The sequence below is a fragment of the Phoca vitulina genome, unplaced genomic scaffold (assembly GCF_004348235.1).
Source record: "Phoca vitulina isolate PV1807 unplaced genomic scaffold, GSC_HSeal_1.0 scaffold12, whole genome shotgun sequence".
Classification (NCBI taxonomy): Eukaryota; Metazoa; Chordata; class Mammalia; order Carnivora; family Phocidae; genus Phoca; species Phoca vitulina.
In genome coordinates, this window is record NW_022589715.1 from 23,675,638 (window position 1) to 23,959,786 (window position 284,149).

The window sequence follows — 284,149 nt, forward strand, 5'->3', positions numbered from 1 at the left end:
ACCCCACATCGGACTCCCTGCTCAGCGGAGAGTCTGCTTCTCCCTCTCCTTCTGCCGCTCCTTGCTTGTGCTCGCCCTCTCTCAGTGTGTCTGTCTCTCAAATAAATAAAAATCTTAAAAAAAATAAAATAAGGAAGACTCTGAGGAGGAAGAAGGGAACAGGACTAGGCAGGGCACATAGGCTGCCCATTTTCTATGACAGTTTATTTCTTTTTTCTTTTCTTTCTTTCTCTTTTCTCTCTCTCCTTTGTCTCCTTTCCTTTCTTTCTCTCCTTCCTTCCTTCCTCCTGCCCTCCTTCTGTCTTTCTTTCCTTTCTTTCCTTTCTCTCTTTCTCTCTTTCTCTCTCTCTCTCTGCGCAGCGCGGAGCCCACCTCGGGGCTTGAACTCATGACCCTGGGATCAAGACCTGAGCTGAGATCAAGAGTCAGACAGTTAACTGATGGAGCTACCCAGGCGCCCCTGTGACATTTAATTTCTTAAAACAACTGTAGTATAGATGTTTGATAAAGTATGTAGCAGTGGGCATATGGATATTCTTTTCGTTATTCTCTATACTTGCCTATAGGTTTGAAGTGTAGAAGGAGGAAAAGGAGGGAAAAGGGTAATAACACTAATTGCTGATGTTTACTGACTGCTAGGCTTGGCCCTTGGATTATGTCACTTAGGTAGAGAACAGGTTTCTTTCTCTGGTTTGAGGGAAAAAGCACAGCTGTGGACACCAACATTCTGAGCCCTAGTCAGGGTCCTAGAGCCACTGGGACCTAGGAAGTTGGAGAAGATGTGTTGTGGGGGCCCCTTTGCTGCCCTTTCTCCCAACACCCTCGAAAATTCTTGTCCCTTTTCTCCTTTTTGCCCTCTCTTCTGCAGGGTGTCTCTCCACCTCTCTCATCTTTCCAAAGGGTGGCTTTTGCATCCAGGAGAAAGGTGCTAAGTGGGGCAAGCGCAGGTCTTCGGGCTGGGGCTGCGATGCAGGGCCCACACACATCAGGCCGGAGGGAAGCCCAGCCCACAGGATGAGAAGGCCTGGGGCTACCGTAGGGAAACCCCACACCCCCTCCCCCTGCCTGGCTGCCTCAGCTCCAGCCCCCACCTGTGCTGCCCCTCCTGCATCCCCTTGCTCTGACAGGTCAAGAGCAAACAGGGTTGTTTGTTCCTCTCTCGCCGGGACGCACCGTGACACTGGGGAAGCACTATATATGCGGACAACACACATTGCACTTTGCAGTTACCTACTGTTTCCTAACTTTTTCTTATGTATGCTGCTTTTAAGACTTTCTCTGAAATCCTAGGCTCTTCAATTAGACTGAAGTTAACAAACATCTATTTGTTTGAGGCCTTTTTTATGTGCTGAGTTAATGAGGGGTACAAAGGAATGAAGAATGCAGTTTCTTCTCATTGGGAACTCACGATCTCATGACTGGGGGCGGGGGGTGGGGGGGAGGGATTCACAACTGTCAGACTAAAGGGGCAGATTCTATGGGAGTAGGAAAGATAGAGAGTAGTTATAACTTCAGAGATCCAGGAAGGCTCCTTGGAGGAAACTTTCCTCTGCAGATAACCTTCAAAGAGAGGGAAGCTTATGAAGGCAAGGAGTAGGTGAGATTAGGCAGACAGAAAATGTTGGGAGAGAAGAGAGAAGGGCTAGCTAGTATGGGCCTCTCGGGGCCTCCCAGCTTTAAGGATGGGTGAAGACAGAGGGAAGAAGGAATGATCAGAGAGGAAGGATGAGGACTGGGGCAAACAAGCCTCATGCAGTGATACTAGTATGTTTTCTACCTGCTTAGAGTACTTTAGAGCTGGTTGGGCCCTTAGCAGCAAACTAGCCAAAGCCCTTTCTTGTGCTGAAAAGGAAGGACAGTGAGGCCCAACTAAGTGGGGAGTGATTTGCACAAAAGGGAAAACTGGTCCAGGACTCAGCCTCCAGCTCGTGCTACACCATGCCCCTGTGACCCCCTGTGACAACCCAAGACCCAAGTCAGCATCTCCACTGCCATTCTGGCCAGCAGCCATGCCTGCCCCAGTGCCTAGCACATAGTAAGCACAAACCTATTTGCTGAACTGAATTCTGTATCTTCCTTATTCCTCCAGTTTCTGAAGAAATGGCCAAGAAAGAGGGATGGTCCTCTATCAAATCTTGTGCTACCACAGGCTCTGTGCGGGGTGCATATTGATGCTGCCTTCTTTCTTTCATTCGTTCTTTTTTTTTTAAGGTTTTTATTTATTTGACAGAGAGAGACATAGCGAGAGAGGGAACACAAGCAGGGGGAGTGGGAGAGGGAGAAGCAGGCTTCCCGCTGAGCAGGGAGCCCCATGTAGGGCTCGATCCCAGGACCCTGGGATCATGACCTGAGCCGAAGGCAGCCGCGTAACGGCTGAGCCACCCAGGCGCCCCCACATGCTGCCTTCTTGATCCCCGCAGCCATGCTGTTATTCCCACTTTACAGAGGAGGAAACTACATCTTGGAGAGTTAGGTGGTCTGTTTTACAGCTGGTGAATTGCCTGAACTCAAACCCAGGTCCATCTGACTCTAAATTCCACGATGAGGGTGTCAATGTAAATGGTTGAAATTGAGTTTCATTGAATTGATTTCTGTTCCCTGCCCACAGCCCTTGGGGTGAGATTTTTTTTTTTCCTTTGGGGTGAATGGGGGATGGCGTTGTAGTGGAAGAGTGTGTGTGAAAGAGGATAAATTCTTTTAAAGACTACCTTGCTTTAACTGCTCATAACTGATGGAACTTCCAACACCAAACAAAGGTATTGGTTCTTTTTCTTAAAGTCACCGCCCATGTCTTTAGCGCCTCTCTGCATCATGGGCATTAGAACCCAATCTGAAGATGCAGAAACTCAGGGGCATTGTTGAAATAGAAAGACATAAAAAGAACTGGATTATAGCGTGTGTGACCTCTTCAAGTGTCTTGTAAGCAGATGCAGTTGGAGAGGGGAGAGGATGAGAGAACCATCTAGAAAGAGGTTTCTGTGCTCAGAAGAAAGGAAAATGGAGATGTGATGGTGGTAGTGGGAGATGTATGAGTCTTCAGATAAATGTTGGGTGGTGTTGGGCAGGGAGAAAACAGACTTGTCACAGGCTCTGCAGTACCAGCCTAGACCTCCCCTCATCCACACGGGTGGGTTTCTGGGGTTGTCACCAAGCTTTTGCCACCCCCTACTAAGGCTGGGGGAGGTTGAGTCCAGGGTTGGGGACAGGTTAGGAGAGAACTGGGTGGGAGGGAGCGTTGGAAGTCCCAGGAAAGCTCATGTTCCAGGCCAGGTGCAGAGGCTGAGCCTTGCTGACAGCTGGAGGTCTGGGAGTGGGGCGGGGGCTCTGGTTGCCTGTTTGTTCAGCACTGAACTGAGGTTCCTGTTAGGAAATGCCTTTTTTGTGTCCAGACTGATTTGTTTGCTGTTCACACTTACATGGAGAGCTGCCCCTTAGAGTCCTGGCTTCACACATAGGGGTAGACGTGGGAAGGGGGAACATGGGCAGAACCCAGAGCCTGCAGGGTCTGGAGTATAATCTGGGAAAATGAACGTCTACAGCTCCTGGTGAGGAGGGTTGGACCTCACAGGAAGCTCAGCCCTGACTTCTTGCTTTCCAGAGAAGAGGCATGTCGGAGTCCTCACTCAGGAAGGGCTTGGAGTTTGGCTTCCTCACTCCCCACGGGAACTGTCTAGTGAGGAGCAAAACATCTTAATGCAGGTTCCACTTTGAGATGCTGATTTAGTTGGTCTGGGGTGTGGCCAGGCCATCAGGACTTATAAAACCTTCCCAGGCGATTCCAACTGGGCAGCCAAGGTGAGAACTGCTGTTCCAGAGTCTGTCAGCTCCTCACACCTTAACATGCATACGGATCACCTCGGGGTCTCGTTAAATTGTAGATCTGACTCAGTAGGCCCGAGTTGGTTCCTTAGCTTCTGCATTTCTAACACACCCCCAGGTGAAGCTCGTGCTGCTGGTCTGGGGACCATACTTGGAGTAGCAAGGCTCTATACTTGCTTTGGACTCCTCCTTCCAATTGTCCTCATTGCTCAGAGGGAAAGGGGTAGAACCATGAACCCAAGCTTCCTGCACCTGTTCACCCAGCCCACCCTTTTCCCACTACCTTACTTGGTAAGTAATCAACAGGCCTCACAGACTCTCTGGCTCAAGGCCAGTCCTCTAGTCATTTTCAGGGTCTAAGTGGACCAAACAGATCCCTGCCCTATCTAAGACAAACCAATTCAGCTAGGCTCCAGTTGGGAGTGTGGCAGAGGGAGGGAGAGGGCAGGAGTAGAAGCAGCAAACACATCCTTCTCTGGCCTGTTGGGCAGACAGGACACACATATCATATGGTAGGGTATATTCCTAAAGATGGGTGTAATAATACTTTCTTCACACATAATCTGTTACAAGGAGGCCTTGCCATGTCCCCAGCCACTCTTCTTGGATCGAGGCTAGCCCTCTGGCTTGTTTTGGCCTGTAGAATGTGGGAAAAGTGACTGGAACTTCTGAGGCTGGGCCTTACGATCTGAAGTCTTCCTGTTGCCATTCGGGATGCTCACTTGTGGGATCCAGCTTCCATTGAAGAAGCCCAAACTAGCCATGTGGAGAGTTTTAGAAAGGTTCCAGCCTTCCAGCCAACCCTGCCAAGACCCTAGATTTGTGAATGAAGCTATCCAGAATGCTCCAGTCCCAGGCATCTGATAGCAACCCAGACCAGCTACACAATTTGTGAAGCCCACTGTAAAATGAAAACATAGGGTCCCTTGTTCAAAAATGATTATGAATTTCAAGAATAGCAACAGCAGAGCATTAGATCAACCCCAGGGCCTCTCTGAGCGTGGGGCCCGGTGCAGATGCCTAGGTCCTACGCTTGCGGAGCCAGCCGGATTGCAACCTCCTAAGAAATCCTAGCTGACACCACATGAAGCAGAACATCCCAGCTGGGCTCTGCCCAAATTCCCGACCCCCAGAGTTGTGAGCAAATACAGTAGTTGTTGTTTTGAACCACCAAGTTTGGGAGTGGTTAGCTACATGACAGCAGATGACAAAACACATCCCGTGGCCTGACTCTTTCTCAGGACGGGAGAGCTGTGACGGGAGGGGAGTGACAGGCCAGACTTTGGGCTAAGAACAATGACAGGTCATAATGCTTGTTCACTAAATGGACGAATCTTTGACGATGCAGCCAACTTACAGACCACAGCAGGTTAAAAACTAACTACAGCCCAGTGTTTGAAGGCATGATTTCCCCAGAATATGCTGACCTGGGGGAAGGCAGAGGAGGCAAGGACAGGACCCTGCTTGCTTTGCCTTTTCTCCGGGGAGGCAGTGTGGGGGAGCAAAAGAAGAAAGGGCTTGCGAGTCAGACAGACCTAGGCTTCCATCAGGCATGTGCACAGTCACAGAGTGAGCCTCATGCCTCCTCATCTGTTCTCATCCTGCTCCCCTTATGGTTTTTCCCATCCCTGAAAGTGGCAACTTCATCCTTCTAGCTGCTCAGGCCAAAAAACGCAGTCAGCCTTGGGTCCAGTCTTTCTCTCATCCTCATATCCAATCCATCAGCATCATTCTCATTAGACTCTACCTTCCAAATAGACCCAGAATCTGACTTCATCCAGCCACCTTCACTGATGCTACCGTGGGCCAAGCTTCATGTCTCTTGCTAGGATCACTACAGTAGCTACCTGTCTGTTCTCTTGCCCGTCTCCAGTCTTCAACCCAGCAGCTAGCGTGGTTCTGGTAGATCGGGTTAGAGCATGTCACTTCTTCGCTCAGTATCCTCCAGTGACTTCCCAAGTCATTCCAGGTAGGGGCTGATAAGGCCCTTGACAACTCTTACTTCTCTAATCTCATCCACTACTCTTCAATACCCCCCTCCGCATATGCACGCATACACTCTGCTCCAGCCACACTGGCCTCTGGCTTTCCCTTGGCCAAATATACTCCTGCCTCAGGGCCTTTGCACTTCTCTTCTCTCTGCCTGGAACACTTGTCCTCCAGATACCTGTAGGGCGCATTCCCCATCTTCTTAAGGTCCTTGCTGAAATGTCACCTTTTTAATGAGGTCTTCCCTGACCTGACCCTCTCTGCTTTGTCTTATATTCCTTATTTCCTTGTACTGCTTAATTTTTCTTTGTAGTACTTATCACCATCCAACAAATGTGTATTTTACTTATTTATTTTTACTATCTCTCTCAACAAGAATATAAGCTCTTCAAGGACAGAGATTATCTGCTTTGTTTATTGCTTTTTCTCTTTGTGCCTGAAACTGAGCTTGGCACAGAATGATCAGTCCACAAATATTTGTTAAATGAATAAACCAAATGAATGAATGTAACTGATGTCAGCTTCACTTAATACAGCCCACTTCGTTGGATTTAGTGAAATCTAAAATGAGTAATAAAGATACAGCTCCTGGCATAGAACAGAGGCTTGTGCACACATACATGTGGGTATCAGGGAGGAGATGTGAGCAGGGCAGGAAACAGCTCATCAGCCTGATTAGTGTCTTCCCCTTTGGCTAGGTGCTCCTTTCAGGGCCCCTAAGGAACCAGGTAGGGGCACCTGGGTGGCTCAGTTGGTTAAGCATTCGACTCTTGATTTCAGCTGGGGTCATGATCTCGGGGTTGTGGGATGGGGCTCCGTGCTCAGTGTGGAGTCTTCTTATCCCTCTCCCTCTGCTCCTCCACGCCGCCCCCCCATGCTCTCTCTTTCGCTATCTTTCTCTCTCAAATAAATAAATAAAATCTTAAAAAAGAAAAAAAAAAAGGAGCCAGGTAGGCTGCCATGAGCTTGAGTTTCTGGTTCAAGATCACCAGGGTGTCAGCTTTCTCTAGGGAATTCTGGGTAAGGATTGATTTGGGCCAAACACATCACATATCACTTGAAACTTAGCACTTTTCTAAGCAAAAATACATACCTGAATCCAAGTTCTTACAGGCTCTCCCTGCTGTCACTCTGCATCATCATTTAATCCAATGACTCTCAATCTTTTTTCTGCATTTAATATCATTTTTTTAATGACTCTTTTTTGCTTTTAGACCTCAGAAGCAGAGAGCTGGCTCTCCTACTCCTTCATGACCATTACCCTCAGAGGTCCATACCAGACCCCACTCCTCTTTTTGTCTTTTCCTCTTTATCCTTATCCTCTTGCCAGTTCCCCCCCCCACCCCAATCAGCCTCTCTCTCGTGTATTTGCTATTTGTTATTATTTATGGATCCATGTGAAACATGTAGGGTGGTTTTGTATATATGTTTTAAATTTATATAAGAGTATTGTGTATAAATTCCTTCCTTCCCTCCTTCCTTTTCTTCTTTTTCTATTCAAAACTATTTTCAAGGTCTCTCTTTGGTGCTGTATGTGCCGAAGTCTCACGGTTTCTAATAGCCATTTTCTAGAATTTCACATTGTGGATGAAAGTCTGTTGTCAGGTTAATTTTTATTTGTAGAAAGCCTTCTCTGTTGTTGAAAAGCTTGGAAGATTGTTTCCTTATCATCAGCATTCAAAAGTCTCGACAAGATGCTTGGGTGTATATTTTCTCTCCACACATCTTTACAGCTGTGGGCGACCAGCAATTGGAGGGGAGAGTTTTGGATGTCTTGAAGATGAGGTATCTGAGAAACATGGGCCAGTGGAGACACCGGACAATGTGTTGGATCAGAGAAGGTTTCTGGGCTGGACGTAGATTTGGGGGTCACATACATGTGGATTCTAGTTGGGAAAGAAAAACATCAGTGCATGAGATGAAAGATGGAGGAGAACGGTCAAGTGGGGAGATGAGCAGGCTGAGCTCCTGAAAGCAGGTTATCAGAGGGCTTATTTTTAGGTAGGCAATTGTTTTCCTCCCCTCCATTTACAAAATTATAATCAAATATTTCAAACTCTAAGAAAATTATAGATAAAAACACGATAAATACCTAAGAGGCCACCATCGAACTTTATTTACTGTAGCTTCTGCCACACTTACTTCAGTTTTTCTTTTTTAAAGCACATTACAGACACATACGCAACCCCTTTGAGCCTCTCTCCAGTCCCATTCCCTGGAGTTAACTACCACTCCAGTTGGGGTTATCATTTCCATTCATGGTCTCATGCAGTTGCTCCACAGTTACTTATCCATAAGCAACATATAGCATGAGGTGTTTTGCATGCTCCTAAACTTTAGATATGTAGCATCATACCGTACTTATCATTCTTCAGCTTGTCTCTTTCACGCAGCACTATGTTTGCAAGTTTTGTGTATGTAGCCCTGGTTTATTACTCTTCGTTGCTGTAGAGTATTCCAAAGATGAATGTACTACAATTTTTCCATTATACTGTTGAAGGACATTTGGGTTGTGTCCAGTTTTTGGTTATTCAAACAGTCCTGCAAAGGACTGCTGTTCTGGGTTAATGGCCACACTTAGGTCATTCTGGGGACTGACTGGAGATCTTTCGGGGATGTACGGAGCATCTGCTATGTGCTGGATATGGAAAAATCTTAGCAGGGAATCCTTATCACGACCCGTGAAAAATCAATACTTCTTTACAAATAGGGAACACAAGGCTCAGAAAGGAGGGTAAGCCACTTATCCAGGTGATACAGCTAGTACATGACCGAAGAGAGGGGCGCTCTTTCCTGCTTCCAAGCTCCTCTGGCCTTGACCTCAGGGAACTCACAGCCTCAGTCCTGGGGGTGGGGGTGCGTCTAGAGCTTTCTTGGGCTGGTGTTTCTGTGGGCTGGGACCACACCTGGACTTGGTGCTGGGGAGGGTCCTGTCAGTGCTCGCTGCCTGGGTAGGCTCAGCCCAGAGACAGAACAGATAGGTGCACGATGCTGGTCACTGGGCTGTTTGTGCACCTGTACCTGCTCTGGGGCTAGAGGCTCGTGGGAGGCAGGACCCAGTTTTCTCAGTCTCTGCGGAGCTCCTCGTACAGTGCCCTGGAGAATTTAAGCTCTCTGTTCCGGCAGTAGTTTGTAGGGGCCTGGACTTGCTGCCAGGAAACCTAGACTCTGGTCAGGTCCTACATCTAACTTGCTGTGTGACGAGACCCAGGAAAGTCACTTAGGCCCCTTGTGAAATGAGATGATAGCCTCAGGGGGTGCTGATCCCATTCATGGAGGCACCATTTTGCTTTTTAAGCGCCTGTCCCTCCTGGGCACGGTCCCAGCGAGGCTGTGAGAACGCCCCACGACGTGAGAGGGTGGGGGGCTCCTGGAACCTACGGACTGAAGGGGGAGACTGTCGTCTCTCGCGGCAGGCAGCAGGGGGCGCGCGCAGACCGTGTGATACGGACGGCCAGCGCCTTGGCTGCCAGTGGCACCCCGACCCCTGGTGTCTGGGCAGCCGGGGCAAGGGCGCGGGAGGCGGCAAGGCCCCTTATATAGGAGCCTAAGCGTTAGGATCAGTTTGGTCTGCAGACCCCTCAGAAGCTCCAGGGAATGAAGCCTGAGTTGAGGAGGAGGGGCGCCGCGCTGTGTCCCGACAGGGCGGTAGAGTATGGGTGGGGAGGGAAAGAAGGGACGCAGTGTGCGCGCCGACCACCGTTGCTCTCGGGCTGGTGGCGTCAACACTTTCTAACGGCGGGGGAGAAACAAGCATCCCCCACCTCCCAGGCGGAAGAGTGTAATGTAGAGTCAACTGCAGGAGATCCCCAAATGTCAAAAAGAAAAAGACCTCATTTTTCGTCTGATTCCTCTCCGGACTCTGGAGGGGTGCAGACAAGGAAAGCAACCCTCCCCTTACACAGTCCCAGCTGGGAGGTGGCAGTGCCCCTACAGGGGACCCATTTTCCTGCTCCCAGACCACAACCCTTGCCAGCCTCAAGTGTCCAAGGTCCTTCTGTCCTGACAGTATAGGTTCTTTTCTGATTCCAAAACTAATATATACATGTTGCATAAAAATAAAGCAATACTGAAATTACCATTAAGAAAATGAAAGCCCGAGCGCCTGGGTGGCTCAGTTGGTTAAGCGACTGCCTTCGGCTCAGGTCATGATCCCGGAGTCCCGGGATCAAGTCCCGCATTGGGCTCCCTGCTCAGCGGGAAGTCTGCTTCTCCCTCTGACCCTCCCCCCTCTCATGTGCTCTCTCACTCTCTCATTCTCTCTCTCTCAAATAAATAAATAAAATCTTAAAAAAAAAAAATGAAAGCCCTCCCATAATCACTTTTCAAGTTTATTTCTATTCTGTACATAAACTAACACACATTTATTACAATGACTTTACAGAAATCATTGACTCAAACAATAGCACTATTCTTCAACTTGCTTTATTTCTCACTTAGTATGCATTGGACATACTAAGTGTCCATATATATATAAACTCTGCCTTATTTATTTATTTATTATGATAGAGAACGCCGGGGGGAGGGGCAGAGGGAGAGAGAGAATCTTAAGCAGGCTCCACACCCAGTGAAAAGCCTGATGCTGTGCTCGATCTCATGACCCTGAGATCATGACCTGAGCTGAATCAAGAGTTGGATGCTCAACCGAATGAGCCACCCAGGTACCCCAGCTCTGGCCCACTTTTAATAAATGGTTGTACAGCGTACTAATATAGTTAACTGAGCCAGCCCACCACTGATGGACCTTAAGATGGTTTTCCATTTCACCTCATGACAAGCATCCTTACGGGCGCGTGCTCCCTGCAAGTTACTCGTTAGGAGAGATTCTTAAATGTGCACCTTCTGGGATGAGAGAGAGGCTCGTGTGAATGTTGGCTGATGTTGCTGCACTGCACTCCACAAGCTGATTACCTGGCCGGAATGTCCACCCACAGTGAGGGCTAGTTCCTGGTGGGTTTAGCCACAGCCTCTCTGGAGGTGAGGCTAGAACCCTTCAACTCTTGGAACTGGTAGTTGCCTGACTGGTCACTTCTGGAAGTCCCAGCAGCTTACTAAGGAACCTTAGGGGAGGGTGAAGAGGAAGGGGCACACAGGTCAGGGAAGACAATTTGTTTGTTCAATTCAGAAATGTCAATGGCATGAGAAAGGACTTCATAACCTCCAAGAAGAGCAGCGATTCCAAAGCAGTTTGAGGCTGGAGGCAGAGGAGCCAGTCATTGGAGTGAGGCACCAGTGAGCGTCCCTGGGAGGGGAACTGTGTCACTCTTGAGGGAAAGTGGCCCATGTGGACACAGATGCCTCAGACACTGGTCCACTGTTTTTTCAAGCTCCAGCATCTGTCTGGAGGTGGAGGGAAATTCTATCCCCAGTTCCAACAGAACATATAACCTGTCTTTCAAGGAGAAGACAGATGGCTAAGGCCCCTCACAGAGGGATCCTAAGACCAAATCAGATGCTGAACTGGTTCAAAGAGCCTCTGAGCTGGAGAAGCCCTGGAGGGCTTTCTGGAGGAAGGGGTTGGAACATACTCGCCCCTTGGTAAGTGGGCAGGATTTGGACCCTCTGAGAAGCCTGAGCAAAGGCATTTGTAGGAATGATCAGTCTGTTCAGGGAACAGGAAAGAGCACGGATTGAGGGTCAGTTGGGTGGGCAGGGCAGGAGGAGCTCTAGCTGGGGATGTGGCAGAGGCTGGTGTGGGGGTGTCCTATGGACCCCAGGAGAGGATTTGCTCGGGAGTCCTAGATTGTCCTTCCAACCTCTGGGGCCCTGGAAGATCTGGCTTAAGATTCTGGACATGTCCCCTGGGGCTGCTGGAAGCCTGTTGGGGCGGCGGTCACCGCCAAGCAGCGCCGTCCCCTGGACACCAGGGGGCGCCGTCCCGCGCTGCGCGGGCCCCGGGCTGCTCCGCCGTGGGACCACTGGCATTGCCGCCAAGCTGCCAGCCCCCGGGTGAGGGGCCCATCACTCTCGTCTTCACACCTCCACCTTTGGCTCTTTTTCCTTCCCCAAACCCAACCAGGGGTTCCTCACCCCAGCAGGCAGACGGTGAACTAGGGGTACGGGGAGAGGGGAGCGTCAGAACCGGTCCTGGGAGGCTAATCAAGGAGGGTCAGAGGGACTAAAGGCGTCCGTGCCTAGGTTTCCCCCTCTCGCCTTCCCTCTTCCCCTTCCTCCGCCCTTTCCTTGCCTCGTGACCCCTCTCCGGGCCTGCTCTCCCTCCCGTTACCTCTCTCTCCCTCCTCGCACCTTGACCTTTTGTACCAAGCCAGCTTTTACGGGAGTTGGTCCTCCACTGTGCGCTCATTAAGGAAAGGGTGCAAAATTCTTAACATTGGAAGGAAGAAAAAAATGCTTTGCTCCCTCGCCCGGTGCCTGTCTCCTCGGAGCGGCCAAGCCTCTCCTGGGGCGGGAGCAGAGGTCCCCCCCCCCGGCGGGGGAGGGGGCCCGGGCTCCGCCCCCCCTTCCGCCCCGCCACCCAGCCGCACGCCGCCGAGTCACGGCCCGGCCGGCACTGCCGCGGGCGGAATCGAGGACGGGGGATTGAGGCGGCCGCCGCGTGTTTGCCCAGCGTCCGCCCCCGCCGCCGCGGGCCCTAATCTCCGATACACTTGCGAGTTGGTTTCCTGCCCCGGGGCCCCGGCTCCCCGAGCAAACAGGCCGAGCGCGGCGCTGCATCCGAAATGTGGCATTTGAGCCGCACCGCGGGAGGAAAGCCGGAGCGCGGCCTATCGGGGGTAATTGCCCTTCTCCGCCCCTAATCCTCCTGCCCGGCCCCCCTCCCGCCGGCTGCGGCCCATTGATTAGCGCCGAAGCCCGGGGCTCAGCCCAGTCCCGGGAGGGGCGCCCCGCTCCACACCCTGGGCCTAGGAGGCAGTCAGGACCCTCTCCCCGCCTCTCCCTCCCCGCGTCCTCGGAGCCCCTCTCCAGCGGGGCCGTCTGGATTGCAGGCGGAGAACGTCCCTGGAAAGGGCATCGATGGTTGCCAGGGGAGAGAGAGAGAGGAGGGGAACAGCCGCAAACTTGCCCAGGCACACCCCCAGGCTGGGGAAGTGAGACCCCCAGACCACGCTGTTTTAAGCATGGTGAGGGAGGATCCACAGGGGCCTGGCTGGACTTGACTGGCTGGACTTGGGAAGTCCCTATGTACCCCAAACCACTGTCAGGTTCCCAGTGCTTCTGCGGGGGCCAGGGCCCGCTTCCTGTGGTTCGCCCAGAGGGTCCGGGGCCCCGCAGTGGCTTCATTCTGTCATTCATTCACTGAACATGGTGGTAGAGATGGAGTGCAGAGCCCCAAGTGCTCCAAGCCAAAATAGACATGGCTTATTCTACAAGTCCCTAATGAGAAAGGCCAGTGCAGGGGAAGAGAGAAATAGGGTAATATGGGAGCCTTTGGGGGCAACCCACTGAAGCCTGCGTGATGGCCCCCCAGGGACAAGACTGTTCTCAGCAGGGGTGAGTTTTCTTCCCTTTCACTTCCCAGGCTCCCATGCAGGCCTCCAGGATGCACCTCTTTCTCTCCCAGAACAGCCACCCCAGGCCAGGAAAACTGAGGCTTGGCCTGCTGAGTGACTTTCCTGGGCCTAAGCTGACAGTTCAAAGCTTGGCTTCTCTGTGTGGGGGCAAGTCTTGCTGCTGTAGTCCTTGGGGGATTCAGGGAGAGGGGCCTCCTCCACACCCTGAGGCCCAGGGAAGGAAAGCTAGGGCTGCAGGCAGAGGCCAGGCCAGGGTAAGTGGAGGGCTGCAGGAATGGACACAAAAACAGAGAGGGAGGAGAGAAATCAGGGTAAGAGGGCTGGACAGTGACCTAGCACCTCATGCCTACGTGCCTCCCCTCCCGTTAACACCCTTGCACAGGGCTGCGACTAGGGTGAGGCAAGTGAAGCACCACCACAGAGGGCACAGATTTAAGGAGACACTCCCTCTCAACGTTGTGCAAAAGCAGGGTCAGCACCCAAGAGGGAGGGCCTCCTTGCCTCACCCTGGACTCGTGCCTGCCCTCATTGCCCTAAGGGAGCCCTGCCCCGGCCAAAGGGAGCCCCAGTCACTGCCCATTACCTGCTGATTTGCCTCCTAACCTGACACCACCTTGACATCATCCTCACTCGTTGCCTGGTTGGTCCCAACTGTCTCCCAGCTGGGATAGAGCTGCCCAAGGCAGGGATCTCACTCCTCCAAGACAGTGCCCAGATAGACAGTGCATGCCGAATAAATAATTTGCTAATGAATGAATAAATGACCCAGGATCTTCCACCCTCCTCCCCCCAAGTCTGAATTTTTCCCTCTGGACATGGCCAGCTGCAGTGGCCACCGCGGGGTTGCTTGCTTTACCTTGAACACCATTTAATCCTCAGGCCTTCTGCCTGAGCGTGAATATGCACAATTGGTATATGTTTGTTCTCACATCCTCTGTTACTAAGCCCTGCGTCTCTCTCCAGCCAGACGCTGTCTCCCTGAGGACAGGGCACAAGGCTGGCCCGGAATTCCTTATCTGGCCTGCAGCACTCAGCCCAGGGCGGCACTCAGTGTATGCAATACGGTGAGCACCCAGGGCCCTCACGCCCGTCTGAAGACTGGACAAGTCCTCATGCCTTATTTCTGGTTGAGGCGAGGGTGATCCAGGTCACATGTCTCTACCGTGATAGAGCTGGGCCGAAGCCCGGGGCCTGCATCCCAGAAGCTGGGGACTCTCCTCCTTGTGGTTAGTAACTGCATCAGGCAAATTATGAGGGTGCAGTACTGCCTCGTGCGTGTAGGTGCGGGCTGGGGGGGCTTCTCAGCTTTCTCATATCATACCAGGTGCATGGCCACCAACTCCAGTGAATGTGACAGAGCACGTGCGAATGGGTGGGCGTGTATGTGATATCTGCTGGGGGGGTGTGTGGAGTCTGCCATGTACGGATGTGTGCGTGCCTGGGGAGGGGTGTGTATGTGGTGTCAGTGGAGGGTGTGTGTGGCTTCTGTTGGATAGGAGAGTAGGTTGGTATGGGGGGGGTGTTGGCTGTGTGTGTCTGCTGAGCGTGGGCGTGTAAGTAGTATCTCTTGGGCTCTGTCTGTGTGTTTGTAGTGTTTGCTAAGGGCGAGGGTGAGTGGTATCTGTGGGGTGTGTCTGCACCGTGTGTGCGGTGCTGGCTGGGATGTATGTGTGTGATGTCTGCTCTGTGTGCACGTGGGCGGCTGTCGTGCCCGTAGGCTGTATTGTAACGCTGCCTTCCGGAAACTTCTGTGTAAAATGCCTGATGATATTTCCTGACCAGTTAACCTATGCCTGGGCAGAGGCTGCTGTCCCAGGCGTGGGCTGGCTAGGGAGACATGCACGGAGCGCCTGGGAGTCCAGTGGGTCAGGAGGTCAGGAAGCCGAAGGATAGCAGTAACCGTTATGACCAGGGCGCAGGCAAACCCAGCCTGGGACAAGTGCTGGCTGCCGTGAGTGGACGGAGGCAGCGCCTGGATGTCTCAATCCTATTGAACACAGAGGGCAAGGCCCCCTGCACCACACAGATCCTGGGCAGGGGAGTGGACAGGACATGTCAAGTCTGGATCTCAATCCAGGCAACACATTTGGTCTCAGCACAATTCAGAAGGAGAGAGTGCTGGGAGAAGGCTGAGCTCAGATGGCTAGGCAGGTGGGGCAGAGAAGTGAGCCAGCTCTGGACGGCTAGCCCCATTGGCATCCTTCCGGGCAGAGGCAGCTCCATGTCTTGCTGGGCGCAGGACTCAGTGAAGAAAGCAAGAGCTGGATCTCAGCCCCTCTCCCCACCTGGCCAGGTACCCTTGTGCAATGTACAACCTGCCCAGCTGTATACAGTGACCCCGGGCCTTGGCCTGGGAACCTGCAACTTCTGCTTCTTCAGGGGCTAAGAAGAGGATGTCCTCCTTGGGCTTTGGAGGAGAGGGAAGGCCTGACTGACTGGGGTGGGGATGGCTTTGGAGCAGGATAGCTGGAGGCCTGCTGGCTGGGCATACTGTCTTCTGGGCTAGCCTTCACAGTGAAAGCAGGGTAGAAGGTACCAGCATTCTAGAAACTTATTGCTTCACAGAGTGCCAGAATGGCCCTTCACTGCCCACAGAAGAACTATGACAGGGAAGAGACTACAAAAAAAAGTAGAAAGATGGCTGACCAAAAAGAGCATTCAGAAAGGAGTCTGGTAGAGAAGAGAAGCCTCCAAACAGTAATCCGAGTCACCAAGATGACCCAGAACTAGATTTGTAACCTCTGACTACTAACTTCTTCCTGGTCTCAGTTTTGTCATCCAATTCAGGAGGTTGGGATAAAATGATTTTAAGGTTCTTTTCCCCATGACTCTAACAGACAGAACTGGCCCAGCCTTGGGCTGACCCAGATGAGGGTCACGCTAGTTCCTGGCCCCATTCACAGGGACACTGGGGCAGGGGTGGGGGTGGAGAATGTGGATGGCTCAGTGCAGCCCATCCCCACACTGAAAACCCAGCCCAGAGCCCCATCTTGCCATCTGGAACACTGTGCTCATGTGTGAACAAAGACTTGAAAGGACTCTTATGGACTTTTAGCTCCAAGGAAGGCTATGCCTTTCTAACTCAATTCTAGAATTAAATGTGGAGCTGACATCTGTAGACTTTCAGAGCTGAGATTCTGGGAAACTCCAGCCAAACTCCAGAGCTGATGTGAGGAGTAGCCTGTGACCATTGTTTTGGTCACTGGGGCCTGGAGGACAGAGAAGGGCAAGAGGCAGAGAATTTGGGCCTTTGGAGGTCAGAGGAAAGTGGAGGAGGACCTGGCTGCCTCAGCACTGAGGAGGGAGGAGGGAGTGATGAGCAAGAGTTTTCATCCCTTCAGTAAAACAAACAAAAAAATTATTTCTATTTCCTTCTCTGAGATTAGTGATAAACTGTCTGTCCCCTAAAAGAAAATGATAAAGACTCTAATTTTACTTGGAGGCTTAGAAATGCCATTTCTACGCAAAACAGGGAGCCCATAATCAGACTTGAGCGGGGCAGAGCTTTGATAGAAAATGTTTTCCTCTCTCCCTCTATTTCTTCCCCTCCTTTCCCTCGCAAAGCAAGATGCCCGACAGCTAAGAACAATGCTCAATAAAGTGAAATAATATTTTAGTCAAAATAGGCCGAGACTGCTCCCAGCCAACTGTAAATTAGCATTTTGAGGGCAAATATGCAGACAATTTGAGATAATGAAGCCTGATTATTCAATCCAATGAATGTTAACTAGGGAGCAGGGGCTCCACTGCCTTATCTCACTCCCTTCGATTTATTTTTTTTTAATCGTTTCACATTTGAACTCTTTATTTGTTTCTGTTTTATGCGCCCCCTCCTTCACACACACACACACACACACACACACACACACACACACACTCTCCCTCCCTTCTTCCCTGTGCTCCTGCCTAGGCTGCTGAAGAGGACCATGGGAGATGGCCAGTCTGTCCACCTGGGTTCCCAGCCTGGCCTTCCGATCAGCTCAGCAAGCCCCACAGAGCACTCACTATGTGCATGGCCCTTTGTGGAGTCAGATGGGGTCAGGGGCGGGGGCGACACCCACTAAGCAGATGGATGACATAGGCCCTGCTTCTCAGAGCTTAGAGCAGGGCTGGGCCCAGGATACGGGGAAATCACACAGGTTTATAAAGGATTATGCCTGGCGTGTGTGAGGTGCAGGCCATACACCCATGCCACTGGCCCTGGCTCCAGGAGTGCTGGGTGTAGGTAATCTAAGCAGGCTTTCTGGGGGAGGAATGAGGCAGGAACCCCCAGTTCCTGGCTAGCTGTCAGCACAGTGATGTTCCCCCTTGATGGTGGCTGTTCTCCAGCCCAGAAATGATGTTTACTTGGTGGTGGAGAAAACAGCTCCCAGCTGGGCAAGGGACCCTCCGTGCTCTGGTGCTCACCTGAGCCTCAGCTTTCTCCTTTGGCCTTGGCCTTGGTCTTGGTCTTTCCTTCACCAGTGCCTGCCTCCCCATTCCGGCCCTTTTTCCCATGGGCTCCTGCCCCTGTACCAGGCCCTGCAGCTCCCTCTTCCCTCTGTGGCCACTGAGTGTCCCTCATGGTCTATGCAGCAGGAAGCCTCCTCCCAAACATGGCCTGTCCCTTCTCTGCCCTCCTCCTCAGAATGCCCACTCGCCACCACACCGCCTGCTCCCAGTGGCCATGTTCACTATGCCCAAACCCTTCAGTGTGTCTGTTCGTGCTGGGATCCTCACCTGGAGGCTCTTCCTTCAGCCCCCTCCTGCCGCCCCCCCCATTTACCCCCCCATCTACTCTGTTTCCATCCCTCTCTTCATACCCAGCCGAAGAGCTTTGCTGTCAAGCAGCCTGGCTCTCCGCCCAGCTCTGCCCTTTACGGGCGTGTGCTCTTGGGCAGGTTATTTCTGAGCCTCCGTTTCCCTGTGAGTAAATGGGGATGTACTCAACCCTGTCCCCTGAGGTGCATGGGAGGGCGGAATGAGCTGGTACAGGGGGCCGGCCCTCTAAAATGTGCATATGTTAGCTTACCACTCTGGGAGCCCAAAGGGTGAGCTGTCCCTCTCACAACTGTTGTGCCATTTGGAGTCCCCAACATGTATGGGGCCCCGCAATCTTCTACCATTTCTTCCACCTGGCTGAGTTTTCCCCAAGTGGTGTGGTGGACACTGATGATGGGCTCCCTTAGCCTCCCACGCCATCTCCTTTTTGGCTGGAGAGGTTGGAAAATGAAAAACTGCATTTCCCAGAATCCCTTGCAGCTAGGGTTCTGGTAGTGAAAAGGATTCCACCCGTCAATTATACCATGATATTTGGAGGGGAGGTATGAGGCCGAGGCTATTTCCTGTCTCTGGTTGTTTCTAGTTCTTTGTTTGTTTGTTTTCTGCAGGAACTTCCCAGGATCCATCCTGTAGCTTCTGGGTGTCACAAGGCAAAGACGGGCGACAATGGCAGCGGTGGCTCAGTTCTGACTTTGTCATCTCTGTATTGCAGATACAGTGGCTTCAGATCCATAGTTCAAGGGATGGTTTCAGAGGGGGTAGTGCCACCGGGGTCAGTTCAGAATCCTTCTGGAAATCATTCCTGGATGTTCAGGTTGGAACCTGCTGTTCTGGCCCCTCCAACAATTTTGAAAGCACCTGATTCTCTGTATTAAATATCTCCTTGGTTAAAATGCCCAGAGGGGTTTTCTACACAGAGCCTTGACGGGCACTGGTGCGAACCAGGCCTTCTTTTCCTCCTAGACACCCACAGCGTAGCCCCTAACCTAGGTCTCCTTCTCCTCAAGGAAGCTCCTTCACGCCAGCAGAGCCGGCACCAGGATCGGCCTCTGAGCTGCCTGTTTGCCCTGGCGCTCACTTCCTGCCCTTCCCCTGCTCTGTTCTGCATGTAGGGAGCCCCCCTGTGGGTCACGTGTCTCCGGCTGCCCTGCCCACTGGTTTCCTGTGGGGTTCAGCCAAGGCAAGGCACTGGAGGGCAGGAAGAAGGAAAGGCCAGAGTATTTCTTCTTGTCTTCTCTCTCTCTTTGCTCACAGTGGCATCTAATCTGTGCCACCAGCTTCTGCCAGACACTCCCCACAGATGGCCCCAGCTCCCAGCTGTTGGCCCCTCCAAGTCATAGCTCTGACCTGGGGGTCCCAGCTCTGGGCTCTGGAGCTCCACTGCCCGGCTCCAGGGGCTGGAGCAGCTTCTTGCAACTATTTGCCTTGAAGTTCCCTCACCTTCCCCTTTTTGGTTCTCCCAACATTCCTGTAACTGGGTTCTCAAATCAAATCTACTCCGGACGGAGCTGCCTGGTGCCAGTGGGTTTCCTGACACTACATTCCCCATACGGGCCGTGCCGGTAGTGGGGCCCTGAGCCACATCTTCCCTCCTCACGGACACAGCCTGTCTTGGAGGCCAGCCTGCCCTGGCCCAGCCAGGGGAAACATCTGGGCAGAGTCCTTCAGGGTCCCGTTCCCCTGCTGGGGAGTCAGGGGTGGGGGAGGAGCCAGGGTGAATGGCAGCTTTCGCCAACACCTCACTCTTCTCTTCTCTTCTCGACATGTTTACTCACAGGCTGTCTGGAAAGTGAGAATCCTCCCTAATGGATGTTTCACCCAATTAAATAATTAACTCAGAGTGTTGCTAAGCATCCTTAGCAAATGTCTTCCAATCCTGGAGGCTTCCTCATGCCAGGCCGTGGCTGCTGCCAGCCGGGGCCTGGCCAATACCCACACGGAAGGGGCTGGAGGGAGGAACCAGGAGGCTAGGGGGGGTGCCGCCCAGTGTTTCCAGGCCCTGGATGAGGGAGACAAGTGCCCTGGGGAGGGAAGGACGGGAGGGGTGCTTAGAATAGGGAGGCTGAGGCTCATAGGAGGGGCGGTAGGCCATGGAGTAAGGTGCCTACAGGGGAGAGGCTAAATATGTTATGGTTCATTCATATTGTGGGGTATCACTCAATCCTTAAAAGAAACGAAATAAGTTTATGTGGAACGGACAGCAAAAGATCTCCAAGATATGATAAGTGAAAAAAATGCAGATACTAGTGCATACAGTTTAACTTAGTATAAGTAAAAATAACGTGCACATGAATGCATGTACCTGCACATCTATGAAAGAAGACCAGAAGGAAGCACACCAGACTGCTCCCAGGGGTGAGCCCTGTGCCCCGAGTGGAGTGAGGAGAGGCGAGTGTTCTATTACTCTGCACTCCTGAAATGCTGGACAACCAGAATGTATTCTTCTATCACTTCTATAATTAAAACAACAACAACAAAATGTGAATACTGTTAGAAATTTTAAAAAAATAGCTATGTTTAAAGAAATGGCATAGAGGGGGATGTAGGAGTTATGACAAATTGAAGAAAATAGATTCTTAACCCTAGGGAATAGATTCTTGAGTCAGTATTTTCCAATCATTTTGGCTTCCTGTCATAGTGAGAAGTCGATTTTCAGCAGATCCCAGTACATGTATATATATTTGAAATAGAAATTCCACAAAATGATGTTTGCATTTGGTACATATCCTGCACCTTAGTATTTTCTATTCTTTTCTAATTTTCCTTTAAAAATACTGGTTGTGATCCTCCAAATAGGTTTCATGAGTATTAATGGGTTCCAAGCTAGTTTGGAAAACACTGCCTAAACTGATGGGTCTCTTAGGAAAGGCTTGGCCATCAAGCCCTCAGGCACCGCTTCCCCCAGGGAGAGATTTTCTTCACTGGCGGGACCATGGGAAGCAGCATTGGCTGCATTTGCTACCAGCCCACAGGTCTGTCTTGGAACCATTATGAACCAGAATTAAACCATTATGAACCAGAACTGAACCATTGCCTACTACCCACCCAAGAAAGACCGGAAGAAATGAGGGCGGGAGTGGGGGAGGGAGGGAGGAAGGAAAGGAAGGAGGGAGGGAGGAAGGAAGGAAAGAGAGAACCAAAAAATTCCACAAGTGAGACCTCCTCCACTGGAATAGGCCAATCTTAAAGATGGAAACCAAATCCTACCAAAGTTCAAAACCCAAGTCCTCACTGCTAGCTGTGTGGCCTTGGGCAAGTTTCTTAATCTCTCTGCCTCTCAGTTTCTTCATCTGTAAAATGGGCATAGATAAAAATACCTCCTTCCCTCAAATTGTAAAGATCAAATGGGTTAATACATACAGAGCCCTAAGAACAGTGCCAGTGGTTAAGTGTAGGCTTTTACTATTCTGCTTTCCCTCTTGACTGCTCCTGCTATGGTGGGGGCGGGTGGGAAGTGCTTTAGAGGTCAATTGCCTGCAGAAATGAATGAAATCTGGGAGAGCCCATTTCCACTCTCTCCCCTTGGCGGGGCAGTGGGCTGGAGCGGTGGGGGTGAGGGGAGATGGAATGTGGCGGGCTCTGATGGGGCTGATAAGCCACGACTCCCACTCCCTTGTGACTGTGCCCTGGGGCCTTGGCCGCTGCCCCCGACTCCCTGCTCCCACACATCCCCAGAGCCAGGCCTATCTCTGCCATCATGGGCCCCCAAGCCAGGCCCATCCGCCCCCTGACCTCGATGGGCGGGGTGGGAGACAGACACCCGCAGTGGATTCCAGAACAGCTCACCCTGCCTGCCCTCCCAAACACCCCCTGCGAAAGTGGGGCTCCCGCCTCTCGCCTCATCCGCACCTGGGCCCTCCTCCCCTGCAGCAGGTGCGGGGCTCTGGCCAGCCTCCCTCCTTCCCTCTCCAGCCCAGCTAAAGGCTCCTCGATGCACCCCTCTCCCTCCCGAAAGCCCATTCTGTGACCCACGTTCCTACGCACACCCCAAGCCAGGCCTATCTCAGCCACCACTGGGCTGAGGCCAAATATCCGGGCATGGTGCTGTCTATTTAGAAACCTGAAAATGCATCCAGAAGTATTAAAAGTAACCTGAATGGCCGTGTTTCTTCTTTTGGCATTAGGTCAGTTGAGACAAACCAGAAAAGGGCAGAACAAATACAGTATACAGTAAATTGATACTTTTTGGTATACAGTTTTATGAGTTTTGACAAATGCAGAGAGCCCTGTAACCACCACCGAAGCCAAGATACAGAACACTCCTATCACCCTCCAAAATTTCCTCCTGTCTCTTTTTAATCAGCTTCCCCTCCACCCAACCCCTTACAATCAATCACTCCTTTGTACTTCTTCCCTGAAGTTTTACCTTTTCCAGAAATGTTGTGTATTTAGAATGCTAGAGCATGTAGCCTTTGAAATCTGTCTTGCACTCAGCAGAATGCATGGGAGGTTCATTCATGTTGTTGCATGTGTTAGCAGTTTGTTCCTTTGGACCGCTAAGTAGTATTCTACCGCGTGGGTGGACCACAGCTTGCATATCCCTTAGAGGTTGATAGATATTTGGACACTTTCTGGTTGGGGGCTATAATTTAAAAAGTTGCTATTTGGACATCCGTGTACAGGTTTTTACAAGAGCGTAAGTTTTCACTTCTCTTGGGTAAATACCTAGGAGTGGGGTTGCTAGGTCATATGCAATTTATTTAAAAATAAAGAGAACAAATCTCCTTCCCAGTCTTCAGGCTCTCCAGGCATCCTCCCTTACCTTTTTCTTTGTGTTTTTCCAAAGGGGTGTGTGTGTGCGTGCGTGAGTACATGTATGAGAGAGAGACAGAGAGAGAGAGAGAACATATAATCTTTTAAAAAAAACAGAAATGATCAGATAATACACATAATTTGCTTTTGTTGCCTTTTTCACTTAGTGGATCTTGAGGATTATACCCTCTTAATTCAAATACTTCTGTTTCATTCTCTTCTGTAGCTACATAGTGTTCCATACATGGGTGTACCATACTTCTTTTTTTGGCAAACACATATTGATGATTTCTGATTTTTTTTGAAATTACCATGTTGTCATCAACAGCTGTGAACATGCTTCTTGTGCCAGCGTTGAGCCCAACTACAGGGTAACTCCCACGTGGGGTTCTTAAAAGAATACTATACACCCCAATCACTGGTTGCTCCCTTCCTCCCCTCCTCCTTGACCCATAGCATTATGGCTTGTGCCCCCACCCCACCAGGGAAATTGCTCTCCCCAGGGCCACCACTGGCCCTTCACCCCTCATCCTCCCAGATTCTCTAAGGCAGGCAATATTCCTGACCCCCATCCTTCTGTTTGAAATATTCCTTTCCAGGGCTTCTGGTCTCTCTTGGTTCCCCACCTCTCTCATGGTCTCTTTCCTCTTTCCACTCCCCCCCCCCCCCGCCCTGGCCCTGCTGCAGACATTCAGCAGGATCCACTCAGCTCTCTCCTGCCCCCCACATCTTCAGCCACACTTGCTTCCAGGGAGCTCCCACTTTATGTCTGTAGTCCTGACCTCTGTTCTCAGTTGTCAACTTCCTGCCCACACTGTGAGACCGACACCCCAAACCTAACAGCATCTCACTACCCTCCAAAGCTTGTCCTCACCTGCCTGCCCTGGCTTTATTTATGGGTCTGCCATGCTGCTAGGAAACTGGGAGACCTTGTGTCCCCCTCTCATGCACAGACATACACAGTATCCCCTCACTCTTTTCTTCTGTTAATTAGTCACCAAAAGTTGCCCTTCTCATCGTTCTTTCTTTTCTAAGCTCAGGATCAATCATGCCCTAGGTCTGTGCTTCCCATAGCAATGTGCCAGGCATTGTGCAAGAATTACCGATCCAATGTACACCTCATGCAGCCTTATAAGAAAGATGCCATTAGCCTTTTAAAGCTCAGATTCAGTAACACATCTAGGAAGTGGTGGACCCAGGGTTTGGTCCCCAGCAATCTAGAGCCTGTGCTTGTGACTACACCACTGTACCTCCTTACTCACTGAGATTGTCCTATTATAGATCATCTGGCCCCCAGACCTTACCAAATCCAACTGTCACTCAGCTCACAGACTGATCTTCCTAAAATATTGCTCTAATTACACCACAGCTCTGATCAAACAAATGACTTCACTGCCTCTACATAGAGCCTGATGCCAGGCTTGCCATTCAAGGCCCTCCACACACTGGGCCCAACGTGCCCATCCCCACCCCCACCCCATGTGCACGCAAACCTCCAGCTGTTCTGGTGTGTCTTCTCATTCCCACATGTCCATCTTGGCTCACACGTTCCCTTGCTGGGGGTGTCATCGGCCCTCATCTCAACCAGGGCAAATCTATCCCGTCCTCTATGCCTTAGGTAAATGCCACCTCCTCCAAAGTCCTCCACATCACAGAGAAGATGCTACCTTAAAAAGGGAATACCCTCAATGCTTGCCCCAAAACTTCTTCCCTCCTCTTTAACATGAATTTCAGCCTCTGCTCCCACTCCAGCTAGTCTTGTCTTCCCAGAGATCTCATTGTAGAAACTATGCTCGACTGAAACCAGTTTGGCCAAAATCAAGCTGAACAGAATAACTATTTGGTCAAAAAAAAAAAAAAGAATAGTCCAGAGTTCATTTAAAATTCAATTTCTTTGTGTTTGCATAATGAATAGGTTTACATTGGTAAACACTCTAAAGATAAAAAGGATACAAAGTAAAATTCCCCCCCCCCACACTTTCCATCTCCCAGCCACCCAGTTCTTTTCCTCTCGGGAAACAAACACTATTAGTGTTTTCTGTATTTTTTTCAGATCTATTTTGTGGTGGGACTTTCTCCTCCCTTGAGTGTGGGTTGGACTTCGGGACTTGCTTGTGGTGTTGGGTAGACTTCCAGGACTAGGGCATAAATGGCATTGCAGCCCCCCCACCCCGCTGTGCTCTCACAGTGCAATCGAGCTGCCACGTCACAAGGACACTCAAGTAGCCCTCTGGAGAGAGGAGGAACCGAGGCCTCCTACCAGCATCCACGCGAGGGAGCTATCCTGGAAGCAGAGCCTCTAGGCTCGGATGAGCCTTCAGATAATCACAGTGCCCACTGACATTTGACTGCAACCTCGTGAGTTACCATGAACCAAAACCTCCCCCACTGAGCTCTTCCCAAATTCTGGCCTAAAGAAATTGTGAGATAACACAGTTGATGCTTGTTTTCCCCAGCAGTTAGGTTCTATGAAGTCACCAAGAACACTGACTTCTCAAATAGTGAACCTTTACTCCCAGGGGAGATACACAATTAGGTTCTTGCTAGCCTCTGGTCACGTTTTTAACTGATCAGTACATAACCTTGTTTTATGTGTAAGAACACCGTATTTAATATACATTAATATACATTGTTGATTCATTAACATTGAATTCATGGCCAACAGCACTATAACTTATGTTTGAACGAAGGTTATCTAACATACATTTTCTCCATAAGCTTTCCTGTGCCGAAGACCATTAGGTGGCACTTAAGCACTGCACTTGGGGGCTATTTTGTTGGAAATCAATAAAAAGTACAAAAATGTGAAAAACATGGCACTAAACAGACTGTGACAAGGATACCTGTTTACAGTATGAGAGCTGAAACAGGAAGGGGGAGCATCACCTCGTTCAGTCTCAGCTGGGAACGTGAGTATAGGGAAACTTAAATTTCTCCTTGCTCTGCATCTATCTGCAAATGACCACAAAAGCACTTGAAGTATTGATTTTGGGCTTATAAATTAATTTTAGCAAGTAGGTAAGTTCACAAATACAGAATACATGAATAATGAGGATTAACTGTAAATATCTGTTGTTTTAGGCCACTAAGAACTGGGGTAATTTGCTCTGCAGCAGGAGATATATAAAACACCCTAATACTCATGCTATGATCCGAGTTCTTGCAGAATGATGATATGTGCATAGAAAAGGATTTGGGACCAAAAATACCAGTGTAAGTGACTTTGGGTGAGTGGAATTATGGGTGTTTTTTAAGAGCCTTTATTTGATGGTATATTCTGATTTCTCCTGAAATAAGTATGTATTACTTTATGATAAGAAAACATAACAAGACATTTAAAATTATGTTGTTAAAGGTTGTGTTTGTTCCAATTAGTTACCTATTATTGGACAATTATTTTGCAATAAATCCCATATTGTTAGACATTTATATGACATAACCAATCCCTTTTTGAATATTTAAGTAATTCCATCCCATCTCAAACCAGATTACTTTTGCTCAAATTGTTTGGGGCCACCTGTTATCCTTCCTATTCTATCACTCCCTGTTGTCCTTTATCTTCAACCTCTACTCCTTGATTCCTTCCCAAACCTTGCTCTGGTTTTTCCCGTTGAAACAAACAACCCTCTTCTTTCCCCAACAATGCCTACATTCATAGCTTCCCTTTCCTCACCCCCAAACTCTTGGTCCACTGTAGTACACCTTCTGCTGGCATCCATTCAGCGGAAGTGTTGCCCCATCTCCTGTGGCTAAGTCTAATAGACACTTCTTGGGTCCTTTATTGCCCTAGGACTTCCTGCTGGTGCCCCTTCCCTCTCCCTTCTGGGTTTCCACACACTTTCTCCCTTTCTCCCTGTCTGCCTGCTCCTCTGTGGCCCCTTCAGAGCCAGTGCTCTTGGGGCTTCTCTCTCCTTGGTCCTCTTCTCTCCTCACTCGACACCCCCTCCCCGAGGAGCTCGCTCACGCCTCGGCTGCAGTTACCCCTGTATGTGAGGGCTCCCACCAGGTCCCATCAGCTGTCTGAGGCTGAGCCTGAGCTCCCACATGCATGTCAGCTCTCTTCTGGGCCTCTCACTTGGATATCGAGTTCACTCCACCTGGCTTGTCCGCACAAGGCCCATCATCTCCCTCCCCTAGTCTCTTCAGTCTCTTCTTCCCTGTCCCCACTTCAGTTTCTCACATGAAGAATTTGGGAGTTACTTCCCTCTCTTCCTCAGACTCTGCAAAGTGCCTGATACTCAGGAGCATTCAATTCATGTTAATTTAATGACTTTAATCAACCACCATGCCCGGTTGATTCCACCTTCTGAATGATACTAAAAACTGTTGGCCTCCCTCCACCATCTTCTATTGTCTGTTATTTCTGTTTCTCCATTACTCTGTGGGACCTCAGAGGTGGTAGAGTTGTGAACCCAGGACACCTTAATAACATGCTAGGGGAGCCTGAAGTCCAGACTGCTCTCAAACTGGCACAGGGTTTCCTCTCTCAGAGCCGCAGCCCCACCCTCCTCCATCCAGGGGGAAGGGGTGCCTTTGAAACTGCATATCCTCAGGGCTGCCTCCGAAGGGGCACTTCTTTGTAAACACTGAAAAGCAAGATGAGATCCATCCCTGTCCAGTGTCTGGGCCAGCAGGATGCACGTCCACCTTACATTGGCTCGGGACAGCTGAGCCCAAGAGAAGGGGGGCTCCTGCCTTCAGGAGATCCCATCCCGGCTGTGAACCCGGACAGGAGGGAGGAGTAGCGGGGGGGAAAGGGGTGGAGGGGCTGTGTGCATGTGTGCATGGTGGAAATATGGGGGCAATGAGGATGGCCAGGGTCTGGGAGAGGAGGGAATGACTAATATCCTTGCTGCTCGCCGACCTCCCCAAAAGGCAGCCTTGCTGATTGGGGCAAATCAACCTTATCCCGCCGAAACACTAGAGTCCAAGAAGCCCGGTTCAGGCCAGCCACTCTGGGAGAGCAGCCGCTAGAAGGGATTGTAGTTCTGAAAATTACCGGCAGGGGGCGCGCTCAGCTCGCCTCTGCTCCGTGCGGGGCGGGGCCTGTGAAGTAAGCTCTGAGGGGAAGCTACAGAATGTGGGGAGCAAGTATGAGGGAGAAATGAGCTGACTTCCACACTTCTCTCATGTATGACATCCCAGACTCAGGATACAGGAGAGGAGAGGTGCGGTGGTAGTCAGGGAAAGCGAGTGGAGTTTGAACCTGTGGATTGTGAGGTCCGGAGGGACATCCTGCGGGAGATGTGTACTGGCTGGGCAACTAGTATACAGTTCTGGAGCTATGGGGAAGATTGGGGTTAAATACGCAGATCTGGGGTCACATTGCAATGGTGCAAATGCCTGAAGTAGCTGAGATTGTCCAGGGAGCATGAGCAAGAGGCAGACCAAAGGCAGAGGTCTGGGGAGCATCAGGATTTTTTAAGGGGCTGGGAAAAGAGAGAGTGGGCATACCAGAGAGGTTGTAGAATAACCAAGGGACAGTGTGGTGGATGCAAGGGATGGGGGAATTTTAAAGTGTATGAGTGTCCCTGTTGCCAGCCCTCTAAAGAAGAGACTTTGCCAGCCTGGTCCCAGGATCTTTATGATGTATGGTCCAGAGAGTGGGAAAACAGAGACAAAACCAAGAGGCTGGAGGGACGGTGGGGCCCTTAGCTAGAGAGGTGCTAATAAGTACTTAATAGAAACAACACATAAAAAAAACCAAACAAACCAAAACTTCCTTAACAAAAAGGAAATTCCCAGAAATCAACAGCAAACTTAATGGTAAAATGTTGAAGGCAGTCCTATAAAATGTAAGACCAAGATAAAAATGTCCTTTATTGCTGCCATTATTCAGCATTGTAGTGCTACTTTGACAAGAAGACAAAAAGAAAGTGTAATTTTTGGAAAGGAAGAAACCAGATTATCATTATTTGCAGATGTTGTTATTATGTCACTAGAAAAGAGATGTCCCTGAAAAACTATTATAACTAACAAGAGAATTAAGTGGCTAATGTAAAATCAACATACAAAAATCAACAGTTCTCCCACATACCAGTAATAAGTGATTAAAAACATAAATGTCAATCAAAATATGCTATTTCCAATAGCAACTAGAAACTATAAAATACAGTACTTTTACACTTAAAATAGTTAAAATGGTATTTTATGTTGTGTATATTTTATACAATAAAAAATAAGAAATACTATAGGATTTAAATTAATTTTTTAAAAAAGTGCACCACCCATATGAAGACAACTCTTAATCAATGCTTAAAAGAAGAAAAGAAGAAAAGCAAAATAAATGAAGAGACACCCCATGTTCCCAGATGCTGTTAATTGTTTGGTATTTTAAGTCTGTTTTTACACCCCATGAACTAGGCATTACTAGAATTATTTTATACAGGCCACATTACCTACATGTTTACCAATTTCTCTGTTCACCTTTCCTTCTTGAGTCTCTGGCTTTCCTTCTAGGATTATTTTCCTTCTTCCTGAAAGAACATTCTTTAGCAGTCCCACCGTACAGATTTACTAGTGCTAAACTCAGTTTTTGTTTATCTAGATATGTCCCTAATTCACCTGGTTCTTCAAAGGTAGTTTTGCTGAATATATAATTCTGTCGTGACTGTTACTTCCTCTTAATCCTTTAGTATATTATTTTGCTATCTTCTCTATTCCACTCTCGATGTTGACAAAACTTTGTCAGCTTAATTTGTAGGTGATATGACTTTCCTTTCTGATGGCCTTTAAAAAGTTTTTTTTCATGGAGAATTTCAAACGCACCCCAAAGTAGAGAAAAGAGTTTAATGAACTTCCACATTCCCAGCACCTGGCATCAACAGTTAACAATATTTTGTCAACAGTGTTTCCTCTAGTCTACCTCCCCTTCCCTGGGGCATTTTTTGGTTTTGTTTTTGCTGGAGCCTTTAAAGCAAATTCCATGGGTGCCTGGCTGGCTCAGCCGGTGGAACATGTTACTCTTGATCTCAGGGTCGTGAGTTCAAGCACCTCCTTGGGTGTAGAGATTACTTAAAAAAGTTAAAAAAAGAAAGCAAATTCCAGATATATATACAGATCATATTGTGTCATTGATAGCTAGGGACCTTTTGCTTTATTTCTATGTTAATCTCTTAATATAATCTAATTCCTCACACATGTTCAAATTTCTCTGATGGTCCCAGAAAGGTCTTTTTACAATTGGTTTGTTTGACTCAGCATCCAAACAAAATCCACACTGTGCATTTGGTTGGTATGTCTAAGTCTCTTTTCATTGATCACAGCCCCACTCCACCTCCTTTTTTGTGTCGTTCATTTGCTGATAAAAATAGGCCACTTGTCTTCTGGAATATCCCAAGAGTCAGGATTTATCTAATTGTTTCCTCATGATGTCATCTCACTTGTTCCTCTAGCTCCTGTATTTCCCATAAATTGGTAGTTCTGTCTAGATCCTTGATTAGATTTAGGTTAAATTATTTTGGCAAAATGCTGTCATAGCTGGTACTCCTATTGCATTATGCTAAGAGGCACATTGTGTTTGGGTTATTGCGCTTTGATGTTAAATGCATCCATTACTGAATTAGAGGGTGTGAAATTGTGATTTCCTTCTAATTCTATCATTCCTCCTCCATTCACTAGATGGAATTAATCTATTAGAAACTTTTCATCAACTGCTTGATTGAAATGCAGTTGATGTATCAAGGTAATTAATGAGGGGGTGTGTGTGAGATTATCAAATTTTGGAAGTTTGTATATTTCCTGTGCTCAATATGCAGTCATTATTATTTATTATTATTTTTGATGCTGAGATTATCCCATCTTTAGCCAGTATTCCTTCAGGTTGGCTCCTGTGTCCTTTTAACATTACTCTGGTAGTCATTGACAACTTTATTACTTTATGAGTTAGTGAAATCTCCCAGGTTCATCTTGTATGTTTCCTGTCCTAGAACTGGCATCAGCCATTTCTCCAGGGAGCCCTCATTCCTTTTAGTGAGAAATGGTATTTAGAGAGCAAACTGGTTGTTGAGGGTGCTTATTGCTGCTGGGTTGTCATTTCTACAGAGAACAGAGCTAGAAAATACCTATTATACCTATTATTTACAAAGAAAAGTAAGCCATGAGTTCATATTGATGTTTCCAATTTAATTTTAAGATTACAAAGGTTTTTAACTGAACTTAAAAGAATTTTTAATCTCTGGCTGGTTTTTACAACTCTCCCTTTGTCTTTAGTAGTCTTCAGTTTCCTTATAAGCATTTGGGGCAGACTTCATTTATCCTGTTTGCTATTATATGGTACATCCTGTATTATGAGTTCATTTATTTCATCAGTTCTGGAATACTCTTCCTTTTTCTCTTCATATATTGCTTCTACTGCATTCTTTGCATAATGCCCCCCTGCAATTTTAATTAGACAAATGACAGGCTCTTTGATTCTGTGCTCCATAGCTCTTACATCTTCTGCCACGTTTTTCTTCTCCTGTTTCTCTTTGCTGTGTTTAAAGTAATTCCTTCAGCTCTTTCTTTACTATTTCTCTTTTCAGCTGTGTCTAATCTGTTTAATATTCAATGTACTCAATGAAGTGTTTTTTTTATTGTGGTGTTTATCAGTGAAAAACTGGAGGAAGATTACATTTCATCATACCCTGAATGCTTAAGTAAATTATTTTATGCACATAAAATGAATACTATGAAGTCTTTCACATGGTATTTATAAAGTTAAAAAAACAATGTACAGGGACACCTGGGTGGCTCAGTCAGTTAAGCGTCTGCCTTCGGCCCAGGTTATGATCCCAGGGTGCTGGGATCGAGCGTCAAGCTCCTTGCTCAGCGGGGAGTCTGCTTCTCCCTCTGCCTGCCACTCCTGCCCTGCTTGTGTTTGTGCTCTTTCTCTCTCTCTCTCTGACAAATACATAAATAAAATCTTTAAAAAAAAAAATGTATAAACAAAAACAACAAAAAAAGAGGGTTGCTCCAGACTAAGAGAAATTTAAGAGACACAATTATCAAATGCATTATGTGGGTCCTAATGCAAATAGACCAACTACCAAAAAATACATTTTTTTAAAGAGAGGAAGTTGGGGAAGAGGCAGATAGGGAGGAAGAGAGGGTCTTAAGCAGGCTCCCTGCTGAGCGTGGAACCCAATGTAGGGCTCAGTCTCACAACCCTGAGATCACGACCTGACCGAAATTAAGAGTCAGATGCTTAACTGACTGAGCCACCCAGGGGCCCCTCCCAAAAGACTTTTTGAGACAACTGGGGAAATTTGAATATGACTCTAGTATTAGGGAATTCCAAGGAATTATTGTTAATTTTGTTAAATGTGATAATGGCATTATGTCTATATAAGAAAACATCTACATATTTTAGAATGCATTAAGTGTAGAATTTATTTAAAATACTTCAGCAGCAGCAAACATATACCACACACACAAGGAAAAGATGATGCAAGTTTGACAAAATTTTGGTAATTGTTGAATCTGGGTAATAGTCATATGGGAATTCATTAAACTGTTCTCCCCACTTTTTGGGTATTTTTTTTTTTTTTTAAGATTTTATTTATTTGACGGAGAGAGACACAGCGAGAGAAGGAATACAAGCAGGGGGAGTGGGAGAGGGAGAAGCAGGCCTCCCGCGGAGCAGGGAGCCCGATGCGGGACTCGATCCCAGGACCCTGGGATTATGACCTGAGCCAAAGGCAGACGCTTAACGACTGAGCCACCCACGCGCCCTGTGGGTATGTTTGAAATTGTCCATAATAAATTATTTTTAAATCTTTAGAGAAGGATATTATACTATATCCTGTTAATATCTACAAAATCTCCCAAGTCTTACTGTTATAGAATGCTCTATAAATTCTGTCCGAACAATTTTTGCTTAGTCTTTTTTATTCATTTCTCATAGTAATAATCAATACTCATAAATGCTGTGTAAGATTCTCAAAGTGTCATCACTTTGGGATCACTGCAATAATGTATGTGGTAGATATCACCACCCTTACACAAAACAAAACAAAACAAAACAAAACAAAACAAAAAACAAAAAACATGCTGCCGCCTTCTATATGAAGGCTAGTAAAACATCTCACCTAAATTTTCTTTTTTTTTAATATTCCAATATGAGGCTCGTTTCTGAAAACATTAATCCTTTTGCTGCCAACTTTCCAACTCAGCTAGGAGACTTTTTTTCTGATATATGTGATAACAGTGATATATGTTCACTGTACAAAATATTTATGACATATAAAAATATAGACGAGGGAGAAAAATCACATTTAGTCAAAATGCCCGTACGCAGCACTATCACTGAAATATATTTCCTTTCATTCTTTTAAATATACGGCCTTATTAAATACTGACTAAATACAGAAGAATATGTATTACATATGTGTAAAATGCAAGGAATAAAAGTAAAATGAACATCAGAGGATCCACCACCCAGTTAGTAAACCACAGCTTTTGAAATCCTTGCTGCTCTTTCCAGATCCCAGTCCCTTTCATTCCCAAGGGCATTAAGGTGTTTGGGCCTTTGTGTTTTCACTTCTTTACTTTTCTTTAGAATTTACCATATACGTATTAAGCGGTTTCATATGGTCAAACCTGGTACCCATTCCTAAGCAATATGTTGTTTTATTTAGTTGTGACTTTTCTATAAGTCACACTAAAGGTGTTTTTCTGCAGTTTGCTTTTTCACAGTCATGAGATTTGTTCATGCTGGTTTGTGGTAGCTCTATGGCTTGCTTCTCCCCACTCAAATGTGTTGCATGGGCTGCAGTCTTCTCATTTTTTCTTCTCTCTTCCACTGATACTGGATTACACTTTTATTTCTGTGCATAATTTATATGTAATTGAGAGAAGAGTATGTATATAACTGGTATTTCTATTTGTTTTCTTTTTTCTTTTTTGAGATTTTTCTCATTTCCAGTGAGCCCAGCAAAAACATCATGTCTTGTGTGGCCTCTCATTATTTTGTAGTGGGAGGACCCTTCTTCAGTATCTAGGAGGCTATACTCCTGGAAGTGGGAGCCTGCAGCACAATTTGTGGAATTCAGATGTGGAACAACTTGAATGTTCATCGGTAGGGCAACAATTTAATGAACGATGGATTACCAGTACAATGGGACACTATGGAATAGTTTAAATCAAGAACAGATGGATCTACGTGTAATGACATGGAAAACTGCTACTACAGTTAAATGAATAAAGCAAGCTAGAACTCTATGTGGCATGGTCCAATTTATATGTTAGAAAAACCAAGTCAGGGGCGCCTGGGTGACTCAGTCAGTTGAGCGTCCGACTCTTGGTTTCGGCTCAGGTCATGATCTCATGGTTGTAGGATCAAGCCTGCATTGGGAATCTGTGCTCAGCAGGGAGTCTGCTTGAGATTCTCCCCCCCCCCCCCCCCCCCCCCCCCGCCACTGGTGTGCTCGTGCGCTCTCTCTCTAAAATGAATAAATAAATAAAATCTTTTTTAAAAAAGGAAAAGAAATAGTCCAAGTCAATATACATGGAGGCAAATAAATAGAAACAGGCCTTGAAGAGTCCCCAGCAATCTGTTAATAATAGTTATGGCTGGGGGCAGGAGGAAGCTCAAGTAGGGGTGGGGACTAAGGCTGAGTTTTACTCTTTATGTATGGTTTGATTTCTTCTTTTTTTCTGGTACAATGAGAATATACTTACATATAACTTCTGTAAATTCCCTGTTAAAAAGGAAGTTGTCTACAGTGTCAAATGCCTCAGAGAGGCGACGGCAGGACTGCAGAGTCCACTGAATTTGGCAACCAGAGGCTATTGGTGACTTTAGGAAGAGCTGCTGGTGAGGTGGATGACAAGCTACAGGGGTGAGGAGAGGGCCAGAAGGAGCATCGAGATGGGAAGTGCACCTGTGAAGAGGGGCAGGCAGGCAGGGAAGACAGCAAATAGGAGCAGGTGAGTAAAGGTTCTAAATAAGATGGCATTTTGGAGTGAAGACATCTGCCTGAACCAGGTGTGAAGGGTGAGTTGTGGTTCTGAACAGGAAAACAGGAAACTAGAGACAGAGTCTGAAGGATCAGGAACAGGTTGAGAACGGTAGATGGGTCAGGATGATTTGTTCAGGAAGCAGCCTGTGAATATTCTTCCAGGACATTAGTGGCTCAGTTATCTGAGTGTGTGTGCTTATGTGTGATGCCTGTGTGTGTTGGTAAAGGAGCCTTGCAGAGCAGGACGTTGTGGTTGAATGTTGGAGCCTTGTTTAGGGCAGGTGCAGAGGAGGCTGAGGGGCCACGTTGAGAGTGCAGGCAGAGACAGGTAAAGTGATGCCACTTGGAGTCCAGTTGAGTCTAGTTGAATAAGGGAGGGAATGAGGAAAGAAAGCACCTGATACCATGCCTGGCACATAGTAGGTGCTCTGTCAGTACTTGTGGACTGTCACCAAGGGGTTAGAAGCCTCAGTAAGATTGTGAGACAAACGGTGTAAAAACTGGAGGGGTAGGAGGTCAAGTGGGATATCGAGAGGTTGTGATTTCAACAGTGGGTTGGTTTTGATCATGACCAAAACTCAAGTGGGGCTTGATGGTGTGGGTTGGGGGACAAGGTCTGTTTAGGAAATCACAGAGTAGTGAAGGTTTATGAGTGTTGGGAGATCTTAAGAATTGGAGTGTCCTCCCTTTCCTACCAGGTCTCAGCTATTCTAGGCTTTTGTCTCTGGCCTCCCTACTCACTGGTCTTTGATTGTACATTCTCCTTTCCCTGTGCCTTCCCTCACCCTTCGGTTAACTTCCTGGCTGAGTTGGAGAGTGCCTGAGCTCCTGGGCACTCCCAGCCCCAATCACTTACAACACACAGGTACGGCTCTTCCGTCTGCCATCCCCTGATTCCTAGCTCTTCAGCCTGTGAGCGGGCTGTTCCTGAAGTTCTTGAGTTTCTTGTGATGATGGGAGCACCTATTCGCCTGCTCAGGGAGAGAGTTAGAATGATTAGTATTTTACAGTTGTTTAGAACCTGTGACTTGCCAAAACTTTTTCATAAACACCCTTTTTTCTGCTCACATTATCTCAGGAGGTTAAAATTATACAGGAAATATCAGCAGAGGGAGTCTGGTGGTGGAGACAGGAGATGGTACATGACCGTGGAGACCCTAGAGGTCAGAGTCTGAGCTTTAGATTTGCTGGACCAGACACTTGAATTTTGTGGGGTCCCCAAAGTGAACAGTCTCACCAGGACTGATTCACACTGACCAAACTGATAAGAGATTGATATACAAGCCAGATCTAAATTTTTATTTAAGTAAGGAGTATATTTTTCAAAAGGTGCCTCGTATATCGACAGTCCTTCCCCAGGAGATCTCATCCAGGCTCATCGCTTGAAAAAGCACATATGCCCTGACGACTCTCAAATATGTATCTCTAGGCCCAGTCTATTCTCTTCCTTATCTATCCGAAGGTCTAGTTTATCTCTCCTTTGAGTTGACTAATAGGCATATCTTGGCTGCTCCAGTTCCTGCCAAGATGAGAACTCATTTAGGCTGCTGGCTTCCTCCCCAAACTAAACACAGGAGGAATTATAGAGGGCAACGCGAAATCCAGGAAATAGCAACAACAAAGACGAAATGCCTGGGGAGCTAAAAGGCTGTTTAGAACTAGATTGAATGTGTTTGTGGTTTGTGTGTGTGTCTGCGTGTGTGTGTGTGTGTGTGTAGAGCAGCTGCAGCCTGAGGCAGAGGTGACAGTGATCATAAGGATAGAAGAACAATGATGGAGTTTCAGCCCTTGCTTCTCCCACACCTTTGCACTGGACACACATGGCTTGCCTTTCACTGCAGGACTGCAGAGGCTGTGGCTCAGGCCATGGGTCAGGGTGTCTATGGGGAGGAACTCAGAGCCGCATGAAAGCCCGGTCAGGGTCAAGAGTTGACAAATTAGGGGAACAACTGTTTTTGAGTATATCCTCACTGCTTCACCCTTTGCCTTCTAAATATCCAGGCTGGCCCTTCCAAACCCTGGAGGCCGCTTCCTTCCAGCACAGGGTGGAAAGTAAACCCAAGACCCAAGGAGTTTTTGGCCAGGTGAAGACAAGCAGAAGGGACGCCACGTGCTTGTGTGGTGCCTGCAGTACCCCACTCCACATCTGAGTCCCTGTTCTCTCCTTGAACTTGACAGCCTAGCAGATACTGAGTGGCCTTCTGTCCTTCCCCAAAAGGCAGTGTGGAGCCGAGTAGACAATACCCTCAGGGAATATGGGCTCACAGGCCTAACTAGTGGGACACCCAAAGCATAAAATTAAACCAAAGGAAAGTAAAATGCACCATGTGTAACATCAGAAACAGGAGGATGAAGGCAGGAGTATTAGTACACATGGACCAACGATTTCGTATCAGCTCTATAAATATACAAAAGTAATATTAGCAGTGTAAAACAAAAACAAGAAAAATTTAAAAGAACTAAGTGAAAATACTAGGTATGAAGAAGATAATAGCGAAATAAAGAACACAGTAAGTGAGATATATAACAGTCGAAAACTAAATTATTTCGAGATTATCATATTGAGAAACACTCCAAGAAGGACGCATTAAAGACTGAGGAGATAAAAACTAAAAGTTAGGATAAGGAACGTAGAGGTAGAAAGCCTACATCCATAGCAGGAATTCAGAAGGAAAAAAATGAAAAGGGATAGAAGAGTATATTTGAAGAAACAACAGACACATTTTTCAGGTTTAAAAAGGACAAATGATCAAATAAATAAATACAATTAAAAAAATAAAAAGGATGAATGACCTCAGATTGAAAGGGCTGTAGAGTGGAAAATAAAGGAGAGAAGGGAAAACCCACACAAGATACCAGATGGTAAAATCTAAAAACACCGAAGAGAAAACTCTAAAAGTATTAGATTGACATTAGATCTCTCAGTGGCAACACGAGGTGTAAGAAGAGTGTGTAATAATATTTCTTAAGTACTAAAATAAAATAACTTTGAATTTACAATTTTACATCCAGCCAGGTTGTCATTCATATGTGAAAAAAATTCTCAGGCAGCTAGGCCTCAAAATGCTCTCCATAAAAAGACACACATCAAAAAACATCTCTGGGGGGCCAGAAAGCAAGGACATATGAAAAGATAAATGGAGTGATTTCAGATGGTTTAAACTAATATATAAATCAAACTGTTCAAAAGACATTAACAATTGTTAAATGTAAGTGGAGGGATATATTGCTGTTCATTTGTACTATCGTTTCTACTTTTCTGGAAATTTGGAAACTTTCATAGTAAAAAAAGGTTTAAAACATTTTGGAGGCAATACACAAATAAGAAGAGACACAAATCCAGGAGACTTTGCAAGAAATATATAGAGTAAGAGTGATTTGATACGTTGGTAAAATTTTCTGTCGTCTAAACAATAGCAAGAACAACAAACTTAAGATTAAAAAAAGGAAAAAGAGGAAGTATATTCATGATAGTCCAAAATTAATATTCTAGACAATACTAAATTGATAGTGGATTGGAAGTATAGATAGAAATTTGGAAAATCCTCAAGTACTTGGAAATTAAACAACACATTTTGATATAACCTATGGGTCAAAGAAGAAACTACAAGGAAAATTAGTAATCTTTTGAGCTGAATAAAAAAGAAAATTTGACATATTGAACGAAATTTATGAGATGCAGCAAAAGAAGCATTTATAGGGAAATGTATAGCTTTAAACACCTGTATTAGAAAAGAAAAATGGTCTCATATCAATAACTTAAGCTTCCACTTTAAGAACCTAGAAAAAAGGAGCCAATTAAATCTAAAGCAAGGAGAAAGAGGAAAATAACAAAGATTAGAGTATAAATAAGTGAAACAGAAAAACAAGAGACAAAAATTGATAAAACAAAAAGTTGGGGTTTTTTGAAAAAGATTAACAAAATTGACAGATCTTTAGTTAGGCTGACCAAGATAAAAAAAAAAAGAAGAAAATATTACAAAATCATTACTGACCCTACAGAAATAAAAAGAATATAAGGGAACATTACAAATTCAATAACTTGGTTGAAATGGACAAATTCCTAGCAAGATATAGATTATGAAAATTGAATTAAGAAGAAATAGAAAATCTGAATAGATCTATAGCAAGTAAAGAATAGTACTTAAAATCTTCCTGTTAAAAAAGAGATGATTCCCAGAATATTTCACTGGTGAATTCTATCAGATATTTAATGATGACATAGTACCCATCTTTCACAAATTCTTTTATAAAGTGGAGCAGAAGGAAATACTTCCCAACTCACTCTATGAAACTGTATGTTCCTTATGAATGTAGATACAAAAGTCCTTAACACAATATTAGCAAATAAAATTCAGTAATATATAAAAAGAATTCTATATCATGACCAAGTGTCCTTTATCCCAAGAGTGTAAGGTCCGTTTAACATCTGAAAATTAGTTAAGGTAAATCACAATTTTTTTTAAAGATTTTATTTATTTACTTGACAGAGAGAGACACAGCAAGAGAGGGAACACAAGCAGGGGGAGCAGAAGAGGGAGAAGCAGGCCTCCCACAGAGCAGGGAGCCCAATGCAGGGCTCGATCCCAGGACCCCGGGACCATGACCTGGGCCAAAGTCAGACACTGAACAACTGAGCCACCCAGGCGCCCTGGTAAATTACCATATTAATAAAATAAGGGACAAAAACCATATGATCATCTCAATAGATGTAGAAAAAAACATTCGACAAAATCCAACATCCATTAATGATAAAAGCTCGTAAGCTAGGAATGAAAGAGGACTTTCTCAACTTGATAAAGTATATCTAACCAAAACCTACAGTCAACATTATACATAATGGTGAAAGACTGAATGTTTCTCCATAGGAACAAGGCAAGGATGTGTGCTTTTGCCACTTTTAATCAACATTATACTGAAGGTTTTAGACAGTGTGACAAGGCCAAAAAGTAAAAAAAAATAAGAAAGTTATCCACATTGGAAAAGAAATAAAATTATACTCACAGATGACATGGTCCTGTATATAGAAAATCCTAAGAAATTCACAAAAAACTACAATTGTTAAGATGGTAATACTGCCCACATTGGTCTACAAATTTAATGCAATCCCTAACGAAGTCCCAGCTGCCTTTTTTGTAGAAATTGACAAACTAATTCTATAACCAATGTGGAAATACAAAGGATCCAGAACAGCTAAAAAATTTTTGAAAAAGAACAAAGTTGGAGGACTCACACTTTCTGAGTGCAAAACTTACTACAAAACTACAGTAATCAAAACAATGTGGTATGGGTAGTAAAGATGGACGTATAGACCAATGGACTAGAATTGAGAGTCAGAAATAAGCCCTCACATGTAAGGTCAATTTATTTTCGGTAGAGGTGCCAAGGATATTCAATGGGAAAGATATTCTATACAAGTACTGGCAAGGATGTGGAGAAACTGGATTCCTCATACATTCCTGATAGGAATGTAAAATGGTACAGCCACTTTGGAGAACAATTGGGCAGTTTCTAAAAAAGTTAAAAATAAACCTACCCTTTGACCCAGCAATTCCATTCCTAGGTTTCTACTGAGAGAAACGAAAACATGTCCACACAAAGACTTGTACATGAATATTCATAGCAGCATTATTCATCATACCAAAACCAGGAATCAATCCAAATGTCCATCAACAGGTTAATGGATAAACCAGATGTGGTGTATTCACACTGGAACACTACTCAGCAATAAAAAGGAATAATTACTGAGTACGCATACACACATGACCTAGATGAACCTTAAAAACATTATACTAAATGAAAGCTAGGCACAAAAGACTATATATTATATGATCCCATTTATATGAAATATACAGAAAAGGCAAATCTATACAGATAGAAGTAGATCAGCAGTTGCCTGATCTGGGTCTGGGAGTAGGGACTGACTGCAAATGAGCACAAGGGAGTTTTTTGGGATGATGGAAATGTTCTAAATCTGGATTGTTGGGTAATTGCACAACTCTATAAATTTACTAAAAATGATTGAATTGTATACTTGCAATAGGTGAATATGTTATTTTATGGTATATACATTAAACTCCAATAAAGCGAGCAGCGAATTATAAGCCAATTAATAACAAAATCAAAGAAACACCTTGATATAATAGAACAATAATAGGAGACTTTAACACCCCCCTCATTGCAATGGACAGATCATCTAAGAGGAAGATCAACAGGAAATAAGGGCTTTGAATGACATACTGGACCAGATGGACTTTACAGATATATTCAGAACATTCCATCCCAAAGCGACAGAATACACATTCTTTTCAAGTGTACATGGAACATTCTCCAGAATAGATCACATACTGGGTCACAAATCAGGTCTCAACTGGTACCAAAAGATTGGGATCTTTCCCTGCATATTTTCAGACCACAATGCTTTGAAACTAGAACTGAATCACAAGAGGAAAGTTGGAAAGAACTCAAATACATGGAGGTTAAAGAGCATCCTACTAAAGAATGAATGGGTAATCAGGAAATTTAAAGAAGAATTAAAAATATTCATGGAGGGGCACCTGGGTGGCTCAGTTGTTAAGCATCTGCCTTCGGCTCAGGTCATGATCCCAGGGTCCTGGGATCAAGCCCCGCATTGGGCTCCCTGCTCAGCGGGAAGCCTGCTTCTCCCTCTCCCACTCCTTCTGCTTGTGTTCCCTCTCTCGCTGTGTGTCTCTCTGTCAAATAAATAAATGAAATCTTGAAAAAAAATAAAAAATTCCTGGAAACAAATGAAAATGAAAATACAACTGTTCAAAATCTTTGGGATATAGGGCGCCTGAGTGGCTCAGTTGGTTAAGCGACTGCCTTCGGCTCAGGTCATGATCCTGGAGTCCCAGGATCGAGTCCCGCATCGGGCTCCCTGCTTGGCAGGGAGTCTGCTTCTCCCTCTGACCCTCCTCCCTCTCATGCTCTCTGTCTCTCATTCTCTCTCTCTCAAATAAATAAATAAAATCTTTAAAAAAAAAAAAAATCTTTGGGATATAGCAAAGGGGGTCTTAAGAGAGAAGTATATAGCACTACAAGTCTTTCTCAAGAAACAGGAAAGATCTCAAATATACAACCTAACCCTACACCTAAAGGAGCTGGAGAAAGAACAGCAAATAAAGCCTAACCCAGCAGGAAATAAAGATTAGAGCAGAAATCAGTGATATAGAAACCAAAAAACAGCAGAACAGATCAACGAAACTAGCAGCTGGTTCTTTGAAAGAATTAATAAGATTGATAAACCCCTGGCCAGACTTATCAAAAAGAAAAGAGAAAGGACCCAAATAAATAAAATCATAAATGAAAGGGGAGAGATCACAACCAACAACGCAGAAGAAATACAATTAAAAGAACATATTATGAGCCACTATATGCCAACAAATTAGGCAATCTGGAAGAAGATGCATTTCTAGAGACATATAAACTACCAAAACTGAACCAGGAAGAAATAAAAAACCTGAACAGACCCATAACCAGCATGGAAATTGAAGCTGTAATCAAAAATCTCCCAACGAACAAGAGTCCAGGGCCAGATGGCTTCCCAGAGGAATTCTACCAAACATTTAAAGAAGAATTAATACCTATTCTTCTGAAGCTGTTCCAAAAAATAGAAATGGAAGGAAAACTTCCAAACTCTTTCTCTGAAGCCAGCATTACCTTGATCCCAAAATCAGACAAAGACCCCATTAAAAAGGAGAATTACAGACCAATTTCCCTGATGAACATGGATGCAAAAATTCTCACCAAAATACTAGCCAAAAGGATCCAACAGTACATTAAAAGGATTATTCACCACAACCAAGTGGGATTTATTCCTGGGCTGCAAAGGTGGTTCAGCACCTACAAATCAATCAACGTGATACACTACATTAATAAAAGAAAGGACAAGAACCATATAATCCTCTCAATAGATGCAGAAAAAGCATTTGACAAAGTGCAGCATCCTTTCTTGATTAAAACTCTTCACAGTGTAGGGGTAGAGGGAACATACCTCAATATCATAAAAGCCTTATACAAAAAGCCCACAGTGAATATCATTCTCAATGGGGAAAAACAGAACTTTTACCCTAAGGTCAGGAACATGGCAGGGATGTCCACGATCACCAGTGCTGTTCAACATAGTACTAGAAGTCCTAGCCTCAGCAATCAGACAACAAAAAGAAATAAAAGGCATCCAAACCGGCAAAGAAGAAGTCAAACTCTCACTCTTCGCAGATGACATGATACTCTATGTGGAAAACCTAAAAGACTCCATCCCAAAATTGTTAGAACTCATATAGGAATTCAGCAAAGTGGCAGGATATAAAATCAATGCACAGAAATCAGTTGCATTTCTATACACCAACAGTGAGACAGAGAAAGTGAAATTAAGAAATCGAACCCATTTACAGTTGCACCCAAAACCATAAGATACCTAGAAATAAACCTAACCAAAGAGGCAAAGGATCTGTACTCAAAAAACTATAGAATACTCATGAAAGAAATTGAGGAAGACACAAAGAAATGAAAAAACGTTCCATGCTCATGGATTAGAAGAACAAATATTGTGAAAATGTCTATGCTACCTAGAGCAATCTACACATTCGATGCAATCCCTATCAAAATACCATCAACTTTCTTCACAGAGCTGGAGCAAATAATCCTAAAATTTGTGTGGAAACAGAGAAGACCCCAAATAGCCAAAAGAATGTTGAAAAAGAAAACCAAAGCTGCTGGCATCACAATTCTGGACTTCAAGCTCTATTACAAAGCTGTCATCATCAAGACGGTATGGTACTGGCACAAAAACAGACACATAGATCAATGGAACAGAATAGAGAGCCCAGAAATGGACCCTCAACTCTATGGTCAGGTAATCTTTGATAAGCAGGAAAGAATATCCAATGGAAAAAAGACAGTCTCTTCAACAAATGGTGTTGGGAAAAATGGGACAACCATATGCAGAAGAATGAAACTTACACCACACACAAAAATAGACTCAAAATGGATGAAAGACCTAAATGTGTGACAGGAATCCATCAATATCCTTGAGGAGAACACAGGCAGCAACCTCTTCAACCTTGGCTGCAGCAACTTCTTGCAAAACATGTCTCTAAAGGCAAGGGAAACAAAGACAAAAATGAACTCTTGGGACTTCATCAAGATAAAAAGCTTTTGCACAGCAAAGGAAAGAGTCAACAAAATCAAAAGACAGCCGACAGAATGGGAAAAGATATTTGCAAATGACATATCAGATAAAGGGCTAGTATCCAAAATCTAGAAAGAACTTATCAAACTCCACACCCAAAGAACAAATAATCCGAGCAAGAAATGGGATGAAAACACAAACAGACATTTCTGCAAAGAAGACATCCAAATGGCCAACAGACACTTGGAAGAGTGCTCAACATCACTCAGCATCAGGGAAGTACAAATCAAAACCACAGTGAGATACCACCTCACACCAGTCAGAATGGCAAAGTCTGGAAACAACAGATGCTGGCGAGGATGCGGAGAAAGGGGAATCCTCCTACACTGTTGGTGGGAATGCAAGCTGGTGCAGCCACTCTGGAAAACTGTATGGAGGTTCCTCAAAAAGTTGAAAATAGAGCTATCCTATGGCCCAGCAGTTGTACCACTGGGTATTTACCCCAAAGATACAAATGTAGTGATCTGAAGGGGCACCTGCACCCCAGTGTTTATAGCAGCAATGTCCACAATAGCCAAACTATGGAAAGAGCCCAGATGTCCATCGACAAGTGAATGGATAAAGAAGATGTGGTATGTGTGTGTGTGTACACACACACACACACACACACACACACACACACACTGGAATATTACGCAGCCATCAAAAATGAAATCTTGCCATTTGCAACGACGTGGATGGAACTAGAGGGTATTATGCTAAGGGAAATAAGTCAATCAGAGAAAGACAATTATCATATGATCCAACTGGTATGTGGAATTTAAGAAACAAGGCAGAGGATCATAGGAGAAGAGAGGAAAAAAATGAAACAAGATGAAACCAGAGAGGGAGACAAACCATAAGAGACTCTTAATCTTAGGAAACAAACTGAGGGTTGCTGGAGGGGAGGGGGTTCGAGGGATGGGGTAACTGGGTGATGGACATTGGGGAGGGCATGTGTTGTAAAATGAGCACTGGGTATTATATAAGACTGATGAATCACAGACCTGTACCCCTAAAACAAATAATATATTATATGTTAATTAAAAAAATAAAAAACTCCAATAAAGCCGTTAAAAAAAAGGATCATAGGTTCAGGGACAAGAGGATTGGGATAATTTAGGGATATTTTATTCTAGCTGGGGGAAACTCTGTGATAGGTTCAAATCTGAGGGCTATATCCACCTGCAAACCTGTGATGGGCTGAATAATGGCTCCAAAGATATTCAGATCCTAATCCCTGGAACCTGTGAGTATAATCTTAAATGGCAAAAGAGACTTTGCAGGTATGATTAAGTTAAGGGTCTAGAAATGGGAAGGTTATTCTGGATTATCCAGATCAGTAGGCCCTCCATGTAATCACAAGTGCCTTTGTAAGGTGTAGGTAGGGGGAGATAAGAGCTGAGAATTTGGAAGCAAGAGGCTGAGGCAGGAGTCATGAGCCCCGGAACGCAGGCTTCCTCCAGAAGTTAGGAAATGCAAGGAAGTGGATTCTCCCCTAGGGCCTCCAAAAGGAGAGCAGCCTTGCTGACGCCCTGACTTTAGCCCAGTGAAACTGATGGCGAACTCCTGGCCTCTAGAACAGTAAGGGAATACGTTTGTGCTGCTTCAGGTCCCCAAGTTTGTGGTAATTTGTTACAGTGCCATAGGAAACTATTTAATAGCCAACCTCAAACAGATTTAGTATATATTTTATAAATTTTGAATTAGTTGGAAAAACAAAAACTTTTAAATTTCACATTATATCTGGATTTATGTGTGTGCTTTTTTTAAATGGGAAAATGAGGCAGCATAGATCTTCCCCATCAACGTAATAGTGATCACCCCGAACTGGGTCATGTTCCATCGGCTTCGCTGTCTTCCCGTGATCCGCTTGCCCCTCTATCTGCCTGGCTCCGATAGGCATAGGAGAGTGGTGCCTCCTCCTTCAGACTGGCTATCATAGCTTTCTGCATCTGAGGACATGGCCCTGAATGCAGCATCTTCCTCACTAGCATAGATTAGAATGATCTCCTTTTTGAGAAGGTCAAGAAGGAAAGAGGGGTCACTTATGAAGCCGCCTAATTAGTTCATCCTGTGTCACTTAGAGCATCTGCTGACTGAAAAGCCCTTGTTCGCATTATCACAGGGACTCATTTTGTCTGTCAAGCTTCTGGCCTTTCTAGAATAGAAAGGGTGGGGGAGTCTCTCACGTTCACACTTGGCTTGTTTTTTCCACTGATCCATTTACCCTCTCTTGAAAGGTGCCGTTAGCATCTTGGAAGCCTCTGAAGGGAGGCAGGAGGGGGCCATTGGGGAAGCTGTTCTTGAGTCTGAGATGTGAACACAGACCCTTTTGGTGATTCGCTTCCGCACAGGTGAGAGGTTGGCAGACTTCGCTGAAATCCTGGGTGAATTACAAGGCACGAGAAAGAAATCTTAAAAGTAGGTATTAGAATGCTCCAGTATTCCAAAAGCCAAGTGCCTCCACTTGAGCTCCTTTCTGGGCACTCCCGCTCTCCTATCCCTCCAGAAGATGAGACGGACAGCAAAGCCCAACACCATGAAGGCCTGGGCTCCTGCAGTCCTTTCTCAGGTCAGATGCTAATGGCGGTCTTTCCACACTCTGACCTGGCCCCTTCCGGAAAGACTCACAGCTTTCCAGAAACCTACCCACCTGCCACACCCCTGCCCTACCCAAGGACACCCTAGGCCTCGTCAGCGCACCTCCCAGCGTCTGGACTGTAGCTTCTGCACAGCCTCGGAAAGCCACCCCACAAAGGCTTCGGCACCTCCAGCGGAGGCCCTCAGGGGTCTCCATTCTGAAGAGGAAATTCGCCTCAGGACACTGGCTGCCTTCCTGGCTCTCCTCCCAGTGTCCTGTGGTAACTGCTTTGACCAGGGTATACCCACCCCCTTGCCTAAAACATGGCTGCAGACCCTGCCCGGTGTGAATATTATTTGTTAAAAAGAAACATTTTCCTAATCCATAAATAGTTTTGCATTGCCCTTAGTAGAAAATTCCATGTCATTAAAGTGGTCCACAGATCCTGGCAGGGTAGCTTCTGCCTTTCTCTCTCACCATCCCCCTCAGTGCTCAGGCCACACCAGCCTTAATACTCATAATGGCATAAACACTCCCAGCTATTCCCTGTCTTGGACCTTTGCACAAACCCTTTCTTCTTTATGCAAATTCTCGTGGGATTCTTTTCCACTTCTCGTCTTTCTCTGGTCTTGCCTAATGTAATTTCCTCAGGGAATCCTTCCCTGACCTCCCAACCTGACTGAAGTTCCCCTGTATTCCCTGTATAGTTCCCCACGTAGAACCCTATACTACAGACTCCCATAATCCTACGCTCTCCCTTGTCATTTGCAGTTTTATATGTTTGGCATTATGTAGTTACTGTCTCCCTCATGAGAGTTCCTCTCCTCATGGGAGGAGCTTCTTGAGAGGCTGTGTCATCTGTCCCACATTTGTTGAATCAATAATGAACAAAAGGGAACCATTTACAAAGATGCTTTCTCCCCCTCCATCCCTAACAATTTAAAATACGAAGGGCTTCTTACTGTTTTGAACCTTGTATTTAAAATAGGATGTTGGATGTATCTTTATAATTTGCCAAACCAAAAGGTCCAAGGCTTAAGGGTTTTTCTCAAAATAAAGGTGAAGTCAGTCAGCAGAGGTGATGTCCAGGAACACAAGGAAGCCCCGATGCTAGGAGACCACAGCTCCTTCCGGATGGGGACTGACAGGCTGAGTCCTCTGGGATTCTGAGGCCAAGGTCTCTGCAGAGGGAAGTTTTCCTCAGCACAGGGCCCAGGGTGGGGAGGCCGGCTCTGAGATGAGGGACGCTGAACGCACAGCTCCCCTTTCTTCAGCAGCCCACAGAATTCCTGGCCTTCTTTCATGTGCTGTGACCGCTTCATCTCTGTTAATGGATATTCCGGCTCCACCCCAAGTGGTTTGCTGTTTTTAATCATCCGGAAATGAACACCCTTATACAAAGATCTTTGAACACTTGTTTTTTTTTTTTTTTAATTTATTTATTTTAGGGAGAGAGAGAGCAGGCGGAGGGGCAGAGGGTGAGAGAGAGAGAGACTCTCAAGCAGACTCTGCGCTGAGTGTGGAGCCTGACATGGGGCTTGATCTCACGACCCTGAGATCATGACCTCAGCTGAAACCGAGAGTCAGATGCTTAACCGACCGAGCCACCCGGGCACCCCAGATCTTTGAACACTTGTGTGAGGATTTCCACAGGGTAAATTCCTAGAAATGGAATTGCCAGATTAAAGGGATGACCCATTTTAAATTGCTGATGGGTACTGCTGAATTGATCTTCAAGAAGTCTGTACCAGTTCAGACTCACACCAAGGTGTCCTTTGGCCCCCCACGCTGGATACCACTGTTGTGCTAATTTGTAATTTTAAACTAGTAGTGAGGTTAAGCATTTTTTCATATGTTTAGTTGCCCTTTGTATTTCCCCTGTGAACTATTTATTCAAATTCTTTGAGCAGTTCAGGTAGAGCCCTGAATATTAAAAAAACAAAAAACAAAAAAACTCCTATATTTTATTCTGTTACTTGAGTGAGGTTTTAATGTCCAGATCTTTAACCTATCAAGCATCATTTTTTTTTATGAATTGGAACTCTAACTTTGTGTTTAATATTTATTACTATTATTTTTTAAAGTTTATTTACTTCTTTATTTTTAAGTAATCTCTATACCCAATGTGGGACTTGAACTCACAACCCCAAGATCAAGAGTTGCATGCTCTACCGACTGAGCCAGCCAGGTGCTCCTATTACTATAGTTTTTTACAGATGGAAATTAAAGTTGTCCTTTTCCTACATATTAGAAATGCCATCTTTATCACAGATTAAATTCTTTACACAAGTGTAAGACTGTTTCCAGACTCTATTCTGTTCCTGCTGACCATTTGCCTGCTTCTGGCTCCACCCCACATTGTCTTAATCATTGCAGCTTTATAACACATGCCTGGTACCTGGTAGGCTCTCAACAAATACTTGTTACTCTACATTTATTCTTTTGAATGTACTTTAGAGTCAATAATGTCAAGTTATTTTAAAACCCACTGAGATTTTCGTTTCTTCTACTCTCAAACTCCTTGAGCAACTTTGTTTTAGGTATATCTTTTATTGATAATATATTTTTGCATTTTTAAACCGTATGTGAAAGTATTTTTTTGAGTCGGCCAGTTTCTCCTATTCAGTTATTGTTATAAAGATAGATAGATTTTCTCTTGTCATCTTTTATAATTTCAGATTGTTTTTTAATATGCCCTTGCTGCTTTCCATCATTTGCTTTCTGGTCTGTTTTCTTTATTGTTTCTCCCTACCCCCCAAAATTTGAAAAATGTATAACTTTTAAATATTAATCTTCATTTTTTAACTTTTTTTTTTTTAGATTTTATTTATTTATTTGAGAGAGAGAGAATGAGAGATAGAGAGCACGAGAGGGAAGAGGGTCAGAGGGAGAAGCAGACTCCCTGCTCAGCAGGGAGCCCGATGCGGGACTCGATCCCGGGACTCCAGGATCATGACCTGAGCAGAAGGCAGTCGCTTAACCAACTGAGCCACCCAGGCACCCTTCATTTTTTAACTTTTAAGTAAATATCCTTAAGCCTGTATAACTGCAAAGAGGAGAAGTCACTCCTCTCAGAAACCAAGAGAGCAAGCAGACAAAAAATAGAGATACTGAAGATCTAAAAATACAACTACTACATTTGATGTATTAGGTATAATGGAATTCCACACCCAAGAGAGAATTCATATTCTTTTTGAGCACAGGAAGAACATTTGCATTGGCCATAAAAGGAGCTGTAATAAATTTCACAGAATCAATTACATACCAGTAATGTCATCTGCCCATAATGCACAAAATTATAAATTAATAACAAAAGTAAGGCTTAAAAGCACATGCCTCTTGCAGTTTTGCTCACTCTGCTATCCCCCTCAGATCTGTCCTACCTGCCCTTCCCTCCTGGACTGGTAGATGACTCTCGGAAACTTGAAATTCTCACTCTACACAGCAATTCAGGTTCCCTAGGTCTCCTGAAAAACTTAGCTCCTAGGCCAACTTTCTTCATCTGGAACTCCTCCAGGTACCCAGCAGAAACAAAAGGGTCATCTTCTGACTTACTGGGATCTGCCCTTCTAAGAAGTTTTTAGTGGCAACTTCACACACAACCACCATCTATTGGCTTTCATCCCCATCTCCATGAAAAAGAAATAAGTAAGCTACAAATACTGTGGAAATTCCCCTTTTCTCTCTCCCTTACTCCCCTACCTCTTGGGCATGTTTTATGCTTTTTGTTCATTTTGAAATCAACAAATATTATTGAGTACCTACTACATGTCAGGCACTGTGGAGGAAGCTGAGGATGGAGATGAATTAGACAATGTGGTCCCTGCTCTCATGGACCTTATGGTCAAGCAGGGAGAGAGATGTGAAAGCAAATAGCCACCCAAACCAGTATAGCGTTGCCCTTGGGGACAATAATGAGAGCCTGTGGTAAGGAGATTCTACCCAGCTAGGGAGGCCAGGCAAAGCTGGATTGACAGAGGGATGCTGGAATGAGATCAACAGAAGAGTAGGAGCTACCTTGGCAAAGAGGAGAGGAGAGTGTGCCAGGCAGAAGAAACAGCAGTTGCAAAGGCCCTGTGGCAGAAGGGAGCAAGGTAAAATACAAGAGACTGGAAGGAGGACGGCTTGATTAGACCACTGTGAAGGAAGGAGAGGCTGTAGAGGTGGGTTGGCATCAGATCATTTGGGTCTTGCTGGCCAGACTGAGGATGGCTGCCCTTATTCTAAAAGCAATGAGAAACCATTACAATTTTGTTTTGTTTTATTTTATTTTTAATTTGTTGTTAAATATAACACAAATTCTGAAAATCAAATAAAGCAAATACCTTTTAATGAATTACTATCAAGTAAACATCACAGGTGGGAGGAGATGAATGAAACATGATGACCAAATACAGTGTGGGATCCTGGACTGGAACCTGGGACAGAAAAAATTATGTTAATAGAAAAATTGGTGAAATCTGAATAAAGTTTGTAGCCTAGTTAATGATATTGTTGGTTTCTATTGGTTTCTTAGTTTGGACAAATGTATTTGTAAAATGTTAACATTAACGGAAGCTAGGTGAAGAGTGTACGGGAACTCTCTGTATTATCTTTGCAACTTTTCTGTAAAATCTAGTATTATCCCAAAATTTAAAACAAAATTTTAAGCCATTGGCAGCCCAGACTGAATTGAAGGCTTATTATCACACTCCAGCCTTCTCTGTTCCATTTGGTTTCTTCCTTCTTTCCCACACTCTTCTGTGACTCCAAACAGGCCACCTGGTGCCCACATCCAAATTCCTACTATCTAGTCTGTCCTCTCTAGCCACCAGGAGCTAGGAATGAAACCTAGGAATTTCTCCAGCAGGAGACCAAGGGGTCAGAGGCTTCATTCATGCTTGGCCACTCTCAAGCTATAGGACCTTGAGAAAAACTCTTCCTTGCCTTGGTTTTAGTCATCTGTAAAATAAGCAAACTGTTCTCATGCATGTACCACCTTCATGATTTTTAATTGCCCTAGTCCTGGAATCATTTCTCAAAGGAGTCTTGTTCTTTTTCCTAAAGAATGATACTTAGAAACCATGATCTGGGTGGTGGATGTGCTCATTGCTATTGGTGTGTTTACTAATTTTTTAAAAAGATTTTATTTATTTATTTTTGAGAGAGAGATCGAGCAGGGGGAGGAGCAGAGAGAGAGGGACAAGCAGACTCTGTGCTGAGCGCAGAGCCCAACGCGGGGCTCTATCTCACAACCCCGAGATCATGACCTGAGCCGAAACCAAGAGCCGGATGCTTAACTGACTGGGGCACCCAGGAACCCCATGTTTACTTATTTTTTAAAATGTATTTTTCTTGTTTCTAGGTTCCTCTTCTAGCTCTTTTTTCCTTGCAATGTTCTTTTTGAAAAAACTGGATTGTTTATCCTGTGGTTTCCAGCAGGCTGGTTTTTGCTGATTGTATCTCTGAGTCATTCACATTTTTCTCTATCCATATAGTTCCTGTAAAGAGGCTTGATCAGATTCTGGTTAGACTTTTTGGACAAGACTACTTCATAGTTGGTGGTGTGTTCTTCTATTAGGAGGCATATAATTCCTGGTTATTTCTTTCGGTGTGATTCAGCAGCCATTGATAATCACTGCCTGGATCTACTTATTCATTAGGGGCTGGAGATGGTGATACTCCAATTCAATCATTTCTTCTTCATTCATTTGCTGGAACACTTTCATAAAGAGAGGCTTCTCATTTACTATTTTGTTACCTAGTGTTACAATTCCTATAGAAGGGGCAGGATTCTTTCCCTTTATTTAGCAGTTTTCAAAATAAAGCACCATCTGTCAACCCATTGATCACCAGGGTTGATTTGTCTAATCTGGCCAGCTAGATGGGTGTCCCCTTCCTCCCAGACCACTCCATGTGTGTGCCTTCTGAAGCCGTGCACTTGGTCTCTCAGTAGAATAGGATAACCTTTCCTGACAGAGAAGGACGATCCTTCTGTCAAGGGTGTATGAATAGCTGTGCTAGAACCTCCAAAAATTTTTTCTTAGCATCTTCTCATGGTGAGAAATTTAACTTTAAAAAATCATTATGAAATCGTGGAATTAATTATATTTAATATATTTCAATCCATTGATTATTATCCTTGGTCGTGCTCTATTTATTGTACCTTTGGTCAGTGGAAGCTTCTCAAGTTGGCTTCTGAGTCCTTTCTGACAATCCTAGTAGTCTTTAATGGCTTTCCTCCATATGGCATCTGGGAAGCAGGCAAGAGGCAGATGCCCTCTGCAGCCTCTAGGTTTGGTGAGAGCACCTCTGCTTAGGCCCACCTTTGAAGAAGAAACAGTGTACCTTCTAGGTTTCTGGTTAGAGCCTTGACGGGTTCACCAAAGAGGGACTACAGAAGAAGGAGCTGCTGGAGGTGGGGAAGATGATGAGTACAACTTTTAACTTTGTCATGAGCTGAATTGTGTTCCTCACACATTCCTATGTTGAAGTCCTTACTCCCAGTACCTCAGATTGTGACTGTATTTGGAGATAGGGCCTTTACAGAGGTAATTAAGGTAAAAATGAAGTCATACGGATGGGTCCTATCAAATCCAAAGTGACTGGTGTCCTTTATGAGAACAGAAGATTAGGACACAGACAACACATAGACCAAGGGACAGCCATGTGAGAATGCAGCAAGGAAAAGGCCACCTGCACGCCAAGGAGAGAGGTCTTGGAAGAAACTAACTTGTCAGCACCTTGATCTTGGACTTGTAGCCTCCAGAATTGTGAAAAAATAAGTTTGTGTGGTTTAAACCACCCAGTCTGTAGCATTTTGTTATGGCAGCCTTACCAAATTCATATGAACTTGTTGAGTTGGAAGCATCTATGGATGTTGCTTGGCAGTTGTAAGTGTGGATCTGGGCTTCAGGAAAGAGGACTGGGCTGGAAATAGACATGTGGGAGTTGGGAACACATACAGGGTGGATAAAACCATGTGTGTAGAGGTGAATCTCCAGGGAGAGTCTGAAGAGTGAAAAAAGGGAAGGCTGAGAAATAAACCAATGTTAAGAAATGGGGAAGAGAAGCCCTTGAAGGAGACCCAGAGGTAGTGGGTTGAGGGAGAGGCAGGAGCAAAAGCATGGAAGAATGGAGCCTGAGGCAGAGAGTGGGGTTGAGGGAGTTTGGAGAAGGCAGTGCTTAACTACTGAACACCAAAGAGAGGTCAAGTAAGATAAGGACTGAAGGAAGGCCTTGGGATTTTGCAGTCAGGAATGGGTGGTAGCATGGAGAGCCAGGCTGCAGTGGTTTGGGGTGTGAATGGAGAAGTGAGGGGAGAGAGACTAGGAGGGTAAATCATCTTCAGGAAACCTGATGGAGAGGAGGACATGACAGAGGCTGATAGTGAGAGGGAGTTTTCTCTGTTTTTCTTGGGAGGGACTTGAGCATATTTATATGATGAGAGGAAGGAGCCAATGGATGAGAAATACCAAAATGAAGGAGGAGATGGAAACTGGACTGCCCCAAGGCGAAGAGAGGGAAAGGAAAGTAAGCACATAGGAACACCTCTTCCTCCAAGATGGGAGAAATATAGGTGGTGATTGGTTTGTAGGTTTGGGGTAGGAATCTGGGAATGAACATTCACACAACTTTTTATGTGGATGCCTGTTTTCATTTCTGCTGGGTGTATATCTGTGTATTTCTATTCTGATGAAATTGCTGGGTCATATGATAACTCCCATATTTAACTATTTGAGGAACCGCCAAACTTTTGCAAAGCAGCTGCACCCTTTTGCATTCCCACCAGCAATGTATGACGGCTCCAGTGTCTCCACATCCTGACAACACTTGTTATTATCTGTCCTTTTTGTTATATCCATTCTAGTGGGTATGAAGTGGTATCTCATTGTGGTTTTAATTTACATTTCCTAATGGCTAATGTTTTTGGTTTCTTTTCATGCGCATATTGGCCATTTGTCCATCTTCTTTAGGGAATATCTATTCAAATCATTTGCCCTTTTTTCAAGTTGGGTTATCTTTCTATTGTTGAACTGTGAGACTTCTTTATATATTCCAGATACTAGTCTCTTATCAGATGTATGATTTACAAATATTTTCTCCCATCCTGCAAATTGTCTTTTTACTTTCTTAATGGTGTTCTTTGAAGCACAAAAGCTTTTAGTTTTGACGAAGTCTAGTTTATTATTTTCTATCTATTTTTTTTCTTTGGTTGCTTGCTTTTGGTGTTCTCTCTAAGAAGGCTTTGCCTAACCCAAGGTCATGAAGATTTACTTCTTTTTCTTCTGAGGGTTTTATTGTTTTAGTGCTTCCATTTAGGTCTATGATCTATTTTGAGTTAATTTTTGTGTATGGTGTAAGGAAGGGGTTCAACTTAATTCTTTTGAATGTGAATTTCTAGCTGTCCTAGCACCAGTTGTTGAAAAGGCTCATCAAAGGTCTTGGCACCTTTGTTGAAAAATGAATCGGCCATAAATGTAAGGGTTTATTTCTGGACTCTCAATTCTTTTTCTTTTTTTTAAGATTTTTAAATTTATTTTTCGACAGAGAGACAGCGAGAGAGGGAACACAAGCAGGGGGAGTGGGAGAGGGAGAAGCAGCCTCCCTGCTGAGCCAGGAGCCTTATGTGGGACTCGATCCCAGGACTCCAGGATCATGACCTGAGCTGAAGGCAGTTGCTTAACGACTGCGCCACCCAGGCGCCCTGGAACCTCAATTTTATTCCACTGCTCTATATGTCTATACTTATGCCAGTACCATACTGTCCTGATTTATAATTAAGTTTTGAAATCAGGAAGTATGAATCCCCCAACTTTTTCTTCTTTTTCAAGATTTATTTGGCAATTCCGAGTACCTTGCATTTCCATATGTTTTTTAGGACCAGCTTGTCACTTTCTTACAAAAATAGCAACTGGGATTTTGTTGGGGAATGTGTTGAATCTGTAGATCATTTGGAGGAGTATTGCTATCTTAACAATGTTGCCTTCCATCCATGAACATGGAATGTCTTTCCATTTATTTAGGTCTTTGTTAATTTCTTTCAATGATGTTTTATAGTTTTCAGTGTACAAGTTTTACACTTCTTTTGTTAAATTCATTTTTTAGTATTTTATTTTTTGATGCTCTTATAAATGGATTTTTTTTTTAAGATTTAGAGAGAGAGAGTGTGGTGGTGGGGGTGGAGGGGAGGGGCAGAGGGGGAGGAGAGAGAGAATCCCAAGCAGACTCCATGCTAGGTGTGGAGCACTATGTGGGGTTCAATCCCAGGACCCTGACATCACTACCTGAGCTGAAACCAGGAGTCAGAGGCTTAACTGAATATACTACCCAGACACCCCTGGAATTGTTTTCTTAGTTTTATTTTCAATTATTTATTGCTAGTGTGTAGAAATACAATTGATTTTAATATTTTTACCCAGTATCCTGTAACCTTGCTGAACCCATTTATTAGTTCTAATAGTTTCTTAGCGGATTCCTTAGGATTGTCTATTTATAAGATAATCTGCAAATAGAGATAGCTTTATCCTTCCTTTCCAATCTGGATAGCTTTTATTTATTTTTCTTGCCTAATTGCCCTCACTACAACCTCTAGCATAATGTTGAATAGAAGTGGAGAGAGGACATCCTTATCTTATTCCAAATTTTAGGGAGTATACCATGATTTTAAATGGTTACTGTTTGTAATGATGCCAATTTTTCTCATAACAATTTCTCTTACAATTCCAAAAAGCATTAGATCTTAGGTGGATGAATACACATCCACCTAAGATGTGTGAGAGTAGCAATAAAATCTTTGAAAAAAAGAAATGAGTGAAGATTTGCTCTTCTATTGTAATAATGCATTAAAAAGGCAATGACAATTAAAACAGAATGGCACTGGCAGCAAGATAGAAATCTCAGTGGAATAGAACACAAAATTCAGACTCTGTCTACAGTATATATAAGAATATATATGAGAAAACCAATGGCAAAGGGATAGTGTTTTGCAATAAGTATTGGGAAGCATGGACTGTTGTTGAGGGAGGGAGGGTTAGATTTTCAAATCACTCACTAAAATAGTATGTAGAAGAATTGAAAGATAATGAAAGAACAAAGAAAAAGACAAACAACTTAAAAGCGAGAGAAAATATGAGTGGATATTATTGGACCCATGAATGTGGAAGAACTTAACCTTGAAACAATAGAGGAAATTCAAGGATTTGACCACATAACTTACTTTGTCAAACTTATTTGCAAAAAATATAAAATACAAAGTGTTATTCTTTTTTTAAAAAAAGATATTTATTTAGAGATAGAGCGTGAGCATGAGCAGGGGGAGGGGCGGAGCCAGAGGGAGAAGCAGACTCCCCGCTGAGCAGGGAGCCGGATAATGCGGGGCTTGATCCTAGGACCCTGAGACCATGACCTGAGCCGAAGGCAGACACTTAACTGACTGAGCCACCCAGGCGCCCAAGACAAAGTGTTATTCTTAACATAGAAAGCGTTAATATAAATTAATAGGAAATTAAGACTTCAAAGAAAAATGAGCATGGAAGATAGACAATTCAGAGAATAGACAATTCAGTAAAAGGAAATATAAATGAGTAATAACTGAAAAAATGTTCAATCTCATTGGCAATCAGAGGAATGCAAAAGAAACAAGGATGTACAAACTTTTGCTTTCGGCCAAGATTTCTAAGGTGATAATACTCATTACTGCTTAGTGTGTGTTGAGATAGCTCTCATATTAACCCTATGAGTCGACTTCTGTTATTAGGCCCATTGTATAGATGCAGAAACTGAGACTCAGTGGAGTTTAGTGATTTTCCTAAGTTTATAATGCTGGGGAGTGGTGGCATTAGAATCTGAACCTGGGTTGTGTGACTCTATTATGGTGAGGGGCCCAGAAAACAGACGCTGGAAAGGAGAGGTAAAGAACAGGAAGAAATGTAGCCTAAAGAGCCAGGCAAAGATATTTGAAGTACCTATGTGGAAGGGCGAATGGGCTTTTATGGTACTGCAGAGAGAAGCAACAAGTGGAAATTACACAAAGGAGCACTTTTTTTATAGCAAGAACTATCCCTAATGGACTAGAGAGGCCCAGGAAGGCATGAGCACACCCAGCCCTAGGGAGGCAGAGGAAGCCAGAGGGTCCTCTGACTAACCCTCATGGCAGGCTGCAGGGGATGGGGATGTTGGTGGTCTCATTTTTTGAGGAGGAAACACCCCTGGGTGGTCAAGACTTTAGTGTCTTCAGAGTTTTCTGCTCTTTTCTCAACCACAGATAGCTAAAAGACCCCGCCCCTTCCTCCTAGGGCCAAGTGACCTGCAGGGGAGCCCTGCCTGGCTTCACTGCCCTCCTATGGCTGCAATCCCAGGCCAGCAGGAAGCCTGAGCTTGCCAAACTGCGTGGGCCAGGGCAGGAGGAAGGAGAGCGGGAGTAGCCCATCTGAGTTCTCTTTTGCCCTTTTCCTGCAGCCTTGCTACTCCATGGGGGAGGTGGGGGGGAGGGGGGAGGAGGCAGCCGCCTAGTCGCCTAGTCATGTTAGAGAACTAGGAAGCAGATGAAATGGAACCATTAAAGAAGGGTGACTAATATATGTTAGTTGCAGTTTGGTAAGGATGTCTTCATTTGCACAGCCCTTGGGGAATCCATTCTTAAAGTTGGGGCTTCATCCTGAGTGCAACCCTGGTTAAGTCGGTTAACATTTTTTATACCTCAATTTCTTCATCTGTGAAGTGGGTATGACAACATTTCCTGCTTTATCAGCCCCAAATGATGCAGTGCCTATACGACCAACAGGCTAGTGTGAGAGCAGAGTGCCACAGGCAATAATCACTCAGACTTGAGTTCAAGTCCATTCTCTGCGATTTGCCAGTTAGAAACTTGGAGAAAGTCACCCAAGCTGAGGGTAGCAATAGCACTTGCCTTAAAATGGTTGTCTTTAGGGGTCAACGAGACAATACATGTAAACGGTAGAACCAGGACTCCAAAGCCCATCACAGTTGCCTCACAACCATAACGCATACAAATCAACAGCAGAGTGTAGGGAAAAGATTCGATAGAAACACAACAAACTGTTAAGTGTTTATTTCTGGATGGTGAGGTTATGATCTATTTGTTTTTCCTTCTTTATATTTTTCTGTATTTTCCAAGTTACTTTTATAATCAAAAGAAAAGCTGTGTATGATGTTCACTTGCCTTGAGATCATTTGTGATGGTCTCCACTGCATTAAAATCTTTGACCATATTTTCTCACACAATCTCTTCAGCAACTGCTTGAAGTAGGCATCATTATCCCTATTTTCTAGATGAGGAAATGAGGCTGGTAGAGATTAGAGAACTGGTTTAATCTTCAGGTCTTTTTGCTGCGAAGTGGCAGACAGCCACGGTCCATAGGCAGATCTGGCCGTCTCAAAGATAGGTGCTGTGCACAGGCCTGTTGGACCGTGGGGCTCAGTGCCCAGGACCCTTCCACCCCAGTTTTCAGAAAGCAGGGGCAAGGTGGCAGGCTGTCAGGATTGGGCCTGTGGTGGGTGTGTTCCCCCGGATCCCCAGTGACTGGTTCCCTCCATCCATATTCTGCTGGAGAACATGGCCAGCAGAGTTGGGATTCTTCCTCTTTCACTGCACAGGAAGTCAAGGGGGGTACTGCAGAGAGTCTTCCCAGGAAGAAACACAGGTTTCCACCATAAAGGTATCCAATAGAGGACTAAAAATAATAGGATAACCACACAAAATGGAGGGAGGGAAGTAGGTGTGAGACATACCATCTATCACAGCAGGAAGGCAATAGATAATGGCATTCCTGCTAAATCCATCTGTGTAAGCATTTTAGGTAGAGAGATGGAGGTACCCACCAGGCTTGAAAACCCCAATAACCGTAAGTAGATTTTCTTTGGGTCCAGGGGTGAGAGGGAAACTTTTGCTTTTCATCATAAGCGCTTCTGTCCTATTTGATTTTTTTTTAGTTGTATGTGTTATATTTTATTAAAAAATTATGATTTTAAAAGTACAGGCTATGGGGTCATCTGTGTGGATTCACGTACCACCTTTGCCAATTTTGGATCTTGGGCAGTTTAGCCTCTCTAAGCTGCAATTTAATCTTCCGGAAAACAGGAATAAAAATCACACTCACGGGGCGCCTGGGTGGCTCAGTCGTTAAGCGTCTGCCTTCGGCTCAGGTCATGATCCCAGGGTCTTGGGATCGAGCCCCGCATCGGGCTCCCTGCTCCGCAGGAAGCCTGCTTCTCCCTCTCCCACTCCCCCTGCTTGTGTTCCCTCTCTCGCTGTCTCTCTCTCTGTCAAATAAATAAAATCTTAAAAAAAAAAATCACACTCACCCAGAGGGTTGCTCTGAGGATAAAGTGAGGTAATGTATATAAAGTACATGGACCAGCACTGGCCGAAATTCAGCATCTATAATTACTAACCATTGCTATCATTATTAATAATAAACCAAGCGTTCAGTTAAGACACTGTGATTTGCAGAGAGGCACATAGTAGGCACTTAATGGGTGGAAGGGATTGTTTCAAACCCTCTCTCCTGAGCCCATAATTTCCGCCAACCGGTGACGCAGGAGCCCCAGCTTAAATGATGTGGTTACTTATTTATTCATCACCCGGCTCTCCACCGCAGTGTCCGCTGAGGGCGAGCCCAGCCCTCCGGCCTCCCGCGGCCGCGGTCTCGCCGCATCATTTGGAACTTGAAGCGCGCGGAGGTTGGAAGCGGCGGCAGCTCACCGGCTTCCAGCTCGCTGATGCGCGACTGTCACGTGCGGGAGGGGGAATCAGTTCTGGTTTCACGCAGCATCTTCCCGGGCAGGGGCGGACTGGAGGACCCGGAGCGCGGCTCGAGATGAGGGGGGCAGCGGGGTCCCGCCCCACACCCACTTGTCCGAGCCAAGGGGATGGCCATCCCAGGAGGGGCGGGCCGGGACAGTTTTAGGGCAGGGCTTTCGGAGCAGGGACATCTCGAAGAAAGATTTGGGATTGGCCAGGAGACGCGGAGCGGGCTTTTCATACCCGGCAGAGGGTGCCGAGCTCCCCGCAAGCGAGGTGGGGTTCCGTGGGCGCCCCCAGCCCGGGGCGGGGCCAACGCGGGAGCCCCGCCCACCCCTCTGCGGAGGCCGCACGCCCCACCCCTTGGTCCCCGTCGCCCTCTCCAACTGCAGGCGGGTGTGCGGAGGCCGGTGCCGGGGCGCGACAGCTAGCGCCCCCGCCGCACCGCCGCACTGCCGCACCGCCTCGCGGGTCTGGGTCGCGGGGCGGGGCGGGGCGGGGCGGGAGGCGGGGCGCTGACGTCGCGGCGCGGCCGGCGGCCGGGGAGGCGGGGAGGTGGCTGCCAGCTCGGCCCAGCCCAGCCCGCAGCTGCGGCTGCCGGGTGGCGGCGGCGGCGTGGCGCTCGGAGCCGGCTCCTGACCGCCCTCCGCCGCTGCCCGGCTCCTCTCACGGTACCCGTGTCTGTGCCCGCGTCTGCCGGCCTCATCCGCCGCCGCCTCCTCCGCCATGGCCCTGGTGCGGGGCGCCGAGCCCGCGGCGGGGCCCTCCCGCTGGCTACCCACGCACGTCCAGGTGACTGTGCTGCGAGCCCGCGGGCTGCGGGGCAAGAGCTCGGGAGCGGGCAGCACCAGCGACGCGTACACGGTGATCCAGGTGGGCCGCGAGAAGTACAGCACGTCGGTGGTGGAGAAGACGCCGGGCTGCCCGGAGTGGCGCGAGGAGTGCTCTTTCGAGCTGCCGCCCGGTGCCCTGGACGGCCTGCTGCGGGCGCAGGAGGCCGATGCGGGCCCGGCTCCCTGGGCCGCGGGCTCCCCCGCCGCCTGCCAGCTGGTGCTCACCACCATGCACCGCTCGCTCATCGGCGTCGACAAGTTCCTGGGCCAGGCCACGGTGGCGCTGGACGAGGTCTTCGGCGCAGGCCGCGCCCAGCATACGCAGTGAGTGAGGGGCGCCGAGGGCGCGGAAACGGTTAAAGGAGAGCTCGCTGGGCGGGGCTGGCGGGGGAGCGGGACCCCGAACCTCTGGCCTGGGCGGTGCGCCCTTTGCCGCGAGCTCAAGGGCGTAAACCGACCAGTTGCTCTTTTGCATTTTGGGTCCCCTTCTGATCCCCTTCCTTGCGACAGTCTGTGTTTGGTTGCTGGCGTGTCCTTGCGAAGCCTAGGGGGAGGTATGATTGGTGGCCTAGCTTTAGGAGTAGATTGCCAAGTAAAGTTAGGAGTGGGATCCAGAGGCCTTTGGACTGTGGAAACCTCAAGAAGGAAAATTTTGGGGCCATTCTTAGGGCCTCCGGGCCTGTCTCCCTTTCCTGGAAGGGGAGGGGCACTGCAGCCGCCTGCCCCAAGCCGGGCCCGCGGGGAGTGGGGGAAGGAAGGTGCAGTGTTCTGCTTGAGGGCGAGATTGACCGGAGATGCCCCACCAAATCTGGAGACTGCAGAGGGCATCTGCTTTTTGCCTGGTATTTGGATGCCCTCTGCCACCTAGAGACAGACGCCTCTGGAACCCTGCCCCTCTGTGTCCCTGTTCTGAAAGCAGGAGAGCCTCCTAACTAAAGGAAGGAAACCCTTCAGTCAGCCTTCAAGTGTCCTGCCTGTCCTGCTTGAGGTGAAGGCAGCGTCATGGTTAATGCACAGCAGGAGATAATCTCCCAGCCACTTCCACCTAGAAGGGCCTGTGCGTTTTTTAATCATTTATCTTGGCAGTGTTTAACCTTCCCGGTGTTCAGATCAAGGCTTCAGACTTGGAGCCCCATTTCCTGTTTGGACTTGGGCAGGATCTGAAAGCCAGTCCCCAGGGCTGACCACCTGCTGTAGATCATTTAAAGGGTTAACTGGGGTGACACCTCCCCTGGACCCAGTGGGAGGGTAAGGGGATGGGGGCAGGGGCGTGTCCTAGGTGGGGACAGGTGCTGGAAAGGTTTGCCTATGTGGAATGGCATCTGAGTAAATCTAGGAAGGCTTGTTGGAGGAGAAGGATGAGTCTGGTGCAGACCCATAAGAGAGAAGGATTTGGTTAGAAAGGATCTGACCTTGAACATTTTTCAAAACATGTGTAGAAAAGGGCGTTGGTGGCTCTGCGGCCTGGAGTGGGAAGCTGGTTGGCATAGGGCAGGTTCCAGGCAGGGCTGTGACCTGGCTCCATCTCCCCGCCCTGGCCTTTTCCTCTCCTTTTCTCCTGACTTGCTGTTTGGTTGCTGGGTGTGGAATCATGTGGTATAGTTTGGCCCTTGTTTTGTTTTTTTTCCTCTCCCCTTTTCTGTCCTCTTCTTCCTTTCTGGCTGAGGGAAGCCAAGGGACTGGGGGTGGGGCAGAAAGCTCTCCTCTGGGTCTCTTAGCCCTTTCTTTTCCCAAAGCGGCTCCTGTCCCCAAATTCATTCCACCCCTTTCCTTCCTAGTCCTTCAGTCTCCACCACTCAGCTAATCTGACCAGACTGGTAGATGACACCCCTGGTGGCTGAGGGACTGGGAAGACAGAAAGTCTCTAGGCTTGTGGGGAAAGGCCTTTGTGAAGTCAGTGTCTTAGGGTGGGGGGAGCTTTGATTCTTTTTCAGTCTCTGCCCTTGCTTTCTTCTTGGCCTTTGGATCTTCCTTAGTTGAACTGTCAGTGCTTGTGGGCCCAGGTGGGCCTATTTTCAGCCAAGGACAGTCCCTCTTGGAGAATTTGACTTGCCACCCCTTGATCTGAAGGGGAGCCTTAATTTACTTTATAGAAGTCATCTTTCCCACCAGGATCTTTCTGCACCTACCCGCTGCTTTCCTCTGTTGCGTTGACCTGGGTAATTTATAGAACCTGGAGGGGGCAGGAGAGGAGAGGGGCACTCCTGGTGGGCAGAGGAAAAGTCCGTGAAATCTGCCTGATCTTCCAGGACCTCACAGTGTACCTACTGACAGAGGGTGGGGGCTGCCCCCACCTCCCACCTCTGATTTTAATGGCCACTCCTGGTGACATTTCCTGGGAGCACCCTGGCGTGAGCTACTAAGATAGTGAGTCTGCACATTCCCCAGTGGAGAGAGGGCAAGATGGAGAGGACCAGGGTGTACCCTCGTCAGCTTTGGATAATGGTGGAAAAGAACAGTATTCACTCTAACGCCAGGAGCCAGCTGTGGTGGTCTCTGGGAAGACAGATGGCAGCCCTATGTCACCAAGACAGAACCTGACTGGGGAAGGGCAGCCTCATGGTTACAAGGAGGGGGCTGTGGAGTTGCAAGAAATAGATTCCGGTCTCAAACTTGCCACCTTCTGGTGAGTCAAGTAAACTCTTGGTGCCTCAGTTTTCTCATCTGTCAAATGGGGCTAGTGTTACAAGATTGATGTAAGGCCTGAAATGAGAATGCAGTTAAAGCACCTTAGGCGTGGCTGCTGGTCACTGAATAGCAGTGATGGTGGAGGGAGGTTTTTGGTAACAGTGTCTGGTAGCTCTGGTCAGGAAGATGTCCCCTATCCTTGAAGAGCCTCTCATGTGATGGGGTTGGGCAGGGAGACTATGCAGAACTTAGAGCCTGAGTCTGGGAAAGCCCCAGTACCGTGGGTGGCAAAATACATACAGCAGTAGGAGAGCTCCTGACAAAATAGGCCGGCCCTTTGCAGGCCTCCATTCTCTTGGCTGCTAGAGGTTTGAGAGCTAGGGCTGGGCTTGGGAGGCCTCTCAGTGCTCAAGCCAGGCTTGGGTCAGCTTGCAGCCCTCCCCAGCAGCCTGGGCTGGAGCTGCCCCTGCCCTCTCGGGAAGGCAGGACCGCCCAGTGTCTCTGAAAGTGGAGATGGCTTTCATTCCCAGTTCTGTGACTTACTAGCAGGCAAGTTACTTAACCTGTTTCCTCCTTTCTACAAAGGCCACAATAATAATTATGGAATTATAAGATTAAATAAGACCGTGTCTGTAAAGGTCTTAGTATAGTTCCAGACCTAGAGCAAGCCTTCAAAGAGTGGGTGTTGTGGTTACTCTGAGGACCCTGCTTTGCGCGATGATGGTGGTGGGGTGGATGGTGCGAGACACTTCAACAGCCCCTGATACTCCTTTGTCAAGGGGTGCTCTTTGAGGTGAGGGATTTCATCAGAGGCTTCCAAATAACTGAAGAGGAAATTCTCAAAGCAAAATTTAACATAATACATGAGGAAACTCGTTATAACCGTCTCCCCTCAGTTAAGCCATACGTGGATCATCATGGGTCTGAAAATCCCAAGATGCTTCTCCACTATTTCCTTTCTGGTTTTTATCTCCAGTAGTACCCTTGGTGGGTACTTTGTGTGGAGGGGGTGCTATGTGTGGGTAAGAGAGTCCCTGCTATAAAGAACCCCCATCTTGGGCCCATCAGATTGATGGTTAGAGCCCTTGGGAAGCCTGAGTCTGGGCTTAATTTGGGTCGGGACTAGTTTGTCTTTTTCCATCCCGAAGAGTAAAGGCATTGGGCAGGCTGCTAACTGTGGCACCCTGAGAGGCTTTGTCGGCCCTGGTCAGACCTGTGCCATTGATTTTATGGAGGGCTTCCAGGAGGCCTGTGGCCCAGGACCACCGAGGTTTGAGACTATAGTCTTCTGCCTGACTCATCATGGTGGCCTGAGATCCCCTGGAGGGTGATGGGTTTGGGGGCACTCGGAGAGGCACCTGAGGGAAAATGGGGCCTGCTGGCTTAAGTTTGGGATGGTTTTTGAGGGTTTCCATTCATCTCTCAGCCTCCAGATAGCGTGTACATTCCTGTGCACGTGACCCGTCTCTCTACTGGTTTCCAGATGTGACTGCTCCTCAGGAAGCAGCTAAGGCCATAAGGGTCCTGGGTCCAACCCTCAGTTTCGGCTCCAGCTCCAACCCCAGACCTGTGGGGCTGCTGGGGAAGTCTGCTTTGGCTGTGTGTGTGTGGCGGGGGGGGGGGGGGGGAGGGTGTGGCCATATTTAAAAGTCAGTCATTAGGATGCAGGAGGCTGCAACTCCCTTAGTTATGAGGTAGTTTTTATTTGGGGTTGCTTGAGCAGCCGTGGCTGGGGGGGAGGGGAGGGGTAGGAAGTGACTCCTCCGTCAGACCGGGCGGCCCCTGGTTGGCACAGCAGCTTCGTCTTCCCTCTGCATCTTTCCCTGGGTGGGAACCCCATCTCTGCCCTAGTCTCCTCTGCCTGTAGCCAGCCAGGAATAGGCCTCCCTCAGCAGATCCTCCCCCCAGGCGACCCTGAGGGCTGTCCTCTCCTCTGACGGGGGCTGCCTGCTCCACTTGTTATTGCTGCTTCCCTGGTGCTGTGACGCTCTTGCCCATGCTAAATGACCAGTCTGGCCTTGTCCAGATGTTTCCCCTGCCCTTCCCACCCTGCACTGGGACAGATAATTAACACAATGACAGGAGCTGTCTGTGCTCTCTGGGAATCAGGATCTATTTTTTCCTTGTACGGGGCCAATCCTCTGCAAAATGGTATTGTCATGAAGAAGCTTTGCCCTTTTCCACAGCCAATTAAAAAAAAAAAAAAAAAAAAGTCCACACTGTGGGTCCTTTATACACCTGGCAGTCCTGCCAGGGAAAGAGTCTAATGGCTTTGCTCTTACTGAGCTGGCCAAGAACCCCTTAGGTTATTTCTTCCCTCAGGAAGGATGGCAGCCAGTGAGGGGAGCTGAGCGTGGCAGGTCGGGCTGAGGCCTGGCTGTGGGGCTCGGCCCGGGCCTCTCCCTAGTGAGCCGTAAGCAAGCAGGGACTCAAGCCGGGACTCCGCAAGAACGAGAGGAGCTGCCCAGGGGAGGGGCTTTGTCACAGGCCACCTCGACCTTCAGCTGCCCCGGGGGTGGGGGGGGGGGTGGGGGGGGGGGGGGGTAGCACAGCCCTTGCTCATGGAATTCTAATGTCAGAGCTAGCAGAGAACTTAGCCCTGGGAGGGGGACTGAGGCTGGAGAGGGGTGGGGCTCTGTGTGGTCTCTCTTAGGCCCTGGCAGCCCACAGAGCTGTAGGATTTAAGGTAAGGGAGAGATGGCATTTGGGGCCCTGTGTGCATCCCCGGGTTTCTGTGGAAGTGCCTGTGGGGTTTTAGAGAGAGGGACATTTCTGCTGGGATAGGGGAGAGGGCCTCGGGTCTTGTCTGTGGACCTGGAGGGGCAGTCTCATCCAAAGGCTTTTCTGGAGAGCCTGCGCAGAGGCCTACAGGGGCCACTGGGTGGGGTGGGGTGGGTTCAGAGGAGGGGAGGACGTGGATATCCCAGCCTGCATGCCTAGAAGGTGTGGCTTTGCTAGGAGGATGACCCCACATTTGGAGGAAGGGCTGTAGGCAAGTGCTGTATTTTCAGGCCTTGCCAGGGAGCGCTGGAGAGGCTCAGAACAGACAGAGCTACCGGGCTTAGCTGTGGTCAGGGGCGCCTCCTTGAGGAAGAGACATACACCACCCTGGCAGCATGTGGCACTCTGTCTTGGGGGGCTGTTATTGCCTCGTTAGCGAGGCATACCATCGATGAAGCCCTTTCTCTGTGCTGCCACTGTTCTAAGGACTTACCTTAGCTCACGGGAACCCCTTGAGGTGTAGGTACTGTTACTGGGTTTAACAGATGGAGAAACAAAGGCACAGAGAGGTGAAGTGACTTTTCTAAAGGCACACAGTAGAAGGCAGAGTCAGGATTTGGACCTAGCACCCAAGCTTCAGATTCAGTGCTCTTCACCACCACTCTGTGCTGCCCAACCTCAGTTTCCCCCCATATCTTCCATGAGCTAGCTCTGCATAGGACCAGGCCTTGGCTGCTGCCCTCCTAAGGGTTTTGCTGTCCTCCCCAGAGCCCATCTCTGTGGTTAGCCCCATGGCTCTGTAAGCATGGCCGGCTTCTCCTGTGAGAGCCCTTGGCTGACTGGGGTAAGTGTGTTTGAGCTGCAGCCCCGAATCCCGTTGTGTCTGTCTCCCGGGGCGGGGGGTGTTGCAGGGTACTTGGGGAAGGAGGGTATCAGTGCCACCAGAGTGTGTCTCAGGAGCTGGGGGGAGGCCTGGGAAGCTCTGCCTTGGCCCTGGGCACCCCCCCCGCTCCGGGGGAGATTTGCTCCCATTGGCTTGTGCAGTAGAGCAGTGCTTGGGAGCATCAGCAGATACAAGACTTCCTGACCTTTCTCAAGAATCACATGCTTGTTTTACTGTGACAGAATGCTCTGAGCCATCTAGGGCCTAACAGCGATGCCGTATTTGGTTGTGTTTTTTTTTCCTTTCAATATCTAGGAGGCAATTAGGAGGCAACCAGTGTGCCTAGGTCAGGGCTTTGGAGAAAACAAGAGAAAGAAATGTATAGCCCTTTCCCTAGAAGGGCAAAAATATGTTTGAGACAAGACTTATCCAGGAAGGGTAATTAACCTACAGAACAGCTTATACAAGTGTGAGAGAAGGAAAGGATAAGGAGAGAACTCAGCAGGGTTGGAGTGATCAGGGTGGGCATCCTGGGGGAAGCAGGTCCTGGATCGACAGCTGAAGCTGTGATGGAGACTGGGAGAGGTTCAGAGAGGGAGACTGCCTCCGGAAGGGGAAGTGAGTGTTTCGGGGCTGGGCCAGGAGAGGGAGTGGAGGGGAGCCAATCTTCCTTTCCCCTATGCCTCTCTCAGCAAAACAGCCTGACTTGAACTTTTTTTTTTTTTTTTGAGTAGTTCACCTGGTTCAACTTCTTAAGGTACAGAAGATATGCAACGAAAAATCTCCCTTGCCCTGACCTTGAGTCATCCAGCTCCTCTCTTCAGAGGGAACCAGTGTTGCCAGTTCTTGGGTATCCATCCAAAGTTGTTCTATGCATTTAACGTTGGTTTGCAGAAGTGCAGTGTTGTCTGCGCATAGGTTGTACCTCTGATCAGCTTGACTTTCCCACACAGGAAGTTTGTTTATTGTTTGTCTCCGCCTGTTGTGTGTCTAAACCGAGACCCTGGCTGGGGGGCCAGGCACCACTTAGCTTTGTCCTCCGTGACCCAAGACTCTTGTTTTGGGTGAATGTGGGTTTCGGAGCAAACTGGGGAGGGGGTGCGATTAAGTAGAATTTCTTCCTACTCCCCACCCCCCATCTGACCAAGACCACCTGGGAGAGGTCATCTTGCTGGTTCTTTCCTTCTCCCTGGGCAGGGTCATCACTGGTTGGTCCTGGGCTCCTGTGCTCCCGTGGGGCTGATGACAGCTTATAAAAGGCCCTTGATAGACAGTGAACCCAAATCTGTATGTGTGGTTCGGCCTATTTTTCAGAGTGCTTTCCTGGCATCACCTCATTTCATTCTTCCCTGAGGGCAGACAAGGTGACCCCCATTTTTTACAGATGTGGAGACTGGGGTCTCAGGAGGTGAAATGACTTGTCCAAGATCACATGACTTATGTGACCAGCTCCTGCAGCCAGATTTCTGACTCCCAAGCGCCGTGCTTTTTCCCCTACTTCGTGCTTTTGGCTGTTACATATTTTCTGCTGCTATCAGGGTGGTTAGACTTGTCTCTAGGCATTTTAATAGCTTTATCTCTGCCAAGTGAGTATGGTCACCGGCCAGTCTGGGGCCAGCTGACAGTGACAGGCCTTCGGAGCCCACAGCAGGAGGGGGCAGGAGGGGGGCAGGAGGATTGGCTGAGGTGTTTGTGCCTAGGAGGGAGGGAAGCTGGACCTGGCTGGGTTCTGAGGTGAGTTGAGCAAGCCATGCTCACAGAGGCTGGGGTGGCTCATGAAGTGCTGGTTCTGGGCTCCGAGGATGCTCGAGTAGGTGATAAGAGGCATCTCCTGGCCTGATAAGAGGCAATATCCTGCCCGAGGACTGGGTCTGGCTTGCAGTTTTGCTGTAGATACCAAATCAAAGGGTGGGTTTGATTGTGTGTGTGGGGAACCAGAAGAAGATCGGCCTGAGGCCCCGCAGGCCTCCTGTCTGATAGCGCACTAGGAGGAAGGCTTAGGTGGGGGATTTGGAGAGGAGTGAAGGTGTCTGATGGAGGAGACTCTGGGGAGGGCGTTTTCCAGCTGTCCCCCCTGATCCCTGAGTACTCACAGTCTTCGTTGTCACTTCTCCCTGCCCCTCACTGGCTTGTCTTATCGCCCCACTTTTCCAGGGGTGAAATGGCGGCTTTAAACCCTCTTAGTAAGTCAGATCCATGAACTAGAACCTGGGTCTCTTGTCTTCCCGCTATGCCCTTAAAATAATTTTTTTTCAACTTATTTTTGGGACTAGCTGAGCCCTTGCCAATGCCATCTCCTTTATCCAGCAGGTATTGGAAGGTGTTCCATATATCAGGCCCTGCCCCTGGGTTTGGGGGAGAAAAGGTGAGTGGCAGTCCCTGCTGTCGCTAAGGAGGGAGAGTGCAGGGCCGAGGTCGCTGCCGGAGGAAAGGGGCCCCTCCCACCTTCCCCATTGCTCCTGTCCTAGTTTAGGATTCTTTTTTTTTTTTTTTTTTTTTTTTAATTCCTGTTCTGGATTGTTATCATAACTGCTGCTGCCTTTTTATAAACCAGAATGCCAGTTTATTAATTTATGATGAGAAAATATTATACCTGCAGAGGTGTAAGGAATTGTTCAGGTCAGCCCAGCCAGGGGACCTGCCCTGGCTTGTGTCGGCTCATGCCTGTCACCCCTGCCTTACCTTGATGCTGTCCCTCTCCCTGCTGTCCCACGCTCTTCCTGCAGCACAGTGTCCATCAGGCCCTGTCCTTGTTTGTACCCTGTAGCGCTCTTCGGGGCCCAGAATAGTGTTTGAGGCCCTCTCCTACTTGCCCCAGGGCACCTTTCTGCCTGACTTTCCTTGTCAGCCCTGGCATCTGCATATTTTATTCCTTCCACCTGGAATGTCTTCCTAACCCAACTCCTTGCCTCTTCGCTCCCCATTGCTCAAGGCCCAGTATCAATGCCATGTCCTTCACGACCCCTTCCGAAATCATCTTACTACTTTAATTCGCTTATGCAGTTTGTGCATTTTTGCGGTGTCAGTTGCTTTCCTTGATTTGTGTGGCTATCTTATTTCCCCACCAAGATGCGAGCTTCTCAAGGACTCTCCCTTCTTATTCCTGGCACATACTTGGGAAATGTTTTGAGTGGAGGCCTAGTCGAGGCCTCCCATGGTTGGGTGGATTTCATGGGCGAGAGCCCTGTGCCTCTAAGAGGGATGGTGTTGGCATTGAGCTCCAGGCCCTGTGCTGGGGTGTGGCAATGAGTGGGCAGGACTGAACTCACCAGTCAGCACAAGGCTCAGAGACCAGGGCTCAGTCCTAGGACAAGGAGAAAAAGCCTGTGTCCTGGCCCAAGGCTACCCCCCGACCTCTGGGGTCTAATGGAAACTGCGCTGTTAGTCCCAAGTGGGACCAGAAGGAGAGTGTCAATGAGTCAGTGCTCCCTAACATAACCATAATGTCCTTATCACACACAAAATCAACAGTTCCTTAATAATCCTCTAGTGTCCAGTCCACATGCGATTTCCCCTGATACCAGAACTCTCTCTTCATAGGTGGTTTGTTGAGGCAGCATCCGGACAGGGTGCCCATTCTGTGCCTGGTTAGGCCTCCCAGGATGACAGTCTTTGTCTCAGACCCCTACCCCCTGGATGGAGGAGCTGGGTCACTTGTCCTTGAGGCTGTCTGACACTGTGGCCCAGGCTGAAGAGCTCCTTCTGCTGCTCCTCATCCGGGTTCTCCAGCCCCTGACCACTAGTTGCTGGGTCTGCAAGGCCGGGTCCCCACACCCCGCCTGCAGGCAAGATTCCTTCCGTGTGGGGCAGGGCGGGGGAAGCCGCTCCAGGGCCTCGCTGTCAGTGTCTCTGTCAGTGAGGCCAGGTGGAGCAGCGGGTCCTGTTGCCCCAACGCCGCCATTATGAAATTCGCCATCACCGTGGTTTTAGCATTCACGGATGAGCGCCGCCGTGGTCCCCAGTTCTGCCTTTTCCTCCGTATCTCTCAGGAACCTGGCAGGAGGAAGAGCTTTCCCTCTCAACTCTTTGGTCACTCTGTGTAGGAATGGGCAGGATGGTGCCGTTCACTGAGGAATACCAGGAATGGCAGTTCTTTGCCATTAGTTTTCCATTAGTGATGACTTTCAAATTAAAAATCCACCCTGCCCCATGATGGTGTGCCTGATACTAGTTCTTTACACTGGAGGAGTTTCCTGCCAGAGCAGAGATCTCAGGGCCTCATGAGCCCGGGGACGGTGGGAAAAGGTAACTCGTCCTTGGGGCAGCAGGTATCTTGAGGGCAAATGATATGCTCTGTACAACGTCGCTTGAAATGGCTGATGGCTGGCCTGGAGTAGGAATACAGGGGCAGATAATGTGAAGGATAGATATTTTGGTGTTTCCTCCTGCAGTTTTCCCCAACATCTACTTTTAGGGTTGCATATCCTCTCCACTCCAGAGCCCCGCAGCCCCCCGTTTGTACTAACTCTCCAGATGGGGAGAGTGAGGCCAGGAAGGGAGAACTGGATCAATATATCTTTCTCTCCTTTGTGCTGGCTCCTCACTTTGCCTTCTGGAAAATTCTCCAGCCAGTACATCAGTCAGGCCTCTTAGCTTCATTTGCCTCGGGGGTTGGGGTCTGATGCCAGCAACTGTCAGCTTTGCAAGACCCCCCTCATCGCCAGCCTGTCAGTAGCCTGAGGTGAGACCTGTCTCTGGAGAGGCCCGGGTGGCATCCGTAGCCATCAGGGAGAAACTGCACCCCTGCTGGGTTATAGCTGTAGCAGGTGAGGATCAGGTGAGGAGCCACCCCCGGGATGTGAGAGATTGGGGTTTTGGGGTATGAGCAAAACACACTGCCTGCTCCCTAGCTAGCAGGTGCACTTGGCTGTTTTTGTTTTTCTGGAGTCACCTTCACTGGCATGCAGGGTATCTGAGGGTTAGGCTGAGCACTGTAGCGTGACGCTGGCGAGACTCAGGGCCTTGAGCCAGCTTCTGGCCCCTGGCCTGGCCCTCCCATGCCCCTGGGTAGGAAGTGGGGAGCGGTGCCTCTCCTCTGCTTTGAAATCTCAGCCTGGGTGCCATGTGGTGGGGCAGGAGGAGGAGACCTGCCTTTGTGCTGCCTTTGTTCCCTCCCTACTCTAGAGCAGATATTCTTAGCCCTTTTTGTGCCATGGGCCTCTTTGGTCTCTGGTTGAAGCCTGTAGGCCCCTTCTCGGAAGAAGATCTTCAGATGTGTAGGATTACAAAGTACACCAATGGTATTGAAGTTCATTTATCAATATATGAAAACATTTGCTACAGTAACATGTCCTTTATCCCTGTACTAAGTGATGCAGTCTGGTGGTTGTCTAATAACGTTAAAGTTCAGAGTACTGCTGAGTAGAAACCATATTCTGTGACTTCTGCCACAGCTGTAATAGGATATGAAGCCGTCTGGATTCTCTTAGTGACACACTTACAGGTACTTCTGCCGTACTGTCACTGTTGCAGAAACTCATAATTGGCCGAAATTCTAAATTTCAGTTAGAGGTTAGGAGAAATAAAGATGTAACTTGTCTTCCATCTAACACATACTCCTGCCCTAGAGAAATAAAGGGGTGACTTTGGATTCCTTGGTTGGGCAGGGACATGGGGTTTCTTGCCTGTGTGTGTGTGTGTGTGTGTGTGTGTTGTACTTGCAGAGAGGGGCAGTCTAGTGCACTGATGAAGGTCAGGGGCTCTGGAGTCAGGGAGCTTGAGTTCACATCCTGGCTTTCCTGCTTATTGATAAGTGTGTGACTTAACCCAGCCAACTTCTCTGTGCCCCCGTGTCTGCATGAGCAAAAATATGTGAGCTGACACTCGTGTGGCATTTTTCGTGTGCCGGGCCCCATTCTCTGAGTGCAACACAGCCCACTTCGTCCTCATAGTGGTCCTGTGAGGAGAGTGGACACGTGTGACACCCCCCCCATTATAGATAGGGGCGGAAACAGAGGTACAGAGAGGTTAAGTGACCTGCCCAAGGTCATACAGGTGGTGGGGCTGGGGCTTAAACCAGGCAGCCTGGCTCCAGAGTCCATGCTGTAGCCACCCTCAAGGTCTGCCTCCCACACCCCCCTCACAGGGTTGTTACGAGGACTAGTAAGATACCCGGTGTGGTGAGTGCTTCATATAGTGCCCAGCATATAATAAGCGATAAAGGAGAGATGTAGCTGTTAATGGTGATGAGATTCGGGGGCGCCTGGGTGGCTCCATTGGTTAAGCATCTGCCTTCGGCTCAGGTCATGATCCCAGGGTTCTGGGATCGAGCCCCGCATCGGGCTCCCTGGTCAGCAGGAGCCTGCTTCTCCCTCCCCACCCGCCCCCCCCCCCCCCGTTGTGTGCGCGTGCACATGCACGCGCACTCTCGCTGTCAAATAAATAAATAAAATCTTAAAAAAAAAAAAAGAGTCGTGTCCTAGTGATGGGCTAGAGTGGGGTCAACACCCAACCTCCTTTCATCTACCTCCATTCACCAGGCTGGGCACTTCCCATATCTGGCCGGGTGCCTACTCTCTCAGGGAAGTGAATGAGACTCTTCACTCAGAGATGGGAGATGAGGCTGTCAGGATTAAAGAAGGCCCCCTTTTGGAACTGTCCCCTTTAAGCCTGACACTTGGGGCTCCTGCCCTCAGAGGGCTCCTGTTGGGGGTGGTAAGCTGGGAGCACCCTCTTTGCTTTTTGGGAGCTCCTGGTCTCATGGGTGAGACCCATGGGTTTGTAATGAGAGAAACGTTACACAGTTGTTGAGTTGTGAACAGGCATGGACAAATTCCTGGGTCAATTTCTAGATTAGTTTGTTAGCTCATTGAACAAATGTTTGAGGGTCTGCTGTTTTAAGTGCTGGGGATGCAGAGACGAGCAGAATACAGGTGCTGCCTGTACGGCAGGGGAAGGCAGACGGCACAGAGCCATGAATAGTCAGTCGTACATCGTGGTCCTGTGTGGGACGTGTGCGCACACACACGCACAATGTCAAGTAGTGTTAAGTACGCTGAAGAAACAAAATAAGGCAAGGAACACTGGCAGCGGAGGCACTCAGGAAAGACTGAGGAGGTTCAGATGAACTGACGCCTGAGGGGAGTGAGTGAGTGAGATCCGGGCCTGTGTCTCAGGCAGAGGGAGAAGCTATGCGGTGGCTTTGGGGTGGAAACAAGCCTGACAGGTTCAGGGACATCAAGAAGTGGGATGAGTGACTCAGAGTCAGAGGAGCCAGGACTCAAAAGATGGGACCTTTCCACCATTCTGAGGAGCAGGGTGTGATGTTCCTGTTTGCTGGTGGAGCAGGGAAGCAGGGGATTGTCACGTCCATCAGGGAGATGGTGGTGGACTGGACTGTAGGGGGACAGGGGTGAAAGGGGGAGAATTCCGGATAAAATTTGCACGTAAAGCCAACAGAGTTCACAGTTTAGATGCAGGGTGTGAGGGGAAAAAGACAAAGATGGTTCCTGGGTTTGGGGACTGAAACAAATGATGTGTGGGGGCTCAGAAGGGGCGCCATTATTTGGACATAGGCTGAATTTGGGACTGGTAAAAATTGGGGATGAGTCAGGTGTGCCCCGGCCTGTGTGTCACGGCCCCTACTGCCCCTGGTCTCTGATGGGAGCCACTCTGGTTCTGGCATATGTGAGTTTGACGTCGGCCCTAGGTCAGTTACGGTGTGTGGCAACTGTTAGCCCAGCTGCGGTGTTCCCTGAGAGACAGGTGGAGGCGGTGGGCGGAGGAGTAACTCAGGCCGGAATCTTGGTAACAGGTGGGTCACCTAGCCCCCCACCCCTTCCATCCCGCCTTTGTCCTCTGCCCCCAGGGTATAGGGGGTTGTCTAGCAGGGGAAGAGGCTAAGGGCTGAGTCCTAAGTCCAAGCTGGGCCTGCTGAACTTTTGTCAGCCGCCTTGGGAGCTTGGGGGAGGTTTGGCTGATGAGCAGGTGGCCATTAAGGCTTCTCCATGGTTCTGCGCCCCCAGGAATTCTGGACTCTGATTGCCACTGGGGGAGGCTGGGCTGCCCTCAGACAAGGTTTTAATGGCCTGGGAACAGGACAAAACCCCAAGGTTCCCTCAGTGACCTTTCAGGGCTGCATCCTCCTGGGATTCTGTCAGCATCTGTGGTGTACATCTAGGCCTTTTCCAGCCTCCGTCCCCTCAGGGTGTCCAGAGGCCTGAGTGTTTGCATTCAGCCATATGAGAAATGCTACATCTTTTTTTTTTTTTTTTTAATTTTATTTATTTGTCAGAGAGAGAGAGAGGGAACACAAGCAGGGGGAGTGGCCGGCAGAGGGAGAAGCAGACTCCCAGCTGAGCAGGGAGCCAGATGCGGGACTAGATCCCAGGACCCTGGGATCATGACCTGAGCCGAAGGCAGACACTTAACCGACTGAGCCACACAGGCATCACGAGAAATGCTACATCTTAAAGGTTAAGGGCATGGGCTGGGAGTTAGGCATCTTCATGTTCAGGTTCCAGCTCTGTTGCTTACTCCCTGGGTGACTTGGGTAAGTGACAAACCTCTGTAGGTTAGTTTCCTCAAGCACAGAATGGGGATAATGGGCCTGGCCTCCTGGACTGTGTGGATAGTAAAGGGGTATAGAGCCTGGGATGAGAGCGTGCCGGAAGGCTAGCTCTGCCTGTTCTCTAGCCCCATCACGTGTCTTCCCCTGCCCCCCCCCCCCAGCCACGTGTGGTCTGCAGCAGGGCAGGCATCCCCTGGAAGCTGGGTGGAAATGGAGCCTCTTAGATGCCCACGGCCGCAGATCTGCATTTTTAACCAGATCCAGTGACCCTTTTGCGCTTTGCAGTTTGGGAGACACTTCGGAAGAGCAGCCTCCAAAGCAGTGCATACCTCTTCAGGAGCAAGGGATTTTCTCTTACTCCTCCTTTCCTATTGGTGCCCCTCATGGCTTGACTGCCGACGCGCCTGGGACAAGTCCCATATAATAATCTTCTTTGTCAAACCCTTGTCTCCTGAGTGCGTGTTGCCTGGGCCTTGGAGCGTTCATGTGCCCCACCTACCATGACTCTCACACCATCTGAGAGTAAATGGGAAGTGTTGGCTGTGTGCTGACCGGCGGCCTCAAGAGGATGGTTTCCCACTGGATGGCTGAGGAAACAGAGGTTTAGGGAAGTAACCTGGTAAGTGATGGGGCCAGAGTGTGCACTCAGGATGCAGAGCCCAGCTCTTAGTCACCGTGCTTTGCTGCCATGAGCATCTGGATGGGAGCTCCAAGCAAGGAATGGGCAGAGCAAGAGGGAAGCGAGAGGGAGTGCAGGCAGGGAGTCACGGAGGTCTTGTAACATCCCAAGATTTCCTGCCATGCACTGTTCATTTACTTTGTAGCTCTGTACCCTGGGGGATACTCAGTAAGCATCTGCGGGGAACCCAGTCCAGCTAGGGAGACCCCGGGCACCCAGAGAATGACAGTCCCAGGTAGCCATGGAGCAGAGTGCAGCCAGGTCTGGTTGTAGAGTGAGTCTGGTTCAGAGTGCGTGTGCCTGGTCAGGAGGAGGGATTGGGCCGGGCCAGGATGGTGCAGCTGTGAGATCTTCTTAGGGGAAGTGGGACTTGGGCTGGGCCGTAGGACCCTGCAGTCACGTTCCCCGTGGGAGCCCCAGTTTGTGGGGATGGGATGCCCAGTGCCTGTTTGCTCTGGAATCTGCTGCATGTGGGGCTCTGTAAAGAGAAAGTCTCCATTGCTTCACAGAGGGATCATCAGCCCACGCCGGCCATGTCTGTGGCTTTCTAGCCTCCAGTGGACTCCAGTGTGCTACAGTGCCTGACAGGTCCCGGATCTCTTAGGGAGCCATCTAGATAGGCGGGAGGAAGCAGGAGCAAGGGGTCGAGGAGAGGGTTGTAGCCTTTGTCTGGGAGCTGGTGGTTGTGGGGCCTTGCTATCCCAGCCTGTGTGGGTCACACTCCTGGGAGAAGGCCTGCTCTGGTTGAGTCCTAGGGCACCCGAGGTGCCTAGCAGGGTCCAGTTCAGTCCTGCCCTCGACTGGTAGGGAGTTAGATAGGTGACAGCGGCTGGGGTCCAGATGCCATTCTAAGCCTAACTCTGCTTTAATAGGGGAGTCTCAGAAAATGGTAAGGAAAGTCTTTTCTCTTCACTCCGGCCTTCCTGAAAAGCAGGTCAGAGAGAGAGAGAGAGAGAGACAGGCAGACAGACCCAAATTCCCTGGGGAAGAGCAGGAGAAGCAGAGAAGCAGAGATGGCCTTATAGGGAAGAGGGTGGGGAAGGGCAGGGAGCAAGGATCCTCTGGGCAGAGGACCCGAGTGTCACCATGGGCTAATGATGCACCCTCCCTTCAGCTGAGGGGGTGGGAGGGAGAGGCCAGCAGCCTATTCTGTGGCTCAAGCAACTGAGGAGATAAGATAGGAGCAGGCGTTTTCTTTTGTCTCTTTTCCCTATTGTGACAGAAATGTATGCTCCTTATAAAAAATTCAAACTGGACAGAAATATTCTATGTAGGCAGTCATTGTTCCCTGCAGCTTCACCCTCCTCCCTCCCCGTCCCCCAGATAGCGACTGTTAATGCTGTGACGTGCGGAGTGAGCAGCTGGGACTGAGGGCCCCTGACCTTCATGCCCCAGCAAAGGATGTGTGTGCTTGCCCATTCCAGTTACCCAGAGCCTAGCGGGCTGGGGTGGAGTCCATACACTTCTCTTTTTCTCCACCTCCCAGGATCTTCCTGTGCTACATAGGGCCTAGTCTAGGTTTGGGGAAAGTGATTAGGGCTCAGCCTTTAAAGAGTTGAGTGTCAGGCCCAGGGTGGGCATTGGCTTGAGAAAGTAGGGGTGTGAGGATGTTGATGCAAGCTGGTTCATTTTTCTAGTAAATCTCCCCTCCTTCCTCCCGTTCCCCACCCCCCCATGTGACACATCCTCTCACCCATGCCTTCAATCTGTCTCCCTTAGCTCTCTCTCTTCTCCCTGCACTCCTCCCACCCTCCCCCCGCCCCTGCTTACTATGAGAGCACAGAGATGTGCACCCACACTTGGAGCACGGCCCTCCACCCTCCCTGGTTGTGCCGCAGCTGCCCAGTAGATGGTCTCTCAGGTCTAGGAGGGAAAACCAGCAGCCCTGGCTCACTCTGCTCGGGCCATGATGTGGCTCACCCAGGAGAGGCCAGGTGCATAGCCCATAATGGGCACACAAGGGTGCAGTCTTGATGGACGCTCCCAAATGGGTGCAACTGCATGTGCCCCTGGGAAGACTTTTTTTCATACAAAAGATCCCCCACTCCCAACCTGTTTATGCCTGGGAAGCTCAGGGAGCTGGTGCTGTGGGGTGGGGAGATCTCAGGGTTGGGCGGTGACCACCGTAGCACTGACTGAGGCATGTGGGGGGGTGTTGTAGCGTGTGTGTGTGGGGTGTGTGTGTGTGTGTGTGTATGGTATAGTGTGCAGTGCTGGGGGTGGTTGTGTGTGGGAGGGTGGGTAGTATGGGGTATATGTGGGTGCGGTGTGTGTATGTACTGAGGGACTTTGAGCCCTTCGGTGACCAATCTGACCATCTCCGCCAGGCCTTGTTCCACCTTCATTCTTTATTGGCTGGGTCTAGAATTCTAGGCCGGAAAACTTGTCCCTCGCAATTTTGAAGGCATGACTCCATAGGGTACCCAGTGTTGTGAGTGAGGATCCAATGTTATTCTAATTCCTGAACTTACAAACCTGTGCTCCCTGTTTGGAAGCTTTCGGGGTCTCCTTCTTCTGCCTGGTATTCTGGAACCTCACAGTGAGACCTGTTGGCTGGGTCTTTCTTTGTCCCTTGTGCTGCATGCATGTGGCCCTTCTGGGCTGGTGCTCATGTCCTTCAGGTCAGGAAAACTTTCTTGTATTATTTCTTGCCCAGTTTCTTCCTCCTGGTGCTCTCTGTTCCCTTCCCTCTCCCCTACCCCCTCTCCTTTTTTAAAATTAATAGAGGTTTTATTTATTTATTCATTTATTTATTTTTTAAAGAGTAGCTTTAGATTAACAGAAAAACAAATGGAAGGTACAGAGAGTTCACATATACTCCCTAGCTCTAGCCCTCCTCCTTTCTCCCCCACCCCGTCTTTTCTTCTTTTATTAACATCTCACATTAGTGTGGCACATTGGTTACAACTGATGAACCAATCCCAATGCATCATTATTAATTAGAGCCTATCGTTTATATTAGAGTTCACTCCTTGTGTTTTATATTCTGTGGGTACTGCCAAGTATATGATGGCATGTATTTACTGTTACAGTATCCTACAGAATAGTTTCATTGCCCTAAAAATCCCCTGTGAGTTGTTGATTTTCAGCCTTGCTCAGCTTTTTTCTTGTTTTGTGGATGGTAGAGAGGACTCCCAAGTCCCTCACACATGGAAGCAGACTCCTTTCTCTTTCTTGACTTTCCAGTTATTTGGTGATAGACCTCCTTGGACTGACCTCCTATCATCACCTCATCTTTGCCCTTCTACTTCCTGGGAGATTTCCTCCAACTTATCTGGAACACATCCTTTGAGTATTGTATTAAGCTCTAATGTGCAAGGGAGGTTACACACTCTGGGTGTTGGTGTGAGAAAGGGGACCAATTTTCAGTCACTTCTGGTTCAGTTTCTCTGCGGAATCTCTCTGCTCACATCTGTAGGAGATGGGGTGGGGTGTGGCCTGCTGAGTAGAATGGGAGGGGACCCAGGTGGGGGGTGTCCAGCTGCTCCACACAGATGCTGTGTGCTGCTGCTGCCCAGGAGTCTGGCCAGGCAGCAGAGGAAAGGAGAGCTCCGTGCACACCCCTCCCCTGGAGGGCGGGCTCCACCCACCCTGTGCAGTGCTCGTGTGTGTTAGGGGTCTCTCTGGGAGTGTGGAGTGGGAAGACCATGGCCTTTGGAGTGATGAAAACCGGCTCTCCGTCTCCTCTCTTCTTCCTGCCTGCCTGTTCTTGGATGAGTTACTTTACCTCTGAGCCTTGACCTCCTGCTGTATAAAATCAGGGTGGTGGCTCCGACGCCCCAGTCTTGTTGTGAGGTGTACATGGGAGTGAGCTGAGAACCCATGTAGTCCGTTGTGCCACACACGGGCTGCTCAGCGGATGCTAGCGCTCTTGCCCCCCCGTGGCTTTCTGGCTTGAGGCCCCTGTGTGCCGTTGTGTGCAGACCTGTTCCTGGTGGGGTCTGGATGAGTCAGGGACTGAGGTGTGTGTACGTGTGTGTCCTCGTGTTCCTGGCCCTGGGCCTCTGGATGAGCTGTTCTTTCCTGGGCTCGCTGGTGGCTCAGAGCAGAGCTTTGGCTGGGACGAGCCCAGGAGAAATGTGGGTAGGTCTGTGTGCCCCAGGGGCCTGGACGGTTAAGAGCCCCTCCCACACCCAGCCTCACCCCGTTGGGCCTCAGAGTTTCAGATGGAGTGGGGAGGGGCAGAGGGGAGGTCTGCGAGCTCCCAGAAAGGGGGATGGGAAGGTGGCATGAATGGTAACTGCTGCGCTGCCCGGTAGCACCGAGGGGACTCCCCTACTCAGGGTGTGGTTTTCATCCCAATGGACAAGTTGTAGATAGTTTCTGGGCTATGCCTGTGGCTCAGAGGGCTGGGCCTGTGTGTCAGGTCAGGGCAGGAGCCTGTGGGAGAGGCTGTGGGAGGTGCCCGGCACCAGGGGACGGCGGGGTCCCCGGGCCTGTGGCCGGAGCTCCACCCCACCCCCCTTCTTGCAGGTGGTACAAGCTGCACTCCAAGGCCGGCAAGAAGGAGAAGGAACGTGGGGAGATCCAAGTCACAATCCAGTTCACTCGCAACAACTTGAGTGCCAGCATGTTTGACCTGTCCATGAAGGACAAGCCGCGGTCCCCTTTCAGCAAGATCAAGGACAAGATGAAGGGCAAGAAGAAGTTTGAGCTGGAATCTGCCTCCGCCATCCTGCCAAGCAGCGCCCTGGAGGACCCCGAGCTGGGCAGCCTGGGCAAGATGGGCAAAGCCAAAGGCTTCTTCCTCCGCAACAAGCTGCGCAAGTCCTCCCTGACGCAGTCCAACACCTCACTGGGCTCGGACAGCACCCTGTCCTCGGCCAGTGGGAGCCTGGCCTACCAGGGCCCAGGCGCTGAGCTCCTGACCCGCTCGCCTAGCCGCAGCAGTTGGCTGTCCAGCGAAGGGGGTGAGTGAGTGAGGGCCCTGCCCCCCTGGGGGGCAGACAAGGGTTCGGGGGTGGCCCCGGGCCGGGAAACAGGCTGCTCTTCCTGCTGCTAACTCCATGGGTGCTTCCTTTTCAGGCAGGGACTCCACCCAGTCCCCCAAGTTGCTCACCCACAAAAGGACCTACAGCGATGAGGCCAGCCAGATGCGAGCGGCTCCACCCCGATCCCTTCTGGACCTCCAGGGCCACCTGGAAACTGCCTCCCGCTCCTCACTCTGCGTCAATGGGAGCCACATTTACAATGAGGAGCCCCAGGCCACCCTGCGGCACCGCAGCTCCATCTCAGGCCCATTTCCACCCTCCAGCTCCCTGCACGGCGGGTCTTCCCGGCCCACCGAGGAGGGGCCTCGGGCCACAGATGACTCCGGGGGCGGAGGCAGCCGCAGCACCAGCAGCTCAGAGGTGCCGCCCGGACCGGAGGAGCCAAGCTCTCAGGCCCAAGTGTTGGCCCCTGGTGCCAGCCGCTCTGGAGAGGAGGAGGGGGCCCGGCTCCCCGAGGCCAAGCCAGTACAGGTCGCCACACCCATGGTGGCCTCCTCTGAGGCTGTGGCCGAGAAGGAGGGAGCCCGGAAGGAGGAGCGGAAGCCCCGGATGGGCCTCTTCCACCATCACCACCAGGGACTGAGTCGGAGCGAGTTGGGGCGCCGCGGCTCTCTGGGGGAGAAGGGGGGTCCCGCCCTGGGGGCCTCCCCCCACCACCCATCCAGCGGGGAGGAAAAGGCCAAGAGTAGCTGGTTTGGCTTGAGAGAAGCGAAGGAACCAACTCAGAAACCCAGGTACGTCCCTGGCCAAACCAGCTTTGCTCCTCGGGGAGCATGCTGGGGCATTTCCAGCCTGGATCCTGGGGCAGGGAGGACGGAGCAGATGGGGCCCTCGGACAGGCTGCTGGGGCTCTGGCTTTGCATGGTTGAATGGTGGGGGGTACCACTTCCCCAAGGCAAGGCTCGTTGTTGGCACATGGACACAGGTAAGTTGCAAGGGCGCAGCGCTCTGGGGGCCCTGTGGATTGAGGAGTCCAGTCTCCTCATGGGTTTCCCTTCCCGAGTTGGTACGCCTACCCCCTGAGGGAGGGAGAGGAAGGGGAGAAAAGCAGGGAAGGCCATTTGTGTGAATTCTTTGCTTCCCAGCTCCACCCCTTGCCCTCTGGCCTCAAGGTCAGGAAGCCTTGGCAGGTGGGGAGGTGGGATGGGGCCTCTACCTCAAACCCTCCATTCCCACCCCAGCTGCCCCAGCTGGCTCTGTGACCTCTTCCCCCTGAGAGATGGCCGTCAAGTCATTGATGCCCCCACCCCTCTCTTCATGTGCTGAGTCCCCCCACGGAAGGGATGCAGGAGTCCTGGAGCTCAGGCCCTGGGAAAGCTCTCAAGAGAGTTCTGATACTAATTAGGATTCTGCACCCAGTTCCACTGTGGGGACTGGTTTCCCACATGCCCAAGCCGTTCTCTGACACCAGCTGGATGCCATACAATTCAACTCAATGCTGACACTATTGACCCGGAGACGCATCAGACCCCACATAGGCTCAGTGCTACAGGATTGAGCCCCACCCCCACCGGCCACTTCAGATGCCTGCCGAAAGTCAGGTCGTCACATTGCTACTGACCAATTGGCTATAGATCGGAGGTTCCAGTGACCCCCTCCTTCCTTGGGTTTGATTCATTTGCTAGCGTGGCTCATAGAACTTGGAAACATTTTGCTTACACTGGTTTATTATAAAAGTCTGTAACTCAGGAACAGCCTGATGGAAGAGATGCACAGGACAAGGTCTGGGGAAAGGGCACAGGGCTTCCATACTCTCTCCAGGCACACCACTCCCCCTGCATCTCCACGTGTTCATCAACCCTGAAGCTCCTAAACCCCATCCTTTGGAGTTCTTATGGAGACTTCCTCACACAGGTACGAGTGATTAAATCATTGGCCATTGGTGGTCAGTTCAACTTCCAGCCCGTCTCCTCTGCAGAAATCAGGGTGGGACTGAAAGTTCCACCCTTCTTTTCACGGTTGGTTCCCCTGGCAACCACCCTCCATCCTTAGGGTCCTTTGGGGCTTTTTAAAAAGTCACCTCATCAACACAAACCCAGTTGTGGTGGAAAGGGGCTTGTTATGAATAACAAGATGCCCATTTCACTTTTCTGGCTCTGAAGCATTTCAGGAAGTGAGGACAAGAGACCAAATATTAAAAGATGCTCTTATTGCTCAGGAAATTCCAAGGGTTTTGGAACCTCTGAGCCAGAAATTGTGGACGAAGACCACATACATACGAGAAATATACCTTTGGTCATTCAGATGACCGAATCGCAGTATCCCAGCCCCGGCCCCCACCCTGGCCCTTGGTCTCCTCCTAACTCTGACCATCAGAGGCTGCTGCATTGTCCAGCAGGGTGCAGGGAGGGCCGCCAGGCATAGGTCCTAGGAGCAGATGTCCCTGCTTCCCAAGGGCCTGGGGCCTGCGCTGGACAGGCAGTGTCTGCAGCGGCCCCCGCTAGTTTGGCCAGGTGGCTGTTTCTGCTCTCAGTGAGCCTGCCCCTCCCCTGTTGACGGGTCTGTGGGCAGTAGGTGGGGTACAAAGGCTGGGCACGGTGCAGAAGGGTCAAGAGAGAGGCTCCTACAGCCCCTCCCCAGCAGAGGGAAGAGGATCCCATGGTCCTGGTTCTTTTCTTTCCCTGTGGAATTCGAGTCCACTGAGAGTGTTTGGGGAGAGAAATGCCAGGCTTTTCTGGGTTCAGGCCTGGCCACCTGGTAGCCCCCTCCCGCCCCTACACCTCGCAGATGGGCAGGTGGGGCGAATCAGTCTCTGGGTGATGCCGCCCTCTGCCTCCCCGGCTAGGTACATCAGCTTCTGTCCCTGCCGCCCAGCCCCTACTCACCAGACCCCAGGGGAACTGCTGGACACCTGCAGCCGAGGGAAGATGGGGAAAAAGGGGATGGGCCTGTGGCCCCGTGACAACTTAGATTTGTGGGTGGTACTATGGAGGGAGGTGGCAGGAGACCTGCATAGGGCATTTGCTGGGAGGAGCTGGGGGGCCTGGGTCAGATGGAACGCAGACCACGGGCTCAGTGCTGTTGTCTAGGGATCATCTCAAGGCCTTCTCCAGGACAGACAGATGCTGGGGGACATCTCTCGTGAGGTCATTTCTGTGCATGTGCCCAGGCTTTGGGCTCAGACCCCTGTGGGCCATTACTTTGAGTGATGTTGGGACTGTCCTCACTCCTGCTTACAGCCCCTGTTTTCCTTCTCCTGTGTCTCCATGTCTCCCAACTGCCCTTCAGAGTCAAGTTGGGTCACTGATGGACATAAGGAAGCTGAGGTTTTTGCCCTTCTCCTTGAATTCTGAGCTTGTCCTCAGCAGGATGGAGGGCATCCAGGGATCTCTGCCCTCCCTGGGGTTCATCTGAGGGCGTAGGCCGCAGGGGCAAGAGTTCTTTGGGTAAAGTGGGCGGCCTGGACAGGCGTGAGACCTGGTCATTGAGCCCGTCGGCATCACCCAGGCTCTGGGCCTTGACAGAGCCAGGAAGACGGCCAAGAACAAACGACTGTTGGTCCTGGCCCGGAAGGCATGCTCTGGGCTTTTGAGGTGAGAATGAGAAGTGAGCTAATTCACGGCAGGAAGCTGTAGGTGAGACACCCAGAACCGGAGTGACTGAAGGTAGCTGCAGGTCCCTGCTGGGGCTCCAGCGTCTGTCCACAGGCCAGAGGTTCTGGGTGCCTGTGCCCCCGGGGCTACCAGTGTGGATTGCTGGGTGTTCCTCACTGGAAAGGGCAGCGGCGCCCTCTAGTGCTCCCACGTGGCACTGGGACCCCACAGAGAGGCCTGAAGCACTGCGTGTTGGGTGCGCGGTATCCAGAAAAAAAGCTGCTACTTTTGGAGAAGCCAGTGGCTGGGAGACAAGGAACAAGGGTATGCAGGGCTGAAAAGATGGTCCTTATTTTCGTCCTGACCTGGCCCTTGTCCGCTGGGTCCCATGGCTGTGTGTGTGCCTGGGTGGGGGAGGGGTGGCCGTAGTTGAGACTAAGGTCTGGGCCGCGGGACTCGGCCCTGCTCACCAGCCCACTGTGAGCCATGCATCCTGAGCTGCAGCACGAGCTACTTACTGTGTGAAGACTGTCAAGACCAAGCGTGTTAACCCCACCGGAGCCAAATAGGGTTGCCTTTGTGTCGATCCCTCTCTGAGCCTTTTGGAGAAGAAGCTCCCTGTGGGCAGCCCACCAGAGCTTGCCTGCCCCATCCTCTTCACACTAACCATAGAACCCTGTACAGTAGGGGACCAAGTGTGGGATGCAAATATTTTTTAATTGGGGTGACTGTGGTACAACATGGGGGCAGGTGTATTGTGGTGGCCTTTGGTGGTCTGTGCATCTATCCCAGCCCCTCACCAGAAGTAGGACATCGAGGTCCCAAGGAGCCTGGAGTGTGCAGCGGCTGCTGAAAGCTCAGAGTCTCAGTGGCATTCCCCGTGGGGTCAATGAGGGACATGACATGTGTCCGGTGACCTCGAGTTAGTGTGGCCATCCATCCTGTTGGTGCCTGTTTTCCTGCTATAGTTAATATTGCCCTTGTACCGTATTAAAAATGTCCTGGTTTGGAAGGTAAATTATGTGGTATCCCTACTTAGAGCTTCCTGGGCACCTCTCTGTCACCTCATTGTGCCCAGATGGTGGGGGAGGATATGTCCAGTCTCCTGGACACCTTTCCTGGGCATCAGGCCCATCTCAGGAGGGCAGCAGGAGCTCCTGCCTTTGGAGGGATGGCTGAAGGGCATGTTGGCTGGGGGCATATGCCTCGAAGGCTGGCTTTGGCCTCTTGGGGGACTGCCTCGTGGAGAGCCTTTGCAGATCCACATGCCACCTTTGGGACCAGTGCGTGGGAATGACAAGGACACACAGCTCGTGTCAGCCTAAGGAAGAGCTGTCCACCAGTGGAACCTGGACTCCAGCTGCAGAGGTAGCCTGGTGATGCTGTCAGTCGCTCAGCCACGGCAATGTTTAAGCGGTGGGGGCTGTCAGAGAGAAGGGGTGATTCCTGCATTAAGGGGCAGGTTCTACCACTTGTCCTAAGGTTCCTGCAGGCCCTAAAGTTTTACTCCCTCACGTTGCGGGGGCAGAGACATTTGGACTTCTCATTACTTCCCCCAACTTTGTTCCTAAAAGAGAAGCCAAGTCTGTACATGCTGAAGTCCCCTGTGCATGGTGGGGGGATGGCACTGTGCTAGCTGGCACGGTGGGCCCTGTCGTCAGAGCATAACCTGCAGATATAACCACGTATGGCAATGGTCTCTGGTCTGTGCCAGATGGACTGGTAGGGAGGGGATATTTTAAAGTGAGAACCTTCAAGTGTGTACCTGGTGTGGAGCCAGGGCAGGGGAGGTGGGGGGGGAAGCGGGGGGGGGGGGGATGTCACTGGGTAGGATGGATGGATGCTCTCAGAGGTGCCGCCAGCTTCTGGGAGTCTGCTGGGCCTGGAACCTGGAGTCTGTTCCTCTAGGGAGAGCCCTTTGCTGGTTCCATACCAACGGGTTTGTGTGTACCTCTGGGGAGCCAGTGGAGGGGAGGGTGCTAGCCTTGCCTGGGGCTCCCAGCCTACTTCCCTGCCGCTCTCCTGCCCTGCAGTCCTGACGGCCAGCCAGATTGTTGTCTGACCACAAGGGTGAGTGGGGCCAGGCCAAGGCTAAGCGGGGAGGGGGGAGTGTGCAGAGCTAAGTCAGGTGCTGTTTAATGTTGATGGAGTTCTCTTCCTTCAGACCCCTCTGGTCACTTGTCACAAAGGGGACTGGAGAGAGAGGTGGCTCAGAGTAGCCCTGTTCCTGGGGGCTGAGTCCTGCTGGCAGGGTTGAGCTGTGTCTGGTATGGGTGCTCCAGTGGGGTGGGGGGGGCAGGCCAGGGGCAGGGCCTTGACCCACATGGTGGTGGTCCATTGCTCTCTTTGGTCCCCAAGGTTGGCACAAATGCCTGGGTCTGCCTGTGGCCAACTTGGAGTAAAGGGGGAAGGGATGTTTGTGGAGGTTGGGACTCTAGGCCCAGGATTTGACCTCTTTCGGTATCTTCACCATGTCAGGACCACAGAGGCAGAGAAATGCTGGGAAGCCTGGTGGGGTTGGAGTCAACAGGACTCTCTTACCTTCCCGCCCACGCCCACACCACAATCTCTAGGAGGTAGTATGAGGCTGAGAAGTCACCTTTGGATGGGGAGTTACATGGCAAAAGAGTCAGGAGAGTCTCTGGAAGCTGGATTCTTAAGAGAAACCCAGGGTTTGGGACCTGGCTGTGCCCTGCCTGTGAGGCTGGGACCACCGACTCAGAGACTATCTTGGGAAGCCCACCTTTGCAGCTGGTTGAACTGGACTCCTTCCCATTGCCTGCCCCTCCCCTCAGTGTTTCTAGACAAGCTAGTCCGGTCTCTGCCCAGCTGTGTGTGTGGCCTGCTCTGTCTGGGCCCCGGTCCCCAGAAGAATCCTGGTGAGCTCCAGCCTTCCTGGCCTCCTTCCTGGCACCCCCCCCCCCCCCCCCCCGCCAACCCCAGGCTGCATTCCTCCCCCGCCGGCGGCCCCACCTGCTCTCTCCCCCCCCCCCCCCCCCCCGGGCTTGCCCCCGGTGTTTCCCTGTGAGACGCAGCAGCTTGAATGGAGAAGATGAAAGCATAGGAGTCCTCAGGACGTTCACCTGGGCAGGGATCAAGGGATGGGGGTCTCGGGGCATAGAGTGGGGGCTGGAAGATGTGAAGCAGGCAGCAGGCGAGGCCACCCAGGTCTGGGCCTGACAGGTGGGCTCAGCCTCAAGACAGCTGCCAACCACTGCCAGAGTGCTAAAACTGGGGCGTGGGGTCCCCCTTTTTACCTGCACTGTCTTCCCGGTTTTCTGTCTCCTGGGGTTGTCCTGGGGAAGCCAAGAGCTCTAGTTTCAGAGTCTGCTCGTGCCCACAAGTCAGCTGTGCCCCATAGTTGAGGTGTAAGCACAGGGGATGCCCCCTCCCCCAGCGGTCAGCGAGTGTTCTCCGGTGTCTGTGGGAGCGTGGGTCCACTGCCACGGGATGGCTTTCCCAGGGGAGCCAGCGGTCAGTCTGTGTGGGGGCCCCGAAGAGGCCCCTGGTGACCTCTGGAGTCACCGCTGCTGCTACATTCCAGGCTTCGTCTCCCAAACAGGGCTGCTTTCGAGGCTGGCCCGTGGGTGCCCTGGGGGAGGGGCACCCTCTGGTGGGCGCCTGGCAGGAGGTAGCCTCGGCAGTGTCTTGCTGTCCATCTGGGCAGGTGATGGTACCCCCTCCAAGAAACTAGAGAGGCGGGTTCTTTTTGTGTGACACCTTGTCGTGTCTGATGCCTGCCCCGTCCTTACCTCGTGTTTCTGCAAGGGGTCGGTAGAACCCATCTGTTCCCGTTGTCAGAATCCCAGGGGCCCTGCAGGGTTCTATTCGTGCTGGCTTTGCCCAGCCGGATCTCTGGGCCTGGCCTTTCTCTGGCCTCTTTATCCCCTCCTAGCAGCTAGTATTTCTTTCCTCTCTCGGTCCTTAAAGGGATATAAGAGACTTTCTGATTGGTTCTGTGGACGTAAGTCTGGTGTTGAGTAGAGTCTTCAGCCTCTGGGCCCGTGGAAGAACACTTGGCTTGGGCTGGGATCCTGCCTGTAAACGGGATTAAATGAGCTCTGTCCAGCATCTTCCTCCTTGGGCATCCCCTAATGATATTACGTGTTGGGGTCTTCCCTTGGCCCCCTGGCCCAGCGGCCTGAACCCAGCCCGTGTGAGTGTGGCCTTTGGTACCTGGCCCCAGGCAGGTGGGGGGCAGGCGAGTGATGTTCAGCAGGGCCGTTTCCGGTCTTGGCATTAACCAGGAGGCTCACGGTTTTGTCTCCCTCCACAGCCTGGACGTGTCTCCTCAGGTAGAACCTGACCCAGCTGCTCTTCCTCAGCACCTCCCCTGCTCCCCCTGTGCTCCGGCCCTCCCCACTCCTGCTCCCACCGCTGCTCCCATGCTAAGCACTAACCTTTTTGCAGCCGCCTCCCCCGCCGCTGTCACTGCCGCCTCAGCCGCCCCTGAAGCCACCCCATCTGGATTCTTGGGTCTCACCAACCCGTTCCTCACCTCCATGCAGAGCAACCCTTTCTTCGAGGAACTCATAGCCGACATAGCACTAAACTGTCCTTCACCTGCTCCCTCTCTCCCCAGTGCCTCGAGGGCCAGCCCCACCCCCCTGGCCTCCCCTGGGAAAGCCCCGCCTGAGTGGGACGACACCTTCAACGTCTTTGCTGCCAGCAGGCTGCGTCCAGAGGCCAGGAGCAAGAGCCTGGCCCCTGCAGGAGGAGTGGGGCTGGAGGTGACTGGGCTGCAAGAGCAAGGCCGCGGGGCCATGGCAGTGAAGGCAGCTGAGCCCCGTGGGGCCCCTGGGGGAGGAGGAAGAGGCGGGAGCGGCGTGTGGCTGGAGCCCAGGGTTCCTTTGGACTTGGGACTGGACCGCCAGAGCACCAGTGTGGCTGACCCGGGGCCCCTGGGGTCGGTAGGGGCCAGCCTGCCCTCTACGTCCGCCCAGCTGCACCCGAGAGCCTCAGACTCTGAAGCAGACAGGGGGTCGCCAGCCCCAGGAGTGGAAGCAGGGCAGAGTCCGGCAGACAGCGCGACATCTCTGTTTAGCTCCCCTGAAGTGATCAGTGTGTGGGAAAGGCTGCCTGGCCCAGACGATACCCCTGAGGGCCAGGAGGTGGCCTCCCAAGGCGAAGGCCAGCTTTTGCACGAGCTCAATACAGTCGACGATTCATGGCCTTGGGATGTGGTCACCATTTCTCCTGCAGCTGAGACGTCCTCACCAGTCCTGCGGGGAGAGTCTGATGAGCTGCCTCCTCCCCAGATGCAGCCAGAGTCACCAGAACCTGAGAGCCCCGGGGGGAGTGAGGAGCCTCCCCCTCCGGAGCCGGAGCCGGAGCCCGAGCCAGAGCCCAAACCTGAGCAGGTGTCGGACCAGGGACCACAGCCCAGCAGGCCACCTCCCAAGCCACCACGCCTCTTCACGCCCTCAGATTCCCAGGAGAAGGAGGAGGAGGCAGCAGCTATGGCGGCGGCTGCAGGGGGGCTGAGAAGCAGGGGGGCAGAGACAGGAGGAGAAGACAACCTTCCAAGTTCACTGGTTGCTGGGCCACAGGAGGCCGAGGAGGAGGGCGAGACACCTGGGTCAGAGTCTGACAGCCATTCTTCCGGAACCCTGCTGGGTGGGCCAGGCCTGGAAGATGTAGTGGAGGGTGCCAGCCCTCCTGTGTCTGGGCCCTCCTTATCCCTGCCCACCAGCTGCCCTGAGGGTCCTACGCCCATACCCTGTTACTCAAAGAGCTTGGCTCCTCAGAGTCAGCAGATCTGGGGGGCTCCAGAGAAAGGAGAAAGCCCTGAGGGTCCTGAGGCCCAGAGCCAGGGACCAGTAGGAGAGGGGCTTGGGCCCCTGCCAGATAGCTCCCAACACACTGACCTCTGGGCCTCAGAGGAGAATGCCTTGAACCCCTTCTTGTCTCAGGGGAGCCAGGACCCCCCCAGTCTCCCGTCCACATCCCCTCCAGGGTCCAGGGAATGTTCCATCCTCTCTGGTCCAGAAGAGCTGCCCACTCCCCCAGAGCCTGCTTTTCCACCACCCCCTCTCCCGCCCTGGGCCAGCCACCGCCATGGGGGGCCCAGCCCTCCATGTTCTCCTCTGCCTGGAGCTCAGCCCCTGATTTCTTCCTCCCCAACCCCTGGGGAGCCAGCCGCCTCCCCTGGGGGCTCCCCTGCCCCACCTGGGGAGGACCACGCTGCAACCACCCCAGCCTCCCCGCTTGTGCTTCTGCCCTTGGAGACACGACCAGCTGAGGAGCCACAGTCCAGTGCCAGGTGAGCTGTCACCCTGAGAATACTCTGCAGGAGGAGGTGGGAGGAGGGGGGGCAAAGCAGCCCAGGGGCTGAGGTGTTCACATTCCAGCCACAGCCCTTCCAGGGGCAGATGAAGGGCTCCTTCCCCGTGCGGCAGGAGAAGGGAGGCTTTGAAGAAAGGAGCCCTTCTGTAGTACCGGCCCTGAAACTGTGTCCTCTTTGGGTCCTTGGACAAGCAGAGTGCCCCACAAACCAGGGGTTTGAGGTGAAGGGAGTGGGGAATGGAGTGGACAGAGCCGGTGTAGGCTGGCAGGGGAGGGGGGAGGAGAGCTCAGGCACTCAGCTGCAAGGGGCGTTGGGTGCCGGGGGCAGTGTGGGGGCCACAGGGGAGTGGGCTGTAGAAGGCAGAGAGCCAGAGGAGGGACCAGTACTGAGGTCAGTGGGAGAGAAAGCCCAAGAGCTGTTTAGGGGACAAAAAGAAAAATGAAACTACCTCGCCCCTGCCCCCAGAAGAAAGGGTCTGTAGCCCCATCTGGTGCCTCATTGGTTTGCGTCTGCGCCTTTTCAGGGGGTGGTCCCGAGGTGCTTAGGACTGTGCTGGGTCCTGGATGCCTCTGTGATTATGGTCAGTGTGGCATTGGTCTGTTTGGGAAGAATGTGATGAGGCTGTGACCTCACCGGGTTAACTAGTGAGGGGTGACCAGAGCTGAGGTCAGGAGACACAGGTCACTTGGGGTTGATGGGGGCAGCGAAGTCCAGAAGGACGCAGTACCCTAGGAGCCCTGAGTGAAGAAGTGGGGGGAGCAGAGGGGGCTGCTTTTTCTGCTGAGCAGGGCAGGGTGAGGGTCCTGGACTGGAGCCTCCGCCCACCAGCTCATCCATGTAGTCATCCAAATTCACTGCGCATCCACTGTGTGTCAGGCGCCGCATAGAGAGGAAAGACACTGTCCCCGTGGTAGGTATGCCTGGACAGTTCCCAATCTGGTGAGGAAGACAGAAGTGCCCCCATGAGGAGCTGGCCCAGGGTGCCCGTGCTGATACATGAGAAGTGGGAGGGAAGGAGTCAGGGCTACCCGACTGTGCCAGTTGGGGGGGGGGGGTGGTTGAAGCCGTTCCCAGAAGGGAGGGAGAGGAGGTGGTTACAGCTTCCTTGCTGTGAGGACAGCGTCCTTAGCTGGCCCTGCTGCATTCCAGCCTCACTTCCAATTATACTCACTACCTTTGGGAAGCTTTATTCCCTTTAGAGTTGGCTTCATGTCTGAATTTCGCATGTCCCTTACATCCTGAAGTAGATGGGTCAGATAGAGCTATCCCCATTTCTCAGAGGAGGAAGTGGGGGTCGTGAGAGCTCTGGGGTCCAGGGTCCCTCCGATGTACAGGGGCAATCAGATTGAGAGCCCAGGCCCCGTCCAGGGTTCCTTTATGCCACCTGGCTGTTCCACCCCTCCCCAGGCACAGTCCGTGGGTAACATCAGAGCAGGTTTTAAGCTCCCATTCCTAATGCAAACTCCTAGGTGGGAGGAGATAAGTTGTTTTCTCTGTTGCCTGCCCCCTGCCTGGCCTCTCTGCCAGTCTTTCCAGGTTGTGGGACTAAATCCACGGCCCTATCCTGAGTAACAGAGCTGGCTTCTCTGGGTCTGGGCTAGCCCTCCTCCGATGGAGTTCAGGGCCTTGGGCTAAACCATTTTGCTCCCTACTTCTGAATGGTCCAAATCCTCTGTGAAGTAAGCTTAGATTTTACGAGGTCCCTTGGGGAAAGGTTAATTGATTCGGGGGCCCGATGCTTGCAGTTTGCATAGCTGTCACAGGTCCAGGGTGCTGGGGGATCCCAGAGCGGGGTCACTGTAGTCAGTTAGGGGAATCAGGGAAGTTTATCTTAGAGGAAGTGGCCTTGCGTGGCTTTGAAACACGAGTAGGAGTTAGCAGGCCAGCAGGTGAAGGGCCAGTGTGTTCTGCAGAGGAGGGACAGCTTTTGTGAGAGCCTGAAGGTGAGAAAGAGCACTTTTCCTGGTTTGCTGCAGTGTGTGGAGTAGAGGCCCAGGAAGAAAGGGCAGGGCCCAATTCTGTTAGAGACTGTGTTTTCTTACCTGATAGGGAGCCAGTAAAGGGCTTAAACATTGGAGAGGCTGAGATCACCATCCCATGGCAGAACAGAGGGGTGGTTGGAGGTGGGCAAGCCTCCCTCCGAGGAGATGAGTTAGCAGGTATGGCCGAAGGCAGTTTAGCCATTACTGGCTTGGAGAGGAGGGGACGGTGTGAGAGAAGGTGAGGGGCAGCAGGGTTTGAGGTTTGTTAGCCCTGGAGCTGAGGCATAGGAATCAGGGATTCCCAGGGGTCTGGCTGGAGCCATACACTGCTGGGAGGGACGCAGGAGAGCATAGGTGTGGAGGTGAGTGTGATGCGCCCAAGCTGGACCCAGAGTGGAGTGAGCCAGCCTCCAACTCTGTGTGGGCCTAGAGCTCAGGGCTGAGGTCCAGGCTGGAGATGGACATTAGGGGTAGTGGGAGCCAAGGCAGGGAAGGGAGGGATCCAAGGGCAGGCTAGCAGTTAAGACTGAGAAGAGACTGCCAGAGGTCAGAAAACCAGAGGGAGGTCTTGGGGGGTGGGGGAATGAGGGAGAGCAGGCCAAAGGAAGGAGAGGTCCAAGAGTCAACTCCACAGAGAGGTCAGTGAGTTGAGAGTTGAGGGGTTGGAGGACTCAGCAGGAGCACTTGTGATGGGCTGACGGGGCCAACATCCCCGTTCTGATGGGTTGAGGAATCAATGAAAGGTAAGAACTTCTAGGGACAGAATGCAGTCTGCGTGCTCTGGTGGGGCTGAGTGAGGGGGAAGGGGAGCTGGAGCATGACTGAGGGTGGATAGCTGGGTGGGTTTCTCAGGCTGGTGTAAATGCTGATGGGAAGCAACCAGTTAGAGAGGTGGGCAGCAAAGCGTCCCAGTTTGCCCAGGTCTTTCCTGGTTTTAGCACTGAAAGCCCCACAGCCTGGGAGTCCCCAGTCCTGGGAAAATGGGGACACTGGGAGGGTCAGTCAGTCCCCCAGAGAAAGGTTACAGTATAGAAGAGTGGGGGAAGAAGGAAGGGGTGACCCTGGTAACGACTGGCTGTAGGTGCAGAGAAGGTTGTGGGCCGGCCTCTGCCGTTCCTGTGAAGGGGCAGGCCTTCTGAGGGAGTAAAATGGAGAGGGGGCAGGCGGTGGGGTGAGGCACGAGGAGCGCAGTGAGGGAGGAGGAGGGAGGGCTTGCTGAGGAGTGCTGGTTGCAGCTACCCCGAGGCCTGGGCTGTGCAGGGGCAGCCGCCACCAAGTGCTGATTCCGGGCCAGCAGAGCTGTTGGTCGGGCAGACAAGGTGGCCCCGTGTTTTCATGGTGCTGCCTTGCACTCCCCATAACGCATCTCCTTTCTGTCTCCGCAGTCCCCACCCTGTGAAGCCACTTAGTGCTGCCCCTGTGGAGGGCAGCCCAGACAGGAAGCAGTCCCGCTCCAGTCTGAGCACAGCTCTGAGCAGTGGGCTGGAGAAGCTCAAGACTGTCACGTCAGGCAGCGTGCAGCCTGTGGCTCCAGCCCCCCAGGTTGGCCAGACTCTGGACACCAAGAGGCTAAAGGTGAGGCCCAGCAGGATGCCAGGAGTGGGGTGCTGTGGAGAGAGGTCAGGCGCCCCGAGGTCAGGGGCAGGGTGCTGGGCAGGGTGGAGAAAAGAGCAGGCCCGGTCCCCCCACGCCAGGGCCCTGAAGCCGGTTAGGCGGTCTCTTGCATTGGAGATGGAGGCCGCTCCAAGGGCCTGTAGGGGTGAAACCTGGGTGTCGGTGGGCAGGTAGGCCTGAGACCGCCCTGCTCACTCTCATTCCTGGCCTCAGGACTCAGGTGTGCTGGACCAGTCGGCCAAGTACTACCACCTGACCCACGATGAGCTCATCGGCCTGCTCTTGCAGCGGGAGCGGGAGCTGAGCCAGCGGGACGAGCACGTGCGGGAGCTGGAGAGCTACATTGACCGGCTGCTGGTGCGGATCATGGAGACCTCACCCACACTGCTGCAGATCCCCCCGGACCCCTCCAAGTAGCCCTCTTTGGCCCTGCCCCCGGGAGGGTGGGCGTAAGCCCACTGCCCAAACCGGGCCTGCGTTGCCCTCCTTCCCGCTGAACTCACTCTCACCTGGGCAGGCTGCCGTCTGTCCTCCGTTGTCACTCCCTGCTCCCCCTCCCTCCTGCCTTCATGAGGGTTGCTGGAAGGGGGGCCCTTGGGACTCCCATTGGAGGCATCAGGTTCCATGTACAACTTGTGTGTCTTTGGGAGCCCTCCCTGGGTCTTTCCCACCTGCCTGTTTTCGTATCCCTTAGTTTTGGGGGCTCCAGGGAATTGGAACAAAGAATTCAGCCCTCAAGTCAGAGCAAGGGTGAGCTGCAATTTGATGTGGTATCTGGGGCATACTTTATTACCCCACAACAACTGTCAGTCATTTCATCCAAGGCTAAACCCTTGTCCGCCTCATCTGTCTCCAGCCCCTAGAGGGCTCCTAGCGTTCCTGGGGCTGTGGCAGGAACCAAGCTGCCTGGTTTGCAGTCATGGGTAACTGAGCCTCATGTCTGTTCCCTTGAGAGCAAGGAGCCTGTATGGTTTGGTCTTCTCTCTGCTGTGTCCTGATTTTGTGTGTTTCCAGCAGTTTGCAGAGCGAGGGCCATGTGGATGGAGGGAGATGTGTGTTCTCTCCCCCGACCCCCTGTGCCCTCCTCCTCTGATCTTCCCACTGAGCGGCATATGTGAATGTGTGGAGACCTGGGGCAAGGGTGAGGAGAGCACCTCTGCGCGCACCTCCAAGCTGTGGGCCCCTCCACAGGCCTCAGGGCTTTGGGCTGCTTATGTTTGGGGATCAAGCCTCCGTCTTTGTTTTTGTTGCCTGTCCAGATGCCAAAACTCTGTGCTGCTGTGGGGTTTGAACTTTTGGAAACCAATTAAAATGTGCCTTTTGTGGGTGGGGTCAAGAGCCTCTGGATGTAGACCTCTCCCTCTGTTTGGTGTCCCACTCCCTCCCTGTTGAGCACATGGGGCCTGATCTGTCGGGCCCTGGAAATGGGAAAGGAGGATGGGTCAGCCTTGCTGTGCCCCTGTGCCCCTCCCCTAGAGTTAATTTCAGTTAAGGGTCTGGCGAAGCTGCCACTGCTCCTTTAACTTTCCTGCCACCTTCTCCTCCCTCAACCCCAACTGAGAGGCTTCCTGGGATAACAACTACATTCGGGAAGTAGGAGGTCCCGTTCTGCCTATACTTAGGAAAAAGCCTTTGTTGCCCTCCTGTCATCACTAGCTGCTCTCCCAGCCTGTCCCTTTGGCCCCATGGCCTTGCCTGGCTTGGCTGCAGTGCACTTTGAAATGAAGTGTCTGTCCTTTGGCCCAGCCCCTGGTTTGCTTGCAGAAAACATGGCGGGCTTCCCATGGCATCTGCAGGGAACCTTAGTGACTTGGGGTACCCTGCTTTAGCAAAGGTTTTGGGGTGAGGAGGTGCTGAAGGAGGATACTTTTGGCCCAGCAAGGAGGTGAGAGCTCCTCTGGGACCTCCTCTTCTTCCTGAGAGGGCCTATCGGATCTCTCCGAAAGCCTTGGAAGGAGATGTGCTCTATGGGTGATGTCTTCTGCCAGGATGAAGGAGAGGAGCCCCACACATGAGGGGAAAGCCCCTGTAATGTTATCTACCCTAAGGATCACTCATCAAAGCTGAGGAGTGTCCACAGGTATCCAGGTCTTGGGTCATGTTTTTGGGGGGTCATTGGGGGTTAGGTAGATATCTCTTCTGGGGGAAGGGGAGCACTCTTCTACTATATATTCTTCCAGGCTCTGCTCATTACCAGCCCTGACCCTGATCTTCCGCTCCTCCTTGACTGTGGGCCTCCAGAATGCCCAGGGCAAGGATGTCTTCAGAAGAGTTTTGAGTTGAAGCCCAAGGTTCTTGTTGGATGTTTCTGCTCCTGGCCACAACTTGGAGAGTTGCAGGTGGGGTGGGCAGAGAGCAGGCACAGTTCTGCTTTGCTGTTTGTCTTCCTAGTTGTAACTCCTGTTTATAAAGAGCTTGTTCTTCATGTTTTGAGCACTTTATGAAGAATAAAAAGTTCACATACTGCAGGTGGCTCTATGATGTTCTTTCTTGATAAATGTATGAAAGGAGGCTTCCAGCAGGGAGAAGGCAGGTGATGGGGTTTTGGGATGTCACTGCCTCTGTCCTAACACCAGGGGCAGCAGCACAGCATTGCCCAGTGGCCTGGACTCAGTCTTTTCTTTGCCAATAGACCCACATTCATTGAGTACTGTGGGAGAATACAGAGGGTAAAAGACCCGATTCTTATTCTGAAACCGCTTAGTCTAATTGGGAAGGATACAAATCCAGGATACAGATGATTCTTCATGGCTAGTTAGCACCTCTCTCTGGCTTTAGGAATAGTCTGTTTCTCGTGGTTCTTGTTGATGGATGAGGAACTGACGGCTATAGATCATGCATTGTCCAGAAGGACATGAGCAGGCATGAGCCAACACTGCATCTCACCATGAGACGAAGGAGACCTAAAGTGGGGCTCTCTAAGGTCAGAATTATTTCTCCTGTCCTCTTGGGTGAAACAGGCAGCTTCCCTCCCCTCCCCCGAGCCTGGCTCACTGACCAGATAATTCAGCTGGGAACCTTCTACTCTGTACTGCACAAGTGTGTTTATTATCCTTGCTGGTGTCTTGCTCTATGATATGCTCTTCTCTCTTACCTAAAGTCCTTGTAGTGCTTAATAAACACGACTGAACCCCACTCCCCACTCCCAGTTCTCTTCCTGCTGGGGAATTAGGCTGGGGAGGGATCTTCCTTAGTTGGACAAAGGAAGTGGAACCCGCCGAGGCTCTGAAGCTCCCACTGTTTAACTCACACAGTCAGCAAATATCTGAGTCCTTGTTGCGAGCCCTGCCAAGCCTGGCACTGGGGATTTAGCAGTAAAACACCTCTTGTCCCGTGGACCTTACAGTAGGAAACACATGCAAAACCATAATAACTGTAAGTAAGCGGGCTGCAACAAAAGTGCTGGATACTATAGGAGCATAAGTGGATTTTGTGGAAGTAGGGTGATGGGTCGGGAAATGCAATGTGTAGGCTGAGGTCAGGAGATCCAGAGTCAGGTAAAGATAAAAAGTTATGGAGTTTCTGGGTATGGAATGTTCAAGGGTCAGGGGCAAGGAGCGCCCAGCATGCTCCTGGAACTGAGTGTCAGGAGGGCTGGAGAGCACAAGGGGAGGGGCAGGGTAGCGACAGAAGAAACTGCATGAAGATTCCGCAGTGCAAGTCCTTGCAGAAAGCTTTCCGGGATTAACCCTATCCCTCCTGGAGTCCTTGCCCATCTAGTCCCGGGTCAGGCCCGCTTGAGTAGGGCTCTTCTGGGCTAGAGCCCCGGCAGCGATGCCCTCCGCAGCAACTCAAACTTACAGGGTAACCGGCGAGGGGTAGTCCGGTGGCCCACTGTTGGGACCTTAGAGTCGTACACGCACACTCTTCCCATACTGCCGAGCCTTGCAGAGCTGGCGGCAGGAACCGAGACCGGGTCTGAGTCGGTGCAACTCTCCGCAGTCTAGGCTTGTCAAGCGCCGTGACGAGAAAAACTACGCTCCCCACAACCCCTTGCGCCTCGGGCTCGCTGCGGTTGCTTATGGCCAATCGGGAGAAGCAGCTGTGGCGGGGGCCGAGGAGGGACATTTTAAAAGGGCCGGAGATTGCAGGCGTCAGTGGCCATGGCGGATACAGCGACTACAGCATCGGCGGCGGCGGCTAGTGCCGCTAACACCTCGACCGATGCACCTCCTTTCCAGCTGGGCAAACCCCGCTTCCAGCAGGTGAGGACCGGGCTATGGTCTGAGGGTCGGTGGGTAGCACAGGAAGGGCGAGCAAACTCTTCTCCAAAATCCCCTTTAGTCCTAGGGTCTCCGACCCGCGGCCACCGGGGAGCCTTGCAGCTATTGCCTCGGGTACCTCGGCCCCAGCCAACCCTCTCCCATTGGTGAGCAGGATGGGCGTGGACTCCCACCTTGGCTCCCTATTGGCCGCCGGTGCCGTCACTCCTCAGCTGCCCGCGCCCTCCAGCTTTTCCCGCCTGAGGCGCTTGGTGATTGGTCACGGCCGGTCGTGGCCGGGGATCTGGGGTGCTCGGGTCCGAGCGGCTTCTGCAGGGTCGCTTTGGGCTGTGCAGCGAGCCACTCCCGGCGGAAAGTTCGACTTCGGCTCTGGATGACAAGTTGGCGTGGCGGAGGTGCCTTCTAACTTTCCCTGGGTGGGGACTGACATTCCTTGCGAGCTGCTGGCGGGGCTTCCGGGCAGCGTCCGCACCCCGCGGTCATGCTCCCAGCCCTCGACCCCCAAGCCGGGTCCGCAGTGCGCGATGGTTTAGGGCCACGAGCCGAGGGGTTCTCGCAGCCCGGCGACCCCTGTCCCTTCCAGCGGGGGATTCGCTGACGCAGCGAGTCGGCCGGCTGGTGCCCTGCCGGGGATGGAAAGAGGACATGCGGGGAGAGCCGGGGTGCGGAGGAAACGCTGTGTCATCCCCTGGGGCCGCGGGCTGTAGGTAGAGTCCGCGTCCCCGGGAGCCCGCCTCAGCCCCCTCCCCCGGTGCGACCTCCGAGACGGGTCTCTGGCACCCGGGCCTGGGCGCGACGGAGCGCTCGGCTCTGTCCGACCCGGTCGGTCTCTTCGGAGCACGGTGACAGTGGCCTTTTTACTCGGGGACCCCCGACAGGGCGTCGCTAACTCGCCCTCGGCCGCGGAGACGGGGATCGAACCCACAGCCCGGACGTGCGGCGGGAGCTGAAGGCTTGGAGGGGCCGTTCCCACGCTTCCGGCCGCCTCGTACCCTCGGTCCTCCACTGCCTCCAGCGCCGAGGAAGTGGACTTTATTAGGAAAAGGGCCGAGAGGCTCAGCCGAAGCGAACCGGGCTTGCCTTGGGTGGGGGGCAGCGGAGGCGGACACAAAGAAGTTTGCAGGAAGAAAGGAAATTGTACAAAGGTCGGTGCGGTGGTTTTTTGTGTTTTGTGTTTTTGTTTTCTTGGTGGTGGTGCTTGTGTGGGAGAGGGACTGGTTCCAGGAAAGTGGTGCACCGAGCTTCGCTGATAATTAAGGAACTGCCACCCTGAGCCTTCTGAGAGAATGTCCTCACTGTTTTAAAACAGGACTTTTAATTCCTTTAAAAAAATAAACCATCTCAGCATGTAGATGTCCGAGGCAAGACTGGCGTCTTCCTGCCAGTGGAGGGTGCCACCTAGGGTGAGACTGTTAGGGGTGCCTCTCCCTGGACTCGAGTGACCCTTCATTGGCTGGCACCCTTTCCCAGCCCTCCACACACATTCAGCTCACTCTTCAAGGATCAGGCAGCGCCCCCGCTCCAACTCCCTTCTTCCCGTCTGATATTACCCGGGTTAGACCAGGTCACCGATTCTCCCCTAAGCCCCTCTTTGGCCACCCCAAGGGGGATCCTTTTAGGTCAGCCTTTAGTGACCATCTGTCCTATATTCCTCTAACGCTTATGTGTCGTTACTTGTTCTCCTCAACCCTTGTGTGCATCTTTTGAGAGAAGGGGCTGATCTTGCCCTTCCTTGTCTCCATCTTACCCCGAGGTGGGGCTAGACACATGGTAATGTGCTGAATAAAGGTTTGTGGGTTGTCTTTTTTTCTGGTACCTGTGCTGGGACATTCAGTCACACAACACATTTACTGAGGACTTCCCAGTGGCTTTAATGACTGAGGCCTTTGCTGTGATCACTGCCGGAGCCATAAATGCACATTTGAGATTACTCCACTCAGCCATTGCTGGTATTCTTTTTGGCACCGCTCTTGAGGGCAGTGAAAGTGTTTGTTTGCTTTGGAAGCTTCCTTCCTCCGGCATAGTGACTTGCATAAAGCACAGTGGAGGTGATTGTCCCTGTTAAGGAACTTCTCTCCGCTCCCTGCCCCCACCTCCTGCTCCTCCCACACCACTCCCTGCTGTGCAGGCAGCCCAACTGCCACCCAGTTGACTCCCAAGAAACCTGCAAGTCCCCTGCAGACTTCCCTTTCTCTCCCTCACCCTCCAAATACAACCAGAGGCCCAGTGTTCTCATCGTGCACAACAGCTCTCAAATCCACTGGTCTCCCCTGCTGGAATCCTAGACCAAGTCCCCATGATCAATGTCCCGAGCCACTGTGGAAGCCTAACAGGTCTCCCTGCTTCCACTCTGGCCCCCTTCCAATGCTTCCTTCTTCCACTTGGCAGTCTCAACAATGCAGGTCTGATCAGGTGACTCCCTCCTCTCCCCACCCCCACCACACACTTGAACACTCTCCAGTGGCTTACCCTGCTTCTGAGATAAGGACCTCACTTTTGGAGGGGCCCCAAAGGCCCACATAGCCCACCCCTGCTGACCTCTACTTCCTGAAATCAGACCCCCTCCCCCAACCCTCCTTTCCACCATGCTAGCTGCTTTCAGCCACTTGAACCCTGAGTGTCTCATAATCCAGGGTCCAATTCCCAGAGCCCACGCCAGGGACACCACCCTCAGTCCCCAACTAATCTCATCGCTTTCTGCAAGACTGGGTGCAGAGGTCTTTCCTTACTCCCTAGTGTTGCCCTAGAGCCCTTCTTCATTCCATCCTTCATGGATCTCTGTGCAGGAAGGCTGGGGGAGAAAGGACATTGAGCGGTGTCAGAGGGTGGAGAAAGATGACTTGCCTTGCTGGGCTTTGGTCTGTGACCATCTTTCTTCCCCTACGATGATGATAATAGCCAAGCATTGTTCCAGCCTTTGGCATATTGACTTACTGAATTTTCACAACAACTCTGTGAGGCAGATACAATTATCCCATATATGATAGATAAGGAACCTGTAGCACACAGACAGATTAACTCACTTCCTAGGCAGTCTGGCTCCAGGGTTCTTGTTTGTTTTATTAAGGTTTTCAGACATTCAGAAGTGGAGACAGTTGTCAAAGAAAGATCCAGCTGAGCATCAACATTTGCCACTGTGAGACCAACTTCATTTCATCTATATTTCCCTAATCCCAACCAATGAATTATTTTATTTATTTTTTTAAGATTTTATTTATTTGAGAGAGAGAGAGAGAGCATAAGCAGGGGGGGAGGGGCAGAGGGAGAGGGAGAAGCAGATTCCCCCCGAGCAGGGAGCCCTGAGCAGGTCGCCCCATGCAGGTCTCCATCCCAGGAACCTGAGATCATAACCCGAGCCCAAAGCAGATGCTTAACTGACTGAGCCACCCAAGTGCCCTCCAACCAAATAATTATTTTAAAGCAATGCCCAGACAGCCCATCATTTTGTTGTACCTGCTGGTAGGTATCTCTAGAAAATAAGGACTTTTTTAAAATAAATTTTTTTACTTCAGAATAATTTTAGACTTACAGAAGACAAAAAGATAACAGAATTCCTATATAACCCTCACCCTGTTTCCCTGAATAGTATCATTTCATATGACCCTAGTACAGTTGTCAAAACTAAGAAACCAACGTTGGAACATTATTATTAACTATACATCCGGACTTTATTGGATTTCACTATTTTTTATACTAATGTTCTTTTTCTGTTCCAGGATCCCATCCATGATCCCACATTATATTTAGTTGTCATATCTCCTTAGCCTCCTCTGGTCTGTGACAGCTTCTCAGACTTTCCTTGTTTTTGATGACCTTGACTGTTTTGAGGGGTACTGGTCAGGTATTTTGTAGGATATCTCTCAATTTGGGTTTGTCTAGTGTCTCTCATGGTTAGATTGGGGTTATGCATTTTGGGGGAAGAATATCACAGAGGTGAAGTGCCTTCTTTCTCACATGGTATCAGAGGGTTTTTTGATTTGTTTTAACATAACCACAATACCTTTAACACACCTAAATAATTATTTCTTAATATCATCAAACCAGTCACAATTTGTCTTAGTCTATTTGGGCTGCTGTAACAGAACACCATAGATGGGGTAGCATACGAATAACAGAAATTTACTTTTCATGGTTCTGGAAGTTCAAGATCAAGGTGCTGGCAAACTGTGATGAAAGCCAGCTTTCTGGTTCATAGACTGCACCTTCTAGCTCACATCACATGGCAGAAGAGTGGAAAGATCTTTCTGGGCTCTCTTTTATAAGGGCACTAATCCCATTCATGAAGGTACCTTCCAAAGGCCCCACCACCGAATACCATCACTTAACCTCACACTGGAGGTTAAGAGTCTACATATGACTTTGGGGGGGACACAAACATCCAGTCCATTGCACTATTCACATTTCCATGATTGTCATATCATTTTTTTTTAAGATTTTATTTATTCATTTGAGAGAGAGAGAGGGAGAATCAGACTCCCTGATGAGCTGGGAGCTGGACATAGGGCTCGATCCCAGGACCTGGAGATCATGACCTGAGCCAAAGGCAGACACTTAACCATCTGAGCCACCCAGGCGCCCCATCACATCATTTTTTAAATAATTGGTTTGTTTGAATCAGGAACCCAGAAGTCCCACACATTATATTTGCCTGATAAGTCTCTTCTAATCTATTGGTCCTCCTACTCTCTTTTTTTCCCTCTATTTGTTGAAGAAGCTGTGTTGTTTGTCTTGTAGAGTTTCCCTCATTCTGAATATGGCTGATGGCAATTTTGTGGTATTTAACATGTTCTTCTGTCCCCTGTGGTTCCTATAAACTTTAAGTCCATACTTTTTTTTTAAGATTTATTTATTTATTTGAGGGAGAGACAGAGAGAAGGAGGGAGGAACAGGGAAGGGCAGAGGGAGAGAAAGAGAGAATCTTAAGCAGACTCCGCACTCACAATCCTGAGATCATCACCTGAGCTGAAACCAAGAGTCGGATGATTAACCTACTGCGCCAGCCAGGTGCCCCTAAGCGCATGCTTTTAACCACTGCCCCGTATTGTCTAGTGAAGGGGAGGAAGACGATAGGACAGCTCCTGGGGAAGCTCTGTGACCTGACTGTACTCCTTTTCCTCCTTGTCTGCTCATTTGCTCCCCTGAAATAGCTTTGGGTCCAGACCATTTTTGGCAAGTTGGATCCTAGGACAGGGAGCAAACACATGTGCTTCTTCCCATTTGTGTTTCAGTCTACCCAGAAATAAGTTGTTTTTTTGTTTTGTTTTGTTTTTAAACTTCCTTGCTCCTTCAGGAGAGTCACTTACTTAGCTGCGAGGCTAACTGGGGGTATGGGTGTGCTTTGCGTGTGCATGGCAAGTTCGGAAACCAACTGAGGCAGGAGAGCAGGTGGGTTGCACGGGGCTCCCTTGGGGGAGGGGGAGCTGGCTGGAACAGGAAAGTGCACTCTTCACTCCCAGGAGGAGAGCTGTGTGTGGGCTCAGAGTTGGGAGGCTGCAGTAGGGAGGTTTCTTATATAGTTTGCCTGAACTCAAGTTCCAGAATGGATATGCCCTGCATTATGTGTTATGTTTTAATCATTTACATCCTATAGGCTGGAGAGTGACTGTTTCCCAGGCTGGTCCTGGAGCTGGTTTGTGCTGTGGACAAGGTCAACACCTTCTAGTCCAGTGGCTCTCAACCCCTGCTGCACATTAGTATCATTCAGGCAGGGTTTTACATGGACACTGTTGCCTGGAGCCCACCCCAGCCAATAGAATTTGAATCCCTGGGTGGAAGACCTCGTTTGGGGATGCCCGGGTGTTTCCTTGTGCAGCCTGGCTGAGGACTACTGAGCTGGCCCAGCCTTTCTGCCTTTGGGCTATAGGTTCAGGGCATATTTTATTCTTGATCTGGAAGAGCTGTGACTTAGAGGTCTGGTACAGGTATATATTCATCGGAGGGCTGACAGTTTCTTTCAGGCCTTGGCCCCGGCGGCTGCTCCCAAGACCTGCTCTCGCCAGGGGCTGTTGAGGTGGGGCTGTTTGTGCTGCAGGTCCTGCTGAGAGTGAGCTGACTCACCTTTCTTGTGAAGGGAAAGGGAAGGCATCACTTGGCTGACTCAATCTTCCAGTAAAGAAAAAGGGAAGGAAAAACACCCACTGATTGATGGGTAAAGATGGGGGCTGAATTTTGGAGCGGGGGAGAAAAAGGCCATACACTTAAAACCTTTGAGAAAATAAAAATTAACCCAGACTGAGAAAGTGAAACCCTTCTTTGCCATTTTTCAGTCTGGAATGACAGAGAAGCCCCCTCCCTACAAAGAATCAGTGGTCCTCCCAAGGACCCCCTGCAGCTGTGAAGTGTCCCAATGATTCTTTCAGTGACCACTCCTCTGTACGCACTGAGAAGTCACATTCTCCAAGACCATAGGCTGCCAGAAACTTTGCTGTTTAAAATAATATCAGTAGGAATGAAACATCCTCCTCTTGAGAGGTGGGTCTAAATTCACTTTGACTCAGAGATTAGCCCAAGTGCAGTGCTTCAAATAAGCAGTTTCTGGACACAACCTTCCACACTGATCTTAATCTTATAGTTTCTAAGGAAACAAGACCCTGTGGCTATCTCTCAGTCCAGACCTAGATGGACCCCTTTCCCTCATAGCTTTGCTTTGAGCCTATTAAAGCATCACGTCATTTAAATTTTCCTCCAACTGTGCCCAGAATATTTTTTTAAAATATTTTATTTATTTATTTGACAGACAGAGACACAGCGAGAGAGGGAACACAAGCAGGGGGAGTGGGAGAGGGAGAAGCAGGCTCCCCGCTGAGCAGGGAGCCTGATGCGGGGCTCGATCCCAGGACCCCGGGATCATGACCTGAGCCGAAGTTTGCCCAGAATTCTATACTAAGGTGAATTTTCCCTTTGTTTGGTGATGTGCCCCACAGTTCCTCTGTTGTGTGGCCTCCCTCACTGCAGTGAGTCAGTAGACATGACTTTGTCCCCGGGGGGTCTTAGGCTGGTTGGATTAGTACACTATCATCTATGCTTAGCATTTATAACTCAGAACCCCTTTCTTGAATCTCAGGTCTCTGTTTGCAGTGCTTATTGAAATGTTACATCTGGAAGGCCCTTTAAGTATTTCAAACTCACATGACCAATCCAGAACTTTTGTCTTCCCTGCCACTAACTTATGTACTTCTTGTTTTCCCTGTCCTGATTAATAGGCCTTAGTATCTAACTAGAAATCAAGGCATTATCCACATTCTCTTCTTCCTCATTCCCCCAGTCAGGCAGCCCCTTGCTCTACCCCAGGTCTCAGCGCAGTGCTAGGCACACAGTAGGTCCTCGGTGGCTATTTGGTGAATGAATGAATAAAACCACAGAATTCTGGTGCAGTTGCTCTTCTTTTAATTTTTGAAATTTTCTACTAGGTGATAAGATTGTGTAGGGCTGGGGATGGATCTTTATTTTGTTTGCCTTGCGCTTCTCAGCTATTTGCACATAGTAGGTATTTAATGCATATAGATTGCATGAATACAGTAATACAACTAGCTCCCCAGGGCACTACAGTAAGTATTTTTAAAAAAATTATCAGAGCATTCCAGACAGACCCTATCTGTTCTTGGCCTTGCCCTCTTTTTCTAAAATGTCTTTTATCACACTTCAGTCCCTCCTTTTGGCTGACAGTGGTGCAGTTTCTGAGTCCAGCCTTCATGTATCAGAGTCCTTGTGGATACCCTTCTCTGCTTGGTAAACTCATCCATCCACCCATCCCAGCGCCTCTGGGAAGCTTCCTTGACTCACTAGGAAGAAATCATCTGTGTCCTCACTGCACTTTATGATGCTTCATTTAAGCTCTGATCACAGTATTTTGTAGTTACTTGTTTACTTGTCTTTCTTGATGGACTCGGCTTCTAGAACGCTTGTTCACTGTGGTGTTCCCTGAGCCCAGCTCAGAAGTGGGTGAGGGTATCTATGGAGCAAAGTGTTTTACCAAGGCCCTCTCCCTCAGTGGCCGTGGTGTAGAATGACAAAGGGGGCCAGCAGGGCTAGGACAGGACGCAGACAGCGCCAGACCACAGGGTAGTCAGAGGCTAGAAGTCTCCACTGGACCATCTTCAAGAGGTTGCTTCACTCTGGCTGTTCTCCTTCCAGGCCCCCATCTCTGCCCCTGCCGCTCCTCTTCCCTCCTTGGGCCACTAACTGCCACACTGTTGTCCCTTTCAAGTCCTAGTCTCCCTTGGAAGCCCTGCCTGGGCTCCATCCCCTCCAGGCCATAGGCTGCTCACCAGCCTGCTCATTCATTCTTGTGGCAGGGATGTTGCTGGGGCCCCTTCTAGGTGTGAGACAGGAAACTAGGAGCCAGGGAGGATGAGGCTATGGAAGGAACACCCAACAGCCTACCTCCTTCAGGAGCTTGTAATCAAGTAATATATTAGATAGTATTTTAAATTAAGCATATATTTTTATTTTTATTATTATTATTATTTTTAAAGATTTTATTTATTTATTTGACAGAGAGCGACAGCGAGAGAGGGAACACAAGCAGAGGGAGAGGGAGAAGCAGGTTTCCTGTGGAGCAGGGAACCCGATGTGGGGCTTGATCCCAGGACCCTGGGATCATGACCTGAGCCGAAGGCAGACGCTTAACGACTGAGCCACCCAGGCGCCCCAAGTATATATTTTTAAAATAGAATATTACTTTTATATATTACACAGAATGGTGGTTCTTTTTTTTCATTTTAAAAAGAAATAAAAATCACTCATATTCCTATTATCCCAGAGTCAATCTCTGTTAACATTTTAATATATTTTCATCTAACTTAAAAAAAATAATTTTGTACTTTCTATTTTGAAACAGTTTCAATCTTACAGAAGTGTTGCAATAAGAATAAAGAGAACTTGAGGTGCCTGGGTGGCTCAGATGATTAGGTGCCTGCCTTTGGCTCAGGTTGTGATCTTGGGGTCCTGGGATCAAGCCCCATGTTGGGCTCCCTGCTCAGAAGGGAATCTGCTTTTCCTTCTCCCTCTGCCCCTGCTTGTGCTCTATCTGTCTCTCAAATGAATAAATAAAATCTTTTTTAAAAAAAGAATAAAGAGAACTTTCATATACCCTTTGCCTAGATCCACCGGTTAACATTTTTGTCGCACTTCTTTTATTATTCTTTTTGTCTACAGGTGATCAAAAGTCCAGAAACATAGCAAATATACATGATATCACCAAGGTCATCTTCAGTCTGTAAAGAAACCAGAAGTACCCACATTTCCAGATTGCATTGTCGCCCTCTGTATTTACACATGTTATTTTTCTCAGCCATTTGAGAGTAGGTTATATTCATTTATCCCTTGACTACTTTCGTGTATCATAAGAACGAGGGCATTCTGACATTTCTGTCTTTGTCCATTCGGGCCGCTATAACAAAAATCCCATAGACTTAGGTGGCTTATAAACAACAGAAATGAATTTCTCACAGTTCAGGAGGCTGGGCAGTCTAAGCTCAAGGCCCTGGCAGGTTCGTTTTCTGGTGACAACTTGATTCCTGGTTCATAGACATCTGTCTTCTGGGTTCTTACATGGTGGAAGGACCAGGGGGCCCTCCTGGGGCTCTTACAAGGGCACTGATGTCATTTGTAAGGGCTCTGCCTTCATCTAACTGCTTTCCAAAAGGCCCCACCTCGAAATACCACCACATTGGGTGTCAGGTTAACATGTGAATTTGGGGAGGGACACCCACATTCAGTGTCTAGGAATAACCTCAAGTATAGTTATGACACTCAGAAATCTAACATGGATCGAATACTTTTATTAATCTATGATCCCTATTCCAGTTTTGTCAGTTCTCTCAGTGATGTCCTTGAGAGCATCTTTCCACGAGACAGTCCAGAATCACAGATATGTGTAGTTGTCTTGTTTCTTTAGCTTCCTTTCACGCAGCCCCATTCCTCAGTTTTTGTCCTGACGTTGACATCTTCGATGAACAAGGCTGGTCATTTTATGGAATGACCTCAGTTTGGGTGTGCCGATGTCTACTCATTGATTAGCGTCAGTCCCTCCAGAATACTATTTGAGTGATGCCATGAATTTCTCAGGGTGTCCCATCCAGAGGCACACCATGTCCATCTGCCCCTCATCGGTTTCGTCTTGTCCCTTCCCTTCCCTTCCCCAGCCCTGGAATCAGCCACTTCTCTAAGGACCCCCAGTTCATTCTAGTAGACCAGGGTCTGGATGTCATTGTGTGTCTTTGCTATCCGCTTACTGTCCATCTATCTCCTTGGTTTTTTTAAGTTGGAATTACCCTGTAAGTATGCATTTCACACAATCATAAGCATTTTTTCATGTCATAAATGTCTGAAAACATGATTTTAGATGGCTGCATAGTGTTCAGTCATATGAGTGGACCACTATTTACCGAACCATCCACCTTTGTAAATAGTGCAGCAGTGAGCATCGTCAGCATGTACATCTGACCACGCCTCTGAATGTCTCTGGTTGCTTCCTTAGACTAAATACTTAGAGGGGAAATTTTGCCAGGACAGCAGTGTGAGCATTATGTATAAGTGGGGAAATGGTTTAGGCCCTTTGAGTTATAAGCGGTTAGAGAAGCAACTGTTTTAGTTAAGGAATAGTGCCGAAGCTTGATCTGGTCTCTGAACGGCAATACCTCAAGGGGGTGGAGGGAGGGGGTGGAGAGGGTGGGTGCTCCATGCAGGGGGTGTCCTGGTGAGCGAGAGTGGAGGCAGCACGGGGCCTGGTATGCACAGGGGGCTTTCAGGGAACTATTGCAGGGTCGTCATTGGGAAGAGAAAGCAGCAGACGGTGGCTGTAGGGTCTGGCATCCTAATGAGCAAGGGGGAGGGAGTGTGGAGGCTTCTGCTTCCTTCACCATGCAGAGGATGGTGTGGGGAGAGCTGTGGGGCTCTAGGGAGGACTTGGGGCAAAGCCCGGAGTGTAGTGAGGCATGAACCCCCAGTGTGTGCAGCTTCCCCTTTGTCCTCTAGCTTGGCACCTTCTCACCTCCTTGAGCTTGGCTTTTTCCCTAGGGCAGAGGGCCCAGTAGCAGTGTTGCTCATTGCTCCATTTCCCTTCATTGTGGGCTAATGCCTGTGGCCTGCTTTGCACAAAGCCCTCCTTTTCTGGGGCCCCTGGCGAGGGCAAGCAGGCCCCTGTCCTGAGCCTCACAGCCACTCCAGGGCTATGGGTAAAGGAGGGCTTGAAGGCTGTGAGCTGGGTGCCGTCATGCTTGAGCTTGGCCTGTGGGAAGCTTTCCCTGGGGGCGGAGCCTGAGCTGGACCTTGGAGGCTGACCCTCCCTATACTTGAGAGGTCCAAAGCAAGGCAAGGGAGGATGTGGTGCAAAAGGAAGGCTGGGAGAGGGCTGGGCCCAGGCCTCTCCTTAGCCTGTGTGCTCACTGGTGCTGGGGCACTGTGGAAGGGGGTCTCAGGGAATTGGGGGAAGAAGGAGGAAAATGGGAGGCAGCCTGAAGAGGACCCGGGACAGTCACCGAGTATCTTAATGGTCTTTATGAGTTGACTTTAAAAAGACTTCAGACCTTGGAAAGCTGCCCTCAGGTGACTGAGAAGCGAGGCCTCACTGGCATTCATCACATGGGGAGTCCTGGGGGCGGTGGGACCCCAATGAGAAGGGTAAGCTGTGGGGTGTGGTCCACGGGGGCTGGAGGATGGTCTACAACAGCTGATCTGCTCTCCTCTCCCACCCCCTTCTCCAGACATCCTTCTACGGTCGCTTCAGGCACTTCTTGGATATCATCGATCCTCGCACACTCTTTGTCACTGAGGTAAGTTGTGGGTGTCCCTCTCAGTGGAGGCCCCTTGTCACTTTAGAAGATCCATGAGTCGTCTGTGCATATGCTGTATACACATTATCTCATTCCATTTGCATCTTACAGCATCCCTTCAAAGTGGATATATGGCATCATTATGACTTCATACTCTAATGAAGTTATTACCCAGGACCTGAATGACACGCTCATGACAAAAGTTCAAGTGGTACAGGTGTGTTTAAGTGGAATAAAAAAGTATCCTTTATATACTCTCCCTACCCAATTCCCTCCTCTCGTAGGTAACGTTAGATTTCCTAAGGTAGAGTTTGCCTTTGGTATGTGTGCCGTTCCGAGTTCTGACAAGCATATGCGGTCACGTAGCCACCAGCACCACGAGGCTGTAGAACACTTCCATCCATCACCCTACAGTGTTTGCCCTACACTTCCATCCATCACCCTACAGTGTTCGCTCAGGCTCAGTTAGACAGTTCCTCCCCTGCTCCTGCCAGCCGCTGGCCACCACTCATCCATTCTCTGCCCCTCCTGTTCTGGTTTAAATGTCATAGAAATGGAATCCTACAGTACGTGGTCTTGTGCGTCTGGCTTCTTTTCCTTAGCATTATGCTTTTGAGATTCATCCGTGTTGCTGCATGTATCGGGAGTTGGTGACTTCTCTCTGCTGAGTCGTATTCCCTTGAAAGGATGTTCCAGAATTTGTTTTTCCCTGTACTTGTCGATGAACACCTGGGCTGTTTCCAGTTTGGGGCTATGATAAATAAAACACTATGAGCATTCTTTGTGTGGACGTATGTTTTCATTTCTCTTGAGTAAATAACTAGGAATGGATCGCTAGCTCATATGGTAACTGTGGTAAATGTATGTTTAACTTCATAGGAAGCTGCCAAACCATTGTTCGGAGTGGCTCTCCATTTAACATTCCCATCCACAGTGTTCTAGTTGCTCCACATCCTCACCATCATGTGGTATCGTCACATTTAACTTTATTGCCAAACTTATTTCAGCCATCATAAGAAGTATGTCTTGATAGCCTTTGTATGTATAGAGCAATGCATGCACGTATAAAATCGCAGATCTTTATTAAGCACCTACTGTGAGCAAGGCAGTGTCGTAAGCATTTTACATGCATTAGCTCATCAGATTAACTCAAAGCAACCCTACGAGGTAGAGATTATTCTAAGCTCCGTTTTACAGACGAGGAAACAGAAGGTAAGTCTCATGCACATGGAGCTGAACAGGGTTGGAGCCAGAGTGTGACGCAGGTAAGCTTGTCTCCAGAACCCTTGTTCTTAGCCAGTTTGCATCCTGTTCAGGTAACAATCCCAAGATTACTCAGCGGGCAGAGGGCCTGACCTCCCGTGCTGGGCCCCCACCTATCCCAAGGAAAGTCATTGAGCCATGATGGAAAGAAGCACAAGGCCTTCTGGGCACCTGGGCTGAGAACAATCCCCACTGGGCATGGGAGCGCAGCCCAGTGATGTGAAATGTTGGAATTACCCTGATATGTGGTTTCCTACCGCATCTCAGCGAGGACAAAGGGCACAGGTATTTTACTGGCCGACTTCACCTGTCCCTCTGGGTCTACCACCTCTTAAGGGCAAGGCTGCTGTACTCTGGGCTCTGTCTGGATTCTCCTGAGGAGTAATCAATGTGACTACATAAAAATTTGGAAAAGCACCACGCTAGAGAAACTACTTACCTAGCCTAGGTTATGTATCTTTTTAAAGAAAGCTCCAGAATGGTGCAAAACTAGATACAATTGTAACATCAATCCCAACAGAAATGCCACCTGCTTGATGGAGAAGACCACAGAGGCCAGTGCTTAACTCAGAGGATAGGTGCAGATGGTGGTTTTGAGGCATGTTGAGAAATGATGGAGGGGGACAGAAGGTCGGGAGGTACGTCAGTGCTCCCCAGATTACCACGATCAGGCAGGGGCTTTGAGGACGGATGGGCAGCTACAGGGCGGCACGCCAGCGGTCCCAGGGGGCCTCCACCCTCCCTCCTCCCGTGTCCCTCTTCTCATTCCCAGACCCTTGCATTTCCTATTCTCCTTGTACCACATCTCTCTTGCATTTTGAATGGCCCCAATATTCTTGTACATCACTAAACCATCTTGACCTGTGTTCCCTACCAGCAATTGACACGTCAAAGCAACTGAACGATTCACTAGCTAGAAAAATCACCAGTACAACAGCAATTTTGGAATATTTTTCAAATTTCTCATGTCCCCTCCCCTCATCAGCGATTTGGATAGGCTTCCCGGAAAGACCCATACCTCCCTCCCCCCTGCACCCTGGTTGCGGACTGTTTCCAGCACTACATGCTGGCCTTTTGGAAAGTTTTTGCCCATAGAAGATCATCATCTAAGCCCTAAAAACTCTGGAAGGGCCATGACTCACTGGTTCTAGTCCAGGCAGGTTGCAAGGCCATCGGCAGGGAAGCAATGAGAAATTAGAAGTGGAGAGGAAAGTCTGTTACCTGAGGCTGTCCCCCACAAACTGTGGCACTGTTAGGAGGGCCGGGCTCCCCTTCTGCTGGGCTCAGTCCATAGACTGAGACTGTAGACTCATGTCTATAGAGCACTGTTTCTCTCTCAGGGTCCTTAGCTGGTGTCCTGGGAGGGAGTGGGGGGTGCCGGACAACCCGCTGGAAGAGATCTGGACAGCCCATTTTGCCTTTGTGGGGGGATAGGTTTGTGGAGACATGAGGAGGTGGTTCTGGAAGCCGGAGGTTCTTGAGGTAGAAAGATGCTGGGCAGCTTGAGCCATCTGGTGACCTGGTTCTGAGAGGCATTCACTGAGTCGATGGATAGGCTCATCTTGAAAGAGTTTTGCAGCAATTTGTTTGTCATTTATAACTGACCAAGCTTTAAAAAGATTCCAACCCTTGTATGTGTAATGAGGTGGAGGAAATTTCATTCACCATAATTTCTCTTAGGAAGAAGGCTGTCTTTGTCATAAGAATGTCTTGAGCAAGGCTTCAGGGGAGGAGGTTGGTCTGCTTGAGAGAGGGGGAAGAATGGTGCTTTTTGATCCTGCCGAGAGGAGAGAAAAGGAAGAGGGAGTAACAGTGGGAAGGAGAGCAAGCATCTGGGATGAGCTGAGAGGCCAGTGGCTGGGCTCTCTTGAGACTGGTCATGCCTACTGAGTTGTGAAAGTTGACGTGTTGTACTGTTGTCCCCTCCGCCATCATTCCTGGGAAGTTGCCAGTAAAGTCCCCCTGGTTCTTGAAATCTCTGCAAGAGTAGACTATTTGGGGGGCGGATCTTGAGGGGCTGTGAGTCTCCTCTCACGGTGCAGTGTCTGCAGGATCAGACCTGAGGAAAAAAACCACCAGGAGTTGGCAGAAGTCCCAGCTTTGGCTTTGCACCTAGGTCATGGAATTAGATCTAGATCTCTAAGGGCAAAGTTGTACCAGCTGACATCGAAGTTACTTTTAATTATGGACTGAAGATGAATTTGCTATTCTAAATTCAATAATTATTTAAGGAAATGAATGGTTGACAGGTTATCATCCTGAAGGGCAGAGAAAACTAACTGAAATATTAGTGTTAATAACACAGACTCCATACGAGTATTGGTGTTGTAATCTGAAACTGTTTGGGGTGTATTATAGGATAGAATAGATAAGGAATTATATTGAAGTTGGGAACCAGGGTTCTCACCATGGAGGTAGGTGGATACAGATCTGGAGTAGGGGAAAGGACAAAGAACTACGTGATATTGTATTGAATTGGAGGTATGGATATGAACTCGTCACACACACACACACACACACACACACTTATGTTTATATTTCCCAGTTTCCTGACTCTGTTCATTGAAAGGGCCTAGAAGCAATGAACCTGGTGACAGTGAACACACTTAGCACTCAGATCTTGGTTTCTAAATACCACAACCTACAAAAAGAAACTGGAACTTCTTGGAGAGGTGGCCAAATCCACATCTAGGACAAGGAGAGCTGCTACAGAAAGTAGGAGGGTGTTCAAAGAGTGATGGAGACACAGTAACTGGCTTGAAGGGAAACCCAGCAGTCATAATTGGGAGAGTTTGAGCATTAAGAAGAGTACAAACAATGGTTGTAACACACTAAATAATCATAATAGTAATAATAATACATCTGCGAGTCAATAATAGCAGTAACACGAAGGAGGAGGAGAAATCCATGAATCCATAGTAATACTAAAAGTGTGGGAGAGGGAAGCTCATCTTCACCGAAGAATGTCAGCTGATAAATGTAGAAGAAAATAACCATTGTGTAACCCTCAATGAACTAACTGCCTCTGGCCAGGATCATAGTGGTTGCTACTTGCATAGAGTAACAAGTTGTAGGGAAATAGGAGATGTGTCTGCTCTCAAATAAGTCTCACCCTAAAGATTAGTTAGCAAAGGGGAAAAGTTCCCTTTATAGTGAAGAGCTTGGAGGAACCCACTTTAACCAGGTGGCCAAACTTAGCATCACTAGCCATAAAAAAAAAACTGACTTTGTGTGCCTTCTGATGTGATATGATTCTGGTAGTAATCCCTAAATACTGGAATATATGAAAGCCTAAAGAAGAAAATAAAAGCAACCCATAGGGGCGCCTGGGTGGCTCAGTCATTAAGTGTCTGCCTTCAGCTCGGGTCATGATCCCAGGGTCCTGGGATCGAGCCCGCATTGGGCTCCCTGCTCAGCGGGAAGCCTGCTTCTCTCTCTCCTGCTCCCCCTGCTTGTATTCCCTCTCTTGCTGTCTTGCTCTCTCTGTCAAATAAATAAATAAAATCTTAAAAAAAAAAAAAAAGCAACCCATAATCCCACCTGCCAGAAATAGTCACCATTGACATTTTGGTGTATGTATATATACAAAATTGGGATGATTTATATAATATGTGTATATATATACCTATCTCTTTATATAGAATATGTACAGAGAGAATCATATGATATATATGTTTACATTTACATAACATATGTATACATGATATATACTTTTTTCCATATAGCATATTATGAGCATTTTTCCTTGTTATTAAATGTTATTTCAAGATATATTTAATAACTACATAGTAATCCATCATATGATTATTCTATAATGTACTTAATAATTTTCTCTATTGTGACCCACTCGGGTGGTTTATGTCTTTTGCCATTATAGATAGTATGTTAAATCTCCCCATGTTTCTCTTTATTTTCTTTGGATAAACTCCTAGAAGTGGAATTTCTGAATGAAAGACATTTTAAGGCATTTGATATATATTGCCAAATTGCCCTGTAGATTATACCAACCTGTATCAAGATTATATCAGTTTATAGTCTCAATAATAGTGAGTGACAATATCCTATTTATTTTTATTTTTTAATTTTTCATCGACTAAACTTTTTTTTAAGTAGGCTTCATGCTGGGCATGGAGCTCAACATGGGGCTTGAACTCACGACCCTGAGATCAAGACCTGAGCTGAGATCAAGAGTCAGATGCTTAACCAACTGCACCACCCAGGTGCCCCTCAACTAGATACTTTTTAATTATAATGTTTCTCTACACTTTTAAAAAATTTCAGTATAATCAATATACAGCATTGGTTCCAGGTGTACAATATAGCAATTCAGCAATTCTATACATTACTCAGTGCTCATCATGATAAATGTACTCTTAATCCCTTTGAGAATGTCCATTTAAATGCCTTCTAGACAGCATCTGATATTCTAATTTTAAAATCTTTAATGGAATTTTTAACAAAAAAATACTCAAATGTCAGTACCTTTATACACTTCAAGTTCTTGTCTATCTGCATGCATTATTGGCGTACTTTTACACTGAACACTTTTTATTTGCTTTTTTCATTCATTTCCAAGTCTTCATAATTTTTTTTAACTTGATAACATATAATGTATTATTTGTTTCAGGGGTACAGGTCTGTGATTCATCAGTCTTACACAATTCACAGCACTCACCATAGCACATACCCTCCCCAAAGTCCATCACCCAGCCACCCCATCCAAGTCTTTATAATTTTTAATTTATTTTTTATTTTTTAAAAAGATTTATTTATTTTAGAGAGAGAGAGAGAGCACGAGCAGGAGGGTCAGAGAGAGAGGGAGAGACCGTGTCCAAGCAGACTACCCACTGAGCGAGGAGCCTGATGTGGAGCTCTATCCCAGGACCCTGCGATCACGACCTGAGCTGAAACCAAGAGTCAGATGCTTAACCGAATGTGCCACCCAGGCACCCCCTTTATACTTTTTTAAAGTCAAGTTTTAAAGTCTAAAAGTTAGATGCTTTGATCTAACACATAGGTTGTTCCCTATCTTTTGCTTTTCCAAGAAACATAGTGTTGGACCTGTCACTTTTCACTTCTGCTACATTTATTTTCTAGAATAAATTCTCAAGAGTAGGCTATCCAGGCTGGAGGGCTGAATGTTTCTAAAGTTCTTGGGCTAGCTGGACAGATTTATTTTCTAAAGGGTTGGACCTCCTGTCATGCTGCCAGAGTTCTGTTTGCCTTGCGTGGGCCCCCTGAAGGTGACCAGAGGTCAGCCACAGGGAAGGCAGAGCCCCTCCCCATGTGTCCCTGGTTTCCTCTTCCCTTGGGGCCTCCAGTGGCCTGGGGCTTCAGGGAGCCAAGGACCAATCTCAGCACAGATGTTTAATCCTGGGGGTCCCAGGACTGCTGAGAGGGAACAAGAAGGGGGCTTAAGAAGGCTGAGGGAAGACAAGAGAAGGGCTTGGGACTCTGCATATAAATCGTTATCTTCTAGCCCCAAGTCCCAGTGTTTGGGGCCACAATAAAAATGGCTCAAGCAGTCATTGTGGGCAAGGTGAGAGTGCATGGCCGTGCCTTGGGCAGGTACAAGACTGACCCAGGTGAGAACAATCAGATACTGAGCAATCAAGGCATGATGTGACCTAGGCAGCTGCCCTCCCCTCCCCCTGCCTCCCATCAGCCATCCCTGCTTCCTTCTCTCACGAACACTCCATTGCCAATTCATTCTCCCTGCCCCTGGTGCTGCTTTTCTTTTTCTCTCTCTCTTTTTTAAGTTCTGCAAGCTTTGGGACTCCCAAATTCTCCACTTTGCCTAAAGTTTGAATGCTCCAGTTTCTGTGTCAGGTAAGGCCTGGCTTTGAATGAGGGTAAAAAAGACCCTTCCTTTTCTTACCTGAGGTGCCCTGTCCCCGTAGGCATCAGCTTTGGGGGATGTAGGCATTGCTTTGAAATCACTGGGAGACCACCCTTTCAGTTACTGTTATGAGGACAGGATGGTCTTCCATGCTGATGTTTTGTGGAAATGGCCCAGAACTGGGATTGAGGGGATTTCTGCGTTACCTCCCACCCACTCTGGGACCCTGGGCATGGGAATGCCCTTCCTTTTCTGGCCGCAATTAGTTCAGAGAGGGGGTGGCCTAGATGGTTCTATGATAGATACATGCAAAGGGGTGTTCTTATCCACATCCTGTGTGAATAGGGCACGGTCTCTTGTAATTTTGGGATTGTCAAACGAGCATCACCATCGAGAGACTTTTTGATGACTCTTTCTCCAGATTTCCTTTTTGTGTCCTTCCCTTTCTGGGTCCCTCTGTCCCTGTTCCTGTCTGGCATGGTCTCCTGCCCTCTCTGGCCGCCACCCTAACATTCCATGTCTGTCCCTTTGCTTCCTTCTCCTACCCCTCAGGGCTTTGGGGCAGGACCCTTGAGGCCAGGCTTCTCCTCTGTTCAAATTCTCTGCCCTGGAGCAGACCTCCCAGGTGCCAGTGTTTCCAGAAGGACCTTCTGGAGACCATGCCCCCATCAAATAGAGGAGATAACCTCAAGGTGACATTTTCTGGCAGGTGAGCTAGAGGCAGGCAAGCCAATGAGGGAGTCTGGGAAGCAACATGGGCCGACTCTCCCCCTGGCCCAAGGCTCTAGAGGAGCCTTTCATCCGCTCCTTGCTGCCTTTGCATTCAGGGCCTGGCTGCCTGTTTGTTCCTGGTTGAAAAGACTTCCTGCAAAGTTCACCCACCACGGACCTCCAGCTGTCCAGACCTCTCCAGTGCCCAGGGCTCTTCCATCAAGCCTCACGATGCACGGGAGTGAGAGAAGGGCTTAAAGCAGGGAGACCCTCCTCCCATCCCTCAGGTCTCCCCGGTAATGGCCCCGTTCTCTGCCGTGAAGAGCCCAGCCCCCAGAGCAGTCAGGCCTCAGGGACCTCTTAAAGCGAGTGTCCTGGGGCTTTGGCTGTCCCACAGAGGGGCCTGGAGCCCCAGCCCCTCAGCCTCTGACAGAGGGGCCTGGCTGAGGCTTAGTAAGGCCCAGCAACAGAAAAGCATGTTCTAGCTTCCTCCAGTCCTAATTTCTCAGACTTGTCTTCAGGAACTTTGGATTTAGTTCTCCCTCAACCCATGCCAAGATCGGGCTCTTTGGAACTTATTCTTGTGGCAGGAGGCCTCCCTTTGATGACTGTGTCAAATGAGATGGAGCCTGGCCAGGTTGTTATAGGAACTCGGGAGAATCCCTGGAGCGGGAAAATAATGAGAACACGGGGCCGTTCACCATTCAGCGCTGGAAAGTAGAGCATTCATTGTCCCGTGGCAGAGGCTGTGGCGTGGGAGGAAGCAGGCTTGGGGTGGGGACCTTGCCCCATCACTGAGGCTTTGGGGGTGCAGGGGGGGCGGGTTGGGGGCACACAGCAAGGGTCTGACTAAACTCTGGGTACAAAAACTAAACTTCTCATGTTGTGGCCATGTGACCTTAAGAAGTTAAAACAATCAACACGATCCCATTTTGTTGAAAAACAAATGCATTAAATCCAGGACGAAAATCATCCTCACTCTGTTTAAACCATTCTCACTTCTGCGGTGGTTATCTCAGGTAGTGTGTTGATGAGGGATTTAAAACGATCTTTTGTGCTTATCTATTGTTTTCTGACATTCTCTCTAAACAGCATGGGTTAGTTGCCCCACCCCCACCCCACCCCTGCCAAAAAAATCCCACCAAGCTATCTCCACTTTGGAAACAGATTCTGGGAAGAGACTCTGGAATTTTGGAATTGACATGCAAACCTTTGAAGGGGGTGGGGCAGTACTCTCCTGCAGTCAGGCCACACCTAAGTAAGAAGTTTCCCTGCTCCCTGATGCCCTGGATTAGACCAGTGTCCACAGGTACTTCACCCGCTGGCCTGACGGGTCACGTGGTCTGACTGGCTTGTCTGGGCCCGCAGTGAGTCGGCTGTTCCTTCCCATCCTATGGGACTGCCCCATCCGCTGGCTCAGCAAACACCCTGTCTGCCCCCTGGAAGCCCTTCCTGGTGTTGCATCCTGCCTTCAGACCAGGGGGCTTCTGTTGAGGTCTCTGCATTTCCATCCTCAGCTAGCCTTGTCCTTCTATCAAAAGGGGAACAAAAAAAAAAAAAAAAAAAAGAGGGGGGAACAGGGCATCTTCACTGGGTTTCTTTACCCACACCGGACAACCCTGATGTCCGGGTCCCTCGTCTAACCTTGACATAGGCTGCCTTCTATGGCTGTTGTGTGTTTCTTGTTAATTTTTTGAGGTATAGCATACATATGATAAAATGCACAAATCCCAAGTTTATGGCTTAATACATTTTGACTTATGTTTATACCCATGTAACCACCACTCAGATGAAGACATTGGACATTTCCATTACCTCAAAGGGTTCCCTCATGCCCTTTCCAAGTCAGCACCCTGCTCCACCCCCCCCGCCCCCCCTCCCGCCAAAAGTAACACTATCATGACCTCCACCATGTTAGTTAGATTAGCTTTGCCTGTTTTTGAACTTTATACATACTCTTTGGCATCTGACTTCATTATGTATATCAGCCTTTCATTGCTATGTAACAGATCACCCCGAAATATAGTGGCTTCAAACACTTCAGTTCTTTTGCTCACTGGTTTTCAGTTTGGGCAGGGCTCAGAGGGGATGGTTCATCGCTGTTTCTTGCGGCGTCCGCTAGGGTGGTTTGATGGGGGGCAGGGAAAGTCCATTTCAAGATAGCTCACTTGCACGGCTGACGAGTTGGTATGGACTGTCAGCTGATAGCTCAGCTGTAGCCATGGGCCAGCGCCTCGGTTCCTGTCCAGGTGGGTCTCTTCATATGCTGCTCGGGCTTCCTTACAGTATGATGGCTGAGTTCCAAAAGAGCGCCCATCCCAAGAGAACAAGGTGGAAATGCAAGGCATTTTTGTGACTTAGCCTCAGAGGTCACATAGCCTCACTTCAGCCATACTCTATTTGTTGAGGCAGTCATGAAGGCCTGCCCAGGATCAGCGGGAGGACACACAGACTCTACCTCTTGAGGGGGACGTAGGAAGGTTCTAGAAGAGAATGGGGCATGGCAGATATTGGAGTGTCCATCTTTGGAAAATACATTTTGCCACATTATGTCTGTGAGATTCATCCATGTTATAACATGTATTTGTAGTTTGCTCGCTCTTTAAGTTGTTGTGTAATATTTCATTGTGTACATATACTACGATTTACCTATCCAGTCCACTACTGACATTTGGATTGTTTGCACTTTGCAGCTATTTGAATAGTGCTGCTATGAATATTCTTTTTTTTTTTTTTTAAGATTTTATTTATTTATTTGACAGAGAGAGAGCACAAGCAGGGGGAGCAGCAGAGGGAGAGGGAGAAGCAGGCTCCCTGCAGAACAGGGAGCCTGATGTGGGGCTTGATCCCAGGACCCTTGGATCATGACCTGAGCCAAAGGCAGATGCTTAACTGACTGAGCCACCCAGGCCCCACTGAATGTGCTGCTATAAATATTCTTATACAAATATTTTGGTGGACAAAGGCTGCCTTCTATCACTGTTGCTGTCTCTTTAGCTTTTAAGATTTTACAGATGATACAATTCTATCTTCCTCTTTTCCCTCTCTCTCCCCATCAGTTACTGTAGCCATATGCACTTTAGTATGTAAATCTCTGCTAGTGTTTTTAAAATGTTGAAAAGAAATTATATGAGTATTACAGAAATATGTTATCTTTATAAAAACTTTCAATATTACAATTAAGATTAAATTTCCACCTGACACCCCTTGCCAAATCTGGACCCTTTCCTACCCCAAGGTAACTCCTGTCATTAATTTGGTGGGTCTCCTTCTAGAGCTTTTTTGATGCATTTACACACATAAATATTCTCATAGAAAATATTGTTTTCTATGTGTGTGTGGGCTTTGTTTGTTTGGTATAATGAATGGCATCATACAGCTCTGCAATTTACTTTCTCACTCAAAAAAATATGTTGGAGATGGAATCACATACAGATCTACCTCACTTTTTAAACTGCCCAATAATAGTCTATAGTATTATCAGACCACTGTCATTTAGCCATTTTCCTATAGAAGGACACTTAAATTGTATCCTTCTTTATTGTTTGCAAGGGAAAGAGTTGCAGGAGCCTTGGATCTGTGCCCCTCAATGTCTTTTTTCTTTCCTCTGCAGAGACGTCTGAGAGAGGCTGTGCAGCTGCTGGAGGACTACAAGCATGGGACCCTGCGGCCAGGCGTCACCAATGAACAGGTAATTCTGCTGGAAGTGGGGGGGCGGGGCAGGAAGGCGGCAAAGTCACATCCCCTTCCCTGCAGCCAGAACCACTCTCTTTCCTTCATTATCCACTTCTATGCTACTACATAGCCATGTGGACTTCTGGCTTTTTGGAGGAGACATTCAGTTCTCTCCCATACCCTGGGTCTCGTGGGAAGCATGGAGGCTGAAAAGGCAAGTGAGACCCAAAGGCAGTAGTTTCCTGGAGCTGATGTGTATATCTCTTCCCAGTTCTACATTCAGTGACGTCACAGTGGTAGCTTGAAATCAGCCATGTGGGAATATTTCTACCATGGAAATTGGCAAATGCTTCAAATCAAGACTTTCTTCCCAAAAGAACTGATTTTTAAACATTTACTAGTATACCACTACTCAAAATTTCAGGTTGAGGATGGGAAAGACAAGGGAGGATAGTGGGGATTAGGCTAGAACACTAATTTCATTTTTCTTTTTTTATATCAGGTAGGAACGTGAACTAGAGCTAAGTGAAATGTTAATGGTTGTGTTTGGTTTGAAGGAAAGGTAGAGGGATGCACTGTAGGGCTACTTTAATGATTATAGGGACTGATGGTTAACATGCCAAAGTTTTTCTTTTTGTTTACAAACTTTATTTTAAAATCTTTTAAAAAATTAATTTCGTATTTTTTTTTTTTTCCCCAAAATAATATGTGCGCAGGGGCACCTGGGTGGCTCAGTCGGTTAAGCGTTTGCCTTTGGCTCAGGTCATGATCCCAGGGTCCTGGGATTGAGCCCCGAGTTGGGCTCCCTGTTCAACAGGGAGCCTGCTTCTCCCTCTCCCTCTGCTGCTCCCCCTGCTTGTGCTCTCTTGCTTGCTCTCTCTCTCAAATAAATAAATAAAATCTTTAAAAAAAAACCCACAAAAGTAGGGCGCCTGGGTGGCTCAGATGGTTAAACGTCTGCCTTCGGCTCAGGTCAGGATCCCAGGGTTCTGGGATTGAGTCCCGCATCGGGCTCCCTGATCCTTGGGAGCCTGCTTCTCTCTCTCTCTCTTTCCCTCTCTCTGTCTCTCATGAATAAATAAATAAAATCTTAAAAAAAAAAAAAACCCACAAAAGTAATATGTGTGCATAGTTCAAAAAATCAAATAGTACTAAAATACCTGAAGGAAAAATAGTATGCTGCCCCCATCCCTCCTCAATTCCCATTCCTTTTCTCCAGAAACAAATACTTTTAGCTATTTCTTCAGATAGAAATCTATGTCGAACTAATATGCTTATCTATAGTCCTATTTTTCACCTAGTTATTTTGTATTCAGCTGGATTCAACTGTCTTGTTATTTACCCCCGTTAAAAAACACACGTCTCTTGGGGCGCCTGGGTGGCTCAGATGGTTAAGCGTCTGCCTTTGGCTCAGGTCATGATCCCAGGGTCCTGGGATCGAGTCCCGCATCGGGCTTCCTGCTAGGCGGGGAGCCTGCTTCTCCCTCTGCCTCTGCCCCTCTCTCTCTCTCTGACTCTCATGAATAAATAAATAAAACATTAAAAAAAAAAAAAAAGAACTTAAAAAAAAAAACAAAAACACACGTCTCTTCCCCATCCTCATCACTCTCCCAAAATAGTTATTATGGATTTGGGGGTTTATAGGTATTCACGATTCACATTATTACAATGATATAAATAGCATTTACTAATTTTTGTTTTCTCTCTTGTTCAACTTTATGTTTTACCTGGAGTTAATGATTGCCTCAGTTTTTCACATTGGCATGGTTTTCTTTATACGGTCTCTACCTCTTACTGCATCTTCTAGCAGCCTTTTGATATTTTCAGTGCCTCCTTTCAATCTGAAAACTCCTGTCCTTCAGTTCCCTTTTCCCCTCTGAAATTTTCCTTTCTGGTATCCAACTCCTCCAGCTCCAGGCCTTCCTGTTGGTGTACACTTTCATTTTGGTGGAAGATCTCTTTTAGTAGCTTCCTAAAAAAAGAGTAAATGGGAAGAAAATTGTGAGTCCTTTTATGTCTGAAAATTAATTCTGCACTCAGTGTTTTTTTTTTTTTTAAGGATTTTTTTTTTTCTTGGCGGGGGGACAGAGAGAGAGAGAATGGGGAAGGGGTAGAGAGAGACTCTTAAGCAGGTTCCATGCCCAGTACCGAGCCTGATGTGGGGCTTTATCCCACAATCCTGAGATCATGACCTGAGCAGAAATAAAGAGGCAGATGCCAACTGACTGAGCCACCCAGGCACCACTGCACTCAGTCTTAATTGACAGTTGGCTGAGAAGAAAATTCTAGGTTGACAGATATTTTCTTTCAGAATTTTGAAGACATTGCTCTATTGTCTCTCACGTCAGTATAGCTTTTGGAAATCTGATACATTTCATTTCTGATTCTTTGCAAGTAACCCATTTCCCTCTTTGGAAATCTTTAGTATGTTCTCTATTAAATTTATTTCAGAAATTCCACAATGCCATCTCTTTTTAAAATTCATTATTTTGGGTTCCTGGTGACCCCTTTTAATCTGAGGACTCCTACTCTCAGTTCTGGCAAATTTTCTTATACTGTTTCTTTGATAATTTCTTCTTATTCTGCAATTCCTATTAGTCAAATATTCAGCATTTTAGATTGACACTTAGATTTTTTTCTCTTCTCTTCCATCACTTTGTCATTCTGTGTGGCTTTGAAAGAAATTTCCCTGAGTTTATTTTCAGCATATTGACTGAAATTTTAACTTCAGCTAGTATAATTTTAATTTCCAAGAGCTCTTTGATTGTTTATTTTTAAAATCCTTCTTAATAGAATTCTTTTCTTGTTTTGTGAATACAGTAGCCATCTTATCTCTCTGCATTCTGGAAGCCACGTAGGGAGAGGAGGCTGGAGTCCCAATATTCGCTTTGCAGACTTTCATTAATTTCCCTGCTTTGAATCTCACCTACTCCCATCCTCCACTGTGCTGGTGTTCCCAAGTCTGGGATCACTTGGGTTCAGTTTCTCCAGAAGGCTGATAAACCTCCAGCATCTGGGGAACACAGGTGAGAGTGGTCAAAGTCACCTTGCTATATGGCAAAGACCTTGGGATCTTACTGCTTTGAGGACAGACTTTTAACCAATTCCCTGTGTTTAGCCTTATGATTAGCCCTTTTTTCCTAAGGTTCCTGGTCCCTCCAAGTCCTGAGCTTTGCTGGTGTTTTGAGGGCAATGGACTGGCTCTTTAAGCATGTGCTCTGCAGGCACTTAAGGGATGATTTCTTCCTCTCTACTGGATCAGTTACTAAAACTCTACTTATTTTCCATCCAAAACCATGTAGCTGTCCCTCCTCTGCTGTTTTCTCCTCTTCCATTCTGTTGGTAACTCTATGAGGCACTTCCCTTGCCTTCTAACACCTTTAGGTGCAAAGCCCATGCTGAGGCTCTGGGCTGCCACCATGACACACTAGTGCTTGGCCGGATGTTCCTGGGATAGGTGGCTTAGCCATCAGCTCTCCCCACCCCAATTCATTTAATATGTATTTATGTATTTATGGAGCACCTGCAGGCCAGTTTTGGTGCTGGAGCCTGGGGGAGAGAACAAGGAAGAAAGTAGACGAAAATCTTGCTTCATGGACCCCCAGAATCTAGGGAATGATTGTGAAAAGCCATGATACTGTAGGAGAGCAGAGGAAGGTGTAACCTGCCCAAACTGTTTGGAAGAGATTCTTGCCTGAGATTTGAGGGATGAGAAGGGGCTGGCCAGGAGACGCCATGGGTGGGAGCTGTCCAGGTGAGGAGGCACATCATGAGCAGAGACAGCAGGCCCCTCCAGGGGAAGTCCAGATGAATGTGCTCCACTTGGCCACTTGAAAGGAGGGCAAATGTGTGAGCTGATGGAGCACCTTGGCCAGACGTCCTTGTGCAGTGCCCTGGGGGGTGATGAGAGACAGGACAGTGCTGGCTAGACAGGGTCTATCTTCAGGCATCTGTGCTGCCATTAGGAAGGACAGGCCGTGACCAAATCATCCCTGAGCACAGTACTTCCCTCTGGCATGGGCACTGAGGAGCCTGGGTGGCATGACCTGACATGCCCTCTCTAGACCAAAGTGGTGTTCAGACCTCAGCAGTTCCTCTTGGACCTGTCAGGGGTGAGTTCAGCCCCCCAGCCCTTCCTCACCCTGCGTCGGCTCCCAACCCAAGCACCCTCTAGCTGAGGTTGGCCTCTTGAGACTCCCTCCAGCAGCCAGAGTTTGGCAAATGAGGCCACATTTCTCCTCTCTACTCCCTTCAGTAGCTTAAAGTTTCCTGTCCTATTTCCTGGGCCTCTTTTGTTTTCAGTGCTGAAAGCCCCTATGTGCCTCCAGGGAGCTGGGAGGAGGGGCGGTGGGGGGGGGCGGATCTTGGCACTAGCTGTGCTTCCCAGTTCTGGCTCCTGTTGGTGATGCCTGCAGTGTCCATCTGGTGGGTGGGTAGCACAGTGCTCTAGGTGTGAGCCTGCTGCTCGGCCCCCTTACTAATCAGATCCTCCCTCTCCCTCCCTTTCTGGTCCTCCTGGCTCTCCAGAGCATCAGGGATTGGACGATACGGACTCAGATTACAATGCTTCCCCCACTTGGGCCTCCTCTACAAAGCTGCAGCCCCTCTGGCCTCCACAGACAGGAACCAGGTGGGTGGGTGATGACATATAAGCCCAGGGTTTGGGGGAGCCTCAGCAGTCTAGAGTTAACGATGGTCCCCCATTCCTGGTCCAGGCCGGCCCTGCTCATGAGTCATGTCCAGGCCCAGGGTGGCTCTTGATCTCAGCCTGGACAGCTGCCTCATCTGCCCTGGGCTCTGTGCCCACTCTGACGTCCTTTTGCAGGCATGTGGATTGGAAGCCCGTGGCTGCCTCCTGATGCCTGCGGGCCTGTCCCCATGTCACGGGCAGCACTGGGTAACCTGCCTAGTTTGTTATCTAACCCGGCCTCCGATTATGCCATCTCACAAGCGGGTATACACAAGTGGATTGCTAGTCTGTTCACACCTGATGGCCTTTGTTTGGTCTTCTGTTAGTGGGTGGCTGATACCTCCTCCAGAGACTGTTAACTTGTTAAAAGGTTGCTATACCAGTGAAAAATTGTCCTTAGGATAAAATAAAAATAAGTATAATTTACCCGTTGGGCTTGACAAGTAGAAATTTGATGTGCTAGGAGCCCCAATAAAGACTGTAGCTCTCAGTTACACAACAAAGCCGTAGATGAGAGCAAAAGGGTAAGCATAGGCAACTGGACTAGATTTCTGGATATTGACCCTGCTGTGGGCACTTTATATGCCGGGGTGTTGCTGCGGTGGTTGGGTGTGCATGGAGATGGGTGGGGTTAAAGGTGAGAGACTCCCTCATGGTAATGAGCCACCACTCACTTGGTGCTTACCGAGTTCCAGGCATTGCACTAAGTATTAACGCTTTACACGTATTTCAGTTAATATTCACAGGGACTCTCTTTGGTAGGTGCCTGTATTAACCCCATTTTACAGGAAAGAAAACTGAGTCTCAGAGAGGTTACATTTCTTACCTAAGGTCCCATAGCCAGGTAGATCCAATGCCCATCTTTCACCTAGTACTCGAAGGTGGGTTTGGAAGGGAAGGGAATACTCTGTGGAGTGGACCGATGTGTGCAAACACGGGAGGCAGAGGAGCTTGGCATTTGTGAAGGTCTGTAGCCCAGTTACACCTGTGCGGTTCACACACAGTTAGTGCAGGCCCCGGGCATCTGCTGAGCATCTTGTATGTAGTAGGTGCTCCGGGTGGTGGGCCCGAGGGGGAGATGAGCACACCCCGTTGCTGCCCTCCCGCAGCCAGCTCCCAGCACAGATGAGGTGACCACACAGAGGCGGGCGCTAGGGGGCCAGGCTGGAAGCTAGGCCGTGTGACATTCATGCCGAGGCAGGTAGGAGTCCAGCAGGGAGAGAGTCTTGAGAATGCAAGGGGTGAGGAAGGCCTCATGGAGGGGACACAAGTGGTTGGTGTAGTGTGTAGACAGAGACCTGCTGCAGTGAATGGGACCAGAGGGAGAAGTGGAGTGGAGTGGAGAGAGAGATGGGGTCGGGGGAGGGAGAGGAGCAGGGAGGGAAGATGGGACCAGAGAGAGGAAGCTGGAGAGGCAATTGGGAAGTTACCGATTGCACAAGTGTTTGAGACCCAGGTAGAGATGCTCGATGTGCTGTATGGGGCAAGGGGAAGCTACGGGAAGCTCTTGAGCAAGGGAGTAGCCTGAACGCGTCCTGGGGTTGCACTGGTCTGAGGGCCAGGTGGTTGTGGGAGGGTAAGTGCCGTTAGGGAAACCAGCTTGGAAGCTCCTGGAGTGGGCAGGAATGAGTTGAGGAGGTCTCTGGGAGCCCCTGTAGGCTTCTGAGTGCAGTTCTTGCCCATCATTCCACATTCCCCAGGAGCCGGGGACCCACTCGCCTTATTAAGTGCCTACTCTGCACCCAGCATAATCTATTGGTCGCCCAGGGGCCCCACGAAGGGTGGATTCTGCCAGCAACCTGCCAAGGAGAAAGGGCAGCTAGTGTCAGAGGTCCTGCAAGTCTCCTCCTCTGGCAGAGGGGAAATGGGGTCAGGTGTGTTTGAGCTTTGCTGAAAATAGCAGAGAAAATACCAGGGAGTTAAAAATACTTGCACCCCAAATCTTCTCTGGGTGTCAGCAGCTGGCTGAAAGGAAGGCTTGGCTGACACCTCCCCTTCCTTACCCTGACCCCTGGCCTCAGGCTTCTGGGATCCTGGTGAGGAACGTACCCCTGTGGGCTAGCCACAGTCTGGCCCTTATGGTCAGCATAGGACAGGCCAGTGAGCAATCGTAGCTGAAGCATGTGTAGGACGTGCTAGGTGTTGCACCGGCTGCTGTGGATGCATCTCTGGGCACTGCGGTGGCCTCCTGGGGGGTCTCCCTATTCTACCTGGGCCCCTCTGTGTACTTCCAGTACAGCACCCAGGGTCATCTGTGAACATATACATTATTTTATTTGCTCCTTGGTTGCAGAGTTTCTCAGCCTTGGTGCTATTGGCATCTGGAGCCCGATAATTCTTTGTTGTAGGGGCTGTTCTGTGCACTAGGATGGTTAGCACCATCCGTGGCTTCTACAAACTAGATGTCAGTAGCACCCCACCCCCCAAGTCATGACAACCACACATTGCCAAATGTCCCCTGGGTGCAAAATCACCCTTCTGTAAGAACCACTGCTCCAGAAACTGTGTAGTGTCCCTGCTTTCCACTCAGAGTAAAAGCCACAGTCCTTAGAAGGGCCGTTCCTCTGTGATCTTGTCTCCTACTACTCTCCCCTTATTCAGTCCACGCCAGTCAACATTGGCCTCCTGTGCTATTCCTCAAACATGCTGGGCATGCCCACTTGTGCCTCAGGGCCTTTGCACTGGCTGTTCTGGCTGCCAGAACAGTCTCCCACCAGATATCTGCATGACTCACTCCGTCCTTCAAGTATTTCCTCCAGTGTTACCTGAATGACAACTACCCTGACCCCCTTCCCTGCTGCTGTACCCTCCTCCCCACTGCCACCACACATGCACCCTCTATCCTTGCCCTGTTCCACTTCCCCATGTTTCCTGAAGCACCCAACTTTCTAACATAGCAGAGAATTTACCTATTATTTTTATTATTTTTAGTTTATTGTCTGTTGCCACTAGAGTATAAGCTCCATGAAAGCAGAGATTTTTGGTCTTTTTTATTCACTGATGTGTTCTTAGTGCCTAGAGTAGAGCCCAGCACATAATAGGTGCTCAGTAAATATTTGTTGAATAAGTGAATGAATTTTCTTTAATCTTCACAATAACCTTGAAAGTAAGTATTCATATCCCCATATTACAAATGAGGAAGCAGAGGTGCAAAAGGATTAAGTAAATTGCCCCAAATCACATGGCCAGCAAGTGGGGGATCTGGAATTCAAACGAGGGTTTGACTCCCAGGTCTGCCCTCTTAGAGAAACTGCATGTATACAGGAGAAATGACTGCTGCTGAACTAGGGGGGAAATGTTCTTTCTCCTTTTAGGAATCTGTAGGATTGGGGGGGGTGCCTTCACCCCACATAGACTTGCATATGTACGTGTTACCTGGGAGTAACCATGGCAACAAAATTAATGGTAAGGAGTAATGGGATTGGCCCAAATGATAAATTAGGAAGGTTTTTTTGTTTTGTTTGTTTTATGGAGGCATCCTTTGCTTTACAGAAGGATCCCCTTCGGGCTCCGTTTAATTACCTTCTGGAGGTTGTTTTAAATAGGCTCTGTCTCTGCTGCCTTTAGAGGTTTGGAGAAGCAGCTTGGAAGGAGGCAGAGGGGAAGGGGAGTGAGCCAGACTGGGGGCGGTTGCTCCTCCATCTGGGGTCTGGGTGCTGGGGGTATGCCCTGCTCCGCCCCCAGAAGGCGGGGCTTTTCCTTCTGTAGCGTGTTTGGGGCCCACCCTCTGCCCCTCCCCTGGCCTCTACACTGGGGTTCTAATAGGTTCAGATGGCAGCTCTGCTGAAGCACTGGCCATTTCTGAAAGCAGCCAACTTCTGCATTGTTCCAGCAACCTCTCACCCAGACTGCTCCCCCCGCCCCCACTCTGTCCTCATTGCCCACGCTGAGAAACCAAGCAAGGTCCAACATCTCACGTCCACACTGGTTTGTTGCTGCAGTGAGTAAGGTCCAAAGGATTGGGGCCACACATTTTTATGTTCTGCAAGAGGCACAGAGGGACATGGGCTGAGCCCAGAGGAGACATGCCATGTCGAGGAATTTGCAGGTTAAAGGTTGAGGAATTTGCAGGTTAAAGTGTAGCTGCTTCCCAGGCTGAAGAGATGCCAGGACTCTGTCCTAGATTCTCAGTGTGGTTGGACTATCCAGTGCCCCTCTTTTGCTTCCCATCAAATGCTTTACAGCCCAGGATGATCCTCTCCTGTAACCTGTGTGCAGGACTGGCTTGTGAAACGTCAAGCTAGCAACCAGCTCTTGGCTTGGGGTTCTGCTGCCATTCCTGCCTCCAGCATCTGACTCATGGGTCCAATGGGTTCCAGGGAAAAGCCCAGACCCAAGGTGTCCTTGTCCTGTCTCTCTATGGGCTGGGTCTGGCATCATCACACAGGAAGGGGCCCTTCCTGCCCTTTCTCCTGCCTGATTAATTAAAAAAAAAAAAAATCTAAGCCTAAGATGTGCAATGGCTTGCACAGGAGACCATGCACATTAGTGCCTGAGCCAAAACCAAAATCCATGACTGACTGTTGTTGCTGCAGCCTAGAGATGGATGAGCCCAAACAAGATCAGGTCATGAGTAGGAATTTTAGTTTAAAATGGAGATATCCCTCCCATCTCACCTGCCTGCTGAGCTGGGAGCATTGCTGGATGTCACAAACACTACTTTTGGTTTCATTCCTTCTTCTGTATCATGGGAGGCGATTTCCTATAATCCCAAATGGCTTATCTTAGTTAGGGTTATACTAACTGCTGTAACAAAGAGATCTCAAAATGTACCAGCTCAAGTAAGTTAAGAAGTTTCTTTCTCTCCCATGAAACAGTTCAAGTTCCAGGTGGGCAGATGGCTCAGCTCCACAGGATCATTCAGGGACCCAGCCTCCTTCCATCATGTTTCTCCCCCATCTCCTTGGGCTGTCTTCCCAGCCTGGGCTGCAGCCACGCATGTGCTCCGGCTCGCAGGAAGGGGGCAAAAAGCATGGTTGGGGGGTGGCAGTTGCTGGCCAGGGAGAGGCCCATCTCTCTTCCCCTCAGATGCCACTGGGGGACTCAGGCACATGGATGAGCCTAACTGCAGAGGAGGCTGGGAAATACAGCGTGGTAGGTCGGCCACCTGCCCACCACTGTTCTATTATTTTGGAAGAAGGGGACATAGATTTTGTTGGACACTTAACAGTCTGTGCCATAGAGGTCGATAAAGAGTTTAGAAGTTGTGCACCCTATTTCTATTTTTCTAGTGGTTACTCTTAATTTTTTACTGATTATTTTGAATGGGGAACATACGAACAATCTACAGACTTCTAAGCTATAAAACGAGTAGAGGATAAAAAATAAGTTTCCCCAATTGCTCCCCTTCCTCTCCCTAGAGTAACCTTTAGTTTCTTCTGTATCCTGCCAGAGATTTCTGCATACATTTATCCTTTTTCTTTACATGCTGATGGTATGATAATGATAAGTTTAGGGAAAGTCACTGGAGCATGGTCATAATAGTAAAAGATGGGACAGTCACTAAAGGACAAATCCCATATGATTCTACTTATAGGAAATAGCTAGAGCGGTCAGATTCACAGAGAGTAGGATGGTGGGTGCCAGGAGCTGGGGGAGGGAGGAATAAGGCGTTAGGACTTATTGGGTATGGAGTTTCGGATGGGGAGTATGAAAAGGAGGTGGATGGTGGATGGCGGTACAATGATGTGAATGTACTTAATGCCACGGAGCTGCCACTTAAAAATGGTTAAAATGGTAAATGTTCAGTTATGTATAGTTTTCCACAAGAAAAAAAAAAGATGGAAAATAGCCTAAAAGTCCACTCATAGGGTACAGTTTACAATATATTCTTTCAAGGTTTCTGTTAGGAAGCAGAGGACTGCTCTCTGCGCCCTGATATGGAAAGATCTCTACAACATGTAGGTGCCTAAAGGGACAGAACAGCATGCACCGGTGTACTAACATTTAGAGACAGGTGCAGGTGGCAGTCGAGAGTGGGGATTCGGGATCCAGACTGCTAGGGTTCAGATCCCAGTGCTGCTGTGGGACTGTGGGCAAGTCATGTACGTTGTCTGTGCCTCAGTCTCCATATCTATGAAGTGGGGGGTAGACTACCTCCTGCCTCATGGGGTTGTTGAGGAGATTAGATAAGTCAATATGTACAAAGCCCTCAGAGGGACGTCCGACACATCACGCTTGTTCGCTAAATGTGAATGAATGAGTGAGGATGAATGAATCCGAATGAGAGGTCATGAGCTGTCATTCTGGCTCTGCCCGACACCTTGGAGGTGACTGTGAGCTGTGGTTTCCTCACTTGGCCTATAGAACAGGTTTCCGAGGGTGGGAATCAAATAATGGGTGGGAAGGTGCTCAGCCAAAGGGAGAAGCATGGAGTTAGTGTGTGAGGCTTTGTCGTCACTCATCTCCGTGGCACCAGCCTGCCCGGGGCCGTGGGTGTGGTGATGTCATTGCAGGGTGGGGAACACCTCTGTAGCTCTGGGTCCCTGTCCTGGCCTGCTGACACCCTTACTGAACTTCTGCCTTTGCCGATGAGCAGCATCCGCCTGCTTCTCCCATCCCTGCTCCTGGCGGGGTGGGGATAGAGGAGGCAGTCCTTGAACCTGAGGGGCTTGGATGTGCCCATGGGTTGCCAGCACTGTGCTACTCAGCTGGACTTGGGCAGGAGGGGAGCAGCAGGTGCTGGCGAGGGGCATTAGCCCCCGGCTGCAAGGAGGAGTTTCTGGGACCCCAGGAGGATGTCAGCTAACCCTCTTCCTCTTCTCGCGCCTCAGGCCTGGCAGTCACTCCGGCCAGACCAGACATCGATCTGCTCCAGAGGCCCCTGGAGAGTAGGGAGAACACGAGCCTGGAGGCCAGGAGGCCTGGGGGCCCATCTCCATCCTGCCACCAGCCCCTAGGACCCTGCTGAATTACTTAGTCTCTCTGAGATGAGTTCGCTTGTCTGAAAATAATCTGTCCACCTCACAGGCGTGTTGTAGGAGTAAGACAATAGAGATGAAGTTGCTTTGAAAAATAATTAAGTCCGTTAAAAAAATATATTGCTCATTTGAATGACTGCTCTGTTTTAGGCATTCATGGAACATGTTCTATAGGCTGAGTATTTTAGATATACACATCTCATTTAAGCCTCTGTGTTAGTCAGGGTGAGCCAAGCACTGTAACAAACAATCCCAGATTTCAGGAACTTGCACACTAAGGTCTGTTTCTCTCTCATGTCAGAGTCGAGTGCTGCTCGGGAACTGGGCACAGGCCATCGTCCAGGACCTGGGCTCCTTCACCTCATGGCTTTGCTGCCCCACCAGCCTCCACTGGATCCTTCCTTCCTTCCTTCCTTCCTTCCTCCCTCCCTTCCTTCCTTCTGTTTTGTATGAAGAGATCTGCATGGTTTTTTTAAATAAAATCTTAATTTTAGAATAGCCTTGGATTTTCTGTGTGCCCAGCACTGTGGGAGATGGTGGGTGACAGCTTTGGAAGACAAGCTCCTGCCTCCAAGGAGCTGGACTTAGAAATAGGAGATTCTGATTCTGGGTGGGAAATATGGGGTGTCAGGAGTCTGCACAGGGTCTGGGGTCACACCGAAGATGGTGCTGGGATTGGAGGCACTTTCTGAGCAAAGGGGATCGGCCTTTTATTACTTTGTTTTACCTCTTTGCTGTTACGCTCTGACTTACCTTCTTCGGCCAACAGCAATTCTGCATTTGGTTTTTCTCCCTTCAGTCCCCTTTTTCCATAATTATTATTTTTAAAAAATTGACTACTTCAATCTTCGTGGGTCTGGAATCACAAACAATCAAATATGTTTGAAATGTATCTAAAATAAGGGTAATTAGGCTGTGAATTAAGGGTTGAAGGACTCTGATGTGAGTAAAATGCATAAATGTGAATTCATCAATCTTATGCTTCTGTTTCTGCTACCTGGTGGCCTTCTGCAGCTTAATTTATATTCCAGATGGCAACAGTGCCACAAAACTGAAGCATAACTGAACCGTTCTGTTGTAAAACTAACATCAACTGCTGGCCACCTCCTCCCTCTCACCTCATACCTTCTTGCTCCTTTAAAAACGCACTGCCTTTGCTTTGCCCACATGTACATTTTTATTCACTATGTTTTCTTGATTCTAAAAGTTTCTCTTACCACATTTTAATGTCTCTCAAATGGGATGAGTCTTTTAATGGATGGAGGTCTTGGGATTATGTTATAGTTTTCCTTCTCGGTGGCACATGATTGTGCATCTTAGGATCGCTGATATCTTAGACTCAATGAGATACAGTGTTTATATCATTTGAAGGAATTAGCAATGGTTCTGTCCATCCAGCCTGTCTCCCACACTGTGCTGGAGAGAAAACCTCACTGCTTATTTGAAAGCAACTTTCTTCTCCTTGTAACCTTCTTATAACAACTACAACAATAGGGATCATAATACCCACAGCAGTCAGCCACGGTAAAGCACCTACTCTGTGCCCAGCGCTGCTCCAGGCACCTTTCCTATACCTCTTCCACGATGGTGGAGGCACCGCTATTACCCGCATTTTACAAGTGAGGAAATGGAGGTTCAGAGGAAGGAGGGGCAAAGCCAGGAATCCAGGCAGTCTGTCCAGCTTTGAAAAATCCATGCTATGCTGCTTCTAGTGATTCCAGGAGACATACTCAAGTGTCTTCATTGAAACCTTAGAATTAACTAGAAAATTGCTGGAAGAATTTTTCAAGTAATTTTACAGTGCAGCCAGAATAGAGAACCCCTGGTTTGGATGGTCTGCGTGAGATCCCCTGGTTCTGCTGTCCTGGGATGTCTGATGCCACAGTCCCAGGGAAGCTACCAGGCCTGGGGGCACCAGGACAACCTGAGCCTCTTATGCCCTTTGGAGCTGGGTCTCTTGGTTAAAAAATGTGGCTTATGAGACCTTCAATTGATAAATCCTTTTCATTTTTGTCCTTTATTTTCTTTTCCTTTTTTTTTTTCTTTTTCTTCTCTCTCCCATCCTTCCTTCCTTGCAGCTCTGGAGTGCACAGAAAATCAAGCAGGTAATTCAGTTTGGGATTTGTTTCCTTCCCTTGCCCTGCCCTGTCCTGGGGATTCACGGCTGTGCTGCTCAGCCTTTCCCCTCCCATTAGCCCCCAGCTGCCAGCCCAACTGCCTCGCCCTTCCTTCCTCCCTAATACCCGGGGCCTCAGTTTCTGACTGCCGGAGCTCAGGCCCCTTGCCTTTCCCTGGGCCCCTGAACTCCTTCCCTGTGGGGTCCTTCTACAAAATCTTTCTTACATGCCTACTAAATACGAGGCATGGGGGACAGAGGACCTGCAAGGTAGACGCAGTCCCACTCCCCTGCGTTCGGCTTTAAGCGTGAGTCAGGAAAAGCCCTGTTGGTGGCCCATGTTTTGGTTTTCTCTTGCCTTGAATGATGGGAAAGGATTGACTGGCCAGTCCTTCTGGGGGAGCTCTCCTTTCCCTCCTTCCTCCGTCTCCCGTCCCCCTGTCTGCTCCCCCACCGCTCCCCGCAGTCACCCTGTGCCTTGTTCCCTGCTCTTGCTAGGCTATTCTACACCCAGATACCAATGAGAAGATCTTCATGCCCTTTAGAATGTCAGGTAAGCCCGTGGGACCCTTCTGATTCTGCCTAGCCTCGGGTACTTACCATGGTCACAGCTCCGGGAGCATCCAGATGTAGCGAGCTGAGAAGGGCAGAACCTGTGACACACGTGGCCACATTTGCACCTGCATATTCACCTTGGCTCGACCTTACAGACCTCTGGCCAGGCCTCAGAATCACCTATGGGGCTTTAGAAAAAATGTGCCTGTCTGCTTTCTCTGCCTGAGCAGTGGGGGTGGGGCGGAGGCCTCCACAGGGGAATGTGGCGCTCCCGCCCCGGTTACAGAGTACTCACTGAGCGGCAGCCTCAGGGGTGACCCCGGATTCGGGCAAGCCCTGCCTTCTGTGAGTCACTCCTCCCTTACCTACCTGTGCACACTGTGCTCTTTCCTTCCAAACCATGTTCCCTTAAAGGCATTTAAGCCCCAGGCTCCCCTCCACTCCAGAATGCATGCACTGCATTTGCAGGAGTGCCCACACGGAAGGTGGATCCCCATTCTGTGGAGACCAGTGGGAGAGTGGCCATAAGATCCCTGCGGCCAGGAAGTCCCCGCCCTGTGGTCACCGGAGGGATAGCTCTGTATGCACGAGCTTAGTAGCCTAGAAAGCGCTTGCGCGCACCGTGCGTGTGTCCCACCTGTGGTTCTGAGAGGCTGCGGGCCTTGTGCGGAGTCACACGGCAGAGTGCTGGTGCCTCCCCCGTGCCGTTTCTCAGGGCACTGGGGCACTCTTGCAGGGCTGGGTGGAGGGCTCCTGGCTGGTGCCTTGGAAAGTCCTCAGGGGAGGGAGAAAGGGTCTCTATCGGGGGCTGTTCGCAGCTGGGTCAGTCAGGATGCCCACCCCCAGAGAGCCTGACCTCATGTGGGGGAGAGAAAAAACAACCATGGTTCATCATTGTGCCAACTGAGGCCTGCGTGCCCGGGGATCCTCCTTGCTTGGCCGTAGGAACTCCCAGGCACAAAGGCCGGAGCGGCTTGTAGCCATGGCTGTAGGTGCTCCCAGTCCCTGCACGCGGCCACAGCAGGCTCTCACCTGGAGCCTGGATTCTCTTGTCACTGTCCAGGCAAACCCTGGATCTGTCTCCAGAGGGATGTGGGCGGTAGAGTGACATGACGGCTCGTGTGCATGCCCAGCTACACACACTCAGCACACGAGCCTTTGCTTTCGAGAGCTCAGATAAGCGTGGTTGTCCGCTGTCCCACCACCGGCTGACTGGCTGCCGTAAGTCAGAGTCCGGGACACAAGGCCGCCCACTGACAGCAGGGTGGGGGCCGTGGAGGGAGCCTCCCACAGTGTCGGGGCCGTGAGCAGTGAGGGAACGGTGCTCTCTCCTGCCCTATGGAGGATGTCCAGCCAGGGTACGAGAAAGTTACAGAGGACCTGTGGCATGTCGAGGTACACACCTCAAGTGCGTGGGGAGTTCCCTTTCCAGAATCGGTCATGATGCCGGGGAAGTAAAGGTGTATGCTCGAAAGGCAAGGTGAGAGAAGGAGGACATTCCAGGGCCTGTGAAGACAGCATAGTGTGTGTAGTGAGTGTGGGCTGGGGACGTCGTACCTCATGGAGGAAATCATGGGACGAGCGCTGAGTATAGCATGGGGGCCCCCCAGCAGTGGGCAGCCCTGCCCTCAGCAATGGGCCTCTGAGTTTTGGAGGCAAGTGAGAAGTGTCTGGCTAAAGGGGGACAGAGAGAGGGTGGTGGAGGGACACAGGGGAGCCTTCTATCCTGGAGGGCTGAGCCAGGAAAAGGTCTGGGGGTAGAGGTGCCCCATCAGGGCCATTGACAAGACCAAACCCGGAAGTCTCTTCCACTGTCTCTGTTGAGAGGTGGATGGGGTGGAGTGGGGTGGGACTGGAAGACCTGACCCTCTTCTCTCCCCTTGTAGGTTACATTCCTTTTGGAACGCCAATTGTAAGTATTACCTTCAAAGGTTTTTCTTTTCTAAAACATTTTTTAGTGTATAACTTTACATCATTGTTCATAAATATTTAAGATGTTGATTTAGGATACATTCCTGGAGGGGAATTATCAGATAAAGTGGCGCATAAGTCTTTTTAATTCTCGTGATGTGTATTGTCAAATTTCTTTCCATAAAGACGTGCAGGCCGATGTGCACCCAACACGGAGCCTCGAAGTGCCTTTCTCCCTGTACGCTCCCATCCCGAGTATTGTCACTAGGACGTGCTAGTCACAGGGAAGTTTTCCCAAAAAGCTTAGGAAGTCAGAAAATAAGCACACCTTCTGAAACCTAAAGTTTAAAATGAACTCAGAAAGGATTCATTATTCTTTTTGCTTAGTTTTGGCATCAGGGTTAAGTTGGCTCTTTTTTTAAAATTTATTTTTATATATATTTAAAATATATATATATATATATATATATGAGCAAAACTAATGTACAGAAAGGCGCATTCATCATAAATGTACAGCCTGGTAAGTTTTCACAAAGCAAGCACATCCAAGTAATGCACACTTAGGTAGATTTAGAGTATTAGCAGCATATCAGGAACCTCTCCTGCACGCCTCAGTCCTATAGGGAATCACTTTTCTGACTTCCTTTGCTGTGTTCCAGTTTGGCCTATTACTGAATTTTATATAAATGGAATCATCAGGATGTACCTATTTTGGTCTGGCTTCTTTCACTCAAAATTGTATGTGTGAAACTCATCCATATTGTTGCATGTAGTATTAATTGGTTCTTTTCTCATTGCTGACTGCATCATATCCCCATTGTTATAACTATATCAAAATTTATTTATCCATCCTACTTTTGTTTTGTTTTTTTTTTTAAAGATTTTATTTATTTATTTGACAGAGAGATTGACAGCGAGAGAGGGAACACAAGCAGGGGGGAGTGGGAGAGGGAGAAGCAGGCTTCCCACTGAGCGGGGAGCCCGATGCGGGGCTCGATCCCAGGATCCTGGGATCATGACCTGAGCAGAAGGCAGACGCTTAACGACTGAGCCACCCAGGTGCCCCTATCCATCCTACTTTTGGTGAACATTTGGGCTGATTCTGGTTTGGAGTTCACAAAAAACAGTGTGGCTTTGAACATGATTGTACAAGTCCTTTAGAGGATGTTTCCCCTCATTTCTCCTGGATGATACCACAAGGTTAAAGAGAGAACAACGAAAGGCAGCACGTGATCCTAGAACCGGGATCGGGATGGGGTGTGTGTGAAATGGTATGTGGTCTCTTGTAAAGTGAAACATGCACTTACATCCAGTGTGAGCCAGCAACTGTGCTTTTAGGCGCTTACTTCAAGAGAAATGAATACATTCACAAATGTTTATAGTCGCTTTCTTCATATTAGCCTAAAACTGAAAAAAAGAAAAGAGTGACCAACAGATGCTAAAACCATGAGTGAAAACCTGACTGGGAACAGAGTCATCACCCAGTCTCAAAGTTTCCTATGTATTTCACAGATATCATTCCTTCTATATTTATTTGCGGGCCCCCTCCTGTGAATAAGAGTTTTTCCCCCTTCTGCCTCCCCCTTTAATGTTTTTAAAATGATCAGTATGGTCAGTGCATTTTTTGTATTCAGTAACAATTTACTTCTGTTATTATTCATTTTGATATATAAATTGTGCCAAATGTGATGAAGAGGAACCCTGTAAAGCAGTTTCTCTGTCCATCTGATGTGTCCTCCGTATCCTTTGAGAACTTCAAAACTTTTGGGCACAATATATGGATATTCCAGACTCATCTTGTAGTTTCTGTGCCCCAGTCCTGGAATCGTGCATTTCTCCAAAGAGCTCTCATTCCGTTCAGAGAATGGTATTTGGATACCAAGATCTGAATGCGAGGTATGCTCACTGTTACTAGAGAGTCATTGTTTCTAGGCCCTCTTAGCATTCAGAGCTAGGAGATACACCTTCAAAATGATGAATTCATGCCAATAATTCCAATCCAGCATCTTAGAGGTCTTGCACTCCTCCCATTTCATATTTATATCTCCCTTCTCCCTGAATGAGAATCCAACAACCATATACATACTCTCTTACCAAATCTTATACACGAATGAAAGAATTTCAGAATTACTACATCAACCCTACTCCCCATAAGTGTATTAAGTGAAACTCAAGATTTCTTTGAAGTTCTTAGAATATATCCTACTGAGAGTATACAGAGAATTGTGGTCAAAAGTTATTTGAATTAATGTGTAGTTGTTATTTGTTTGATACACAGTTAGGTTTATTTGTCATTGTTGGCATTCAGTTTTAGTTGCTTCCCCGTTCTTACTGACTTGTTTTTTGAAACTTGTAAAATATTAACATCATTCAGAAGTCAAAGCTATATAAAAAAGGCATGATACAAATCCCATTCCCCTCCTTATCCCTTCTATCTCCTGCCCACCCATCCTCTGTAGGTAAACAATTTTATCTTTCTTATTTCTTTTTGTAAAAATAAGCAAATACAAACATATTTCCCTTTTTTTCTTATACAAAAGGTTGCATTCTACATATACTCTTTGTGCAATGTTTTTTTCCACTTAATGACATATTCTGGAAATTATGGCCCGTCAGTTTACAGAGGTTTTCCTCATTCTTTCTTTTTAATAGCTATATGGTAGTCTACTATGTAGAAGTATCATAATTTATTCAGCTAATTTCCTGCATGTGGACATTTAGACTATTTCCACTGTTTTGCTATTATGAAGAACGCCAGAATGGGTAATCCTGTGCATGTTATTTTGATACTGTTAGAGATATATCTTGAGGGTAAATTTCTAACTTCTGTGAAAGGCTAATTAAATAGACATTTCTGGAAACACTGAGCAAGAAAAAAGAAGATGCAAATACACATATTAGGAATAAAAAGTATAATAACTATAGATACAATAGAAGTTTAAAAGATCAGAATACATTGAACGATCTGGGGTAATAAATTTGAAGACCTGGAAGAACAGGACACATTTCTGAGAAAGTATAGCTTCCCAGAGATCACCAAGAGGACATATAGAATTTGAATAGACTATGAATAGAGAGAAATTAAATCAGTTGTTTAAAATATATGCACCAAAGAACAAACAAACAAAACATCACCAGTAGACTCCCACAATCTTGCAGGTGACTACTCTCAAAAGAATAACCAAACTCAATTTTCACTTAACTCCTAAAAGAGAATAAAAAAGAGGAAATGTCCCCCAATTCATCCATGAGACACTTTGAGACAAATACCAAGAAGTAAATGGAAGAAAGAAAAATTATAGGCTAATATCACTTATGAAATTACATCTAGAAGTCTAAGTGAAATAATAACAAGTTGAATCCAGCAATGCATTAAAACATGTCATCACCAAGTAATTTTTACCAAGAATGGTAACATAGAGAATGTATTAATATAGTTCATTACATTAACAAATTGAAGGAGAAATGTGATAATCTTGGTAGATTTAGAAAAATCATTTGATAAAATGAAACATAACTCCATTTATGACTTTTTTTTAAAAAAAAAAGTGGATTAGATTCAGAAGGGAAATTTGTTAACTTATTGAGGTCTATCAAAAAAATAAAATCCCAGGGCGCCTAGGTGGCTCAGTTGTTGGACATCTGCCTTCAGCTCAGGTCATGATCCCGGGGTCCTGGGATCGAGCCCCTCATCGGGCTCCCTGCTCTGCAGGAAGCCTGCTTCTCCCTCTCCCACTCCCCCTGCTTGTGTTCCCTCTCTCGCTGTGTCTCTCTCTGTCAAATAAATAAATAAAATCTGTAAAATAAAATAAAATCAAATCCCAACCCCAAGCAAGCACCATTCTTAAAGATGAAACAGATAAAGGTAAATTCTTAATGTTTGGAACAGGGTAAGAATCCCTGATATCCAACATTTTCCTGGAAGACTAGCAAGTACAGTAAGATATGAAAAAATAAATAAGTAGTAATAGGATTGGAAAGGAGGAAAAAAATCATTCATGAGGATAGACAAACTATTGGAGCTACTATTTTTAAAAGATGTCTGGTTGTAAGACCAGTATAAAAAAATTGTTGGAGGGGCGCCTGGGTGGCTCAGTTGGTTAAGCGACTGCCTTCGGCTCAGGTCATGATCCTGGAGTCCCTGGATCGAGTCCCGCATCGGGCTCCCTGCTCAGCAGGGAGTCTGCTTCTCCCTCTGACCCTCCCCCCTCTCATGTGCTCTCTCTCATTCTCTCTCAAATAAATAAATAAAATCTTTAAAAAAAAAAATTGTTGGAGGCCCATGAACCTATAAAAAACATTTAGAATATGATATATTTTTAAAAAAAGATAGCATTTATAATAGCCCTTAAAACTATAAGGTACAGTAGCAACATTTTTCTAGGTATGTCTCCTGAGACAAGGGAAACAAGCAAAAATAAACTATTGGGACTACATCAAAATAAAAAGCTTCTGCACAGTGAAGGAAATCGACAAAACTAAAATTGACAAAACTACCAAAAGGGAGAAGATATTTGCAAATGATACATCCGATAAGGTGTTAATATCCAAAATATATAAAGCGCTTACGTGACTCAACACCAAAAACCAAATAATCCAATTAAAAAATGGGCAGAGGACCTGAATAGACATTTTTCTAAAGAAGACATGCAGATGGCCAGCAGACACGTGAAAAGATGCTCAACATCACTCATCATCAGGGAAACGCAAATCAAAACCACAATGAGATATCACCTCATACCTGTCAGAATGGCTAGAATCAAAAAGATGAAATAACAAGTGTTGGCGAGGATGTGGAGAAAAAGGAACCCTCATGCACTGTTGGTGGGAATATAGACTGGTACAGCCACTGCAGAAAACAGTGTGGAGGTTCCTCAAAAAATTAAAAATAGAATTACCATATGATCCAGGAATTCTATTTACCCAAAGAAAATGAAAACACTAATTCAAAAAGATACATGCAGTCCTATGTTTATTGCAGCATTATTTACAATAGCCAAGATATGGGAGCAATTCAAGTGTCCATCCATAGATGAATGGGTAAGGAAGATGTGGTATATATGTATACCATGGAACATTACTCAGCCATAAAAAGGATGAGATCTTGCCATTTGTGACAATATTGAAAGTATTAGAAAGTATTATGCTAAGTGAACTAAGACAGAGAAAGATATTATGCTTTCTAGAAAGTATTATGCTAAGTGAAATAAGTCAGACAGAAAAAAACAAATACCATATGATTTCACTTATATGTGGAATCTAAAAAAAAACCAAAACAGATGAATAATCAAACAGCAGAAGCAGACCTATAAATATAGAGAACAAACTGATTATTAGCCAGAGGGAAGGGGTGTGGGGGAATGGACAAAATGGGGTGAAGGGGAGTGGGAGATACAGGCTTCCAGTTATGGAATGAGTAAGTCATGGGAATAAAAGGTACAGCATAGGGAATATAGTCAGCGGTATTGTAATAGTGTTGATGGTGACAAATGGTAGCATCTCTCTCTCACGCATGCACAAAGTATCCCTGTTTCAGTGAATACTGTCTTGAATTCTACTTCATCTCATATCAATATTTCTATTCCCGTTTTGTTTATTTGCCTTGTAAATCATTGCCTACACCTTTGAATGAGTGACATTTAATTTCTGTGTCATTTTGTATTATATGACTCCTGACAAACTATAGCTGAATTTTACTTCTTCGCCCAGTTCTAGAAACACAGTCTTTAATTTTAATAATAAATTCATATTTGTTCTGCCACTGGTTATTGTGACCACTCATCCCAGCCATCAAGCAGTTGGTTGGTTGGTTGGTTTACTAAGCTTTGCTGTTGTTTCCACTTCTTTTCCTGATTTGTGCTAGAATGATCTTTTCAGTGGTCCTTTGGTTTCTTAAGTAGTTTGGAAAGGGAAACTGCCTACTTTTCTCTAATTACTATTCATCTGTAATATTTTACATACTGGTTCCATTATATTTACCCTATCAATATCAATAATTGAATAATAAATATGACCTTCTCAACCCTCCCCATATAGGAAGAGACTTTTTTAAAAGAGTCATTTGTTTATTATAGAGAGAGCGTGTGCACGTGAGTCGGAGGAGGGGTGGAAGGAGAGAATCTTCAAGCAGACTCCCCGCTGAGTGCAGAGTGCGACTCAGGGTGCATTCCCATAACCCATGAGATCATGACCTGAGCCGGATGCTTAACTGACTGAGCCACCCGGGTACCCCAGGAAGAGACTTTTAACATACATTTTACTCCACCTGCTACCATTTTACCCATACACACCTGCCAAGATTCTGGAAATAATTTGAAATTTCATCAGATTTTTTGAATCCTTGCTTAATTAACACCTGTATGAAACTTCACAATTATTTAGGCTGTGTGTGTGTGTGTGTGTGTGTATTCTATGTTTGGCTGGAGCATTTCTTTGAATAATATTCAGAGTGTGTGGGCAATATACTTTTTGAGTCCTTGCATATCTGGAAATGTCTTTTTTCTCTCTCATACATGAACAATAGTTGGCCTGATTCTCTTTTCCTTTGTAGGTAAACCTCCCCCACTCCCCTTGGGATCCTTTGGTATTTTTTTCTCTTTATCTTTGGAGTTCAGAAATATCCTCAGGATTAAAAAAATATATATTCTCTGTTTTATAAAATTATACAAGTAATACATGAATATGTTCTTTGGAATTCAAAAATACCACCAAGACTTTTTTAAAGAATATTTTAAAAGTTATACAAGTAATACATGAATATGTTCTCTCAGCTCAGAATTCAAACAATACAAAAAACGTAGAAATTCCCCTGACAAAGCTCAACCCTAAATCTGCTCCCAGAAGTAATCTCTGTTAGAACTTTGATGTGAACTTTCAGGCTTTTTTCTAGGCATTTGCATACATAGGAATAATCATTTAAACATTCTTTTCTGTTTTGTATTTTTTCCATTAAAAATGTAACAGTATACTTAGTTATCTACAATACCTTATTACACTTAGCAGTTTGCCTACGTAAAGATCGGCTTCATTCATTCGTTTCTTCCTGCTGAGTAGTATTCTCTCCCCTAGTGATGGATTTCGGTTGTTTCTGATTATTTGCTATTAGAAGTAATAGTGCTTGTGTGACAAATCCTTGTGAACTTATTTTTTTACAAGTATGAAGACTGCTCAGAGGCCCATTCTAGAAAGTGAATTTGCTGTGTAAATGGCTATGGCCATTTACATTTTTGATAGCTATTGCCAAATTACCTTTCAGGAAGGCTATATTTCACTACACCTTAGTAACATTGGTATTCATATTTTTAGACTTTTTTGTACACCAACCTGATGGGAGAAAGGTAGCACCTCACTATGGTTTTAATTTTTATTTCCCTGAATACCAAAAAGATTGTGCTTCTTTTCATCTATTTATTTACCATTTATATTTCCTCTTCTGTGAATTACCTGTTCACATCCTTTGTCCATTCTTCCATTAGTTGTATTTTCCTAATTGATTTGTAAGAGTTCTTTATATATTTGGATAATAATCCTTTGAATTATATACATTGCAATCTCTTCTCCCAGCTATTTCCCCTTCACTCTTTGGTGTCTTTGTTGTGGAAAGTTTTAAATATTGATGTTTTTAAATATAATGATCTTTTCGGAGCACCTGGGTGGCTCAGTCAGTTGAGTGTCTGACTCTCGATTTCAGCTCCGGTCGTGATTTCAGGGTCCTGAGATTGAGCCCCGTGTCGGACTCCAAGCTCAGCTCAGAGTTTGCTTGGGGTTCTCTCTCTCCCTCTGCCGCTCCCCATGCTCTCTCTCTTTTTCTCTAAAATAAATATATAAGGGATGCCTGGGTGGCTCAGTCGGTTAATTGTCTGCCTTCAGCTCAGGTCAGGATCCCAGGGTCCTGTGATCCAGTTCCACATTGGGCTCCTTGAGCAGCAGGGTGTCTGCTTCTCCCTCTGCCTGCCGCTCCCCATGTTTGTGCACGCTCTCTCTGACAAATAAATAAAATCTTTGAAAAAATTAAATAAAATAAATAAAGAAAATCTTTAAAAAATATATAATGACCTTGCCTTGGGTTGGGTTTGAGTCCTGTTCCCCCTTTTCACCTTTATCTCCTTTATTAAAATAAACAGATTTATGAGAGTCATGTCCAGGAATCAGCTCTTGGATGCATTTATCAATTCTTCTGCTTCCATTTTCTAATTTATTCATTTCTGCTTTTGTTTTTATAATATCCGTTTTTTTCCTCTTTGGTGTGTTTGTGGGGTTTTTTGTTGTTGTTGTTTTGGTTTGGTTTTTTTGCTTTTTACCTTGAATATTTATTCTCATTCTTTCTTTCTAATAAAAGTGCTTAGAGCGGGGTGCATGGATGGCTCAGTCGTTAAGCATCTGCCTTCGGCTCAGGTCATGATCCCAGGGTCCTGGGATTGAGCCCCGCATCGGGCTCCCTGCTCAGCGGGGAGCCTGCTTCTCCCTTTCTCACTCCCCCCTGCTTGTGTTCCCTTGCTCGCTGTGTCTCTCTCTGTCAAATAAATTAAAAAAATCTTTAAAAAAGAAGTGCTTAGGGCTGTGAATTTGCTTCTGAGTATATCTAATACCTGGCTGTATCTAATATGTGGTCGTATAGGGTGATCTATGTTTTTATTTTCCAAATGAGTTTGAAATTATAGTTTCGAATCATCTTTAATCAATTAGATAGTCAGAAGAACACATTTCATTTTATTTTTTAAAAGATTTTATTTATTTATTTAGAGAGCGAGCGAGAGCAGCGGGGAGGGGCAGAGGGAGAGGAAGAGAGAAAATCTCAATCAGACTCCATGCTGAGCACAGAACCTGACATGGGGCTCGATCTCACGACCCTGAGATCATGACCTGAGCCACAATCAGGAGTCAGACGCTTAACTGACGGAGCCACCCAGGTGCCCCCAGAAGAACACATTTTTAATCACAAGTGATTGGCCTCTTTAAAATGTATTCTTTTGTCATTATTTTCTACTTGGTTGTATTTTGTTATGACCTCTACAATTTGAGATGTATCTTGGTTTTCTTTGTAGCATACTATACGATTAGACCAGTTGGGATTAGGACCATCTGCATATTAAAAAGTTCAAAATAACACTGGCTTAAATAAAATAATTTATAACTCGCTTATGTCAAAGAAGTTTAGAGGTAGGTGAATCCCCATAATGCTACCAGGAACCTAGACTTCCATTTTTCTACACCATTCTCAGTGTTGGCTTCTGTCATCAAAATCACCTCATAACCCAGTATGGTTGTCAGAGTTCCAGCCATCACATCTATATTACAGGGAGGAGAAAGATGGGAGGAGTAAAAGGATGTACTTCCCAGTGGGTCAGTTCCCTTTAAGGAGACTTCTTCAAAGTCTCACACAACGGTTCTGTTTACATTTCATGTAGAATCCCCCAACTATAGGGATTCTGTTACTAAGAAAGAAGGGAAGAATGGTTGATATGTAGGCAAAAAGAATGTGCCATAATAATTTTAATAGGTTGATACGTAGGCAAAAAGAATCTGCCATAATAATTTTAATAAATATTCCATCAAGACTTGAGAAAGAAAGATACATCACTTAGCAATATCATCTCTTTACCAAACCAGAGAAGTTGAATTTGGGGCTCATTTCCCCATAAGAGGCCCAGTGGACCCTTACTTATACAATTAATGGCTGCCATTAACTGGGATGAAGTAGCTAACCCAAGGGACACCAGCACTGTCTCTGGTTCACAAGGTGTTATTTTTTTTTTTATGACACCCCATCATTTTCTACTCTCTTCTTCCTACCCAAGACGAGTCAGTTATTCCAAGGTCACTAGAGCCTTGCAGGCATCCTGGGAACTTGGGTGCTGTCCATTCTTGTGTGGTTCAGGGGTTTACTGCTGAAGCAGATGCTGTGAATGTCTTCTGAGGACCAATCCTCTCCCAGCCTGGAGCAAGCATCCCTCTGTGAATAAATGTGTAGGGTATGAGAATAGGGTGCCCTAGCCCTGAGATCCTGTATGAACACTTGACTGAGAACAATGGGCAGCATGAGCTGGGACATCTCCCAGCAGGTCTCAGTGGCGGCTGGAGCCAAAATGCCAATGCTCACCTAACCCCACTTCCTAGTCCCAAATATTCATATTCCATGATTCAGAATAGCTGGCCCAGAGGCCAGGGCCTGTGAAGAGTCATTGGACGAAGAGAACTGGTGGCCTTCTATCTTGGCACTTTGACGAGATAAGCAATCAGAGGGCTCATGGTCCCATTCCTTCCTGGGCCATGGCCTGGCCTCGCATGGAAGGAGCACTGTGGCTGTTTTAGTCGTTCTACCAGAGGCTGGCTCCCACTGGCCACATCAGCTCCCCTAAGGCCCCTACCGTCACCTGGTAGCACTGAACATCTCAGCAAAGGCCTGGTCTGAAGGGGACTGAAGGTTCCAGTCCACACCTTAGGGAAGCCCCTGGTGTGATAGAGTGCGTAAGAAATATATACATGCAGAAGCCACTAAAGTGCTTACCAAAATAGAAATGGGGTGCTGGCGAAATGTGCTAGGAACTGGGTCCCTGAGTGATGAAGGGAAGGGGTGATTAAGTCTGGCAGATGCCTCAACTGAGATGCTTCTGGAAACAACATCCCTGCTTCCTGCCTAGGTGAGCATCCCGGGCGCGACCCCCGTGTGGTTCCCGCCTTGCCTGAGAGTAACCCCGCCCCCACCCTGCTCACTCTCCAGAGCTCAGGAGAAACGAGCTGGTTTTCTCCCAGAGGCTGGTGCCAGTTTAGTCAGCAGATTTCACAGATCCACTGGCACCCATGTAGTGTCTTATTTTAAGCTTAACATTTGAAGATGGGAACTTTTCCCCCTTCGGTGTGTGGCAAAGAGATCCCAATTTATACATAAGCATGGTGGCTAAGCCAGTGCACCGAGGCTGTTCCCAAGGCGAGTGCGGTTCACGGCACCTCTTCTTCGGGTACCTTCCCAAAAGAACCCCGCCAACCGTGGTTGCTTGTAACTGGCAGTTCTGTTCCCAGGTTTCCACTAAGCAGTGTGCAGCGCTGTCCCTTCCATGCACACGTGGCTGGGGGGAGGCAGGGCCACTGTGGCGGTCCCTGTCCTATCCTCTCTGCATTTCCCCACCGGCCAGCCTGGACCCTGCACCCTTGGCTACCAGAATGTCTCACATGCCAGGAACTGGGTTTCTCTTGTGGGCCTGAGCTCCTCCCAGGTGCTCTTGTGCCTCTCTCCTCTGCTCTGAGCTCCCCGTGACACTGCTGTCCTCCTCTCCCTTCCCCCTGTCATTTTTGAACCGTCAAAACTCAAGGCCCCAAACCCCCATATCCAGCTGGGAGACCAAGGATGGCAGACTAGAGCATCCCGTCAGTGAGTCCAGGGGCCCTGCGTTACATCCAAACCAGATCCCTGTCTTGGGACATTCACAGCTGGGATTCTATACGCTGAACCCTGTGGGTTTTAACACCGCAGGTGTGTGCGTGGACTTAGAAACCTCAGAAGGTGCTGGTGTGGGTCACTTCGTCTCCGGGGGAGGGGGAGGGGTAGACTACAGAGGGTTCACTTCGAATGAGGATTTGGCTGTGTCCCAGAGCCTTCCTGGTGTCTCCCAACCCTCCTCATCCCAGACTCTGCTTTTTCACACATTTAAATACCAGTCACAATTTTCTTCCTGGCCTACCTCCATTGTAACCTGCCACCAGTCAGTTGGGCCTGGTTTATACCCTACAAGAGGTGTTGCTCAGTTAAGCTAGAATCGAGCGGTCAGGGACAAACATTTATTTGACAAAAGATATTCTCTTTAGCTGGTTGGGATCCTTTAAATAGCACCCCTCATGCACTGAAGTGTTACTTTTCAGATCGTTAGCCACATAAATCAGAAGATGGAGACAAAGTAGAAGGAAAAAACAGGCAAATTGTTGAGTCCTGGGGCCCGTGGCAGGTCTTTGAAAAATGAAGAGGAGCATTTTAGAATTGAGTGAGTCAGTATGGAGGAAGTGGGTATGAGCCAGGGGAGTGTCGCTTTACCAGTGAGGACTCCCAGGTATGTGGTAAGTGAACGCTGAGGTTCTCACCCCTCCGAAGCTTCTGGAAGCTCTCGAGAAAGATTTTCAGCAGATTTGTACTACTGAGATGAATACTGCAAAGAAGGCAGGCAGGGTGCTGGGGGAGCGTAGGACAGGGGACCTAACTCGCCTTGAGGGCCAGGGAGAGCTTCCTGGAGGAAATGACAACTAAGCTGAAACCTGGAGGATGAGGAGGGATTAGCCACGTAGAGGTGGGGTGGAGGGGACAGGGACAGTTGCTGGACCCTGTGCTGTCCTCTGTACTCATCCCCTGACTTGGATTTCAGCACCCCATTGTTTTGACACACACTGTTTCCTCTCTGGATTTTCTGTACTTTTAAAACATCTTTCTCCTATCCCTCGAATCAGTTTTGCATGGGCGGCTGCCAAGGAAGTGGGGGCTGCTCAGTTCTCTCTTTCTGAGCCCCAGTATCATAGGACATAGGATTGTGACCAGCAGCCTTGCTCCCCTATCTTCATCTTCTGCTGTTCACGGCCCACCTCTGGCCAAGCGGCTCGGGGTATTTGGTGGTGCCCATCTCCCCGATCGAGACCTTATCTCTCTGCAGAGGTTAGAATACTCCGAAGGAGGAGTCCCGAAGGAAAGATGTGATTTTTCTTGTGGGCCAATTGCCATATGGGTGCCATTGGCCCCATTCTGGATTCTGTCCTGAGATGAGGCTCGGGCACAAAGTGCCCTTCTTCCTGGACTGGCCGGGGCAGCCCCAGAGTTGGGCTGTTGTCACCAGATGGAATGATAAGCTAGGCTGCTCCAGAACCAACATCACTAGTGAAGACATAGTTCAAGTGCACTAGTAATGGTGCAGAATTTTGGACCACAAAGCACAGCATAGTCACTCTTCATATATGGCAACCCCTGTATTAAACAGCTATTGCTAAGACAGTGCTGTGTAACAAACATCCACAGCATTGCCGTGGCAACCATAAGCATTTAGTCTTGGGGGTCTGTGATTACCTGGGGTTCAGGTGGTCTTCACTGTGCTTGACGGAGGCAGTCCTGCTTCTCCTTGCAGGTCTGGGGTCAACTGAGAGTCAGCCGCCACAGGCTGTGCTGTGCTTCCCGTGCCTCCCACCCTCCTTGGACGAGGACACTAGTCAGGGCGTGTCTCCTCATGGCCATGTTGGACGCACAAGATGGCCAGCAGAAACACGTGTGCCCTCTGAGGCCTGGGCTCTGAGCTGGCACACTGCCACCTCGTCCCACATGCACCTGGCCACAGCAAGATGTATAGCCAAGCAACGCCCAGAGCATGGAAATACATTCTTCCCATGACAAGGGTATGAATGCAGGGAGGAGTGAAGAATCGGGACCAAATACTCAATCTGCCCCTCTCTCCAAAGGCCCACACCCCCATGCAATTTGGACCTTAATAAAAGGAGTAAGGAAGAAATGGGTGGTGGTGGTCATGGTCACGGTCCATTATAGATCTTTTCCCTGACCAAGAATTCATGTTCTCTCTCTCTCTTTTTTTTAAGATTTTATTTGTTTATTTTAGAAGTGGGGGGAGGAGGGGCAGAGGGAGAGGGAGAAGCAGACTCCACACTGAGCATGGAGCCTGATGAAGGGCTCCATCCCAGGACCTTGAGATCATGACCTGAGCCGAAATCAAGAGTCGGATTCTTAACCAACTGAGCCGCCCAGGCGCCCCCAAGATTTAATGTTCTTAATAATGAATTAGCAATATTCTTCTAGTACATACAACACAGTGTGGGAGCAACTTTGTGCTGAGTACTTTGGGGGACATCAGAGAGATAAGCCCTGATTCTACCTTCAGGAGCTCGCTATCCTTTGAGTGATGAGGCTTGTGTTCAAAGACAAGATGGGGGCAAGATGATGCTCAATTATGTAATGCAGATTGTAGAGTTCAGAGAAAGGAGAGACTGGCAAAAACTAGAAAAGAGTGAGATAGGAGGAGAGGAACGATACTGACACTTTACACCTAATGAGTACTTGCTGCACGCCAGACACTGGACCAAATTCTTTCCATGCCCTGCCTCCCCGCAAGGCCATCCAGAGAGGTACCAGGGTAGTCGCCATTTAACAGATGAAAAAAAAAAAAAAAATGGAGGCACAAAGAGCTCAAGTGACTTGTGTGCGGTCACATGGCTGGTAAATACTAGAACCAGGATTTGGGTGCAGCTCTTCCTGTGACCAGAGCCTGCATGTTAATCACCAGGGCCCATGGCCGGCCACTTGAAGGGAAGTGGGCAGCAAAAGTGGACAGATGTGTGAAGAGGACAGCTGCCAGGGGGTGGGAGCTGCGGAGGGGACCCCAGCCGTGTTATGAACTATAAATGGGAGCAAAGATAGGATGTGCGATTTGGCCAAGGTCCTGCAGCAAGAGAGGGTGGAGGCTGGGCTGGAAATTCTGGCTGTTGGCTCTCCTTCCACTCTCCCTGGTACCAGCCGCTTTCTGGGCTCTCTCCACCCGTCTGCGCGGCCACGCCTGAAGCGTTTCCCTCTTGGAAGAGGTGCAATCCACTGGCATTGAAGCCGGGTGGACTGGCTCCCTCTCTCTATCCATCTCTTTCCTCCTTTCCCCTGCCATGTTCTGGAAAGGGCAGCGTGGGGGAATGTGGGCAGGTTGCACCAGAGATATACATCTGAGAACTGAAGGAACATTTATTTTTAATTTCGACTTAAAAAGAAAAAAGGAAGTTATAAAATATCTGCTCTTGCTCCTGGGACTGTGCAGATGGTGCTGCGTGTTGCCTAATAGGGAATGGGGCTGGCATCCATGTGCTCCTGGCCCCAGCAGCCTGACTGTAGGACCTGCAAAGTGGGATCCCTGTTCCCCTTGCCTCAGCCTCAGATGGTTCCCTTGGGCCCCGTTTGGGGGCAGAATGCAGCATGGCTTTCCACTGCCTCTAACCTCACCCTCCCCAGGTCTGCTGATTCTTCAAACCTCCTTTAATGAGACCAGTCTCCCGACTGTTCCTGCTCCCGTGAGCGTGCACTCTTGCCCCCCTCCACGCACATGCGTTCACACGCATGCACATCTCAGCTCCATCCCACCACTTTCTTCGGCAGCCAGAGCACACTGATCTCACCTTCCTGAGCGCTGGTTTGGGTGTTCGCATTTATCAACTTGACATACCCAAGTACCTGATTAAACCGTCTGGTCATTTCCATGTCCAGGTATTATAATGGATCTTCTCATACAGTTTCCTGTTTGGTCTTTGTGTTTATTGTTGTTAGATGCCATATATTCCTCTCTTCCCGTATTCTCCATTGAGAGTACCATGGAACCTGGTGCATAGAAGATGCTTGGAAATGGGCATGGAGTGATGGAGTGTGACTCTTCCTTTGTGCTCAGGTGAATGAGCTGGAAAAGGAACCCCTCAAATCAGAGAGTTGGAGCCCTCAAACCAGGAATCAGGAGACCTTTCTGACTTTCTCTAGCTTGCTGGGAAGCCTCGGGCAAATCACGGAATTTCTCTAAGCCTCAGTTTCGCCATTTGTAAAATACAGAAAGTAATCTTTATTTTGTCTGAGCCCCAGAGTTCTGATAAGGATCATGGTAAGTGACATAGGGGAAATGCTTAGCAAAATCAATCAATCAATCAATCTCTTTAAGAACACATAAGAAGTCAGAGGTGCTCAGCATGGTTAGAGCAGGAGGCTGGGGCAGGAAGCTGGCCAGGTTTGGTCAACAAGGAGAAAAGCTCACAGGTTACAAGGTGTGTGTGTGTGTGTGTGTGTGTGTGTGTGTGTGTGTGTGTGTTACACAGCCTGGGTACTATTTCAGTTTTGGGTTGTGGTTTGTTCTGGAAGAGACTTGACGTCACATTAAAAAAAATGCCTGCCGCCAGAAAATAGAAGTGAAGACAAAAATGAGAGAGAAGTTTAGGAAAGGGAAGAAGCTAGGAGCGAAGTTTGGGCACAAAATGCATTCAGTGAGGGTCTGTGCACTGGACAGATGTGATCCGTAGAGATCTGGCCTGAGCTCCTTGACAGTCAGTGCAAAGAGAGACACGGTTAAATGCTCAATGTCTGCAAGACAGATGCAAACCAGATGCTCAGAAGTATAAATTTCTGAGCCCAAGACTAGAAAAATTTCCTCCAGGAGGATTCATAAATGGGACTCTGTGATGGAAGGAGCAATGAGTGTCCTGGACAATGGTTGTCTGGTAAATACAGCGAGTCCCAAGGGGCTGTATCTTATGACACTCCTGATGGCCCAAGCTCAGTGCAGGGGGTGTAAGGGGGATTGAGGAGGAGAGGACAATGTGGTCCATAATATACCCATGCTCTATAAACCAACAGATTAGGGGAATGAATTGCTGAGTTCCCAACAGTGAAGAACAGCTTTTATCTCTCCAGGCTTTGGGAGGCGGTCAGACATGCACAAGTGTACACAGACGTCCACACGTGCATGCACGCGCACACACACACTCGCTGGACTGCATTGTCCGCTCCCAATTTCAGGCCTCTGTAGGCTCAGCTTCCTCTCTGTGGTCTGGCTCCTGGTGGCTGGAGCCTGACTAGGATGAGGCCCTGGGTTCCCAGTGATATTTCTCTTCCGGGCTGGGTGAGGAGGGATTCCCTTTACAGGCAATGGGGCAATCTCAATTGACTTCATACCTGCTACTTGGAACCCAAGAATAGAATTTTAACCAAGGTAGGACCTCCAAGCTCAACCCCTTCACTCTATAGGTAAGAAAGCTAGAGCCTCAAGGGGACTGTATTCTGTTGGAGACACTGTTGGCTGGAGATCACACAGGGATGGGGCTGAGGCTGAGCTCCAAGCTCTCCTGATTCTCACTCCAGTGCCCTAAGCTGTTGCTGCAGAGAAAAATCAAACTGGGATCTCATTTTGAGGAGAAAAATCTCATAAGATAATTCCTCATTGGAGCTATGGAATGGCTTTGCATTACATAATTTTATTCAAACTGATATGGGCCAATAAATATAAATGTGTGTGTGTGTTTGCTGTCTTAAAACATTTTAATGTTTAAAACATGATTTACAAATGCTGCTGAGGATGTCTAGAATTTGATTTACTGCATAGTATTGAATGTTTATACTTACTCCTTACAGAAATTCTTGCCAAAGAGCCATTTTATCTACAGGAATAATAAATAAGTCAATATGTGGATGGTTGTGCACATTTTTCCCATATGCAGTGGTACTTGGTAGACATTATTTTGCACACAAGCATTCAAAAGAGACACATGGATCTCTGAAGTCCAAAGTTTGCCCAGTTGTCAAGATGAGACAATTAATCTTGACTTAAACCAAAAAAACAAAGTCAGCAAGTCTAGCTCTTAGGTGACATTCGGGCTTTGGGAATAATGACTCCACACCTAGCTACCAGTACTCAAAATGATTTTTATCTGGGATGCCTGGGTGTCTCAGCTGGTTAAGTGTCGGCCTTCCACCCAGGTCATGATCCCAGAGCCCTGGGATCGAGTCCCGCATTGGGCTCCTTGCTCAATGGGGAGCCTGCTTCTCCCTCTGCCTCTGCCGCTCCCCCCTGCTTGTGCTCGCTCTCTCACTCTCTCTGTCTCTCTGACAAATAAATAAAATCTTTTTAAAAAATAATTTTTATCATCGTATTTTATTTTACTTTTTATAAAGGTTTTATTTATTTATTTGAGAGAGAGAGCATGAGCTGGGGAAGGGGCAGAAGGAGAAACAGACTCCCCACTGATCAGGGAGCCCGCAGCAGGAGCTCCATCCCAGGACCCTGGGGTCGTGACCTGAGCCAAAGGCAGCCGCTTCCCTGACTGAGCCACCCAGGCATCCCTCTCATCATATATATATATTTTTAAAGATTTTATTTATTTGACAGAGAGAGAGATAGCAAGAGCAGGAACACAAGCAAGGGGAGTGGGAGAGGGAGAAGCAAGCTTTCCGCGGAGTAGGGAGCCCGATGCGGGGCTCGATCCCAGGACCCTGGGATCATGACCTGAGCTGAAGGCAGACGCTTAACGACTGAGCCACCCAGGCGCCCCCCCATCATCATATTTTATTTTTTTATTTTTTTAAATTTTTTAAAAGATTTTTATTTATTTATTTGACAGAGACACAGCGAGAGAGGGGAACACAAGCAGGGGGAGCGGGAGAGGGAGAAGCAGGCTTCCCGCGGAGCAGAGAGCCCGATGGGGGCTCGATCCCAGGACCCTGGGATCATGACCTGAGCTGAAGGCAGACGCTTAATGACTGAGCCACCCAGACGCCCCCTATCATCATATTTTAATCCTCACAAAAATCCTATGGGGTGGCCAGGATATGAAAGAGCCGGGTTAGCTGAGTGGAAGTAAAGATGTTGCTTTGGTTTGCTTCTTTATTTGTATTGTCCCCCGCCCCCAGTTATGGAAATAATATATGTCCAATGTTTAAAAGAATATAGGCATATTCGAGAAGACTGTGAGAAAGTACTGTGTCACCCGACCTCCAGAGACATCTACACGCTGGGCTATAGGTTTTTGCATGGAGATATGTACATGCCTATGTTTGTGTATATGGTTATACATACGATGTGATTTCTTTACAAAAGTGGGATTGTGCTGGGATAGAATTCCGCAGCCTGGTTCACGTGCAGCCGGCACCATCCCACTGTGGCCAGCAGTTTATATGTATACATCATCCACCTCAGTTTGTACAGATCTAGTTTACTTTGGTTCGTGGCTGTGTCATTTTTCTTGGCAAACGTGTAGGATGTTTCTTTTGCTTTATCCAGGCTTTCCTCTCTTTCTCTCTCGCAGGTAGTTGGTCTTCTCTTGCCCAACCAGACATTGGCATCCACTGTCTTCTGGCAGGTAACAGCCCCTGGCAACAGAGGGCTCCCGAAGGAAGGACCCAACAAGTGCTCGTTAGAACTCCCTGTCCCAGTGTCTCCCCTCCAGGCCCCTCAGGGAAAGTCACCCCACTTCCCGCCCCTCCCTGGCCCCGTAGCCACTGGGGGAAGCCCGGGACTTCGGATTCTGCTGAGCAGGTCCCAGCAGCCCACACCTAGGCCATTTTATGTGACTCTCATTTTTGCACAAAGGGATGAGGGCTTGTTTGTGGCTTCCTCCTGCTCCTTGGCTGTTTGTCCCAAGGCCTGTGACCTCGAGGTCCTCAGTCTTGTTTCGATATAAGCCTCACTCAGATCTGCGGGGAAGGTAAATCCATCACCAACCCCCAAGGTAGTAAGTGTTTGGTGCAAGACACTGGGCTGGGATATTTTTGAAAGAAGTTCAGGGCTGTTAGTAATTCTAGGGGCTAAATGTCCACTTTCTATCCAATAAGTAATATAACAAGGATGATGTCAAAGGCAGTGAGGCCCGTTTGGGGCCGTAAGCGCCATGATTCCGGGAAAGGGGACGGTCCCCAGGTTGGGAAGAGCTGCCCGCAGGGGCAGGACCCCTATCCTGGTTTGCCAGCAACGGAGGGGTTTCCCGGGGTTTCCATGCTGCCGCTGGCACAATGCCGGGCAAACGGGAACGGCTGGTCCTGCTGACCTGTGGGATGGACAGAACCACCTGTGAGCTGGAGACAGCATCCCGTGTCTTTCTGGAGGCTGTGGCCACCCGTGGTCCAGGGCCGGCGCCCACCCCTTCCCTGACGTCTCTTCCCTCCCGCCCCCCCCACCCCCGTTGCCTTTCAGTGGCTGAACCAGAGCCATAACGCTTGTGTCAACTATGCAAACCGCAACGCTACCAAGGTGAGCGCCGCAGACCACCATACAGTGGCAGGGAGCGGGCCAGGGGGACCCTCATCGTCCCTACAGTGTGGCGTGCCACCATCGGGGGCTGCTTCCTCTGAGTTAAGCCTTGTGCTCCTCTAAGCACCTGATTTAAACTGCCAACCCTTCTAGAAGGGCCCCGCCGGGGAGGGGCTGTTCACATGAAGTGAAGAAGGCCCATAAAATGGAAATAGAATGGAGGCGGTGAGAGGGAGGAGCTCTGTTGGCTTCAGCATCCTCCTTGGGCAGCTCTTATCCCCAGATCTTGGATTAGGATGGCATCAGCCACATGGGGACCAAATTCCCCTAAAGCTTCCTCCAAGCTTGCCTGGAAGCTGTCTTGGTGCCCCCAGACGGTCGGCTGTAGAGCTGAGGGCTGCTCTTGAGGGGTGAGGGGTCTGAGGGGACCGGCCCCTCCTCCCCCCAAGTCCCCTGCGCTCCTGGGGCAAGCTCTCGGTGGAGGCCCTGTCGCCCTTCCCTCTTCTAGGAAGGAGCTGGGCCCCTGCTTCACTGGCAAGGCTGTCTGTCCTGCACTTCTGTCTCAAGGCAGCGAGAGGGGAGAAGGAGTCCAGGTCCCCTTGTGGGGCTGTCGTTTGGGGAGGGGAAGGTGTGGGCATTCTCTAACCCTGGAGCAGAGAGGGGAGAGCTAGGGGCTGGCCTGGGTGGTGGAAACTTCCCGGCCTAAAACTCTGAGGATGCCCCCCTTCCATCCGCATCTCACGCATGTGACCCACATGTGTATACCCCTGCTTGGATGGCTCCCGTTTGCCTTAAACCAAACATCTCCAAAACTGCCGTCAGAGCACAGTTAAAGGCAAGTTCCTCAGCTCCTTCTCAATGTGATCCGTTGCAACCTGGGTTGCATGTCTCTGTAGAAACGTTGAGCAACTGTCATCTGTTGGCCTGGCAGCCCGGTTGCCGCCTGGGTTGACGAGGCGCGGGAGAGCCAGCCAGGTGTAGCCAGCCATTTCCACCGGGGCGGTCCTCCAGATACCAGCAGCCCACGTCCAGCATTCGGTCCTCCTCCCCTGGCTCTGCTTGCCCCAGCCATGAATGACCCATTTTGGCCCTTGCCGTTGTCTGCCTCCAGCCAGCAGGGTCTGCCAGTGAGCTCTTGAGAACAGGGCGAAAGTGCAGCGGGCCCGTTGGCTTCTCCCGGGACATTGCTGCCCTGTATTTCCATGTCTGGAGCTGTGCTGACGGAGGCCCGGATCCCTTCGGCTTCCAGAGGGACCTTTGCCTTCTCACCTGGTGGTGGGCGGAAACGTCTCTTGCAGGCTGGGGCTGTTGGCAAGGGCGGGGTATGGCAGCTTTGGGCACCCAGTGGACCTGGAACTCTCTTTCTCTGCCTTCCAGCCTTCTCCTGCGTCCAAGTTCATCCAGGGCTACCTGGGAGCTGTCATCAGTGCCGTCTCCATCGCCGTGAGTAACTCTGTCCCCACTTTTTTGTCCTGCTGCCCTGCGGCTGCCCCCTCTCCTCAGCAGCTCTGGCCAGACCTGTCCGAGGTCAGGGCCAGGCGAGGGTGTGGGAGACAGGGTTGTGTGGGTGGGCTGCCAGGGCAGGCTTTCTAGGCAGAGAAGATTCTGGTGACACTTTAATAGGCATGAACTTGAATAGAGAGAGTGCTGCAGATTTTGGACAGCAGGTGGGGAGGTGAGGTGGTGCCCATGGGTGACGCAAAGGGCTGCATACTCCCGCTGAGGGCAGGGGGTCTGTTGCTAGAGGGGTCCGTGTTTACCCAGCACCCTCCCCAGAGGAGCTGCTCGTCACTCTCGGTAATATGGCTGATGCAGGAAGTGAGGGGCTCAGGAACAGTTGTAAAGCTGGGCCACATGCTGGCTCCCCTTTGCTCTCTGCCTGAGCTCCCAGGGCACTGTTGTCCCCTCTCAGAGGCCTTGGTCAAGTGGTCACATGTACACTTCCTCCCGGAGGCCTATAAGCTCCTCAAGATGGGGGCGATAGGTTCATTTGAATCCCATAGGACTTTGAGAATAGAGCAGCTATGAAGTAGGCTAGGTTTGTAAACTGACTATGTGAGCATAAGGCTGGATCCCAGATGAGGGCTGAGTGCAGGTGATGCAGCGAGGGCCCTGGGCCAGAACCAGAGTGGAAGCTACACTCGTCCCACTCTTGAAACCACCTTGCCCCTCCATCTGTACTGTCTAGGTCCTGGCCGGCTGGTCTCCTATAGCGGACTCCAGAGGGTAAAAGTCACTTCACAACTTTGTTATTTTATTCATCACACAATACATACACACAGTTGGTAAGAAAACACTTAGAAAATGCAAATTTAAAAATTCACATATAATGAAAGAATTCACATATAATAATCTTTTTGTAAATCCCACTTTCCTCATCTTTCTCATGTCATTAAGTATAATAATTGTTCACAACTATGTTCTAAACCTCTGTACCATACACCATCATTGATTTCACTGTTCTGGGAAAGCAGGGATTTGGGATTGTTTTGAGATGGCTTCATTTACTCTGCTCCCATGTAGACCACATCCTCTCCAAATGCCCTGTTGGGGAGTGATCCCCGTTTCGTGCCCAAGATCAAGCTCCCTCCCCGAATCCTTGTCTTACCCCAAGCAAGAAGCCAGACATTGCCAAATCTATTCAGATGACTTGCCAAGAGACCGCAAACCCCACCCTGGTGGTCCTCAACCCAGCAGAGACTTCATTTGGGGTCATACAAATTGGCAGTCCCTGATTCTGGGGGGCTACTGGCAGAGGTCAGGGCTCTTGTGAGAGAGGGAAAGGGGCTCTGTTGCCTCCTCCTTGCTCTTCATGACAAGAGGAGCTGATGGCCCTATCTAGTTCAGCAGTTTGAAAATCCCATTTTCCTTCTTGGAGATGAAGGGTGAGGTGGGGCAGAGCTGAGGGGAGGAAGCCCCGTCAGGAATAATACTGAGCAGCCCCGACTGGGAGGGGCTTGAGTGAAGGGGACCACTGTCCTGGTGGGACGTCCTCCTCCTGCAGGCATGGCGCTCCAGGCTCTCTGCATCCCCAGTCCTCACTGTCCCACACAAGGGGCCCTTGGTCATTCCATCCCTACCACTTCCTAGGATCAGAGCTAGCCCAGATTGTGGGGTGGGGGCTCTGATGCACAAGCCGCAGTTACTGGGGACCCTCCAGGCCCTCAGAGCCAGGGTCTTACCCTCAAGGACTGGAGGCCTCACGTTGGGCTGTCACAGCCCTCAGGGACTGTGCCTGTGCTGGGGACACTCTCCTTCCAACTCCCTGCCTAGCTGCAGGACACTCAGAGGCTTTTCCTGACCACACCAGCCCAAACTGTCCCCCACCCCCAAGTCCTAGAAACTTCTGTCCTTCCCACACACTCAGTTACACCCTGTGTCCTGTCCTGTCATTGTTCCACTGGATTACAAGTTAACCAGGGACAGGCCCTGTATCTTCTCCCCCACAGAGGGGGCGCAAGCACTGCTCCATAAATACTTGTTAATTAGGTTGCTGATTGATTGCCGGCCTCAGGAGGCCCCTCTCCGCCTCGATCCTCGGGCTCAGCGGTGGCGGCGTCCCTCTGCCTGACGTCTTCACACAGTGAGGGTCTAACTCCGGCAGATGGAGCAGAGTTTCTGACTTGGAAAATCTGCAGCTTGCTTGCTTTTCTTTTGTGTGTGTAAATCACAAAACCTCCAAAGAAAGAGGCTTTATTTTATTTTCCTTTCCCTTGTTCTCTGGAACCCCGGGCCCGCGGCCTCATTAACTGATCTCTGCTTCAATTAGTGACAAATCCCCTCCCAGGGAGAACCTGTTAGGAAGAGATGACCTGCAAACAAGTGTCACGGCCCCAGTGGTTGGCCCAGCTCTGGCATTAATTAAAACGAGTCCCTACAAGCAGGCGGCCTGGATGGGGCGGGGGGCTGACAGGCTGAGGGCAAATCTCAGTGACTGGGGACAAGCTGGAGTGGAGGCCAGGCCCTGAGAGGCCAGCCTCCTCCCTGGACCTTTCCTCTCCCTCAGAAGAGCCAGAGCCCTGACCTTCGCCAGCCACCCCCAGAATCAAGGACCCCCAGTTTGCCTGGCCCCCTGAATGAAGTCTCACGGTAGCCCGGGACCCCCAGTGCAGGGGTAGCAGCCTTTTGGTGAACTCTCTAAATAGATTTGGCAATGTCTGGCTTCTTGCTCAAGAATAAAAAAGAAATTTTGTCTTAAGTTATTTTTGAAATCTAACAGTTTGCTGTCTTTTAACAAAGGAAGCCTCTGTCAGTCCTCAGTGTATTTGAGTTTGGGGGTTCATGTTGAGCACTTCTGTGGTCAGCCTCCCCAGGCCCTGGCTACCCAAGCGTGAGACCCACGCCCTCCCTTCAGAGGTGTGTTTGTGCCAGGCATTTGGCAGGTGCTGGGGGGGGGTGGTCACACAGATTGGTGTGTCCTTCAAGATGCAGAGAGGAAAAGCTGAGGATTCTCTGTGGTAGAACCAGAATCATGATGAAGGTGACCCTTGGGTGTGGTGGGAACTAGGGAAGGGGCCCCTCAGTCACACAGGGCCAGCTCTTCCAGGATAGAGCAGAGAGAGCTGAAGGCAGGGTTGTGGGATCCAGGTAGAGGGCACAGCACATGGAGAGGCACGCAAGAGAATGTGACAGACTCCAGAGTGGTGGGGAGATGAGTGCGGCCACCGTGGGACGAGTGATGGGGATGAAGTGATGGGGAACTGGGGAGGAGCAGGGCCGCTCGTGAAGCACTCACAGGGCCTACCCAGGAGTTAGCGGGCCACGCCAGCTGCCTTGTCTCGACTCATGGAGCGGGGGCGTCGCAGGGGGTGCAGGCAGAGTGGGCTGGAGGAGAAGTCTTGGTGGGGTGGCAGGCCCAGCAGATGACCTCCCTCATGGACACCAGGTCCTGGATGAGAATGGACCTGTGGCTGTAGAGAAGGGCGCAGGGCTAAAGTCCTACATGCTGCTCAGGAGCTGGTTGGTGGATCCAGAGTATGAGAGACACTTTATGCCTGGTCCTCAAACCCCTCACGTGCAGCCAGGTCGTAGGTGGCTGAGGTCTTTCCCCGTTGGGGCATTGCTGATCTCCATTCTCAAAGGCTCTGGGCCCTGAGGGGTCCTTTCTGTACAGGATACAGTGATTGTCTGTTAACCTTTACTAGATACTGGAGTACAAGGAGGTGTCCCAGGGGGGTCCCTGGGCTGAACCCCTCCCCCTCCCAGTTCTCATTGCCCCCTGGCTGCTCCAAGTCCCAGTATTAAAGTAGCAAATAATCCCGATGATCACAATGGCTGACACTTCTGGAGTGTCTTCAGGTGCCGGGTGCTGCTTAGTGCTCCTCGTGATTTTACAGCTGAGGAAGCGGAAGCATAGAGGTGAAATCCCAGAACTGGGATTCAAACACAGGCTTGATCACATGCTATTCTGCTAATACAAAGACCCCTTTTGCTTCCTGCTCCCACTGCGGCCTGAGGAGGAGGGAAAAGCCAAACAGTGTTCTTGGCTTCCAGTTTAGAGAAACTGTTACCATGCCTCCTGGCAGTTAAGTCCGCCCCCAGGTACCCTGAGAACAGTGGGGAAAGGAAACTTTTGAGAGGCTCTTTAGGTGTAATGGGGTTAAAGCCTCTATCCAACTTCATACTTGGTTTCTGCACCTGTGTTTTCTGGCCAAGGTTGAGTCAGCAGCGTATATTTATCCCTGGTCTGGAGCATGCCCCGCCTCCTGCAAGACCATGTCTGGCTGGTTCTGTGGTCAAGGGTGGTTCTGTGGTACCTCAGGGTGTTCTCTGTGATCCAGGGTGTACCTCAGAGTGTTCCCTGTGATCTAAGGTGTACCTCAGAGTGTTCTCTATGGTTGAGGGTGTACCTCAGGGTGTTCTCTCTAGTTGAGGGTGTACCTCAGGGTGTTCTCTGTGTTCAAGGGTATACCTCAGGGTGTTCTTTGTGATCAGGGGTGTTCCTCAGAGTGTTCTCTGTGGTCAAGAGTATACCTCAGGGTGTTCTCTGTGGTTGAGGGTGTACCTCAGAGTATACCCTGTGACCCAAGGTATACCTCAGAGTGTTCTCTGTGGTTGAAGGTGTACCTTGAGTGTTCTCTGTGATCTAAGGTGTACCTCACGGTGTTCTCTATTATCCAAGGTGTACCTCAGGGTGTTCTCTGTGGTTGAGGGTGTACTTTAGGGTGTTCTCTGTGATCCAGGGTGTACCTCAGGGTGTTTTCTGTGGTCAAGGGTATACCTCAGGGTGTTCTCTGTGGTTGAGGGTGTACCTCAGAGTATACCCTGTGACCCAAGGTATACCTCAGAGTGTTCTCTGTGGTTGAAGGTGTACCTTGAGTGTTCTCTGTGATCTAGGGTGTACCTCACAGTGTTCTCTATTATCCAAGGTGTATCTCAAGAGTGTTCTGCATGGTTGAGGGTGTACCTTGAGTGTTTCCTGTGATCCAAGGTGTACTTCAGAGTGCTCTCTGTGATCCAGGGTGTACTTCGGCCCTGCTGTCCTTCTCTGGGCCTAATGGAGGTAGGAGCCATTAGCCTGAGAATCTCAGGCCAAACTGTTGTCTCACTGCTTTCACTATGATTGGCTTTCGGGTTGGAGGGCCCATTGCATGGACCCTGTAGCAGAATCTGAAGTTTTCCAGAAGCCTGCAGATGGTGATATTGGCAGTGGTGAGTCTGACATGAATATCGGTTCTACATCTATTCTGGGGAGGACAAGTTGTCCCCTCCTACATGTAAGGAGTCTGATGTAACTGGTTTTCTAGCAGGTGGCCAGCAGGTCCCTGCAGGACATTGGTTCAGGGGTCAGAATTGGTCACTGTTGCTAGCCAACAGGACACTGAACTGAAGCTGAAGCTGATTGGCATTTTAGCCTGTGTATGACTCTGTCCTAGCCACCTTGGCCCTTTGCCTGTGGAGGACAAGTGACCTCCACAGAGGGTCATGGGGTCCACTTGATTACAGAGTTTATTCTACAACTGGCGCCATCTGCTGGGCATTTTGGGCACCTCAAAGATTCTTCGAACTGCCCCAGCCCTTGCCCCACCAAGGCTCACACAAACTCCTAACCATCTGCTTACATTATTATCCACCACCCAAGAGTAGCTCTGATTTCTGAACCTCATGCCATCTGTCCTTTCAGGCATGTCCTCTTCCCCATTGTTCTCCAGGGCCCCTCGGATCTCCTCATTACAGGTGCTAGTGGAGTCCACAGCTGGCTACAGACTCCCTGGTATTTCATGCTTCGGAAGTTCTACTGAGCCTTCTTATCTGGCTATACCTCCCACTTACCCTTCAGGACTCAGTCAGGCTTGCCCTTTCTCGGAACCCTTCACAGCCTTGGGACCACCCCCTCAAGGCAGAGGGATGCGCCATGCGCTCAGGTGGAGTTACACCTGTGTGTGCAGCGTCTAGCCCCACAGAGCTGTTTGCCAAGGTGGACAGCAGAGAGTGCACAAGACAGATCTCCTTTGTGGCTCTTTTTCTCCTGCCTCAGAAATCATTCACTTGACTTATTCTAGAATATGTATTAAGCACCGACTCATTTCCCCAGGCACCAGGAATTCAGTGAGGAGTAAGAGAGACACGGGCCCTGCGCCCAGCGCTTAGGCCCTACTGGGAGGGATGGATATTTAGTAAAGAGGCCACAGGTAAAAATATTTCTGCGCTATTCAGTTTTTTAAAATAATATACACGTATTACTTTGATTCCCAACATTTTGAGGAGGTAAATAAATATATACTTCGAGACTGTGATAGAGACAGGGAAGGAAGAGATCTGGGTTCTGTGAGAAACTGTGAAAAGGGAGCCCCGAGTGAAGAGGAGGCCTCTCTGACATTTAAACTGAAAAGTGAGGAGGCCAAGGGGGGCAGTGCTTGAAGGCCCTGGGAGGAGAGGTGATGGGGGGAGGGAGAGAAGGAAGGGAGGGAAAGAGAGATAATTGGCTCATGGGAGGAGTGGGGCCCGGCGAGGTGGCTGGAGCCTTGCAGGCAGGGCCCTGCAGATCTCTAAGTGCAGTGAGAAGCCCCTGAAAGGCTAAAGCAAACTGATACCCATCTTTAGAAGATCGTTCTGGCTGCTGTGTAGAGAGTGGACTGGAGGGAGCAAGAGCAGAATCGGGGAGCCAAGTTAGGAAGCGGGCAGTTCTCCAGGGAGAAGAGATGGGTGTGCTTAAAGGTAAGCGGCCGGAGCAGAGAGAAGTCGTCACATTCAGAATACCTGGGAGACAGGACAGGTAGCTCTGCACGCTGGGCTGCAGGTGGGGAGGGAGAGGCTCCCAACCAGGAAGACTCCTGGGTATCGGGCATGAGGAGCTCCTGGCAGTGGGAGAGGACAGGCGGTGGGTGAGGAAGAGCAACGTAACCTTGATTTGGGGCGTGTGAGGGTGGAGTGCCCGAAGCCCCTCCAGATAAAGGCATCCTGCAGGGGTTTGCAGGTATGGGCTGAAGTTGAGGACACAGCCTGCATGCTTTGCTTAAGCCCCATCCCGTGTCTCCTCGCTGGCCTCACAGAAAGGAGGCTGCTGTTGGCCTGGGAGGGACCTTGGTGCCTAAGGAGACAGCTATCAGCTAGCTCGTGACACTGGAGACCTTGTGTCACTAAGCCCTCTCCCCAGCCTGGTTCTTGGTGCTGGTCAGCACTTACCCCACCTCGGGGATTCTCAGGAAGCTGTCTTTCCTCCTCTGCTCCTGTCCACTGCCCATGGCAAATTCACTGGCCTGGGAGCTGGAGCTTGGAGAGAAGTGGCCAGAGAGGGTCCACTGCTTCCTCAGGCCACTGCTGATGTCCCATGGGTCCTGGGCCCTTGCTTCTCCCAGGACCCCTGTCTGCTGACCACAAGGGGACTATCGTGTGCAAAACCCACACCCTGTTTGTTTTCCTCCCCGCCAAAATGGAGCCCCTGTTTGGTTAATTTCTATTTTGTGGCTTATTTGGAGGCTGTTAAAACAGACCCTGGGGGACCCTCAGTGGTGATTGTTCCATATCTCATTATCTTTCCCGAACCCGATTATTAGCTCAGATTTTTGTGATCGCTAGCTGCTGTTGGTGATGAGCTGTGTGCCATTAATACCAGCTGGCTCCCTTAAACAGGACCCACCGTGCCAGGGAAAACGAGCTGGCATTCAGAGCCACCAGCCACTTGGCTTTTTAATTTTAATGGGCTCCACCAAATGTTCCAGGCCAAAGGGCCCCTGAGGAATCAGCACAGACGGGCTCCCAACCCCGCTCTGCCGCCTAGCCCGGTGCCTTCCCAGGCTGCGGCTGTCCTAGCTGCTGGGACAGGAAGGCCCAAGTTGGGGGCTGTGGCAGGAGTGGGGGAAGTGGCCATTTGCCTCCCCTGTATTTGCACCTTCCTGCTCTCCGGCTCATCATCAGTTGGGTGGGCAGGGTGACCTCACCAGCTCCTAGTTTCCCCACTTTGCTGGTCCCCGGCCCCTTCCCTGGCTCAGGCACGCTGGCCATGCTCAGGAATGAGCATGTTGGGAGGACCCCAGTGGGCTTCAGGGAAGGGCGGGCCAGAAGAGATCTGGGACCTTGGCATTGTTTTCTCTTCTTTCCTCCCCCCTACCATGGCCTCCCACCCAGAGTTGGGGAGACAGGCTGGGACACTCACTCTGGACTGTGCTAGTTCTAGCCAGAGGGAAGAACAGCCAGGCAGGGAGGCTTGAGGACAAGTCTGAGTATTTGCTACAACCAGTGGCCACTATTCCTCGTCCTTGCATTACACTCCAGCCCTGCTTGTCCCCAAGAGGCTGCCAGGGGAAAGTCCCAGCTGCCTGCTGGCCTCCTGGAGGGCTCCTGCTTTTTCTAAAAGAATGTAGGGGGTGGGGCTGGGGTTTGAACCCAGATCTTTTGTTTTATAGTTGGGGTGGGATGCAGGCAGGGCTGGATCAAGGCCCTATCTTCCCTGACTGGGACTGCCTTCCATTCATCTGGACGGCAGCCTCAAGCTGGTCTTTTCAGGGCAGCTTTGCTATGCAAACAGCCAGTTTTAAATGGCACATTAGACATTAAAGCATCCCTCATTGAGATGGAAGACACTTGGAAAGTAAATAGCAACAGTTAAGAGCAAACCTTTGGAATTAGCAGACCCCTGGGTTCAAATCCTAACTTTACATGCCTCATAATAGCTGTGTGTCCTTAGGTAAAGTTCCTTAACTTCTCTGAACCTGTTTGAACTTCTTTGAATCTGTAAAAAAGAGCAACATGCCCTATCTAGAAGTCTTGTAGTAGTGGGGATTTAACTCAGACATTTAATGTGACATGCTCAGCTCATGGCCTGGCACCTCCTCGTGCCCCTTTCCTCCTCTTCTCCCACCACCAACACCTGCCTGTGTGTCCTCTTGCCTCTCTCTGTACTTGCCCTCTCTGCACTCTGTAGGAACATGTGCCCTGGCATCTGGGGGAGGCGGTCACAGAAATAGGCAGTCACTGGCTGCCGAGAGCTGGGGAGCTCGGGACTCGATGAGCTCCATCTGCGAGGCAGGGCAGCCTGGAAGTAGGGCAGCAGGACCTAGTGTGGGCTGGCAGCTCCCCGGCCTGCCCTGCGGTCCCAGTGAAGTGTGTCCAAGCCGCCACACATGTCCCTGCCTCCCAGCATTCCCTGGAGCAAGCAGAAAGAACAAGAATTGGACTCTGAGGATCGGCTTGAGGCTTCCGATCTAGACCAGACCCCCAAGAGCCCAAGCTGGGTTTGCCTGGCCTCACTGTGGCTCCGTGGGGCCCTGAGCTGCCCAGCGCCTGACAGGGTGGCACTTCCTGTCTGCCCAGGTCGCAGCACCATTCTTGCTTTGACTGCTGCAGTCGCCCTGACACCCCAGAGGCCTTCCCCAGGCTCTGCATCTTCTCCAGCGACCCAGAAGGTCAAGGCCAGAGGCGGGGCTGCAGGTGCAGGGTGGCCTGCTAGCTACCAGGTGAGCCAGAGCCGAGAGCAGGCTGCCCCAGGCCCCCGTAGGCCAGCAGTCCTGCAGTGGCCCCTGCTGCCCCTCCTCCCAGGAAAGATCTACGGGGCAGGGGCTGGCTCTGGCCTCCGTTTCGGGGAGCAGTGGCCTCTCTACACCCATTTCCGGTCTGGCCACATGGCAATCTCGCCTTTTCTCTCTCTATGCCTGCGCTTGTGCTGTGTTCCCCGCCACAATTCTCTTTCTTCTGCTCTGCCTAACCCCACCATTCCCTCCTCCAAGAAACTCCCTTTCCAGCCATTGTGGATCTCCATCCATTCATCTGTTTGTTGGTCCATGCACGGATTCCTCAGTCCCCAGTTTATTGAGCAAGTACTACATGCCATCCACTGTCCTGAGTGCCAGTCATACAAAGAGGAGAAAGGCATGGTCCCGCCTCCCAGTCCCGCAGGGGCATCAGATCATGAGCAGTGAACTGAGTGCTGGGGAGGAGGGACTGGGGACGTGTGAGGAAGCAGCTTCCTGCCTGGGAGAGGCGACATTCTTACATAGCTTCATTTACTGAGGTCTCTTACGCCCCAAGCTCATGCTAAACACTTTACATACATTCTTTTTTTTTTTTTTTTAAAGATTTTATTTATTTTTTTGACAGAGAGAGACACAGCGAGAGAGGGAACACAAGCAGGGGGAGTGGGAGAGGGAGAGAGAAGCAGGCTTCCCGCTGAGCAGGGACCCCGATTCGGGGCTCGATCCCAGGACACTGGGATCATGACCTGAGCTGAAGGCAGACGCTTAACGACTGAGCCACCCAGGCGCCCCCACTTTACATACATTCTTATAGCAGCCCTGGGATGCTGTAGATATTACCATCCCTTTTTACAGATAAGGAAACTGAGGCAGGGCAAGGTTCAGTGACTCCCACTGTTAGAAAGTCACTGGAGGGAGAGCTCAGAGGTGGGCCTTACAGAACAGATGTGGACTGGGTAGAGAAGGAAGGCATTTGGGGCATTGGGACCAGCATGGGCAAAGGCCCCAAGGCGGGAAAGCTCCCATAGCATCTGGTGAGCAGTCAGCTGGATTCCCGGAAGGAGAAGGTAGGGTGTTAGGGGAGTAGGGGAGCCGCGTGAAGGAGATTGCACCTTTTCACACAAGTCATGGGAGGAACTGGTCGTGGTAGACATGGTTGGACCTGTGTTCTAGAAGGACAAAAGACAGCATGGGGGACGGAATGGAGTAGGGAGTGCCCAAGGTGAAGGCAAGGGGGACCCCAGTGTCCCAGGCCAAGTGAGGGGGCTGGGGTCTAAGAAAAGAGGACATGAGCCCAGGATGTGCACAGCACCCCTGGCTAAGCTCTGCTTAGCTCGGTGGTCACCTGTGGGCAGGTGTGTGGATCTCCTTCTCCTGAGCCCTGGTGGTTAGGCCTGTGCCTGAGCCCACAGTGGGGCCCGAGAAAGGGGGTGCTTAGAGGCTGAGGTGGGAGTGAGGGTTCCTGCGCTTCATTTACTTGCCGATTCTGTGTTCTTCTAACGGCGGCCTTTCCTTTCTCCTCAGAGAGGTTGTGTGCGTGTGTGCGGGTCTGTGTGTGGCTGAGGCTTTCCCCTCCGCCTCCCTCCCGGGCTGGCTAACTGGGGTGACTGGGCCGTGTGATGCTGTGCATAGTGGCACTGGAACAGGCGACGCTGAGGATTTGGGGTCCGGGGCAGATGGTGCCGCTCACTCTCTGCTCCTGCCCCAGCCTGCCAGTCCCCTGCAACACCACGCATGCACGTTCTCTTCTCTCTTCCTAAGGTGGGCCTTAATGTCCTGGTTCAGAAAGCCAACAAGTTCACCCCAGCCACCCGCCTTCTTGTCCAGAGATTTGTGCCGTTCCCCGCTGTAGGTAAGACCTGCACCTGCGCCGAGGTGCCCGCACGCGTGGACAGGCATGTGGGTGTCACACCTGCGTGTGCGGGGTTGCAGGGCTCTTGGGGAGCTGGACTGCCTTTCCAGACCGCTTCTGACATCGGGGGTCTCCTGGTGTGGGCGACTAGAGCAAAACATGGGTGGACAGAAGTAAGGGTGACGGGGGCCCCCGCTGACAAGCCCTGTGACCGAGATCCTGCTTTTAGCACCGGGATTAGCCCCCGGCCACCCACAGGCTAGTAGATAGAATGCAGTGGATCCTATGAACTTGGCTACACTAGCCTCTACCTGAAATTTAACATATCCTTCCGTTGTGAAGGTAGGCAGCAAGCCACAGTAACAAGCAAGAGCTGTGGCTTTTTCACCCGTAGAAATCATAGATATTTTCACATCTCATTACAGTTGTTACAGGGATTCTAAAATATTGTTTGTGTGCAACACTAACTCAAAATTAGGATATTTATTCAATCCACTGGTAGGTCTTGTTTTTTAATTCACTAATTAAAGAGCACACCTGTTACTATACCACAATGAAAAAATATTTTGTTCATGTATTCCAATATAATCCCTTTATAATCCTGTATGTTTTGTTTCACCCATTTGGGGACACTATTTGGAGGGGGGCTCAGGCATCTCCTGGCCTGTGACCATCACAGGGATTCCTGGCGCAAAAGAAGGCCCAAAGCTCCGTCTAGTCTAGTGTTCTGAGCCCTTGGGTATTGTGGACCATTGAGGCTCTGGAGGCCTCCATTCATAGTCAGGTAATTGTGGTGCATGCGTGTGTGTGAAAGGGATTTCGCTGCCTTCAGCCGAGACTTTGCTGGTCTTGGAGCCTCTGAGCCATCCCATCAAGCCCAGCCCGGCTCTTGAGAAACCCCCTGCCTTGCTTGGGGAGAGGGCGCTGCAGTAAAAGTTTTTAAAAACTGAAAAAGAAACAACATTGACAGAAGCATGAGGCAGTACATGATTGGTCATCAAAAGAGAAGTATACACTTGAACCTTGACACCAAGCTCCCCATTTGATGCCAGAGGACAAAGATGGGGGCCAGCCCAGGAGCGGTGTGAGGTCATGTGACCTCCTGGGTGTGAAGGCTCAGTCTGAAGAGCCAGAGTCAGATTCAGGTTCCTGGTCTCAATCTCATGCTTCACCTTCAGGGCTCAACTTCCCCACCTGTAAAATGGGAGCTCGGGTACCTACCTTCCTACAACCCAGAGCCGTGGGAGGATCAAACGAGACCACAGACCGGATTCCATTCATAGGATAGTGCTTTGGAGCACCTGCAAAGCCCCTGTGAGAAGGTGGGAGATCATTACCTGGCAGCCCCACCTCCTTAATGGCCAGAGGCTAATGAACTCGCAGGACCAGCTGCCCGGGTGAGCCTCAGCTGACCCAGATAATTGCTATAGCAACTCCACACTTTTAATGAACTCGCAGCTATTTCTGGCATGGGCCACTAATGGAATAACTCTTTAGATCTGACTTTGTTAAGGGGTGTAATTGAGCGAACAAGCCTGCCGATCTTGCGTTCCTCACTCTCCTGGGCTGGAGGGTCAGTTGCAGCCTCAGAAGGTGGCAGCTCTTAGCTGCACTGGACTGGATCTGGGACTCGGCCGAGATGTAATCTGTCCTTGAGACAAGCTGTGCAGACAAGGACTTTGCCAGGGGTCCATTCTAGCCTTGCTCTGCCGGCCGTCTTGCTGTATGACCTTGGGGCTGGTCTTAACCTCTGGAGCTCCTTCAGGAGGAAAGACCCCGCTTTCAGGTTTGACCCTGTCTGCCATCCCCACCTGAGACTTTCTGACTTGTCCGTCTTTGGGCTCCAGCCTGATTCTCCTCCTGTCTTATCCGAGAGGAACCTGCAGGTCCAGCCACTGTTGAGGGGTCTTGAGATCCCACATATCCCTAGCCAGTCGCACAGGTTGCACACAATGTGGTTTGCAGTCCTGATAGTCCTAGTTTGCCAGGATCCTAAGAGCAGCAGATCCTCTCTGGCTACTTCCTCAGGCCTGCTGCCCGAGTCCTGGCTGTGTGCCTGCCTCCCTTCCACCCCTAGCCCGGGTCTCTCCTCGCCCACATGGAGGCTTCTACCTCCCTGGCCCCCGATTTTCTCCCAGGCCCATCTGCAAATGGCACCTGCTGACTCCCCTGGTAGACGCCAACACAGTGGTGTGCAGGATGAACAAGCATGCCCCCCACCTGCTTTGGGGCCCCTTGTTCTCTCAGGCTGTCATATAGCCCCTGCACTTGGCTACCCTTCACCTTATTCTCAGGCTTAGACAGCTTCTCTAGGCCTCACTGCATGCTGGCAGGGCCTCGGTCCCTCCAGGCATTCACCCTGCTTTCCACGGCGGGCTAGACCAGGCCAGGCCACGCCACGCCAACATCAAGGCCACCAAGAAGCTTGCCCAGGACTTGCTCTGGCTGATGGAGGGTCTGTTGTCCCTTCAGACCCCTGGCATGATGGGGAGACAGGACTCACGGAGCCATGCATGCTCACAGGGAGTAGGTTGAAGTGATAGGATTAAGCCCTAATTGTTGGGATGTGTGTGGGGGCTTAGGGTGGGGGGTGAGTGTAGAGCAGAAGGGGATCTTAGTTAGGGAAGGGCCCTGAAAGGGCCTCCCCACTCCCTCCCTCCTGGCCAGACTGTGAACTCAGGTTCAGGGAAGGAGGAGGCTCCCAGGATCTGTTGCTTCTTCCCTCTGCCCTGCCCAGCGAGTTCTGCCCTGTTCCAGCCTACAGTCTGGGAGATAGGAGGACATCTCCCTTCACTGGGCCCCACATGCTGCCCAAGAAAGAGACCTGAGACTCTGGGCACAGGACACCTCGTTCCCCCACCTGACTCCACTGCCTTTACCCCCTCTCTGGCCTTGGACCAGACCCCACTTCAGCCCCTCCCCACTGGGATGTCTGTGACAGACTGCAGGCCTCCCCTGGGTCTGCAGGGGCCCCACCACTCTCCATGTTTTCCCCAGCAGGCCTTCGTTCCCCCTCATTCCCCACATTGTCTCTCTGGGACGACCCAAGGCAAGGCGGCGAGCCATCCCCATTTTATAGAAGAATAAACGTATTCAGACTCTCTGAAAGTTATCCTGCGTTGGCTACAGCCCGGGCCTCAAAGGCCCAGCCCAGGCTACTTCCAGCCCACGTGAATAACCCCTCACCCACGTAGCTGAGAAACTGAGGGATGTGGTCCAGAGGCACCCCACCAGGGGCACCCCACCTCTGGTTTTTCAGCCAGGGTTGTATGTATGTGCATGCACGCACGTGTGCTGAGTACTGAGAAGCCCTGAGGACGCTCACTGAGCCCTTCTGTCCCTCATGGTGGTTTCAGAGCCTTGCTGTGCCCTGGTCCAGAGCAGCAATCATGTGGGAAATCTCGGTTTCTATTTATACATGGATGTTAGGAAAGATGGTGAGCCCAGGAGCATGTGTGCTGGCATCGGAATCGATTGGGGACTGGTAATTAATTTGTTTAGACCTTAATTAATTCTCCAGTTCTTTCTTATTTGTGGACTGTCACGCTTAATTGTGTTCAGGAGCTTGAGCTCAGAGCAGGCCCTCCATTAATTGATGGTTGCTGTGAGGTGGGAGTTAATGGTTTGGGGAGCTGGGCAAACAGTGTAATGAAAGGTCAGTCGAGGAGGCATTGGAAAAACAACCCCCCTCCCCAGGTCCAGCTGCCAGTCTCCACGAGCAGAGTCCATTCCGGGAGAGGCAGGCCCCGCAAACAGCCTTCTCGTGAGGCCTTGGGCTGGGAGCTGGCAGGAGTGACCAGTGGGAGGAATGCAGGGTCGCAGGTGCCATGAGGGGGCACTGGTGAGAGGGAGAGGTGTGCATGGGGCAGGGCCTTTAGCCAGGGGCCCAGAGGTGGGGATCCCCAGGTGTCCCCAGGCCAGCACATCTCTGTACCAGGCTCTGCGTACGTGTGTGCAGGGGAGAGGGAAGGAAGGAAGCCCTGAAGGTCACCCCCACCCCCCGGCTGCCTGGCGCATCCATACCGAGCAGGGGACAGGCTGTATCGGGTGCTAAGAAAGACCCCTATGTGGGCTTTGAGCTCCCTCGGGAGGCCTGAGCCTCAGCCCCGGCCAGCCGGCTCCCTGTGCAGGGACTAACCTTCCTGAATGGGCCAAAATGCCAGCCTCATCTTCCCTTTGCCGGGAAATGACTTCTTCCTGCGCTGTCCTCAGCAGGCCCTTACGTTAAATGTCACCGCTTATTTCATCACCAGGAAAAAAATCTCTGCATTCACCAGGGGGTCTGCTCCTCGGGATGTCTGGGCAGTCTTTGGGAGAAGGTCTTCTGTCCACACATCTGACCCACCGCATCTGCTTGCTCCCTTCACCCCCAGGCCGCAGGGGTCGCTATTGATTTCCCCTTCCCGGCTCCCCGCTTGGTGTTCAAGCCGCCTGGCTTGCCTTGTCTGGGAGGTGGCCACGGCTGTGTGCCCAAGCCCCAAGGGTTAGTCCTGCCCCCCTCCATCCCTCATCCCCTGTGGTTAGAGGACAGCAGCGTGCACCTGTATCGGCTGGGCCTCATGACGTGCGTTCCTTCCATCCAGGTCAGTGATAATGTGGCGTCCACAGCCCTGAGGCTCCTCGGGTCCTTTCCTTGACCTGGCCCCTGCTCGTACTCCTTTGGAGCTGTGGTGAATCTTCGACCTCCCGTCTGCCTTTCTCGGGGGCCCCAGGCCTTTGCACACGTGCCCTGTTTGTCTGGAATCCCTGCTCTTCCCATTACCTCAGCCCCATCTTCTGCCTTCTCTTGACTGCCCGGCCTTTGTTTCTCAGCTCAGACACCACCTCCTCCAAGAAGCCCTCCCTGGTAGCCCCAGTTAGGGTTAGACCACAGCACCCTGTGTGTGCCTATGTGTAACCCAGAACCGCCCATTTTGTTCCTGAGTTTGCCTCCTTCATCAGACTGTGAGCTCCCCAAGACAGGGACTGGCTCTCATTCATCCCCAACCCCCAGGCTCACCCTGTGCTTGAAACACAGTGTTCAGTGTGGGTTTGTTCAGTGATGAAATGAGTGCTTGGGCAGAAAGGCTTTGAAATTGGGTACTCATCGTGAAACCCCACCATGATGACATTGGTGGCCACATTCTATGGCTGCTTGGACATTCATTCTGGGTTTTGTTTTGTTTTTTTTTTTCATTAAAAAAAATTTTTTTTGACTGTTCTATTTTCTTATGTAAGTTTTCTCTAACACCATCATTCACACTTTCAGTTGGCAAGCCTAGGGAGGATGACCAATGAGCTACCTTACCAGGTCATCCGGGTCACATTCTCCAACCTTTCTGGGTTGGATCTGGAAGGATGGGTGGGCTGGGCTGGGTGTTGTAAGCATGAGCAGCCCTAGAGCTGACATGGACCCCCAGTATGTGTCAGGGCCCAAGAGCACATGGGTAGGAAGGCCAAGTTAGCCAGAGGGAAGTCTCTAGTGGTGTGTCCTAGGGCTCTGTCTTCAGTCTTGTCCCTTTCCGTTAGAACTACATTGGTCACATTCAAGGAACAGGCACAGCAACTTGGCAGTGATTGTGAATTCGTGGGCAAGAGGTGCAGGATCTAAGATTGCAAGTTTTGATGTAAGGCTTGCTGTTCAAAAAAATGTAGCTACACAAGTGTAGGCTTGCCCAAGACCTGACTTGGCCAGAGTGCTTAGGATAAAGATCCAGGGATTTTGTGGGCTGTATGCTCAGAATAGGTCTGCAGTGTGGTGTATGGCTCTGAGGAGGCTCACTCAGACTTCAGCTGCATTACTAGAAACAGAGACCCCAGAACAAAGGAGTCTGTTTAGTTCTGGACTCCACCCGTCAAGAGATGCTCTACACATAAGTAGGAGTCCAGCAATAGCAGCAGGATCTTCTGAAAAACTGACAGCCTGTTATTGCAGTGAGCTGCCTGACCCCCCAGTTAGGGAAGCGCCCAAGTAGCAGCCTGGCCCAAAAAGCTGTGAGGGGCACTCCCGTGTGATCAAGTCACCTGTTCCTGGGCAGCTGGCCCAGGACCTGGCATACAGTGGGCGCTCAGTGAATGCTTATTGAATGAATGGCCTTCCGGGTCAGAGATTTTATAATGACCGAAATCCAGAAGCAGAGAAGGTGGGAAGCCCAAGGCAGGGGAGGGGGTTATGAATGCGGGAAGAATAGGGGGGCCGGGGTGGGCCGGGCCTGTGGGGGAAGGGCCAGGGTAGAGGGCCACTGGGGCCTTGGGCGTTAGCTTGGAGTTGGAGCTTTATCCTATGGTTAATAGGGAACCGCTGAATTTTAAGCTCGGAGCAGCTGTGATAAAGGGAGTTTTCCAGAAGATGAATGTGTTAGCAGGAATCTTTTATGAAGAGATCCTGAACTTCAGAGTCAGCCTACACCTAAATTTACAGGCTGATTTTTCAGTCCCGAAATTCCCAGTCCTGAGTTTGTGACACTTTAGTATGGGTTGTGAAACTCTCTCCCAATTCTCAAGCTATTTAAAAGAAAATCTGTGTCATGTACCCCTGCCTTTTGGGTGGAATATTGGGGAATATCATGACATCAGGCAAATGTTAGGGTGCACGTCCCTCTTTGATAATCATCCCTCCTCTGAAGGCAGGGCTGGGACTGTATTCCGGTGTGACTCGCGTGAGTGTGTGTGTATGTGTGTTTCAGGTGGTGATGTCCACCCATGTCCACTTGTAAATACATCGACTGTGTCTGGCAGGGACACGAGAGCCTGGCTAGAGTGGTCGCTTCTGGAGAGGGTGTCGGGGAAGCTAAGGGTCAAAGGTTGGAAGGAGACTGATTTTATTATTTACCCTTCTACACAATTTGAATTATTTACTGTGTGCACATACAACCCACAAAATAGGAGAGAGAGAGAGAGAGAGAGGAAGTAGAGAACTACTTTGGGGAGAACTTTGTCCAGTGTCACTCTGGACCCAAGATGGGAGCTCGTCTCCTGGTTGCCACTGGAATGTTTTTGTTTTTGTTTTAATAAAAATGGTTCTGTTTTTTCCCCCTGATAATATGATCGTTTTCTAAAGTAACAATCCTACTTTGCTCTCCAGGGTAAGTCTGTGTATATCCCTCCAAATTTGAGTAAACATCTAAAAATGTAGCAATCTCTATTTATTGTATCTCTACATAACATAAATATGCCTATATAAATAGATATTTAATGTAAGTGAGATCATACCATGTGTACTGTTCTGTAAACTGCATTTTAACCTCAATAAGTTTTAGATGCCTTTATAGGGCTGTCCTAAAATCTCAGTGTATCTTTTCTTTTTTTTTTAAGATTTTATTTATTTATTTGACAGAGAGAGACACAGCGAGAGAGGGAACACAAGCAGGGGGAGTGGGAGAGGGAGAAGCAGGCTTCCCGTGGAGCAGGGACCCCAACGTGGGACTCGATCCCAGGACCCTGGGACCATGACCTGAGCCAAAGGCAGATGCTTAACAACTGAGCCACCCAGGCGCCCCAAATCTTAATGTATTCTAAGGGCCGCAATAGTACCATACTATACAACCTTGTATGTGTGTCCCTGTGCACACAAGTAGGAGCTTCTCCAGTGGGGAGGTTTTCAAACAGCCCCCTGGGGGGGGCTTTAAAAAATGCAGAGATCTGGACCGTCCCTCAGATTTCGTTTCAGGTGTGCAGCCAGTGTTGAGGGTCACCAGTTGAGCCTTGATACCTAGAAATGGAATGGCCACGTCAGAGGGCACGCGCACACCTAGCTTTGCTAAGTATTGCCAAATGAGCATACTGGCTTTTTACTCCGCCTGCAAGCGTTACATTTTGGTTTCCCCACATTTGGTGTTACCGATCTTGAAAAATTTTTGTCCATCTGAAATGGTTCTTTTCTCATTTTAATTTGCATTTTTCCAATTCCCAGAATGGTTGAGAAATTTTCTTAACTTTATTGGGCTTTTGGGTTTTCAAATAGAAAAGAGAGAAAAGGGGGCGCCTGGGTGGCTCAGTCTGTTAAGCATCTGCCTTTGGCTCAGGTCATGATCCCAGGGTCCTGGGATCAAGCCCTGAGTTGGGCTCCCTCTCCATCTGCCTGCCACTCCCCTTGCTTGTACTCTCTCTCTCTCTCTGTGTCAAATAAATAAATAAAATCTTAAAAAAGAGAGAGAGAAAAGGAGATCCCTATTTCATACCATACACAAAAATAAATTCCAGAGAGATTAAAGGCCTAAATGTGAAAAGTACAATGTTAAAGCTTCTAGAAGAAAATAGAGATGAACACTGGGGAGGGGCAGAGTTTCTTGATGACACAAAAAGTGCATACCAGAGGGGAAAGGATTGCTTATTTGATGACATGTTACACCATATGCCAGAAGTCTCCATCAACAAAGTGAGAAAACGAGCCGCACACTATTCGTAAACCACTTAACCAATGAGGATTAGTCTCCAACACATCCAAAGAACACCTGCAGATAGATTTTCCTCTAGATTAAAAACTCTATCTTTGACTTTTAGTAAGATTGAGTTCATGTTCACTGAATTTTTACTATTTCTTTTAAGAATTCCTACTCGAATATTTTGGTGATTTTGATGACTGTACCTTTTTCTTAATAACTGTTACAGCTCTTTATACATTTTATGAATGTTTTTGGCCAGAAGTACCAGACTCAAACGGGCTTAAGTAATAAATGAATGTATTACTTCACAAAGGTCGAATGCCGAGTGAGGCACCCGGGGCCCCTCCTTCCACCTCTGGGGCCTGCCAGGGGCTTCAGCTGCAGACTGGCCCCTTTCGTGTCCCAAAATGGCAGCAGCACCTCCAAGCACCACATGCGGACCCACCACGGCCCAGACGTCAGGAGGCCCTGCCTGCCCCTGCTTCTTCAATGAGAGGAGACCTTTCCCAGAAGTCCCCTGCAGACATCTGTCATTGGCTTGGGCTGGTCACATGTCCCCTCCTCAGTCCATCACTGGCAAGGGAGGGATTTATCACAATTAGTTAAGACTCCTCCTCTGGGGGTAGCGTAGTTGTTGGGAGTCAGTCACCATGACCCTCTGTTGATGAGTAGTAGCGGCTCTTTGTCACATAAAATATATTTTCCCAGCTTCCCATGTCTTCAAATATGATTCACAGATATCAGATGCCCTATTTCTCAATCCTCAGATGCCTCAGTTAAAAGGGGCATTACTCCAGTAGCCTTCCAGAAGGGGAGAGGACTGTATTTCCTGCTCACGCGAAGGAGTGAACAAGCCTTCACTACACATCCGATCTGAGCCACTTTCTTCAAGATCATGGAGTTTGAGTCTGAGTCCTGCTTACCTTTTCCACTTCTCTTTTGGACTTCGGTTGTTAAACACAGCATCACGGCCCACCACTGCTTTCTGTCACCCTGTTTCTAGTCTTGACCCTTTTGGCCCCTTTAAAACCAACAGTATAATTTCAAAGCATATAAAAGAATTTGGGGACTTTTTTTTTTTTGGTCTGCATTTCCTACTTGGTTATATTTGTGGTTTCATTTTTTTCTTCACCTGAAGGAAAAACTATTCCTGAAGTCAATCAGCTTCTTTAGGAAGTTTCCCACCTATAGCCACAGACATGTAGGAACCGTGAGAAGGTCACACCAATCCCTGCTGGCTTTCAAATGTTTATGATCTACTTTAGGAAGTTTGGCAATTTCTTCTCACTTCTTAGACAAGTAAAGCACGATTGGATTCTCATTGTAAAAATTCAAATGGTATTTAGAAAAACAGGGTAAAAAAAGGTAGAAGTCTTTCAACAACTCCTAATTCCTAAATTTAGTTCCCTTCCCAAGGGGATCACTGTATGAGGTGTGAACCTTCCAAAACGTTACCTGTGGATTTATGGGCCCACCGTATGTGCCTCCCAGTTATGGGGTTTTACATATAGTAAATCATCCTGTACATACTCAGTAGCTTTTTTCATATAAGTTTGTTTTGGAGATCTTCCCATGTGAGTTCCCTAATGGTGGACATTTAGGTTGTTTCTAATTATTTGCTCTTACAAACAGTGCTATAATTAACATCCTTGTAAATGTCTCTTTGTGCATATGGGCAAGCATTTCTTTAGGGTAGCTATCTATGGTTTGGCAATTTCTGCTGTCTTTAATTGCATTGCCTGGTATCTGGCAGACGATCTTCTGCATGTACAATAACTTTTCATGTCCGTGCTCCATTATAGTGTAAGTTCTAAAAAGATGTTTTAGGCAACAATTAGGAATCTAAGTTTAAGTTCAGATTCTGTGCAGACTGCTCTGGGTAGCTGAGGTGACACTTGAATGAACCTCTACACGTGGCAAAGTTTACACATGCACAGGTTTCCTCTGCCCCCACCCTGCCGTCCGTTATAAGGCACATCATGACTTTTGAAACATTAAAATGTGGGGAAATGCATCTTAGAACCAAGGAGTGAAGATATTTTGTTTTCCCCAAAGGAATAGCCCCATAGCCCATCGCTTCGCTTTCGCGTTTGAATGGTCCTTTCCTGGGAGCTGATGTAACCGCTTTACCACAGACTCCTTTCCCCCTACGGGTGGGTGTGTTTCTGGACTCCTAACTCCGCCGGTCCACACGTCTGTTCCTGTGCTGGATCAGGGGGCAAGCTCCCCCGTCGTCTTCTTTTTGAGGACTCTTTTTGCACATTTGCCTTTCTGTCTACTGCTCTTTCTTCTTCCCCACACTGTCCCTTTTACACGGGGTGCTTCATTAGCTGTTCACAATCTGCATGATTTTGCATCACGATGGGTCTGATGTGAGAACATCTGCAGCAGTCAAGAGCATATTTTCCTCAGGACTTGACACTGAGCTTGCCATCAGTGTGAAGCGATCTCCCTCTCTCATCTTGTGACATCTCTCAGCATAGCTCTAACATCAGTTATCCTGAGTCTTGAATGGCGTCAGTCCGAGTTGAAAACGTGCCAGCTTTCTTAACATGATCACTAACAGACTGCTTAATTAACCTGCTGATACTGTCAATAATAGATCTTGCTGGTGTACTAGAAAGGAGACCCATGGCCCACGGTTGGTCTCTCTTTCTCTCTCTCTTTTTCATTTGCTTAGGCTCTCAGTGCTCGTGACTTGGGAGCTGGACTTGCCAGGAGTGGGATAGGAGGGACCAGGGAGGCTTGAAAGGAATATGGCAGAAATGAATGTTCTGGAGGAGATCATGGAAATGAAATCACGGAAACCATCTCATGTTCTCATTGCTCAAAGACAGGGGGAGCTAGGAACCTGTGCATCCAGCAGGTGCTCAATAAAATGGACCACCAGTGTATACGGCCAACAGAAGATATTACAGGGCATGTGCGTTTGAGTAGGCAGGAAGAACTGTGGGCGTTCTGAGGGAGGGAGCTGGGGGGTGCCATCATTTTAGGGTGGCTTTTAGGGTTTTTCTGTCTTTTTTTCCATCCAGGCAGCTTAGATGAGGAGAGGGCTTTCTCATGCCTAAATTGTCCTGGAGGGGCTGAAGGGAAGGACACTGGGTTTTCACTTCTTTTCCTGCTGTATGTTTCATCCCAAGTGGTTTTGTGTTTGAACCAAAGTCCTACTCTGTCTGCTGTGGCTACATTTTACATTTGGAAATTGCAGAGAGCGAGCAAGATGCCATCATGAGTCTGGGACTGGTTGACCACCACCTCTAAATACTCTCTTCTTTGTCTCCTGCACCTGTGCGCGCACACACACACACACGTGCGCGCCACACAGGGCTAGAGATGTTTCAGTTGTCCCTGGCTTCCCCTAACCTGGTGGGGGCTTGGGTGCAGACGCTGACATTCCATGTGAGCTCAGCCAGTGCCCAGAGATCCCATAGAGATGCTAAATGCAGCCCCTCCTTTTATATCCAGAGAAGCCTGGTAAGGGTGGATGCTTTGGGTTGCAGAATGAGCTGGTGACTCCTGACTTCAGGCAGCTGCTCATCACCTGGACCACAATCCTTTAGCTTTGCCTTTCCTGCAGCGGGGGTGCTGGTGTGGTGCTGGTGTGGCAGTGATGTAAGGGGTTCTCAGAGGGCAGAGATCGATGCCTTTCAGGGCAGAAAACCCCAATGCCCTCTCCAGTGGTTTTGTTGGGTCTCCTGGGAACCAAGGGCCTGGCAGCCCCCGAGGTGTGAGGGATGCAGAGTGGTCCTGCCGCCACTAGAGGGCGAGGCACTAACACGCAGGCCAGGTGGCCACTTCCCAAGGCCACTCGGGGGCCCTTCTGGACCCTAGACCCTGGGCCGCGGGCACCCAGGGCTGGCAGGAGCTCACCTCTGGGCATGAGGAGGGGGAGATTCAGAGCCAGGACTGTGACTCAAGCCCAGCTGGCCCCAAATCCGGGCTCCCAACCTCTCCTTCCTTACCTCAGCTTCACCTTCCGCCTTCTGTCAGTCTCTGTGGAATACAAGGGTTTCTCAACGTCAGCACTACTTACGTTTTGGACCAGATAATTCTTTGTGGTGGGGGCTGTGCCTTGTAGGATGTTTAGCAGCACCTCTGGTCTCTCCACACTAGATGACAGTAGCCACCCCCCATCCCCACCCCCCCACGCCAGGTTATGATCATCAAAAATGTCTCCAAACCTTGCCAGATGTCTCACAAGCTCGCCCCTGGCTGTGTGAGGCGGGTGAGCGGTGCTGCTGTGAGGGCAGGAGGGATCCGGTGCCGAAGAGGTCTGCCCGTGGCTACCACGGCGGCTGAGTGTCGTGTGGAAACACAAGAGCTACTCAAAGATGGCGTATGTGCTGTAAATACATTTTAGCACTGTATTTGGTCTCCTGCTTTTCTTCTCCAAAGACTGCAGAGCATCTTGGTCTTCCCCTCTGTTTATTCCACCTCTCTCTCCACTGTATTGAAATGGGAGACTGAGGCTCAGAGACCCCCAGGGTCTCAAGCCACCCCTCACCTGCAGCACCCCGTCCCCCAGCTGCAAGCGCCCTCGCCGCCTGCCCCCCAGCCTTGGCTCAGGCACCAGGAGCATCTGCGGTCCTCCTCCCACTCCACCTGCCCACTAGGCCCTGCAGCCCTGCAGCTCCCCAAACCCTAGTGCCCCCCCACTGGAGGGAGTGGGGAAGCAGCAGGTGTTGATGCTAATCAGCGTTCACAGCCCAGAACTGCAGTCGCTCCCAGGCTCACACACTCCCCAAAATTAAACACTCATTATACAAAATTAATTGACATTAATTAGCAAAAATTAAAACTTTAAACACAGCAAGGCGCTTTTGGGGGAGGAGTGAAGCAGGCGGCCTCCACATTTGTCACCCCCCCCACTCCCCACCCGCCCACCACCCTCAAGTCCCCCCACTTTTATCCTGGAGCAGGGTTGGAGGAGGTCAGGCGAGGTCAGCGCTGCAGCGGCCCTGCCCCGGGCCCCGGGCCCAGCCCCGCCAGTTCCAGGTGAGAGAAGCAGAGGGAGACTCCTGGGGCTAGCCACCAGCTGATGGGTGGCCCCCCAAACTCTGGCATCCAGTGTTTAACTAAGGAGCCAGGATCTGTCATGATCTCATAGCCAAGAGAGGGAACCCAACCATCTGAAGTGAGACTGTAGAAGGTCGGCCTTTAGCTCTGCCTGACCCCGCCCCCTGACCCCCATCTCCCAGGTACCCAAAGGGCTAGCTCTGTCCCACTTCACTGTGTGACCTCAGATAAGTCACCCCCCTCCCCTGAGCCTCACTTTTCCATCCATATGATGAGGGGGTGGCGCTGGGTGAGCACTGAGGTTCCTGCCTGCTCTGGCACCTGCTGTCAGAGCAGCAAATCTCTGGGAACTTGAGTGGCTCTGAGGAGCAAAGGGCTGAATGCGGGGGGCTGCCACCTCAGGAAAATGCCCAGAAAGGCAGCCCGAGGGACTGAGTTGCTGATGACGGAACATGGGGCACTGGCGGGGTGTCTTCAAGCCAGGGAGCCCTGGCAGATGGGCGTTCACTTCACCTGCCTGCCAGGCCCACCCCCCGGGGACAGGCAAGCAGCTCCCTTGATAACTAGTCGCTCTCTAGCTCCTGAACCCTGTCCCCTTCCTCCCTCACACTGGTTTTTTTCTGCCTTTGCTCACCAGGTTCTCAAGGGCCCCCAAATCCCTCAGCAGGCTGGGGGGCAGACGGGCAGCAGAACCATAACTTCACCCACTGTGTCTGAACGCAGACTCGACCCTTGCTGCTGGAACTGTTGCTGCTAGAGGCAGGGAGGCTTGGGTGCATCCCAGTGGCTTTCTCCACCGGCTAGAACGGCATCCTCTCCTTTCACTCGTGCCCCCTGATCCCCCCCTCCCCTCTCTCCAGCCAGTGCCAACATCTGCAACGTGGTCCTGATGCGGTACGGGGAGCTGGAGGAAGGCATCGATGTCCTGGATGGTGATGGCAACCTCGTGGGCTCCTCCAAGATTGCAGCCAGACACGTGGGTCATCCGGGGGCTCAGGGGGCCAGTGGGGAGGCCAGCGGCTAGGAGAGGGGTTCATTCCTCAGGGGCTTCTGTGCACAGCACCTTTGCTTTGTCCTCTGGTTCCGCCCTCCTTGCCCCACCCTGCCTCCCATCTGCATGAGCCCTGGGCCTCCAGGTCTGGCCCCAGCCACACCTGTCCCTGCACAGTCCCCCCTTCTCTCCATCCCGCATCGCCACTGCAAGACATCCCATCTCTTGTCCAAGCCCCTCAGGACCTGACTTCTCTGATCTGTTAATTGGAAAGGGCAGAGGAGACGCCCAGAGCTTTCTTTCCCCCACCCCTGGACCTAGGGTGCTGTTCCCTGGGCCTTCATGGCCTCCTGGGCCAGAGGAGGGAGCGTGGGAGCGGGTGGCTCACCATCCGGTGTGAATAGGCACTTCTGCAGGTGCTACCTCACGAGGGACCCCGTGTGGCTGAGGGGGGTCTGGGGAAGAACAGCTTGCTGCAAGAAGGCCCTCTTTCACCTCTCATTTCACCGGCCTCACCTACTCCAGCAACTGTAATTTTTTTAGAAAATTCTAGTCCGTTGGTATATTTCCCCATACTTTCCCAGCCTTTGCCCGAGTGGTGATGAGTGGCTTGTCCTTCTCTGGCCTCTGAGTGCTGGCATGGGGGATCAGCCGTGATAGCTGAGTATTCACCGCTGCCCCAGCCACTGTCCCTCATCAGCTCCCACAATGGGCCCCAAGCCTCACCTCTGTCAGCGAGGACTTCTCTATAATCCCCTGATGGGGGAAGACCCTTCTCTTGTCCCAGTGCTCCCCTCCCCACTGGTCTCAGAGAAAGTGAGTGCCCATCCAAGGCTTGTGAGGGGCAACGGGCTCGGGGACACCAGGGCCCGCGCTGCGTCCTGTGCTTCCTGTGCTGGCTCTGGGCACCCCCATCATTCCCACGCCTGTTCAGCAGACTGGAGGGACCTTCTCCCAGGCCTTCCAGAGTCTGATCATGAAGGACCCAGGTTCCTGGGAGAAATTTTCAGCCCTGAACCTATCCATCCTTGAAGGCGATTTAGCCTCAATTTCCTACCCAACCCCCCACCTCCCATCCAGCCCTCGTGTTGCCCCTGATGTGCTGAGAAGGAGGCTAACCACAGTAACTCTCCTCGTGGTGCGCACAGCAGGGAAGCCCAGGCTCTTCCGCAGCCCTGGGCTTCCCTCAGCTTGGCCGGGTCAGCCCCTTGCTGGCTAGGGGAAGGCTCCTGGGGGGCCTGGCAGCTATGAGCCATTCCTCAAGCCTTCTCTGAGGGCCAGGAGCCCGTGGACTTGAAGGAACTCCCCACAGTGACCATCAGAGTGCAGAACAGCCTCTGAGCTGCGCCTTCACCATGCCCACTCCCCAGGAATCCCCAGGGAACTCCCAGAGCAAGGACCCAGGCAACCCCATGTGGAGACACAGCAAACACTGAGCAGAAGCATTTCCTGCTTACAAAGCCGACCTCTTGTCACTAAGAAAGGCTCTCATCCAGAGCCAAGAGATGCAAGATCTTCCAAATCGTTGTCTTTAAGGGGTGTCAAAAAGGAAAAAAAAAAGTAAATCCCAGAATCTCTGTCTTCCTTCAGCACCAAGAGCCTCACGTGGCTCAGCAGGCCCCAGCTGTTTGCTCCGGTCCTCCCAGCGCCTGCTTTGTTTTTAGAGCATCTCGAGTCCTCCATATGCTTCCTCCCCAGCCCCTGCGCCCGCCACCCAGGCACCTCCCTGGGCACAGGCCCCTTCCTGGGGCCGCTTCTGTGTTGCCACCCCTCCCCCACACGTGGCAGGTGACAGGGATCTGCTCTTTTCAAATCTGTGTGGTGGGAAGATGGGGGTGGCTTTTTTCTGGTGTTTGGAATAAGGCTTCATGAGCAATTCCATGAATTATTCCATTCCGCCAGATGTGCTTAGCAGCAGTACGCACACCTAGGGGCTCCAGAGAGGGGTTCACTGCCAGGTGGCTGCCCCCCACCCTGGGAGCTCTGCTCATCACAGCCTCTGCTTGCCCCTCAGGCCCTGCTCGAGACGGCGCTGACGCGGGTGGTCCTCCCCATGCCCATCCTGGTGCTCCCCCCTATCGTCATGTCCATGCTGGAGAAGTGAGTTGGGGCAGCTGGGAGAGAGGGGCCACCATTGGGGAGGAGGGTGGGAGGGAAGGGGGACCAGCTGGCCCAGGGCAGGGGACAGGGGAGCAGCTGGGAGCCTGCCCTACCCCGGTTTGTTCAGACACTCCAGGCAGTGTTACTGGAACGGTGCTGTAAGTAATCCCGGACTTGTACTATGCAGGATACCGTGCAAGGTGCTAGGAAGGATACCCAGATGGACAGTGCTGGCCCTGCCCGGAGGGGCTGAGAGTGCCGGGGTGTGCGTGTGTGGGGGTGTGTGTGCACACGTGTTCTCTACTAGCGCACAGCGCAAGGCCTGTTGTGAAGAGAAAGTATGAGGATTATAGTAGGAAGACTAGATTGGGGGCCAGGGCCACCCTATTCAGGCATCCAGCCACGAGGCAACCCACTACCTCACTGAGCCTCAGTTTCTCATTTATAACATACAAGCAGTACTAACCTCCCTGCCTTCCTCCAAAGCATGTTCTGAGAACGCGTATTTGTCATGACTGTAAAGATAGAAGGGAACACGATAGTAAGAACGACGATAGAGTGATCCTATTAATTAGTGAGTGTGAGGTTGAATCATGAAGAAGACATGCTGCTAGAAGGGCAGGTGAGGGGCCAAAGGGAGGAACCAGAGCTGACCTTCACGTAGGTTTGGGCAGGCAGTGAGCACTCCCTCTCTCCTGGCGGCCCAGCCTGGGAGGGGGCACCTCAAGGCATAAGGACAAGGTCAGGGGTGCTCTACCTGAGGCTCGGAAGTGGGACTTTCTTATTCCCACAGTACGAATTATAATAACAGCTAACATTTATTAAGCACTTACTACCTGCCAGTCCTCTCTCAGCCAGGTCTCTGCCCAAATGCCAGCTCTTCAGAGAGTCCCTCCCTGACCACCCCATGGAGATAACCCCATGACTCCCTCTTCCCTCCACTGCCTTATTTGTATTCGTAGTACTTAGCAACATCGGAGACTCTATCTAGTTGTCTGTTATCCGTCTGGTCCACTAGAATGCCATCTCCATGGAGGCAAGTACATTCTTTTTATCTATGCCCTGCATAGCATCTAGCACAATTCCTGGCTCATAGTAGATGCTTAGTGTTTGTTGGATGAATGAATGATCTCATTTAACCATCACAACAGCATGGTGAGGTTAAGTATAATATTCCCCTTTCACAGATGAGGAAAACAAGGCAAAAAGAGGTTATATCTTCTACCTATAGTAAAGCCAGTAGGAAATAACAGAGCCAGGAGTGAGCTGGGAGCTGCGAAGCTGGGTGGGCTCTTCCTACCACGCGGGCTGCCTCAGGTCTTCAGATCACATCACGTAATCAGCATGTCTTTGGGTCTTGCCCTGCATGGAGACAACACAGGAGCAGACTTGGGGTCCTGGTTTCAGGAAGCCTGTATTTTGATAAGAGAGATGGGCATGACCCATACATGAGTCAGCTGCAGGTGGGACTGGGCAGTATGTAAACAGGCCCAAGGTGACTTTGAGGGGAGGGAGCACTAGCCTGGAGAAGGGCTGCCGCTGACTCTGAGAGCAGAGGAGGATTTATGTGGAAGGCTGGCTGGGCAGGGTGTGGGTCCATCGTGTGGGGAATTGAGGAGTCTAGCCAGACGGAAGCAAAGTGTGCTCACTGGGGCCAGCAGATGAGGGGCCCTGAGTCCAGCCAAGGAGATGGTCCCTTCCTCACCACAGAGAGGGGGGGTCGTGGGAGGGACCTGAGCAGCGGTGTGGCGTGCTGAGTACCATGATTCAGGAAAACCAATCTCATGTGGGAGATCCTGGGAGAGAAATTGTTTTGGTGGTCCCGGCCCTTGTGTCCATAGCGGCCTCGTGAACTGAGGCTTTCCCCAAACACCAGTGACTGCAAGTACACAAGAGGAGACCACCAGGCAAATGAGGAAGGTAGGGCTTCTGTCTTCAAGGCCACTGAATCCTGGGCCTGGAGTTGGCTGTGATGCCTTTCCAGTTGGCATCGGAGTTGGGTTTGCTGAAAGTGGCGTGGAGTGATGGTTAGTTTGGGGACTTAAATAGCTTGGGGAAGTTGTGTGGGATTGTTCTAGTTCTGAACCTCCCGGCCTGGGATCTGCCCAGAGTCCGGCTGCCATGTGTCTGGCTCAGCTCAGAGTCTGAAGAAGGCCCTCAGGTAGGCGGAGACAGGTGGGCCATTTGGTTCTGGCCACCCGGTATTCGGTCAGTCCTTGTCTGACGTGCGTGAGAGGGTCTCTGAGGAAGAGAAGGAGCCCAGCTCAGGATCCCTGAGCACTATCGAGACCCAGTCTGTGCCCTCGAAGACTTACCAACCTCACGTCTGTCCAGGAACGCGCGCCTGGGTGACAGGAGGGGCAGGGCCGTGTAGCAGCGCCAGCTGAGACTCCGGGTAGGAACATGAATCCGGGGTTCCCACTCCAGCACTTTTAGGCCAGGCTAGTCGAGGAGACTCCCTCGGCCTCAGTTTCCTCCCTGGGGAACAGGGACATGGCCCTCCTCACCGGCTCGTTTGGCAGGCCTTTGCGTTTCGCGCCCTCCGGGAGGAGTCTCTCCCTTGCTAGGGCTCCACCGAGCACCCTTCAGCCTTCCCCGCAGGGGCGCTGGTGGCAGGGCCTCTGCCGAGATGGCTGATGGGGGCAGCCGCTCCTCCACTCTGGGAGCCCAGTTGGGTGAGGGAGTCAGGACAGCCAGGGGGAAAAGACAAAAGAACACTTACAAAGCAGCCTACTTGCAAATTAATGGAGTGCAAACTAAGATTGCTCCAAGTGCGGAGGGAATGCGCGGCTGTGGGGAGACAAGCTGTTGTGCGGTGCAGCGGCCGCCCGGCTCTGCCTCTGGCCTCAGCTCCTCCTCATGGGGGGAGCACTGGGAGACACGGTCCCTGGGGTCCCTGCTAGCAGAAGAGAGGTGGGAGGGAGCCCAGCATGTCCAGGTGTCCCGTCTCCGAGACCGAAATGGAAAGAGTCTCAAGTCAGAAGCAGAGGAGCCTCCACCCCCAGCCCAGAGCCCTGGGGGAGCACCGAGGGTGTACCCCCCCTCCAGCGCACACACTGCACCTTCCCTGGAGCTGAGGGCTCCCAGTCCAGCTTTACCCTCCTGAGGAGGAAGCTGGTGTTGGTCCCGGGCCTGGGAGATTCATCCTCCCCATAATGCCTCCAACTCAGAGCCAGGTGCGGCGGCTCTCTCCCCGCCCCAGCCCTGCATCCCTCGCCCTGGAGGTCGCCTTCCAGCGCCTTCCAGCCCGTGGGGTCTCAGCGGGGCAGGGCTTCGGGCCACATCCTCCCCCGTGGTTCCTGAGGCCGCTCCCCAGCCTCCCTCATTCCCTGGGCTCCGGGTCTTTCCTTTCTCCAGGCATTCGCACACGCACATCTCTCCATCTGCATATTTCAACTCCCCCAGCTGCCTTTCCGATCCCTCCCTGCCATTTCCCTCTCCTCCTCCCCTCCCCCGTCCTGCTGTGTTCACTCTCCCTGCTCAGGGCTGGGACTTCAGGGGTTCCTGTTTGGCTGAAGTCTCGGGGCTGCCTGCTGCCTGAGTCAGGGGCACAGGCCTGGGGCTTCCTGGACCTCTTTTCCAGTGCAGATTTTGGCCAGCCACCCGAGAGAGGGGCCAGGGTCACAGCCCCATGGGGAAGGAGGCTGTCCGGGGTCCCTCCCAGGAGCGACTGAGGATGGAGCCCGTGGCCCGCCCCTCCCCTGCCGGGGAGGGAGCTTCACTCTTTCTCCCTGTCCCCCTCTTTGCCCTTGGTGACCCTCCAGTCTGTAGTGCCCGGGACTTCACACCCTCCTATCCCATCCCCCCTGCTCTGATTCCCCACCAGGGACTGAGGGCCCAGTCACTGCCACAACTGGCCAGGAGGGTAGCCCCGCCCTCCACAGCCTTTTCAGGGCAGGGGGGCTCCTATGAAGGTCTGGAGAGTGAGCCTGGGTACCCCACCTCCTTGTCCTGCCCGAGAAGTTGATCTCAGGTGAAAAGGTCTCAGAGCCCATTTCAACCATCTGTGACTCCCAGGGAAGCCAGGAGGCCCCGGGGCTGGGTCAGTGGGGGGTGTGTGTGTGTGTGTGTGTGTGTGGCTCACCTGGAGGAGGGAAAGAGGATGGGGGCACTGGACTAGGCTGAGGGGAAGGTCAGATGGGTTCGAACTTGATCTAGGCACCTTTGCCCTGCTGCTCTTAATCCTGTGACACTGCCCTCTCCAGGCTTAATTCAACAGCCGGTCAGGTCTTGGGGTCTGGGCCACTGGGAAGGACTAGAGGACAGCGTCACTGGGATCCTCCCTCCTTCTTGCACTAACAAGAGCAAAAACAGCAACAATAACCCACAATTACTGAGCACTTACTGTGTCCAGGCCTTTTATTTGCATAGAATTTATAAGTAATTGGAGCTTTATTGGTACCCTAGCAGGAACCTCCTGGGCCAGGGTTTCTCAGAAGTGTGGTCTGGGGATCACCTGTTTTAGACTCATGGAGGCTTGTTTGAAATGCAGAGTCCCAGTCATAGTACCAACCGAATGGGGATCTCACTGGGGTAAGGGGCCCTTGGGGGTCTGCCTTGGGAAGCAGATGCCTAGACGCCAAAATTTGAGAACTGTGGCTCCCAATTTTGCTGTCTGCGCAGGGCCAGGTGCTGTTGGGATTCTTGCCCCGGGAGGTGAAGGTGGGATGGGGTTTGCCTGCCGCCCACACTGACGCCCTGCCCCCAAGAGGGGGCACCTGCCGGCCGCAGCAGCCAGCCCTGTTCCAGTAGGAGGGGCCAGAGCCTGATGATATCCGCTTCATCCCAGGAGCCAGTCCCAGTCATGAGGGGGCCGACACAGTTACTGAGGTCAGATTTGGTGCCCACCCAACATCCTCTGGCAAATCGTCCAGTCGCCCATCCTGCTGGCACAGCTACCCCAGGCCTCCGCAGGTAGAATGCTTGGTGGTCTCCGCCACGGGGCTCTCCTGGAGTATACAAAACGTAAAGCTCTGCTGGGCAACACAGTGAAGGTATCTTTGCCAGTGGGCACGGCCCCACTCTGTCTGGAGAGCTGCTTTATCATGGAGCTGAGGGGCCCAGGGCCTGGAGGGAGGCTCTTCGTGTACTTCTCCCACCCAGGAATCCTGTCAAGGGGGGTGGGTGTCAGCACTGGCACAGGGTTCTGAAGACAGGAGCTGGGAGCGGCGCTGGGCGGTAGCACTTGCAGGCAGCCGTCCGGCCTGCCTCCTGCAGACGTGGCTGTGGCCTGGGGCAAGTCCCTGCCCTTCTCTGTGGCTCTTGGATTAAAGCAGACCAGGTGGTCACTGGGGTGTGTTCTGTTCCCATACTCGGCTGCGTGTATGCGTGTGTGCGTGCGTGCATGTGGGTGCTGTTTGTCTCCTCCCCTGGACCTGGCTTCTACTCTGGTTTGTTCAGTATTTTCTTATGTGCTGCCTTTGAGGACCATCCTTCTCTGCTGTGTGTCTCCCCAGGGGCGGGGGCCGAAAGCCACCTTTCGTGTCTCCCCCACATGTGGCCTTCTTTGCACAAGGCTGGACACAGGGTGGGATGGGTGCCCCCCAAGTACTCACTTGTGATGTGTGATTGAGGATTCAAGCAGCTGTCCTTCAGGGCAGGGCCTGGGGGAAAGGGCGCCAACTGGGGAAGGCCCCAAAGACAGAATGCCACCACAACTATTTCGCTGTGGGCTGGCAGCGGCCCAGGACCACGCTGCCCGGGTCCTGGGACTCTGGGTGGGACCCCGCATGGTGGCTGGCAGCCAGCTCAGCCTGTCTTCTGGTCTCATGGAGCTCCCTCCTCTCTCCCTCCTACAGGACGGCTCTCTTGCAGGCACGCCCCCGGCTCCTCCTCCCCGTGCAAAGCCTCGTGTGCCTGGCAGCCTTCGGCCTGGCCCTGCCACTGGCCATCAGCCTCTTCCCGCAGATGTCAGAGGTCAGTGTGGGGAGGGTCCGTGTGGGGGCAGGGCAGGGAGGGGTGTGGTTTGGCCGTTTATTAACAAACACTTATTCAGGGCCAGCTCCTTAGCCCGGAGCTAGGCATTGGGGTTAGAACCATGAATGAGACAGGTCCAGGCTCTGACCTCTCCCAAGCTGAGGGCCGAGCAGTGAACATGACAATTAAACAGGGACTAGCAAATGAAGGGCGAGGACAAGGAGGGGAGGAGTCCAGCTGGATGTAGGAGGAGACAGTAGAGGGCCCCAGACCCAGCCTAGAGGGAAGTGGCATTTCATGGGGCCTGGAGGATGAGCTGGACTTGGCCAGAGGGGACATGTTGGGCTGGGGTCACCTGGGGTAAAGGTTCTCAGGAGAGGAATCACACAGCATAGAGCCAAGGAAAATCCGCATCACAAGCAGAGAATGAACAGAGTGAGGTAGGCCAGGGCAGGTGGAGCTGGGGACTGGGAGGGCAAGGAAGAGAGGGTAGGTGTCCTCCGAAGGGCTAGGCAATGGAGGACTGCAGATTCCTGACTGTGAGCCTGTCTGGAGCTCTGGAGGAGAAGGAGCCACCAGGAGGTGGTGGCGGGTGTCCAGCAAGAGATGGTGGCAGCTTGGACCAGGCTCCTGGCAGTGGGCATCGAGAAGTGGGTCCTTGAAGGGAGAGTTAGGATTATGAGGAACTGCAGGTGGGGGAGGGAGCCGGCAGGCTGTGCACCCAGCTTGCTGCTTTTGAGCAACCAGGCAGATGTAGGCACTACTGAGCAAGATGGAGACGCGAGGAGGGGTGGTTTGAGGGCGGATGGCGTGTCGAGTTGGACGGACACGCAGGGTCCAAGGAGCCTATGGAATGTGCACATGGGGCCGTCCTGTGGGAAGTCGGCTCTGGGGCTGGAATCCAGGAGAGAGGCCTGGGCTAGAGGGATGGAAGTAAGGCCAAAAACGGTCATGGAAGCCAGGGAGCGTGTGGAGAAAAGAGGCCCTGGGGCGGGGTGGTGTCCGCGGACCAGAGGCCAGGGTGGCGAGGACAGAGCAAAGTGGGGCCAGGAGGAGGGGGGCCATGCACAGGGCAGACGCTCCTGATAGGCTGAACTCCACGAAGCTGAAGAGTGTCCATTGGGGTCCCCGGCAATAAAGGCAAACCCTCTCCCCAGGGGTGGACCCAGCTGAGGGGTGAGGAAATGGGGAGGCAGGACTGACCACTCTGGCCAGAGGCTGGGCGCCCCAAGAGAAAACAGAGAAATAGACCTTCTGGAATGAGAGGTGGAATCAAGAGAGGCTTTTATTTGCTTATTTTTGCTTTTTTTAAATGAGAGAGACTGGAGCTTGTGAAAATGCAAAAGGGAAGGCACCAGGGGAGAAGGAGAGGACATGGGGAGGAGGAAGACGGGGAGAGCAAAGTCCGGGAAATGGGGGCGAGGCAGAACACAGACCCGGGATTCTAGGGATTTGCCTTGGCTGCAGAGAGCCTGCTTCCCCACTTCAGCAGCAGGGAGGCAGATGCAGTTGGGGATGGTGTTTGGGGGTGGGGAGGTTAAGGAAGCTGTTCTGATGGCTTCTGTGAGCTTATGACCAAGCAGAGAAGAAGGAGGAGGGTGCAGGAGGGGGAGGTGAGAGGTTTGAGGACCGTGGAGCCATTCAGACGGGAGAATGGGAGAGACAGCTGACCAAGGAAGTCAGAGGAGCCTGGTGGGCAGTGGAAGGGGGTCTGCGGAGGGGGTGGCTGAGGGAGGACACAGCTCTGTGGGTGTGGCCAGGGCCTGGCTCTCTAGAGGTTCTGGGGGCTGCAAGAGTCATAGGGTTCACCCAGCAGGTTTCATCCGGCCGGATGGGACATTTGGGGAGTAAGCCATCGGGAGGAGCGGTGGGCCCCAGAATCTTAGCTGGGTGGAGATGAAGATGGGCGAGTAAGCTGAGTGGGGATAGCAAGGTTTGATGGGGGGCAGGTTCCTGGAGGGAAGTCGGAAATGTGAAAATGAGGGGCCTGGACTGTGGGGACTGAAGACGCAGGATCCTAAGTAGGAGGTGGTGAGCCAGCCTCCAGGCCCCGAGATCCTGGGAAGGTGGGGACTGGAGTCACTTCCCTCCATGGAGCCCGAGATTTAGCAGAAAACGGGGGTCGGGAGGGGCTGCTGTCTTGGGGGGCCAAGGCACACTGGGGTGGGGAACCTGGTGTGTGATATGTGCTGGGAGATCCCTCCTGCCCACAGCGCCCAGCCTTCCCGGGAAGCCAGGGGTACCTCTCCCCCCACGAAAGCTGAAGAGCTGCTACCTGATGTCTGGGGACTCTGAATGGAGCCAAGGGCTCCAGATTGCCTGGAAGTTGTGAAGATGGGAGGGAGGGCACTTCCTGGTGGTCTTGGCATCCCTGTCTTGGAAGGGCTGCGCCCAGCACTCCCCAAAGCGGCAGCATCTCTCCGTACAGTCAGGCTAAGCGTGCAGCTCTAGGCGAGGGTCAGAGGCGCCTGGCGGCACCACCGTGTTCAGAAGCTCTACCTGTCTGCATGCGGAGGGACCCAGGGTGGAGAAGCCTCACGGTACAGAATCGGGGACTGACGTGTTGGAAGGATCGCTCAGGGTCATCCAGTTTACCATCCTCCAGGCTCTGCTGGGGAAACGGAGGCCCAGAGCAGCCCAGGCACCAGCCCGAAGTCACAGAAGCCAGATGCCGATATGAGAGGAAACCCCAGAGGCCCACTCCCAGGCCAGAGCTCCCGGGAAATGCTACATCTGTTTGTTCTACAGGATTTTCTCTCCTCCCTCAACCGCTTTGCCTGCCCTGGGCTAGTGGAGAGAGGAGGGGGGTGGGGGCTCCTGTGAGGGGTGAGGGGGAAGGGTCTTGGAGTGCTGTGGGCCTTCGGCAGGTGTCGCTCTGGGGCGAACAGTGGAGAGCTGACCACAGTCCACCCACCCGAGCCTCTGGCTGTAGTGCAGGAGGTGGTCTCCGTGAGCAGGCCTGGTCTCACCGAGGCTCCCTGTCAAGGTCCAGGCTCCTCTCTTCCCTCATGCCTGCCTCAGATAGGCACGGAAATTAGTTCTTCCGAGTGTCTAACCAAAGTCCCTCTCATTGAAACCCAAGGCTTTTTTCTAGGCTGGGAAGAATGTCATCACTGCATGAGAAGGGTGTTCTCTGAGAAAGGAGGGTAAGGATGTGGCCTTCAGTGCCCCCTCCTCACCTGCGTCAGCTCCACCAGGATGCAGGCCGCCTGGGCCATATGGGCTGTTTTGAGGCCTATCTGTGACCTATGGCACCAGGGCCATCAGCCAGTTGGCTGAGAGGACCTCATTCCCCCGTTCATCCTCCCAATTAATTCTCTCTAACGAGGTACTGCTTCTGCCTTATGGGGATCGTGTCGTACATCCCAGAAGCCAGTGGGATTTGCCACAATACGTCTGGACTTGCTTGGGCTGACCCATCCTTGCCAAGAGCCACCAAGGTTGTCAACAGGAGTAATAGCTGGAACACTAATTAATTAATTAGGGGACTTGGAGATAGAGTTTAGGAACTTGTTTCTAGAATGGCTGGCCTGCAGTGATCAGTGTGGAGTTTCCAATCCACTAACCCCAGAGGTTGAGGAAAGAACTTCAATTCTCCCTTCAATCCCTGGGAGAGAGTTTTGTTTGCTCTTTTCAAATTCGTATTTCTGCCTATTAAAATGGTGCTAATTTTAAAATGAAAATTGCAAATAATAATACTAGCGACCACTTGCTAAGCATCTCCTGGGCCAGCCAGCGTGCTGGTGACTGTGCGTGCCTTGTTGTATTAAGTCCTCCCCAAGCCCTTCACGTCCAAGGTATCAGTGACTCTTAAGGGATGTTACCTAAACCGTTAGATGTCTGCATCTCAGACTCGGGGGAGAGGTTTTGGCTGGAGATGTGGAACCTTTGGTGCCTGGGGGGAACTGAAGCCAAGGAAGGGATGAGGTCATTGTGGGAGGAAGGAAAGGCATCAGGAAAAGACAGGAGCAGACAGGGGCAGGGGGAGGGCGCTGATGGAGTGCCTTCATGGACCCTGAGGACAAGGGCCTTTCAAGGAGGAGGGGCTCTCTACAGAGTGAGCTACTGTAAGGGGGACCAGGAGTTGCGATTAGCAGCCGGGGGTGGGTGTAGTAGGCAAAGCAGTCTAGGAGACGTACGGTAGTCAAGTTTCTCTGTGTTCAGAGAAGTAAGCTCATGGATGGGAAACCACTAGAGAACAGCAAAGAAAGTTTCACTCCCTGGGTGTACCATGAAATGGGGATGGGAGCCTGGAGAGGGGCAGTATGGAGAGGAATGCACAGGAAGGGATGCACATAGCTCAGGACAGAAAGGCCTGGCCCTGGTCCAGTAAGTAGAGCAGCCCACTTGGTTGGGGAAGGGAAATGGGGGTCCAGAACATGACCGTCCTATGAAATAGGCACCAATATTATTCCCTATTTACAAATGAGGAAACAAATGAGGCGTGTTTTGCCCAAGGTCCAAAGTTGGTAATGATGGAGTCGGCTCTATACTCATAGAAGGATTTTATACCTCTCCCCAGCCCACCTCCACCTCACTATAAAATGAGAAGGCCTGGGTCTGAGCCCCAGATGGCTCCCTGCTAATGTATCCGTAGGAACATTCCAGCACCTTCAGCCAGCCCTCCTACCCTTCAGGGAGATCATTGTTCACAGGGACCTTCTGGAATAAGTGTCTGTGCCTTTAATCTATAACCCAGAGCTGGGGGCAGGGGAGATATTGTCTAGTGGGCCAGCAGGTGGGGCAGGGAAGCTCCTTAGGATGTTGGGTGTGAGAACAGGGGCGTATGGGCTGGTCTTCTTCCAGACCCCAGGCCCGTCACCATGCAGGGAACATTGGGTATGCCCTAGCAGACCCTGTGACCTGCAGGTTAAGGCTTTGGGGCATTGGCCAAGGCTGGCTCAGTCACTCATCCACACCTAGATTCTGTTCCCCACTCCAGAGATGCTGGGTTGCTTTCCCCTTCTTGTACCTGGGAGGACCATGTCATAGCCCCTGGTCTCAGAGAGCCTCCATGCTGAGGGGGTAGACAGAAACCCAGTGAACAAGAAATGTCAGGTGCCGGTGTAGTAACGTGAAAATAAAGTGGAGGGCTGTGCCGGGGTTTGCCCAGGGGTGAGTCATGGATTGTGGAGGCCTCCGTGGCATGTGGGGCCTGATTTGTAGTGGCCTTTCTGGCCATGCCCTCTCTGGAGATTGGGGCCCTGGGTTCCAGCAAATGTGGTCATCTCTGTCCTCCCCCAGATACACATGTATACACACACACACACACACACACACACACACAGCGCTCCAGGTCCCTAGAGGGAGATGTCCAGGGTCCAGTCTTCATGCTCCCAGGCTTGGCTGCCACGGGAGGCTGGACCAGGGGATGGCGAATGTCCCTCCAACTCTGACAGCAGCGTTCCCCACCTGGGAGCGCTTCCAATCCCGTTTAATGAACCTCATGTCTCCTTGGAGCAAGAAGCAGTACCTTGGCCAAGTCCTCTCCCCGTGTCCCTGCCTGCTTCTGTCTGTCTTTGTGCCTCTTTCTCCCTTCCTCGATTCCTCTCGGGCTCCCCCTCTCTTTTCCCCACTATCCCCCCGGGAGCTCAGGGGCTGGGGAACAGGGCTGCACATACAAGCCGGAGCCATTGTTTGACAATCTGTTTTTGTCTTCATCTTGTTGGCAGGCGGCAGGAGAGGAGCGAAAGGTTAATGAGGCACTGTGCAGCGGGATTACTGCGTGAACGGGCGGCGGCGGGCGGGCGGGCGAGCCAGCCGTGGTAACAGGGAACTAATTAGGAGCAGTTTAACAGGAGGAAAAAGTGAAATCTCCTCTTCACCAACTGTCAATAATTAGCTGATTTGGTGAGGTTGAAATGTGTCCACAGGAGAAGGTGGGGCTTTTCTGTGGATGAGGGAGGCGTGGATGAGGAGAGAGAGAGGGGGCCACTGAGGGCTCTGCCCTGCCCGTAGGTGGGATTGGGGCTGGGGTCACCCCTCATCCCCCAGGCCCACCCTCCTCCCCTCTGGCTGGCGTCCCTCAGCCTCAGCTATCCATATGACCTGGGTCTTAACCTCAGCGACCTCAGTTTCCCCCGCCTTAGGGTGGTAGAACTATGTTTCTTCCTGGCTCTGCCCGTTAGGATTCTAGAAGTGAAACCACAAGACCAGGGCCGAGTTCTAGAGTTGGAAGGGCTGACAGCAGGCTGTGTGATCTTAAGTCAGATGCTGACCTTCAGGTGTCTTGTCTGCAGCATGGGTATGCCCTCTGAGAGCCACCTCCCGGGGTCTGGCATGACTTGAGAATGCTGCCAAACCGTTAATGGGCAGAGCCTCACCGTCCTGGGGACATGCCTGGTAGCCCCTGGACCCTCCCTCAGCTCTTCTGGCCTCTCAGCAGCAATAGGAACTGGAATGGGGGCACAGGAAAGAGGGGCTCTGTGCTCTGGCTGGCTGCAGGTGGAGGAGAGGGAGCTCCGGGCTGCTTCTGCAGGGCTAGGGGCTGTCTAAGTGTGTGTGGCCCTCCTCCCTGCATGGGCTTTGCAGGTGCCAAGTGGGAGGCAAGGAGTCAGGTTCACTGGGAGCTAGGGCTGTCTCCTGTCGGGCCTGTTGGCTCTGTTGGTCTGCCCTGCAGTTGTTGGTTTGTTGGCCTTCCCTGACAACTCAGCAGGGGACCCCCTCCCTCACCCTCCCTCTGCCCCTCCAGCTTCTGCCAAATACCTTGACTGGAAGAAAAGACATCATCAGAGGCCCCCAGGGCTTCCTGCTCAGAGCCTCCCATGTCAACCCTGCCAACCCCACCCCGCACCCCAGCCTAGCATCTCCTCACCTCAGCCTTACAGGGTCCAGGGCACTAGAAGGCATGATCGGAAGAATACCAAGGCCCTCATCACATCCTCACACCTACCCACAAGCCGCATTTCACCCTGGCCCCAGAGGGTGGCTCTTAGAGGCCACATCCATGCTGTAGATGAGGTACCTGAGGGTCAAGTTCAGCCACCCCCTTCTCAGTCCCTACCCCCTACCCATCCTTGGTCCCCCTTCCAGCTCTAAGAGTTAAGAAACAAAGAGGCATGTCCTCCCTATATGGGAAAAGAGTATGGGTAACCCCAGTGGGCACCAGAACCTCTTCCATCTCACTCCCCATCACCAGCTCTGAGGAAAATGGTAGCTTTGATGAACCAGCTTGGCTGGAAGCTGTGAGAGGCTCTCTTTCTGAGAAGGCATTTGAACTCCCAACCAAGAATGGGGAAGAGTTGGGAATGGGCTCAGTTCTACATTCAAGCTGTTCTAGAAATGACTCCTCCTCCAGGAAGTCCTCTCTGATGAGCCCCACTAGGATCTGTCTCACCTCGCACATGTAGACCCTGGGGACGTGTGTTTCCTATGTCCCATCTACCTCCTCAGGTCAATAGTCCTTTCTCCCTCCCTCAGTGCATAGGTGTCCCTAAGGCTGAGAATTAGCACTCTTATCAACACCTAGTCCAGAGCATGTTGGTTGTATTTGTTGGTTCCTGCTTCTCCTGCTCTTCCAGTCCTGATGTGAGGCCAGAGGCAAAGTCTAGAGGGCATTGTGTCCCTCCTGAGTCCACAGATGTTCACCTTCTCCCAGAGCAGGGGCCTCTTCCCCTCTAATCTCAAATCCATCTCCCACTTTGCTTGGAGATGTTTGTTTGGGGTTTTTCTCATTTACTGGTTTAATCAGTCTCTACTGAACTCCAAAGCGGGCTATTTTTGCCGTCAGAAATCTGCCGCCTCCCCGCCCGCTGCTTTCTTGGAGTTTGCCCACAGGACCCCCAGGAGGGATGGATGGGAATGGCAGAGCCACTCAGAGCCCAGGAACGCCAACGCCACCTGTCATGTTGCCTGTTCCCCACACCCCCGGCCCAAACCTGCGCGTGCACACAGGCCCACACACGAGCATGCACACACATACCCTTGTGACAGGCCTCAGCGGGGCCACCTCTCAGCCTATCCCTCCTGGTTCTTTCCAGGACCTTCTTGAAAGCCTCGCTGAATTCAGGACAGGGAGGGAGGAGGCTTGGTTTTACAAAGCTCCTGCTGAGAGGATTAAAAGCATCAATATGTGCAAAGCAGCATAGGACATGCCTGGCCCACAAGCAAGGGCTCAGCCTTGTGAACCATGAGGGGATGCCGGTGAGCAAGACCGGACCTGGGCCCTAAGATAGCCGCGGGAGTCCGGCCTTCCTTATGCAGCATCACACAGGTTTTCCAAGCTTCCACAGGGCTCTCTCACCAGTTTCTTGATATTATCCTCATCTCAGTCCCCAAAAGTAGAAAATCTTCCCACCGCACATACAGGGAAACTGAGGCCTCGAAGCCCAAAAGATGGGAGGACAGAGAATGATTCTGAGATTGGTCCACCAGGGGGCACCCAGGAGCAGTACAAAGCTCCAAAATGGGGAGGGGGTCTGAGCCTTCCCTGGGTGCACATTGCACAGGGGAGATGGAAGAGCGTAAGACAGGATTCCTGCACTTGGGGAGCTTCGGTTCAATTTGATTAGACTTTTATCAAGGACCTACTGGCTTGAACTGGGGTGAGGTGGGGGACTGCTGTATTCACAGACGGTTAGTGAACGAATTGCCTGGGACTTGGGATGTGAAGGAGATGGAAATCAGTGCCGGGGCACCAGAGGCGGCAGCAGTGGATTTGGTCTGAGAAGGTCAGGGGGGACTTCCTGGAGGAGGCAGCCTTAGAGATTAGGCTATTGCTGGACTCAGGCCTCAAAGGCTAAACATACAAAGTACTGGAAATGGAGAGCAGCCAGTAGGTGAGGAACCTGGAGAAGGTCCCAGAAGGCCTTAGGGGTCCAGCCAAGGAATCTGACATTCATTGGGAAGGCAGTGGGAGCCCAGAGCTGGCATCAGAAGCCTGACCCAGGGGGACCGGGCTCAGGCCTTAGCTGCTCCCCAGCCCTGTCCTAACACCCCTGCCCTCCAGGATACTTGGGACAGCTTCACCAAAGATGGGGCCTGGACTTATGTGTCTAAGCAGGACCTGAGGCCGGCTCAGCCCCAGAGAGAGAGGGTGGGGAGTGCTGCCCAGCAGGTTCCAGGCCTGAAAGGGGTCTCAGGCACATAGGGTCTGTCAGGTGCCGGCCTGGGCCTTGGACCCCATGTCAATGTCACCACCACCTGCAGATGCTCAGAAGCGCAGAACCCTGGCCAGGAGCAGGAGGCCGCTTTGAGCCATGTCACAGGGTCACACTGAACAGCCCGCCCCCCTGCCCTATGCCTTTGAAAAGGAGGCAGAAAAGCCACCAGAAGAAAGGCGAGGAGGAGGAAGTTCTTTGTAGTAGGTAAAAGCCCCTGAGATTGGGGCACAGGCCAGGGATCCAGTTTCCTGTTTATGTCTCGGCACCTTAGCTCCAGGTTCAAATATGTAAACTATCCACTGGCCACTGGCTGCAGGTGTGTGTGCTCCCAGGCTGGGGGCAGAGGTGGCCCCACAGGCATTCCTGACTCTGGCCCCCCACCCTAATGAGCCGGCAGACGGAGGCGGCTAGCCCGGGGTTAACCCTTCCCGCACCACCAAGGAAGGCCCTATCAGGCCGCTCTAGGGGACTCTGGGGCCAGCTGGGCCTTGGGGTGCTCAGGGGAGGCTGTGGTTACTGGACATGGTGCTTCGTGTTTTCTGCCACTGACTTTAGAAGCAACCAAAAGTTGGGGGCCGTCTGGTGTGAGGGGCAGCAGTGTCTGGCTGAGTGTGGAGGACGGGGTTGGGGCTCGGATGTGGGGGGGGCAGGAAATGTTAGCTGGGCGACACTGCTTTTCTCATGGTGGTGGGGGGGACACATGTCCCCAGCAGGCCCACAGCTTCCTCACTGGGCCCAGTAGCCCCCACCCTCTGGGGCTCTGGCTCCCCATCCCCTGCTGACCGACTGTCAGGTGCCTGGGGAGATGTCTGCCAGGTGAACGGAGGGACCTATGGGTTCCCACCTGCCCACCGCTGCCCGCCCGGGGCCGGGTCACCCCTTGCGCCTGTGGCCACTCCTTGCCCAGCCCCCTCTCTCCTCATCACTCTCTCCCTGGAGGAGGCCCCTCAGAGCTTGTCTGCGGTCAGAACCAAGCCCCTGCCCTCGGCCCACTACCCGGGGGCCTCTAGCCTTTACTGGGCTGCTACTGGTACCCCCCCATCCCCGCTCGCTGCACCCACTCCCCTTACCGGGCCTCGGCACCTCCCTCACTCCACAAGCCACCCATGAGCCTCTGTGACCACCACGCTGTGTGTTCTGCGGCCTCCATGGCACATAAAGCCAGCTTCTGCTGCTTACCCGTCAGCCCCCCTAGCAGCAGGGGCGCCCCGGGCCAGCAGCACAGCCGTCTGGCTCCGTCCCTGGTTGAGGAAGCTTTCAGCAGGGTGCTCTGGTGCCCTCACCCAGTAGCTGAATCACATCCATTTATCAGCAGAGCCCGGATGTGATTTCTGTGGGGGAGACCCAGCACCCCACACCTCAGAGGGGTGATCTTCAAGCGGCCCGGGGTCCTCCCCCAATGGTCCCGACACCCGTGAGAGCTGCCATTGCCCAAGTCCCAGCCAAGGCTAGAGGGATCTAAATGCACAGCCAGCTGTTGGCCCAGGCTGGAGGCCAGGGTCTGTGCCTAGGGCCGGTGCTGAGTTGGGGGTAGGAAATCTGGACTCCGGAGGTCACCAAATCCCGTTGCGAAGGCCGAAGCCTTTCAGCCCTCGTTGGGACCACTCAGAAAACTGTTTGCCTGCTATCCATGTTGCCTGATGCTGTGGCCCCCTCTGTCACCGCTCCTGCTTCCTGGGCTGGTCCCTCAAGGCCACCATCATGGGTTTGTTCCCTTCACCCGCCCCTCAAATGTGCCTGTTCTCCAGGCCTGGCGCCCTCCCCTTCCATCTGCTCTCCTGGGCAAGCTCCCCCATCCGGGGGCTCCGGCTGTGCTTACACATCCCGGGCTCCCTCTCCCACCCAGACCCCTGCCCAGAGCTCCAGAACCCACGCCCTGTCTGCCTCCCAGCCCTCTGCACCCGGGGGTCTCAACATGGCCCAGCCTGAGCTGTCCCCCTCCCGCATTCCCTGCCTCAGAACAGCGTCACCAGCCACCCCAGCTCCTGAGCTAGAATTAGGAGTCATCCAACGCACAGTCATCCTCGACACCTCCCTCTCACCCCCACATGGGATTGGTCATCAACTCCTATGGATTTCTCTCCAGAGAGGATCCCAGTGCCACCGTCCCCCAGCCCCCCTGGCAGCATCATGGAGCAGGACCTGGCACCTCTCATTCCCACAGCTGCCCCCGCACTTACCCTCCAGTCCATCCTCCACGCCCACTGCCACGGGAGAAACATTTCTAAAACAGAGTCTGGATCATGGCCCGCCCCTGCTCAGAATCCTCCCATGGCTCCCCATGCCTCCACTGACACATTCGTGTGGCCTACAGGGGCCTGCCTGTCCTAGCCCCACCTCCATTTCCTGCCACGTTCCCCACATGCGCCAAACAATGCTGGCCAGCCGATGCTTCTCCCTTCATCCACCCAGCTTTTCCTGCCCTCTCGAATCAAAATCCTCCATTTTCTTCCTGGCCTACCTCCTCGGAGAAGTCTCTCTTCCCTGTTCCTTCATCAATACATGGTAACCCCCACCCCCTCCCCAGTTTCCATGGCACCTCGTCTCTCTGGGATCCATGTGCTTTCATATGTGACTCCTCCCCTAGACTCTGAGCTTCTCAAGGGCGTGGAGGAGATCCCCTGTCCATCTCTGTGCCCAGCCCTGGTGGATGGCGTGGGCAGCCATAAACATCTGACTTGAGGGCTGATTACATTGAAACGAGAGAAAAAGCCTTGAATGCCACTCTGTCCCCAAGCCTCTGCTCCTGAGTACCGCAGCCACCTTCCCCTCCCCAGAGCCTTTCCTCTGCCCGAATCTCCCCCCTGCCTCCCTCCTACCTGCTGCCCTCAGCACTGTGGGGAGCCTGCGGGGCGGGGCTGGGTCTGTGACAGCGCCCCGCTGGGAGGATGACACCTCAGTCCGCACCCGGGCCAGCACTCTCCAGGGAGCGGGTCGAGTGGGTCAAGTGGGCCGTGGCCCCGGCCCGTGGTCCTCCGCCGTGGTGGTGAGCAGCTTCTCCGATTTTAATGCGGGCCTCAGTGCTTCGGTGAAAGCCGGGATGGGAAGTTGCTAATAATGGCACTAAAATAAAATATGCTACATCTGTTATGGGTAGCAGAACAAAATTAGCTGCTCACACCTCTGACATCCAAGATGTCTTAACTTAAAATACTCCTTGGCTTACTTTACATCATTTACTGATTATATTTAAAAGAAATACAATTTTGCAATTACTGTTCTTTCCAGTGTGATATCTGTGCATCATTTTCCTTTTATGTTTATATATTTCTCCTTCATTAGTGCAGTCTGAAGGGTGATTAGGATTCTTCAAACATTTTACAGAGGTTAAACGTTGATTAAGATTTAATTATTACTGTAAATAGCTTGGAATGACATATGGTGCAAAAGCCTGACATATGTGCATTTGAATAAATGAAGTGCTATTTCCCAGGATGCCTCAGTAGCTGTTTAACAGCTTTCCCGAAGGGTTATGTTACACCTCATGGTAAGATTGCTGGGATGTTATATTTTGTTGGTTTTTGCAGCTGAAAGCTAAGAACAGTTTTCCAGTTTTTTAAAAACATTGAATATTTTAAATACCTAAATTGTTTTGCACAAATTTTTGCTAATTTGTCTAACTAGGTTAAACATTTTCAAAAGCATTTAGATTTTTAAGCGTGGGCGCTGTGCATTGTGTCAGCGGCAGCGTGGGGACGAGGGGGACTGGTGGGGCGGAGGGGGCTTGGAGGCCGGCAGGGGTGGGGAGGGAAGAGGTGGCTGGAGGAGAGGGCGTGGGGAAGAGGCCTGGGCCCTGAGCCTAGCTCTTGTCTCTTTGGCCCTCTCCAGTGGCCAGAGCCTGGGTATCAGGGAACCGTGGACTACAGGGGAAGGGCCCCCCTTGCCCCGGAACTCCACCACGCCCACAGCTCCGGTCCGCACTGCGCTCCCTCTTGCCTGACCTCTGACGTGCCCAGCCCCGGGCCTGACTGAGTTCTTTGAAGGTCTATGGCACCTTCTGCCTGCTTTTCGGGGCTGCCATGCCTTGACATAGAGCACGTACCTGGGAGCAGGTTCAGCTGAACTAAGCCACAAAGGCCCCGCACTTCCTTGACTCTACCTAGGGTGGAGATCAGGCCCGGGCCCCCCTCACTGAGGTAGCACCTCCCTTTCTGGCTCCATCCCGTGGGGGGCTCAGGCATCCCCACTGGCTTAGTCCCTGGAGCTGCAAACCAACACCTGGGCTGCCGTAGAGCCTCCAGGGGAACCCTCTCCTCCCAGTGCCTTCTGCCTCCCTTCTTCCCATTCATTCATTCAACACTTACTGAATACCTCCTGTGTATTGGCCCTAGGCCTTGAGGATGCAGGGATGAACACGATCGATCGCACATCACGTTTGCTGCCTCATGGAGCTTGCCGTCTAAAGTGGAGAGGGGGGAGACGAGTGGACAGTCAACCTCAGCAACAAGTGATACAACTGGGATTAAGAAGTGCCAGGAGCTGTGGGGGCCCGGGGAAGTGGCCACACCCAGGCTGGAGGAGGGAAGATGTCTAAAGCTGCCTCCTGGACCTCCTGGAAGATAAGCCCCCAGGAAGAACAGGGAGAGTGGGGAGGGGGAGGAGGAGAGGTGATGACAGAGGGGCCGGCTCAGGCAGAGTCAGGCTGGGGAAAGCCCAGTGGATCTGAGGCCCTGAAATAAGTAGGTATGTGTGCTGTCTCTGGTCCAAGGGGCAGGGTAGAGCTAGGCAGGGGCCAGACAACCCAGGAGTCTAGACTGGGTCCCTGAAGGCAGCGGGGTCATTGAGCCATTTTATAAGGAACAGAGGGGTGGCCCAACTTGCGGTTGGGAAGGCTCACGCTGTCTGAGGTGGGGGCAGATTGGGGTGGCTGGGACTCGAGGGGAAGGAAGCAAAGAGGAGGCAAGGCAGGCCCAGGGCACCACTGGGTGGTGGTGTGGGGAGCTGGGGTGGGGCAGGGGGAGATGGTGACCTCAGTTGTGATTTAGATTTTAGGGTTGAGTTCAAGTGCCTGTGAGATATCCATGAGAAGGTCTAGTAGGCAGTCCCTGAGGGCCCAGGACTCAGGGCAGAAACATGGCGGGAGCCCCCTCAGATCTGGGAGTCACCGGGAGGGTTGACTCACCCCCGGGGGGTTGTGCAGGGAAGAGGGCCCAGCCAGGCCGAGCCCCAGCGACCCTGACAAGTGTCCAGTGGATGTCACAAAGCGTGGGGGCGGCAGTGAACTTGGAGAGAAGGATTTTTGTGGAGTATGGTGGGAAGAGAAGCCAGATTTGCTGTGGGTTGAAAAGTCAGTGGGAGGTGAGGAGGTGGAAAAGGCCAGTTGAGACAGTGCCTTAAAGAAATGTGGTTGCTGAGGAGGAGAGACCAGGCGGTAGCTGGAGCGTGACATGGGGTTAACGGGACGTCTTATCAGATGGGAGGTTCTTGTCAGTGTTGAAATGCTGATGGTCAAGAGTCAGTGGGCTGCAAAGGTGGGAGACGGGGAGGACAGTCTGGGAGTGGGCTCCCAGAGTGGGTGTGGGGGGAGGTGGACCCCAGGAGGTGCTGCCTTCTGAGGGGAGGGGTGGCAGGAGGGCAGGCATGGAGCAGTGTGGACAGGTAGTTATGGGTTTGATGGTGGGACGCTGAGAGGTTCCTTCTGTTGTCTTTGGCTTTTTCTCTGAAGTAGAAAGAAGGCTCTTGTGCTCAGGATGAGTGGGGAGCTGAGGGTGGGGTGGCTGAGGAGGGCGGAGATGGTTTAAGGTGGCTGTCTGTGGAGAATGGGAGAAGGAGCCGATTGGGTGAAGTGGTCGGCAGGGAGAAGTTTGCTGGTCACTGTGGGCGTCCAGCCCAAGTCAGGGACTGTGAATGTTGAGTGGTCTCCAATAGGTGGTCAAAGTTCAAGTGGAGAGAAGGTGGAGGCCTGTTGGAGTTCCTCCAAAGCTGGGCTTCTGCCATTTGGGGCTGGAAGGACTTTTGGGCTAGGGATTAGCTGGAGTGATGGCCCCTGGTGTCCGGGTTAGAGGGGGAGGGAGTGAAGACTGAGCTGTCAGGAGTCTGGGGCCTGAGGTCTTCGTGGTCTAAAAACGGATAGGGAGAGTGCGGGGGGTACTGGAAGGCTAGGGGACTGTGGAGGCCAAGAGGGTGGAGTTGGGATTTCAGGAGTGGGGGTGAGGCAGCCTTGGGTGGTGACCAGGCCCAGGCGGTGGTGCGGTGCAGCGGACAAGGCCCTTGGAGATGAGGAAGACATAACTCGGAGGTCAGAGTGTAGGATGCTCACCCACACAGACATGCCGCCAGAGGAAGAGACAAGACCTAGACAGGAAGGGATACTGTGAGCCCCTTGGCAGGAGGGCGGTAAAGAAGGATGTGTCCATAGGTGGCAGAGAGGGAGAACTGTGGGCACCAGGGTGCTCCTAATGCTACTCCCAGCTTCCACGCTCACCCCTTCCCTCCTGCCCCCCCAACCTGTCTTCTCTGTTCTTGCTCTCTCCGCAGATTGAGACGTCCCAGTTAGAGCCTGAGATTGCCCGGGCCACGAGTAGCCGGACAGTGGTGTACAACAAGGGGCTGTGAGTGGTGGCCGGCCGGCCTGGGGCTGGAGCACGATCCAGGCCGGGCACTTGGGGGAGGGGACGGAGTCTCTGGGGCTGCACCTGCAGGGAGGGGCAAGCTAACCCCACCAGTCCTGAGCCCCCCGCAGAGGTAGGAAGACTAATCTATTCACATGTTAACATACGGGAGAGGAATTCTGACACATTTCCTATAAAAAATAATCAAGTGCATTTCTGGGCCTTACGTGGGGTTGTCAGAACTCTACTCAGCACAATTATGTGTGAAGCTGAAAATTTGTAGAGTGCCCACGGGGTAGAATTAGGATCCTTTTATACTTTGGTTTTCTTTTTTCTTTTTCTTTTTTATCAGAATCAAGTCTGAGCCTTGGTTGCCGCTGCCCAGATGCAGCAGCTGCCGGCGGCAGCCGTGGGAGTGGGCCTGGGGGCTGGTGGGTTTGGCAGCGGGCCTGATAGATTCAAGATATTCTGGTGGCCAGGCCCAGTGGCTCCCCGGGCTGGGCTGAGCTGGGCAGGGGTGGGGGCGGGGGGGGCGGGGAGGCAGTCTACACCTCACAGGATGAACCAGCAGCTATGACTGAGGTCCTCAGGAGGGGGCCCAGGGAGTCAGGAGCACTGGCGGCCTCTGAAAGATTTTGTGGGCAGTTGGCTCTGAGCGTGGCTGGCCCTCATCCACGCACAACCCGCAGAACCAATCCCTCTGCATGAAGCCCAGTGCCTGGGGCTGAGGTCACCCTTCATGGAACCCTGCTGATCCATTCGAGGCCCCTGAAATGACCCCAGCTCCAGGCAAGAAGCCCCAAGAAGGAATGATGTTTGGCTGGAATTGTGGGCTTGCACTTCGACCTCTACAGGAAGATCCTCCTTGTAGTCACCAGGCTGGAAGCTGGGCTGAGGGTGGGGCTGGAGCTGGAGCCCGGCTGACTGCCATCTGGGGGGCCTCTCCAGCCCCCCTGGGGCTGTCTGCCCCATCCCACTGGTTCCTGAGTGGGAGGGTCTTCTGCCTGAGGGCGAAGGCCAGGTTTCCAGGCACCTGACTCTGAGAGTCAGCCTGGAGCCAGGAACTGCAGGCCCTGGCTGTGGTACAAAGGGGCTGTGTGACCTTGGAGAAGTCCACTCCCCTCTCTGAGCCTTTACTCCCTGTCTGGAACCAGAGGACTGGAGCAAGGGGTTCCCACCGGCTCTTCCAGCAGGACCTCGTCTTCGCCTGTCCTGCTCAGATGCTGGCCATCCCAGGCACATCCCCCAGTGTGGACACTGGACTGGGAAAGGGGCAGGCCCCTCTGGGAACGGCCAGCAGTTGGCCTCAGAACCTGGACCTTGCCTTTCTGTGTGAGCCTACATCCTGGGAACACTTGACCTCTGCCAGACACTTTGCAGTTCTGAAGGAGGAGATCGCGTGGGTGGCTGTGGCTACGTGTGGCCCCACACCCTCGTGCCACCTCTCACCGTGCTCTGGCCTCCGGGGCCATGTGCTGATGGCTCCTGTCTCCTCCCACGTGTGGGCCGGGAAGAGGAGAGGTGGCAGGGGCTCTGCAGGGGTGGGGGGGAACGGGGCAAACAAACAGGAAGCGTGGGCCTCATTGGACCCCTCACCTGGCCCCAACTGGAATGGAGCCCTCAACATTGCAGCCTCAGGGCCTCCCCTGCCCTGGCGACTCCACCTGGGGAGAGACGTGGCTGGCGGCGACACAGGTGCAGGAGAAGGCTAGTGCAGGGCAGCAGGGGTGCGGCCACGGGCGGCTCTCACCGTCCTCAGTGCAGGGGTGCTTGCCGTAACGTGGGTCTTCCACAGGCATTGACACCAGGCGCCCCCTCAGAAGCCCCTGCTGCCCCCACTTGCCAGCCAGGCCCTGCTATTCCTGCAGCTTGCTGCCCTGAGGGCCCCCCGCCCAGTGTCCTCAGGAGCGGCACCCCCCGCCCCCGACCAGTCAGGAAAGGGTGAAAGCAGAGCAAGTAGGGAGAACAAAACAGTGGAAGGAAAGGTTGCCACAGTGTGAGAGGGTCAAGTATTTTTGAGCTAATCCTGCCATAATATGACTGTGCCAATGACAGGCTGGGCACATCTGGGTCCCCTTTTGAAAAGCTCTCTTCTAGCTCACCCTGCCCCACCTCTCCATGGGTCTTGTTCTTGTGCACTTTACCTTGAGACCAAAACTGCACAGCCCCAGCCCCACTCCCACCCCCTCGGGAGGCCTGGAAGAGATGGGGTCTCTCCGACTCCGTCTCTGTGCTGGCTGCCCTGGCCCAGCCCCACCCCAGCCCCGGCCCTGCGGCCTTGGCATCTCATGACCGACTTACTTTGTCTCCTGGATGATTTCTGGTCATGCTCCCAAATGCAATTCCAGGTGAGCTAAGGGGACTCCTCTTTGGGGAGGGGATTGGCAAAGGATCTGCATAGCTCAGGGTGACGGTGGGGGTCCAGTGGGCCGTGCTGCTAGATAAGCCCTGGCTGGGCTGTGGAAAACACCACGCGGGAAAACTTCCGGCCAACATCCATGCCCCGCTCAGCCGAGGCCGGAGGAAGGGAGGCGTGGCGGACAGACTGGCTCGTGCCTGGGGAGGAGGCCGAGCCGGGCCCCACAGTTAGGGGGTAGCTGGCCCAGCTGTGTCAGAACACGGGGCACCCCTGCCCCCCCAGTTCTCTAGGCCCGGTGTACTGGCCCGCCTTCTCCTGGTCACTTGAGACATTCCCTCAGCCTCGGGGCAGCCTTCTCCCATCTCCAGAGAACAATCCGATGGTGCGGGGACCAGAAGCCCAAGATGTGTAGACGGCGGCTGGGGAGGTGCCTGACAGCCCCTCTCTCCTTCCTGATTGTGAGCTGGCTTGTTTTCGGTCCTGAGCCCCCGGCCTGGGAGCAGGGTGGGGGTTCCTGAGAGAAGAAAGACCAGAGGCAAGGTGGTCCTCCAGCCCCGGGCCGGGTGTGAGTGAGGCGCCGGCCCACGGGCCTTAGCCACACCGAGGAGACTTGGCAGTGTCTTTTTAACCTTCAGTCTCTGATTTATGTAATACTAATGAGCTGTGGGCAATAAATGATGGATTTAAAGCCTCGGGGCTTGGCTTTATGGATTGTGGGTGGGAGCGAGAGGGGTACGGAAGTACAGTGAGGACAAGCCAGGGCTGCCTGAGGGTTTTGTGGGAAGGCCCCCGAGGAAGGGCCAGACCCGGGGCTCCGGGAGGAGTCAGGGCCACCAGGAGGCCCAGAGGGAAAGGGAGAGGAAATGATGGAAGAGCATGTGAGGGCAGGAAGCGGGACAGAGGGGTGGGCTGAACTCTGCAGAAGGCCCCTCCCTTTACTAAGGGCCCCACTGCAAGGAACTTGAGCAGACAGGGATTTGGGTAGATTCTCGTACTGTTGATCTCCAGGGGACTGGGAGGGGGAGTGCAGGGGGGAGGGTAGTTCTGGACTGCCTGGGAGCCCAGAGAGGCTTCATAGGGAGGCGAGGCTTGAGCCAAGTGGAAAGGTTGCCATGTCTGCAGCGTGCATGGCACTAGCCCCAGGAACTCTGCCCCTTCCTAGCTGCTCCATAGTCCCTCAGGGCCAGGCCTCAGCCACCTTCTGCTGGCTCTTCTTCCTCTAGGCAGCCCCCAGAATTCCTGAGGGAGTGAGGCCTGAACTCTTCTCCCGGACCTCCAAGCCTCTTCCACCCCTGCAGGGAGCAGCTGATGGCCTCCCATTGCCAGGGGGACCACGTAGTAGAGGTGAGGTCCATGGTTGGGGTCAGGCCGACCCCGGTTCCAGCCCCAGCTCGGCCCCAGCATGACTCTGTGACTTCCAGCCAGTCACTTCCTTTATGCACCCCTTAATTCCCTCAGATGTTTAAGGAGCACCTTCTCTAGTAGGGCCATGGTGTCTTTAGCTATAAAATGTCAGGAGCAGCATCACTTGCTGGGCTGGTGTGAGGACTGGAGAGACCAGGTGAGGAACGCACCCAGACTCTTCTCTCATGTCTCCCGCGTGTCAGGAGGGCTGCTGCCTCCCCTTACCTGGCACTGGGCCTCCTTAGGAGAGTGGGGGGAGGGAAAGGGCTGGGGTGGAGTCTGTTCTCAAAGCGATACTTCTAGGTCATGGGACTTCTGGTCTCGGGAATTTCTTTGTGGAAGAGCCCCACTGGCCACAGCCCCCATCCGGGCGGAAATCCTTGACTCTCAGGACAGACACAAATCCCTCCTGGGAGCTGTTTGTTGTTTTTAGCTGGTTTGGGGGCTCAGCTCCTGCCCAGCCCGGAGATCATTAACACTCCAGGAATGTGGCTTCCCCTGGCCCCATCCCCACCCACTGGCCCCTAAGACCTCCCTCCTCCCACTCAGGCCATGGTTAGAAGGAGGGTCAGAATGCTAGGGGATGAAGACAGTGATGAGTGACCCTTTCTCAAGGCCCGGGGTCATTTTCAGAATGGAGCTCCCTCAGCCTCCCAGAGCTGCTGCCGCTCCTGCCATCTCACCCACAGCCCTGCTGCTGATTAGCCCCTTAAACAGCAAAGTCTCAGCCACTCCCAAAAGGCCTAACCCCCATGTGCCCTTGCTTCCCTGCACTACCAGGTGTCTCTCAGGGCAGTGGCTGAAAAATGTTCATTCACTTCTCACGCCCCACTCCAAGGTAGCTGTTGGGAACCTTGTCTAAGCTCAGAGCCTGGCTCCTTCCTGACAAGGACATCTTCTCAGAGTCTGGGGCCCCACCTCACCCCAGTTCCCTGGGCCTTGTGGGAGGGTAAAGAGAAGGAAGGAGAAAGAGAAGGTAGACAAATGGGTGACAGGCACCAGGTGTCCCCCTTCGAGGACCCCATACACATCCAATGAGGAAGTGAGGGAAGGAGGCTGCTATCAGTCCCTGGCCACCTGCGCTGGTTCTCCTCCTCTCCATAGGTAAGAGTGGCAGAGGGAGGGACAGTACACCAGGGCCCTCACTCAGTCCAGGGGTGAACTGCAAGAAGCTCAGTGTTAGGGAATAGGGGGCAAGACGAGTCATCGGAGATAGAAGTGGGCCAGCTGGCAGCCACCGGAAGCTTTAAGTAGGGAAGTAGATTCATCTGGCAGCAGAGTAGAGTGTATCGTGGACACAGGCAAGACTGCTGGGGAGACCAGGAGAGAGTCAAGGTGGGGGAAGACGGAGCCTAGACCAGGTGGTGAAATGGGGATGGAGAGAATGAAGAGATTAGGACTGGTGATTGATGGTGGAGAGGTGGCAAAGAGAAATCAGAGATGGCCCCAGATTCCTGGCTTGGGCAGCTTAGCTCTCAGAGCTAAGGGACAGAAAAGGAAGAACAAAGCTACAGAGAAGGTAATGCATTCTGTTTTACAGGTTATTAGAGGTTCCTGGGAGAGACCCAAGTCATGATGTCAGGGGACGATTGGGTGTGCTTGTCGGGAGCTCAGGAGGCGGGTGGGAACTAGATACGTAGCTTGGCATGTTATCCATTTATTGAGAGCACCTGGAGCTAAAGGAACGGCAGCAACCACCCAGGGGGAGTCCGTGGGGTGAGAAGAGGGAGACCTGGGATGGAACCTCGAGGAGCCCCCACCTCTGAGGCCTGGCCAGAGACAGGAGGCTGCTAAGAAGCTCCGCCACAAGAAGGGTGTTATGGGCTGAACTGTGTCCCCCTAAATTCAAATGTTGAAGTCCCAACCCCCAGGACCTCAGAATGCAACTGTATCCGGAGGCAGGGTCTTTAAAGAGGTCATTAAGGTAAAACAAGCTCATGAGGGCGGGTCCTCATCCAGTATGACTGGTCACTGTATAAGAAGTGGAAATTTGGACACAGACATCCATAGAGAGGAAACACCGTCTGAACGTGAAGACAGCCACCTTCAAGCCACGAAGAGAAGCTTCAGGAGAGATCAGCCCTGCTGGCACTTTGAGCTCGGACGTCTAGCCTCCGGAACTGTGAGAAAATAAATCCCTGTCGCTTAAGCTGCCCCGTCTGTGGTGTTTGTCCTGACAGCCCCAGCACATTAATGCCGGGGGTAAGAGGAAGGTGAGGAGAACGGGGTAGACAAGAGACGAGGATGCTTCCAGTAGGGGAGGTTGTCCACATACTGAACAGGTGCTGGGAGGTGAGGAAGATGGACACACAGCATGTCCCCTGGAAGGACCTGGAGAGAATAGTCTCAGTGGAATGTGGTCAGGCGAAAGCCAGATGTCCACGGGCTGGGAAGTTAGTAGGACTCCGACTGGCCGCCCGTGTACCTTAACTTGTAAAACAAAGAATTTCCAAGAAATTGGGTTGTGAGCTGGGCGTTGAGACCTGATGATGGCTGCAGCACCATGTGGGGCTAGCAGAAGGTGTCAGAAGGAAGACTCGGGCATGTGGACAGTAACGGGTGAGAGGGAGGAGCCTGGGGAGGCAGGAAAGAGAAGTGAGGTCCCCGGAGAGGAGAGGGGCGGGCCAGAAGGAGAGGAGGGTCTCGGGGTAACAGGACAGAGGTGATGTGGGTTTGAGGGTAGGAGGTTGGGGGGGTGAGAGGCTAGCTTGCCTGGCCCCCCCAGATCCACTCTGCACCATTCTCTACCCGCTCTCTGTCCCGGGAGGCTGACTCGTATGGACTTGCCATCTGGCTCCTGTGATTGGGAGTCCCCAGTGAAGGATTTGAAGAGAGTGACACTGGGGGATTCATTCCCCTGGCCTCCCCTGCCTCCTTGGGCCCCCTGCTACTGAAGGCCACAGCTCCTGTCTGGGGCCATCTCCATCCATCTGTCCTCTTAGGTTCTGGTGACTGCTCCTGCCTCTTCAGGCCCCAGGGCTGTGGGCCACTGTCGTTAGCTTGGGGCACTACAACATCTCTTCTTGGGGTCCCCAAATTTGTGAATTGTTCCTTTATCCAACCCTCCTCAGACTGCCCCATTTGAAGAGACTATCTCTTTCTTCCTGGCCCCCGGTTGATAACGAAGGTGTTCTCTTCCAGAGCTTCTCATTTCCCTCTGGAGATGGAAATAAGGTTTTCTGTTGCGGGTAAGCAGGGAAAGAGGTTTGGGGAGAAGGGTGACCGTTTGAGACATCCCCTGTGGAGAACAGGAGTGGATTTATCAATCTAAACCGAGGCTGGGACCTTGGACTTCAAGGGGTGCCATCCAGCACGCTTGCCTGATGTCCTCACAGACTCAGCTGCAAGGGCAGATGGGGAAACAGGTTCGAGCAAGTTTGTGATTTTGCCAGGCAGGTGCAACCAAGGAGCAGTGGGACCAGGGGATGTGGGAGAGACAATGGAGGGGCCTGTGGCCAGGAGCAGCCTGTGAGGAGGTCAAAGCGCGGATGTAGAAGGAAATCGAGTGAGTGAGCGGGAAGAACGTGTGGTCTGATAGGAGAAGACATCTGAATGTGCGATTTGAAAGAAGGCGTGATTCCGGGCTCTCGTAAGCCCTGGGGGTGAGAGTGGTGAGGAGGGGAGTGGGGAATGGGGGTCTGGGGCGCTGGGTGGGTTGTTCATGGAGACCCCCAGGTCTTGGGGAGACAGGAAGACCCTAAGCTGGTGGCCACAGTCTGACAAATGAGGGGGTATGACGGGGACAGGCAGCACACCCCGCCCACGTGCCCCGCCGCACGCCCACACACACCCACACAGTCACAGTCGCGCGCACACGCCCACAGCCCTCCCAGACACTCCCAGACACCCTCACATGCACTCACCCTCACACACACCCCAGACAGCAGATGGGGCGCTCGGGTAATTGGTTAAACCTGTTCCCGATGTCTGGCTCCGCATTGGCAGCGCCTGTCTGACAGGAAAGCTGGCTGGGCCTGCACCACTCAGCCTGCTGGCCTCCCTGCCCCTCCCCCTGCATGGCTGCCCGGGAGCAGGGGCTCCAGCAGAGGCCTGCCGGCCCCCGCCTGGCTCCCTCCTGGGCGGAACCCAGTTCACTGGGCACGGGTTCCGTGGAGCCCCATGGGAAGCAGTCACAGCGCCCCTGAGGAGGAGTTGGTGAAAACCAAGAGCAGAGATGCTAAGATCACAAGCCATGCAGCTACAGAGCTGTGGGGACTAATCTCGGAAAGTTCCATGGACGAGAGGAGCGTAAAGATCATTCCCCGAAGCTGAGGCACATGGCTTGGGCCACGGGAGTTAAGAACAGCTGCCCCGTGTTCCCTCCACTGAAGCCACATGCAGCGTGGGGTTGTCTCTTGTCATCAGTACCGCAGCCGTCTGACTCTGCAGGGCCTGGGAGGCCAGCCCAGCTGGGGGGGACATGACCTCGCCGGGCTCATTTGGGGAACGCCTGGCCAAGCAGCCCCTGTCCACCTGTCCACCTGCAGGGCCCTGATCTCCAAGAGGAAGGAGCAGTCGAGGGAGGGACGGGAGCATCATTCCTCAGCTTCTTCTCCCCTTCCCGGCTGCATCTGTGTCTCTTTGAGAGAAACTTTGGTTTGTTCCCTGGAGAGGGCCCAAAAACTCCCAAATTAGCAAACCTGGCAAGCCGGCAGCTCAGAAAATAGTTCATCCTGATTCCATGTTTTTCAGGCTCACAGAAGCCTTTATTAATGAAGTCACAACACCAATATTTACCGTCTGCAGGGAGAGGCACAACACGGGGGGGTGGATGGGAGTGCGGTGGGGACTCCCGCCCCGCCCCACGCAGGCCTGGCCTAGGAAGACTGGCAGGTTTCCTTGGGTCCTTTCCAGCTCTTTATCTGGATGACAGGGGCTACTCTGCTGGGATCCTCCTGCGCCCCCTCCCCCCCCCCCAAGTGAGACTCTTGAGAGGAACAGCTCACCCGTTCCTCTGCCCCACCGGTGCCAGAAGGACGCCTCCCCTCCTCCACCTCAGCCCACTTGTGTGTACGCGCTCCCCAGAGGTTATCCACCTGCTTGGCGGTGAGACAATGCGCTTGGAGGTTAGGACTTTCAAGATGTGGGGAATGTGTTTCCTGGTTGATGGGGTGAGGAGGGCCATTGGGATGGGAGAAAGCCCTTTGGTTTCTAGCATTGACCGGACCCAAGTGAGATGCTGACGGTCCCAGCAAAAGGACCTTCTGTGCTTGGATCCCTGCATGTGCCCCAGGCAAGTCTTCAACATTGACGTCAACATGGATCAAGCCCCCAGCACATTCCAGGAGCCAAGAGAAACATGAGTAAAGGCACAGCACAGGCAAAACCCATGGCTCACAGGGGCTCAGGGATGACATGGGCGAGACTGAAGCAGAGGGCACCAGGAGTGAGGTAGGAGAGGCCAAGGCTGGGAAAGAAGTGGGGGTAGAGTGGGGGGCTTAGGATGAGTGTGACACAGTCCTGTGTGGGCTCAAGGAAGAGAACCCTAGCCACAGTATGGAGGGGCCTCATCTCTGACATCCACACCTTATTAACCTACCACTCCTTCCCTTCCCTCCCCTCCCCACCCCCAAGGAGCCATGTACACTGCTTCCCAAGGTAGAAGAAATCTTGGCCGTTTGCTGAGGTGGGCAATCCTGGAGGAGAACAGGTGGGGAGATGAGTCAGCTGTGAACGTGTTGGGTTTGAGGTGCCGGGGGGCCTGGAGTGCAGCAGATGTGGGCGGCGGGCTCGGGGGGTCTGCAGCTCGGCAGAGGTCACCTGCAGGGAGGCCAGGGCGCCAGGAGAAGTCCTGCACATGGATGTGAAGCCCCAGGTGGAGGGCACAGTGAAGAGGCAGGAGGCGCAAGGGCTGGCCCTGCAGTGGACAGGGGCGACGAGGCAAGGACAAGACGGGAGGACTCGGAGAGGCAGGTGATGGTGTCAGAGGCACCGGAGTAAAGGCGGAGGGGGTGCTGGAGTCAAGGAAGGAATGGCCAGAAGAGCGGGCTGTAGGTAAAGCCAAATAGGCGGCAGCTGAGTTTGGCCCCCATGGGTGGTGGTAATTGGTGATTGGTGAGAGGGTTGGGGAGCACATGGCAGGTGAAGAAGTGGAGACAGGTCTGGACGTTGTAAGGGAAAGGTTGTTAGGAAGACAGGTCTTGCTTTTTAAGGATGAAGGAAACCTTGATGTGTGACAGCAGGAGAGGCAAGTGGATGAGCAGAAGGGCAGATGAACTGAAGAGCTCAGTCGAGGCCTGCCTTGTTATTCTTTCCTGGCTAGAGGCCCTGCGTCCTTGGGGACCGGTTGTAGGCTCAGCCTTACACCCCAACTTGGAAGCTTTCATCTGCACGGGGGGGTTCTCCGGGGATGGATGAGCATCCCGGTGGGGCCAGGACCTGGGGCTGGGATAGTCAACTTCTGTGATTGGTGCTCTGCCCCCAGCTCCCAATACTCCCTTTTTCTTCTAGTTTCTCCTCAATTGGAGGAGCCACCAGAGTCTCTCAGCATGCAGAAGTGGGCATGTTCTGTCTCTCCCCTAACCCACATGGGCGTTTCCCACCGCTCAATAAGCTTGGAAAGACCAGAGCATAGATAGCCTCCCTTAAGACACAGGGTGGTCCTTCCCCATGTCTAGCCTCAGTTTCCCTTGCTCTAGAGCTGGAGCTAGAGACCAGGTTGGACCACCAACAGAGGAGAAAAGTTAATGAGTTGAGTCTCCCAGGCCCTACCCCAGGCTCCCAGGCGCTGTACAAGCTTGCTCTGCCAGTCCCCTCTGGTCCCCAGAGCCGGAATCCACCCCCCCCACCCCGGGGCTCACAGGCTCCGGGGGTGGAGCTGGATGCCCATGTCATTAAGAGAGAGACTTTTATTATTCCCATAGGGAAGGGAGATACAGGGGGATCACTAAGAACTACAGCGGGTGCCTGGAAAATAAATTAAAACAGAAACGCAGGAGATAAGAGAAGTGGAGAGTGGCTGTGGCCGGCGGCCTGCCCACGCAGGCGGGCTCTCTGAGGAAAAGGTGGAGGAGTCCCAGGCCTCAGCCAGCCCATTTCTTGTCCCTCTGTCAGTGGTGGCCCCAGGCTCCGAGCCCTGTGGGGCCGTGACTCGAGGCCTCCCCGAAGCCTGGCGGGGGAGCGGCCAGAGTCCAGCAGGGCCCACCCGGGGTCCTGGCCAGCAGCGAGCAGATGCTCTGCCCTCGTGGATCCGTGGCTGCCCACCCTAGTCATTGGAGGTGACATCGATGTCCTCCCCGTTGGCCTGCTTCGTGGCGATGCGCCACCGGTTGATGTGGTGGGAGCCCTTCTTCTTCTGCTCGGACTCAGGCCCCTCTTCTTCCAGCTTCTGCCGCTTGTACTTTGTCCTCCGGTTCTGGAACCACACCTTCACCTGGGCCGGGGAGGGAGGGGCAGAAGTAAGAAACACCCAGGAGGCCCCCAGAGCAGCTACTGGGGTCTCAGCACCCAGGCTGAGCTGGGAGCCAGATGGGGAAACCAAGGCCAGGGGCCTCTCCTCTGGCCACGCGCCACCTGCTGGGTCTGAAAGACTACTCTTCCAGATGTGAATGAGGTGGGGCAGGGAGAGGGCAGAGTGAGGGCCAAGAGGGGCCATCTTCCAGTCCCTCTCACAGAGGAAAGGGAGCCATCACGGAGCTGCCGAGCATCCTGTAGGCAAAGCACAGTAGAGGGGAGGCATCCAGGCTCAGGAGCCCAGCAGACCTGGGTCCCTGCCGCCTTCTAGAGAAGAGATAATAATCTCTCCTTCACGAGGTGGAGGTAAACAGTATTTTTAGGCGAACGTATGAAAAGCCATCGCATGAGTCCTGATGAGCACCCTGTGGGTCTCATGTGCCCCCCACCCCCGGCCACCCTATGCTCTTTGCAGCACAAAGAGGCAGAGGGGACATGGCTACATAACCCCCCACATGAAGAGCAGTGCCCAGGACAGCCAAAGCATTCCTAGGGTCACAGACCCTCGCCACTCAAGGTTCCAACTCACACACCGTCCAGGTCAGTCAGTTTTTCTCCAGGGGACCCTGTGGGCAGGTGGAAATCCCCCCATCCCACATCAGAGGTTGAGCTGGGCAGGTGGGAAGGCTGGTCCCTCAGGGGGCAGCTACTCAGGGTAGTCTGAAACCCACCAGTGAGGCCTCCTCCTCCTCAGACAGAGGGGTGTCTGCAGCCCCACCTGGAGCAGTGCTCTAAACTTCCTGCCCCCAAAGTGCTGGCCTCTACAGCCCATCCAGATATGGGAACAGGTTCCATAGGAGAAATCGCAGGGTACAGAAGTGAGCTCCTCTTTAAACAGAGAGGGCTCCCTGCTTCTGTGTCAGGCAGTGAGAGTCCTGACAAGGGGAGGGTTCAAAAGCGGACAACTGTCTTCTGTGATGGGTGGTGGGGGCTTGGAGGGACAGGTCAACAATGCTAAGCTCACCTCCTCCAGGAAGCCTCCCCAGATTTAGCCGTATCTTTCATCACCCCTCGCTTCTCCTGCCTCCCCCAGCATTTGCTCCGTGTCCAGGATACAGCCTTTAACATCCTCTTATGCATGATCGAGGAGGGCTATCCCAGCTCCCTAACTAGACTTAGTGCTCAAGGACTGTGGAGGAAGCCTCACTCATCTGTCAGCTCCTCCTGACCTTGCAGTTCTTTACTTGGTCTTGCAGAGCCAGGCCATCCCTCCCATCCTCAGAGTTGGTAAAAATGGGCCTGGGTGCTGATCCTTTGCTAAGTTCCTTCCCTGCTCTGGGCTTAAGTCCTTCATCTGTAGGAGAGATGTTTTCTGGGGGCCTTGCAGCTCCAGGGCACCTCCTGGGCTTTTGCTCCAGAGGGTCCCTGGGGCAGGTGACGCAGAGATGGCAGGGTTACGAGACATGGATGGTTTCCTGAAAACGACAGCTCATTTGCAAAGCCAGTAGGTGCTGTCGGCTGCTGCTGGGTGACCCCTGGTGTCCTTGCCAGTGGTGAGTGGGAAGTTGTGTGTGTGGAATGACGGTGAGCACTTTGGTTTTGGCAGCCTCAGTGACTGCTGCGGGAAGATCCTTGAACCCTGGGTGGGGCCAGGGGCAGTCCTCAGAAGACAACCCTTAGTGCAGCTGCTAGGCCCTGAGCATGGCGGAAAGGCACAGGCCGTAGCCATAAAGCTAGGCAGTGGCGGCCAAAAGCAGGCCGGGCATCAGGGCCCTGGGAGCACTTCCGTGCCCAGGGCGCTCTACCTTCGCCTTCCCAGACACCACCCCCTGTCCGCTTCATGGAGCCCACCCAAGCCAAGGCTTCCCCTAATAGCACCTCCTCCCCAGGGTCTGCCCTGCCCTTAATTTTAGAGCACTGGATGGGGGTGGGGGCAGCCATCCAGGGACAGGAAGAAATGAGGCACGTGGCCTCAGTGGATGGTGTAAGAGGAGGATCTTCTTCCCTCATCTCTAAGGCAGGGTGCAAACCCATCGCCTGCATGTCTCACCTCAGACAGACAAAGGAAAACAGTAGATACTCTGGGTGCAAAACTTCTAGATCCCATAACCATCTTTCCTTGGGTACAGGGTGGGCTGGGCTCTGGGTGGTTCTCAGCACAACCACGTCTGGCCCCTGCCCGGCACCGGCCCCCTATCCTAGAGCCCACTGACACTATGCCAGCCAGTAGGTGGGTGAGCGCCTATGCAAGGCATGTGCGTGACTCAGGCCTGGATGCAGGGCTGGAGCAGCATTCTTGAGAGCCCAAGGGGCTGGCCGAGGCCTAAGCGTGCCCAGCCTAGTGATGGGGCAATCCGGGGAAGCTCTGGGCAACACCAGGACAGCTGGCCCTCCGCTGCACCTTCTCCCTCTCACACACACTCCAAGTCTCCTTTCAGGAAGGAGACTTCTCTATAGTGGGATGGACCCAGCCTGCTACCCTGCCCCACAGCACTGGCCCGAAGAAGGAAAGTTATCAGTGGTGGAGTTCCAGGCACAGCTTATGTTTTCAGGCAAGGGCCAGCTTTCCTGGCACACCCAAATGAAAGGTGATCCTGAATATTTTCTCCATAAAAACAACCAGGGTCAAGGAGGCAGCTTTCTAGAAACAGGGATGTAAACTGTCTCCCTAAGCAGACTGGCTATCTTGTCAACAGCCTTAGGCTGAATGACCAGATGCTGTTTACAAAGACTGTAATAACAGGGGGATGCTTATGACTTAATGATATCAGTGAAAAGGGCAGGATGCAGTTTGGGCACAGTGTGATCACAACCATGGGAAAACAAAATCTATGCATGGGGAAAAAAGACTAGAAGGAAATGTATTTAACGTGTGGGGTGACCTTTCTTTCTTCTTTCCACTTTTCTGTCTTTTCTTTACTGCATTACTGATAACAATTAATAGTTATTTTTTACTTAGAAAAAAGAAAAAGAATTGGGCTCTGAGTGTAGTAGGAGGCAAGAGTGACACCCCCATCACCTCTGTAACCCAGCAAGGCAATCTGGGGTCACCCCAGAGCCCTTTCCCTGGAGGACAGAGGCCCTAGAAAGGAACCAGGTCATGCAGTGTGGCTCCCAGCTCTGTGGGAGCTAGCTTTGCGAGGCGGTCTTTATTCTGCACCTGCCTCCCCACCATACCCGCACACTAGCCCGCGAAGGCACAGTTGGGATATTGGCTGAAGGAACCCGTCCCCCATCTGTGTCTCCTCTGGGTTTGGAGAGAGGTTCCTTGTGGCCTCCCAAGTCCCCGCTTCACTGAATGTCTCAGTTTTTCCGCTTCCGAGAAGCCAGATCCTTCCAAGATTCTCCACTTTTGCCTGAGTTACCCCACCTGGAGTACTCTTATTTAGCCTTCAGAATCCTGCTCAGATGTTCCTGGGCTGGACCTGCCCCACTGCCTGTCTGTGCTTCCTTAGTTTTCCCTGTCTCAGCAACAGTGACCCGAGCAGTGGGTTCATGTACCTGCTCGAACCTCTGTCTCCTCATCAGGCCGTGGGAACCTGGAGAACCAGAGCAGTGTAGTACTCTACGCTGGAGTCCCAGTGGGCACGTTCCAGTCTGTTCAGCAAGCTGGGCACAGGTGAAGTTCCTGGCACTGTGCTATTGGTTAAGAGGTGCCTAGGCCAGAACTGGAGAGCCCAAGAAAATCAACGATGGAGGGATCGAGGTCTAATCAGGAAAGGGGTTTGGGAAGTGCAATTGCTGGAGAGATTTTAGGCATAGTTCAGGGGACACTTCTCCAACAGGGTCAATTCTTAATCCTCCATGTTGTGGATTGGATTAACCACTTCTAGGGAGAATCTGGGGCAGGGAGGGAGACCTATTGTTGGGAGGCGCAAGGGTCAGCATGAATCAAACAGGATGAGGAAGGTGCTGTGGATGAATGAATGAATGCATGTACGCATTAATGCATTAGAGGACTGACTGATGTATGTATACATTAATGAAGGTGTGCATGTATTAATGGGCAAATGAATGGACAAAGGTACTAACACACAACCAAACTACAGCTCCAGCCAATTATTTCAGACTTTACTTTTGAATAACCTGCTATTTGAATGACCCAGATTTGGATCCCTTCATTTCCACTGGTCCCCAACTTTAGCCCATCCCAAATGGAAGAGTCTGGAGCTCCTGCCTGCATACTTTCAGGAGAATACTTGTCCTCAAGGAGTTCAAATACCCTATCAAGGTAATACCCCCCTCTGCTAGGGATCCATTTCTTATTATTTGATCATATGAGCTCCTCCTACTCTCAGGGTCAAGCCCAATGCCATCCTAGACCCACCAAACTGAGGCCACCTCTGACTCCCCATCAACTATAGCCCAACTCATCCTAAGCCTTCTTGTCTCCTCCTCTGCCAGACCATCCTGGATGCTTGCCCTCACTCTCAGAGAGACATCACAGAGTCATCTGCCTCTTCAGGACTAGGCCCTAGGGACCCACTCCAGTCTCCTTACCTCCCCTGCCCTGTCCTGCTTCCCACTGGACTCTGGAACTTGAGTGATGCAGAAATTCTTGGAGAAGAGCCAAGACTTGGAGAAGAGATGAGTCCATCTCAGAACCGACAGCGAGCTAGTAACAAAGGCCTCTTGACCTTTCCTTAAAATTCAAGTCATTTGGATATCTCCTTCTCATCCATCCCTTAAAAAGCAGAGTTTTTCAGAGCAGGAATGGACCCCAAGAAGTCTCCTTACCAATGCCCCTGGGGGGAAATACCCATAGGCAGGTTACCATACACTCCTTCCTTCTAAGACCTCCCCACCTGTTCTTGGGCCCCAAGACGGTGGCCAGACTCGACACCTCCTGCTCCGTCTTAATCCACCTACTTCAAACCCTCCCCTTCCTTCCCACCAACCTAGAATCCTATGCATCCCTCCAAGCCTTCTGGGCCTGAGGTCTTCTGGGAAACTTGCACCCGTGCAGGTCTCCCCTCACTTCCCTCAGCCCACAGCTGTGACTTCAAGGAGACTCCAGTCACTCGTTGTGCATATTCTGCAAGTGTGCACACTTTACATTTTGCCCCCATCACTAAAGGAGGAATCTCCAAGGCTAAGGACTCCATTTCCACACCCCTTTCCCTCACAGCTCAAATGAACTCAAAGCCAGAGAAGGTGAAGAAACACCTGCTAAACTGTTCAGAGCAGGAGGGGCAGCTGGAAACACTGACCAGTTGATCAGCCTGGAGCAACCAAAGGCTTTCTCTCATTCCCCCTAACACTAATGTGCCACCCCCACGCATGCGCAGAAGCACCCGGGCTGCGTTCTACGCCGTGTGCATATATGATATCACCTGACCTTTGGGCATGAATCACACTGCCTGTACGTGCCCCACACTGTAGTACACACATGTTACACACACCCATTACTCACACACACACACACACACACACACACACACACACACATTCACTTCCACTCACAGCTCTGATCTGACCCAAATCCGGGTCTGCCCCACCAGGACTGAAGCTTAGATGGGCATCATCCACTCATCCGGGTCAGACTCTGAGGCTGCACCATAGCGGTGAGGAGCAAGTAATCAGAGCCAGAAAGGAGAACTAGCCCTTTCCCGGGACTACTCCCTCCACTTCCTGGATTGACCGGTGGCCATCCCAGCATAAATACTCAACTCTCAACCAAACATACTAACCTGCCCCAACAAAGAAGTTTGGGTTGCCCACTGCCAACACTCCATACTAAAGCTTTGAGCATACAGAGACCCCTGGGCCCTGGATTAAGACCCAAACACTAATTTCCTTAACCCTACCAGGAGTTTTATCCATGAACTGGTGGATAAAACTGGATCATCTAAAATAAAGTGCAAGCGAAAAATAGAAAACAGAGGGAAAGGGAGGGGTCAGTGACTACAGAAAGCAAGGGAAATGATTGATAAAGTTAACACATGGATATGTGTACAATCAAAAGAAATTTGCCTATTCATTCAATACATGTTTATGGAGCATCGACTCCTTGCTCGTCACTGAGCTGGACCCTAGGGTATAGAGAGAAACAGGAAGGCTTGACCTCTGGCTCCCAAAGCTCGCCTGTTGTTCATCAGAATCACCCAGAGAGCTGTTTTAAAAACACTTCCTGGATCCTATCCTGGAACTCCTAAGAGAATCTCCTGAATGGGGCCTGGGAATCTGTATTTTAAGATTTTCTTGCGAGATCCATCTAGCCAGTCTACAGAGTGACATTTGGACACGGTAGATAATTTCACAGCAGCAAAGTCCTATGTGTATTATGATATATGGGAGATGTATTATGAGCTCTGAGAACTTGGAGGAAGCATCATATAGAAACACAGAGAAGTAGAATATAGATGAGCCAGAAACTCGGAGCTGGGAAGAACCACGGAGTTCATTTCATCAAATCTTACAGATACAGCAATGTAGGCCCACAAAGAAGACAAAGGTAGAGCTGATGACTGATAAGCAAGCACTAGCAGGCTTATGAATATGCTGTCAGTAGCTACCTAGATCTATAGAGATGGAGACTTGAGATGGATGGTAGATATAGAGAAGATAAAACAGAATAGAGGATAAGGAAATAATCAGCAGTTGGGTAATTGAGAACTATTGTTAGGGAGAAGAAGACCGTAATTAATAGAAAATAGGAAATATAAGTTAACCAGCTTTGGAGAGGCAGTTTAATGAGATCAGACAGAAGTACGTGGCTAGATATAAAACAGCTATCTGTGCAGGATGGATTGGAGAGCTCCGAGAGACAAATGTAGATACTGACAGTAGAAATAGATGGTAGGGGACTGATGGTAGAGATGGACGCCTGACAAATAACCAATAGTTGGAAATGACAGGTAGGCTTGCCCAGTAAATACTGAAAGAGGGATAATTAATTAGATAGCCTAAGTCTAAATAGTAAGTTACAAGAGGGACAGAAAGACAGCTATGATGATGAAGGAGACCAGATATGGCAGAAGAAACACTAGACTAAGTCAGGATTCCCAGGTTAGGGGCTTACTGTAACACTAACTTGATATATATACTACTTTAAACAGAGGGAAGGGAAGGACTGGGGATGAGAATTAATATTATTTGAGTTCCTATTGGGTACCTTTAATCCTTAAACAACCTATTTTCCAGATGAGAAAATCAGAGCTCAGAGAGGTTGAGTAACTCACACAAGGTCACACAGTTAATTAGCAAGGAGGCAGATAATGAAATCCAATCTGCTTGCCTAGGGAGCTCTGCCCAGTCCATCTCTCTATCTCAGAGTCCTCACCTGAAAAGATGAGCCTCAGGATGGTTTCTCAGGCTCAAACCTCCCATAGTTCTATTGTTTTTTTTTTTTGTTCCATATGCTAAAACCAGCTCATCTATAGATAGAACAAGATTAGACATGAGTTTTGATAGTTGAGCTGGATATACCATATTATTCTATCTGGTTTTGTTTTAAATATGTTTGAAACATAATAAAATGAAGGAAACAATCATTACATTTACTAACTGGCATTGTTGGGAGCACATAGGCAGCTAGATTCGGTTTGAAAGAAACTTAATTAAAAATGCTCTCACTGAGCTAAAAAATTGAAAGTTTAAAAAACAATATTATTTCAACAAGTGTTAAATCTGTGGGTGGGAGGATTATAAACCATCTTGTTTTCTTACACTTCTGCAATTAAAATTTAATACCTAATACTTTTTAAATGATGTTAACTATAAACACCATTCTTAAATTGACACCTTGTTTTAGACAACAATTTTAAAACACTGTTTGCCAGGAGGGAAGGGGTATTATTTTATTAACTTGTTTTTTTTAGCATGTATTTCTTTAAAACATTTAAAAAATTAACTCTGTTGTTTTGTAAGCTTTATCTCTGCAGTTAGAACAGCCCAAAAAGCATGGGTTCTACAGTGGAGAGGAGAGCAATATGTGATTAAATGGGGCATCGGACAGATAAGACGTCTTGACAATAGAAACCAAAATAGGACGCGAGGACCAGCGAGTGATGTCTGCCGGGGGAGCTGGGGAGGCACTTAGGGTCTGGACTCCCCCACTGGGCCCCCTTCCTATCTTCACTAATCCCCGGAGACCCCAGGCTGCCCCCTTCCCCCCAGACGCTTCCTCACGGGACTAGGATGGCAGGTAGTAGGGGCCAGAGCAGCAAGAAAGGGGAGAGGGTGATAAAAAGCCGGCGGGGCGGGAGCCGCTGGGCGGCGAGCAGACCCCCCTCATCTGCACATCTGGGAGCTGTGAGGGACTTAAGGGAAGAAGGTCTCCCCAGGCCCATCCAGACACGGAAATCGGCCTCCAGGGCAGCAACCAGCCCCTACAGCACGGCGGCTACTCCCAGGGACCAAGAGCTTAGGTGGTGTTTCCAGGCAGCAATTATTTATGGCAGTCTTTACAATAAACCCAAATCTGCCTCCCTATAACTCCAATCTAGTTCTTTAAAATTTTCTTTTCTTAATTATCAATTACAAAAATACTACGTGGTTACTGTAATTTCACCCAGGTCAAAACCTCTCCAACGCCAGTAGAGTTCGTTCCCTCCCCAACTCAACAGCCCTTCAAGCGTGTGAACACAGTCCCTGAGTCCCCGCATCTACTTTCCCACCATTCCCAGGTGCCTCACAGGTCTGCGCGCCCCAAACACCAGTTTCCAGAGCCCTACCAGCCTGCCTGCGCAGAGATCAGCGCCACCCTCGGACCCCAAGCAGGGCTGGCCCCTGCCTGGCTAATTCCTCTGCTTCTGATGTTCATAGCCTGACGACACGAGGGCTTTCTCCCCACACCACATCCGCTGGTGGGCAGCCAGGCCCCCGCCAACTCTGCCCATGAACAGCCGCAAAGCCGGGGCGGGGAAAGGCCCGGGCCTCCCGCAGAGCCGTGAGCACCCCCGAAGAGTGGCGGGAGAAGAGCGGCCGCCACCACAGGGCTGAGACGGCTCCGGTGGACACTGGGACAGCTCGGGAGTGACTGCGGCGTGGGGCTCCACGCCCTGCCTCCTCCTGAGAACCTGGCACCTCCCATGGCCTTTGAGAGCAGGCTGGGTTGTGGTTTGCTTCCAACCTCCTGGTGGGTCCTTAGAGCTTGACGGAAGTCCTGCGGCCTCCGCGAGGCCAAACGCAGCGGGTGGGAAGGGGCTCTCGAGCGGGCTTTGCAGGAGGGCCGCGGGGGGGCGGGGAGGGTGGCTTGTGGAACCGGGTGGGACAGGGCTCCGGGGAAGGCGGGGGCGTGAGACTGGGCCCCTCTGCACCTGCCCGCCCCCACCTCCACCTGGGCTCGCGGGCCGAGCGCGCGCCGGCCGGGTGATTTTTACCTGCGTCTCCGAGAGGCTGAGGCTGCCGGCCAGTTGCTTCCGCTCGGCGCCCACCACGTAGTGGTTCTTCTCGAAGGCGCGCTCCAGCCGCAGGAGCTGCGAGGGCGAGAAGGCCGTGCGGATCCGCTTGGGCTTGCGCGCGAAGGGGCCGTGCAGCAGCAGCCCGTCCTGGGGCACGTCGCTCGCTGCGGCCGCGCCGCCGACGGCAACACAGCAGGTACAGACAGAGAGAAGGGGCGCGCGGTGAGCCGCAGCCCGGCCGCCGGGCCGCCCGCGGGAGCCGGCCAAGCCCGGCCCTCTGGCCCCGCTCGCAAACGCCCTCGGCGCTCCGTTACCCTCTCCAATCCTGGACTCCCGCCCCCACTTCTCCCCTTTCCCTTGTGCCACCCGTTCCTTAAGTCCACTCCTCTTGCCTCCCCCAATACTTCCCTAGGGCTCCAGAGCTACCCCGTCGGTCGCCGGAGGCCTGGAGGAGCCGAGCAGCGGATCACTCTTTGGGCCAGGAGGAGGGCCCAGGCCTAGCGAGGCGCCAGCCGGCCCAAATCCACAGCGCCTGGAGCAGCGGACGAGGCCGGGAGGTGGGAAAAGTCCCTTAGCTCTCTTTGTCCCCTGACCCCGTCCTATCTCCCTCAACAAGAGTAGGGACAGAGCTGAGTGTCAGGAAGGTGGTAAGGGGAACAGTGAGGCTGCTAAGCACCCTCATGCCAAACATTTTCAGGAACTAGAAGGGACCCAAGGCACTCTCTTTTCACACCTGTTTAAACCACCCGTGCAGCTAAAAATGCTCAGGCTGCTAGCCCTTTGAAAATTCCTGCCAACAGGCCCAGGCTCTACCTTGCAAGTGGTAAAAATAGGCCAGCTGCTACGTCAGTGTCCAGGCAACACCTGAAGGTCCAAGGTTAGGCTTCTTCCTCCCCCCTCCCCGCCTCTCTCCCCCAGGCCTTCAGGTAAAGCCCACTCCCCCCAGGAGACTTCTACTGTTCTCTGGTGGGAAAAGGCCTTGCTTCATCCCTGAATAGTCCCGTGCTGAAGAAACACGTGTATAAATATCTAGATGTCATCTTTCTCTCTAATATATATAGATATAGATATATTGGTTTCTGCATGGGCGTGTGTAAATATATGCTCCAGCCTCCCTACTGTCTTTTTCTCCCATCTACCATACAGGATTTTCAAAGAGTGTGATTGTCCCTTGGCAAATGTTGGCCATCATGGGAACTCAGCTCCTACATGCAGGAGGAGGGGTTGACACTGGGTTGGACAAGGCCCGGGTGGTGAGGTCAGGAACTACAAAAGCCAAAATAAACTTCCACCCACAGCCCCACGCTCAATACCCCCTTCCCCCCACTAGGCCTTCACACAATCTCTGGCTTGGTTACACATGCTCTCAGATGTGAAACAGGCCCTGACATCACCCGTGGATTCTCATGCAGTGGCACGTATCAGTACCCCTGACCCACTGACAAGGAAGAGCCCTAGAAGGAATGTTTTCACACAGTTAGCTGTTGAGATTGACTGATCCAATTAATTTCTTCAGAAATGGCCCACTGGTTTTACCCAATTTGACCTGTTGTTTTGTTTAAGGCAATTGTTTGGATCTCAAGTGACATCTTCCATCTCTGGAAATAACCTCTGTGAGTGAAGTAAGGGCACATAATTGAGATGCTATTGCTAAAACTCTCCAGGTAACTGTTCATGTCCCTCTGCTGGTGGAAACTGACTGACATTACTTTTGCCAAGTCCTTGGGCTTTGGACGCTTACACAGGTGAACTTTATTGCTGGGGTCTTCTCTGGAAAAAGGTTACCAGAGGGGAGGTAAAGTTCCCTGACAATCACTTTCCCGTTTCAAAAGTGGCTGGATCTGTGCAGCTACAAAAGGGAATGGCATCACATCCTGGGGAGATAGAGGGGGACACTCTGCCCAGTGAGCCCTTCAAGGTGGAGGCAGGCCCAGGGCTGTTAGGCCTGACTGGAGGAAGTTTAACTGCTGGTAGTGGAGGGGATAGATGATCAGGGGAGGTGTCTGGCAGAGAGGGGTAAGAAGGAATGAAAGGAGGAGCCTGATCCAAGTAGGAATAAGAAAGTCTTAGGTGGGTACCAGTATGATAGGCCAGAGAAAGGTGGGAGAGGTAGGTGGGAAGCAGACACTTCTTGCTGATGTTAAATTGCTTCAAAAAACGGCATTGTTCTGAGCCTGGGTGAAGTCCCCACAGTGGTTTTTCCTCTGGACAGGTGAGCTGGACAGGGAGAAGGCCTTGCTCATCCCAGAGTTCACAGGGTTGGCCTCAGCAGCTCAACTGGCCCAGGCTGGTCAAAAGTGAGGTGGCAGCCTGGAGAGACCCTGTAGATGGGAGTGAACGGGGTGCAGGGGTGTCAAGGACAGTCTGTGGCTGAGAAAGCAGGACTGCAGTCTGCCTCGGTGTGTATGACTTAATGGCTCTTTTGTAATTCTGAGAGTATGTGTTGGTCCCTTGCGTGGTGTTCTCTGTGTTTGTCTTTATAAACCCAAACTGGAGGATGGAAGCAACAAGCTTACTCTGTCCTTCTGACATACACACATCCCTTTGCCTCAAGTCTGGCTATTTTAGAAAAAGCTAAGTTGCTTGGTTTACTGTCATGTCCTGTTGGGGCAGATAGAATGTATCCTTCAGTCTATGTCTACATGTAGGGGCAGAAACATAGGGGTCCTTCTGACCCAACCACGAAGAAGCAAGGGGCAGGAAAATGACTCAAGATACTGAAAAGTGATCACAGACAGGATTTCAAAAGAAGCAAGGCTTTTTTCCTGTAAGAAAGAGGGGGTTTAGTGCAAAACTAACTATCCGGACAAACTGATCGATAGCTCTACGTTTCTGTAAAGACAGAGTGATGCTTTGGGGGCCTATGTTCCTGGGCCCCTCTCATTATGGCAATCCCTACCACAGCTTCAGTTTCCCTTAACTGGACCACAAGAGCGGAACAAGCTTGGGGCTGGGGCCAGTGTGGCCTGTTTCCATGCAGTAGTTCTCGCCTGGGGCAGTGGATTGTCCGTTTCCGCCAAGGAGAGGTGGGAAAGTGGAAGGAGGCTGACTTAGCCTTCCCGGGAGCCAGGAGGAACTGAACCCCACCCCGTTTTCCTCCAGCCTCGCGATGCAGGCCCTTTCAAGGCAAACACTGGCAGTAGAGACTCCCAGGACTGAGGTGGCGGGAGGTGGGAGCTAGCGATCCGGAGTGCGGGCGCTCGCCCCTGCACTCCCTCCTGGAGAGGCCGTGGCCGGCCGGCTGGGCGGAGGAGCCTGGGGCGACGAGTGGGCGAGGCCGGCCGAGCTGCGGAGATAACCTCATTCCCCCACCTCCTGCCGGAACAAAGGCGCCCTTTGAAGCACCGGCCCATTACCAACGCGGATCCCTGAGGGTTGGGGCTTCGCGGGCCCCCTCCAGACGCCGTTCCCGGTCTGGAAAGTTCCTGAGTCCGGGAAATGGCACCGAAGTGCGGCTAACTCCCGGTCTCCGCCGGCTCCTCCCTTTCAGGCCTCGAAGGCCACCGGCTTCTGGATGCCGCCGCCTGCTCCAGACCCTCCCGCGTGGGCTCTTCCTCTTCCACCGCCTCGCTCAGCGGAGAAGCCGCTTCCCCGCGCGCCGGCCCGCGCTGCCGGAGGGCGCTGCGCACGGAGCGCAGACATGTTCCTTTTCGTTCGTGTAGGGTTTCGTTTCTTGCATTAAAACGGGGCTGAAATGAGCATCGCAGAGACCCGGTTCTCTAGAAAACGCGGCGCCGGAGGGCCTGGGACGGCTCGGCCCGCAGCCCCGAGGTCCCGCTGGGACCGCCAGGCTCACAGCTGCCGGGGCGCGCACCGTCCCCCACCGGCGACGAAGACCGGACCCAAAGCCGAAACGTCTCAGGGTCGGAAAAGTCCTTCCGTGTCCAACGGATTTCCGAGTTCAAAAATGCGGCCACACATGGCTCCATCTCCGCGTCCAGACACGGTTCTTGAGAGAAAAATCCAACCGTTTTTGCAACTCGACAACGTGCCCGCCGGGACTGATGGCTCAGGGAACGGCGGCAATTTCTGAGAAGGTTTTTTCGGAGAATTCATCTGGCCTCGCTTGGCTGGGAATGCTCAGAGCCGGAGCTGGATCTGTCGCGAGGTGTCGCCGGCCCTCGGCGCCCGCGCCCGCGGGGACGAGGCCAGAGGCGGGAAAAGCAGCGAGGAGGGCGTGGGGCGCCGGGTCCGAAGCCGAGGGCGCCGCCGGGGCCGCCGGGGAGGCCATCCCCGGATGAGCAGACACCACAGGGCTTAGGACCGGCTCTGCCCTCTCCTCAGAGCCCCTGTCTCTGCACCAGCCTCTTAACCACGGGTCCCCCTACTGCCCGGGCCCGACGGTTCAGAAATAGCCGAGACTCTCAGATCGGCCCATGGGTGCCAGGTTTTGAGACCCAGGCTGGGCTGGGCCCAAGGAGCACCGAGGCGGTTTACTCAGTTTTGAATAAAACTTCATTCATTTATAGCAGTAAACAATGGTTATAATTGACAGGTCTCATGCCCAAAGCGGCTGACACCATAGGCTCCCTCCCTCACCCCATGATTTGGGCAAATCTTTGAAATCGCAGGGGAGACAAGTCTGCCCACAAAAATTCTTGTTCAAGTAATTACAGTCTTTTATATTGTGGGATCTGCTGGGTCAGTATCTGCTGGTCAGATTGGACTAAGCAAATTGACAAATTGGACCAGGAAAGTGGCTTTCCGTGAAACAGCTCAGTAGCTATAGCCAAAGCTTCAAAAGATCATTTTTCTTCTGTTATCTAAATAATGGTACCAAGCATCTGGTTTACTTTGACTGTGTAGACCGCGGTTTATCCTCAGATTAGGTTGGCAGCCGAAGCTCTAACCATATCTTTTTCATTTGTTTCACTAAAAGCCGGGTTACCTAGCTCTGAGTTATGGAACCTCAAAAGGCTGGGGTCCAGTCCCATCTACACTAACAAAATAAAACTGGAAACTAAAGCAATTACTGCATAAATTAAGGCCACTCTTAAAAAAAAAAAAAAGACAAGAAAAGAGAAACAAACTTTAACAAATTCAAGGAAGAAAACGAACTCCAGCAAATGCAACTCTCTTTCCTTCGGGAAAGTCAGATAATTGAAACATGTGTGTGCATTTGTAAGGCCAGTGGGGGATCTTCATTAGCAAACCTATTGCCCAGTGAAGACGTGGGAGCTCGGTTAGCCTACGACCTTATAAGCCCTCTGCCCCCGCCCCCTGCCTGGGAGGACAGCCGTCGGTCCCGCAGCAGCCGGGTAGGCGCAAGGCGAAGGAAGCCGGTTGCTATTGCAACCCTTCCCGGCCCTGGGTCCGAGAGGCACTTGTGACTTGAAGAAGTCGGGTCGAGGTTGGTGAGAAACACCCCAAGACGGTGGAGCACTCCACACTGAACATTAACTCTCCAGTTTGCCCTTCCTGCTGCCCCTTCTCTCCGCAGACCCGGGGCACGCGGGTGGACTTTGCCCTGCTCGGACGCGCCAGCGAGGGCGGATATCTGGGAATTGGTGGTGGATGTGCGAGCGAAGTAGGGTCCCAGGTCCAGCCCGGGCAGAGGGAGGGGGCGGCGGGCGCTGCGCTCCCTGGGCTGGGACTGGCTCAGCCCGGAGAGATTCTGGCAGGCCGCGGGGAGGATCAGGAGAGGCTCCAAGGAGGCGCCCGGGCTTGGCGTCCGAACCCGCACCGTTTCTGGGCAAGCCTGGCGGTCCCAACCTGGCTCTCTGGGAGCGAACCCAACGCCCCAGAAGCGCATATGGATCCGGCGCGGCTCTTCCCCGTTTGGGAATCGGCCTCTGCGGACCCCACAGCCTTGTTTCAACAACTTCTGAACAGCCCCGCACGCCCCCGAGCCTCCCCCGCGCCACCGCAGCGCCGGCGCTGGCCGGCCGCCTAAGCGGGCACAGCATGGGCACTCACCCTGGAAGCGGTGGCCGAAGAAGCGGTTCCGCAGGACCCAGGGGTAGAAGTGCAGAGGGTCCCGGTGCTGGGCGCCGAAGAAGGAGTGCGGGGGCTGCAGCGGGGAGGCGCCCAGCTGGTGCGCCGGGTGCACGGTCAGCGCGGGGTGGTTCATGGCCTCGGGGAACACAAGCTCGGGCCCACCGTATAGCGAGCGACCGGCGCCCGCGGCGGCGGCGGCGGCGGCGGCGGCAGCGGGGAAGCCGCTCACGAAGGCCGCCTCGGCCGCGCCGGGGTGAGGGTAATTGAGCGCCGTGGGCCGGAGTGGCTCCTCCGAGGCGGCCGCCGCCAGGGGATGGGAGCCGGCGCCCCCGCCGCCAGAGCCCCCGCCGGTGCCGCCGTCCTTGGCTACCAAGGACTCGATGGTAAAGCCGCGCTTGGCTGTGGGCTGGAACATGGTCGCGGTCGCCAGAGCCGAGCGAGGCAGCCGGGCTCCGGGGAGCGCTCCGCGTCCTGGCGCCGCCGCCGTGCGGGGTGTGCACCCAGCCAGGCACATGCACACACACCAGCACCCCTCACCTCCCCCGCCCGCCCGCCCGCGCTCAGACCCTGCCGGCGAGCCAGGCGCGGAGAGGCGAGGGGCGTGAGAGCGAGCGAACGCGGAGTCGGGCCACGGCGCGCAGCTAGGCGCGCCGGCCTCTGGGGCCGAGCGGGCAGCTCCGGGCGCGGGCACTGGCGCGGGTTCCGTGCGATGCTGCGAGCTGCCTCTACGGCCTGGGGGCTGAGCCCGGCCCCCTCCCTCCCGAGTCCAGCCAGGACAGACCCCCGCCCCTGGTCCTCCCAGCACTGCCCAGCTCAGCCTCGGCCGCTGCGCTGCGAGGCGCGAGTTAGCCGGCACCTGCCCCGCGCTCGCCCATTGGCCGCCGCTCACCTGCCCCAAGGTGGGGGGCGGGGCGGGGCGGGGCGAGGGACGGCGGGTGGGGAAGGAGCCAGCAGTCGGAGGCAAAAAGCGGACTGGAGCCTTTGCCGGGCTATCTAGGCCTCCCCCCACCCCCCACCCGCCCCTCGCCACAGGCTTCTCTTCGCGTCTCTGCCCTTTCAGCTGAGTCTGGCGACCTCCCCAACCGTCTCAGCCCACGCGGGAGCCGAAGAAGGCGTCCGAGGGGCCTGGGGCTTGGGAGAAACTCCAACCCCACTTCCCGATGTGTAACTCAGTTGAACCCTCTCCAGTTCATCCTGGGATGTCGTTTCAGTTCTCAGACAACTTGGATCCGAGTGGAGGGAGGGTGGTTTTTGCCCAGTAAATACGTTCTCCGATAACCAGGGCACTGCTCCCCTGGCCTCCTGGGCCCTCCCGCTCACCCACCGTCTGTCTCCTGGGCCGCGGTCTGAAAGCCGCGGCCTTGTTCGTGAGGTTTCGCGTTTTCTGAGTGTTGCGGGGGACAGCTCCAGAAAGGGGACGCCCAGTTCTTTTCACAAGGGGCCAGGCCGGGGACAGCGCGAGAGGAGTCGCCGGAGTGGTCACTTTGCAGACCTCAAGCCGCAAATCCGGGTTCGGAAGCACCTCCTTGGCCCAGCCACGGCGGCCGCGCTCTGCTCGCACCAGGACGGCGGGCCTCAGCGCAGGGCGATCTGCTGCTTTCCTCGCCTTCTTTCGTCGTGGGGCTCAGGTGCAGGCGGGCCGGGCCGGGCCCGGGCCTCGGGCCTTAACTTGGAGCTGGCCGAGCAAGTCGACCCTTCCTCCAAGAATACACACACCAGCCATCCCGGGAACGCAGCAGCCGCCTGGCCTCCCCTGACCCTCACCTTCCACCTGCGACCGCGGAGCAGCGGACGACTCTGCTCCGTCAGGTTTCCATTTCTTGCAATAATTTCCTGGGGGTGAGAGGGTGAGGAGAACCAGTACTCCGCAAACTTTTTCACCCGGGCCTTCCAGGCCGCTGGAAACACCGCACCAAGGCCTAGGAGGGCGCTGGGCGGTGGTGGGGAGGCTGGGACCCGGACCCTGCCAGCGCAGTGCAAGGAGGGGACCGCAGCGCGCTCCGCTTCCTCGCCGCCGCCGGGGTCAGTCGGGGCGGCCCGGCCGCGGCCGGGTGCGCAGATCCGGGCCGGGCCTGCCGGCGCCCCGAGACCAGGGGTTCCGCGTGCCGCGTGACTCTGCAGGGACTCCAGGCCGGGTCTTGGGAGTGGCCCGCCTGAGCGCCGGGAGCCCTGGTCCGGGAGAGCGCTTCGGGCGCTCTCGTCGCCACAAAGCGGGTTAAAGTCTATTTTCCACTCGACTGCTCCGAAAAGCCCCCGCGCGCCGACGCCGTTCCGGCCCCCTTGGGCGAGGTGGGGAGGGGGCGGCGAGAGGGGGGAGGTGAGGCGACCGCACCCTGCAGCCCTGCGCGTCCGGGGCAGCCCGGGGCCGAGCGCTGCGGAGTCGCGGCAGAAACGCCTGCGGAAGGAATCGTTACCGAATCCGCGGCCAGCGCCTGTGCCTCTTTTGCGACCTCTCCGGCTCTTTTTGGCTCTCTATACTGGCTGGTCTCTCTCTCTCTCTCTCTCTCTCTCTCTCTCTCCGGTTTCCGTCTCAGGCTGTCTATTCTCCCTCCCTGTCTCGCTGCTCCACCCCCCACCCCGACTTTTCATTTATTTCTTCCCCCTCCTCCTTTGCTCCAGCCTCAGTCCTGGAAAGGGAGAGCTCCTCCGAGTGGAGACCTAAGCAGGCCACAGCACTAAGGGGGCGAGGGTGCGGAGCTGGGCAAAGGCACAGCTTGAGATTTTCCCTTTATATAGAAGGAGATGACTGGGTATTTTGTTGGAGCAAGATCCCCACGGGGACGCGGGTTCAGTTGGATAAGCATTGCCTGGGCCTGTGCTCAGCGGCGACAGGGGGCTGCCACGGAGAAGACAGGAGCCCGAGCGAGTTTAACCCTGCCCAGGGCCTTGCGCCTCTAGCCGGAGATGAACCATCTATCCAGCCGCAGGCCCTCACCTCCTACCCCACCGCGAGGCTGAACATTGGCCGCGAACTGGCTAAACTGGGCAGGTAGAAGAGCTGGCAATCTACCGGGCCATTTCTAGACTTGCATCTACACCGGCCACATCTGTTTTCATCTGCATGGTTCTGGGGATACATATTCGTATTAACTTGATAGATCTTTATAATAACACCTTCCCTTGTGGTGGTGCTTGCGAAATACTTTGACATCTAGCTGTCTGTCAGTAGCCCCATTTTACGCATGAAGAAACAGAGTCCACAGGACCAGTGACTTGAGTCTGGTCGCAGTCTGGATTGAGCAGTGATCCTGGTCTGGCTCAGGTTCCACCCTCATTCCATCCGCACCCCCCACAGCTGCAGCTAACTCCCCAGACAGGCAGTCACAGGGTTAAGGTGCTGGGGGCACTGGGTGCTCCAGGTGATGGCGGTTCTACCTTCATCCTCCCTCCCCTTTCCCTCTCCCCAGCCTCCTTTCTCTGGCTTTCCTCTCCTGTGACTCTCTAACCTCTCTCCATCCTTTCCCTCCCTCTACAGATATTTATCCCTTGCCCAGTTTCCTCTATTTCTGCTCCTCTTAGGGCCTCTTCCTCTATTGTCGATTTTTCTGCAGTAGGTTAAGAGAAGAACTTGTCACCTCTAAGCCTGCCACTGTGTTCTGGATCTAGCATCAGTGCTCCCCACCTGGCCCCCATCTCTTCCTGGGCCTTCTCACCCAGCCAGTCTCTGCCTCTGCCGCCCCCCAGCTGATCGGGTCCACAAATGCCTCCTCTTCTCACCAGTGGACAGCAGCCCACCTTAAACCAAACCTGCTGCCCCTTCTCCCACCTCTGTTCCCCAACCCTGCCTTTCCACCTGCCGGTCCTCCCTTCCATGTTGCTGAGTTCTGCCCAAAGACTGATCCTGCCTTCCTCAGGCTGGAGGACCCTCCCATCCCACACAGCTGCTTCCCTTTCATTCAGCGCCTACCTGCACCCCACCCCCCACCCCCTGGACCCCCGGTCCTAGCTCTGGACCCTCCTCATTTTTCTCCTCCTTCCCTCCGTCTCTGGAATAACCTGGGCTCAAATCCTGACTCTTCCACTTACTAATGGTGAGACGTGGGGCCAATAATCTTGCCTCAGCTTGCACATCTGTGGAAGGGGGAGCATTATATGGGTCCTCTGTGAGGATGAGTGAGATTAGTATATGGTGCACAGGACCAATGTGTGACTCCAGGGAGGCACTCAGTAAACCTTACGGTCTCTGACTTTGCTCATGCAGGAAACTTGGTAATTGTCCTCAGATCCTCGCTCTCTCATCTTCCTCATCCAGTCATCTGGTCTTGTCATCAAGTACTTCTCAAGCCTATATCCCCTCCCTTTTTGATTCTTTGCAGGCTAACTTCATTCTTCACCACTCAGTCCAACTCCCCCCCACCCACCCCCACCCCTCCTCTGTCCCAGCATTCACCTGCAGGATGGGGTCACCTGTGTCTGCGCCCTGCCTCCCAGGCTATGACCCCCACCTCCACCCCCAGCTGGGGAGCAGTGGCGTCCATCATGCCCCCCAAGCACTGGCCAGGCTATGTTTATCCAACAGAGCCCTTGTCCTCCTCGCGCGCTGGGTCTGAGGACATCTCTGGCCATTTCCCTTTTACCTCTCATCCCTCTCCCTCCTCTTTAGCCCACTTCACCTTCAGGTCTCCCCACCCCACAAAAAGCCTTTGGTCCTCATGTTTCTGCTAACTTCTCTTCACCATCAAACTTTTTGAGTAAGGTTTAATCTCTCTAACTCCCTCAGTTCCCCTTGACTCAATAAGCCTTTGCAACCCAGCTTCCACCGCCATCCCATGGGGGAAATGACTTGCAAAAAAGCTCCAAAACTTTTACCATGGTGTTATTACAATAGCAACATGTGCTTATGGAGACAATAATAATCATAACAACCTTAAGGAGTTACCGTGAGATTGAATGAGTTATAATCCCCACCCAACGGGTTTACAGAGTGCCTAGCACATAGTAAGCACTTGATAAATGTTAGCTATTAATTTTATACAGCTTTGCTGTCCAATACGGAAGCCATATGGCCATTGGTGCTTAAAATGTGGATGGCCCAAACTGAAATATTCTGTAAATGTAAAATATATACCAGATTTGGAAGGCCGAGTGTTTTGAAAAATCTAGGATATTATTAATATTTTCTTGTGTTGATTACATATTATAATGATAACATTGAAATATTGGGGTTAAAAATATATTAGTAAGGTTATTTTTATCTGTTTCTTTTTATTTTTTAAATGTAGTTCCTAGAATGTTTAAAATTATATATGTGGCTCACATTGTATTTCTTTCTTTTTTTTTTTAAAGATTTTATTTATTTATTTGACAGAGAGAGAGATAGCGAGAGCAGGAACACAAGCAGGGGGAGCGGGAGAGGGAGAAGCAGGCTTCCTGCCAAGCAGGGAGCCCGATGTGGGACTCGATACCAGGACCCTGGGATCATGACCTGAGCTGAAGGCAGACGCTTAACGACTGAGCCACCCAGGCGCCCTCACATTGTATTTCTATTGGACAGGGTCATTATAGAAGACACAGGTAATCCAAAGGAGGGAGGGAGGGTAAATGGGTGTGCAGAAAGGAAAAACAGAGATCTTATAATTATCATATCCTACCATCCAGAAACAACCATCATGAGATTCTTGCATTATATTCTTCTAGTTCTTTCTCTATATTGCCTTCCTTTAAAAGGGGTGGGGTGGGGTGCAGTGGGAGAAACGTACACAGTTTTTGTAACCTGCTTCTTTACCTTTATTACCAATCACAATCCTCTTTGTACACATTAAATATTCCCTATTGTTGGACATTTGTGCTGTTGATAAATTTGCACTATTTTATTTTTTTAAGATTTCATTTATTTATTTGAGGGAAAGAGCATGAGCAGGGGGAGGGGAAGGGGCAGAGGGAGAAGCAGACTCCCTGCTGAGCAGGGAGCCTGACACAGGCTCCCTGGACCCCAGGATCACAACCTGCCTTGAGCCCAAGGCAGATGCTTAACCAACCGAGCCACCCAGGCGCCCCTTCACTATTTTAAACAAAATTTTGACCAACAGCCCCATAGCTCCATCTTACTGCATCTTCAAGAGTATTGCTTTTCTATATACATTTCTAGAGGTATAATTTCTAGAAGTATAATTTCCAGATATGCAGTATTTAACTCTTCTGATCCATATTGCCAATTTGGTCTGTGGAAATGTACCCATGTATTCCCCCATGAGCAGAGTTTAAGGGGTTCCCTTCATTCTTTGAAATGCTCATCAGGACTCTATTTTGAAATTCCTGGTTCTTTAAGTCATAATTGTCTGTGGGTTTTTCAGCATTTGACTTCAACTCCCTTTTCTTTTGGAAACTCTCTCTTCCCTTCATTTTCTTAACAAGGTACTTACCTGGCTCTGCCACCTCTGAGAATTGCTCCTCCGTGGGCTCCCCTTTCTTTTCCTAACTGTGGATGTCCACTAGGCACCTTTGTCTATTCTACCCTTCCTATCAATCTATCATCTATCTATTATCTATCTATCTATCTATCTATCTATCTATCTATCTATCTAATCTATCTAATCATCCATCATCTATCTTTACTCCCACAGTTTCAAGCAATACCTAGATGCAAACTCTTTACAACTCTATTTTTCCACAGATCAAGACTCAGTTTTCAGTGCTTGTGAGATAACCTTTGGGGGGGGGGGGCGGGGCGTCTCACAGGCTCCTTAGGCATTCACTATACCCCCAAACTGAGCTCCACATCTTCCCCCCAAATCTGTGCCTCTCCCTGGCTCAGCCTCTTCTGAGGACAGACCTACCCACCCAGGACATCTGGTCTCAGCAGCTGAGAGGCATCTGTCATACCGTCCTCTCTGCCACCGCCCAGCACATCCGCTCAGTCTGCGGATCCATTCCTTTCTTGCCATTCCCTCTGCTAGTGTTCGACTTCAGGCTCTTGTTACCTTTCTCTGGTGCCTCTCTTACGGTAACCATTTGCGGTCTCTCCTCTCTGCAATTCATCTGACTTGCAGCTGCCAGATTTCCACAACACAGCTCCATGTAAAAATGTTTTCACACAACTGTGGGAACCAGGGGCAGTTTCTTCACCTCTCTGACTCAGTTTTTCATCTGTAATCTGGAGATAATAATAGTACCTGGAGAGTCGTTGAGAGACCTGAAATGAGGCGATTCATTAATAGCTCTTAGTGCATAGAGTGCGAACTCAGTAAGCTCTGTTAGAGTCGCTATTTCCAATAAAGTTCAAACTCTTACCTTGACATTCGAGGCCTTCCATGAGCAAGTGCCTACCTTTCTAGCCTCATGTCCTCTACTCACCCGTGGGTAGCCCGCACTGTAACAACACTGCCAGCACCCAGGCTGTTCATCCAGGGATTCCTAGCGCTCCGTGCCTCTCTGTGCATGCCCTACACACCTCGCCTCCAAACCTTGCTCAAAAACATTACAGCATGTGTCAGTCCAACTTCGGAGAGGAAGGAAATTGGCAAAATTACCTGGCAGAAGCCCACGAAGTCAACTACATAGAATGCTGACGTCATGAGAACTTCATTTTTTTTGCTGCTGTGTTCCCAACACCGGCATAATTGCCTGGCATATAATAGCTGCTCATTAAAGATTTGTCAACTGACATATGAATTTGAGAGACATGATTTAAAATTATGTTTGTTCTGGGGTGCCTGTGTGGCTCAGTCGGTTGAGCAACCGACTCTTGATTTTCGCTCAGGTCATGATCTCAGGGTCTTGGGATGGAGCTCCAGGTCGGGCTCTGGGCTCAGGGCGGAGTCCGCTGGAGATTCTCTTTCTCCTCTCCCTCTGCCCCTCCCTCTGCTCACAAGCATGTCTGCCCCTTCTCTCTCTCTCTCAAAATAAATAAATATTAAAAAAAAATTAAAAAAAAAGATTGTTCTGAGACAGTGTAATAATGTAAAATTGCATCACAATAGGACACAAAAAAGAGACTGTCCATGCCCTGTGAGGTTTGCCATGAAAGGAGAATTGGAGCTAGGCCTCACCTTGAAAGATTTCTCTGGCAGAGCCTCTGATTGATGGGAAAGGAAACCCACACACTTTGAAGTTGAACCCCCATCCAGTAATTGGCTAAACTCTTGGGTGGGGAGAACTCTAAAACTTTCCACTGTCTCTCTGCACGGTAAGATGTGTGAACTGGAGCAAATTATCTCTTTCCTCTGGATCAATGGATGCCTTGTTTTTGCAAAGATAAACCAAAGACTTAATTCCTAAATGGAGCTATTAAAGAGCCCCTGGCTCAGTGTCTCAGTGTTTTGCATAACAATATAAATGTCTTCTCTATAATGAGATGTTATCTTTGCAGATTACTATTACTTGAAGGAAATGTTTCTTTTCAACATATGGGTTTAGGCTGCTCTGTCCCTGAAAATTGGGGCTCTTTCTCGACAGTGCAGATGTGTTCTTATTCAAATAGTTCTCCATAGAAGTGGAAAATGAAGGGAGCAGTGCCTCTATCTTTACTTCCCACTGGTCAAGGGGTGTTGACCAGAGTTGCCCAAACCACCCTGAGGTATTTATTCTGCTGAATGCTCACTTAGGGTTTCAGTCCAGAAGGAGTTCCCAGGCTTTGGGAAATGTACTCATGTCAGATGATTATGTAGTAGTGGATTGTCCCAGTGGGGCTCCAGACAAGACCAGCCCCTGGGAGTTTTGGATTGGACATGATGATTCATAAGCATCCTGTAAGGCAGAAGAATGGGCTAGAATGGGGGCACTTAGAGAGCAGGTGAGATTTGGGCTGGAGCTGGGTGACAATCCCTTCTCCCCCAAACCAGGGAGGCTAGACCCATGGGAAGGGTAAGCTAGGTCCTGCTATGACTTGGATGGGGCTATTAACTAGCAGATAACTTATGAAAACTAAGCCCTGTGGTATAGCTCAATGTGAAGACATGTTGGCAGGCCCATCCCTACTTGATTGGTGTTCTGCCAACCTGTTCACCTTCCTGCTTCCCCAGGTGTCTGCTCACACAAGTTTGTTTGTTCAAATCTGGATCTAAACAGCTTTGCAACACTGCACATACATTTCTTCCTTTCCTTCAGTTGTTCAACAATTTGGCCGGAGTCATTTGTGGATTCTTTCTTTTTAAGTACAATCATTGAATATGATGTCATATTTGTTTCTAATAATGTGGTAGACTAGATGTCCAGGGACCCCTCCCAGTACAGAACACCTAAGAATCCTTTTTATCATATTTCGACTTTTATTATAAAAATTTCCAAGCATAATTAAAAGTAGACAAAATAGTATGATGAAAACCCATATACCCTGTCACACCTGTCACCATAATCACCAAAACCTTTATAAGTATTAACATTTTTCCATTTTGCCTTATCCTTTTCCTTCTGAAGTATTTTATTTTATTTTTTTTAAAGATTTTATTTATTTATTTATTTGACAGAGAGAGACAGCAAGAGAGTGAACACAAGCAGGGGGAGTAGGAGAGGGAGAAGCAGGCTTCCCACTGAGCAGGGAGCCTGACACAGGGCTCAATCCCAGGACCCTGGGATCATAACCTGAGCTGAAGGCAGACACTTAACCGACTGAGCCACCCAGGCGTCCCCTTTCTGAAGTATTTTAAAGTGAACTACAACCATTGTGATATTTTATCCCTAAATATCTCATTTTGAATCTCTATGGAGAATTCTTTTTTTAAAAAACAGGACTTTGGGGGGCACCTCGGTGGCTCAGTAGGTTAAGCAACTGATCTCAGCTCAGGTCATGATCTCAGGATCCTGAGACCAGCCTGTGATGGTCTCTGCACTCAGCGGGGAGTGGGCTTGTCCCTCTCCCTCTCCCTCTGCCCCTCCCCCAGCTCGTGCTCTCTCTCTCTCTCTCTCTCTCTCTCTCTCACACACACACACACACACATACAAATAAATAAATAAAATCTTAAAAAAAAAAACAAAAAACCAGGACTTTTTATTATGTGAAATTCCAAACATGCTTTGCAGAGAGAATGGTATAATGAATCTCCACATGTTTATTGCTCAGCTTCAATGATCAATCTTTTGCCAGTCTTAAAAACATCTTTTTGAATGATGGCTGAGCTGGTGCAAAAGTAAGGAAAAATCCTCAAATGCCCAGAAATTATAGAAAGCTTGAACTGAGACAAGAAAGTGGATTGTGAAGCTGGAGTTTGTGTTGGAACAAACTCCAGTTCGGTGGTGGCACAGAGCTTGGGTTTTAAAGGGCCACAAGTGAGAGGGACAGGGGACAAAGTTTGAGACAGGAAGTCCCATCAGAGACCCCTGAAAAGTGACATCTTTTCTGAGTGAATGAGAAAAAAATTCCAGCCCTACAAAGGGAGGTGGTGGACATATGTGTCTGGCATAGCTTTGGCTCTGTGTGGAAGGGAGAAAAAGAAAACATATTTTCTTGAGAGTTCCTAACCACAGCCTCACTTTACTTGGATTTAGGGCCAGAAATTTCAGGAGGCCCTAAAAGATTCCAAGCTGAGAATTTAGTATCCACTGGCAGAAGCAAATAAGTATATTTATCCTCCTTTTTTAGAGGAATGTACTTGAAAGCCAAACTTCAAATAACTTCCCCAGACAAAGTTCCAAGGAAGATGAACTCACAATCAAAAATCACAAAATACACAGGGATATAAACCACCATGAGAATTAGTAGAAACTACAAACTGCAGAATCAGACCTGCAGAGACAGCATATATTAGAATTATCACATGTAGAATATAAAATACTTATATTTACTGTATTTTAAAACTAAAAAAATAGTATTTAAAAGAACCTAGCATGCATGTGGAAAGTGGTACAACTTTGGAAAATTATTTGACAGTTTTAAATAAAGTTAAAATATACCCATTCAGCCATTCTACTCCTGAGTATATACTCAAGAGAAATGAGTGCATATGTCCACACAAAGACTTTATTCATAATCACCAAAACCTTGAAACAATATGCATGCCCATCAACCGTAGGACAAGTAAATGATTAGATTCATACAATGGAGAGCAATAAAAATGAATAATGGATGCTATCAGATACATTATTGGGTTGACAGAAGTCAGAATAATCATTACCTCTGAGGGATTATTGACTGGAAAGTGGCATAATGGAAGTTCTGAAATCTTAGAGATGTTCTATATTTTGACACGGGTGGTGTTATCACAGATGTACACATATGTAAAAATTCATCGTGATGTACACTCAAGATCGATGTATTTCACAATATGTAAATTATACTTCAGTACATATATATGTACATATATATGTATATATATAAGATATATATATACATATATATATATATGTATATATATAGGACCCAGCCAATTTGGAAAGGTACCAAAGAGAAATCTAAACTATAATCACTAAAATTAGAAACTCAATTTGTAAGAAATTATCAGATTAGACATAGCAGAAGAGAGAACTCGTGAACTGAAAGATCTGCAGAGTTGAAGAAATGCAGCACAAAGAGAGACACAGACGTAAAAATGATGGAGAGGCTTAGCAAGTGATATGGAGGGTTGCGTATAAAAAATTATATCTAAGGGCACCTAGGTGGCTCAGTCTGTTAAGCGACCGACTCTTGATCTCAGCTCAGGTCTTGATCTCAGGGTTGTGAGTTCAAGCTCCTAACTGGGCCCCATGTTGGGCGTGGAGCCTACTTAAAAAAAAAAAAGATTATATCTGATCAGGATTCTAGAAACAGGGAATAGTGGTAATGGCACAGAGGCTTCATTTGAAGAGCTAATGGCTAAGAATTTTTCAAAATTGATGAGTGACACCAATCCTTGGATTAGGGATGCCCATCGAATTCCAACAGATCAATAAAAGAAATCTGCACATAGACAATGGAATTGCAGAACACCTAAGGAAAGGGGATCTTAAAAGTAGCCAGGGAGAGAAGACAGATTAGACACAAACTGGTGACTATAGGCTCTTAAACAATGGATGCCAGGAGAGAATGGGATATATCTTCAAAGCACTGAGAGAAAATCACTTACAACCCAGAACTGTATCTCTAGCAAAAATGGTCTTTCAAGAATAAGAGTGAAATAATGACAGAATAAGGCAAGCAAAAAATGAACATTTCTACCAACCAACCCTCACTGAAGGAATTTCAGGCAGAAGGAAAATGATTGCGGAAGGAAAGTCTGAGATGAAAGGATGAATGGTGGGTAAAGTTGATAAGTACTGACTGATTCAAAATGGGCAGAGACTCAAATGGACACTTCTTCAAAGATACAGAAATGGCCAATGAGCACATGAACAGATGCTTAATATCACTAATCACTGGGGAAAGGCACGTCAAAATTACAGTGAGACACCCCTCACACCCATTACTATGGCTACTATCAGCAAAACAGAAAATAACAAGTGTTGGCAAGGATGTGAAGAAACTGGAACCCTTGTGCACTGTTGGCGAGAATGTAAGATGGCGCCGCCACTGTGGAAAACAGCATAGGAACGCCTCAAAAACTTCAAACTAGAAGTGCCACATGATCCAGCAATTCCACTTCTGGATATATACTCAAAAGAACTGAAAGCAGAGTTTTGAGGAGATTTTTGTACATCCATGTTATGGTCATTGCAGCATTTTCCACATTAGCTAAAATGTGGAAGCAATCCAAGTATCCATCAACAGATGAATGGATAAGCAGAATGTGGTATAAACATACAGTGGAATTTTATTCAGCCTTAAAAAGGGAGGGAATTTTACACTATGCTACAACATGGATGAACCTTGAGGACATTGTGCTAAACAAACCAACCACAAAAAGACAAATACTGTATGATTCCACTAACATGATGTACTTAGAATAGTGAAAATCATAAAGACAGAATATAGAATGGTGGTCACCGGGGGCTGTGGGGGAAAGGGAAATGGGGACTTATTGTTTAGTGGATATAGAGTTTTAGTTTTGCAAGACGAAAAGAATTCTAGAACTGGATAGGTGATGGTTGCTTAACAATATGGATGTACTTAATACCACTGAAATATATGTTTAAAAATCACTAAGATAGGGGCGCCTGGGTGGCTCAGTCAGTCAAGTGGCTGCCTTCAGCTCAGGTCATGATCCCGGGGTCCTGGGATTGAGCCACCATCAGGCTCCTTGCTCTGTGGGGAGTCTGCTTCTCCTTCTTCCTCTGCCCCTCCCCTGGCTCGTGCTTTCTCTCTCTAATAAATAAATAAAATCTTTAAAAAATTTTAAACATCATTAAGACGGTAAATTTTATGTTACGTGTATTTTACCACAATAAAAAAATAAGTTAAAAAATAAACACATAAATAAATAAACAAAACACTGACAGTAGCAAGTAGTGTGTGTCTCTTAAAATACATCTTTTTGGCAAAATATAAACAGTGACACCCCCTCTCCCGAACATAAATATCGACTGTATAAAACCTTAAGCTTCCCATGTAATTTGTAGGACTAAAAACATAGAACTAAATACTGCACAACAGTAGCACATAAATGGGGCGGAGTGGTGACCAATTTAAAGCATATTTGGATGATGTATTTTTCTGAAGGAAGGTAAAGATAGTGATTAACTTTAGGTTTTGGAAATTAAATATGCCTGATAAAATGTCTAGGGTAATCACCAAAGGAATAGGAACAGAGTATTACTTCCAAATTAGTAAAAGAGGAAAAATAAAATAGAATTTTTAAAATTCAGGATGAAAAGTAATTAAATAACAATAAAACAGTTTTTTTAAAAAAGATTTTATTTATTTATTTGACATAGAGAGACACAGCAAGAGAGGGAACACAAGCAGGGGGAGTGGGAGAGGGAGAAGCAGGCTTCCCGCGGAGCAGGGAGCCCGATGCGGGGCTCAATCCCAGGACCCTGGGATCATGACCTGAGCCAAAGGCAGACGCTTAACCACTGAGCCACCCAGGCGCCCCAATAAAACAGTTTCTTAATAAGAACTGTCGTCAGTGGAAAAGTCTGAAATCCGTGGTTTCTAGGCTCTAACAGTGGTACGCCATGAGGCTGAAAGAGCCCTGCTTTGGGACATTAATCCTGTTGGAAAATAACTGAGAGAACATGGAAAGTGTCATAACAAGAAGTGTTAGAGAATCTGTCACTGGCATTCTCTTCTTGGAGATGGAGCACAATCACTGAGCAATTCTAAATAAATACTGAAATCACAGGAATTCAAAAAGTGATGTCAAAACAAAAGTTTGAGTTTCTGTTTTTCACAAAAATTTCTACGAGTTTCCCATCAGATTATGATGCCAATAGTATTGTGAGGGGTAATCGAGTATTTCAGCCTCAAGAGTTAATCAGGGTTGATGGGTTGGTGCAAGCAGTAACACTTTTTAAGCCAAGATTCTGTACATGGTTTGAAATTTATGAAAGAAAGCAAGAGGCCTTATGGATCCAAAGCTACCCTCGAAGTATGAAAACTTCAAAGGAATTAAAATATTCTTTTAAAACCAATGCAGTCGGATTGTTGATGGATGGAACAGAGCATTATAAAAGATGTTTTATTCTGGTGCCCATCCCAGCTGTTCTGCTAACAAAAAATTTAGGAATGAAAAAACAATTAAAACTTGAAAAAAATTACTAGAAAATTTCAGGAAACCACAAAAATGGGAAATGCATGCTTTTGTATTGGTGTAGTTTTGTCATAAATATCTATGTTTTGGTGTCATTGTCTTTTATAAACTATTATCTGGGGGCGCCTGGGTGGCTCAGTTGGTTAAGCTACTGCCTTCGGCTCAGGTCATGATCCCAGAGTCTCAGGATCAAGTCCCGCATCAGGCTCCCAGCTCAGCGGGGAGCCTGCTTCTCCCTCTGACCCTCTCCCCTCTCATGCTGTTTCTCTCTCTCTTTTTCTCTCAAATAAATAAAATCTTTAAAAAAAAATTTAAAAAAGAAACTATTATCTGATTACTTGAAAGTCCTAATGAGAAAAGTAGAATGTGCCTAAAGTTGAAAATATTTTATTTCTGGAAAAACCGTGTCTACCAAGGGCATAGGGAATCTAATGTGTGATCAAGGGTATGTATTTTGAATTGGAACCCAAAGAGAAATAGAAAGAGAGCTTACAACTAATTTTAAATTGGTTTCTACAAATAATTCGAACGTTCTGTGAAACTTGGGCCATCAAGTGCAATTTCAGTGCAATTTCCTTTTCTGAAAAATAGGAATAAATCATAGAACCTGCTGTATAGTTAGTTGAGAGGACCCAATAAGTATATTTACTCAATGAGTAAAGCGCTTAAAATAGTGCCTGGCACATAGTAATCATTTAGAATTATTAATAAAATCATAAAGGTGGACAATGTTTCCATAAATGACTTATGAGATACAATAAAGATGATGGTGTTCTCAGCTTGTGCAAGGTTCTTACAGAAAACGTGCCAAACTGTCTTAATTAAGCAGACACTCATGGGTGCCATGGGTATGGGTAAGATCACCGGGAGGCTCTTGTACCGAATTATTACGAAAGCCGATTTGAATAAAATGCAGAGCTATGTCTACACAGGAGCTTGACACGAGTGAAAGATTTAATGTTGTTGTTACAACGTTTACAGAGGATGAGCCAAGAGCTTTGTACACACATTGTCACGCATGTCTTGGGGGTTTAATGGTGTTGGGATTTGTCGGGATCTGAAAGAGCTCCACAGCGATCTCAGTCCCGTCAATTCTTTGTATGACACTATTCATGCATCTCTGAAAAGCTGGCAAATTTTCAAAACATTTGTAAGCTGAGTGAAGGCATAACATACAGGAAGCTCCAAGGTTGTTGAAAACATGTTGGACTGTTGGTTGCGATTGAGGAACTTCTACAAATTATTCAAACATGGGAAGTTGTGTCAAGCTGTTCTTGAAAGGCCAGGGTGCCTGGTGCAGCGAGGTCTTTGGCTGACTTGGGTTTCCAAGTTTGAATTCACCTTTTGTTTACAAATTTTCACAAATTTTAAACAATGGGCCAAGCATTGCGGGCATTTTTTTTTTTTCCCTAAAGAGCTTCTAGCAGGTGTTTTTCTCTTTGCCATCAAAATTAGAAGCAAAATTTCACGGTTTATCATTTGAGAGAAGTGATAGATATTTCAAAGCCGTTTGGGACAGAACAGAGAAATTATGCCAAAAAGTAATTCCCGAAGTTTCCAAAGTAGAAAAAAAATTGTTTGGGGTGCCTGGGTGGTTCAATCGGTTGAGCGTCTGCCTTTGGCTCAGGTCATGATCCCCGAGTATGGGGATCAAGCCCCGCATTAGGCTCCCTGCTTAGCAGGGACTCTTGCTTCTCCCTCTGCCCCTCACCCCCACTTGTGTTCTCTCTCTCTCACTCTCTCTGTCTCTCTCTCAAATAAATAAATAAAATCTTTAAAAAAAAAAAGAAAAGAAAATTGAAGGAAAAAAAGTTCACGGTAATTCGAGTAGTATCTTTCCCCTACTACATCAGAAAAAAATTATAATACATACTGGAAACAAACATGTTTCCAATAAATAGTAGCCATATTACTAAATTTGTGTTTTCAAAAGCCAGTCACAGCAACATGAGAGAAGTTTCAGAAACACTGTTTTGTGGAACAGTATATTCCATGAAAAAGCAGCAGAACACGTGCCGGAATTTTCCGTGTGCCTGCCTACCATGGCCCATGCCTCCACACACACCCGACTGTTCCTGGTGAACTGCATGGCCATCCTGCTGACCACAGCTGATTGGACTGAGGTGGTCACCGTGAGTTTGCTGGGGACCTTGATTTGGGGCGGGCTTAAACAATGAGCTTCTCCGTCAGGCCTTTGAACTAAGTGACCCAGAGGGCAATGACACTTGGTGGTGGCAGAGAGGCAGAGAGTATAGCAAACCAGGGAGGTGGGAACAGGGCCTGGAAGCCCTCTGAGGGCTGGGCCTCAGTGGGAGCCCAGGGTTCAGTCCCTGTGGAGAGGACACCCTGGTGTCAATCCAAAGGCCTGTTATGCTGAAAGTCCAGAGCACAGCCTTTATCGTGCAACTGGTTGACCCATGTCTGTCTCCCCTGAGCAGCTCTTAGGTGCTTGAGAGCTTTCCTTATGTCTGTTATGTCATTTTTCCCCACAGTACATGTTCACCAGGTTCCTCAAGAAATGGATTCATTAGGATAAAGGGACAGGTAGGAAATCCGGCCAGATGTAATGAGTGTGGAAGGCAGTGCAAGAGAGGACTGTCAGCCTCTTACTGGGCCCCCTGGAAGGTGGCCAGAGTATATAGGTGGTGTTAGTTGCTGGGGAGAGGCCTGGAGGAAGAGCGTGAGAGAGCCCTGGGAAGACTCAGGAGCTTGGTGTTGAGGATGGGGCCCGATAATATGGATACTCATCCCCAGGAGGGCAGCTCATGTAAGCGCCAAATTCTCAGCTGAGGTACCTCCAAGACATGTCACCTGGCTTCATCCACTTCCCTCTAATAGACCATGGGCTACCCGGCCAGTTTGTGTCCTTGTCCCACACACCATGCTCACGCTTACCCCCCCTCCCCCTCCGTGCTTTTGCTTATGAGACTTCTGCCACATAGCATGACTTCTTCCTCACCACCAGTGCCAATCCTGTGCAACCTTCAAGGCCTGTTCTGGTCTCACTTCTTCCAGGCAGCCCTCCCCGCATTCCCTCCCCTAAAGATTGCCCTTTGGCATCTTCAGACCACCACTTACACTTGCATTTGTGTAGCTCAGGAAAGGCATGCCGCAGGAGCCTAGGACTCTCTGGGACTATGGCATGACAAGAACAAGGCAGCCTCTGCCCTTGGGTCCCACACCAGAAATTCTGGCCCCCCACCACCCCTGTTTTGCCTCACTCCATGGCCCCAAAGAGAAAGGAGAGCCAGAAGAGGTTCCTTTCTCCCACACCCTGTCCAGGTTTCCAGAACTCCTCGTCTCATGTCCAGGGGGCCTCTGGTTTCAGCTGTTCTCTCTCCAGCCTCCACAAAGGCACAGAGATGCTTCTCCCAGGCTGCAGCCCTCCCACGCACCCCTACCCAGCCGAGGGAGACCCCTGTCTGTGCCCCATGCTGCAGCATCAGCCAGGGCCCCCAGCCCAGCACCTGGTAGCCAACTATACATTAATGAGCACATTAGTGCTCAGGTGTGGTGAGCCCGGGATTCTCGGTAAGCTGGGGCAAGTCTCTCGTTATCCTAATGAGCTGCCTTGCAGCTCTTCTGGAGATCGTCTTCTTTCTCCAGAGATCAGACTTTGTCCCCTCCGTTGCACCAATGGATTTGCTTCGCCCTTCCCACCCTGTTGTCACCTGCAGCTCAGGCCTCAGTCTTGCTGCTCCCATTCCCTGTTTTCTGGGAGCCCGACGCCAGGCCCTGACCTGTCTCATGTCCTCAGTGCTGACACTGTGATCAGCAGTTCAGACATGAATAACAAGAAAGGCTCGAGCATGCTTAGCCAAGCTTTCTCTTGCTGCAGTGGAAGCTCCATCTCACTTCCTTCAGTGCAATTTGCTTTTCCTCCAGGAAGCCTTCCCTGACTACACTAAATTTAAATCACCTGTCCCTGCCAAGTCTCTCCAGAGAAGTCTGAAGCTCACAGATGATTCTATAACATGTGTTCACCTTTTGCATTTCTATAAGACCTTTATAAATATATAGAATGGTGTGATTAGGGGCACCTGGGTGGCTCAGTCGTCAAGTGTCTGCCTTCGGCTCAGGTCATGATCCCAGGGTCCTGGGATCGAGCCCCACATCGGGCTCCCTGCTCCTCGGGGAGCCTGCTTCTCCCTCTCCCACTCCCCTTGCTTGTGTTCCCTCTCTCGCTGTGTCTCTCTCTGTCAAATAAATAAATAAAATCTTTAAGAAAAAAAAGAATGGTGTGATTATATGATGTACTTTCCCAGTATTCAACAGGTATTTACCAAACACTATGTGCCAAGCATTGTACTCAGTGCTGAGGACAAAGCAGTGAGCAAGACAAACATGGTTGCCCCTCTCATGGAGCTTAGCATGGGGCATGGTGGAGTAGCACAAGCAACCAGACCATTGACGGTATCGTGTGAATGGTGTCATGTGGAGGCAGGAGCTGTTTTGGGAGCCTTTGGCAGGAGTACAATATCAAAGATGCCAACCATCTCTTGTTCCACCCAAACCCCCATCTTAGGAAACTCTGACCCAAACAGACATATTCTGGCAGAACCTGCAGCCCAGGGCCCACCACTCCACAGTTTGTCGGATCAAGGATGGACATGCAATCCACAGGGCCCAATCCATGTCCTGGCCGGTGACCTATAAAGGGGCTCACCCTCAGAAATGTGAGTAAGAGATGCAGAGGGAAGTTGCTATGTGCACGCTGCTAAAGTCCCAAGGGAACAAAGAGGAAGTGTGCTGGAAGACAGGGAGGAGGGAGCTGAACGGCAGACACACATGGTGGGTCCCTGAAGGGAAGGCCAGGGGCTCCCATCCCTGCTCACCAGGCACCTGGACAGTGACCCACACAATCCCCAAACAAAGGAGACCCAATCAGACAGACCCCTGGGTCAGGCTTGAGCAAGGAGAGGGATAGGCCAAGAGAGGCTGTCGGGGATGGGAGGATGAGGAAGACTTAGCTACCCAGGAGAGGAGAAGGAGGGCCTTTCTTGGAGGGAAGGGTTTGTCACAGTGTGAGTGAGACCTCCAGGGGACATAGGCCATACAGCTGCACTCGCCACAGCATGAGTCAGACAGGAGAAATTTAATAGAAATTTAAATAGCAGAACTACATTTGCTTTGAGCAGAATAAATACATCTGCCCTTCCTTCCTTCCTCCCTTCTTTCCTTCCTTTCCTTTCTTTCTTCCTTCCTCCCTTCACTTCTCTCTTTTTCTTATTACTCTCTTCTTATTGCCAAGGTAATGTACATTCACTACAGAAAAATTTGAAAATAAAGAAAAGCAAAAAGGGCAAAAAAAAATTCTTCAAAATCCTAACCCCAGCTATCATGTTTAAAAATCATACTGTTATTAATATTAATAATAGCTAATATTTACTGAGCTCTTTCTAGTCACAACACACTGTTCTAAGATTTTCCATGCATGATTTTATTTAATCCTCTCGACCCTGTGAGATGGGTACTCTTTTTACTCCACCTGACAGATGAGGAAACTGAGACACAATTTAAGCAGGTGGCAGAATTGCAACTTGAATCCAGGCAGGTGATAACTAACTCAAGTTCAGCCAGTGTTAAAATTTTGCTGTATGATCTTTATGGTCTTTTAAAGAAGATCATAAAGTAACATACATGGACTCCTTTTTTGCTTCTTTCTACAAATATATTTTGGGAAAATTTCAAGTAACATGTATTCGTACTTTATATACTTAATATTGTTCAAGTGATATATTTGGGCTAGAGAAAGTGAAAAGTACAGATGATTTTAAAGAGAAAAAAAAAAAAGTCATTTGTAATCCTACCACCCAAAAAGCCAATGTTTACATTTAGGAGTCTCTCCTCCATTCCTGGAGTGAATTTAGGATTAGGAACATAGCCACGGCTCTTAAATCGGGCAACATCACCCAAGAGGTGTTTTAATGAGCTGGGAAATCACATGAGCATTCGGCGGTTGGGTGCACACTGGAGGATGTGAGTTACGTTCGCAACCTTGAAGAACACTTCTGTGTGATGCAGGGAGTATGTTCCAGATGGTGGGATTAAATGGTGCACAGAGTCCTTATGAACACCCTGTTGCAGCAGAATGAGAACGGGGCTGGGGGTCAACAGAGCTGGACTCTCCTCCTGAGATGCGTGAGGTGGGGTCATTTCCTGTCCAGCCTCAGTTTCCTCATCTGTACAATGAGCTGCTACAATTCTAGGAACGGGTGATTGCCAGCGGAGCCTCGCTTCTGGGTCATCTGCTGCATTTTAGACGATTCCTGACATAGTTCCCACCCAGCTCTGGCACGAAAGACAAGAGGGCCGGTATTATGAAAGGGGCTGGGGTCAGGGAACACCAAAGGCTTAGGGACGCCCAACAAGGGTGTGAGCTCTATTTTCCTGGAGGGCTGGGCCAGCCAAGCCGATTAGGGGCCCGGAGCAGCTGTGGGCCGAGGGAGGCCGCTGGGAGTGAGGGGATTCAAACAGCTCTTTCCCACCCTCTCCCCCAGCAGCTTGCTCTGTGTAAAAATCCCAGACTCCAATCAAACCCCTTCTCTTTTCTCCTTTCATTCACCTGCCCATCTTCTCTCCTCTTCTCTCCTTTTCTATCCAAACTCATAATTAATCGCTCAAGGCAAAAGTAATGAATGTTAATTGGCCATCTGTAGGAAGACTAATTAAAATCTACCACGCTGGGGTTTCATACATACCTATAGCAACGGAGTGAATCGGGAATGAGGCGAGGAGGGACTGAGGTAACAGCTGAAAGACTGCAAAACACCACTGGGCTTAGGTGTGAGGGAAGGACGCCAGCGCCAGCGAGGGGCGAGGGAGGGAGAGGGAGAGAGACTTCCCGGTTCACTCCTGCCACGCCGGACCTGGCCTTCTGTGGCTGGTCTGTTTTGTATTTAACAAGCACATTTACACATTTCCTTCTTACTGGACGTGGCTCAAGGGGTGGCTGGAGTTTGTCAACACACAATCGTTGTCCCTCAGTCCCAGGCCCAAACACACCCACATCTCCGGGACCGCCTGCACCATGTCAGAATCACGCCCAGGCACGCGCTCGCACACGCACACGTGCCCGTTAAAGCTCACCCTCGGCTTTGCACAGGTTCCTGCCGGCAAGGTCGCACCCTGTCGCATGTGTACGCGTGCGCGAGCAACCCAGGGACACAACATGGGCCCTCACATGATCGCGGGCAACCGCACGTGTGCATACGTGTGCGTGCACGCCACAGTACGCACGCGTGCTGTAAACATACAAACCCACCGTCATTCAGGTATAAATGTGGGTGTGCACTGTCAGTAGTTCACACGTACACTCGCGGTCGCCCTCCGGGGGTGTGCGTGCGGTCCGCACCCGAACCCACACTGGCGTGCATACACTGTTCTCCGGCCAGTTTTATGGCAAAGCGCTTACATACAGGTACACACACAATTATACAACCCCGCAGCACGCAGAAGCAAAGCCAAATGTTCAAGCACCTGTACGACTAATATTAACACTAAGGTGGCAAACAGTTGCACACACACGTGGCCGGGGCCCAGAGCAGGCCCACGTGTGGTTCATATGACTTCAGATACGTGCACACAGAGACCCTGGCCCCGGGGGAGAACACACCCCAGATAATGGCCTCTCGACTTCCTGAAAAAACAGGGCTAGGGCCACAGATACAAAGCCTTAGACTTCGTCTTCTCTCAGAACCCCCAGCTTGAGCAACATGAGCACCCACAGCCTACCTAGGATGTTCCATCCAACCTTTGGGCAGAAAGGATGGTGGATCTGAGGAAAGAGGGAGATAAGGCCCCGGGGGTCAGGGTGGGCTTTGATGGGGCACATCAACAGTAAGGCTGCCAGCCGGTGGGGTGAGTGGCTGGGCTGTGTATTCTCTCTCTCTCCAGAGTGTCAGTTCTATGGGACTGGGGGAGGTCTAGACTGAGTGGGCATCGCACTGTGGAAGAGCCCTGACACAGAGCCTGGGCCCTGCAGCCAACGGCCCTGTTTTCTTCTACTAAGAATGAAAAGGCTGGGGCGTCTGCCTTCAGCTCAGGTCATGATCCCGGGGTCCTGGGATCCAGAGCCAGCTTCTCCCTCTCCCTCTGCAGCTCCCCCCGTTTGTGCTCTCTCTCTCTCTGTCAAGGAAATAAATAAAATCTTTAAAAAAAAAAAAATGAAAAGGCTGCCCTGCCTTCTGGATGGTGTCTGGGGCCTTTTCCTCATTGCTGTAAAATCCCTTTATGATAAGCTTAGATTAAAGCAGGGCAGAGTGCAGACACAAAAAAGAACTTTCTGACACATGAGGAAGGGGCGGGGGAGGGCCAAAACCTGAAAGTGTCGCCCAGAGAGAAAGAGCACGTGATTCTGCCCAAGGATCATTATAAGAAAGGGTTAAGTATTCCCATGTCCCTGGGTTTTGTGCCAACCCTCTCTGCTCCTGGAGGCTCTGGGTCAGAGGTTCTCGGCCCTCTGCAGTCCAGAGCTGGGGCTCTAGGCGCATCCTCGGGTCTGAGCCTGGGAAACAGCTGGGAAAAGAGCAGGCTGGAGCAGGGCAATGTCCTTGGTGCCCCCCGAGAAAGCTGTGTGCTAGGTACATCCCTGGAAGTCGGGAATCAGCCACAGAAGGAATTCCCACTTATAACAAACAGGCTGAAAAGCATCCCTGAAGTCCCAGGAGTGACCGATGCACATGAGGCCAGGCGCTCATCACTGCCCCTCCACGATCCAGAGGGTTTGGCTACTTTACAGGCCCACCTGTCAGACGAGGAGACCCAGCTGCTTTGATTGCCCGGGACCTCATGGCTGTAAGTGGCCAACCCAGGCCACAGGAGCCAAGTCCAGGGGGCTATGGCCTAAAGCTGGGCAGCCCGCAGGCCTCTCCCTGGGCAGGATGGGAAGGAAGGCGGCCTGCTTCCTGAGGTGTGGACCTCCAGGAGAGCCTCTGGGCCCTTGGGCATCTCCCTGTGCCGGGGTAAGTAAGCCCTCAGAACTCTCTGGGGGAAACAGGCACGCACACATGCACTCTCTCTCTCTCTCTCACACACACACCCCTATGACAGCTTCTACATTTGGAGCTGACAGATGTGCAAGGTAATAGCTCAGCACTGCCTGTGCGGCTGAGGCCCTGGCGTCGCGAGTGGGATTATTTCCAGTGAGGCTCAGGGTGGCTACGTGATCGCACGGCCCAGTGTGTGTGAGTGTGTGAGTGTATGTGTATGAGAGAGAGCGTATGAGTGTGTGTGAGTGCGAGGCTTCTCTCAATCTCTCTCCCTCCATCTAAATCTGTCTTACTATGTTTTCAAGTCTTTCTGTCTCTGAGTTCCTCCCCGCGTTGCTCGGCTCCCTGTCATGGTCCTGCTCACCCTACCTCAGGCTCACCATGCCCTGCTGTGTCTATTCTTGTGGACTGGATGCTCCAGAGAGGACAGGAGGCTCTCCTCTTCTCAACTTCTTCCCTTTGCCCTGGCTCCTTTTCCCGTCCCACCCAGGCTGGCCACAAGGATAGACTCTTAAAGAAAGCCCATTTTGTTCCAGATAATGTCCCTGCCCTGTGCACAGGGCTCCTGCCCAGGGGGACAGGGTGGGCAGATCTGGGACTCTCCTGGGTTGGAGAGAGCAGCCCCTCAACCTTGGTCTTCGGGCCTGGTCTTCTTTTCCTAATGAGCCAGCTCACCCTGACATTCCCAACCCCCAACACAGACTAAACCTAGCCCTGGCCCTGTGCTGACTCCAAATCTGGACTCACAGTGACCCTGACCTGGCCATATACTGGTCCTTAATTCTGAGCTCAGACTAGCCCCAACCCCTAACCCTGACTCTGTCCCCTAAACTTCCTTTCTCAGGGCAGCGGTCTTCTTTGATTTCTGCTAATGCCACCTGGTTTTGCGAGGTTCACAGCGCGCTTTTTAAATTCATGAATTAATCATTTCTCACAGCTCACTGTTCAGTGTTCTAGGGCATGTGGGGACACACCCAGATCGAGTGAATTGGAATCTGGGGTGAAGGAGGAACAATGGGAAAGGCCTTTTTTTTTAAAACTGCCCAGGTGGATTCTGACATAGGACAGCCCCACCCACTTCCATAATACAGACATTTGGGCTTTCCTTTAGGGATTCCAAGGAGGAATCCAAGGTGGGTTTGAACCCCCACATAGAGATGCCTGGGCTGGTGGGAGTTAGTCTGCAGAGACCTGACTCCCAGGCACCATCATCACACCTGAGCCATTTCAAATGCTTCACTATGCACCTGGCAGTGAGCCACTCCAGTGTTCACTGGCTCACTTGCTTGCTCACTCTCTTCACTCATTCATTCATTCCTCACTCTACAGGGCCTCACTGGGTTAGGGCTGGGTGAGGTCTGCAGAATACACACAGCCTTTTGAGACTGATCCCTGGGGTCACGCTAGGGTTTGGAAGGGCAGGGTGGGAGCAGGAAAGGCCTCTGCAGCAGTGGGACTAAGACCTGAACCAGAGTATGGGCCAGATAGATTCCTGCAGCTCTAAGAGGAGACACCAGGTCTGGGAAGTGGGAGACAGGCCCATCTCTTCCCTTGCTCTTGGGCTGGGGACAGGGGACATGGGCCTGAGGGCTAAGAGACCACCAGGTAGCTTCCAGGTTAGTCAACTGAGGAATCATGCTGAGCCTCTGGGGTCAGCTGGTGGGTGGGCCTGAGACGTGAATCTCCCAAAGAAAAAAGGAACTTCCTTCTCCCTCCCTTTCTCCCTGCCTCCTTTCCCCCAACCTCTCCCTGAAAATGGAAATCCAGGGCTCTCTCAGTTCACAGTAAGGGCCATTAGGGCCGAGGGGGAGTGCATGATGGATGAAATGTCGGGGAAAAGGGTGAGGTAAGGAAGTCTTGCTGGGAAGAACAATCATTCCAGGGTGGGAATGGGGAGGTGGGCCCTACTTTAAAAGTCTGAGGGAACATCCAGCATTCAACCCTGCCTCCCAGCCCTGCAGGCAGAAGAGCTCAGGACTGGGCTAGGGGAGCAAGAATGGCTCCTCAGCCACCCTTTAACCCTCCCCTCAGCTGGTCTTAGGGGCTCAGAGTGTATCCTCAGCTACGTTCCCAGCCTAGTGGCTCTTCCCTGGATGAGGATGGCAGAGATGCTGTGGGAGCTGGAGAGGTGTCACCCTGTGGGATCTCCACTCCAGGGACTGGAAGTGCTCTCCACCCACCTCTCTGTCGCCACACAGGACCCCGATGGTGAAGGAACATGCTGGCCAGCCTGGTAAGCAGGGGTGTGTACCCGTGTACGTGAGTGTGAATTACGGCAAACACACGTTAGCATAGGAGGCCACGTTCCGTGGGGAGAGACCGTGCGTGAAGGAGGCCAGGGGCTGTATCTCAGAGCCCAGCCCCTAAAGTGAGACATGGGGAGATGCTAGGATGGCGCACGTCCCCCTGTTTTGGTTCTGAATGCGGAGGTAGGAGCCACCAGGCACCTCCAGGCTTGGCTAACAGTGGACTCAGGCAACAGCCTGCATTGTATTGAGGGGATGAAGGACAAGAATTGGTGGGGGCGGTCGGGAGGATGCCCCTGAACAGTCTAGTCCCAGCTGGTCATGTTCATAGACAGAGGTGCTGGATGTCCCAGGGGTGGGCCTGGAATATTCCCCTCCCCTGCTCCTTACAGGCCAGCTGCTGGCCTCCAGCTCAGGGTATTAAACACAAAACCAAAAAACTGCCCAGCTCGTTCTCATCAAAGACAAAGAGAAACCTTGTTTGTCTTTTGGCTAATCTGAGGCCCTGCTCGACCCTGCGGCTGGACTCTGGGCATGTGCAGGCATGTATTGTGTATGTGCTCGCGTGTGCTCATGTGTGCGGCGGCCAACGTCGGGCCGTGCACTCTGGGGACACAGATGGTTAGCAAGAAAATCTCCCTGCCCCAGTGGTAGGGGACCTGCGGAGGCTGAGTCCCGGCCAAGGAGCAACGTCTGGGAAATCCTTGTGGCCGGAGCCCAGGGGTCACTAAGGAGGCCTCGGGCCTGTCAGGGAGAGTAATCCCAGCCCTTTGGTCCTCCCCAGCTCCCTGGGGAGCCCCCGAGAGTTCTCAATCCTAGAGTGCAGAGAGAAAGAAAGATGGGGCTTGTTTCCAAGGCTCTTAAATCCCTGGGCTCGGAAGAGGACAGGTGTCAGGCATGGGAGGGCCTCGCCACCTGGTGGGGACATGTGGTACTCGTCACTAAGCCCTGGCCAACCAGCCTGGTGGGGAGAACAGTTCTGACCGGCCAGCGGGGGCTTGTGTTGGCGCAGACTTCTCTCACACTCCCGCTGGGGCAGGAGGCCGGGTGAGGAAATCCACCCAACACTCACCAGACACAAGGGGCACCCCCCTGGCCCAGCCCCACCTGCGGGAAGGAATCTCAGAGCTCCTCTAAGTTCTAAGGAAACTGAGCCCAGAGGGAGGAGGACCCTGTGCAAGACCCCACAACATCTCTGTTACAGAGGGAGGTGGGACCAAGGGTTCCCGACTTCGAGGCTCATGCATTGTCCTGTGGGTCTGGTGAATCCAGAACAAGCTGTCCAGACTGAACTCCAGCCCCCCTGAGGCCCCAAGTAGGAGTAGCAGAGTGAAGAGTTCTTGCTGTAGGTCAGCAAGGGGGAGGGCATCTGGGCCACAAGTGGGGCTCCAGGTTGATCTGGATCTTGATATTAAAAGGCAATAATATTCAAATCTCTGGGCACCTACTGCAATGCTAGGACTGTGCTAAACATTTACAAACATTAGGTCACTTAATGCTCCCAATGACCCTCTGAGGGAGGTTCCATTTTTCAGATAAGGAAACCGAAACACAGAGAAGCAATTTACGCTGGGTTACGAGCTGGCAAATGGCAGAGCAGGGATATGAGTGCAGTGATTCTGACTCCAGTGAGGGCAAATGCTCTGCTGGGTAACGAAAGAGCATGAATTACTCACTCCTTCCTGGGGGCAGCTCCAACCCAGAGCCTGCCTCCGGAGCTGAGTGGCCCGGGGTTCTCCCGGAGGAACGGCCTCAGTGCGCCCTCTGCTGTGCATGAGAAGGAACAAAGAGTTCCCTCCTGCACGCTCAGATGCAGGGCCGAGTCCTGGGGAGTTGGCTAGCAGGGACCATGGTCTCTCCTCCTAAGTAAGGTCCGGGGCAAAGGGAGGGTTGACTAGCTGCAGACCACCACCACTGTGGAGCTCCCAGCTCTGCCGACTGGCGGAAGGATGGGTTTGTTTATATACCTGGTTTCTTGGGGCTTCCCTCTCTTGGAATATTGCCCACCTCCCCCAAAGGCATGTTGGTCCTAAGCCCACCCCACTGAGGACCAGGACCATGTGCCACATGGACTTTACCAGGAGGGCCCATGACAGACAGCCCCCTGAGGAGAAGCATCCGGAACACTGCCATGTGGGCAAAGGGTAGAATTGGGAATCCAAGAGGGCCGGGGAGGCTGGGAGTCAGGCCCTGAAGCCTAAATACTCTTTGAATGGGTCAAGGATGAGGAAAGGGTAATAAAGACTGGGGTCAGCATAGGCATCTGGAGGAACAGGCAGCTGGGCATGTCCATCTTGGCCAACTCTGAACCTGAGCTTGCCACTGGGTAGGGCTCCATGAGAAGAGGCAGACAACCCCAAGATAATTCCCCTGGAAATAAGGGTAACTCCCCAAGTTTGGGTTAATTGCATTAAGGAACACCTCTGGACCCAGCGAGCCAGGAGTCAGTCGTGGGCCCTGTATCAGAGGAGAAGCCAGGGGTGAATAAAGGACAATCCACATTTTATTTGTATCTGCTTTTTATTTGTACATAAACTCTCAGGGGCCCCCTCCCCCCCCCCCAATCTGGGGGACAGATGGCAGGTTCTGGAGGGAGGAGGCATCAGAATTAAGGACACGAAGTTCAACGCAAGGTCCTGCTACCATGAGCATGGGGCCTCCTTGTCTGCCGAACTTGCACCGTCCTCCCTCCCCTGTGGGCTGTGAATCTACATGGGCCCTCCTGTTTGACACTAGCTCAGCCAGGGACTGGCCATGAGGCCCCCAACCTCTTCTCTTCAGGGTTGCAGCTTCTTGTTCTGCTTATCCCATCCCTAAAATTCTATTTCTGGGGAAACAGAATACCAACAGCCATAACTTCTCTCTCCCAAGTTCCCCTAACTCAGGGCAGTCAACAGACTCCTGAGAACTGGGATTCCAGCGACCCGAGGCCCTCACTGCCGGCTGGTTCTGAGGGCAGGACAGTAGGTATGAGTGCTTTTCTGGGTAAGGCAAGGTTGGCAGTGCCCCTGTGGCAGGATGGGGGGGTGGCACAGGGCTCCTGGGTGTGCCTGAGAGGGGGGGGAAGAAAGCCCCAGAAAGCCAAGGACAATGGCTTAATTATCGTAGAAGTCAACATGGGCTCCAGACTTGAACGTGTCCTTTTGCACCAAGCTTAGCAGTTTCTGGGCTGACATCTTACAATCCACAAGCTCCCCTTTTGTCTTCAGGTCCTGCAGCCTTTTTCGTAAGTCTGGGTCCATCGAGGTCTCCCGGGCCAACCGCTGCATGTCTGTGTCCAGGGGACCTAGGGCATGAAGAGCAGAAGTTGGGGGGACATGGCCAAGGCAGGGCCCGTGCTGTGTGTGGACTATGGTGGAGGCAGCCTGGCCACCGGAAATACCTCACCCTGGCTGACAAGCGTGGTCAGGGTCATTCTGTCACTTTTGAGCTCCAGACTCAAATCCTGATGCCCCAGTGAACATGGTATCTCCAGACCACTGTATCTAGAACCAAGCTTTTCACCTCCTGTCCAACCGGTACCTCCTCCTCCTGACTTTTCCATTTCTATTAATGAAATACTCTTCTTCTAAACTCAAAACTTCCATCCCCGGCTCTTCCCTCTCCACTCTGTTCCCACAGCCAACGAGTCATCAAGTAGGACGGACCCTTCTCCTTCTACATACCCTGACAATCTGGCCCTTTCTACGGCCCTGGTTCTCTCTCTGCTTCAGCTCCTTCTGTAGCCCTCTGCTAAATGCATCTTGCTAAAATATCACTGGGGTCGGCAAAGGGGTGGCATAGGAGTTTCTAGCACTTTTCTGCAGAAATATCAATATGAACTATTAGCTGCCCATGAGATTACCTTCACAAAAGCCAAGGATTCCGGGTAAGGGATTACACTACCTGGGTGAAGCACAGAAATAAGAAAGGATGCATTGAGGAAGGTAGGAAATATAGATGTGTATTACCCTTATCACCTGCTCCCAAGCCTGGGCATCCCAGTGTAGAGACACCCTCCCTGTGGGAGGAGAGTGAAGTAAGCACCCGACTTCACAGGGGATCCCAGAGCCAGCCCACCCTAGCACCAGGCCAACTCCCATGGCCCTAGGTGGCTCCCTCTGGGCCCCCATGAACCCAGGCCCCCAGCTAACCCCACTGCCTGCCAGATCCAGTGCCTCAGCAGCCCCAAGTGGCTCCCACAGCCCCAGGCAGTTCCTATGGCACAGGTTCCCACAAACCTAGGCCCCAGGGTCACTCTGATGCCTGCTGGTTCCAGCCAGCTCCAAGCTCCCAGAAAGCCCCAAGAAACCCAGGCCCCCAATCCATTCCAGTATCAGCTGGCCCTTGTGGCCTGGGGTTGCTCCCATGGCATCAGGCTCCTGACAAGCTCCCATGAACATAGGTACCTGGCACATTCCAGCCAGTTCCTGTGGCCCTAGATGCCTTCAAGCTTGCAATGAGTGCCTGTAAACCCAGGCTCCCCGCCAGGCCCAGCACCAGACTGACTACCATGGACCCAGGCTTTCAACCCACCCCAGCAACAGGCTGCCCACAGACTCCGGCAGCAAGCCTGCTACAGACATCCCCAGATGGCTCACCCAGAATCACTGCACGGGCTGACTGGTAAAGGGCTTTGCCTACTGAAGTCAGCCTGTAAAGGCTGGGAGAGGTGCCTCCTTCCTCACATGCACGGACACCAACATGGGGCCACAAGGATCATGAATAATCAAGGACATGTGACACCACCGAAAGGAAACCTATAAAACTCCAATGACTGACCCTAAAGAAATAAGATCTATGAACAAATAATTCAAAATAATCTTCTTAAAGAAATTCAGTGAATTACAAGAAAATGCAGATAGATGGGGTGCCCGGGTGGCTCAGTTGGTTAAGCCATCTGACTCTGGGTTTCAGCTCAGGTCGGGATCTCAGGGTCATGGGATTGAGCCCCACGTTGGGCTCTGTGCTCAGCGTGGAGTCTGCTTGAGATTCCCTCCCTTTCCCTCTCTTCCCCCTCTGCCCTTTTCCCCTTCTCCCTACTCACATGTGCTCTCTCTCTCTAAAATAAATAAAATCTTAAAAAAAAAAAAGAAAATGCAGATAGACAACTAAATGAAATTAGGAAAACAATGCACGAACAGAATGAGAAGTTCAACAAAGAAATAGAAACCACTTTAAAAAAAACCCAACAAACCGAAATCCTAGAGTTGGAGAATAAAATGACTAAAGATTCAAGAGAAGTCAACAACAGACTCAACCAAACAGAAGAAAGAAATGAGTGAATCAGAAGAGAGGTCATTAGAAATCATCCAGTCAGAAGAGCAAAAAGAAAAAAGAACAAAAAAGACCAAAGATGATTTGAGGGGGTACCATCAGAAGACACAACCTATACATTATTGGAACCCCAGAGAAATAATGGCTGAGAACTTCCCAAATCTGGGGAAAGATTTGTATATCTAAGTTCATGGAGCTAATAGGTCACGCCAAAATTTCAACCCGAAGTTATCTTCTTCAAGACACCAGGCCTATGTGATTTCACTGGTAAATTGCGTGTGTTTTCATTACTATTCCTTTGTGATACAGTTTGAAATCAGGGAGCATGATGCTTCCAGGTTTGTTTTTCTTTCTCAAGATTGCTTTGGTTATTTGGGATCTTTTGTGGTTCCATACAAATTTTAGGATTGTTTGTTCCATTTCTATGAAAAATGCCATTGGAGTTTTGATAGGGATTGCACTGAATCTATAGATAGATTTGGGTAGTATGGACATTTCAGCAGACCAAGTGTCACGAGACCCCTTACTGTTTAACTTTTGTGAAGACAGGGCCCTCTCTTATTTATCCCAGCATCCCCACAGTGTTCTGGCACAATTTAGCCTGGGGTGGCCAGCACTTCACAATGTCTCTCTGCTCTTCCTTCAACTAACATTTACTGAAGACTGACAAAGTGAGGTGCTTCGCTAGGTGCTGGGGACATACAGGTGCACAGTGCAAAGTTCCTGCCTTCAAGGTTTTCCTATCAGGAGAAAGAAGTATAGATATGAAGAGGATACAGTGTGGTAAGTTCTATCTAACATTTAGAAGTGCTAGCAGTTAGATAGCACTTCACAGCTAGGGATCATTTTCATATACATTACCTCATTCAGTCCTCCAAACTGCCCTGTAGACAGGTAGCATCTTCCCTGTTTCACATAAGGAAATATGGTACAGGCCTGAAATTCAAACCCTCATTGTCTCTAAACTCTAGTATCTCAGACTTTCTGGCCCCACCTTCCAGGCCGGGCAACTCCCCAGTCTCTCCCCTTATCTTCTAACTACACTCCCTATCCCAGCCAGCTCTAACTTCTGGAGCCTGTATTTCCCTAAAGGAGTGATGGTTAATGATTCAGGGACAAAATACTCTGTGGGTTCTTTCTTGGAGCGGACAGACTAGGCCCTTTGCCCACCCCCAGAGGGGAACCAGCCAGTTCTGGGTGACAGGGATGGTAGTAATGTCCCACCTACCTGGGGCATAGCTCAGCACCCTGACACTAGGTTCCTCTGCGGCTAGAACCTGGAACAGCATGTCACGGGCAGCCTTCCCCGCACAGTACAATCCCCAGCCCTTGAAGGGCTGCAGAGCACAGAGGGATGAGATGTTAACCACGGTCCTGCTGAGGCCAGGACTGTCTGGAAAGGCCTTCAGGATGCTAGAAGTCAGGCAGAGCATGGAGGTCAAGTTGAGAGCCCAGTAGTTGTTCACTTCAGCTGGGTCGGCCAGGTCCAGGAAGCCTTTGGACACGTCCCCAAGAGTGCCTGAAAAACCAGACCTGAAGAATCACTCTGTGCAGATGGGTTTTCTCTTCCCCCAGCCCTCTCCAAATTCTAGACACCCCCTTCCCATCCAAACCTAGAGGAGTCTCCCTAGCGCTTCTGAAGACGCCTCCCTCTTCCCATCTCTGCAGACAGACACACCTGGGGTTGTTCACTCATCTCAAGTTGCAAACTGAAAGTGTGCATGTCCTGCTCTGGGCCTGGGGGGAGAACGCAGGAGGCCATTTGGAAAAGTGGGTAATTTACTTTTGCTGGAAGACCTCAGGCCTCCGGCAGAGGGCGCGGAGCTAGGCGATCGGGAAAGTTCTACAGGTATTTTGGAAAATTTGCCCAGAAATGGGAAGGGGGGAGGGGGAGAATGAGCCGCAGCGATGGCAGCGAGTCTCCCTCCATACCTTGCTGAAACAACTCGGATTTTCAGGCATCTTTCTGACTCCTAAGAGTCACCTTTAAAGTTCCTAGCGGTGGGGAAAGTGAGAAGGAGGAAGAGCTAGGGGCGCTAAGCAGTATTCCCAGGGCTCCCACGGGGAGTCCGCCGCCGCCGGCGGGCGCCTTACCCGCATTGTTGATGAGCAGCACCCGCTGCAAGCCCTCGGGCCTGGGGAGCTCGCGCAGGGTGTCGAGCAGCTGCTGCAAACCGGCCTCGAGGCCCAGGTCGGCGGGCACCCGCACCAAGCGCAGGCCCGGCCGCCCGGCGTCCAGCTCCGCCTCCAGCTGCCGCAGCGCCTCGTCGTTGCGGGCGCTTAGGACCAGCACGGAGCCGGGCGACAGCAGCCGGGCCAGGAGCGGGGCCAAGGCCCGGCCGAAGCCACCGGAGGCCCCGGTCAGCACGCACACGGCGCGTCCCAGGCCGCCGTCCCTGTCGCTGCCACCCGGCATGCCGGCGACCTGCGACCGCTCGCGCGGGGACCGGGACTGGCGGGGGGCGGGGCGGCCGCGGTTGGAGTAGGCGGAGGCCCAGCCGGAGGGGGCGGAACCGAAAGCTTGGCCGCGACCGCGTGGCGCCACTTTCCCTGGCCGCCGCGGGCTCAGGTGCAGGCGCCTGCGCGGTCCCAGTCTGCGGGAAGGGGCTACACCTAAGGGGTCGGGAGGCACCGCCTCCACCCGGAATCGTAACCCGGTTCTGGACCTGGCCTCATTCTACTACCACCACCACCACTACCCGCACCCCTCCCTGCACTTCCGCACTTTCATTCCCCCGCAGGGCCGCATCCGCCTCCCAAGTTCACACCCCACCTCCTTGCACAAGGGACCTGCTCCAGGCCAGGCCATCCGGCTCCGTGCTGGGCATCCCTGTAGGTGGCCAGCAAAGGCCCTGAATGCGGCGCATGCCAGTTTAGGGCTCTGGGAACTCATCGCTCTCAGCTTAACGGGAGCTACCTCTGGGAGCACCACAGTGGCTCCTCCAAGTGATGTAAAAACCTCTTCTCCCTTTCTAGACTCAGGGCAACTCTGTGCTCCAGCCAGTTCCCCTTCCTCTGAGATTTCGGGGTCTCCTGCTTTTACAGGTCTGTGTTACCCGGATTTCTGCACCGACTCACGCTACACGTTTCCCAGCCGTCAATTGCACCTACTCCCAACTTCTGAAAGAGGACTGCAATTACTTCCATTTTGTCTTTCAACTTTCTGATTAAGTTCTTTCTAGCTTATCTCTGAACTCAGGCCATCGAACCTATCCCCTCAAGCAATAGGGACTGCCTCCACGCCAGCAAGACCCGGTGTGATGGACCTCCAGACAATGGTTGGTTTGACCTTCACTGCCTGTCTGCAGTACCCACCGACCTGTGTCCCACGTTTCCCTTATATAAACCTGGAAGTATTTTGGGCACTTTGAAGACAGTCTTTGAGACGTTAGTCTGCTGTCTTCCCAGTGAAATAAATTCCTTTCTGGTTTCACCGCCACTCTTCTCTCTGCCTTTGGATTTTGTCAGCTGTGAATGGCCGAACCTGGTCTGTCTGGGACTCTCTGAGCCAAGTGTCCTTGCACCCCTGTGCCCCGGCTACACTTCAAGTTTACGTAATCAGCTGAATCTGTAAATCCAGACCTGTACTTCAGAAAACCCACATTTCCGATTTTTTTTTAAGGAGAGAGGGAAGATAAGGTCGGGAGACAGCTACAAATCTTAACATGGAGACTTCAGAGTTTAGCGAGGGTGGTAAGTAACTTTTGATAACTCAGCCCAAGTCCTCACAGGGCTGTTCTCTCTCTCTCAGAAGACGGACAGCAAAGTTGCCTTTCCAGGCTCCAGAAAAAAATGCGTTTTGCTTGCTTGTGCTGTGTGGGCTATCTTATCGACACCAAAACAACTTGGGGGGAAGGTTTTTACTGGTCAGCGTGGGTGTCCTTACTGCAAACTTTTTGTAAAATGTGCAGTTCAGATTGCACCATGGAACATACTCTAACAACAAATGAAACTGCAAAGAAATCTTAAACGTCATTTAGTAGATTTATTGTCAATATGCACAGTATTATTTAGAAAGTATTTGATGAAAAATAGGACCAAAAAAAGTAATTATGCTAATGTTGTTAGGAGCCCAAATTTTCAGTGTTAAAGAGACCAGGTATAAATTGAAGGAAATTAAGGGAAAATCTGTAAAATTGAATTTGAATCGGAAGCCAGAAAATTGTATATTTATTGCAACTACTTTTGCTATTATATGATAACACTAAAACCATGTTTTTCCTCTTCTGGGTGTGTTGGTTCTCCAGTACCTATGACTAACCTTTTTAAGAGTTCTTCCTGCAATAATGGCAGAGGTTAGAGTATGCCCTCTGAAAATTAATAAAAGGAAATCTCCTTTAAAGAAAAAAAAAAAGGGAATCTCCTTTAGAATGGAGTTGGGAGGCCCTCAGGATGAGCTCTCATGCCCTATCACTTATCAATTACACACAGATCCAAGGGAAGAGAGGGATCTTGCGCATGGATACTGCTTTACCATTCCACGGGAGGAAGAAAGGCTTTTCTCCTGCCCTGGCAACAGCCCAGCCAATGAGAGACTGCAACAACTCAGTCAGTGAAAAGCCATTGGTCCTACAAAGTTCTTGCTGGAACTGTCATGGCCGCTATATACTTTGAACTCCCCGTCTACTCCAGTGGACTTTGTATGTATAACTTCCCAACTTCCCCCTTTCCTCTCTAAAAGAGCATTCCTCTCTCTCTTTTTTTTTTTTTTTTTTTTTTAAAGATTTTATTCATTTATTTGACATAGAGAGACACAGCTAGAGAGGGAACACAAGCAGGGGGAGTGGGAGAGGGAGAAGCAGGCCTCCCGCGGAGCAGGGAGCCCGATGATCCCAGGACCCCGGGATCATGACCCGAGCCGAAGGCAGACGCCCAACCACTGAGCCACCCAGGCACCCCAAGAGCATTCCTCTCTTCTGTGGGGGAATGCATCCTCTGGGTTGTGATTCTCTGCTATTCCCAAATAAACCCATTTTTGCCGGTAAAATAACTGGCAGTTTTGTTTTTTAAGGTTAATGTTACTTGGTGATCAGAAGTGGGATGCAAAGAAGACCCCCAACAACTCAGAGGCTGGTGAAGAAACATGTCAGCACCCACAGAGCCAATTGGGTGCCTACTGCTTTCTGGCTGACCCTGGAGTTTGAGGTAAGTTTTCTCCTGGATTTTGAGCTCTGTGCTTTGTGTTTGCACTCTCCAGGCTTTATTACGATGTTTTAAAAGGCCTTGCTGTTTGTTTTTTTGTTTTTTTTTTTTCTCTGAGAGTGCTCATTTGGCTTTTGGTCAGACTTGTTTTGGGGACTGTCCTGTTCCTGTTGGAACTGTGCCTGTTGGACCAGCACTAGCCTTCCATCAGACTCCTGTTTGGAACCAGACTGTTCCTATTGGAACTGTGCTGGCCTTTAGTCTGATTCCTTCTGGAACCAGGCTGTTCCCGATGCAACTGTGCTGGTCAGTAATTTTTCTCTTTGCCCTAGAGAAAAACCTCTATAAAATGGGATCACAGTCATCAAAATGCTCTGAGGGTACTTCCCCCCTCCCCGCCCTTCCTGGGACTCTGGCTGGCTCTATGTTTAAAAACTATGGTCCCTCTGCCTACACATTTATAACTAAATGGACTGACGTAACCAAAAGTAATTTAGACCTCCAATGGCCATTATGGGGAACTTTTGATCTCTCTAAGCCTATTTTACTCAAAATTAAATTAGAAAGCCATGGCTCCTTAAAAGAAAAAAAAAAAAGAATGGGATGCCTATTTTAAGTGTTATCGATAGAATAAGCAATTAGTTAGAAGTGAGCTGGAGGCAAGGATGGTGATAAAGAGGTTACACATTAGGAGTCTTAGAGTGCTGGGGGCACAACATCCTGACTTTGTGGCTTCCAAGACCAACAGACCAAGAGCCACAGGTGCAGAGTATGTGCTCTCCTCTTCCACCTCTGCCTCGGGTAACCTATAGCTTCACTGTAATATATTTACGTTATGGTTACAACCCCGGCCCTGTAGGGGAAGAGGGCCATTACAGTTCCAGAGGAACCTTGTAGGGCCAAAACTACCCCTCCCAACCGGTAGGAGGCATCCCTTAGATGATGGGAAACAACCTCAGTCAGAGGTTGACCAATAACCTATGCAAACATAAAAAGAAAAGACGCCCCTAATCCCTGTGCAGTTGCTTCCTCTGGGCCTGCCCATGCTCCCTTCTTGACAGTGTACTCTCCTTAATAAACGGCTTTGTGCCTGCTACCTTCCTCCCGGCTGTGTCTGAGTGCGGATCCTCATGTGAATCTTCTGTGGGGAATCCACTCACATAACGGAGACTCTGCCACGGGTAACAGTACCTTGAGGCTTCCCGATATTTTCAGACCTCACTTCTTCTAAACCTAGCTGTTCCAGAAGGACCTGTTTGAAAACAGCCCCCAAGGACAGTGTGGTTTACCTGGACTAGGAGAAAGCCTGGAAAAATCTTCCTTTTCTAACAAAGATGATTATCTGCCACCCTGACACACACACTGCCAGTCTTTTTTTTTTTTTTTTTTTAAGATATTATTTATTTATTTATTTGAGAGAGAGAGAGGGAGAGCATGAGCAGGGGGAAGGGCAGAGGGAGAGGAAGAGGGAGAGGGAGAAGCTGGCTCCCCGATGAACAAGGAGCCTGACGTGGGGCTCGATCCCAGGACCCTGGGATCATGACCTGAGCCGAAGGCAGATGCTTACCTGACTGAGCCACCCAGGCGCCCCTACCAGTCTTATTTCAAGCAGTATTTCAGCAATTTGTGAATAATATTTCAGGGGCAACACAACCCATAGAATCCCTTTATAATAGCACAATGGTTCCCAAATTTGTCTGTACATTGGAGTCACTGCGGAACTTCGAAAGCACTTGATGCCTGTGTCCCACAGGCCTGGATTTAGGAATTTTGTAATAAAATTTTTGTTCAAGTTACTTAAACTAAAAAAAAGAGAGAGAGAGAAGAAAAGAATTCACCCATTTCTCCCAACCTCCATCTCTTGTAACCACCAGTCTGTTCTGTTTATTTTTGTTTGTTGGTTTGTTTGTTTAGATTTCACATATAAGAGAGATCATACCGTATTTATCTTCTCTGTCTGACTTATTTCACTTAGCATAGTGTCCTTGAGGTCCATTCATGTTGTTGCAAATGGAAAGATTTCATTCTTTTTTTTATGGTTGAATAATATTTATCCATTCATTCATCTATGGACATTTAGGATGTTACCGTATCTTGGCTATTGTAAATAATGTTGCAGTGAACATGGGGGTGCAGATATCTATTCAAGTTGGTATTTTTGTTTTCTTTGCATAAATACCCAGAAGTGGAGTTACTGGATCATATGGTAGTTCTATTTTTAATTTTTTGAGGAACCCCCATACTGTTTTCCATAGTGGTTGCACCAATTTACATTCCCACCAGCAGTGCACAGGGTTCTCTTCTCTCCACATCCTCACTCTTTTTATTAACACCTGCTGTTTCTTGTCTTTTGATGATAGCCATTCTGACAGGTGTGAGGTGATAGCTCATTGTGGTTTTGATTTGCATTTCCCTGATGATTAATGACACAGAGCATCTTTTCTTGTACCTCTTGGCCATCTGTATATCTTCTTTAGAAAAATGCCTATTCAGATCTCCTGCCCATTTTTAAATTAGATTGTTTTGATGTTTTGTTTTTGTTTTGTTTTGTTTTTTTGTTTTCCTATTGAGTTGTATGAGTTCTTCATATATTTTGGATATTTACCCCTTATCAGATATATGATTTGCAACTATTTTCTCCCACTCACTAGGTTGCCTTTTCTTTGCTGTGTAGAAGCTTCTTGTTTTGATATAGTCCTACCTGTTTTGTTTTTTGTCTTTGGCTTTTCAAGCTTTTATTTTAATTCCAGTTAGTTAACATACTGTGTTATATTAGTGTCAGGTGTACAATATAGTGATTCAACACTTCCATACAACATCCAGTGCTCATCATGACACGTGCACTCCTTGATCCCCATTGCCTATTTAACCCATCCCCCACCCACCTGCCCTCTGGGAACCATCAGTTTGTTCTCTATAATTTAGAGTCTGTTTTTTGGTTTGTCTCTCTCTCTTTTTTCCCTTTGCTCATTTGTTTTGTTTCTTAAATTCCAAATGTGAGTGAAATCATATGGTATATTTCTTTCTCTGACTTATTTCATTTAGCATTATACTCTCTAGCTCCATCCATTTTCTTGCAAATGGCAAGATTTCATTCCATTGTGTATACATACCACATCTTCTTTATCCATTCATCAATCGATGGACCCTTGGGCTGCTTTCATATCTTGGCTATTGTAATAATGCTGCAATAACATAAAGGTGCATATATCCCTTTGAATTAGTGTTTTTGTATTCTTTGGGTGAATACCCAGTAGTGCAATGGCTGGATCATAGGGTAGTTCTATCTTTAACTTTTTGAGGAACTTCCCTACTTTTTTCCACAGTGGCTGTGCCCGTTTGCATTCCTAACCAGCAGTGCACAAGTGTACCTTTTTTTCCACATCCTCACCAATACCTGTTTTTTCCTGTGTTGTTGATTTTGTCCATTCTGATAGGTGTGAGGTAAAAACTCATTGTGGTTTTGATTTGCATTTCCCTGATGACCAGTGATGTTGAGCATCTTTTCATGTGTCTGTTAGCCATCAGTATGTCTTCTTTGGAAGAATGTCTGTTTATGTCTTCTGCCCATTTTTAAATTGGATTATTTGGTTTTAGGTATTGAGTTTTAGAAGTTCTTTATGTTTTTTGGATATTAACCCTTTATCAGATATGTCATTAGCAAATATCTTCTCCCATTCCATAGGATGTGTTTTACTTTTGTTGATTATTTCCTTTGCTGTGCAGAAGCTTTTCATTTTGATGTGATCCCAATGGTTTATTTTTGCTTTTGTTTCCCTTGCCTCAGGAAAGATCTAGAAAAAAGTTGCTATGGCCAATGTCAAAGAGGTTACTGCCTGTGTTCTCTTCTAGGATTTTTATGGTTTCAGGTCTCACATTTAGGTCTTTAATCCATTTTGAGTTTATATTTTTTGTATGCTGTAAGAAAGTGGTCCAGTTTCTTTTGCATGTTGCTGTCCAGTTTTCCCAACACCATTTGTTGAAGAGACAGACTGTCTTTTTCCCATTGAATATTCTTTCCTGCTTTGTCAAAGATTAATTGACCATGTAGTTGGGTGTAGTCCTACCTGTTTTTTGCTTTTGAAAGAGGGACCTGGTTAAATACACTGTGGTACATCTATTTCAATGTAAAAGTGAATGAAAATTTCTCTATATACTGATGTGAAAAATTGAATGAAAACGGCAAACTGAAGAACGGCAAAGTGAAGAAAAAATTATATACTGTTACCTTTTGCACAGTAAAAAGGGGGCATAAAATATATATATACTTAAATTTTCTTACACTCACATATTAAATACTAGAAAAATCCCCAATAAATTATAAAACTAGTTAACTCTATAGAGGAGGGAGGGGGGATTGGGTGGAAGTGAATATACACACTTGTATTTGTATTATTTTGACTTTTCAAAGCCATGTCAATGTATTCTCTATTCAAAAATAAAATAGATTCTTTTTAAAAAAGATTTTATTTATTTATTTGAGAGAGAATGATAGAGAGAGCATGAGAGGGGGGAGGGTTAGAGGGAGAAGCAGACTCCCTGCTCAGCAGAAAGCCTGATGCGGGCCTGGATCCTGGGACTCCAGGATCATGACCTGAGCTGGAGGCAGTCACTTAACCAACTGAGCCACCCAGGTGCCCAATAAAATAGATTCTTAAGTGAGTACATAAATGTACTAGGAAAAAATAAGGACAGATTATATCAGAATTTTAATCATTGTAGACTTGCTGGGCATTTTAGTGTTCATTACATTAAACAAACTGTTGTTTAAGAACTATATTTAATTTTTGCTATTTAATTTTATTTAGCTTTGAGTCTTTCAAGAAAAAGTCCCCTTTGGGAATTCTTCACATCTTGCAAGGATAACTTGCAAGAAGAACATCAACTCTGCCGCCCCAAAAGTTCATGAGGTGGAAAACTCTAAAATTATGTAAAGAACATCCATGCTGAGGGGCGCCTGGGTGGCTCAGTTGGTTAAGTGACTGCCTTCGGCTCCGGTCATGATCCTGGAGTCCCAGGATCGAGTCCCGCATTGGGCTCCCTGCTCAGCGGGGAGTCTGCTTCTGCCTCTGACCCTCTTTCCTCTTGTGTTCTCTCTCTCATTCTCTCTCTCTCAGATAAATAAATAAAATCTTTAAAAAAAAAAGAACATCCATGCTGAAACAACTTTGACCCACATACTAAGAATACAGACTATGAATAAAAGGAGAAGGTTTCAGAGAAAAATGAGACACCCTAAACCCTTTCTGTTCTTATGAATCAAATTATAAAACAACAGCCTTTATAAAAATATTTCAGGAGTATAGTCCCTTCTACTTTTGAGACAAAAAAATTGAAACAGAAAGCTTGACAAAATTATTGCCATGGACTGCCAACTATTTTTAGTGGTAGAAGATGAAGGATTTTTGACATTTGATGAAGCTACAAATTTCCTTCTATAAAATATGTTACTAAAAACAGTTTTTACAGTTAAAGTCTGCTGTGTATATGAAGCTTAATGATATTATTAAATATGCTACTTCTGTATTCTGTACCTCAGACACTTGAATATGCAGAAGCAAGCAGAAGTCTTTTTTTTTAAAGATTTTATTTATTTATTCTTACATATTTATTTATTTATTTATTAAAGATTTATTTATTTATTTATTTATTTATTTATATATGTCATTTGAGACACAGAGATAGAGAGAGAGAGAGCATGAGCAGGGGGAGAGGCAGAGGGAGAGGGAGAAGCAGGCTCCCCACTGAGCCAAGAGCCTGATGTGGGACTCGATCCCAGGACCCCAGGATCATGACCTGAGCCTAAGGCAGACAATCAACCATCTGAGCCACCCAGGTGCCCCAAGCAGAAGTCTTTTTAAAAATAAGATAACATCATGGATTGTTGGCAGTAAACAGAGTAGACCTTTTCCATATTCTCCAACCAAAGCACACTATATGATATACATGATACTTTGGAACTGCTTTGTCATGTACTTACCCAAGATGTTCAAACAAGGTAATAATAGCAGTTTTAGCATTAAGAGGGCTGGTTGACCAGAAGAAAGCCTTGACATTTTACTTTGCAGAGAACAATAGCAGCATAGCAGGATTTTCTAACAATCACGGGAGCTTGGATAAAGTTTATTTGCTGGAAACTGCTGAAGAAGTAATCAACTCAGTCTTCACTTCCATATGTGAAACTTGCTGTGGGAGTGGGAATGGGAATTTACAGATAAACAAGACCAGGGAGGAGGCTAGAATAAATCATGTGATGATGGATTCACATTGCAGACATCAATATGAACTCATTTAGCTTAATATAGATCCAGAGAGATAAATAGACAAATAATTATAGATAGTGTCTACATATATTTCCAAGCTCTGCCCTTTGAGAGGGTCAAGAAGCAGACACCCCAGTAGCAATGAGCATACCCAGTGCCCAGATCTTCATTTCTCCTACCATTCTCATGAAAGCAGCCAGACACAGATAACTACATTTTGTATGATTCTATTTGTATGACATTTTAAAAAAGACCAAAACAATAGAGACAGAATGCAAATCATGTCTATAAAAAGAACCAGGGCTCCTTGGAAAATGGCTGATTCTAAAACTGGTATAGGAAATAGCCTGGAGCAACTTGTAGTGCCTGAAAGTAAAAAAATGCTTAAAAAATAAAAACACCTAAAATAATAGGACTATGTCAGAGAGACACAAGATGCAACTGAAAGTGCTCCCAGCGGCCAAAGCAGGGCAAATTGAGCAATAAAACCAAGTAGTATTGGATTATAACCCAAAGTATAAAATAATTATCCATGAGTCCACATGCTATAAATAAATGATTAAATAGATAAAAGAATATATGGAGCAGAATAGACAAATCTCCCATACAAAAGAACTCCAAACAACTTATGTACATATCTCAAGGGAGTATTTGTGCTCCATCTTATGCTTCACCTCAAGATGGCGGAGCATAACTCACCACTTCTTATGTGTGGGCTGGGCGTAGTGAATTCCTTCCAAATTGTATGGTATGTAAAGGGGTAAAAAAGTAACATTATAGTGAAGAAACCTGACAAAAACGACCTCAGCCTGGAGATCAGGGTCAACATCAACACTGATGAATCACGTTGATACCATGTACCTTTGATATGATGTGATAGGAATGTCACTTTACTCTGTGGTCTTCCTCTCCAAAACCCATAATACCAGTATAATCAGGAGAAAGACATCAGACAAACCCAAATTGAGGACATTCTACCAAATACTTGGTCAGTACTCCTCAAAAATGGCAAGGTTATCAAAAATAAGGAAAGCCTGAGTAGCTGTCATTGTCAAAAGGACACTAAGGAGATGTAGTGACTAAAGGTAATATGGGATCCTGGATGGGATCCTGGAACAGAAAATGAATATTAGGTAAAAACTAAAGAAATCTGAATAAAGTGTTGACTTTAGGAAATAGTAATAATTTGCTCACTAGCTGTAAGCCAATGTACCACATTAATGCAAAATATTGATAATAGGGGAAGCTGGATGTGGGCTTCACAGCCCATAGTTTTTCTGTAAATCTAAAACTATTCTAAAAAAATAATGATCTACTTATTAACCCATAATTTCTTTTAAAGAATTACCTGAATTTAGGTAGATATGTTCTTATGTCTGAGTTTACTTTAAAATGTATCCAAAAAGGGACACCTGGGTAGCTCAGTCACTTGAGCATCTGGCTCTTGGTCTTGGTTCAGGTCACGATCTCTGGGTCGTGGAATTGAGTCCTGAGGTAGGCTACATGCTCAGCAGGGAGTCTGCTTGAGGTTCTCTCCCTCTCCCTCTGCCCTTCCCCCTGCTCATGCTCTCTCTCTTTCTCTCAAATAAATAAATCTTTAAAAAAAATGCATCCAAAAAATTAGATGGATTAATGGAAGAATAGAGGGCTGACTAGGTGGATAGACATATGCTAAAGCAAATACAGTAGTTGTCAATAGTAAAATCTAGGTGGTTGACCCAGCACTTCCACTCCTAGGTATCTATCCAAGAGAAATGAAAACCTGTGTCTCCACAATGACTTGTTTGCAAACGTTCATAGTAGCATTATTGACAATACCCAAAGCTAGAAGCAATTTCAGTGTCCAGCAACTGGTGAATGGATAACATAAATGTGGTATATCTATACAATGGAATACTACTCAGCAATGAAAGGAACAAAGTCCTGATCCATGCTACAACATAGGTGAACCTCATGAAAGCAGCCAGACACAGATAACTACACTTTGCATGATTCTATTTGTATGACATTTTAAAAAAGACCAAAACAATAGAGACAGAATGCAAATCAATGGTTATTCAAGACCAAGAGTGGAAGCAAGAATTAGCTGCCAATAGGCATGAGGGAACTATTTGGGGGTGATAGAAGTGTTCTAAAATGATTGTGATGATCATTGCACAGCTGTGTTTTATAGTTTTTGCTTTTAAATTAAGTTTTTGATCCATTCTGGCTTAATTTGTATATGGCATGAGGTAAAGGTCCAACTTTTTTTGCTTGTGGGATATCCTGTTTTCTTAAAATACTTTGTTGAGTAGACTGACCTTTTCCTCATTGACCTGTCAAAAATCAATTGACCAGAGATGTGAGGATTTATTTCTGGGTTTTTGATTTTATTCTCTTGATCTATATGTCTATCCTAATGCCAATACTACACTGTTTTTGTGACTGTAGCTTTGTAGTAAGGTTTTTAAATTGGGAATTGTGAGTCCTTCAACTTTGTTCTTTTTTCTCAAGATTGTTTTGGCTATTCAGAGTCCTTTGAAATTTCATATACACTTTAGGATGAGCTTTAACATTTCGGGATAGAAAAAAGACCAAAAAAAAAAAATACCATTGGGATTTTGATAGGGATTGCATTGAATCTGTATATTTCCAATCTATGAACATGGGATATTTTCCCATGTACTTAGGTCTTCTTGAATTTCTTTCAGCGATGTTTTGTAGTTTTTAGTACATAAGTCTTGTGTTTCCTTAGCTGACTTTACTCCTGAGAATTTTCTTTTGATGCTATTTTAAATGGAATTGTTTTCTTATTTTTCTTCTTGGTTTGTTCATTGCTAGTAGTATATAGAAATACAACTGATTTTTATGTGTTGATTTTGTATCCCGCAACTTTGCTGAATTCAGTTTTTAGCTATAACATTTGTGTGTATGCGTATGTTTATGTGTGTGTGTGTGAAAAGAGAGAAAGGGGGGTATTTTTTATCCACAAATAGACAATACCTATTTTTTAATGACCTAAAGAACACTTACAAAAATTCGTCTTTACATAGTGATCTCTATAAATCTCCAAAATTCTCTTAACAAAATGAAAAAAAAAAGCAATGATTTTCTAAAAAAACACTTGAAATTCTGAAACCACATTTCCAAATAACTCAGTTCAAAGAAGAACTATAAATCCATTCATGAAGTAATAATAGGGAGAACACTACTTTATACACCAACGGAACTCTGCTCTGAGGAAAATTTATATTACAAAATATTTGTTATTAGAAAGCAAAAAAGACAGAAAAGAAATGAATCAAGTGTCCACCTTATACGTGTTAAGGATATTTGCAAAAACCAGAAATCAATTCAGACAAGATAAAACAGAATAAAATATATTTTTGATTCGATTTACAGCCCTGAAAGAGAAAGGTGAAAACAGGTCCAAAAAGGGCAGAAACCCCAGGTGGCTCTGGGGTTGCTTTCTGAACCAGGTAACAGAAAGCAATGAATCAGCTACAGGATGAATCAGCTACAGCTCTTTTAGGTCTTATCATTTTGCTTAAGATTTAGTTGCCATGGAGAGAGCATAAAATTAACCTAGGTCAGTTTTCATGTCTATTTTTTAATCTAGAAACGTTTTGTGCTTCTTCATTGATGGTTTCACCAAACCCATGGCCAATAGGGAAGGGTTAGTTCCACAGGAAAAACTGGGGTAGTTTATCAGAAGAAGGGTCAATGGATACAGAGTGTCAAAAACAACAAATCATCCATTACACACCTTTAGAAGCTAGATTTTTGTGAGGCTGTTCACTATAGCATTTACCTATAGTACCAAAAATTACGAGTGCTCAATATTAACTGAACAGTTAAATAAAATATAACACATTTAAGATGGTCTATGATGCAGCCATTACTAATTGTGTTTTGGATCGATATTTAAAAGTTGAGAAACTCTCTATGGAAAAATTGAATATAAACTGTATAGAGTCTATGAATTAAATTTAGTTTTAAAAGTTTTATTTATGCATATAACCAACACCAGAAGAGAATGCACAAAAATGTAGTATGTGTGTATCTACATCCTAACACCTGAACTTGTTAATATGACCTTATTTGGAAAAAAGATATTTGTAGATGTAAAAGTAATGATCTTGAGATGAGATCATCCTCGATTATCCCCATGGGTCCTAAATCCAATGACCAGTGTCCTTGTAAGAGATAGGAGAGAAGACACAAACTGCAGAGAATGCCACGACCATATGAAGACAGATAAAAGAAGCCACAAGCCAAGGAATATCTAAAGCCACCAGAAGCTGGAAGAGGCAAGAAATGAATCTCTTCTAGAGCCTTTGACGGGAATGTAGCCCTCCTGACAGCTTGATTTTAGACTTTTGCTCACCTAACTGTGAGAGAATAAATTTGTGGTGTTTTTTTTTTTAAGATTTTATTTATTTGACAGAGAGAGACACAGCGAGAGAGGGAACACAAGCAGGGGGAGTGGGAGAGGGAGAAGCAGGCTTCCCGCAGAGCAGGGAGCCCGATGCGGGGCTCGATCCCAGGACTCTGGGAACACGACCTGAGCCGAAGGCAGACACTTAACGACCAAGCCACCCAGGCACCCAAATTTATGTTGTTTTAAGCCACGTAGTTTGTGATAATTTGTTACAGCAGCCCTAACAAATTATCACAAACTAGGTGGCTTAAAACAACTATACACACACACACACACACACACAAATAAGAGCAATCTCTCTATAGGCAGACGGATAGAGCCAAAATATAAAATTTATTTTCCCAAAATTACCTTATTTTCCCACAACAAAGCTTACTGTTTAAAAATGTGGGTCTACGGGGCGCCTGGGTGGCTCAGTCATTAAGCGTCTGCCTTCAGCTCAGGTCATGATCCCGGGGTCCTGGGATCGAGCCCCACATCGGGCTCCCTGCTCCGCGGGAAGCCTGCTTCTCCCTCTCCCACTCCCCCTGCTTGTGTTCCCTCTCTTGATGTCTCTCTCTGTCAAATAAATAAATAAAATCTTTAAAAAAATGTGGGTCTAGGGGCGCCTGGGTGGCTCAGTCGTTAAGCGTCTGCCTTCGGCTCAGGTCATGATCCCAGGGTCCTGGGATCGAGCCCCACATCTGGCTCCCTGCTCTGCGGGAAGCCTGCTTCTCCCTCTCCCACTCCCCCTGCTTGTGTTCCTTCTGTCGCTGTGTTTCTCTGTCAAATAAATAAATAAAATCTTTAAAAAAAAATGTGGGTCTAAAGAAAGCTAGTAAATTTAATGTCAGACAAAATAAAATTTAAGCAAAAAAAAAATTAAATGTGCCTATATTCTCACAGGCAGTTTGGGGCCAGAATGCTAGCCACTGCGACTCAGGAAACCCGTCCAACTGTGTCTCCTGTTTGCTGGCTACTTTGAATGCCCGGGATCTTGAGGGTTCTTTCTACCTCCTTCAGGTACGGGTGTCCCCTTCCCCTCCAATCTGGTAATTTGCTTTACCCCATTTCACTTTTACAAATGACCCACATCAGTACCTATTTTCGCTGATGGAAGGAAATCTGAAGAGGATTTTTGCTTTTAGGACCTAGTCATTGCTTCTTTACTTTATGCCATTTCGGTTTAGGAAAGGGGTTCTAGGAATGCACAAACTATACTTTCAGAAAGTAGGGAATCGATTCCCCTCTCCCACCTCCTTCCCTTTGCTTTGGTGTCCTGGCTGGGTGGACTGGTTTGGGACTGGGTCTCCCTCCTCTACTGCTACCTTGGTTCCCACCCCGTCTGACCCCAGCACTCAGCATCCCCAATCCCCACTTGTCAGGGAACGGGGAATCAGACATTACAGAGTGGGGTTATTACCGCCTTTCAAGTGCTCATAACACATGGGGAGGGATAATGAGGCAAAACTGACAGAAACAGGCCTGCACCACCCTGTGAATTCCGCTGCCGCTCGTGGTGACTGTTTTCTATTCTCTACGGGCTGAGGTGAGAATTAAAGTTATTCGTTTTTGTTGGGGGGGGGGGGGGGGAGGCGGGGCAGTGAAAACACAGGCCACCTTATTTTTAGAAACCGGGCCGCAGAAGGTGTTGTCCTCGGTATTCTCGCTGCCCAGTATTCCCAGATCACCCAACAAAGCAGGCGCTGCCCAGTATCCCCAGATCACCCAACAAGGCAGGATTCTGGAAAGGGGGGG

At 50.2% G+C, this 284,149-nt stretch overlaps 4 protein-coding genes across 12 annotated transcripts; 2 read left to right on the forward strand and 2 right to left on the reverse strand.

The window, feature by feature from the left end:
* The first annotated feature begins 60,812 nt into the window (after nucleotides 1-60,812).
* Nucleotides 60,813-97,381, forward strand: RAB11FIP5 (RAB11 family interacting protein 5). 3 transcript variants are annotated; one of them, XM_032410700.1, is made up of 6 exons: nucleotides 60,813-61,407; nucleotides 80,977-81,413; nucleotides 81,529-82,228; nucleotides 89,304-91,289; nucleotides 94,681-94,870; nucleotides 95,123-97,381. In XM_032410700.1, the coding sequence occupies exons 1-6, from the start codon at nucleotides 60,977-60,979 to the stop codon at nucleotides 95,324-95,326; spliced, it is 3,948 nt and encodes a 1,315-aa protein (XP_032266591.1). In that variant the 5' UTR covers nucleotides 60,813-60,976; the 3' UTR covers nucleotides 95,327-97,381. The 3 variants fall into 3 exon arrangements, with proteins under 3 accessions (XP_032266591.1, XP_032266592.1, XP_032266593.1); XM_032410701.1 differs by having other exon boundaries at nucleotides 89,610-91,289; XM_032410702.1 differs by lacking the exon at nucleotides 89,304-91,289.
* Nucleotides 97,382-98,974: 1,593 nt separating this feature from the next.
* On the forward strand, nucleotides 98,975-212,169 carry SFXN5 (sideroflexin 5). Of its 7 annotated transcripts, none has more exons than XM_032410703.1 (15): nucleotides 98,989-99,114; nucleotides 110,838-110,906; nucleotides 111,018-111,123; nucleotides 122,333-122,410; nucleotides 136,083-136,109; nucleotides 136,619-136,673; nucleotides 138,562-138,587; nucleotides 157,382-157,435; nucleotides 158,266-158,322; nucleotides 159,700-159,765; nucleotides 170,994-171,084; nucleotides 185,324-185,439; nucleotides 187,469-187,554; nucleotides 193,353-193,470; nucleotides 209,049-212,169. In XM_032410703.1, exons 1-15 carry the CDS (start codon nucleotides 99,074-99,076, stop codon nucleotides 209,124-209,126), a joined length of 1,068 nt encoding a protein of 355 aa, XP_032266594.1. In that variant the 5' UTR covers nucleotides 98,989-99,073; the 3' UTR covers nucleotides 209,127-212,169. The 7 variants fall into 7 exon arrangements, with proteins under 7 accessions (XP_032266600.1, XP_032266595.1, XP_032266594.1 ...); XM_032410705.1 differs by lacking the exon at nucleotides 98,989-99,114 and adding an exon at nucleotides 99,357-99,527; XM_032410708.1 differs by lacking the exon at nucleotides 98,989-99,114 and adding an exon at nucleotides 100,268-100,277.
* A 4,629-nt stretch (nucleotides 212,170-216,798) lies between these two features.
* EMX1 (empty spiracles homeobox 1) lies at nucleotides 216,799-236,474 on the reverse strand. The gene is made up of 3 exons (XM_032410711.1): nucleotides 235,538-236,474; nucleotides 229,601-229,785; nucleotides 216,799-220,257 (listed from the first exon to the last, which is right to left on the reverse strand). The coding sequence occupies exons 1-3, from the start codon at nucleotides 236,070-236,072 to the stop codon at nucleotides 220,090-220,092; spliced, it is 888 nt and encodes a 295-aa protein (XP_032266602.1). The 5' UTR covers nucleotides 236,073-236,474; the 3' UTR covers nucleotides 216,799-220,089.
* A 27,375-nt stretch (nucleotides 236,475-263,849) lies between these two features.
* SPR (sepiapterin reductase) lies at nucleotides 263,850-269,213 on the reverse strand. The gene is made up of 3 exons (XM_032410712.1): nucleotides 268,682-269,213; nucleotides 267,816-268,106; nucleotides 263,850-264,617 (listed from the first exon to the last, which is right to left on the reverse strand). Exons 1-3 carry the CDS (start codon nucleotides 269,001-269,003, stop codon nucleotides 264,427-264,429), a joined length of 804 nt encoding a protein of 267 aa, XP_032266603.1. The 5' UTR covers nucleotides 269,004-269,213; the 3' UTR covers nucleotides 263,850-264,426.
* Nucleotides 269,214-284,149: the final 14,936 nt, after the last annotated feature.

Excerpts from the sequence above, each read along its gene's own strand:
- SFXN5 (XM_032410703.1), top strand. The coding sequence starts at position 99,074 with ATGCACCTCCTTTCCAGCTGGGCAAACCCCGCTTCCAGCAG. Across the intron at positions 122,411-136,082 it reads CAGGCGTCACCAATGAACAG|CTCTGGAGTGCACAGAAAAT; the intron begins GTAATTCTGCTG and ends CCTTCCTTGCAG. Across the intron at positions 138,588-157,381 it reads TTCCTTTTGGAACGCCAATT|GTAGTTGGTCTTCTCTTGCC; the intron begins GTAAGTATTACC and ends TCTCTCTCGCAG.
- EMX1 (XM_032410711.1), bottom strand. The coding sequence starts at position 236,072 with ATGTGCCTGGCTGGGTGCACACCCCGCACGGCGGCGGCGCCAGGACGC. Across the intron at positions 229,786-235,537 it reads CTTCGGCCACCGCTTCCAGG|CGAGCGACGTGCCCCAGGAC; the intron begins GTGAGTGCCCAT and ends GCGCGGCCGCAG. Across the intron at positions 220,258-229,600 it reads TCAGCCTCTCGGAGACGCAG|GTGAAGGTGTGGTTCCAGAA; the intron begins GTAAAAATCACC and ends TCCCCGGCCCAG.
- SPR (XM_032410712.1), bottom strand. The coding sequence starts at position 269,003 with ATGCCGGGTGGCAGCGACAGGGACGGCGGCCTGGGACGCGCCGTGTGC. Across the intron at positions 268,107-268,681 it reads GCTGCTCATCAACAATGCGG|GCACTCTTGGGGACGTGTCC; the intron begins GTAAGGCGCCCG and ends CTGGTTTTTCAG. Across the intron at positions 264,618-267,815 it reads GGTGCTGAGCTATGCCCCAG|GTCCCCTGGACACAGACATG; the intron begins GTAGGTGGGACA and ends TTCATGCCCTAG.
- RAB11FIP5 (XM_032410700.1), top strand. The coding sequence starts at position 60,977 with ATGGCCCTGGTGCGGGGCGCCGAGCCCGCGGCGGGGCCCTCCCGCTGG. Across the intron at positions 61,408-80,976 it reads GGCCGCGCCCAGCATACGCA|GTGGTACAAGCTGCACTCCA; the intron begins GTGAGTGAGGGG and ends CCCTTCTTGCAG. Across the intron at positions 91,290-94,680 it reads GAGCCACAGTCCAGTGCCAG|TCCCCACCCTGTGAAGCCAC; the intron begins GTGAGCTGTCAC and ends CTGTCTCCGCAG.